At 41.4% G+C, this 288,358-nt stretch overlaps 5 protein-coding genes and 1 long non-coding RNA gene across 9 annotated transcripts; 3 read left to right on the top strand and 3 right to left on the bottom strand.

Annotated features, from left to right (window-relative positions):
* Nucleotides 1–2,297: 2,297 nt before the first annotated feature.
* On the bottom strand, nucleotides 2,298–11,475 carry pter (phosphotriesterase related). Its single transcript, XM_072668686.1, has 5 exons — nucleotides 11,392–11,475; nucleotides 9,436–9,871; nucleotides 6,619–6,884; nucleotides 5,818–5,958; nucleotides 2,298–3,968 (listed from the first exon to the last, which is right to left on the bottom strand). The coding sequence occupies exons 2-5, from the start codon at nucleotides 9,865–9,867 to the stop codon at nucleotides 3,758–3,760; spliced, it is 1,050 nt and encodes a 349-aa protein (XP_072524787.1). The 5' UTR covers nucleotides 9,868–9,871; nucleotides 11,392–11,475; the 3' UTR covers nucleotides 2,298–3,757.
* A 10,308-nt stretch (nucleotides 11,476–21,783) lies between these two features.
* Nucleotides 21,784–51,494, bottom strand: mmp16b (matrix metallopeptidase 16b (membrane-inserted)). 3 transcript variants are annotated; one of them, XM_072668650.1, is made up of 10 exons: nucleotides 51,073–51,494; nucleotides 37,627–37,775; nucleotides 36,820–36,942; nucleotides 32,013–32,332; nucleotides 29,353–29,514; nucleotides 28,753–28,970; nucleotides 28,391–28,529; nucleotides 26,861–27,011; nucleotides 26,342–26,457; nucleotides 21,784–25,950 (listed from the first exon to the last, which is right to left on the bottom strand). In XM_072668650.1, the coding sequence occupies exons 1-10, from the start codon at nucleotides 51,193–51,195 to the stop codon at nucleotides 25,586–25,588; spliced, it is 1,866 nt and encodes a 621-aa protein (XP_072524751.1). In that variant the 5' UTR covers nucleotides 51,196–51,494; the 3' UTR covers nucleotides 21,784–25,585. The 3 variants fall into 3 exon arrangements, with proteins under 3 accessions (XP_072524751.1, XP_072524752.1, XP_072524753.1); XM_072668651.1 differs by having other exon boundaries at nucleotides 32,028–32,332; XM_072668652.1 differs by lacking the exon at nucleotides 51,073–51,494 and adding an exon at nucleotides 50,920–51,055.
* Nucleotides 51,495–73,749: 22,255 nt separating this feature from the next.
* Nucleotides 73,750–173,381, top strand: egfra (epidermal growth factor receptor a (erythroblastic leukemia viral (v-erb-b) oncogene homolog, avian)). Its single transcript, XM_072669379.1, has 28 exons — nucleotides 73,750–74,023; nucleotides 123,693–123,844; nucleotides 125,351–125,543; nucleotides 126,235–126,369; nucleotides 126,534–126,602; nucleotides 127,391–127,509; nucleotides 128,338–128,479; nucleotides 130,033–130,149; nucleotides 130,948–131,074; nucleotides 131,629–131,702; nucleotides 132,778–132,868; nucleotides 133,839–134,038; nucleotides 134,427–134,559; nucleotides 149,873–149,963; nucleotides 151,848–152,005; nucleotides 152,199–152,240; nucleotides 152,853–152,997; nucleotides 153,385–153,507; nucleotides 154,199–154,297; nucleotides 157,145–157,330; nucleotides 158,370–158,525; nucleotides 159,380–159,455; nucleotides 159,783–159,929; nucleotides 161,122–161,219; nucleotides 162,057–162,224; nucleotides 166,259–166,300; nucleotides 166,759–166,852; nucleotides 169,646–173,381. The coding sequence occupies exons 1-28, from the start codon at nucleotides 73,942–73,944 to the stop codon at nucleotides 170,020–170,022; spliced, it is 3,636 nt and encodes a 1,211-aa protein (XP_072525480.1). The 5' UTR covers nucleotides 73,750–73,941; the 3' UTR covers nucleotides 170,023–173,381.
* A 4,027-nt stretch (nucleotides 173,382–177,408) lies between these two features.
* npc1 (Niemann-Pick disease, type C1) lies at nucleotides 177,409–205,990 on the top strand. The gene is made up of 25 exons (XM_072669188.1): nucleotides 177,409–177,598; nucleotides 183,479–183,607; nucleotides 185,065–185,171; nucleotides 185,382–185,545; nucleotides 186,880–187,047; nucleotides 188,288–188,534; nucleotides 189,210–189,295; nucleotides 190,022–190,389; nucleotides 190,739–190,965; nucleotides 191,652–191,746; nucleotides 193,067–193,169; nucleotides 193,463–193,652; nucleotides 194,120–194,302; nucleotides 195,537–195,651; nucleotides 196,084–196,211; nucleotides 197,449–197,583; nucleotides 197,731–197,820; nucleotides 198,219–198,409; nucleotides 199,371–199,486; nucleotides 199,609–199,738; nucleotides 200,188–200,388; nucleotides 202,318–202,549; nucleotides 202,723–202,836; nucleotides 203,497–203,659; nucleotides 204,460–205,990. The coding sequence occupies exons 1-25, from the start codon at nucleotides 177,518–177,520 to the stop codon at nucleotides 204,540–204,542; spliced, it is 3,846 nt and encodes a 1,281-aa protein (XP_072525289.1). The 5' UTR covers nucleotides 177,409–177,517; the 3' UTR covers nucleotides 204,543–205,990.
* A 5,121-nt stretch (nucleotides 205,991–211,111) lies between these two features.
* LOC140545727 (uncharacterized) lies at nucleotides 211,112–214,837 on the top strand. Its single transcript, XR_011978282.1, has 3 exons — nucleotides 211,112–211,162; nucleotides 213,392–213,442; nucleotides 214,767–214,837. It is a non-coding gene; the product is annotated as an uncharacterized lncRNA (long non-coding RNA).
* Nucleotides 214,838–217,281: 2,444 nt separating this feature from the next.
* cables1 (Cdk5 and Abl enzyme substrate 1) lies at nucleotides 217,282–257,379 on the bottom strand. Of its 2 annotated transcripts, XM_072668605.1 has the most exons (10): nucleotides 256,679–257,379; nucleotides 236,769–236,840; nucleotides 236,128–236,220; nucleotides 233,560–233,637; nucleotides 226,624–226,729; nucleotides 226,330–226,483; nucleotides 225,822–225,925; nucleotides 222,022–222,128; nucleotides 220,839–221,046; nucleotides 217,282–220,294 (listed from the first exon to the last, which is right to left on the bottom strand). In XM_072668605.1, the coding sequence occupies exons 1-10, from the start codon at nucleotides 257,200–257,202 to the stop codon at nucleotides 220,154–220,156; spliced, it is 1,587 nt and encodes a 528-aa protein (XP_072524706.1). In that variant the 5' UTR covers nucleotides 257,203–257,379; the 3' UTR covers nucleotides 217,282–220,153. The 2 variants fall into 2 exon arrangements, with proteins under 2 accessions (XP_072524706.1, XP_072524707.1); XM_072668606.1 differs by lacking the exon at nucleotides 233,560–233,637.
* Between the last annotated feature and the right edge of the window lie 30,979 nt (nucleotides 257,380–288,358).

Genomic DNA, 288,358 nt, shown 5'->3' with positions numbered 1-288,358 from the left:
AGAGCTTTTTAAAAAATCGGCTGGTTGGAACCCCCCCCCCCCCCATCACATGGCGTCCCCAGACTGGAAGGCTTCGGACAATGGAGCTCTGAGCCCTTGCTGGGATTTGAACTTGCAGAATGATGTCACACTTGATAAGCAGCAGTTAGACTGTAGGGCTGGTCTAGAGCTGTAAAATTACACTACATACAAACACAGTTCTGAGACATAGCTTCACAACTCCAGAGTGGAGTGACTGTCTAACTGCCTGCTTGTCAAGGAGACTTATTATTCAGGAGACTATGATTTGAATCCCACCACCACCACAATACAAGGGCCTTTAAAGTACATTAACGTAAAGTGACTTGCTTGTAGGTAATATGGGACAGTCTGTATTCACAGCACTGACATTGAGACAGTGGGACGTGGTACAGCTTTATATTAATTCCTACTGTCACTTTTCCATGCATAGCGTTGTCATGACAACCCACAAACTCTAGCAACTCTCACATAACACAGGAACCGTTCCAAAAGGGTGCTATTCAAAACACGACACACCATGCTGCCTCGGAGTGTGTGTGTGTGTGTGTGTGTGTGTGATGGCTCATTCTGTACAAGTTCTTTTTAACCTAATGCAGTTAAACTCACGAGAGCCAGTGACAGGGCCATTCGTTTGGAAGGGAAGCCACTCAGAGAAGCCACCTGTTCCACAGATGACATATTAGCTGGATATAGATGCCTCAAAGAAATGAGCTCTGCATTAGCATTTGTTCAAATATATATATAAATTCATTTTTTAAGTCTTTAAGTTATAAATAAATATAAATATGTAACTTTGCAGAAAAGATGCTCAGACATAATGTTACAAGTCTATTTACCACCCTGTTATTGTGCCTCAGGATGAAACCTCCTGATTTTCCTTTTACAAAGAGCTTGTAGGAAAAAAACTGGTAAAAAAAAATTGCTGATTTGGCTGGTTTATGGCACTGGTGACAGCTCAAATGACGCCCAAATTATTGCACAATTGTAACACTAATTATTCCTAAGTCTTACCCGTTAGCGCTGTCCTCTCGGCATGACACACTGTTAGCCAGCCGAAGAGATAGTAGTCTTTTAGCCTAGCACCCACTCGCGTCCCCAGGATTTGTCTTTCTTGAGTTGTACCTGTAAATAGGAGCTTTTTTCTTTTTGAGGGAGCAGACGATGAAGAGAAGAGAGTGTTAGAGGCTAGCTTTGGCTAGTGTTAGCTTTTAGCCTAGTGTGAATCCCTGTTTGCCCCCCCTGGGTTTTGCTTCATCGTGGTTGTACTTCCCTTCTGTGGACACTGGTACATTATAATGGCTGGGGCCACAAGGTTTACTTCACCTAACAACCTGTATTTCCATAACTAGCAGAGTCTGGAGGTGATGAGCTGCTCTCTAGTCTAAACATCACCATATTCTCCTGAAGTCGCCGTCGTGTTTCACCAGCTTTGACCAGGGCTGGGTTTATGTACATTTGGGGGGTGTAATGACAGACTGTGATGTAACAGTTTTGGGGTTTTGGAATTGGTCTGTTTTACAGCTCTGTTTGGGTTGTGCCAGATTTGCTTTTGAAAAAGAAACAACAGTGTTTGAGGTCACGGTTTGTGCCAAAATCACTTCCATGTACCAAACTCTCTGTGAGCAGGCAGCATGTACCGCCAGCTGCCAGCAGGGGGCCCAGCCAGCAAAGTAGGAAAGCTGGTGGGGTTGGAGCAAAGAACTCCAAGCCCCAGAATTCCCAGCGATAATCAACGCTGACCAGAACCACCTGTGTGGCACAGTATAAATACACCTAACCAAACACACTTCCCCGTCGCACCTTTGTAGAGGGGCGAACGGTAACAGTGGGTTTATGTTGTGAAGAGAAAAGTGAAGTTTAAGCTGTGAACAGAAAAGAGAAAAGTGAAAAAGAGAAAAGAGACGTTTAAGTCGTCAACAGCGAAAAGAGAAAAGCATTTGAGTTGTCTTTAGTTTGAGTTAACGTCACAACTGGTTTTCCTTTGTTTGTTTTCCCGTCTTTTTGTGTTGCTTAAGATCAGTGCTTATACTGCCACCCCTCACAGCTGTGGTGGCACAGTGGAAATACACTGGGCTCCCATTACCAAGGTTGGGAGTTCAAGCACACACCACAAAAGGAGTTGTCTCATTTGACAATAATAAAACAAACTTTAACTGCACTTGAGTCCAAACCCCACACCACACCGTAACACTCTTGTTATTTTCCCAGGCCAAGATAAAGATAAACAGTTTGACATTTCGTAATTCCATTAAATAAATAAAGACAGGAAACTCATATGACTTTGCAAAATGATGAGCATTGTTTATTTGCCTGTGGTTAGTGTGCATAGTTAGTGCTATTACATGTGTATTGTTAGGCATTTTTAATTAGGCTTTCGCCCTTGTATGGAAGAATAATGATGACAGCTTGTTAAAGGCTAAACATTGCACTGAATATTAATTTGAACATCCTTATTATTGGATGTCCCAATGAAGAAAGATGATTATCAGAAGGCATCAAAGGAGGTCTCATTTATCTTTGGGCTCAATCAAATAGAAAAGAAAGTAAGTTCCACATTTGACTAGAACGTGCCTGTTTTATTGAACTGAGGTACTGAGGTAATTAATCAAACCAAGCCTTTTCCAATGGAATTACAATTAAACATAATAAATCTTTCCCTGATTAAAAGTCGCTGAATTTTTTCAGTTAAATCATGTCTATAGCGCTGCCAAGGTGAAATCTGTGCTTTGGATAAAGTAACTAATTAACTTCGTTTAGTCAAAAGTTCTCCAAACTCACATTGTTCAACTTCTGCCTCTCAGTTTAATCAACAGCACATGCTGAGTTGAGCCTAAATTTCATTAGTAAATGATCTGCATCTGAAACTGATTAAATACTGTGTATGATATTTAGTCTGTGGCTCCGCCCCCTCCATCTGTTTACCGTTTAATGCCACCTGCTGGTTAGAAACCCCCCCCCCGCCAATCACATGGCGTCCACAGACTAGAAGACGTCTGACAATGGAGTGCTGAACCCTGGCTGGGATTTGAACTTATGATCTCCTCATACTTAATGAGCAGCAGTTAGACCGTAGGGCCGGTCTAGAGCTGTGAAATTACACTCCATAAAACCATAGTACTGAGTGAATTTATCTTCCCCCTCTTTCCTGGACACAGAAATGTACACGGCTTTACAGAACAAGAGTGGAGCGACTGTCTAACTGCCTGCTTGTCAAGAGACTCAGGAGACCATAATCGAATCCTGTCAACATCACAACCCTCCACGGTCAGAAGGCTGAGAATGGGGAGCTCTAACCTCCAGATGGGCAAAAAACAGTAAACAGATTGAGGAGGCCGAGCCAAAGACTAAACATCTTACACAGTATTTAATCAGTTTCAGCTGCAGCTCATTTACTAATGTTTTTGAGGATCAACTAAGATGCAGAAGTAAAAACGTATTTTATGAGAACTTCTAACTAAACTAAGTTAACTCAGAAAACAGTCAAGATACACTGTAGTCAGTTACTTTATAATTTTGAGCTTGCTCATCCTTTAAATGTTTACAGTATTAAAGATGATTTGTTGCCAAGGATGATTCACCACTCACAGCTTTAAGTTCCATCAAACTATGAGCCTTATTATAAGCACCAAGGAGAAATGTGTTTTTTGCAAGAAAAGATTATCAAAAGCAGTCATTGAAGCACTTGATAGTTTTTGGTACTCTGGTCTTAAACCTGATAATGCAGTTTCCGTCACGTCTACTTAAAGGTTAAAAACTTTTTAGGGTTGTCTATCAGTATTTTGTCCACCTGCTTTTGGGTAATGCCCCGAGAAAGCATTTTCGGCACGATATTCTTCAGGATGTGGGAGTAGCCGTGGCCTCCATACTTGGTCAGACGGTTCTTGGTGTGGATGTCATGAGCGATGAGGAGCTTGTCCTCGTAGCCCTCTTTAATTAGGAACGCCAAGCTGGAGGAGTAACACAAAAACAATGAAACTAATGGAGAAGGAAAGGGAAGGGTGGGCAATTTCACGATATTTAGTGTAGTTTAAGTTGGAACAGACCGCTAAACAGCAGCAAAACATCAAAGCTACATTAACAAAAAGCTATAAAAACATGAGTACAGTGTTTTTTCTGTTTCTCAAAGTGTTTACAAAAATGTTGAACTATTTAAAAAGGAACCATTGGTAAACTAATATATTAAAATAATAGTACTATGGGTTGCATTCAATCAGCTAAGTATGACCTTTTAATTCAATTCAATTTTTCGTAATTATACTAATGCAGGGTTGTACAGTACAACCAAACACTGTTAGGCTAAGCCTCTGGTGCAGACTAGGCAGGACATGATACAACAGTGCTAGGACAACAGTGAAAACACAAAGACACTAAATACAATAAATAGGTAAAAACAGTTCAAGAGTGTATGCTGAGGCAGAGGGTGAGGGTGCTGGTATGATAACAGCATCACATACGTAAACAAGGTGCACAGTGCAGTGATGAGTACAGCAGCTAGTGCTCAGGTAAAGAGAATAGTACACAGCTTAGTTACAGTAGAGGGAGTTCCAGTTAAAGTGCAGAGGGCATACAGTCCCTGAGCTGGTGGAGCTCAGTGTAGGTATCATGACTGTACTGGAAGGATTATAGTGATCAGTAGCGGTCTGTGTATGTTGTAGTTGCTCTTTACAGGTAGGGATTCTATAAAGCGCCTACAAATGTGCCTTATGCTAACATGTTAATGTTTGCGAATTAGTGGCAGTATTTGTTAGGGCTGGGCAATATGACAATATTTTATCATATTGTGATCAATTTTGTTAACGTGATACACAAGTATATCAAGCATATCGTCAGTTTCTACAGACTCTACTGAAGAACAGTAGTTTTTATGGATCTGTCACTACTGATGCACATATCTCGTGAAAAATATAATTTATCATAAAAAGTTCTTTAAATATCAAGAAAAGAACATTTTGCCATATTACCCAGCCCTAGTAGTATTTTTCGCAATAAACACACATTAAAAAAAAAAAAAACACAATAAGTTCATTGAATGAATTAGTAAATGTAAATTAGTAGAAAAATGTGTACATTAATAGAACAAGAAAACAAAAAAGAAAAACACTGACCAAAAAGGTGTCAACTGAAGCTTTAGCAGTCTTTAGCAGATTTATGTGTATTTACCACCTTATTTTAAATGTTTATGTTAAATCATAATACTCAGGAATATGGAACATTTAATAACACAATAAAAAACAAAACAATACAATAAAAATAATAATCCAGTCATGAGCTACTATAGTAGTAGAGGGCTGGTATGTGTTTATGAAGAATGTGCTTTTCCTTCCTTTTCTGGATTCCAAGGTAAAGAGGAACAGATGTTTTCAGAGGAATGGTCGGCCGTATTTTGGGCTTACTTGTGTAATGTTTATTGTTACTGCTGTACAATCAGTGCTAAACTTATTTGCTCCAGTCTGTTATTGATGGTTATTGAACTTAACTGTGTGGAGTGAATTGAGAGGGTTACAAGCTCTCCAACACTGGTCAAAATCAGTCTAGGAACGATGTTTATGATACGTATAGTTGGTCATGTCATTTATCACAATAATTATTAGATATTGTGGCGATGGAAAAGTCTGAACCTGAAGATAGTGGAGAAAGTGTAAAACTCAGGCAGTTGGAACAAATCCTGGGCTGGTTTTTTACTTTCTGGCCCTGAATGTTCCTCCTATAGTGGCTACTGTGAACTGACTCTCCTAACTACTGAACTGAATGACATGGGTGTATATTAAACCTCCAGTGTGCTTTCTAGGTACTCACGTTTGAATCCTCTGGCTGTCACTCGGCATGTCCACGTTTGTATTGAAGACGTAGTTCAGCATTTCTGTACCAAACAGGTCATACTCAAGGTAGCTTCCCAGTTTTGCAAACTCCAGTAGCTCAACAGGGTCGAAAATGGACCTGCCAGAAATAAAATACAGGAAGGTACTGGGTGTGGACAGACAGCACTGGGCAACAAAAACAGTTCCCAAATTTTTCCAATATTCCAACAAAAATCACCTGGTAATCGAGTAATTGGTATGTCATGATGACGATTGTGCACAAATTGGAACAGCCTTAATACTAGGAATGGTCATTCCAGGCATAATTTAGTGGATCGGGTATCTGCTACTTTAATCCCGATACAGTTTCTAGTCTTTCTTTTTAACCACAGTGTTTAGAGCGCCATCTGGTGTCCTAAAAGTGCCGTTCACAGACATCATTGCTGAGCCGGCTGCAGCAGCAGTGTGGACGTTCTCAGAAGGTAAATAAAGGAGTTGAGGTTCTGCAGTGTGGAGCTATTTTACAGTGGAACCTGAAAACAGACCATAATATCTGACCCTTTATAAAACTCTCACTGAAACGCTCTGTTTTACCAGCGGGAGAACTGCAGAACCGCTCACTCACCTTTCTCTGTTTATAAACCAGCACTGAAGAACCCATTCAGAACCGAGTGGAGGCTAACACTAATGCTAACACACACACACACACACACACACACTATAGAAACCCTAATCATGGCACATTCACTTACAGGTAGAGGTGTACATTTCTATATCTAGTGCAGGCCTACTTCCTCACCTGTCCAAATGGCACATGGCAGTTTTGGAGACATCACCCCCAGCCTCCTGGAGGATACGGATCAGCTCTTTGGGGGCAGCGTTGTTCCGTCCTGGATGGATGAGGACTGGGCAGCCCAGCTGCCTCTGGGCACGGGCAGCAGCGCAGAGGACCTTTTTCTCACTTTCTGTGATTGGCCAGCTGGTGCCTATCTCTCCAATCACGCCACAGCGAATGTCAGTGCCATCCGCCCCATGCAGCACCTCACTCACAATGATGTCAGTGAGCTGGAATGAAGGGAAAAAAACAGGTAAACAGGTCAATCATGGAAAAAAAGTTGATTTTGGACAAATGATATCTGTCTGTTTGGTCCTGTGCTGGGGACATGTGACCACCTAATATAAGAAAAACTCAAACACACAGCTTGTCTAGTCCCTGTGGAGAAGCACTGCCAACAGAATCAAAGACTCTGGAGCAGATGAACATGAACCTATTGGCACCATGCTGCCTAATGCCAGCAGTGGGCTAGAGGGGTATAAGCAGCATTGAGCTGTGGAGCAGTGGATGAACTGTGTTCTCTGGAATGATGGACGGTGCTCCATCCAGTACTTTTGGGATGAGTTGGGTAGTTGGGGATGATGTGGAGAGGTGATCATCCAACATCCTTACATCACTAATGCCCTTTATTGCTGAATGCAAGCAAATCCTCACAGCAATTCTCCTAGTAGAAATTCCTCCCCAAGTGCTACCACTACAGGAGTCACAAATTCGAATCCAGAGCCGTTTCGAAGCCACTGCGCCGTCAGACAGAGCATCAGAGATCACTCTGGCATCTGTTAGGTGATGTGGTGGAGCTGCTGGTGATGCTGCATCAGTGGTAGTTCAAAAATAGGAGGTGGCTGGCTTTGCATGTATCAGAGGAGATGTGTCGGAGCTATGAATTGGTGGGTCAAAATTACCAACACTGGGAGAAAACTGCCCAAAAAATAGGGAGAGAAACTGGACAATAGAGACAGTTACTGCAACAAAAACAGAACAAACTCTTTTTAATAACTAATAAAACAATGAATGAGCAGGTGTCCCAATACTTTTGTTCATGTAGTGTAATAGACTGTGGCTAGAGCATTACATTGTGACACTATAGAGCTCAGCTTCTGTTTAAAATATAGTGCTTTTATCCTTTTGAATGCTCAAATAAACTGCAAATGGAAATATTAAAATAATGTATGTTTTAAAAGGCATTCTTTGTTACAAATCACAATGTATTCTTTTAATAATACATAAATAAATAAATAAATAAACATTTATGCTGATAAATTGTGCTTCTGCAGTCCCAAACCTTGCTAGAGATAAGTTATTTCTGCTATATAAAATATTTCACTTTATAAATAACTGTATTTCAGTTTCCTCTAGGCTGATATTTACATGATTAAAATGTGCACTTCATTTCTACATGCATAACACATACTGCATGTTATGCATGTAGAAATGAAGTGCACATTTTAATCATGTAAATTCAATGTAGCACTGTAGACCTAATTTAATCCCACGACTCTCTGCTTATTGTTTTGTTATTATTTGTATAACCGGTACTTTAGTAACTATTATGAGTCTAATATGCTGAGTTATACGTTATGTGATGAGGAACTGAAGTCTGAGCCGAAACACAGACCCTAAGCAAAAAATGATTTCTCTTTTTTCACTTAATTTTTACTGCTTGTTTTCCTGCTTTCACTGTAACAGGACCAAATATCAACATGAACAGTCCATTACACTGGAAACTGGAAGTGCTGACTCAAGCAATGCTAGAGTTGTCATGACTGGCTAGGTCTGACAAGGCAGGGACGTGGACCTGACAAGAGTAAAATGTGTATCCTCGATGAATCAGCAAAAAAAAACAAGCAAGAACCACATATTGAATTTAATTGTGTCATCTTTATATAAAAAGAATTATCCAGTAACATGTGGGATTGCCATGGGATATCAGTGGGATACTGATAAATATAAGTAAAAAAATATTTTGATATGTCATTATAAATATATGTGTATATATATATATATATATATATATATATATATATATATATATATATATATATATATATATTTTATGTAAATATAAAAGATCTAATAGAACAAAAGATAAATATAAGTAAAAAAATATTTTGATGTCATTATATATATTTTTTTATGTAAATATAAAATATCTAATAGAACAAAAGATAAATATAAGTAAAAAAATATTTTGATATGTCATTATATATGTCTATATATATATATATATATATATATATATATATATATATATATGTCATTTTTTTTATAAAAAAAAAAATATATATATATATATATATTTTTTTTTTTTTTTTAATGTAAATATAAAAGATCTAATAGAACAACTAGACCTTGCGCTCTTCTGAAGGTTTCTCAGTCAGCCTCTTTAATTAAAAACATTGTCAAATAATTGATAATAAGTATCCTGGTTATGAGTGAAATGAGAGGTAAAGGTGGGGAGGTGTAAGCTGTTTACTCAAGAATATTGTCTAATATCTACGTTGTAATAAAATCAGGCTAAATTCAGGCCAACTTAAAAAGATGCAGTAACTGATTACTCACCTTACTCAGCCAAAAGTTCTCCTCACTCACAATTCTTACACATTTTGGGGCTCATGTGGGGTTCACATGATTGGAACATGGGCTAGATGGGTTCCAGGTGGGCTCTGAGTAGGGTTTTATATATGTAATCAGTTTCTGCATCATTTTAAGTTGGACTGGCTTCACATTTTTTCAGTGTAAACTGACAGTAAAACAATCCCCCTCTCTCTCACACACACACACCTTCTCTACCGTCATCTTCCTCGTCTCAGCCGAGTGGGTAGCATCCACGTAGTACCCGGCCCCCGCCACAATGTGGACCTTCGTATCCTTGGACAGCTGTCGCAACACGGGCAGGTTCCGAGTTATGCCCGTAGTGGTGTTCTCCACTATGGTTCCTCCTCCAGCCTTCTTGTAATTCACCAGCTCCTCTCGCACAGCCTCCGTCTCCTGGGCCAGCAGCAGGTTCTCCCGGTGGCTGTACGGGTTCTGCTGGAGCCAGTGCACGTTCTTCATCTCGATCGGCGCTGTGGCCATGGCCTCGTCACCTGGAGCTGGATCGCAGAAGCAGCACTCAAAGGTCATGGTCAGGTGCTCATGAGTCAGGGTGCGACCCAGCTGGTCGGGATCCACCAGACCCAGCACCGTCTGGACCTTGCCGCTCAGACTGGACATGGTTCTGTAGTAGAAATGGAAATAAAAAAATGTCTAACTGAACAGGATTGTAGAAATTTAACAGTTTCTACATAGGAAAAATGGCAGTTTTCCGACATCACGCCAAAGTCACAATACATTATATGGACAAAAGTATTGGGACATCTGCTTATTCATTGATTCATTCATTCGTTTCCTCTGAAATCAAGGCTATTAAAAAGAGTTTATCCTGCTTTTGTTGGAGTAACTCTCTCTACTGTGATGGAAGAAGGCTTTCTACTAGATTTTGGAGCAGCATTGCTGCGAGGATTTGATTGCATTCAGCAACAAGAGCGTCAGGTTACTGAGGTCAGGATGTTGAATGATCACCAACACACCTCATCACCCCAAACTCATCCCAAATGTATTGCATGGTGGAGGGCTGTAGTTTCAGCACAACGGTCACATTGCAGGACGTGCATCGTCACATAAGGCAAAAAATTGCATCTTTTCTGCTGCTTGATGCAAAAATTTTGTCAAAAAAGATTATATCATTTATTTGACTCCAATCCTGCATACACTGAATTCATCTAATATCGTAACATGTTGGATCATTGACTTCTGGTGAAATCTAGTGAAAATTCCTGTATTTATTTATATCACAATATACATCATAAAACAACTATTTTAATATTTTAATAATATATATTTTTCTAAATTACATGAAGCGCCATCATTGCATAGAACACAGTCGTTCCACTGCTCCACAGCTCAACGCTGGGGGGCTTTATACACCTCTAGCCCACGCCTGGCATTATATTGATCTGCCCCAGACTGCTCCAGTTCTATTCTAATGGCAGTACTTCTCTACAGGGACTAGCCGAGCAGTGTGTGTGTGTGTGTGTGTGTGTGTGTGTGTCTGTGCATCTTATAGTATAGGTGCAACTTAAAGTATCTGCATGAATGCATTCATTAGAATAGGGTGTCCACAAACATTTGAACATTTTTCCAGGACAAAAGGTGGTTTAAGGAGAACTGCATTTAGGAACATATTATATCTTTTAACCCGCCCCCTCATCTGTCAATCATCAAGAGACAACACCCCTTTTGATATATTAAATAGTCAACCATTGAAATGAGGGTTGAACTTTGAGCTGAGAGAGCAAAGGCATGAGTCTTCTTCTCTAGATATTCATTTATGGATATGCAGGAGATCTATGGGGCGACATAGACTGATGGAAAATACATGATGACGCAATAAAGCACTAATAAAGCACTAATAACGCAGTAATAACGCAGTAATAACGCAAGCCAAGAAGCACAGAAAGCACAACAAGCCCTAGGCAGAATAAAAGCACATGCATGCTCTCTGCTCTTTAGATAGGTGTGTCTAAAAAAGCAGACTGCATGCATTTAAGCGGGTCTCCATGTTAATAAAGACCACCACCTGCAGCCTGTGTTACAGTGGAACTATAAAGGGGGGCGTCAGTCACACAGACCGGTCTCCCAAAAGGCTGCACTTTGATTAAAAGCTTATTCTAGAAGCAGAAAGAAGGTAAATGAAACCTGGAGATGCTGAAGCAGGTTCCTCGTCGACTGATCTCACAGATCTGTCGGAGCAGGACCTCCAGACACAGCCTCCCAACCAGCAACAAGTCGCGGGACTTCAGCAGCAGTAATATCGCGAGATTTGCGTCGTTCAACGAAACGATCAATAAAAGTCAATTTTTTAAATCAAATAAATATAAAATGTAAAACAATTAAAACACAGAAATACACAACACAGAAATATTCAATATTTCTATATTATTTTTTGAGGCATAAATAAATATTATATATAATATAATAATAATAATATATTTTTTAATAATAATATAATTACAGACGTTTCACAATGTGGTTTTACAAGCTTTATGATAACAAATTGTTTAAATAAAGTAATACCTAAGAAAAAAAAAACAGAATACAGTTGGTTTAGGGAATAACAATAAAATAAATCAATAAATAACTATTAATAACAATATTTTTTTAACATAAATTGTGCTACAATACAGTTTTTTGCATACAATCTCAAACTAACCACTAAACACCGTCTAACTACACTCCTAAAAAAAGAACCCTTCAAGGTTCTTGAGTATTTAGAACCATAACAACTCCAAGAACCGCTTGGATGCTTTGCGTTGGTGGACACTGTTTGTAGGTGGTTCTCTATAGCACCACTATTGCTATGAGTCAAAGTACCCTTTTTACACATGGTATTTGAACACTCTTATAAATAAAGGTGCTAAAAGGACCCTAATGGGAAATGTGGTTTGCTAAGCAACCTTTTAAAGGGGGGTTCCTTTAAGAAAGACCTGTTTCAAATAAAGGCTGAGGTTCAGGCCAGAACCACCCATCAAGGCCAAGAGGCTGTTCAGGTGGGGGTGGGGGGGTGGGGGTATCGTGGGGTGCCAGTGCCCCTCTCACAACATGCGTGGACCCTCCTACGGATCCCCTAAATTAGACATAAAGCAGCACAATAATATATATACAATCATTTTCCAGCACCTGGGAGCTAGAAAGCAATCGGCCCCTCTAACATAACCACAGGCCCTACACTGGCCCCCCAGTTGAAAAGTCTAGAACTCCTCATAACCAACAGACAGAAATAACGACAGAAAGACAGACAGAAATATATAGACTGTCTGCTCTCCATTAGCTAATGAAGCTATAAATACGCCGCTCTTTGCCTGTGAATGTGATGTAATGAGCAGTGACAGGTCCCAGGGAGTCATCTGGCCAGGGATATGATTCCATGTGATTCCTTCCATGTCGAAAATTAGCTGGAGACAGAGCTGGAATGAGCTTATTCATTAGCGACAGGCTGCAAATTGTGCCAGGCGGCTTCAATTCTCTCCCCATTTGACACAAAATAAGCCGCACGCTTAGCGCTGATAACGGAGTCTGTCCGTTTATTCTCAGCCTCGCTCTTTGTAATCTGTGGCCCTCCAGGCCGACTGACCCTTCATTTGAGTTTGTGCTTGTTTTCTGATTGCTGTGTTTGTCAGATTTAGCCTAGTCTAAAATTCCCTGTTCAACATTAAAAGGCCTACATTACAGGGCTGTGTGTTGGAAAGAACCTGGTGATCTGATACTGATATTGTGATAAATAGTATAACAACACACCATCTTAAAGGAAATTAATGTTTTTTTCTTTTTTTACTTAATTTTCTCCCCAATTTTGCAGAATTTTTTTATAGATTTTTTTTTTCCAATGAACCCACCCACTCACAAGTACTCCCCCTATCACCTATCACTAATACATTTGGAGGAAAGCACTGGATCACCAGCTCTGATACATCAGCCAACAGATACCTGTGCCGGCCAACATTACAATAGGAGTGATGAGGGTAAAGCATGCCATCTACCCACCCAGAGAGAGAGAGAGCATGGCCTATTGTGCTCTCTCTGGCTCCGGTGCTGAGGGCAAAGCTGCCTGACCTAGGATTCGAACTTACAATCCTCAGGCCATAGTGTCAGCACCTCAGGGTGTTTCCCCAAATACACAAGTCCGCACCCAGGACCGATTCTAGGCTTGTTTTGGGGGAGGGGCTCATTACTACTGGTTTGCTTTCTCACAAAGAAGAATTTCATAAGAACTGTGGATCGATTGCGTCATTTTGAACATCACTTCTTCATTATTTTCCTTGGATGCAAACACTCAAGCAGAACAGGGCATTTCTGCAGTCATGGCATTTCACCCATGCAGGAACCCCAGCAAACAAGGATCTCCTAGTTCGCCATTCATGTAGGTACAGGTGTCAAGTAAGGAAGTACAAATCCTTTGTTACTTTACTTAAGTAGAAATGTTGGTTATCTAAACTTTACTGGAGTAATTCTTTATTTTTCAGACTTTTTACTTCTACTTCTCACATTTTCACCCAATTATCTGAACTTTCTCCTCCTTATATTTTAAAAACAGCCTCGTTCCTCCTATTTCATTTCCCTTTGTTTTCATTTCGGCTCGTCATCAATAAAAAACCCTCTCCAGATATCCGGAAAGTGTGAGTCTGATCGTGGTTGGATGAGAAGTATAAACAGACACCATTCTGACTCCCTATTGGTTTATAAGAGATCCATCACACCTGCACACGTCCCGTCACTCTCCAGCGAGCTCACAGCAGACGTCTGTAGTCTAGTATGAAGACTGTGTCCGTGGCAGAGACTCAAGAGAGCTGCAGTGAAACGTCCCGACTGAGCCCCACATTTCCATTCCAATAAAGCTTATTGATCACACGCCTCTGAAGTCTGACTTTCTGCAGCTTTACAGAACTTCTAGACAACGACTCCTCATATTTTCCTCCATGAAGCTCATGTTGATGCTCAGTAGAGCACAGAGACGCTCCTTTAATAGAGCTGATATTACTGAAATGCTTCATTTTCAATGGGCAGATCTGCAGCTGAAACAGGAGCCTAGTGCAGCCCAACATTTTTAACATCAACATTTTAATAGAACATTCTCCTCATTATGACTTTTAAAGAAATGGGTTTTTGGGGAGGGAGGGGTAGTGCACCATAGACCCCTGTGGCGCGGCCTAAGCTTTCAGTCTTTGTTTTCCTTCCATTACTTTTACTTTTCTACTTGAAGTCGTTCTGAAACCAGTACTTTTACACTTTTACTGGAGTAAAAAGCTTCAGTTGATACTTCAGCTTCTATTGAAGTAGTTTTTTTAATCCCTAGTATCTCCACTTCTACCACGTTAGGGTACAGTGGCTGTTAAACTGCCGTCATACACAATCGATGAGCTGATTCCAAGGTCAGAAAGTGTCAGTCCTGAATAATGCCTCTTCTCCATGATGGAAACCTCTTGCATATGGTTCTCTGAAAGGCTCATGAAGGAACCAAGTGGTTCTTCTAAACCACGACACTATCAGTTATCGTCCATCGTTCCATCTTACACAATCGATGAGCTGATGCCAAGGTCAGAAGGTCCTGTCAGCTGTCCTGCACCAGCAGATGTCACTTAATAGAACTGCTCTTTCTTTCGGTATGAATCACTTGCTGCTATTCACAGTAGCTCGGTGTTTGTACCCGTCACCCATGGCAACAGTGCCTGTTTTAGAACAAAGCTATGGAGCTCATCTCTTTCATCTTCGTCTTGGTTTTGATGAATTTAATGAACGTCACTCTCTGCCCCGAACTTGAGTGGCGCATCAAGTTTATCTTGCCGCGAGAGCCTGATTATCCAGTCCCAGATCCAGCGGCTCCACGACTTCAGGTGGGAATTAGTTCAGGACTCATTTCTCCATCTCGGGTTGGCTGGGCTCTGAACCATTCAAATCACTTTATGCTAATCAGAGACTGCCATAAGCATGGCTGAGATGATGGACAGAGTGTGGTTATATCACAGCACATGGTTATTTAAGAGTTGACTTTGTTTTGTATGAGTGTGTGTGTGTGTGTGTGTGTGTGTGTGTGTGTGTGATAGCTCTGCCAGAGAATGAGATCACGGCTGAAGTGTCTGAAGCAGATGCCTGCAGGCCTGTGCGAGATGACGGCCACATTAGCTCAGGCACATGTCTGAAGTAAGAAAGAGCGGGTAGCCGGGAGATGGACCGCCTTGGCATAATGTTAGGTCAGGTACTCCAATCTGGAACCCAGGAAACAAGTCTGGTCCTGTGTTTTTCTGATCGCTGCTAATGACTTCAACAATCTGTGCAGCCCAGTCCAGTCCCAAGCTTGGGTCCTGCTTGGACATTCAAAAGGAGGTCTGCTTAGCATTCGGAAAGAGTGCGCTCGGTGTTTAAAATAGAGAAAGTCTCAGAAAGGTCACCTAAGGTCACGGATGGCAGTGGCAGCATTTCACAAAAACCATAAGGCAGAGCTTTGTCGCTTGTCCGTGTGAAGGCTCTTATCTTTTTCAAAAAAGAGTTTGGTGTAGTTAAGACTTTCACTTTATGTCCAAATATTTGTGGACACCACGTCTAATGAGTGCATTCAGCTACTTTAAGTTGCACCCCTTGCTGCTGACACTGATCTAGTCCCTGTGGAGAAGTACTGCCAACAGAATCGGACTCCAATAGGAACGCCAGGTCAGGGGTAGATGATTACAAAGCCCCCCACAGCAAAAGGAGGTGGGGTGGTAATCATTCAACATCCTGACTTTACTAATGCTCATGTTGCTGAATGCAATCAAATCCTCACAGCAATGCCCCTCCAGACTCTAGTAGAAAGCCTTCTTCCCTGGACAGCAGAGACAGACAGTAACTTCAGCAAAAGTCTTTTTTTTAATACCCTTGATTTCAGAAGAGGCAATAAATGAGCAGGTGTCCCAATACTTTTGTCCAAATAGTGTATGAAGCATGAGCTGACAAAACACTCCTCATGCACATGCTACTTTTTGAGTATGCATTCAGTGTGCTTTCTATTTTAAGTATGCAAATAATATACATCCTAATTTTTAAAAATGTGCATACTACCTTCAAGTAAGCATGTACACTACTTCTAAGCATACTATTTTCAGAATTTGTAATATGTATTTATACTATACTATGTTATAACTTTAAGCATGCAAATTACTGCTTTAATGTGCATACTAATTTATTATACCTGCATAAACGTTACATACTACTATTTAAGTAAGTATATTTTAAGTATGCATATATTATGCACTCCAAATATTTAATGTGCATACTACCTTTTTAAGTAAGCATACAGCATGTGCACTACTTTTGTAGGTATTATCATTTTAAGCATGCAAATTACTGCTATAATGCACATACTATAATAACTTGCATAAACATTACATACTACTATTTAAGTATACATTCTATTTGAAGTATGCCCATAATATGCACTCCTATTTTGTAATGTGCATACTATCTTTTAAAGTAAGCATACAGCATGTGTACTATCTGGGTAAGCATACTATTTTTAGATTTCGTTTATACTATACTATGCTTTTATGCTATACTACTAAATTTCTGCTTAAATGTGCCTACTGCTCTATTATACCTGCATGAACGTTGCATACTACCTTTTCAAATATGCATTCAGTATGCATATTCTATGCACTCCTAAAGTTTAATATGTATACTACCTTTTTAAGTAAGCATACAGCATGTGCACTACTTTTGTAGGCAAGCATACTACTTTTTAAAAATTGCATCATTGTGCATACTAGATTTTTAAGCACGCAATTTACTGCTATAATGTGCATACTACTTTATAATAACCTGCATAAATGTTACATACTACTAGTTAAGTATGCAATTATTATGCATTCTATTTTAAGTATGCATTTAATATGCAAAAATGTTTAATGGGCATACTAGCTTTTTAAGTAAACATACAGCATGTATACTACTTGTTGCGTGAGCATACTATTTTTAGATTTTGCATAGAGTATGCATACTACTTTCTTACTACTTACTACTAAAATTTGCATCAGTGTGCGTACTATTATTTTAAGCATGCAAATTACTGACTTAATGTGCATACTACTTTTCTATGCCTGCATAAATCATGCCTACTACTTCTTAAGGATGCATTCTGTATGCAATGTGCATACGACTTTCATGCATACTAAATAAGCCTACAGCATGAACACTGCATTTGTACATATGCATACAGTACACATACTACCTCCTAATTATGCATACTACACTGGTCTTTAAGTGTAGTCAGAAATGTCAGTAGCTGCCATCGTAATCAGTCACACTTCAGTGTTGTGAAGAAGGGAAGGAAGCAGCAGAGACAGACTGATGACTGAAACCTCCACTGAGATCTCTCAGCAAGACCTCCAGCTAATTTATGAAGAGCTCTCCACGCTCAGTGTGGGTCTGGGGCTCGGGGGGAGAGGAGAACATCACCGCTCTGGAAATGAGTCAAAGACAGGTCTGGAAGTTTAAGGCTGAGGAGGAAGGAGTCCTCTATGCTTTTGCTCTTTAAAAGGACACGAGGGTGCTTAAACAGGGACCTAAGGGAGCAGAAACAGAACCAGGAGCACAGGTCTGCTCACTGTGATGAAGACGAAACGGCTCACGGTTGACTTGACTGATTCCCTGCTTTATTGGAGGCCTGAGGCCTCCAGCTCTTGGGAAGGCCTGTGCTTGACTGTTGGTTTTATGAGGGACTGGTGCCCTCTGGTGGTGGTACAAGTGGAGGTGCAGCTCGCATTCATTTTTCAGACAGGTGCAGGATGTGGCTGAACATGAAGATGACGGAGGACAGAGGAGTGCAAGATGGAATATTATGCACATAAGACCTGGAAATCCCTAAAACACAGTTAGTCTTTCATAATTAAAATAAAAAAATATTAATATAATGACTTTAATCCAGTACTAAGGGATTTCACTGCCGGTCTGTTACTCAATACTCAGCATTTCTGTCCTGTTGCTCTAATAATTGTACTTAAATTGTTTTGTTTTTAAAAAAAAATAAATAGGGATGGAGTTGGACAGGTGCCAATCCAGGCTTATATTAATAAATAGGGTATCTCCTATTTTAATCCTGATCCAGTTCTGAGACTTTATTTTAACCATAGTGTTTAGAGCGTTTCAGTGAGAGTTTTATAAAGGGTCAGATATTATGGTCTCACTGAAACGCTCTAGTGTCCTCAAGCCACCATTGACAGACATTATCTCCAGCCGGCTGCAGCAGCAGCAGCAGTGCGGACGTTCTCAGAAGGTAAATAAAGGAGTTGAGGTTCTGCAGTGTGGAGCTATTTTACAGTGGAACCTGAAAACAGACCATAATATCTGACCCTTTATAAAACTCTCACTGAAACGCTCAGTTTTACCAGCGGGAGAACCGCAGAACCGCTCACTCGCCTTTCTCTGTTTATAAACCAGCACTGAAGAACCCATTCAGAACCGAGTGGAGGCTAATGCTAATGCTAATGCTAACACACACACACACACACACACACACACAGCACATTCACCCACTATAAACCAGCTACTGCACACCAGTAGACCCACAACAATCACTGATACCAGTCCAGAGTGTGTACCACTACACACACACTCTCACACCCACAGGAAGTGATCAGACTGCAGTGTTGTAAAGGAGCTGGGAGCTGATTGGTCAGGGAGGAGAGTCAGACTGGATTATCAGATATTAAACACTATAAAACATCATTTTAAGAAAAGTCTGACTAAACTAAACCAGTCAGTCCAGAAAGTCTGATTATAGAAACTGAGACTGAAAATAAAGGATTTTACTGATCAGATTAATCAGCAGCTCTGATCTGATCTGAACTGTGGAGCTGGATTATTTACATAGACAAAGAGATCGGATCGGTCTCGTCTGACACTCAGCATTAAGAGGCTTCTTTAACATCCAGTGTTATTCTATGGGCGCTCTATTGCCCCTGCACTTGTCTGTTATTAGAAATTATATTAAACATTAAATATGGGAGATTTCTGACCTTTTGACCTCCTGGTTATTTTCGCTGCTGGATGTTCTTAGATGTTCCTCTGCATCTCTATAAGCACCTGATCATTGTTATTCTGAGCAAAAGTTGAACCCACAACCTCAGATCCATGGTGTCACACACTACCTGCTGTGCCACTGTGGCACCCCACTTACTCATTAGTTATGGTGATACTGGTCTTCAGTGCTGATGCTGGGAAGACTGCAAGACAGGCAAATGAGCGGTCTCACTAATGCCACTTTTGCTATAAGCACTCTAACCAATCATGTGTTCCGGGGCTTTTGGGTTTCTGGGTTTCTGGGAAAGTCAAGGCATCTGTGTGACCCAACTAATGTAAAAAATAATGTTTATGTCATGATAACAAAGTAGAAAGTTCATATATAGTAAGATATTGTATGTATCAGAGCAATATTCACAGGTAGAAGCTGTGATTGTGTTAGTTATTGATATGATGATATGATTTTCCTTCATTTTTCCTACATTGTAAATGAATACTGAAGTCATCCCGACTATGAAGGGACTCATCAGGAATCATGTATCAGTAAACTTAAAAGTGTCAAACAAACCAAAAGACTATAAAGCATTTAGGAGGCTGGAATCTCTGATAACTCTTGGTCTTCCTCTTCTGGGGTGGTCCTGATGATAGCCAGTCCCATCATAACGTTTTCCTTCCATTACTTGTACTTTTCTACTTCAAGTAGTTTTGAAACCAGTACTTTTACACTTACTTGAGTAAAAAGCTTAAGTTGATCCTTCAGCTTCTATAGAATTTTTTTAAACCCTAGTATTTACTAAAACATCTTATATGTTTTTCTTTGGATAGTTTGGATGACAGAACACTTTAAAATAATGGAAAAGCACTAAATTTAAGGTGTGACCAAACTTTTGACTGGTACTGTATTTCTCACTTGGTGAAGGAGCATCATGTGTGTGATTGAATGTGCAGGTGTGACATAATAGGAGGCTGGAGTAACTTTATGGATACACTGTATTGACAAAAGTATTGGGACACCTGCTCATTCATTGTTTCTTCTGAAATCAAGAGTTTAAAAAAATACTGCTTTTGTTGGAGTAGCTGTCTCTACTGTCCAGGGAGGAAGAAGGCTTTCTACTAGATTTTAGAAGAGCATTGATGTGAGGATTTGATTGCATTCGACGACAAGAGTGTTAGTGAGGTTAGGATGTTGGATGATAACCACCTCAATACCTCATTCACAACTCCCCAACTCACCCCAAAAATTTGGTACCACTGCTCTACAGCTCAATGCTGGGGGGCTTTATAGCCCTTTAGTATACGCCTGGCCTTAGGCAGCATGGCGCCAGCAAGTTCGTCTGTTTATCTGCTCCTAGAGTCCTATTGTATTGGCAGCACCTCTCTACAGGGGCGTTGTGTGTCTATGTATGCGTGTGTGCATTTGCACATCTGTGTCAGCAATGGGTGCAACTCAAAGTAGCTGAATGCAGTCATTAAAAGGGGTGTCCACAAACATTTGGACATATAGTGTATGTCAATGGCCTCTGATCTGACTGGCTGTTATGTGTTGCTCCTCATTCAAAAAAACAGTCCTGATGAACTTCATTGTGAGTGGGAGGGGCTAAACTTCACGGATGTTGCTGAATATACTTGATCTATCATGATCTATCAAAACTGGACTTTTTCAAATTTGTGTAGTTTGTGAGAGTCAGAAACGGAAAAAATGAAGGACTGTAAACCAACCAATCAGCCACATAATTCAGAACACACAGCTGCCCAATATTACAGTTCCCCCTCGTACCACCAGAACAGCTCTGACCAGTCCAGGCATCGACTCCATACGACCTCCGAAGGCGTCCTTTGGTTTCTGGCACCAAGACTAACATTAGCAGCAGATTCCTGCAGGTTAGGACCTGTAAGTTGTGAGGTTGGGCCTCCAAGAGCATCAGTGAGTCTTGGGTGCCCCTGACCTTTTCGCCAATTTACTGGTTGACCTTCCTTGGGGCACTCTGGTAGATACCAAGAACACCTCGCAAGACCAGCCTGATGTTTTCGGAGATGCTCTGATCCAGTCGTCTAGCCGTCACAGTTCAAGAACTTTTATTGACTTGCTGCTCAAGATGTAGCCACCCTGCTAACAGAGAACGTTAGAAGAAGAACGGTCAGCAACATATTAAAAGGATTTTGAAAGGTTAGCCTGTAATCTTACAGGAGCTTTCCAGGAATGTCCTAAAAACATGAGGTTAGAACGTATCAGAGTGTTTCTCACACAGCGTTCCCACGTTTGAAGTAACACTGATTTCACACTAACATATAATATCTACATTCCTTTAAAACATCTGGAAAATGATTGGGAAGGTTATCATCAGCTATATTGCAGGATCGTTCTCAGAACGTCCAGAAAACTTCACGTAAGGGAATGTGGATCTCACCCCTTGGCAGGTACCACTGTAACCAGATAATCAATCAGGAGTTGTTCACTTCGCCTGTCAGTGGTTTGAATGTTATGGCTGATCAGCAGATGCAGTCTGTAGGTCACTGAAAAGAATGACACAGCAATGCCAATGCTGGATAACTGATATCTTAGTATTTATGTACTGCATAATCCGCCCCTCACATCCATATTCAAGACACTACATGAGATATATACAGCACGGTCAGATATACACATCTGGCTCCCCAGGCAGAGATGAGCACATACGTCAGAAAGCCGCCACATGGGCGATGAGAACAACAGGGCGCTCATGCGTATTCACACCTTCCGCCGGTCGTGCGAGTTGCGATTTCCAGACCTGCAGAAGATGCTAATTGGATAGCTTGGTGTCAGACGCATTTTAACAGCTGCACATCCCTTGCCAGTCCTTAATGAGCTCAGAAGACGCTAATGACATCTGAGAACAGCAGATCCGATGGTTTTAAAAAGGGAAGAAATGAAAGGAAGGTTGAAAAAAAAAAACATAACAGAAAACTAGGCATGTGAGAGCAACGCAACACTTCCAGTTAAGGGGTCAGTGAGTTCAGAAGAATGGCACTCTGCTTCCAGAAAAATAAACAACAGTCCAGACAAGTTTCAGACGAAATAGCAACAAACCAAACATGATCTGCATGTTCGTGGTTAAAGAGGTATTCTGTACATGTCTAATAGTGTCTCGCTTTACTAGTTTCTTTGACTGATTTCAACACCAGCTCAAATAGTTTAGGCTATAAAACCTGCAGTAGAGTATTTACCAGTATCATCAGTGTTATATGCACAGTTTTAACCCTCAGAGGTTGCAGTGGTTGGTGTTGTGCAACAGATAACAACGCTACCTGCCAGTGAGCTGCCACACCATGTGGGAGACTGGGGTTCGATTCCCGGTCTGGGTGACTATGCTGTGCTACACCAATAAGAGTCTTTGGGCAAGACTCCTAACACTACATTGGCCCACCTTTGTGGGTAAGAGCATCAGTTAAATGCCATATATGTAAATAACATGTAAAATGTCAGTTATTGTTGGGTGCAGAGTCTGCCCAGCACCAGATGTCTGGACTTCATTGAGGCCAAAAAAAACAACCACATATCGCTCTAATATGGAGCTATATATGAAATGAATTTCATGCAGTGGTTGTGTACAAACCCAAACTGGTCTATCTGAACATAATCAGTGTTCAGGACGTGTAAAACGACTGCTCTTACAGCAGTGAAGGATCGCTGCCCATGTTTAATTTACTGAATGTGGAGGGCCGCCTTTTTCAACAACCTACAAAAGACAATTTTTCACTTTTTAATCAAACACCAACGTGGTTAAGACATCATGCACCGTCTTTTCAGCGCCTTTTCAATGTCTTTTTGCTGAGTGAGAGAGACCAGTTACATGAGGAGACCGGCCACTGGTTAAAACATGAGTGGGAGTTCTCGTAACGCCCTTCAACAAAAAGAGCCAATCAGCTTGCGAAGGAACCTTCCCTCGAAGTGAAGATCTGCGCGAGTGCAGTGTACAGGACAAGCGAAAAATCTAAATCTTACTTTTGTGAATTTAGGTCTGATTTTATCAGTGAATTAAAATCTGGTTCTGCAGCAGTCATCTGAGCTTCAGTTTCCAGTAGTTTGGTCTCTCCGCATTCACAGAGCCAGAAGCCAGTATGACTGGGACTAACTGGTGGCGTTGCAAAGACGGCTTCTGATTGAACAGACATGCCTATAACTTGGTATGATCGAATGTAGAAGAAGTGTAAAAAGTAACTTAGTATGACGCTGAAGAGGCTAACGAAATGAAGAGGTCATAAATCTGGTGGCTGAGGTGATAGAGGTTTGGATTTACAGGAACTGACCGAAGTAGCTGCTAGATCTAGACAGTGGTTGTGGATAAGAAGGGCTGAGGTTGGGTGGGTAGGGCCCAGTGCAGGAGTAGCACGGTGGGAGGCTGTTTTTTGCATATGCTGTTGACATAGTGTTGCTGATGTCGTGTACAACATCCACATGGAACTGGTGGCACAGAGCATGCATTAACAGTGCCGGGGGAGGAGGGGGGGTAGGTATGATCTTAGCCACCAGGGGGGCTAGTGTAGTTTTACAGTTATGAGGGGGAGCAGGTCTGGGATGCCAGACCTTCCCATTGAGCATTCCAGAAGTGTACTGGGCTTAATTCAGCAAAACACTGATGAAGGGAAGTGCCTACCTCATGACCCCTGTGAAGAGCTTACAAGGTAGAGGGTGAGTTAGAATATGGGTGCAAGGAATGTGCTGAGCCCTAAGCAAATTGATTTACCGGCTTAGAGATTAGTTCGCCGTTTGAATGATAATCAAAGAATCTGCAGGTCATTAAAAACTCATGCTCAGCAAGGGTTTAGCTTTACACTTCAGATAAAACGTATGTGAGCAATTCTGGAAGGCTCTGTATGGGTCAGTTTTTGTTGTTTAGCTTAACTCTGGACTTCTAAGGGTTAACTGTGTAAAACACTGTGACACTGGGATGAAATATGACTTAACTGGGTATATTTTAATAAATATATTATTTTAGTTTCAGTGCAAAGTCTGATCAAATGTAGTACATCTCAAGCTATACTAATTCCAATGGATCCAACATGGCTACATGATTACATTACAGACAGTTCTGTAGTCTATATGATATAGGAGAATATAATAGGGATTATTTAGGAATTCATTATAATCTTAGACACAATTTTCCTAGGATTTACGGTAAGGAAAATCCTTTTCCTTTAATTTTCACTGATGTCCTGAAAATTTACCCTGGAAACACTTTCCTCCACACTCCACTTTCAGTGACTATAAGATGATGCTCGCAGTTTCAAACCCTTCAAACACAGGATTGAAGGTTATAGATTGCAGCTGGCCCTGACTCAAGGTCCTTTATCATACATGTATACAGCCACATTCACACAGGCACACGTACACGGTTGCACAGAAAGAAAAAGAAATAGCATAGATATGTGGTTAAGGCATTCAACGAAATATTGCAGGTAGAGTTTTGATCTCTTTGTTGGAGAGAGATCGCTGTAGAAGTCCTTTTCTGGTTGATTGCCATGAAAGACCTTGTAGATGGAGAGCGTAAAACCTAAAGATGAACGTATGGTCGGTTCACACTCAAACGAAGATGTGGGAGGGGGGGGGTGAAATGCTTGGAATATTAAACATGAGCAAAGCAATCCTCTTTGGAAACAAAAGGACGTATTTGGTTTCAGTTCGTCAACATAAATGAATATTCTGAAGGAACATGAGAAGAGTCCACGCTTTTGTATGTAGTACATATAATAAGTTGAGGGATACTTCATTTTCAGCTGAAAAGGTCCGTCCTTAAATGATGACTTGTTCAGAGTTCCTTTGAGAACTGTCCCAGATTGAGAAGTTGTGAAGTCTCAAAATGGCTTCGGATAGCATCTACACAGCAGCTCAGAGAAAGAGTGGACACCACGAGGAGAACGGCAGCATGCTGTCTGTTTCCATTTCTCCTTCCGCCCATCCGACTGATCCTAATTTGAAAGGAGTTCTACACCACCGCTTTGGCAAGAGACAATGGCATGCCCCTTTGAGGAGGTTTCTTAAATGCCAAGAAGATGGAAGTTGGAACGGGGTGGGTGGATCCTCTCTGTCAAACCCATTCCTGCATGGACCACTTGAGATTTGACACAAGTTTAACACCACTGGAGAGAAACAGTGTCACGTTCCTTGTATTAAAGGAGGTTTCCCATTTGACAAAAAGTCTTGGAGCACTTCTTTATCCAACCCATTCCAGCCCTGACCGTTTGCAGATCTGATAGAAGTTCTACACCGTCCCTTTTGGCAAAGAAACAACAACGGCGTCTCTCATATTTAAGGTAGGTTTCTCAAACCACAAGAAGTCTAGGAACGGGGGATTGGCCCCCTTCCTTTTCAAACCCATTCCTGCATGGAGCGTTTGCAGTACAGTATGTGCCGCTGAGTGTCCTTCCTCTTCACCCGGAAGACGGTATGCAGTAGGACCATCATGCAGAGGGCCAGAACGCAGGGGATGGCGATAGCTACTGCTTTCTCAGTGCCACCCGTGCTCTCCAGCTTGCGGACGATGTCCACGTCGTCGTGGTCGTAGTGCGGAAGCTCTTCTTCCTGCGGCGGGATCCAGTCCCAGTCTGGGTCTGAGGGGAGGCCATCACAGCCCATAAAGTCCCGCAGGATGGACCTGGGGTAGCCGGGCTCCACCCGCAGCCGATGGTTGTTGAACTTCCAGTATTCTTTCCCCTTGTAGAAATATGTGAAACCTGTGGAAACCATGAGAGAACAATAGTTTACTACTGAAATAATGGGGATAAAACAAAGAATTGGAACTGGATTCCCAATCCAGTAAAACATGCCTAGACTGGCTAGATTTATAAATCTATATATTCTAAATATTCACGTTTTCCTTCTTTTATGCAGTTATTCTTGCACCAACAGGCTTTTGTGGTTCATTATTCTTAAAACTGCTCACTAGCAAACTATCCAAACTGATTTGTGCTGTTGTGAGTGAATGGCTAGGCTTCCGTCTCCTTGTCTAGTGAGTATCCCCCTAATGTACACATTTTAAACCTTTGCTGCTGTTAACAGTATAAACTGTTAAACACGTTACTGACACTGAATGAGCAGTTGATTAGCAGTCTAAGAAAGGCCCACCATTAGCTTTGTCCACAAAGGCACCCTGAGGAGAGTCAGGGATGCCCTTCCACACGGTGATGGGTTTAGGGTAACCAGGGTCCATGCTCCTCATGTCCTCATTGTACCTCCAGTATCTAAGCCAAAGTCAGAAGATTCAGAAAATAACCTGTTAGATATTTTGCTTTACATATTAAATAAATTCAACAAAAGCATTGAGATGTTATTCAGAGAGACGAGAAGATTAAATGGCTTCTGTTTTAAGTAGAAGTGAATGGAAGAGGAAATTTTATTATTTTAATTAAATGAAAAAGCCTTTTTCTTGCCTTCAGAAATCAGAAGTAGAGACTTCAGCTAGACACTGAATGGAAATCTAATGGAAATTTAATTCTATGTAACAAACTACCTAATGAATTATGCAATGACATTATTTGAGCAAAAGGACAGTAATAGCTCTACACTTTTCTTTTAAAAAGTCCACTATTATGGTCTCGTAGCAACACAGAATAAGTGCTTCGATTCTAAGGCAGCTTTACTGACCTGTCCCCTTTGAAAAAATAGGTTTTGGCCACATCTTCCCACCATACTGCCGTCTCGATGTTCTGAGTGGGCATGCCACTGCCGAACAGAGAGATATCCTGAGGGTATGTGGGCTGCAGTGTAGTATCCTTGAACACCCAGAACCGGTGACCTTTATAAAAAAGAAAAAGAAATCCAACTTGTCAGCAGAGTTAGTCAAAAGAAACATGAACTGTGAAATGGCATGAAACAAGTATTTCTTTTTCAAATGCCAGAGACAGAAAGTATTATGTAACGTCGAGAAGACAGCTCTAGCTCGAGCTCAAATCGATAAAGTACTTTAGAGACATAACAACAGACAAACAGATCGCAAAGGAAACTCTTACTCAGTCCGACCTATTAAGTGGATTAGTGACATAACTGAATTTTGAGAACAGGGACTTGCCTGAAGCCACTCCTCCTTACAATCCCAATTCCCAACTCTACCTTTGGTGTCCCATGACGTAGTTTCGGCACCCCACCACCACCCCGTCACCTCCCTTTAACTCATATTTCTCTGTCCTAGCTTCATTTATCAGAGGGGGCTCTGGCCCTCTCTAGGCAGAGCTGCCTGAACTCCAGAACAAATTCTCTTGAGTTTTCCCCTTTTATAATCTCCCTCCACATTACCTATGCTGAACCTATGGTTCAAATTAGGGCTGCAGCACAGGACTTTGGTCCTGTGGTAGGACTAGGTTTTGATGGTTGAATTACCTATTGATCATTAAAGCGAATAATCAATTGTTTGGATTAAAAATTGATTGTTCTGATTATGAATCCAATCCCAAACCAGTCTTATGTAGCTGTCAGCTTTTAAATGTCGCTTGAGGTTGTTTATGCATTTGTTGTGAAGGCAATAAAGATAAAGGCCTTTTGATGACCTTTTCTGCTAATATAAAAGAAACATCAAGGCTGGGCAAAGTAGCAGCTATAAAACATAGAACAATACTATGATGTATAATAATTATATATAATATAATATATAATAATAACATAATTATAAATTTAATAATTAACCTGTTTCCCCTAATCAGATTTCCCGTAATTTAAGATCTTCCTTGCTACTGTGGTCGTTGGCTGCTCACCGGGGGTCTTAAGATTTTTTATGTCTTTTTATGTTGTTGATTTCTTGTCTTTTACTAATTACAGATTGTGTAAAGCTTCTTTGTGACAACACCAGTTGTAAAAAGCTATTCAAATAAATTTGATTTGATTTATTCATGATTCATGCCAGTTTTCCTATTACTATGATTATGATATATATATATATATATATATATATATATATATATATATATATATATATATATATATAAAGGGAGATAAATGTGAGACAGCAATTTTAGCTTCAGTTTGTGTTATGTATTACGGTTAAAGTTTCGTTTGTATTGGTGACTTTTATTTTGATGTGGTCATAATAAAATAATAATTTACATATAATCCAGGACAAATCCATGACTGTTTAAATCAAACAAATATTTATATCACAGAACATCCAGGATGAGGTCTCACCTTTAAAAAAGACAAACTTGCCCTCGCTGTTCTCATAGACTGCGTCAATTTTGGGGGGCAGGCCTTTCCAGAAGTAGCTGATTTGCATGGGGTACCCGGGCACCACAGAGTTATCCCGCACCCTCCAGAACCACTGGTCCTAATGACAGAGAGACCCATTACAGTGCATGTTAATGTATAAAGAATAACCCTGAACCTTACCACTTTAAGATGTATTTATTTAAAGCTCCTTGAAACATGAGAAGAATGTCTGCTGCAGATTCTGAATGCTCTCTTCACACCACAGTTGTGTAAAATGTGAAGTGGTTGCAGTTGAAATCAGGTAAAACTGAGATGTCTAATGAAGTTACTGTGTTTTCTACCTTGAAGACGAACAGCTCTTGTCTTAGGATGGCCAGTGTGTTGAAGCCTCCATCACAGATATTGGGCTTGGAGTTGGGGTGGGAGGGTTTGGACCTCTGCGGCGGCCGATGAGGACGGCTCTGGCGGTCGTGCTTACGGGGATCCGAGGGAGGATGCAGGCGAGGAGGTGGGGCTGTTGTGAGCAATCTGGTGGGTTGAGGGTTTCTGTCTGGAGGACCTAAAATCAGCCAGATGAAATTAAGTGTACAGCATGAAAAGGAAAAATGTAAAAGGCTCATTGACTCCACAATCTTTCTTGCATGTTCTAATTTTCTTCCTAAAGTCTGCTTATGATATTTGTGCCAGTTTATGTTCTAAAAACAGACATTATTTATTGTTAAATTACCATTTACTCCTTTCAAATTAAACTGTTCAGCTGTTGTTACTTAGACTGTGCCATTGGACTCATGTAATGATCCTCTTGCATTTCAAGGACAAGCACAAAGGAATTGCTCAATTCTTTTAAAGACAGCCTTATCAACAAAGACAAGGAAACAGCCCTCATGCACTTGAGAACAGACTCAAGCTCTAGACTTCAGTATCTAATCATTAAACCATACCATATATTTTCTGGATGCCCTGTAGGTCATCGTGAGGCAACTTGAAGCTCTCTGTGTCCATGTACTGGTAGAAGGGTGCCATTATAGCAGTGGGGTCATTGGAATGCTCCAGTCCTAGTGCATGGCCCAGTTCATGCACTGCCACCAGGAACAGGTCGTTGCCTATGGTAATGCACAAGGATAAGTGAGCTATATGCACACACACTGTTACGCACACACATTTACACAATCTAGATTATGGTAATGGACCTGCTATTGCCTTTTTCTGTTGTTTTGTTTATGTTTATGTTTTGTAATACTCTGTACAATCATGAAATGCAGCAGCTGGCCTTGTGGTTCAGCAAGTCTTTGAATGTGTGCCTACTCGAATGTGTGTGTGAGAGTGTATGTGGCGGAGGGGGTGCAGTCAGGTATAATCATGTCAGTAATAATCTGCGGCACTGGCAAGATAACATCCAGCAGAGAAAGGCTAGGGGCATAGAGGAAAATCACAACATGCATGCGTGTGTGTGTGTGTGTGTGTGTGTGAGTGTGTGTGTTTTTGTGTGCATGCATGTGTCAGTGCATCAAGCTGTCCAACTGGGAGCTGGATGGATCGACACTGAAATCTTCACCTAAGGCAGAATGCTACACTAAACAACAAGCCATGCGAACACACCAAAAATAACACACACACAACATAGGCATGCATGCAGAGGCTTACAAACCATCTGACCGTACACTCTCTTTTCTCTGCTACTGACAGTGGCATTAAAGTGGACTTTTACCAGTGTCCACATAAGTGTCCACATAATTCCAATTTCCCAGCTGGTTAATAGACATCGTTATCTGGTTGAATGGATGTTGTGACATCTGCTCAATGTTACAATCCAACGTCTTTCTGACATCAACCTGGTGTGTGAATTGCAAAAAGCTGTTGCTGGTTATGTGAAGTGTATATATATATATATATAAGTGTATATATATATTCTCCTTTCTGATCTAAAAATGTAAACTGAGCTCTGCACTAGTGGCTTCCTCACAACCCACTCGTCCCCATACTATACTCCTAGTATAGTATCGGATCCCGATACTAACAAAATTAGCTGGATCAGGTACTGGATAACTAGTCCGATCCAAAGGACCGTTCCATTCACCCAATTCTCTCACCGCCGATATTCTAGGCTCCATAACCCAGGATCAGAGTAATCTACAGACATTATAACCGAGAAGGGAGGAGCTGCTAGCTCCTCTTTAGTCTCATAGACTTTGAATTTCAGAATAAAAGTCCTTTTCAGAATAAAAGAGCCCAGTCAACATTGTGCAACAAGGTCCAGCACAGTTAGTAAAGTTAGCAAAGTAATGATTACGTCAATCCTGATGCCTTAAATCTGTCCCAGATGGTCAGGTATAGGGTTTATTAATTCAACAATGGTATCGGATAGGTACCGGGTATTGACCGGTGCGCAAAATTCATGTTTCGGTATCTGTACGGGAACAGAAAAGGATGGATCGGTGCATTCCTAGCTTACACCGGTTAACACAGCTCATGCAGTAGCATAAGGTTAAGATTAATTCCTGATAATATGGACAGAATACATGCCTGACTACATTATCCTTACAGCTCCAGGAATAAGAAATAAACTTCGGACCCCAAAAAAGCAATGCCTCATCAACTACAGTTGCAGTACATGTAGTACATTTTACTTCCATCTCTTCCAAACCTTGTTGTCCTCTTGTGTAATCTTGGCCAAGCAAGCGGCCTGCCTTGCTCGGCATATAGAAAGTGGAGCAGCATTGCAGTCCGTATGGACAGCAGTGCAGACCTCTATGAAGAGCGCTTAATCAGAGGTAGGAATTATGCGAGGCACGTGCGGCGTAAAAGAGGACAACAGCAGCAGACAGTAAGTGCGTCTGAGCGCTATCAGGCCGGCAGTCAGCGGGACAGAGCAAGCCGAGCTGCCAGTATTCATTAGGGGTGTGGCGGAGGTGCTCAGCCCTGGCAGGAGAGCATCTTAAAAGGCCTCTGTTGTCCAGCTCGACTCGCATTATTGAAGCTGAGTGCCTCGGAGTGCGACTCATGGCAAAGTGAAGGATCTGATTACCCCTCGGCTAATGGATGCTCACTGCAAACTCGATGTGTCAAGCAACACCACACACACAAACACACCTACACATACGCAGAGCCTGCCACCCACAAACACACATAGACGTGGTGTTAAACAAAGCCACAAACAAAAACGGTGCAGCTCATTAAAATACAAATTAATCACAGCATGCAAATGAGGCGATTATGTAAATGAGTGAAATTATGCAAAATGTTGCTGCTTTTAGTTTTGACAGCACGCAGTTCATGTGTTTCAGAAGTACAGGAGAAGCAAATTCCTGATTGTAGTGTTTAGTTAGATCACAGGGTTGGGCAAAATAGTCATACACCTTTATATGTTTGTTTTGCTACTTATTGATGATGATTATGATTAATATTATATATTATTTTTAATCGTATATTATTATATATTTAATAATGACTTAAAACAAAAAGTATCTGATCTGATCATCAAGGACAATTATATTTGATCAAAAACTAATTAAAAGTAGCTAGTTTGTGATAAGGAAAGAAATAATGTTCAATAATGTTGGAAAAAAACAAGCGAAAAAATATGTAAAAAAAACACCCTAACCTGCCGTTCTCTCACCATCATGGTTGGGGTTGCCCAGGGTCCAGGGTTCGTCGGAGTCAAAGTGTGTGTCGCCCCCTATGCCAGGCCCAGGGAAGTAGGCGTGGGCCAGGAACCCTCCTTCTCCGTCAAAGGGTGAGCTGTCGCCATGGAACCCAGAGGCGAAGATGATGGTGATGTCCACGTCCCGCTTGCCACTCTCCAGTGCGCTGTAGGGGACGGCCTCAAAGTTCAGCGGCGTGACGCCTTGCCACACATCGAAGGCCCGTCTGATGGCCTCGTGGGTCTCCCGAGCCCCCACCTTAGGGGTCACATTCTTTATGCTGAGGGGAGAAAACATCCGATGTTACTTACCTGAAGTTCAGCTGCATCCATTCTTGATTATTTCCTAATTACATCGTTGTAGGTCAGACATTTACACCCCTACTAGTTATTTTACCATAGGTACTGAGTACGTCTCTGATCCAGTTTATGTCTGGAAGAGTCTTTTTACACCTTTATTTAAGTCAGAGAACTTCCACCAAGGATTTGTTCTCATTTCCATACATGCCCTGGAGAGGGAGTGTGACCGTATTACAGCACCCCTGCAACAACCTTATGATTAAGTGTCTGACTTCAAGGCCATAACAGTATTTACATTTGCATTTATATTTAGTCATTTGGCTCAGGCTCTAACAGAAATGTGCAAACAGCCAAAGACAAGGTGATAACAAGTGCACAGAGAATCAGAAAGGATTCATAACCTAAAGAGCTTTATGTGTGAGCTATTGTGAGCTCCCGTCCACACATTTTAGGATATTTTCTAAAGCAGCCTTTTTTTCTGCATCTTGGCCTCCTGTCCACACAAGCACAGCATTTTAGCAGACAGACAAACTGAGCTTTGGGAGAACAGCGTCTCTGTCAGTGTCACTCCAGGTCGGAACGCTGCTACTGCACTATGTATCTCTGCAGAACTGTAAAACACTGTAAAATCCCGTAGTATTACTCTCCCGCCTCAGTCCACATGCTTCTTTACCTACAGATGCTGCTTCTGTCTCTCTCAGCTTGTCAACAAATGCCATAAGGTGGCGCTCAAAGGGTGATTTGTATTTGATTTGATTGTGGTGTGAAAGTGAATTACACTCCTCTACTGCAGGGGGAGCCGAGGAGCAAGAAATATTAAACTTTGTAAGGCTTTAGAGTCCCTTGCTAGGTTGGCACGATGAGTTCAGAGTTTGTGTTGACATAAGCGGTCAGACGAAGGTCAGGGGTATTGCAGTGTTCAGCCCTGTAGTGCTGAGTGACCTGTAGTCTGGACCCCTAACTGCAACACCTTTACCTAGAATTTGGCTTGGAAAAACTGCTCCTCCGCATGCTTGCTGGTCAAGTCCTAAGAAACAGTGGGAACCAATCAAAATGGACCAATGTCTGAAGTAAATTACAGTATTAATCCTGTAAGAAAGTTTAGAATGCATGCCACTGCTGTATAATGACCTGACGATATTTGAGTGATGGTCAGCTATGGTGGCCCCTTTCTGGCGATGGATGAACAACTAGCTGGTAAACTGTGTAGCAACAGCTGATTGTGAATCTGCACCTATCTAAGTGCACCTTTATGGTAGCTGTTTCTGGTAAAATGGCCAATGAATGTAGGTACAAGGTAGGCGTAACTAATAAACTACTAACTCAATGTATGGCTTATCCACTTCAATTTTATATGATTTACGCTTGATAATTTAACGAGAACCAAATCGAGATAAATAACCTACATCCCAATTACATCCACATGGAACGACCGAGTTCGAGAGCGATCAATAACTGTGCCTCGGCAGAGTAGGTCACTCAGATAGAATATGACCAGGGCCGGTATGACATCTTACCACTGCTTTAAAACAGAACACAGGGTATTGATTTTCTACCGCCACTGATCCAGGACCAGCTGCCTCTTTTCAGATCCTTACTATAATCATCATAAAAGTATCCACGAAGCCCGTAGCCTCTGCATAGCACAAAAGGCCAACCTCTATAAACACCCGAACAGGGACCATTAAAAAGATGAACTGCCTTTAAAAAAAAAGAGAAAACAACTTAGGGAAACGGGAAAGGAGCGGTCTTCCACCCTCCCGCACTTCCGAGAGCTCAAAAGTGAACTCTCCGAAGTGGCCTTCCGCGGGCAGCAGCTTTGCTGAACTCTGCACATTGAAGTCTTTATCTCTCGCTGACAGACAGAAAGAAACGGAAAATCTCCTTTGGCTCCTCCATTCACTTCTCGCTCTTTAGAGACCTGTCAGCAGACCGTTCCCGTCTGACAGGCCTGGGCCTCATTTACATTCCATTTGCATAGTTGTCCCATCAATTAAAAAAATGGATTTAAATAAATCATTTCTGTTATCAGCTGCTGTATCCAGGCAATTCTAAATTGAGGTGAGAACACCTATTTCCTCCAAGCCCTTCAGAGCCTAATCTCCAGGAAATTAAAACATGTTCCTTGAAGGTTAAAGAGTCAATATTCCAGGTTATTTTATGCTTCACTATGTCTCTATTGCAGTGTGAGGTGTGGGGCAGCAGAGCAGAAGAACTTGTTTCTCCTAACTGTTCTAGGGGCAGTTTATCAAGACTCTATTTCTGGCCTTCACCATTAAGCACTTAGTATTAACAGCGCCTATAAGTGCTCTGGGTTTTATAGGAAAAACTAGTTTTCACTCTTCAAATTCAGATGTTGACTTTCTGTTTGAGGAAAATGGCAAATATCAGTGTAACATCATGATTTACCCCCCCCCCCCCCCCCCACCACCCTCACTGCATCACTGCCTGGTTTGGGACCTGCACAGCCTCTGACCGCAAGTCCCTCCAACGCATTGTGAGGACAGCTGAGAGGATCATCGGAGTCTCTCTCCCCTCCGTCATGGACATTTACACCACCCGCTGCATCTGCAAAGCAACCAGCATTGTGGATGACTCCACCCACCCTTCACACAGACTGTTCTCCCTCCTGCCATCAGGAAGACGGTACCGCAGCATCCGGTCCAACACGACCAGACTCTGCAACAGCTTCTTCCCCCAACCATTTACCCCAGGAAAAAAGGGGAAGCATTTTTGCACAAAGCATTGCACTAATAACTTTACTTTACTACCTCACTGGACTCTATTTATTACACATTGCACAATTTGCACACTACCAGCAATTATTTATTATTCTCTGTCTGTACTGTGTTGTGTTGCACTTGTGTTTTGTATGCACTGTCTATGTTGCACCATGGTCCTGGAGGAACGTTGTTTCGTTTCACTGTGTACTCTGTATGTAGTTGAAATGACAATAAACCCACTTGACTTGACTTGACTTGACTTGACTTGACTCACTACCCATTTTAATCTGTCTGCATCCTATTTATCTTATATATATTATATATGGTACATATTCTATATATTCTATACTATATATTCTAATCTAGTAGAAAACCTTCTTCCCTGGACAGTAGAGACAGTTACTCCAACAAAAGCTGGATCAACTCTTTGTAATACCCTCGATTTCGGAAGAAACAAGGAATGATCAGGTGTCCCAATACTTTTGTCTATATAGTGTGTATTGACAATATTTTCCAGCTAGGCTCCATTCTGTTAAACAGTCCGTAAACACTGGTAAACACTTTCTCCTCTAAGTTGATTTACCCCCCACTACCACCCTCACTACCCATTTTAATCTGTCTGCATCCTATCTATCTTATATATCTTATATATTTGGCATATATTCTACATATTCTATACTTACTACCTCAGTACCTGCTGTGTTCCATGTTTCATGAAAGCTGTCTGCATAAAATGTCACGGCATGTAAAAAAACGTCTACGTACCTTATTCTCACTACCCATGTGCATAGGTGCATAAAGATCTATGCACCTTATAATCACTACCTCTACTCAGTAACTACTGAGTCATATTTATTGTATTCTAAGACAAGACCAGACAACCATACTGACCATCAGTGACAGACACATTTTTAGCTTCCGCTTTTATCCCATCCGTGCAGTGAACACACACACACACATACACACCAGTGAAACACACACAGTGGACAGTGAGCACCCATGAGCCTAGAGCGGCACCCACTGGCTTGAGCAAGGGTCTTGCTCAAGGGCCCAACGGGGCAGCTCTTACCTAGCCCAGGTATCGAACCCACAACCCTGGAGCTCTAACTGCTGAGCCACTGCTGCCCACTGTATTGTCTTTTAGTTTAATGTTGTCACCTACGTCTGCACATTGCACTTTTGCAGTCTGTCCAGTATTACTTTGTTCTCTTTTGGTCCATGTTGCTCCTTTTGTTCTGCGAAAAAAGCAATTTCATTCCACTGTGTACTTGTACAGAGCTGAAATGACAATAAAAGCCACTTGACTTGGCTTGACTTGATTTGCACTTGAAAGCAGTATAGCATCATAACTGCTTCTGATCCAGAAACCTGTGACATTAGGTCCATCCATATTTCTGTGATCATCTGTGCAGAAACGAGGCAGTTGGAACAGGCACAGAATATATAGCACAGGGTAACACAGTGGGGAACCCTCCACTGAGAAGGCTAGGGTTCAGTTTCCTACCTTGGCAAGCATGCTACGATACTCTAGTAAAGAGGACTTGGCAAGACCTGCAACAGTGCATTCTACATTCTCCTAACTCTGCATGATTAAACGTGGATGTGTATTTTGCTGTGGAAAACGCATTGGTCTGATATGGACAGAGGCCCCATTATTGATGGCTGTGTGAGTCAAACACTATCTGAGCAAATAACAGTATAGCTCTTACAACACAGCTATTACAGCAGTGTCAAACCTCGCTCACCTGTATGTGATGTGTGTACGCTGCCACTTCTGACCAGTGAGCGCATAGCGCCGCTTCCGTGACCGCGAGCTAGATGAGCTCTTGACCTGATCCGGGACCCCACATCTTGGCTTCTTCATCCAGCTGTGAGGGGAAAACACAATAATTACAAGACGAACTGGGGCGATGCAAAGGCTAGCGGGTCCGACAACGCAAACCAATTATCCGCATCCGTGCATAACAGCAATCGAATGTTTTACAGTGTCAATATGAGCTAATGACACAACCTAGCGGGCCTAGGTGTTCAGATATTGGTGATAACACTGTTAAAAGTTTTCTATACTGCTAAGAAAATAGGATCCTGCAAAACCCACAAGGGCTCATGTATTGTATGAATTTGTTTACGTATTAGTTGCGGTCATTTTCAGAGCTGAGGAAGGGAATGTCTGTGAATCAGCTATGGTTAAACTACGGTGTTCCCTTTAATACTTTTGGAATGAGTTGGGAAGTTGGGGACGAGGTGGGGTGGTGATCATCCAACCTCCTGACCTCACTGATCCTTATAGCAATGCTACTCCAAAATCTAGTAGAAAGCCTTCATCCCTGGACAGTAGAGACAGCTACTCCAACCAAAGCTGGATCAACTCTTTCAAACAATAAATGATCAGGTGTCCCAATACTTTTGTCCATATAGTGTGTATTGACAATATTATTGGTAGAAAACATTGGTAGAAGACTGGTAATAATGGTGTGTTGTTGCATGATTAGAATGAGGGCATGCATAATGTCATGTTTGAGTGCCTGAGGACAATGTCTGTGTGTACTCACGCTATAGTGCTCTGATCTAATCTGCCCGTGACATTGAGGCCGTAGACGCGCTGCATGGCAGCGATGGCCGTCTGCACGGTCTGAGCTGAGCGCAGGACAGCCATGTTGGGTTCAGTATGGTGCAGGTAACCATACCTCTCTAACCAGGCCTGGAAAACAGAGAAGAAAGAAAAACATGTCTTAGAGGAAACATCTACATCTCAGTTTTCTATTCACTGGCACACAAAGGAAGGTCAGTTCAGCACTGCTGGTATATGTATGAAAAATATACAGTGAAAATGTTCACATATGAAAGTCTGTGATATTTGGTGTCTAAAGTTCTGCTGTAAAACATGAAAAGACGACTTTTTGATAAGTGAAAGTTGAAAAATTACATTGTTTTTAGGTTGCTTCAGCAACTGCAACCCAACTTCGATCCCTACCACCCCCAAACCTGCATCGCTACCCACGACTGCCTTCACTCAGTCCTTCACTGCCGCAAGAGCAGTCGCCAAAAGTGACCTTTTTTCTTATCTTTCTTTTCCAAGACGTCAATATACTACGTTTTTGAACAGCAGCACTTATGTTATCCGACAAAAATACCACTGTGGGCTAAATTTGACCCAACTCAGACAGACTAGTCTGACTAAACACAGCCTAATTTTCAATGTTTCTTTTTGGGCTAAAATGGTCCATGACAGGTCAACCACGATTTACCCCCCCCCCCCAAAAAAAATAAAAATAAAAACACGTCCATATGACAACTTGTGATGTCATGATTCCACTTTTCTTCTCGAATACTAATACCGATATTAAAACCTTTGCTGTTGGCCAATGGTCCAGCGGACATAAGCGCTGCCATTATGACCTGAGGATAGCTAGGTTTGAATCCCTTCAGCAGCCGGAGCCTGAGACAGCACAACTGGCCTTGCTCTCCCTGGGTGGGTAGATGGCTTTCTCTCCCCCCACATCACTGCAGTGTGACGTAGGCTGGCACGGGTGTCTGCTAGCTGATGCTTTAAAGCTGGGTACCCAGTGTTTTCCTCCAAGGTGACATTGCATTGGCAGTTCAAAATTTCAAGAGGTGGTGGCTGGTTGCGCATTGTGTGTGTCCTGGACATTACATGTGATTGGGGGAGAGTACTAACAAGTGGGCTGGTTGAACAAATAAATAAATGCTGCTGTGCTTTACAATTATTTGGTTTTGATTGAAGCACTTTTAGGTGAGCCTCTAAAAGTTAGCACTGCTGCCCTTCAGCTACTCAATTCCCTTTTCTGATAGAGATACCTGCCCATGCCAATATGCCGCCTCTACTTTACTCCTCAACAGGGGAACATTTATAGCTAAGGACACAACTTGTGCAAAACCATGCTGTGTAAAATAACAGATCATGTCAACAAGCACAACAATCTCCTGCTAAATTTGTTACAAGCTCGGATCAGATGACCTTGTTTTGCTCCAATAGGATCTAAGATTTCTTCTCGTATCAATTCAGCAGCAATACAGGGTATCAGATCAGTGCCACTGCTAAAAAAAGACTGTCATGCCCATCCCAAGAACACCTGCTGCACCTCACACACACCTTTACAGCATTTCTTTGTCATGACTATGTAAGACTATTCAAGACTGCGGCACTCTCGCTATTCTTCGTGAGGTATTGTCTATGCCTGTTTGTAGCTTTTCGGAGCCCTCTAGTCACGGTCTTTGATCTTTTCGCTTGTTATTTTGACTGCTCTCCTGTTTTCGTGCCCTTTGGGCTCGGCTGTCGTTGTTTGGATTACTCTGCGTTCGACTTGGCCTGTTTTTTGGATTATGGTATCTGCCCTGAGATGCTATTAATACTTTGGGTTTACATCCAACCTCCATATTCTTTGCTTTAGGGCTATGTATAGCGGGGAGACCAATAGAAGACATTGCTTTGATTTTAGATTACTTTCTAATTCAATATCCTCAAAAGAATCTTTGAAATCGAAACACGAATTTTTGATTTTCTTGCCGCCGGCTTCTTTAAAAGAGGTTCGGACCCGAATTTACGTGAAGCTGCTTTGTGACGACATTTGTTGTTACAAATAAAACTGAATTTAATTAGATTTTTTGGTGCAGATTTGTTTTTCAGTTTGCTTTACTTTGTACTGCAACACCATTGTGATACGAATGGAAATGCGGCTGCCGTCATTTTCCCCAGGCTTTACGTTTTCTCCGGCCAGAGCATCATGGGCATCCGCGATATCATACACATATCATAGTTACTTTGATTTTCCTCTGATATGGAAAAGCCTCAGCTATAACTGACTTGGTTATGTCACTGTCTTAAATAAGCTTTCACTACATCACTAGCCTACCTGAGTCTTAATGTCAAATCAATGACTAAATACCCAGCATAAAATATCCATCCAATACCCAGCCTAAGGCTTCAAAGATCCATGTTTTTAAAGTCTTCTACTGTTGACCAGTCAGTCTTCAATAAGAAGTCATAAACTACACAATACTGTTGTTGTCACAAGACCAATGTTTAAAAAAATAATCTAAATAATTCAACATTCTCGATATTTTGATCAAAGTTTGAGTGAAGAAAAGTGACGCATGAAAGTTGAGGACTATATTTTGTTGTTGCATTATCTGCTAATGAGACTACAGCTGGAAGGTGGAAGACTGTGGTGCATGACCGTGCTGGAGTGGGCTGATGGCTGACTGCAAATTTTGGTGGTGAACGGGCCGTAAGCCTGAAGTCACCACGCCCAATGTAGAGCAGCGGCACAGCACTGCCTTGAGTGCTGGACCCCCTCCAGTACCTTTCGTATGCGTCTGGATATTTAAGTACTGGTATTTGAGATCTAGGACTATAACTCTAGTGGCTGAACACAATCAAACCTAATCATCTTATAGCAATGGTCCAACAGCTGCCCCAGAAGAGCAGTCGCACTTACTGCAGCAAAGGACAACCCTATTTTAATGAATTCCCTTGATTTCAGAAGAAAAGCTGGGTGAGCAGATGTCCACAAACGTCTGAATCAAAATATCTGAAATCAAATAATTATGTGAATCAATTTGGCTACAATGGAAACAGAAGTCCACGCGTGGCCTTTAGTAATGAGGTGCTCTGCTCTGAGATGGGTAACTATAAATCAACCTCTGCTTATCACCGGCAGGAATGAAGAACATCTTTTATACGGAATAAGGAGGCTCATGTGATTAGGGGAGAAAAGGATGAGGCTGTTCCACAGTCGGCCCAAGCAATTAATTTAACTGGCTTAGTTTCAGCTTAGCGTATGGCTATTAATGTCATATAACATGACATTTCAATACTGAAGCACATGGCAAAGGACAGAACATATAACTGCTGTTCTTTATAGTTCTCGTTAATGGCGCAGTGCTTGTGGTTCACATCGATTCTCAAGCAGGGGATGTAACATCTAGGCCTCTCTCAGAGCGAGAGAAGCTGATTACTTCTGGCTTTTAATAATTCATCAGGAGAAAACGCAGAAGCAGCAGGGGTTTGGCTTGTGTCTAGATACACAGAGGGGTGTTACCATGGTGAGAGCCATACATGAAGTCAGCACTGTCGTCAGATCCTCAGCGCGCCTCAGTCACGCCGACCAGCCCACTCGCTTTAAATATAAACACATAACGCAGGCACTGAGAGACAATGAAGAATCACTTTAGCTAGTACAGTACACAGCGTGGTGGAATCCGAATAAATATCAGCAGCAGGTACCTACAAATTCATCCACAAAGAAGAGTGTGAACCAATCAAGTGCAAAACCTGCAAACATAACCATTATTATAACCAACAATAAACTAGTTATGATTGTGGGCGTCATCAGTCTGAAAAACAGGGCCATGATCAAAGTGGAACAGAATGAACAAGCTCATTTTATTCACAAGATAGAACAGAACGCTCTTGACCTTCATCGCTTCTGATCATTGTTAATGGCAGGGTAATATTTGAGTCATGGTAGAAAGCAAAGGCCCTGAAGTCCTAAAGTCACTGCTACCTGACTGGAGGGGCTATAGCAAGGCCGATTTTTTACACCCAACATCAGGCTGACTTCAGGCTTTCGTTGGCTTTAAAAGGAGTCATGACTCCTTCAGGTTTGAGCTTCACTTCCATGACCTTGCAGACCTCAGATATCAGGGACCACAAACATCAGTGCGAAGTTTGATTGTTTAGTGTGCTCTGAAAAACATCTGGGGCATGGCTTCATGAACAAGGAACACCTTAGTAACGACAAGAGGGCGGGGCTACAGACTACACACAGGTAGAGAAGAAAAAGAGGGGGCAGGACCAGCAGAAGAACATAAGACTGGGAAAAGACGGTAGACTAGGGTAGACAGAGAAGTGCAGGAAGGCTTAAGGGTGAACCTTGATATTTGGCTAATTTAAGTGCTGGAAATACCTCAGTCAGCCAAAACATTAGCACCACTGACAGGTGAACTGAAAACCATTGATTATACTCCTCTACACTGGCATCTGTCAAGGGGTGGGATACATTAGACAGCGAGTAAACAGTCAGTTCTTGAAGGTGATGGAGGTGTTGAAGCAGGAAAAATGGGCAAGCCTAAGAATCTGAGCCACTTTGACAAGAACCAAACAGACAGGGTCAGAACATCTCCGAAACAGCAGGCAGGTCTTGTGGTCAAAACTGCTCCAAGGAAGGACAAGTGGTGAACCAGTGACAGGGTGATGGGCACCTAAGGCTCACTGATGTGCTCCATGGAGGCCCCACCTCACAACGTACAGGACGTAAAGGCCTGCTGCTAACATCTTGGTGCCACATACCACAGGATGCCTTCAGAGGTCTTGTGGAGTCCATGCCTCGACTGGTTAGAACTCTAGTGGCGGCATATTGGGGGACCTACTCGATATTTACAGATGGCCTAATTTCAAAAGGTTGTAGCTTAATGCAGATTTCACAACACCATCCAGTTCATATCAAATTTCAACAGCCTTCCCGAAGCTACAGACAATTCTTCTAGAGGAAAGTGAGTTAGACGTCTACAGAAACGAGGTAAACAGTCATGCTAAGTGGATCAGCAGAGGCTTTAACAAAGATCACGCTTCGTTCTTTTGGTGAAGGGAGAGCGAGTAATTGGACACAACTTGACGTTTATCCATGTCCAATGTTTCATCTCATCACATTTGGTATGGAGATAAGTGTTTAGCAAGTCAGCCTGCTGGTGCAGTGTTCAAAGTGCTTTGTCATGTTGCTCTCCCCTGGATCCTGCCTAAATCTCATCATTTAATGACAACACGAAAATTAGCAGCGTGGGGAAGCTAGGGAAGCTTATTGCGGCAGATGGTGGGAACGACAGAAGGAAAAAAAACCTGAAGCTCTTGAAAGAGTGACAAGCATTTCACCAATGTCATTTCTCACAGCTCAAGTAAACACTGAGACTAACAGTGTAAAGCACAGCCCATATGTATAAAGGTTCAATATGTCTCAAAATAGAGTCTTCCAGATCACAGGAAAGGCGAGCCATCAAGAAAGAGAGGACTGATGTGTGCAGCCGGGCGCGGAAACACTCTTCTAACTGCTTCAAACCAACGATACAGAATGCATGCAGAAGATCATTATCCATAAAGAGTATCGACCAATCCTAAGTCCGATTCCATTTTTGTATTTTCATAGGAAACATAATCACACACTGTGCTATAAGTACATTTACGTTATTAAATCCAAACCAGTTTAGTTAGATATTCTAGGCTGCCAATTAAAGCCACATCCTTGGTGGTCTAGTGGCTAGGATTCAGTGCTCTCACCTCAGTAGTTAGACACTGGGTTATTGATTGCAGGGTTGTGGGTTTGATATCGGAGTTTGGGATATGCAAAGAGAAGAAATTTCTTGTACTACTTAGTATAATGAAATACTTGGAGGTGGGGGGTACTTATTTAACAGCAGTTTTATACCAGGAGTGGCACGGCATGGCCAGTAAAGTAAAGTAGTGGAACATTTGATTTGCTGGTTCCTATAATATATTTTGTACATGCCACTCACTGTAATCTGCCTAAGCTAGCTTCAAACAGCTGCACAGCCATATTTAATGTGCCGCAAACTGTGGATAAAGTACAAACAACAACCTGTATTGGATTCTGTGTTATATTCTGGATTAATCCCCTGATCTATTTATATGGCTGTGCTTTGTCCAATCCTGATCAGGACATCCAACAAATGTTCTGTTTAAGGCTAAACTTGGGTTAAACATTTATGACTATATTTTATATAGACAATGCTGTGTTAGCACATGAATAATATATTTTACCTACTTAACAGGAACTGCCGCAGAACATATGTGTGGGACCAATGAGTTGGAATGGCTCTAAACACTACATGACACTAGTATAGTTAAATGATCCTCCTTTTGGGTACTGGGGTTAGGTTACGGTTACACATAGGCATAGCAATGTTGGCGCATATAGAAAAGGGCTACATTGTTAATGGAAACCAGGTCGTCCTACCTAAAGTATCTGAGCCAGTCGAGGCATTTTTTCACATAACAGTTCTGTCTACATTAAGCTGAGGAAGATATAAACAATACATGGGCCTTTAAGGCATGCTTTCAGAAGGGAACATGCTCTAAATATAGTTATAGTTAAAACAGTTAATTTAGCATCTAGCTAATGCACATAGCAGCTGAGAATATGTAGTAGGCCATGTGTGCAAGTAACACAAAAGTAGTGTGTTCAAAATCCCATAAACTGGCCATTTCAGAAGGCAATTCAACTTACTGACAGCCTAGCACATCTAACCTTAACTGAACTGGTTTTGCTAACAGTAATTTACTCTGCGAGGCCATGTAATCAACAGAAGCACAAATATCAGATTGAACTTGGCATCAGCAGACGAAATACCCTGGATCGGGATCAGGGGCAAAACAACTTAATCTGAACATCCCTTTGGAAAAAAAAGCAATATGCTATTCTCCTTCACAGCAACCAGCCACCCAGTTTCTCTCGCTCTTTGTAAGAGCTTGTCTCTCCCTCTCCACTCTCGTTTGCATCTTGCAGCAAAACAGCCAATCAATGAGAGCAGCTATGCGAAGCACAGTAGCGAAATGGTGTTGCTGCTGTACATTAGCTGCTGCTGTCTCTACACAATCGAGGCGTTTGGCACTTTCTCTTGCAAGATGCCACTATTAGCTCATGTTGCTAACATCCACATGTCTTTTGTCATTATCACTGAGCAGAGCTCCCCTGCTTGGCCTTGTGGGATTGCTAGTCGGCCAGGGGTCGCTATCAGAACTGGCCAATTGCGGCGAGCTAAAAAGCAGTCAAAGCAGATCGGCTTGGTCCACAGCTGTCTGTCCGCTAACCAGCTGCCTAAGCACCAAGCATCCAGCTGCAGAGCCTCAGATAGTATGTACCAGTTAATCCTTCCTAGCTCACTTTCTCTCTCTCTCTCTCTCTCGTCCTTTCTCCCTGCCTCCCACTGTTGAGCAAAACCTCCTGTTTTATCTGCTTTTTCTGTCTTCATTCAGCCATGGGTATAAGTGTGACACTAGAAGCTCAAAGCCTGCACGATATGGTGGCTCTGTTTTGTTTGTCTGAAATACAGGTTAGCTCCCACAAAACTGACATTATGCAATTATTCCAATGCAAACATTTATCTACATCTTTTAAAATGGTGTTTTATTAAACACCTCTGTATCTCCAAGCCTTATCATGTCTCGAGGGCAATGAAGACTTTCCCACATGGGCCGAACCGACAGGAGAGCCACTGTGCCACAAATTAAATTAGTTTGTAATGATGGTTACAGGAGGATGTGGACGTGCTATTGGTGAACCTCAAAACTGGACCTTTTTACATCACATGAATGACCAGGTACATGTGGGAAGCGCTGGAACGACAAATAAGATCAGTGGCATGGATTTGCTGTAGCCACAGGGTACCTTTAGAGGTCTTGAGCTTTTGGTTCTGGAGGCAAACGCAAGACACAGTTTGCACATCTTTGGTCATAATATTTTGGCTTATATATGTGTATTACATATTGCTGCTGTTACATTTTACTGCAATTTTCTATTGGTGCATTCAGCATGAGATGTTCTCACAATGTAAAGGGCAGTGCCGATATGTTACAGACAGACTACAAGTCAAAAAGTATCCAGACACCCTTTCTAATTAGCTATGCACCAACAGACATAAAAAAATTGTATAATCGCCACAGGAAAGCACGGCCAACAGAATGGGGAGCTCTGGAGCAGCTGCACAAGGTACCCATGTTCAATGCCAAGTGACTAGAAGGGTATAAATCTCGCCAGCTTTGGGCTGTGGAGCAGAGGAACTGTGGTTGCTGGAGTGATGGAGCTCAATCCAAAAGCACTGGGATAAGTTGGAGTGGCGTCTGTAATCAATAAAGGTGTTAATAATTAGCGTTCTTTACACTCATACACTGATATTATCAACATGGTTCTTTATGGAACCAAAACCGGTTCTTCTATGGCATCGTTCAATGACCCACTTGAAGCACCTATATTTTTATAAGAGTGCAAGACTGTCCATCCGACATCAGTACCTGACCTCACTTATGCTCCTGCGGCTTAATGTGATTCAAATCCTAATGGTCCAACATTCAGTGTGAAGCCTACAAAGAAGAGTAGAGACCGTTACTGCAGCAAATATGAAACAAACTCTCTAGCTACAGCCTTTATTTCATAAGAAGGTTTAATATACAGTGTACATTATTAGTTTAGAGCATGGCTAAACATGATTCCACCTACTAAAACGCTCAGTAAAGGCCATCCTCTGAGGGCATCCTGGATGAACTGCCGCCTTCTCAAACCCAGTGTTCTCTGAGCTATTCCTGGCTGAAGAAAAGTTCCACCTGCAGAGCAGTCATGCACTATCACCTTACTCATCTCACTCACACACACACACACACATAGACAGACAGAGAGACAAGCACACTGTGCACTCCCAACTCAGCTGCTGCCAACAACTGTAGCTCTGCCAGTGCGCAACAAGACAGGACAACAGAGCGACATGAGTGGCAGATAAAGGAGCATGGGTAAAAGGAAGGCTTTGTGTGTATGTATGTGTTCAGGACAAAATATCCTACAGTGTCAAGAGCGTCGAACGGCCGTGGTTCTTATTGTGCAATGGGTGGTAAGAATGAATTACGTCAATTCCAATGTTATGTTTGAGCCATGACCTGATAAAGCTGCTTCACGGTGAAAACATCCCATTCTTTTCTCACCAAATTGTATTTTCTCTCCCATCCATGAAAAGGCATTTGTCCTAACCCTTACCCCACTACAGCCGCCAATGCAAGCGCAACAATGGGTGACATATTCCCCATGCATTGCTATAATACCCTACAATAATCCTGCAGTAAAACGGCAACACAAGACGGCAAATTCTCTCTGAGCAAACCCAACAGCGCTTAGCGTCACATTCGAGCTCGATCTGGCCCCCAGGAATATGGGGCAAAGAAACCAGGCAGATTACATAACGGCAGGGAGCTCCTTAATTCTTCATGTGGTGCACTTTCACCACTGCAGCTTGGAGGGCAGGTAGGTAGTCAAAGCCTTATTTGCATTTGAATCCAGCTATTGATTTGCACGATTCAAAAAGACTGACTGTACAACAGCCTACACTCCAGTATAAAAGCAGAAGAGGGAACGAGGGTCTGGGTCAGAAGCAGAGCGATCACACACTGCAGCGCTGGCACTTCGTCCACCCACCCGCTGGAGCCTGGGATCTAAAAGCATATACGATTAGGGGATATGTATAGACCTGGCGTTAATCTCAAGAAACTGCAGTTTGTACAGTAGCTTGTACAGCCTGAGTACAGCCTGGTGCCTCATATGGATGCAGAAGAGTCTGAAGCTGACTGTTAATAGGAAAGGGGGTGCAGATTTAACACTAATATTAGCTAGGTCTTGATTAAGTATGACAATGTTAGGTGTCAATTAGATAGAATATAATAAAACTGATCAAAATATAATACTATAGAATAAAACTGATCAGAATAGAATATAATTTTATAGAATAAAACGGATCAGAATAGAATATAATTTTATAGAATAAAACGGATCAGAATAGAATAAAACTGATCAGAATAGAATAAAAGGGATCAGAATAGAATAAAACTGATCAGAATAGAATATAACTGATCAGAATATAATATAATTGAATAGAATAAAGCAGATCAGAATAGAATAAAACGGATCAGAATATAATATAATTGAATAGAATAAAACGGATCAGAATATAATATAATTGAATAGAATAAAACGGATCAGAATCGAATAAAACGGATCAGAATATAATATAATTGAATAGAATAAAACGGATCAGAATAGAATATAATTGAATAGAATAAAACTGATCAGAATAGAATAAAACGGATCAGAATATAATATAATTGAATAGAATAAAACGGATCAGAATATAATATAATTGAATAGAATAAAGCAGATCAGAATAGAATAAAACGGATCAGAATATAATATAATTGAATAGAATAAAACGGATCAGAATATAATCTAATTGAATAGAATAAAACGGATCAGAATAGAATATAATTGAATAGAATAAAACGGATCAGAATATAATAAAACTGATCAGAATAGAATAAAACGGATCAGAATATAATATAATTTAATAGAATAAAGTGGATCAGAATAGAATAAAACGGATCAGAATAGAATATAATTGAATAGAATAAAACGGATCAGAATAGAATAAAACTGATCAGAATAGAATAAAGAGGATCAGAATAGAATAAAACGGATCAGAATAGAATATAATTGAATAGAATAAAATAGAATAGAATAGAACAAAACAGAACAGAATAGCGTATTGCTGGTGCAGGATTAACACACTAATATTAGCTAGGTCTTAATTAAGTATGACAATAATAGGAGTCAGTTTAACACCAGAACAAAATAAAAAAAAAAAACTTAATAGAAAAGAACGAAATAGAAAATAATAGAGTAGAATATTGCTGGTGCAGAATTACTACTTACACTAATATTAGCTAGGTATGAAAATGTTAGGTGTCAATTTACCAACAGAATAAACTAAACTTTACCAACAGAAGAAAGCAGAATACAATGTAACAGAACACAATAGAATTAAAAAGAATATTATTAGTGCAAAATCAACACTTAGTGTAATATTAGCTAGGTGTTACTCATGACAATGTTAGGTGTCAATTTAATAAAAGAATATAATAGATTAAAATTGTCTTCATCCACAGCAAAATCCTTTGTGTCAAGTTTCCAGCAGTTCATTCGTCCAGCTGGACTTTTATATAAATAAATATTATAATTTCACACTAGAGTTCTGCTGGCAACTGAAGATGTCAATGCAAAACAGTAGGATTTCTAATTCAACTCTGCTGAGCATCAGTTCAATACTGCTAGCTAGCAATGTCTGTGATTCTATGCAAGTCAAAAAAGTGACATTACTCATCTGGTGCAGTCTAGGATTTAGATTTGTTCACACTGGCTGAAAATGCTTTCATATGCAGTCTACTGTATGTATGCTGTTGATTAGGCCACTTCAATGGTGAGTTAGTTTCATGTGACTAATAATGAGTAATGTATGAGTGCTAGAACATAGCTACAATTATATTATTATATAGATATAATAGATATTAATAGTGGTTGGTGGCCCTGTTCAGCAACAATGCTTTAACGCCAAGGAGGTTAATGTGGCCATGGGAATCAGCTGATAACAGATAACAACACAGATCCAGAACCTCTGCATGGTAAACAGTGAAGCACTTTTGTAAGTCGCTCTGGAGAAGAGCGTCTGCTAAATGTCGTAAATGTAAATGTTATTTTTTCCTGCTTCCCACATATCAACACGTCCTGCTACTGCATCTCAACAGAGTTCATGTCAGGTCTTAGTCAGGAGACTAGGCCACTCCAAAACCTCAATTGTGTTTCTTCTGAGTCATGCAGAGGTGGACTTGCTCTGCTGCTGAGGTTATTGTCCTGCAGCATAACCCAACTGAGCTTGAGCTTCAGATCACAGATGGAGGACAGTATGTTCTGCAGGATTCATGGGTCTTTCAGTTGTGGCAAGCATCCCCCCACCATCACACTGCCACCACCAATTCCTATATTGGTGCATCCCTAGTAAGTGTTTATTAACGATGGTGATGCTCCGCCCCCATCCAGTTTGCAACATGGTAATAGACTGTATCCCAATTGTGTACTACACTCTAGTACCATGTGTTTACTATATGCTAATCTTATAGTGCAATAGCTCCGCTACGTTGCCAACATATGCTGTTGCACTTGCAAGCCTATCCACCATTTTTTGTTTGTTTTTTCCAGACGTTTTCGTTTCCGCATTGCATTGTGGGCCAACAGTGTCCATGAAAAACATCTAGTTTTAGGTATGCACCATGGATTGTCTGGTACATTCAACTCTGACACCTTTAGCTACATACATACTCTAAAACTAGGTAGTATTACTAATTCGCTAATACACAATTGGGATGTACCCCCTTTTAGAACTATTATATTTAAGAACCCAAGAACCATTCAGTTCATTGGCGGTTCTTTAAACTCACCCATCCCTCACCTACTCTAAAGAACCATACATTAAACTGTTGTTAGAGAACTAACAGTGGATCTCATATGACACTGTCCTAAATGCCCCCATTCAGCTAATGCACACTATGTGTCCAAATGTCTGTGGACACCTCTTCTAAAGCATGCATTCAGCTACTTTAAGTAAGTCTCACCCATTGCTGGCACAGATGTGCAAATGCACGCACACAGCTTGTGTAACCCCTGTCGAGAGACGCATTGCCAATACAATAGGACTCTCTTGAGCAGATAAACATGACTGCTAAACACCAGACGTGAGCTAGAGGGGTATAAAGCCCCCCAACAGTGAGCCGTGGAGCAGTGGAAGAACGGTGTTCTCTGGAATGATGGTTGGAGCTTTGATGAGGCGGGGTGGTGATCATCCAACATCCTGACCTCACTACTGCTCTTGTCCCTGAATGCAATCAAATCCTGGACAGTAGAGACAGTTACTTCAACATATGCAGGATCAATTCTTATCAATACCCTCAATGAATTACCAGGTGTCCTGGTAAAATACTTTTGTCCATAATGTACTCTAAAGAGCCATCTGAAAGTGGGTCTTAAATGGTAGTGCTCTGAATGACCCCATTTAGCTAGCTAATGTAATATTTGTAATATTATCTGGATATCTTGTATGTATCTGACACTGTAATGCTCTCATAATTCAAAACTAGAGATTTTTGTAGATGTTTCGTGCTCAGGCTAAGCTGGGCACTCGTTTAGCTACGATGGCTGAGTCAGAGACACCTCTCCGGGATTTTTTACCTCAGACTAGCGCCGTTAGCAATCCTCACTAGCCTGTTTTCTCTCCCCCGCGCTCCGCCATACAGCTGCGCCTCCGCGCTGTCGCTAACACTGCTGATCATAAAAAACACGGCGTCAGGCGAATGGTGGATGCTGAGGGCCGGTCAGTCTTACCTCCACGCTAAAATACTCTGCTCCCACCGCCGCGCGCGCGACACACAGCGACACACACACCCACACCAGCGCCGCGCGCGCGAACTCCAGCCTCGGCCCCTTTGGAAGCAACGCCGCGTTCATGTTTTTGAATTTTGAATCGTAACGGTCGTTTTCTAACGGTCCTTTTCCAACCGCCGCTCCTCCTCAAATCAAGGGCGCCTTGGGTTTTTCCTCTCCGTCAGAGAGACTCGGCGAGCTGCATGTCGGAGCAAAATAACAGGTATGGTCTTTTCTCAGCGTCCGAGGCTTTCTGGTTAACCGCCCTCCTTGAAGGGATCGTGTGCCGCGCCGCTGCCTCCCCACATTTCGTCCGTCTTTTACGGTCAGCCGGGCAGCAGCAGCAGCAGCACCTCGGCCAGCAGCAGCAGCACCAGCAGAAGCTCACTGTGGAGTCTGCGCATGCGCGCCGGCGATTCTCCACGAGGCTACTTCCATTCTCAATCTGTCAATTCATAAATAACACACACACACACACACACACACACACACACACACCTTCTCTCTCACACACATACACACAGCGTTTAGACACTGGGGTGAATCAGTTATGCAAATGAAATCATTCTGATTTCTGAAAATATGAAATATCGCCAGATGTCAGATGATGAATGGTGATGGGACACACACATACACACACACACACTCTAATGCACCACTGTACCATACTAATCAGCCATAACATTAATACCACCTGTCTAAAATTATGTGTAGCCCCTTGTGCCACCAAAACAGCTCTGGCCCTTGAAGGCCTGAACTCCACAAGACATATCCAGTCTGTGTACAGTAGCTATCACTACTGTGGGATTAGGTTAGGTTGGTGTGGCTCAACAGATAACACCACTACCTGCCACGGAGCTGCCACACCATGTGGGAGACGGGGGTTCGATTCCCGGTCTGGGTGACTAGGCTGTGCTACACCAATAAGAGTCCTTGGGCAAGACTCCAAACACTACATTGGCCCTCATCTGTAATACGAGTCACCTTGTAAGTCACTCTGGATAAGGGCGTCAGCTAAATGCCATAAATGTAAATGTACCTGTATCTCAAGGCTAGGTGACCCTGTCACAAGCTAGCTGAGGTTCTTCTTAAGTAAACATTGAAGCACTTTTGTAAGTCGCTCTGGAGAAGAGCGTCTGCTAAATGTCGTAAATGTAAATGTTATTTTTTCCTGCTTCCCACATATCAACACGTCCTGCTACTGCATCTCAACAGAGTTCATGTCAGGTCTTAGTCAGGAGACTAGGCCACTCCAAAACCTCAATTGTGTTTCTTCTGAGTCATGCAGAGGTGGACTTGCTCTGCTGCTGAGGTTATTGTCCTGCAGCATAACCCAACTGAGCTTGAGCTTCAGATCACAGATGGGGGACAGTATGTTCTGCAGGATTCATGGGTCTTTCAGTTGTGGGAAGCATTCCCACAGCATCACACTGCCACCACCATGTTTGACTGCTGGTGTGATGCTCTTATTAGGGACTTTATGTCAGATATAACAAGACTTACATCTTCCAAAAGGTTCAATTTGCCACTCATCAGTCTACAGAACATTATTCCCAAAGACTCTTCGTGTGTTTTGGTAAAATGTGAGACAGGCCTTTTCCTTCACAGCTCTCCCATAGATACTAATAATGCCCAGTCCCTTTCCATTGGTGACATTGTGAACGCTGACTTTACGTGAAGGCCTGCAGTTCCTTAGGTGTTCATGTGGGTTGTTTGGGACTTCCTGGATGAGTCGTCACTGTGTTCTTGGAAGTATTTCTAGATTCGCCACTGTTCCAAGATAACGGCTCTCGCAGCGTCTCGCTGAAGTCCCAGTGTCTTGAAATACCCTCGCCACCTTGCTGCTTGTAACAGCCTTGATTCCTCTGAAAAGAAATGTTGGAGATGTTGGAGAATAAGTTCTGGATTACAAACGTCACTTAACCTCATGCCAGAGGGTTTGGAGGAAGCTCCACTCTTCCACAGCCCAATGTTGGACGGCTTTATACCCCTCTGGCTTACCGACACTTGGTACTCGGTTTTGTGGCCAGTGGTATTGTGGGGCGTGGTGACCAGTGCTTTCCTACTGAGATTACACAAGCTCTGGGAGCACAAACGAAACACACACATGTAATGCAGTGTAATTCAGTGATTAGAAGGGGTGTGTTCACCTTTGGACTTGGAGTGTATGTACAGTATCTATGTGGCCCAATGACCCTCAATCATATCACCCATTGCAACCATATCTACCGTCACTAGATGGGGCTGTTTCACTGTGCTGGCCAGAAGGTGGTGAGTAGGCTGGTGATCTAATGAAATACTTAGGTGATGATTTAGAATAATAATTATGTAAATTACTAAACGTTTACTCAATAGTACATTTTATTTCAGTTCAGTTAAACTAAATCTGCTTTATTTATGAAGAGAGACTCATTTCACAAGTGTAAAGGTGAGTGAAAAACTTGGGTGCATACATGTAAACATATATTTACAAAATAGAAATGCTAAATATTTACACATTAATCTATACTATACATATACACACATTATACATAATCTCTTTTCACAATAATGGTTTTATGACCAAAAGTGACATTTATTGAGGGGTCTTGCTGTAGTAAGACACATGTTTAAGTAGAAAAAAATATGAATATTACAAATATTAAAACTAATATAAAATAATAACATGTAATACTATATTATATAGAATATACCAATAATATAATGGAATATAATCCAATAAGAATTTATATATATATAAATTCTCATTGGATTATATTATATTCTATTATTGCTATATTCTATATAATATAGTATTACATGGTATTATTTTATATTGGTTTTAATATTTGTAATATTCATATTATATATATATATATATATATATATATATATATATATATATATCACATAATAGAATATACTAATAATATTAAATAATTTATTGATCCACTGATGGGTGGAATTGGTCATTTTTCTTCAGAACTGTGCCCAGTCTAGGAGCAGAAGAGCAGAACACCATCACCTTTGGCAGTGGGTGTTATGTTCCTTGCCTAACAGCATAACCAGTAATACCCAGCCAGTCTTGGGATCTGAACCCATGACCTTCTGAGTTACAACTGGACAAACGGCCATAACAGAAAAGCTGCTGCACACAACTTTAAAAGCAGCAACCTTCACTCAATCTACAACACACTGAAATAATACTTCAGTGAGCCAGAGCCCTCAAACAGATCAGACCTGACTTAATATGCATACAGGTATGTTTTAGGCCCCGTTCACATCATTACCTTGTGAATGAGGCCTAAAACATAATTACATATTAAGTCAGGTAACCCACATCAACCATGTCAGTTCCCCAGACAGAAAATATGTAATGACCGTGAGTCCACACTGTCCACCGAGTTAGCTGAGCACGCTACAATAACAAGCTAATGAATGGATGAAGGTGGTCCTCGTGGCTGGCGTGCAAGCAAAACCAGGTGCCTTATCTCAACTAATGAATTATTATTGAGTTAATAATGTGCACCATGCCTCTCCTCCAGCCACAGGAGACACATTTAAACTGGCAGGTGTGAACGGTTGTATGTTTTGGCAGTCATTTGATATCAGATCAGACGAGTTGCGTGTTTACTCCAGGTGTGAACGGGGCCTTAGATCATGCAAACATGTGGTTGAACTGCAGCACAAACTGAAAGATAACATTTTTAGAGAAGCTGGCCCTGCGTACAAGTGTAATAACCTATCTGTCAAGATGTCAAGAGTAATGTGTGTGTGTGAGTCTGTTAAATGGCCGTGTGTAAATGAACAGCAAAATGCACCAGCTTCTTTTCACAGCCAAGGATGACCGACCTGTTTCCAAGTACAGGTCAGAATGATAAGACCAGAATGGGTCAACACATAATTGTGACACACAGTGGTACAGTCCAGAGTCCACACTCTTCATGTCACCATAATCAGTGACCAACACAGGGGTCACCTGAAAAAAACGACTTAATAATGTGGAGAGGAAGTTTCATGTTTAGTAAGTCAGTTGAAATAACAGCTGGATCCATAGCCAGATGTTTAAGATCAGTGTTTTGGAGATACAACATTGATACAGTCACTGATTGATTTCTACAAATGTGTGACCTTGATAACCTTAAAATGTGGAATTTGAGATACACTATATGTCTGAATGTTTGTGGACACCCCGTCTAATAAATGCATCTATTTTAAGTTGCACTCATTGCTGACACATTGATGACTCATACTCCTTTGTCTGGTCCCTGTAGATTACCGACAATAGAAACAGGAACGTATAGGTACCTAATGTAAGGTTTGGGCTAGTCCTTTTTTATCGACAAATCAAATGTGAAAGCATTTTGTACAGGAAATGACATCATTAAATGTTTTGTTGTTGTTAAAAGTCAGATTGAATAATTATGTATATATTATTATTTATGCATTTCCAAAGGATTGGTTTGATCCTGGCTTGTCTTGGCTGTAAACGTGTGTCCATGATTTCTTTTTCTGTCCACTGTATGGACAAAAGTATTGAGACACCTGCTCATGCATTGTTTCTTCCAAAGTCAAGGGATTACAAAAAAGTTGATCCTGCTTTTGTTGGAGTCTTTACTGTCAATGGAAGAAGACTTTCTCCACCCCACCCTGCATTGAGCTGTGAAGCTAAACTAATTTTGAGATGAGTTGGGGATGAAGTGCAGTGGTGATCATCGAACATCCTGACCTCACTAATGCATTTGTCACTGAATGCAATCACATTCTCACAGCAATGCTCCAAGATCTAGTACAAAATCTTGTACTAGACTTTGGAAGAAACAATGCATGAGCAGGTGTCCCAATACTTTTGTCCATATAGTGGACAGAAAAAGGAATCACAGACACACATTTACAGCCAACACAAGCCAGGGTCAAATAAATCCTTTGAAAATGCATAAATATTAATATATACATAATTATTTGATCTGACTTTTAACAACAACAACAAAAAATGTAATGATGTCATTTCCTGTACAAAATGCCTTCACATTTGGATTGTTGATTAAAAGGTTTAACTTCATATACTTATCGACTTGTTTTTAACCTTTGGCTAACCTGAATTAACCTACTTATAAAGACATTTCGTTTATGTTTGTACAAACTAGTTAACATTTACTTTACCTTGAGTTCAGATCTTTCTCTCTCGCTCTCGCTCTCACATTCTCTCTCTCCCTCGTTTATCTGTAGTCTGCTGTACTGGCCGCAGTACTTTCTTAGACTGAGAATTCGGAACCCATGCAAAAGTAGTGGGTGGGGGTACTCAGATGGGAAGTAGATCGCCTCGTCCATATTAAATTCTTGTAATGTAGGAAGTGAAGTGTGGTTTGATTAAAAAGAAAATGCTTTTTTAATAATATATCCACTCTATAAACCGCTCTCGCCTCGCCCTTAGTCGCAGAATCCCCCCACACCATGCTGGTTGTGTTCGTTTGTGTTTGCCATGCAGAGAAATCTGTCACATGACACTAAACATGTGTATTAATATATTATTCCCACCCCCAACATACAGTATTTTACATTTTACATTTACAATTTAACAGTTTTTTGTAAGTTTATCAGCTAAAGTTGAACAGAACGAATGATCTAACCCGTCGGCTGATTATGATGACTCTTTTGTTCCTCTGTGTGGATCGCGTGGATTTATGCAGAGGGTTTTTTCAGAGCAGGAAGTGTTAGTGTATCATCAGAGCTTTAGCTGCCCCTCATTATGGATTAAACCTACACCAGCAATCCCAATTAAAGCAGGGAAAGGGCCAATCAATTACAGCACGCGCTCTTCTCCAGCTCATTCATGAGAACAGGAATTAATCTGCTTCACACATAAAGCGGGGCAGATGAAGAGCATGGCTGCCGAGGCCTGCGGCGGGGCTGGGATTAATAACGCTCAACTGGAAACAAGCTCAAGGTTTTCATTTTCACGCGGCGCGAGCCTGCGTGCGACAGGAGTGTGTAACGCACATTGCAATTTAGATATCAACTGAGAGATAGCGAACACTGGGGCACCAGCCAGCCAATTATCAGCATGCTCCTCTCTCCCAGCCTCCAGCGGTGGACTGAACAACGGTCCAATTTAGAATGAAGGCATGTTGCCCATGAGGCTCTTCTATTGACTCATTTATTTATTTGTTTGTTTGTGTTTACTTGGCTGTTTACTCATAACAGAGACATGCCTACATTTACAAATAGCTTGACAGCATGCTCTTGTTCTTTTGTAGGAGTATTTTTTCTTTATTTGTTTGTTTATTTGTTATAATGCACAGGCTAATATACACATTAGCATAACTCAGTTGTATACCGATCAAAGGGCTGGGTAGTGGGTTGGTTGAATGATTGGTTGGTTGGTTGGGTGATGATTGAAGGATTGGCTGGGTGGATTTTTGGTTGATTGATAGCTGTGATGATTGGTTGGTTGGTTATTTTACTGATTGATTGTTTGGGTGGTTGGTGGGTTAGTTGATTGGTAGGTTGGTTAGATGGTTGGTGGGTTGGTTGGTTGGTTGGTCGGGTGATGATTGAAGGATTGGCTGGGTGGGTGGTTGTTTGAATGAATGGTTGGTTGCATTTTTGGTTGATTGATAGCTATGATGATTGGTTGGTTGGTTATTCTATTGATTGATTGGTTGGGTGGTTGGTTGGTCAGTTGATTGATAGGTTGGTTAGATGGTTGGTGGGTTGGTTAATTGGTAGGTTGGTTGGTTCTCTTTATTATCTATCGACCTAGTTATTTGTGTAATGTTTGTTTGTTTGTTTGTGCTGTTTAAGTCACACCTAAGGCAAATGGGTTCCTCGGACGGAGTCTTGGTTTCTCCCAAGGTTTCTTCCTCTTAGTATGAGGGAGTTTTTCCTGTCGCTACCATCTCCCATTGTGGTGCTTGCTCATAAGAGACATGGACCTGGATCTCTGTAAAGTTTTGTGGCACTATATAAATACATTTTTAATTTTTTTTTTTTTATTAAATTGGTGATGATTGATTGACTGGTTGGTTGGACTTTTGGTTGATTATTAGCTTTGATGATTGGTTGGCTGGTTATTTTATTGACTGATTGGTTGGGTTGGTTAGATGGTTGGGTGGTTGGTGGGTTGGTTGGTTGATTGGTAGATTGGTTGGTTGGTCAGTCAGTTGATAGGTTGTTTGGGTGATTGGTTGGTTGGTGGATTGATTGTTTTGGTGATTGTACACATGTACACACAGACTTTAAGCATTGAGTTCAGGGTCAAGAGGGTCAAATGTTTTCTTTTTAGGTGGATTTAATTTCCTGAAACAATATTTATTTGCATAATATATCTGTGCCATTTAATATTTATCTGGCACAGTAGTATTGTGTAGTATTATCATTCCCAGTGTGCGAATGCTGCTTGATAGCTCACACAGAAGTCACATACACACACATTTAGGTCGATGGTGTACTGGCAAAGGGACCAATTACTGTTCCTGGGATTTATTTATTTATTAATTTATTTGTGTTCCACATCACACATGCACTCATAGCATAGCTTGGTGGTATGTTGCACATGTTTGCACTATAAAAGTAATTATTTGTTTATTTATTAGAGTAGACATATTTATATATGTATTAGCACAAAGACAATTGACACAAGACAAACCGCCTAAAAGGACTGAGGCTCTCTTCTAATGACTTTGTTTGAATATTGATTATTAATTTATCCATGTATGTGGGTTGGTTTATTGTAATGCACACTAACAAACATTCCACTTGTATGTATTGCTCATTGACATATTTATGTTTTCAGCCATGCATTGCACTACAATGACACACAGATGCATATGTTGGTGTCAGTATTCTTCTGGCGCTTCAGTTTCAGGTGCAGCACAGAGCTCATCAGCTGCATGATGTAATGACAAACAGGTGTTGTGACAATGTGAAAAGTTCACTCTCAGATGGAGTGGATAGGTCAGGTGATACAAGCAGGTTTCTGCAGGCTGCCGAGAGCTGAGCTGTAATGGAAAAACTCCGCTCTGATTTCTCAAGCTTTACTTCACCCCCTGTGCTCAGACACCAAAGTATTTACTGTTTAACCCGGATGGAAGCCATGGTGACATGCGTGCTCGGACAAGTGTGTGCTGGCTGGTGGCGGTCTGCCGGGCCTGTTGAGTAACACTGCGCCTGCAACACACAGTGGAAGAGTACAGCATGCAGAATGTTCCTCTCAGAATTAAAGGTGCCACATACAGTGCAATAAAACAACCATGTTCGCGTCCTTAGTTAACCTTGAGGTGGCTGAAAGCTTTTGTAAGTGAGATGTGCGAGTGCAAGGGCCTTGCAAAACGTTGCAAAAACCTCCACAACCTGTAAAGCTTTCCAAATGCTTCCTGGTTTTGGCATTCATCTGCAGGAAAGATTTACTGACTAATTGATTGACTGGTTAACTGACAGATTGACTGAATAATGCACTGACTGAGTGACTGACCAATTGATTGAGTGACTGACTGACTTACTGATTAATTGACTGATTGACTGATGGGCGGACAGACTAATTGGCTGACTGACTGATTAAGTAACTGTTTGGTTGACTGACTGATTGACTGACTGAATGACCAAATGACCAACTGACTGACTGATTAATTGGCTGACTGAATGATTAAGTAAATGATGGTAGCCTGACTGACTGATTAATTGGCTGACTGAATGATTAAGTAAATGATGGTAGCCTGACTGACTGATTGGCTAACTGACTGACCAACTGACCAACTAACTGATTGATTCATTTGCTGACTGACAGATTGAGTGAGTGTTTGGTAGCCTGACTGGCTGATTGGCTGTCTGACTGACCAAATGACCAACTGACTGATTGATTGATTGGCTGACTGACTGATTGAGTGAATGTTTGGTAGCCTGACTGATTGACTGACTGACTGACCAACTGACCAACAAACTGATTGATTGACTGGCTGACTGACTGATTGAGTGGGTGTTTGGTAGCCTGACTGATTGACTGACTGACCAACTAACCAACTAACTGATTGATTGATTGGCTGACTGACTGATTGAGTGAATGTTTGGTAGCCTGACTGATTGACTGACTGACTGACCAACTGACCAACTAACTGATTGATTGATTGGCTGACTGACTTATTGAGTGGGTGTTTGGTAGCCTGACTGACTGATTGGCTGACTGACCGACTAACTGATTAACTGACGGAGTGACTGACCGACTGACTAACTGGCTGGCTGGCTGACTGACTGAACAAATGACTGACTAGTTGACTGACTGACTCACAGACTGACCAACAAACTGGCTGGCTAACTGGCCAATCGAATGATTGACTGAATGACTGACTGACAGAATTGAGTGACTATTTGTTTCAACTACTGCTTGGTTAGAACTTCTTAATACATATAGTTACATACATATGGAGTCATGTTTCCCCTCACTTTTATTATTATTTTTATTATTATATTATATTGCACATGTATTATAATCATAAAAACAAGTATATAAGATCATTACTTAATAAGTCATATGATCATAATGTATGAAAATCCAGTTAAGCGCTCTGTCTGTGAGACCATTGTTACTTTACAGTCCATTTCTCTGTCAGGTAGAGTAAATACTGCATGCTGTGCACTTTTTGTGGCACATCCATCCTCTTATCTCTGTGCAGAGCAGGTCGGCTGTGAATGGCCTTAAGAACAACAGCTGCTGTGGAAGGTTACAGTCTTCTTCCTCTCCTTAATTAAGACTAATTATTTCCCCTTTGTGTCTGCCCTGTGTCCACAAACGGGCTTACGACCCCAAATCTCGATAGCATGCGGACTGCGCTGTAGGAGTGCAGAGTGAATGCTGCTGTGTTACACGTCTCTAATTACAGCAGAAACAATTGGATACATGCAGTTTAATGTTTGATCCATAAAGAGACTGAAGGCCCCCTGCGGAATCTGAAGGGCTCTGCCGTAACCTTATTAGCTGTGGCCTTCACTGAGGAGAATAAATCAGTACCAGCAAACATATTACAGAATACTGCATGTGTTGATACATACTAATGTGTTGATAAAGTTTGGCAGATATTGAAATTAGCCAAATTTCCTTACCTCCTCCCAAATGCGGTCAGTCAGCCCAGGCCTGTTTGGTGTCGGAAGTTTGCCTGTTCAGTTTTAGTGCAGGAGCTACGAGGCTAATGTAGCTACCATGTAATGGCAGCTTGTGTAAACTAATTAGCACTGTGCAAACGGCATGCCTAGGGGGGCATGTATTCCACTTGCCTCGGAAGTAGATGTTGGAGCTCATAATTCTGTTATTTCCAACCTCTGTCCGAGCTACAAAATGAGAAATATCAGAGATGGATATAAAATGAGCTCCCCTGTGTTGTGCCTCACTGCAGCTGAAGTGGGCAGGGCTAAACTGTGGTAGGCTGAATAGGTTGAGATATGTTAATTTAGACGCTTCTTGTCCTTGGGACTGCATGGACCCCAGACCCCTTACCTCCATCCTGCTGGTCCAGTGCATTGCTGTACCTTGACATATAAATTCTATCTGAACCATTGCAGTGCTTTACTGTAAACCAGCCAATCAGAGTTGAGGTCATTACATTATTTATGAACCCCCATTAAAGAAAATACAGCGTGTTGCATTCTAGGGCCAAAACATGGGGTTGTAAATGGGCATGCAAAAGCACATCAGGGGGCTTTGAGTGGCTCAGCAGTCTAATATGTGACCACTAAGGCCCGAGCCATGCTGCTTTGCCATCAGTGGCGGAGTCTGAGAGAGCACAATTGGCCGTGCTTTCTCCGGGTGGGTAGATGGCAGTGGCTCGGAGGAGACCGTTTGTCCTTACTCTCCAAGTGTAGGGGGCATTGCTAGTGCAAGGGGGAATAATGAAGGGGTGGGTTAAATGCTGGTTAGACAAATTAGACAAAAAAAGATAAAATTTGACAATATCTGGGCATCTGTATCTTCTAAAATATAAGAAAACACTCATATATACTTAATAAATGATGATGTAAGCCTGCTGTTAGCATAATGACTGTAGCTGCAGTGACGGAAATCATGTGTTAACTGATCGACTACATTTGGAGTAAAGGGGACAATCTAACTTAAATGTAAATATCAGTAAATATAAAAGATATGCATTCATGCTCCTAATTAGAAAGTTTAAATTAATATATCAATAAAATATAAGGAAACTCACCCGTCTTCATTTCACTTGTCCTCGAATAACCGCACACCTCCACTTCTTCACATCTGAGCGCCGGCTCATGATGAGCCGTTTCTGCGGCCAGCAGCAGTTGTGACCAGGCCGAACCCCTCAGGTCTTCCTTTGTGCTTTATTGGACAGCGTCTTCGCTGTCCAGCTGGACTCCGTCATGCGAGATCAAAGCTGAGCGCTTGTGTCTAAGACACCTCCTGCGTCGTGGAGCACCACATCATTCCTTCTGCATCAATAAACAACTTAATTACTTCCAATCCTCGTCTGACGGAGGAGCAGAGTGCTAACGCTCACGCCGCCAGCGCACAAAGAGCCGGGCTGGAAATCTTTACGCAGTGAGAAAGTGTTGTTTAGGCTGTTGTGGACACTGTTATTGTGATCCAAAAAAAGACGATAACACAACATTTTAGAATAGGACGGTGAATAATTTAGTACGCCCAGATGGCACTCTTGAACCTGCTCTTGACCCCTGCAGTCTGTGTGTGTGTGGGTGGGCGGGCAGGGTGGAGGGGGGGTTTGTTTAGGGGGGTGTTTTGTTGTTCTTTAGTAAACAGAGATCTTAAGGAGGTCAAGTATTATCTTATTATCTTTTGTGATCTACTTGCCTTATTTGCTTATCTTTCCAGCCAGCCATCCAGCCAGCCATCCACCCACTCACCCATCCATCCATTAGCTTAAACACAAACAAATCTTCAAACACTGAATGTAAGTGTATGTTGTGGCAATTGGTAGTGGTGATCAAAGCATGTAGTGTATATAAATGATTTTTTTCATCATTAAGAATGAATTAATTTCTGTATGTATTAATTTTATGTATTAATTTATGTATTATTTTGCTATTAACCCAAAATGCACTTTACATATTGCTATATTTACATTTTTATCATTTGTCTGATGCTCTTTTCCAGAGCATGCTGGACAGGTGGATGTTAGAATGTATTTAGGGGTCTACCCTTCTTATATTCTAGATGTTTTATTATTATTATTTTATTTATTCAATAATTGCTCTTTGGGTGAAACTGGGATCTACTACTACTACTACTAATAATATATATTATACTATATAACAGGATGACATTTAGCTCCACTCTCTCTCAGTCTATACCTGTCTCATAAATGTACATATCAAAGAATTTCTACAAATCCCTTCCATCTTTGTATATTCTGTATTTTGTGTGTATTTTGTGTGTATTTTGTATTTATTTAATAACATTTTTTATATAACTTTATTTTTAATATGTTTAGTATGTATACAGTTTGTCCTCCTGTAGAGCGTAAACCTGAGCCTCACCACAAGCATTTCAATGCATAAATGTCCTGACATGTTGTGCAGATGACAAATAAATTTGAAACTTGAATAATTATTCATATTCATATTATTATTAGTAGTATTATCATCATTGTTGTTTTTATTATCATTACTAGTAGTAGTAGTAGTAGCATGATTATTATCAGTAGGTGATCATATTTTTACTTTGGGCCCTATGGGACACACATGTATCCACCATGGTTAGGTCAACATCAACACACACATTTACTTATTTAGCAAAACCAATAAACAACAGCTATAACAGCCAATATGACCTAATCATGTCCTTTCAGATCAACGTACAACTCAGGCCTACTTGAAACCCCGCCCTAAATATCCATTCAGTAGCCGTTATAGTCTATATAGCCAAATCATCTTAGGCCCACTTAAACCCACCCCCAGCCACGACATCCTGACTATGGTGTCTCCAGTCCTCTTTTTTGAAAACAAAAATATGGTCACCGTAGCATTTGGAGCTGCTGTTTTTAAGATGATTACCAGCACACATTCAGTCGGGTGTGTCCAAACTTTTGACAGCTACTGCATTTGTCATTGAAATAAATAACTGTTGAACTGTTTACTTATACACTGTTAAAAGTCTAAGATCCTTGGAGGTTCTATCATTTGAAACTGTAGAGGAACCTCTTAATGTGCTTTGAGGAACCTTCAAGAAGAAAGAAATTCCTTGAAGGTTCTTCAAAGCACCTTAAAAGGTTCCTCTATAGTTTCAAATAACAGAAACTCCAAAAGTTCCTGAAGGATCTTAGTCAAGTCAAGTCAAGTCAAGTCAAGTGGGTTTTATTGTCATTTCAACTACATACAGAGTACACATTGAAACAAAACAACATTCCTCCAGGACCATGGTGCAACATAGACACAGTGCATACAAAACACAAGTGCAACACAACACAGTACAGACAGAGAATAATACATAATTGGCGGTAGTGTGCAAATTATACAGTGTGTAATAAATATTGAGTCCAGGGAGGTAGTAAAGTTATTAGTGCAAATGCTTTGTGCAAAAATGCTTCCCATTTTACCTGGGGTAAATGGTAGGAGAGAGAGAGAGAGAGAGAGAGAGAGTGTGCATGTAACAGAAAAGATATCAGTTCAGAAGTTGACTTGTGTTGAGGAGTCTGATGGCTTGGGGGAAGAAGCTATTGCAGAGTCGGGTCGTGTTGGAGAGAATGCTGCGGTACCTTCTTTCTGATGGCAGGAGGGAGAACAGTCTGTGTGAAGAGTGGGTGGAGTCATAGACTTTTAACAGTACATTTAATACATCTGATTTTGTAGCTTTCTACTTCTAATACATCACCTGTTTACCTGTACAAACAAACAAACAAACAAACAAACACATAAGCATTCTTGTACCCATCTCTCCATCCACCCACCCGTTCACCCATCGACCCACCAAAACACAAACAGTCATTTTCTGACCACATAACAGTTGAGCTAGGGCCAGCGCAGGATAAACATGGTCTGGGGGTCAGTGGAGCACGGTCTCAGGGGGCTCGAGCGAGGGGAGCTCACACACATATGAGATTAAAATAATCTTTTTTTCCGTTTTAATCTTTTCAATTCAAGGAATACGCACATATGTTTCCAATTTAATCTCCTCTCTCGCCGAGGAACGGAACGCCACTGTAAAAGAGAGGAGGCTTTAATCTGCTCAGCTGTTGTGACTCAAAAGTGTTGCAGATGCAATGTTGTGATTTTCTGCAATGCCCAGATATCCTACATTAACGGTCGCCGTGCTTCGACATGCCCACAACGGACCCTTCGTGTGTATAATATCCTTTACCAGTAAGATGATGCATTCACCGAAGTCAAAACACACTTACTCAAGCTTGCCTGCCGGTCATGCACTGATTACGATCTCCACTACAACAAAAAAGGCTTCTTAGATTTAGAGCCCTTTTTGGTGATTTCTAAGGCATAGGCGTTTCTAAGGCTAATCTAGGAACCAATAGTTCTACCAGAAGAGTCTGAAGGCATGAGGCAGTAAATCGTGAATTATCCTCGACAATTACTGTGATGGAATGATTGTTAACTAGTTAGAGCTGTTATGCCCCGTGGGCGTGGGGGTGGCATGTGTAAGGGAATTGAAAAAGACCCATTTATCACATAAAAGTGGTCTCATGTACACGGTTTAAAACATCCAGTCCGTGCAGAAGCACCTTTATGCAGCAGACAGTTGAAGTGTTATGAGAACAGTTCAGGAGGTGAATTGCTTATGCTATGAAAGTGTCCCTCCTACAGTTCCTGCACCTGTGGCAGTGAAAGCAATGGCCGGATGGAAGCCACTGAAAAGCTCTGCGCAAGACATGAGATGAGTCATCCAGGATGCCGTTTGCTTTTTTAGGAATTTGCTGCTCACAGTCAGAGGTAGGAGATTCACAATCTGCCTGAGACAATTCTCGTCTTTGATGTCTGGGAGGTGAACCAGTCTGAAGAATAAAAGGGCTGGTGTTGGGCCACTCTCAACAATCACAAAAGATGTCTTGATTTGAGGCTGGTCTTGTGTGGAGTGGGGTGTGAGGAAGCCTATCTGTACCTCTCTGACTCTCTATATATTATCGGTTAACAGTAACGACTCAACATGCTGCTAAATCGGCCTCAAAATCAACTCGATTATCCTGTATCTTGTGTTTACTGTAATGTAACACATTACACATACTATTACATTCTCAATCAATCAATTATTATTCCAATTACAAAAGTGTAAGTTAAAGGCCACTGAGGTATGCAATATTATTCTATTCATATGTTGTCCTGATCAGAATGAAGATCCATGTGTCTTAGGCCTAGTTAGATGACGTTCTTTCCCAGATAACGTGCCCATATGGGGGCCTGTATGGATACCCCAACTGAGAACCAAAAGGTTTTGTCCATGGATTTCATGTCGGACCTACATATGTATATTCGCCCACCAGAGTCCCACCAGAGTCAGTGCTGAGACCAGGAGGGGTTAAACATGGGCCACATCTGGGTTGTCCACTGCACATGGGGCCTAGATGTGAGATTAGGGTGGGCAACTGGGTCCCAGGTTAAGCTGGTTGACCAGCTTGGCTCTTGACCAGCATAGGGTAGGCTTTCATATTAGGTTGATGATTCGAGCATCCTTGACCATACTAATTAATCAATATAACCAAGCTGGTTGAACAGCCTGTCCATGCTTGTCTACCAGTATGACCAGCTTGGCCAAACTAGTCAACCTCAATGACCAGCTTTATGACCATCGTGGTCTAGTTGGTGGTGCTGATAGACCAGCAAGTCTATCAAACTGCAGTGAAAACATAGGCCATGCTGGTCAAGAGCTAAGCTGGTTCTGTTGTCTCTACTGTCCAGGGAAGGCCTTCTACTAGATTTTGGAGGGGCATTGCTGTGAGGAGTTGACTGCATTCAGCAACAAGAGCATTTGTGAAATCAGGATGATGAATGATCAGCACCCTACCTCATCCCCAATTCTACAACTCATCTACTCAACTCATGTATTAGATGGAGATCCATCCATCATTCCAGAGAACACAGTTCTTCCACTTTATACCCCTCTAGCCCACTTCTGGCATTAGACAGCATGGTGCCAATAGGTTCACGTCTATCTGCTCCAGAGGGTTAAATTCTATTGGCAGTAAGTCTCTACAGTGACTAGTGACGAGTTATGTGTCTAGTTTAGCAATGGAGGCAATGTAAAGTACAAAGTAGCTGAATGCATTTATTAGATGTTATTAGGGTGTCCACAAACTTTTGACATATAATATTTTAGTATTTTGGTATTTTGGTGCTATATGACCCTTCTACTGCTTCTTGCATTTATACTACGCTATATTTGGCAGCACGCCCCTCATTCAAAAAATCCTTCTTTAGTACTTTAGAAAGCACAATGCCTCTTTATTACTCCAAGTCCCACAACCATGACGTTGGTGGTCTATTGATGACATAACTGTGCCATCACTCACTCCTCCAAACTCATCAAAACTCCTCATTTCCTGTCCGAACACCATTCGCTGAGGCATTACTTCCTGTAATGCAATCACAGCTTGTAGAAATGACCAGAGATGTATGAGATCCTTCACTCGTGTCCCCGCTCAGTCTGTCCGGAGACATTATCAAGATTTGTGTCCTGCTTGGTTTGCCGTAATGGTCGCTATGAAACTGCTGTGAATTAATGCCGGCCATTACTGCGTCCCAGGTTGTGCGCCATCAGCGGCCCAAATGACATTAGAGTGACAAAGTGACGTGGATTTCTGAGAGCTAGGTGTTGGAGTAAACAGCTCAAGGTACATTTCAGAAAGCTTGACAAACTGCTCTGAACACACACAGGCCTGAATGTTACAGTTTTTGAAGAAGATACATGAGGGTCATTGAGTGACTCTGCAGTGGGGTTTAATCGCTGGGTGTAAAGGCAAAAATACTGCATTTTCACAATAAGTACATGTGGCACCAATCAGCTGTGTGTTACTGTGCAGTTAGTTACTATACACCGATTGATCACGCCCATGAAACGCTTCTACCTGTGTCAGACCAGCTGCCACCTACCAGGCCAACCATCAGACCCCCCACCCACCACCACCCACACCAGACCAGCGGCTCACCCTCCTACCACTGCTACCTCTTTAATGACCATGTTAAAACCTAAATGGACTCTTAACTATCTGCCACTATTAATATCACCACTATTAACTATCTGCTGTATCTAAATTTGGTCATTTTTAACATTTCAATAATGTTTTAATAGCTCTGACCAGAGGAGGACGGGTCGGGTCCCCCTTGTGAGTCTTGGTTCCTCCCGAGGTTTCTTCCTCCAGCTCTGAGGGAGTTTTTCCTTGCCACTGTCGCCGTTGGGGCTCACTGGGGGTCTTGGATCCTTCATGTCTTACGTTATTTCTTTTTTGTTTCTGTTTTTTACTAATTACTGATTATGTAAAGCTGCCTTGTGACGACAAAAGTTGTAAAAAGCCATACAAATAAATCTGACTTGACTTAGAAAAGTGTACTGTGATGTTTTTGATCACAATAACGGTAGCATATCATCATGTTGCCCAACACCAATGTGACGATGCAGGTACACATTTAACGGTGTGTGTCCAGTTCAGGATGTCTGATGAAATGTTATTGTTTTTGGAAATCGAGACAGAAGGTCTTTCACAACTCATTGTACCGTAGTGGAGATGGTGGTAATGGTACATTGTGAAACAGATAGGGTTCTGTCACAGGCGAAAATCTGCAACAAAAAAATGTCACATTTGCAGAAACATCTATATGGCCTCCACATGCCCTCCTAAGATGTAAATCAACACAAAATTGTGTTTTACATATGCTAGTTATTTACTAATTATCCAGGTGACAGTATCCATAAGTTAGATATTTATTAAGCAATTTTTATTGGGTAAGCTAGCTATTTACCAAGTCCCAAGTTCATTTACTGTGTAAGCTGGCTATTACCCAAGTACCGTGCAAGATATTTACCATGTACCAGGTTCATTTCCAATGTAGACTAGCTGTTTACCAAGTATTGTGCAGAGTATTTACCAAGTACCAGGTTCATTTAGCTTATAGGCTATCTATTTACCAAGTACCATGTTAATTTAGCATATATGCTATTTATTTACCAAGTCCCAGGTTCATTTACGGTGTAGGCTAGCTATTACCCAAGTATTGTGAAGAGTATTTACCAAGTCCCAGGTTCATTTAGCTTATAGGCTATCTATTTACCAAGTCTCAGGTTCATTTAGCATATAGGCTATCTATTTACCAAGTACCAGGTACATTTAGCTTATAGGCTATCTATTTACCAAGTCTCAGGTTCATTTAGCATATAGGCTATCTATTTACCAAGTCCCAGGTTCATTTAGCATATAGGCTATCTATTTACCAAGTCCCAGGTACATTTAGCATATAGACTATCTATTTACCAAGTCCCAGGTACATTTAGCTTATAGACTATCTATTTACCAAGTCCCAGGTTCATTTAGCATATAGGCTATCTATTTACCAAGTCCCAGGTACATTTAGCTTATAGACTATCTATTTACCAAGTCCCAGGTTCATTTAGCATATAGACTATCTATTTACCAAGTACCAGGTACATTTAGCTTATAGGCTATCTATTTACCAAGTACCATGTTAATTTAGCATATATGCTATGTATTTACCAAGTCCCAGGTTCATTTACGGTGTAGGCTATCTATTAGTCAAGTATTGTGCAGAGTATTTACCAAGTACTAGGTCAATTTACTGTGTAAGCTAGCTATTTGCAATATACTGTTAGATATGTATTAAGCATACATCTTGATTTATTGAGTAAGCTAGCTATTTAGCAAGTACCAGGCTAATTTATGGTGTAGACTAGCTTAATACCAAGTACCAGGTTACTATGCAAAATGTGTATAAAGCACCAGGTTAATTTACTGTGTAAATGAACTATTACCCAGGTATTTTGCAAAGTATTTACCAAGTATCAGGTTAATTTACTGTGTGAACTAGCTGTTTACTAAGTACCATTTTACTGAGCAAAGTATTTAATAAGTACCAGGTTAATTTACTGTGTAAGCTAGCAATTTACCAGGTACTGTCCAAGCTATTTACCAAATACCAGGTCAATTAACTGTGCACCACTAGATATGTACTAAATAAATGGGTTACTTTGTATGCAACCGATTTACTAAATAACCAGGTTAGTACTGTGTACTGTGTACCCAATTACCAGGTTAATCTAACAGTGTTTGCTAGCTATTCTTGAATTGTCAGCAGGAAATAGCAAATGTCAGCTTCATTGGTTATTAACTATAGTGAATACAGGTTTATAAATACTTAAAATGCTGACCTCAAATACGAGGAAAAGTGTGCTAATGACAAAGGCACAGAATAACATGTATTATTCACCAGATACCTTGAATTTTTTTTTTTTTATGCATTTTTAAGAACTTTCTTGGACTTTCCAAAGTCACTGTCTGGAAATGGCTGGTAAACTGCAGCTTGTCTGGGGGCATGTCTTAGAGGTGGATTCAGCTAAAAAGAGCATAAGTGACATGTCAGGGCGCGGCGTCAGAGAACAAATGCATCAGTACAGGCAGGACTAGATGGAAGGCCACGCTTGGTTAGGCCACTAAAGTCGTCAATTAAGACTTTACAGACCGTGGCAGTAGAGTTCAGACTGGATTACCCCAACGATTTAGCTTGGAAATTGGAGATTGAATGCTGTCCTAGCCTTCTGAAAGGCTTCCCAGTTCAACCATCTCTACAGAGTGTTTATCTACAGCATGGGACGTCTTAGCCTTTTGAGTTGTTTACCTGCAGTACACAATGTTCTAGTCCAGGGGTAATAATCTGCAGTCCTCCAGTTTCAAGCATTCCCAGCCCCAACACACCTGCCCCAGCTCAAGGGGGGCTTGATCCTTAGCTGATGAGGTGGTTCAAGTGTGCTGAGGTAGGGAACACTTGAACCTAAAGGCACCAGGACAGGAATCCGCCCTCCAGGGTAGCTGGGGCTGGGGCATTTGTGTCCAGCATGTGGAATTTGGTCTGTGACTATTAACTGTTGCCATGTTTATGAGCAATTCAGCCAAAAACAGCACATTTCTGAAAGTATGTACCTCAGTTGTAGCCCATGTTGTTCGAACCAGACAAGCTTTCCAATTTAAATACATTCAAATTTCATAAAAATTAGTAGAATTAATTAATAAACACAATATTATATCAGCATGACAAAAGTGAAATATCTTTGGGCATAACAACATACAGAAAATTAAATTATATCATATTATATTGGGGATATGGATGTCTCTCATTGGTCATTTGGGATTGTTCAATTGTAACAAAGCGTTAAAACTACCACCACCATGTGTGGAGGGTCTATCCTAGAGCCTGGCTAGCTCTCCCTGCCTTATTACAGCCACCAAGACGGAGATTCAGATAACGTAGAGCATGATCTATATGAACCTGTTTAACCACATAAAACACACTGATCAGCCATAACATTAAAACCAACATCCAATATAGTGTGAGGTTCCCAAAACAGCTCTGACCCATCATCACTGGGCTTTGGGTTCTTGTGCATAAAGGTGAAATATGTGACTTCTTCTCTGAAAACTGGTAATAAAATAATAATAATATTTGTTATTATATAATTTTGGTATCATCAGTATTGCATCTTCATTTGGAAGCCTTACAGGAGAATGAAAGTTGGTTCAGGTAAGATTTTAGATAACTTCTACTATTTCTAGTGGCTGATGTTGTTATTTTGTGGTATTATTATAATGACAGTTGCTGTTAATAAATAATAAATAAATAAGGGTTATAACATTAGGATATGAACCCTTACAAACCCTTGACCACTTGGATCACTGGGACTGAAACATATAGGACAAAATAAAGACCTGGCTGGAGAAACCCCATGTTGTGTGACCAGTAACAAATATTTAAAGGAAAGGTCCAAAGCTTCTGGATAATTCAGTAGTTCAGAACAAAGCTTATCTAAGTGGGTTGGGTGAGAAACTGTTCATTGGTCACATGTGACTACAACACAAATATATATCATATACGTGCCTACGTGTGTCTGTTGAGCTTTATGTGATATTTTAACAGTAAAACAGAGGCTAAATCTGTGGGAAAAAAGTTTGGGGGCCATTTGGGGACCTTATCGAATTACAATCACACAATTTGGTACTGCCTATTGACCCACACGTTGGTAGCTCCCCCTAGCACCACCTCTTTTCCAACTGCCACGGATGCAGCACTGCTGAGCAGCCAACACGCTCTGAGGAAAGCTCCGGGTCCCCAGCTCCACCACAACTGCTAATAGATGCCTGTGTCGGCCAACGACGCAGGGGAGAGAATGCTCTCTACCCCCTGGAGAGAGTAGAGCTGACTGACTCCATCTGACTCCGGCTGTTGATGGCAAAGCGGCATGGCTTGGGATTCGAACTCGCGGCTCCAGGGCCGTCGTGACATCTTAACCTAGTTTTTTTTTTTTTTAAGCCCAAAAGCTCACAGAACAGTGCCTCAGACATCAGGTAGCACGTCCATACTCGTTCCACGTAACAGCGTTTCAGTGACGTAGCATTTTTAGAGGCATCATAAGCTATACTGCTGCTGTTTCTACAGACTTCTACAGACTTCTACAGATGCACCATAGAGAGCATCCTCACGGCCTGCATCACTGTCTGGTACAGCAGCTGTACTGCCTATGACCGCAAGGCCCTGAAGAGAGTGGTGAGCAAGCTCAAACTAGGCAGCAAACTTCCAGACCTGCAGGACATCTACCGGTCCCGCAGCCTGAGAAAAAATCTAGAAGATCCGGTTGGACTGTAGCCACCCAGCACACGGCATGTTCACCTTACTGCCATCAGGCAGGAGGCACTACAGCATCCAGGCCAGAACAAACCGGCTAATGAACAGTTTCCACCCACAAGCCATCAGGTTCCTGAACAGGCTGTGAACCTTTCACCAACACCACTGCACTCGCACACTTTATTATTAATACTATATATATCACTGCTATGGACAACAACATCACTAAGTCACTTTATATAACAGGAATAGACATAAACATATATATATATATATATATATATACATACATATACATATTTATATTTAGCTCCACTCTCTCAGACTATACCTAACCCTATACTAACGCTAACTATAGACTATACTAACCCTAGTCTCATAAATGTACATATCAAAGAATTTCCAGATTCTTTGTATATTCTGTATTGTGTGTGTATTTTGTATTTATTTAATATCATTTTTATATAACTTTATTTTAATATGTTTAGTATGTATATAGTTTTGTCCTCCTCATGTATTATTTGTCTTGACATGTTGTGCAGATGACAAATAACCCTGAAACTATAGGTGTCTAGCCTGTGACGGTGAAACTGTGCTACAGCCAGTGCTACTTCCTATTTAAGAGCTGGGCAGTGTTATTTCCTATTAGTACTTGAACCCCTGACCAGCAGCTGGAGGTCCCCGAGGACTGGTTTGACCATCTTCTGCAGCCCACCACCATTGTTTTTTTGGAAAAAGCCATTCTGCTTAAGTGATCCCTCCCTCCTCCAACACCCCCCCCCCCCTCCTCCTCCTTACTCCTGCTGACGTCACGCCTCCGTCCCAGCCACCAGAAGGCTCCTCTCTCACTACTGAGGGCGAAGGAGGAGCTGTCAAAAGTTTCCAAGTTGTTTAAAGTCGAGACGCAGCTCCTTTCCTCCAGCCAGCTTAGTCACACCACCACGTTCCTGCAACCCGGAGAAGCCCTGCCATTATGGACTAACACAGCCTGAGAGGAGAAACCGCGAGAAACAACCTCAACAACACGAGAAACGAGCCGAAATGGAAAGCTCCGCCGGGACTGGGTTCCTCCTCACCTTCTTGCTCCTTTCCTCGGGCTGGTGCTTGACGCCGGAAAAGAAAGGTATGGATTTTTGGAGGTAGATCCTACAGCCACTCCTGCCAGGCTCTGGCTGTGGACGGCTGTAGAAGTAGGTTGAAGGTAAAGCCTGTGTAAGTTAACTGGCTGGAGGGTTTGTAGTCTCACCGATGGAACCAGGTCCGGAAGGGGCAGTGGGAACCTGCCGTGGCCGCGCGTAGCTGCCTCTGCCCGGGGATGTGCAGCCGTGTTGGCGCGGTGTGGGAACGGGACGGAGGTTTATAGTGAGCGCTATTATTGGGGGTCCAAGCACGTAGTACTGGGGCTAGGACTGTTTATAGTCTCCCATTGTCCTGTTATTACTGTTTGCTGTGATGTTTTATAATTTTCTTTTATGTTCTGGTATAACTTATATAATAATACATAAAAAAAAATTGAAAAGAATTTTACTGTACAGTTTTACACTATATCTAAAACTTCAGATATTATTTGAGTTAACTCAACAAGTTAACCACTTTAAGGGTTAAACTCAACATTCAGAGTGCTTCAATGCAATATGACGAGCCGATAAGTGTCAATTCAACACTGTAAGTCTGTTTATTTGAGACTGTGTTCATTAAACACTGGTCCTAATTCATCATAATTTGATTTTACACTATAATAGTCTATGTAAGACTATATATTAAGTCAACACTGGTGTTATGTAATCACTTTAAGGGTTAACTCAACATCCAGAGAGCTTCAGTGCAGTACCACACACCAATTAGTGCCAATTAAACACTGGTACTAATTCATCACAATTAGATTTAACACTATACATATCTATGTAAGACTATATATTAAGTCAACACTGGTGTTTTTTTTAACCAGTTAAACACTGGTTACACTGGTTTTTAAACAATTAAACACTGGTACTAATTCATCACAGTTTAACACAATGTAATGCTATAAGAGTCTATTTAAGACTATTTATGACTATATATTAAGTCAACACTGGTGTTGTTTGACCACTTTAAGGGTTAAACTCAACATTCAGAGTGCTTCAATGCAATATGACGAGCCGATAAGTGTCAATTCAACACTGTAAGTCTGTTTATTTGAGACTGTGTTAATTCAGCATTGGTCCAAATTCATCACAATTTGATTTTACACTATAATAGTCTATGTAAGACTATATATTAAGTCAACACTGGTGTTATTTAACCACTTTAAGGGTTAACTCAACATTCAGAGAGCTTCAGTGCAGTACCACACACCAATTGGTGCCAATTAAACACTGGTACTAATTCATCACAATTTGATTTAACGCTATAAGAGTCTATTTAAGACTATTTATGACTATATATTAAGTAAACACTGGTGTTGTTTAACCACTTTAAGGGTTAACTCAACATTGTAGGTGCTTCAATGCAATGTGACAAGCCAATAAGTGTCAATTCAACACTGTAAGTCTGTTTATTTGAGACTATGTTAATTCAGCATTGGTCCAAATTCATCATAATTTGATTTAACACTATATGAGTCTATATATGACTATATATTAAGTCAACACTGGTGTTTTTTAACCACTTTAAGGGTTAACTCAACATTCAGAGTGCTTCAATGCAGTACCACACACCAATTAGTGCCAATTAAACACTGGTACTAATTCATCAGAAATTTGATTTAAAGCTGTAGGTGTACATTGTAGGCTATACATGACTATATATTATATTATATATATTAAGAAAACACTGCTGTTATTTAACGCGACATTCAGAGTGCTTTAATACAGCACTACACACCAATAAGTGCCAATTAAACGCTGGTACTAATTCATCACAATTTGGCACAAATTATGAGTCTATTTAAGACTATATATTAGGTTAACACTGGCGTTATTTAACCACTTTAAGGGTTAACTCAACATCGTAGGCGCTTTAATGCAAAATGACAAGCCAATAAGTGTCTATTCAACACCATAAGTCTGTTTATTTGAGACTGTGTTAATTCAGCATTTGTACTAATTAATCACTATTTAATTTAATGCTGTAAGAATCAATTTAGGACTGTTTTTTAACCACTTCAAGGGTTAACTCAACATTCAGAGAGCTTTAATACAGTACTACAAACCAATAAGAGCCAATTAAACACTGGTACTAATTAATCTCAATTCAGTTTAACACTATACGAGTCTATTTAAGACTATATATGACTATATATTAAGTCAACACTGGGTTAACTCAACATCCAGGGTGCGTTAGTGCAATTTTCCCCGACAATCAGTGTGAATTCATTTCAATTCTGGTATTAATTCAATATTGATACTAAATGTGGTATCACGATGCACAATGCCAAACAAAACTGTTTTTGGGCTGGGCTGCTTTTCTGAATATTGATATAAGGCTGGGCGATATGGTAAAAATACTATATACACAAGATTCTTAAAATCTAATTTTTAAAACACCTAATTACACTGTTGGTGATGAAACCTGCAGTTACGATTAAATGTTGTAGCCAAGTCTTGGGCTGAACTACAATATCACTTGTTAATCTACATTAGAAACTGATGTAGTCTGGATTTAGCCTGGGTCTGGAAAATTGGCTACATATGTTTATTGGATAAAACACAGCAATATATTCACATTACAGATTGGGTCTATTTTTACTTGATTTATTTATCAATTTAAAAACTCTAGCTTATTTAAATAAAGAACTGGAAGTATTGCAAAGGGAGAGTGTTGAAGTGTTTGCCAACATGCTGTATTGGAAAAGGATTGAACACTGTAGGTCATTTAAGATAGACATGTAGGTCTCATTGAACTGTGAAATAGTTGCTTTCCAGCACTGTAAGGGTTACTCAGTGCTGTTGTTTGGTTGTATGTCCAACACTGTGAGCTATCAGCTACCTCAGTATTGAACATTTGTTCTAGGTAGGCTAAACGAAGACAGATCTGTCCAATCACCAAAGATTTCATAGGACGTTTGAGCTGTTCTCCAGTCTTCTCCTGGTCTATAGTTGGCTGAGCGTGATGGTTGCTCACCTTCATAGCAGATGGGCTATATTGGCCCTAAAAGTTATTTTTATCCTTTCATTTGTTTGACATACCGACCATGATTCATGTTAGCTTTTACCCTCATCAAGGTTTTCAGCTCAGGTGCACTGAAGGACCTCATGCAGTTTAGGCTGGTGGGCTCTGTTTTAGGCTCTTCATCATTTAGATTTACAGTCAGGGTGCATGAGGACACCAGAAAATGCCCAATAAAGGTTCCAAAATAAGCTTGATTTTTAGTCCAGTCCAGACCAATTGCTGCCAAAGTGTATACCAGTGAAAAAGTAAAAACCTTTGGCTGTACCATTAATTGGCTCATTTAACTGCTTATGTAATGCTGTTTACTGCCGAGATTTGTTTATTTAGGGAGTCTTAATAATTCAGTCAGGTCAACTAAGGGGTGTCCTGCATGTAAACAGAGCGCTGTGCCAATATTGACAGATGGGACGCACACAAATCAGTTTATTACAGTCTGCTTCCTCCTTTGGACTCAGATTGAGAATTGCATTCAGGCCAGGACAGGAATCACCTTCAGTTGTCGTTGCTGCAAAGCCTCTAAATTGCTGACGGTGGTTAGGAGCTCGTTTCACAACGATGTTTTGACACACAGGGCTATTCATTCATGTCAGAGACGGGCATTTCCCAAAGTTAAGCAGCGTTATTAATGCCAGTGAGTAGCTTTTCTCCAAAAGTGAGGCCTAATGTCTTGATTACATTTTAATACTGGTGTAATAGTGTGCAGGCGCTCTTATTTCTGAGGTCTGAGGGAGGTTAGAAAATGACGAAAGTATATGGAGGAGCAGGCTGTGCATTGCTATCTGTCATCAGTGCTGCTTTGACTTATGAGGCTGCTTTTTAGCCCAGAGTAATCCAGACGTAAATCAGAGGGATGCAGGCCTACGCTCATATCAATAAAGCTGCCAAAATGTGATTTCGGATAGATACCCTAGAAGAACCACTTCCTCTAAGGTTCCCTAAAGGACCTTTCAATGAATAGTTCTAAAAAAATCAGAACATGAAAATAATTTAAAATTATAATAAAAAAGACAGGGTTCTTTGGCTTGTGATACCACCGGAACCTCTTTTATCGCTACATAGAACCTTCACAGAAACCTATACTTGAAGCTCTTCATCTTAGAACCATTTATCTTCATAAATGACCCATGAAGAACCTCTTTTAAGGGTGTAGTATCACGTCCAATCCAGGCGTGATTTAGGAGCTTGGTGTACCTGGGGGAGTACCATTTGAAAGACTGAAGAACCTCTATGTAATTGAAAGGTTCTATAAGAGCTAAGTATTATTGTCTAGAACTACACACTCAAGCCAAGCCATGGATTCTCTATGTTTTAAACTGGGCTGATGTTTAGAACCTCTTTGAAGTTTAAAGAACCTAGTTAACCTAGTTAACCAGGTTAAGGTTCTACACCAGGTAGAGACTTTTCCCACAGCATTTTTGTCCAAGCAAAGATTCCTTTAATAAAAGTGTTGAAGTGTAAAGAAACATTAAAAAGTTTAAAGAACCTCCACGTCAAACTTGTTCTATCTCGAACTAGTCCAAGCCAGTGATCATGTAGGAACCTAGATTTTTAAGAGTGTCAAGAACCTTTTAACGTTTAAAGTACCTACACATTATATGAAACTCTTTTTAGGTACCTAGAACAACATGTCTTTTAGGAACCTTTATTTTTAGGAGCATGCAAGTATAGAGAACCTTTTCTCAGCCGGGTTGATGTTTAGAACCTCTTTGAAGTTTAAAGAACCAAGTTAACCTAGTTAACCAGGTTAAGGTTCTACACCAGGTAGAGATTTTTCCCACAGCATTTTTTGTCCAATTGAAGATTCCTTTAATAAAATGTTGAAGTGTGAAGAACCCTTAAAAAGTTTAAAGAACAACCACACCATGTAACGGTTCTATGCCAGCTTTTTCTCCCTAGAACTACACATCCAAGCCAGTGATTATTTAGGAACCTTGATTTTTAAGAGTGTCAGGTACCTTTTTAAAGCTTAAACATCTTCCACATTATTTAACAATTCTTTAGCTACTATTCTTTATCTTCTCTAGTGTCCTTTATTTTTAAGAGTGCACAGATGTGAAGAACCTTTTAAAGTTTGAAGAACCTCTGCATCCTGTAAAGCTTCTATACCAGGTAAAGTTTTATCTTCCTAGAACTGTGTGGAAGCTTCAGCTTTGAGAGTATGTAGACAGAAATGGGGAGGAAAGAAAGGCGTGAACCAGATGATGAGCTTTTTTTCAGCAGAGTTCAGGCTGTTATTGTCTAATCTGCTCGGCTGATCTTTCAGACAGGCTGTGGAAAAAGTCAGCCATCCAAAAAACTTACATTTCAAACAACAACTTCAGTATCTCTGCTTTTCTTTAATACATTACACGAACAAACAAGGAACCTGGACAGCTGCCCGCTGTAATAGCCATGCGCCGGTTAGCTGCTTCACTACTGAGTGTGGCTTTTTTTTTCTTCTGCCTCGGCGGGTTCGACTGTGTGTCCCTGGATGACAAGACTGAGGTCAGAACTATGTACTACAAGGAAGTGAGTGATTTAGTTCCCAGAAAGAGACTCTCTCTAAAACCCAACAGCTACGCAGTTAAAATACAGGACAAGCGCTGTTGGTTCTCAGGAGTGCGCAAATACACTAATGCCTCAGAGGGGTTCTGCAACAGAACACAACAACTAGAGGACATCACAGCACGTCAGTTTTTATCCACAGAGAACTACAGAGGATACACTCTCAATAATAATGAAGGTTCCCAAGTACTTTTTGGCTTTAAGGCATGGTTCTAAGACAATAATAATTTGGTAACCAATAGAACTCGAAATTACACTCTTAAAAATAAAGGTGCTACAATTGGTTCTTTAAGCGATGACAATTATTCCTGGCTTGGATGAGGTCCTAAGAAACCATTACGAAGGACATTCATGTATGTAATGGTTCTATATAAACCATATGTTTTTCCTAGAACCATACGCCCAAGCCAAGACTTAATTAAGAAGTGTGGGGGATCTGTTTAAAGTTTAAGGACCCTTCACATCACGTAAAGGTTCTCTCTAGAAAGCTGTATTTTTCTAGAACCATACATTCAAGATGAGAAAGTAGTAGGAACCTAATTTTTAAGCATATGCAAGCGCAAAGAACCACATCAAAGCTTAAAAAGAACATCTGCATCACATAAAGGTTCTCTGTCAGAAGAGAAAAAACTTGACCCTGGATTGTTTTTAAAGAATATGCAAGTGTGAGGAACCTTTCCAAATCATTTAAAGAACCTGCACATCATGTCAGTATTCTTTATCAAGTAATAAAGTAAGTATGCAAGTTTAAAGAACCATACGTTCAAGACCAGAAAGAATTAAGAACCTTATTTTAAAGCATAGGCCAGTGTAAAGAACCTGTTCAAAGTTTAAAGAACCTTCACATCATGTAAAAGTTCTCTATTAAGTAAGTGTTTGGTTTTTCATTTTTCTAGAACCATACATTCAAGACGAGAAAGAATTAGGAACCTGTGTTCTTAAGAGTATGCAAGCACAAAGAACCTCTTCTGAGTTTAAAGAACCTACACAAAATGTACCAAACAAAGTTATACATTTTATTATGTACCAGTATTTGGAACCTTTGTCAATGTTAAAGAACGTCCAACATCCAAATCATGTGAAGGTTCTCCAGTTGAAGTGTCTATTACACCCATCTGTATTACAAACATGGTTCTTTATGGAACCATTTGGAGTTTTGGCACCTTTAAGGTTGCAGGTCCATACAGATCTACACTGGTTCCTTCATTCCTCTGCTGAAGGTCAGGAGCGTAATGCAGATATCAGCCAAAGCTGAGGACTGTTTAGTCTGTTCTCACCGTCACCTTGTTCTGGCTAAATCTCAGCCTCTGTGCTTTTCTTTATCAGCTTGCCCTCATTCATTAACCCTCAGAGCCCGTATTTGGACCCATGCTTCACTTCTTCCCTCCCAAAACTACATGAGGCCTGACAGAAATCACTGTGACTGATATTAGTAACCGACTTTGCACAGCTAAACATTCTGATAACTGATAGTAGAAGGCACCAAACACTCCAAACACTGCTTTCCTGACTGATATGATTGGTTGCTATTGGTCCACTGTGTCCAACTGTCAGATAATAATGTTCTCAAAAAGCCTTAATATACACCAGTCAGCCATAACATTAAAACCACCTGCCTAATATTGTGTGTAGGTCCTCCTTGTGTCGCCAAAACAGCTCAGACCCGTTGAGGCCTGAACCCCACGAGACCTCTGAAGGTGTCCTGTGATGTCTGGAACAAGATTCTGCAGTTAGCAGAAGATCATTTGAGCCCTGTAAGTTGCGAGGTGAGGCCTCCATGAGCATCAGTGAACCTTGGGCGCCCATAATCCTGTCACCGGTTCACCGGTTGTCCTTTCTTGGAGCACTTTTGGTAGGTACTGACCGCTGCATTCCGGGAACACCCAGCAAGACACATATTATCAATGAATCTGCAGCATATTCATCAATGCAGACGATATTACTGGCAAAGCAAGATGTCAGGCCATGATGCAAGGACTGATGCCATAGTTTCATAGTTATTACTAGAGACGGCACCATTCCATACTACTGAGCTTTAACGTAAGCTTTAGGGCTCTTAGTGGCTCAGCAGTCTAATGCCCCAGGGGTCGTAAGTTTGAATCCCGAGCCATGCCGCTTTGCCATCGGTGGCCGGAGTCTGAGAGAGCACAATTGGCTCTGATGGTGCGATGGTGGTCGGCTGGTTCTGAGGAGCTGGGGACCCGGTGCTTTCCTCTGAGCATGTTGGCTGGTGGCCTGGTATGTGAGGAGACGTTTTTAAGTCCTTACCCTCCTAGTGTCCCTGGGGCATTGCTAGTGCTAATGGAAGTTCTGAATGGGGTGGGTTAATTGGCAGTACCAAATTTGAGGCTCTTTACTTAAGCTGATCATTCAAAATTTCCTTAAATTCAGCATAATGATCCAAATGGATATGCCATCTCTAGACATTACTTAATAATTCTTAGTAGTTTCTTCTAACTGAGTCATATATCTGCAGCATAAGGGGTTCGTATCTAATCTCTGGGCTGATTCAGGGTTGAGACACTGGACTGGAAACTCTCAGGCCTGAGGGTACCTCACTAAGCATTGCCCTGACTGTATATGTGTGTGTGTGGTGCATCTCCGTTTGTTTAGGTGGGTTGGCGGATCTGACTGGGACTCGCTGAAACAGTAAGCCTGTGGGAATGCGTTTGTCAGCATGGGAGGCCTTTCTAGAAACGTGCTTTAAACCCAGGCCTGTAATGGAGTTCGGCTGGATCCCTCACACACTGACACTGCTGTTACTAACCATCGCAGAGGGGGATGTACTCTTTTCTCTTTAGCGCTGAGCTTTAGTAGGTGTAGACAGAGGTTACTCAGAGGGTTCTATATCTCAGTAGAGTCCTACATGGTACTGAGTTGGGTTCTTTGGCTTATGAGAACAGGGGCATTATTTTACATTATATTACAAGAGCACTTTAACCAATCAGAAAAACATTTTCAAGGATTTTTTGGAGTATAGATCCATTGTCTCTATCAAAGAACCCTTGAAGAACCCCTTTTGTAAGAGTTTGGGTTAGCCTCAGTGTGCAAGCTGGAGAATTAGGTAGAATTCCATTCAGAATTGAGTGCAGCCAATCAAAACAGAGGTCATTTCCATATCAGTCTTAAAGGCACAGTGGCAGAAACAGTCTGTTCAGCCCGCTAGAGTAAGGAGAGGCTGGAAATGGTCTTATAGTTTTTGGCTGATAAACCCACACAGACAACCTGAGCAAAACTTAGAGGAAAATATGGACAATAGAAGAAACCTGTAAGAGAAGATTTGAGATGAGTGAGTGTGTGTGTGTGTGTGTGTGATCTAGGCATGCAGTTTGCATGATTCTTATTAGTAGGCTATTCATTTTCATTTTTCAAGCTTCCTACGTTTCCAAAAAGCCTTAAAGAAGCAAACCTCTTAAAATGAGGCCTTTGGCCGATCGACTACCGCTTTAACCAGAAGAAGTGGTGTGCCTTGACCATCCTGTACTGCGAACCGGTGTGTCCACCCAATCATAACAAATCCCTAGTGTTTGTGAGCTTAAAGACAGATCTCCCAAATATTTCAGGATGGCTAAACAAAACAGACAGCGCGCGCTCGGCGCTTGCTTATAAAGTGGTGAGCAGGCCCCGCGCTGGGCGTGTGTGAGGACTTTGAGAATGCATGATGTTCCAGTTTTGCGTAGGTTTTACCGAACCTGCATTTACGTTTATGCAGTTGTTGTTACTGCCTCACTTCCTGAGTGTCTCGAAATGGACCAGCGCCTCGTAAGGAATCGAGCTGTCGTCCCGGCTGTTGATGAGCGTCTCCTTCTTTGTGTGTTTTCCTCTTCTTTCTCGCCACAGTCTAAGGCAGATGTTTCTGTTACGCATGAGTTCTTCATCACACGCTCATCTCACCAAAACACCCCGACATGCTTGCCAACACTAACATATTGTGAATACGGAAAAAAACCTGCCTACCTGCAAAACATGGTTGAGGCTTCTAATTTGTCAAAACATGAGTTTCTGGACTTGTCAGCAGTTACTGCTGAGATAATAGGCTGGTTTTTCTGGAACTGTGGTTTTAGACTAAACAGACTTTCGACTTTCTGTGGAGAATCCCTGCTGGAAACGTAATTTAGACCTATTTAGATCAATTTAGGCCAAGACCAAGCTGACGCTGATGAGTATACACACTTAGAAATGAGGGTGAGGGCCAGAAAGGGCTCTCTGGAGTGAAGCTGTAGCATCATGCCAAGCAGTGGTTCTCAGACCAGTCTTTAAGGCCCTCCAACTCAATGTAGGGCCTGTATGGGTTGCCCAACTGGAAACCAGAACATTTTGGCCTTGGGTTCCACTTTGGCCCGGCATTTGATGCTCACCAGCGTCAGTGATGGGGTAAAATATGGGCCCCATTTGGACCTCAGGACCTTATGTCCAAGCCAGGAATCATCAAGGAACCTTCATATTGTGAGTGTAAATGGTACAATCTGAACATCTGAACTTATACATGTCAAACCGTGGTGCTGATTTCAGCCTGTCTGAGAAGATCATTTTTGATGCCTCAATTTGCTCAAACGAGCCTTTCAGACGTTTCCTCTTCAGAATTGATGTGCCATTTAGTTGAAGATCAGTGGACGATAATGAGGTTTTGCTCCATTGAGGTTGCGTATCCAGTTTTAGATTGAAAAGCCATCAGCGTTCCTGTTTCCTACAGTAATGGTGGAAGGATCTTTAGTCCGGCCGTTGTCCTCCTCAGGGGGTTGGAATTGGTTTAGACAGTAATGTTGTGTATGGGGAACATATCAGCCTTTTATTGCGCTCTGGTTGAGGAGAAGTTTGGACATGATGACCGTCACTTACTCCTTCTACAGGAAACGGAACAAGAACAATTTTCCAAACTGCAAGAACATTGCAGGAACATCCGTAAATTAGGGATATAATGATTTACAAAAGGCGTAATTCGATTCGGTATGAGACCGTGGCTTTATTTTACACAGTAACAAAATATTAATACACAAGTAAAGCAATCCTAAGAGACTTCGCCAATTTGACAACAACTTGGACAGTTTTGACTTTACTTCTATAGCACAGAAGGGGATGAACCATGGCATTCATGTTTTCTACAGTGAATCCAGACCCATGTCTCGGCTGATGAAATAGAGTACAAACAGTATTAGTACAATCCGTGTATTCATTTAGCTATAGTGCTAATTTAGCTTTGTCATTCTTTCTTGTCTGGGTAATCACTTATCAGCTGTGCTACTTCTCTGTGACGCTTTCACCACATTTCATTCCATTATCCCCAAGTCCTCAAGTCTAGCCTGTACAGGTTCATGGTTAACCTGCTGCTTCTGTATTACTGAGTTAATTGTTGACGGTTTCTTGTACTGTAACTCTGAGACTGAGATTGCAAAGTTTCTCTAAAGGGTCAGCTCCAGTCAGCTGGACTTAAACACTTCTACTCAAATGATGGCTTCAAATGTTATGTTTACAGAATCAGTCCACAAGCCCGAGCGTCCTGCCATTAAGTAAACAACAGTCACCAGCCCCACGTGTGTCGGTTTTGGCAATAATTCAGTCTGTTATTGGCCTTAAGCAAACATAACTGATGCAGTGGTTTATCTAGAAAGTTGGAAAACCTTGAAGCGAAGACTCCCAGATCTCTCAGATTCAGATGTTTAAGCTTAAAACTCTTTTTTGTTATGAGAACTTATAGAAGACTTCATAGAATAAGTTTTTGTAATGTTTTAGCATCAACATTTAATACGTGTTCGCAGATTCGAGGGACCAACCATACAAATAGTTAAACTGCAAAACTACATGCTTTTCTGAGGGGGTACCGATATAACCAAGAAGACTGATTGAGACCAGTTATAGAGAACCTGTAACCAACAGCACCAACAACAACCGGTGTATAGTTACTGTGCATGAACTGTGTACACTGTTAAAAGTATAAGATCCTTGAGGAACGTTTAATGGTGCTTTGAGGAACCTTCAAGGAACCATTTTCTTCTTAAAACCTTTTCTCGAAGGTTCCTCAAAGCACCAGAAGTTCTTTAGTTTTCAAATTGAAGAACTTCCAAAACTTCCTCAAGGATCTTAAACTTTTAACATTTTACATTATGGCATTATCCTAATATATTTATTTATTTTTACCAGCCATCTGACTTCCAACTGTTCTATTTTATGTCATTTATTCCAGTCAGAGCTGGATCTAAAGCTCCAGGGAATCTAAATCCACATTATCTTTCAAAGTAGGCTAATCTTGCTCTTGAGGGTAAACAATACACAAGCACAAATTTAGCCCTGCAGCTATGATTTGACCAAGATTTTGAACCGATATTTGTAGGAATGTCCCAATCCATTTTTTTTTGTCCTGATCCAAGTACCTTAAAGCTAGGTATCAACCGAGACCAATTAGGTGCTGGTCTTTGTGATGCACAGTGGTAGAAACAAAGGATCAGACCAGATTATAAAAACATTCTAAAATATACCTGGATCAGCCCTGATCCTGAACCACTGGATCAAAGTGGGACATGCCTAAATATTTGATATTGTTTTTATTAGTAGTAGTAGTAGTAGTAATAACAATAATAATAATAATAATAAAAATAATGATAATAAGCACCTGCATTTTTATATAATACAAGGTTATATGATACAAATCCCAATTTCTACATTTGATTAATATTTATACATTAGCATCAGTACATTAGTACATAAAAATTGTGGATATCAGCCTTGGCCCATAATTCCCATAGTTTTGCTACATTGCCTAGCAGTACTGGTTCTGATTCAGGCCAGGATGCAGTCAACATCTTCAGAAACTGCTGCTTTATCTCTTTGCCTGTATCTCCCACACGCTTCCATAATACACCCACACTATTTGCATGGTTTTTGCATAGCTTTGCTAATCATTTTCCCGGCCCAGATCTGTGATTCCTTTCAGAATTTCTTTATGGTCTTCATCAGTTTTCTTCCCTTACCTGTATGGCTTCTCCTGTAACCTCCTCCTCCTCCTCCTCCTTCACTGTTAGGTCTTTTTCCATCGTTTCATCAAACACTCTTTCACGCTGTTACTGGAGCCCCCTCTTGGGCCTGCTGAGAGTTCTCAAAGGTACAATTGTTGGAAACGCTCCGCTAGCAAGGAGGCCTCTGACTGTTGGTTCTTGATGGTTCTCCCTGATGCTTGGCTTTCTCAGAACCACATCTGCAGAAGAGCTTGGAAATGAGCTTGAAATCAAGTGAATTGCTGAGACATAAAAAAATAGCATGACCTCCTGTTTGGCTAAACCGTCGAGCAGTTACCTAAACCTGGCGTAACTTCCTCTATCAGCGATTCTGAGCGGCCCTTTATTTGACAGAGAACGATGGGAATGGGGCTGCTAACAGCATGGCTTGATGGCCGAAGTGTCATGTTCCATGATGGTTCTACCATTTGCAGTCACAAAGTGCCTCTGACACTTTCACCGCTCTGTTAATAGTAATGACATTGAGTGGGCTTGAAATGGCCAGAAGCCATTTAGAATGGCATGCCATTATTACCCTAAGTAATATAACCACCTCCATCTCCTTCAGACTGTATGTTTATCTCGGTGGCTGGACATTAGATTAGACCAACTCATTTCTATGTAAGGAACTATTCAGTTAAAAAAGTCAAAAAGATCAAGAATTGATCATGTCTGGACAAGCTTACATATAAAAACGTACACAGTTTCCCCCTTTTTCTGTGTATTTGATTCGTTTGCTTCTTTAATTGAACTACCAGGCTAATGCTAGCTAAAGGAAGCTAATATAAAATGTCTATATTTACAGTTAGCAATGTACATCCCCTGTCAGAAATCACATAAACAAGTCTAGTAGACATTACTTAGCTACCAACTAAAAGCTATTTGAGATGAGTGTGTGATAATTTGCACATACAGTTAGCATCATGCTAATTGTGAGGTAAAAGTTTCCTGTACTTGTTAGCTACTTCAGTTTAGCTTGGTGGCTGGACATTATTTGACTAGCTGTTTTTGTGTGTAAGAAATTATTTGATTAAAAATGTCAAAGCATACATATAAAGGAGAAAGTTTCCCCAAAATGGACACAGTTCCCCTTCCTTTCTTTAAATGTATGTGGCAAGTTTCTTCAATTTTGCCCTGAACAAGGCTAATGTAGCTAGCTAATGGAAGTTAATATAAAATGTCTATTTTGGTCAGTGTTTACAGCTAGCAGTGTGTCATTCCCTGACAGAAATCACATAAACAAGTTCATTAGACATTACTTAGCTAACAACTCGTACTATGGTCACCTTATTGACTTGTGCTTAGTAATGTCTAAAGCTTAAAGGTATCTTTGAACTATTAGTCTATTCTAACTAGCTGAGGTTGTTTCTTGGGTAAATAGCAAAGCACTTTTGTAAGCCATAAAGGTAAATGTAAATGTAAGTCTATCTACTTGAGATGAGTGTGTTATAATTTGCACATACAGTTAGCATCATGCTAATTGTGAGGTAAAAGTGTAGCTTGGTGGCTGGACATTATTTGACTAGCTCTTTTTTGTGTAAGAAACTATTTGATTAAAAATGTCAAAGCATACATATATAAGTAGGAATATTCCAAAAATGGACACAGTTCCCTCTCCTTTCACTAAATGTATTTGGCAAGTTTCTTTCCTAAGTTTTGCATTAAACAAGGCTAATGTAGCTAGCTAAATGAAGCTAATATAAAATGTCTATTTTCGTCAGTATTTACAGTTAGCAGTGTGTCATTCCCTGTCAGAAATCACATAAACAAACTATTAGACTTTACTTAGCAAACAACTCTGTCTATTTGAGATTTGCGTGTATGATTATCTACTTGTGTAGTTAGCTCAATGCTAATTTGTGAGGTAAAAGTTTCCTTTATTGTTAGCTACATTAGTTTAGCTTAGTGGCTGGACATTATGTGACTAATTTTTGTATGTAAGAAACTATTTTTTAAATTATCATGACTTTATTAACATTAAAAAAAACTTCTCTTAGTGTATTTGACCAGTGTCCTTCTTCCTTAGTTTTGCATTGGGGCTACAAGGCTAGTGTAGTTAATGGAAGCTAATATAAAATATCTATTTTGGTCAGTGTTTACAGTTAGCAGTGTGTCATTCCCCTCACATAAACAAGTCTATTAGACATTACTTAGCTAACAGCTTCAAGCTATTTGAGACGAGTGTGGGATGATTTACACATGCAGTTAGCATCATGCTAATTGTGAGGTAAAAGTGTGCTTTACTTGCTAGCTAGCTATATTAGCCCCGAAGCTCCAGCGCAGATCTAAAGACACAAAACATGTCCCAGCCGTCCAAATAGATTTGGATTAAGGACAAAATTGTGCTGTTGATTGATTTTTCTTCTCAAGACTTACAACCGTACACTTGCTCAGCCTTGATGGGTTTTCCGTGTTCCCTGTAAAGACAAAGACAGTGACTGCATATTTCTGAATCTGTGATCTCTGCAGCTTTCCCATCCTCTGAGACATGCCAAGCGACCCAGCGGAAGACGCTGCTGTTTGGAAAGCTGTGAATGTCCCCTAAAACCTAAAATAGTGCATGGTAGCAGCAAGCGTCACAGGCTTTATTGCGTTTCCATGATCGAATGGGCCGCTGCGGTGGAAAGCGACTTTGGAATTCAGACTGGAAAAAAAACACTTTCCCATTACTTTTACATCTCATTAGTTGCGGGTTCATGTGAGCAGCGCTGAACAGCTCCAGCTTTGGAGCGCTCCTCCTCTGGGTTTGTGAACAAGTAATGAAGCCCCATGTGTTTCTTGTTTTTGAGCTTCTGTTCACTGCATGTGGACTCATGTTATTATCATTGCAGGATGTATTGGGTGTTGTAAGTACCTATTCTTACCAACTATACCAACTATAGTGGATAGAGAGTGTGTAAACAACAATGACAAGCCTATATAAACTGAATAAACTACATATTAACAGTAAGATTATTTCCTGTGCCTTCCTTCCTTTTTGATTTGTGGTTGTGGTTGGTGTGGCGCAACAGATAACACCACTATCTGCCACTGCGCTACCACACCATGTGGGAGACTGGGGTTCGATTCTCGGTCTGGGTGACTATGCTGCGCTACACCAATAAGAGTCCTTGGGCAAGACTCCTAACACTACATTGGCCCACATCTGTAATATGAGTAACCTTGTAAGTCGCTCTGGACAAGAGCGTCAGCTAAATGCCACAAATGTAAATGTAAATGATTTGTCTACAAACTTAAATATGGAAAAAATCACATTATTTAACCTCCTGAGACCTGAGACTTTTGCTTGGTGTGCATTTTTAATTTCTCCTATTTGGGATTAGTAGTATCTAACAAGTATAGTACAGGACATCGTTTTGGCAAAGAAAAAATGTCCTCATATCAAAAATTAAGTATCATGATGTAATGTGTCCCATATGAGAATGCAGGGTCTCAAGAGGTTAGGATCATGTCTCTCAGCGGTGAGAGTGTTTTTACTATAGATCCTCTAGATCCCAATAAAACAGATGCAGGTAAACATAAATACAGTAAAAAATATGGTAGAATTTCTTCTGAAGAAAGTAGTGAGATCTCGTGAGCTAGTCTGAAGAACAGAGTTCGGTTCCTCCAGGTTTCTCCTGGACGCTCCCCCTAGTCCAGCCAGCACATCATAGAGGATGTGTTCAATTCCATTAAGCCCTGATTTACCAAACCAGGTGTTGATCTGAGGAGAACTCTAAATAACACTAGACTCCATGAGAGAAGAGAACTTTGGAGATGTTCTAATGATGAACACAGTGATGGAGAACCACCACCACTTTCTGTAGGAATGTTATTATTAGTGTTTATTCTAATATCAGTGTTTTACTGAACAGATAAACACGTACTGTCCACATAAGCAAGGGCCTAAAAATCCTGCGCAGTACTGTATATTGTGTAGGCCATCATTTCACCATATCACCCACCCATGCTTTATTCACTCATGCGTTATTCTTATTCCTGATCGTTGTTTGCAGTAGCTGGTCTCCGACAAGCTGAAGGGAAATCATTTTTGACGTGATTTCAGCTGAGCCAAAGCACATTGCAAATAGACTTGGCCTTGTGTAGCTGAAAACAGTTAGCCAAATATTTGACTCTAGTAATCGAGCAAACAACTCCAGTTGTTCCTTTGCGTTATGCGGCAGTGGAGGACAGGATCATCATGCAGTGTGACTCATATTTGGCCATATCCAATCAACAGATGTTGGGAGATGGGGAAAATAAGCAATATTGCCTCACAGATTCGACAATAAATGCCAATGACACAACCTGTTAGTGCTTAGAAGTGGGTTATGGCTTATGAAACAAAAAGCTTTGTGTAATTTGATGTTAATTAAAGACTTTTTACATTTATATTTTAACGCAAATCATAGATTTGCTTAAAAGTAAAAGGGAGGATGTTGTATTATGATCTGAATTGGATGAAGCTTCAAAAATTTGTCAGGTTTTGGTCATTTGTTGGCATCAGAACAGATGTAGAAAGGGCAGTAATGGAGTTCCTGAACCTGTCAATACAGTATGTTGTAATGTGAATTACATTCATACCATAGCTAGCAATGTAGTAAACAGTCACTGTCACACAAAAACATGTATCTCTAAAATGGTAACTTTACAGGAGAAGGAAAATACAAAAATAAATAAAAACATTTTAATGGAAGTCAATGGAAGTCAATATAAAAAATATTTATCCCAAGTCATTTTGGAGCATTTCTATTGGCCCATCCGTCCTGTAATTAAGTAAAATAGTCAAAAACAAGAGAAACCACACAAGCCTAGTTTTGCCGGGACACCATTGGCTGCATAGAATGGTCAATGGTGTTTCAACGACGTGGAGTTAAAAAAAAAAGGTTCTGTGGCATAAAATGACCTAAATTGTGTTCCGATGGCTTTGCTATCATTGCGGTAGGGATGCTAAAGCCGCGGGAGCAATGCTGGACGAGGCCGGTGGCAGTATCGATACTGGGCAAGGCTGGCAAGGTTTTTCTGTGACAGCAATGAAACCATGCAATTGTGCAATTGCGTTTAAATAGCACAGCAAAACCGTGTAGCATGACAACAACTCCAGGCTTCTAAAGATTACTTCACAGACCTGTTGGAAATAGCTGGAGCTGAAACCGAAAGTAGAATTTCCAGTTGAAACAGTGACATTTCTGTGGTATATTTAGCAATCGGTGGAGAAGGAATAAGCAACGAGGAGCAGGATGACAGTTCTAGGCCAGCAAGCCCTGATAGAAATTCACACACACACACACACACACACACACACACACACACATAGACAGTTGGACTCATAACGTATTCCTCACTGACAGTGCTCTGTTTCAAAGCTTGAAAAAACAATCTTTTGATAGAGTGTCGTAGAACATAGAAGTGGGGTTATACACATATTATTCATACAAGATGTGTCAAATTTGTGTGTTTGTGTTTTAACACACAAATGAGTAAACATATCATAATATAATAAGTATAATATAATAATATTAATAATAATAATAATAAATATATATATATATATATATATATATATATATATATAAGGTATAAAAGATAATAATTTAATAGAACATGTTGTCATGTTAAAAGAAAATGATATGGGTAGTTACATGTCATCAGGTTAAAACCTTGTATATCCACTTTTGTGCTTTTTTCACTTTGCATGGTTTACAAACTAGCCATTATTTACATTTTCAAGGGCTCAAAAGTAATTGAATATTTGACTGAGTTTCATGGTTGGTTGTGGCCAATTTCCGCATTATCTTATTGATAAATTTAGGAGATAAAATGTCTGCGTGTTAAATTTGCCTTTGGTAGTCTAGAGTTACTTTAATATACAAACCACTGGTAGCACACACTAGAACAGAAAGGTCAGATTACACTGTTAGAAATCATCTGAAAAGCCAGCTCAGATCTGAAAAGATTTTTTTGGACAGAGGAAACTAGATTTAACTTGAGTGTGGAGAAGGAAAGAAAGAGTTCAAGATCTGAAGCATACCACATTATCTGTCAAACATGATGGAGGCACTGTTATAGAGCCACATGGTTATATAGCTCTGGCTGCCAGTGGAACTGGGTTACTGGGGTTTATTGATGATTTGACTGCTGATAAAAGTATACAAGCTGCTCAGATTCAGTCAGATGCTTCAAAACCAATGGATGGTTTAAGCTGCTGTTGTGTAAAGCACTATATAAACATATATGTACAGCGGATTAATGGCCCTTCATTTCACATGCATTGAGCTTGTACGGAGGCAACAGTACAAACATTGTGTCAGTGTGGGTCATATTACTGTAGGTACTTTCTTATAAGTAATAAGTATAGGGCAGATAAAAGACTCTGTGGCTTTAGACTGTATGAAAACACGTGTGTGTGAGTGAGTGTGTGTTTTGTGGTTTGGTACGTGTCTTTTCACTCCTGACTCACTGAACAGCACTGCTTAGCAACGCTAATATTTCTTATTCATCTCTCTCCAACCATGTCTCCCTAAAAAAGCCCATATTTGGCCACCAGCTTTAACTCATGCTCATAGAATGTTCATGAGAACTGGAGTAAAACTCATTTACTGTGTAAGATAATCCTACCCAGTTCTCGTAGAGGCCATAGAATTGAATATTCCCCGGTGTCTTTCAGCAGGCCGGATCTCAGCATGTTAAATAAGGTTCTCCTGACAGTAGAAAGCTTAACAAACAGAGCTCTCCCCTCATGCACTCTTACAGAAAGTCAGGTGAAGTGTTTTGTGTGAAAATGCTGGTGTGTCAGGTCCATTGTATCGAGGCCTTTCATTTGATTTAAATGCTGTGATTCGGATCTTGTATTGTATGTTAGGTTTCATTCAAATAGTGCAAGGCATTATGTGTCACCTCAGAAGCCTGAAGTAACAGAAGCCTGCTATTATGGCTCCACAATATTGACAACGTGCCATATTCTGATTACAGTCACTGAGCACTGTATTTATTATATGCTAATACTGGGTAGGGCCTCCTTTTGCTCTCAAAGCAGCATCTGTTCTTCATGGCAAGGTCTCCTCATGGTGGTGGAAACATTCCTTTGAGGTTCTGCTCCATGTTGACATGCATGCTTCACGCAATTCCTGCAGATTCCTGCAATTCCTTCGAGATTTTTCCCAAAGGTGCTCTGCTGGATTCAGATCTGGTGACTGGGAGGAACCATTACTAAAGAACACAAAATCATGGGCAGGTTCATGAAACCAGTTTGAGACTACTTTTGCTTTGTAACCTGGTGAACCATCATGCTGGAGGAAGTAGCCTTTAGAAGATCAATATAAACAAAACTCAACAATACAGGCCGTGGCATTCAAGCTGTGATTGATTGGTGTTAATGGGCCTAACACGCCCAGAAAACATTCCCCACCACATTACAGCACCTACACCAGTCTGGACCCGACCATTGAGAATTCCACAATCTTCAGACCAAGCTATTGGTGATCCTGTAAGTCCACTGCAGCCTCAGCTTTCTGTTCTTGGCTGACAGAACTGGGACCTGACATGGTCTTCTGCTGTTGTAGCCCATCCTCTTCGAGGCTCAATGTTCTCTGCTCACTATCATTGTTATCTTATACAGTGGAGTTACTGTAGCCTTTCTGTCAGCTCCAACTGGAAGTCATTTCTTTATTAAACCAGTAACTTAATAACTTTAGAGACTGTTGTGCTAAAAATGCCAGGAGACCAGCAGTACTAGAAGTACTCAAACCAGCCCTTCTGACACCAACAGTCATGCCACGTTCAACAATGACTGAGATCACATATCTTAACGCCGTGTTCTGGCTTGCAGGTAGTCAGTACCTACCAAAAATGCTCTGAGAAAGGACAATCTGTGAACCGGCAACAGGCTCATGGGCACCATATTCTCATTGATGCTCATGGAGGTCCCATCTCACAACTTACAGGGTGTATTAAATGGTCTGCGGCTAACATTAGTCTTGGAGCCAGATACCACAGAACGCCTTCAGAGGTTTTGAGTCCGTGCTTCGATTAGTCAGATCTGTTCAGACAGTCAGTCACATAATGTAATGGCTGATATATATATATATATATATATACACATACTTTTACAGTGGATATGGACTATACTATCATTACATACAGATATTTATGTATATATAATGCAAATGACGTATAAAAAATAATAATTTAATAGAACATGTTATGTTAAAAAATTATATGGGTAGTTACATATCATCAGGTAAAAACATTGTATCTCTATTTTTGTGCTTTTTTCACTTTGCATGGTTTAAAAACTGGCCATTATTTACATTTTCAGGGGGCTCAAAAGTAATTAAACATTTGATTGAGTTTCCAATTTCCTCATTATCTTATTGATAAATTTAGGAGATAAAATATTCATGATCTGAAGCATACCACATTATCTGTCAAACATGATGGAGGCACTGTTACAGAGCCACACGGTTATATAGCTCTGGCTGCCAGTGGAACTGGGTTACTGGAGTTTACTGGAGTTTCAGGCAGACAATGGTGTTAATGTTATGGCTGGTCGGTGTATTACAAACTATTTTATGCAGTCCTGCTGATACCATCTCTCTCAGTTTTGGTATTATCTCAATTGGCTCAGATGTGCTAGACTACTATACTGTGTATTACGTGACAGAGCTGTAAGAGAACGTGTCAAACACTTGTCGAGACACAAAAAAGGATCTCTTTTTATCACCTTCTTGACCCAGATATACTCGTCTTCTTTCACCACCTTGCTTTCCCTTCTTGCATGAGAGGGGCTTTTATAAGGATCTAGGATTTTCTTACCGTTGGGTTTGGTTTTCCCAGCCTGAGGCATTTAGCTGCTAAGACGTGTGAGAACAAGCCGAAGCTATTTTCTTCTCCCCCTTTTACCCGTCGCCATACACGGGAAAAAAATCTAGGTACGATGTTTCTCAGACATCGTGTCAGACTAAAGCGAGGCCGTAAGCCTTTGAATGATTGGTCTTTGAAAGTCAGATTCGGAGAAAAACCACTGGCTCTCGCATGAGTGCTTCACAATTAATGAACGCTTGAGCAAATGCAGGTATTAATGTGGTGGAAAATAGCACTTAGGTGTTAAGGCCAAGCCTTTTTCCCCTCTCAGTGCAAATCCTCCACTCCTGCAGCCTCTTGGAAGGGCGTTACTTCACTTGTTCGCAAAGGAAGACGTGCTCTGTGGACTTAAAGTCTGGATAGTTGTTGTCTTTAACAATAGCTGGAGCCTTGACAGATGTTGTTGGACGAGAGCCTTGCTGTTGTAGATGGGGAGCTGTGTTTTGTCTATAAGTGAACCTTATTTCAGCTAAGAGGAGACCGTTTGTCTCCTCTTCAAGGTCCTACTGGATAAACCTAATGGAGTGCTATTGTAAATTTGGTGATATGCTGTTGTAGACATTTTCATCCAGACTCCTGAATGGATAGGAGTATAAAGTACCCATGGTTATACTAGTAAACCCCTAGACAACAGTTACATTAAAGGAAATGTTGGTTATACATTACAAAAGTATTGGGACACCTACAGTCCTGGGATAGGCTTTCTACTAAATTTTGGAGGAGCATTGAGAATTTGAATTGCAAGCCAGTTGCTTATTTAAATGGCATGAAAATCAATGAGATAATTGCATGTTTGGGGCAAATAATTGGCCAGTTCTGGTCTCTGCCTTTTACGATTGGGTACCCCTAGATGAGGGATGAGTTCCTGCACAGTTTTGTGCTTTTCCTTATCAATCATGCCTGATTCAACCAACTCTAACTTGTAACTGCCAGGTTTAGTAGGTGTGTTAGAGAAGGGAGATCAGCAAACTGTGCTGGACTCTGGCCCATTGGTTCCCCACCCATGTTCTAGATGATACCAATGATATAATTATTACTTTAACTTATGATCATATTTTCCATATTGTCTCCTACATTATATATTTTCAGAATCATGCTACAGCAGCATTATGTAAAAATAGGTATTTTTGTGCTCCTGGGCTCCCCCTGCAGGTGTGTGGGAGAGTGTGTAAATCCCCTTTACTCCACTGCTGTAAATACAAGTCACTCTCTGCGCTTCCCCTAATGGACAGCTGTACACATGCATTTGTTGACAATCTAAGATATAAGATACAGAGGCAACATCTGAGGTGGAAGAAGCATGTGGACTGAGGCGGTAGAGTGATATTACAGGATATTTACACTAATATGACTCGGGTTACGCGGGGAGAGTAATTTACAAAAATATTCAGCCATGGCTAGCAGCGGCTAGCTGTCTAGGCTAGCCTGCAACATCAAAGCAGCTGAACTGGATAATTAAACCTATAAATCAGATTTATCTCGAAAAACATTCAATATGTGACAGAAATGACACTTAATCTAACAGTCACTTTGAATAAATACCGATGGAAATAAAATAGCATGCTAATTTCTGCATTTTGACAAAGGCTAAGTTGTGCTACAGCTTCCCATTAGAGTGAATGCTCATAAGAACTTGTCCAACCTTGCAAAAGTATCTAAAAAATTCCTTATTTTGTTAATTTAGTTTGATTTAGTCTGAAACTGGAAAACCCGGACCTGAGCAGTACAAGTGGACTCCAGGCTTGAGGCAGTGCTAGGCTAGTGTGCTAGCATTGTTTTGGTTTCAAAGGGAAGAACGAATATGTTTGTATCACCACTTGAACCTGCACTCGCCCTGATTGTGGACCCAGGTGTACAGTAGTCCGGCTTTATAAGCATGAGCTAATCCAGAAGTACTGACTACGATGCTTAATAATGATACAGTTAGCTTTTCTTGGAGCTAGCTGGGCATGTTAGCATGATGCTAAAGCTGCCCTTTTAAGGTCAAAACAGCCACATTGTGCTGCTTTAAAGCCTGAAACTCTGAAAGCCTGGACTCTGAAATAGCTTTTCCCCTCAGTTCAAAGTCATTTGTATGTGTGGAGGTTGAGCTGAGGACAGAATAGGGGAAAGAGAGTGAGCCAGCAGGCCTTTCAGCTTTACGGAAACAGCTACCTGTCAGACAAAAGGGTCTTTATTCATAGATTTGGTGTCGACTTTAAAGCGGGGTTACCTTCCAGTGCTGGCAGCGCAGCGCCATGTTTGCAGACGACTTTGCCAAAACCGTTTCCCGTCTTTATGGCTCACTCTTACGGAAAATAACACTGCAGACGCTATTAAAAGAGACTACACGGCTGAGATATTTGGGAAATCCGCCTGGCAGAGTTAGCCTACATTTTAGCCGAGCAATTTTTGCATTTTTTTTTTTTTACAGCAGGAAGTCAAGCCAGTCTTTTCTGTCCTCTTCGTCTCAAAGACAAACACAGGGCTAATACGGTTATTAGAGCACATTTCCTGCTTCATAATGAAGAGATTTGTGTCATTTCATTTGTCACGATGACTTAATTAAGTGAGGTAATATCGTTAGACCTACCACCGTTAGCTCAGTGACAGCCTCGGCTGCAGATGCAGGGGCTTTATGGAGTGGTCCGCCATCAGACGTTACTGACCTTTGCTGCATATTCAGCCAAGTTGCTAATAACACAGCGCAAGGTCCGCTCTGACTCGGAGGCCGAGCTTTTGGCTTTGTTCTGCAGTTCAAATACACCCGAACAAAAAGGTGACAGGCACACAAAGGCCGTTCCTGGCCTGGACTCGACTGCAGGGGGCTTTTGTGAGGCACTGACTAGGCGAGTTAACATCTGAATGATGGCAGGAGGCCAAGAAAAAGAGTCTGTTCACATTTCTGAAGCGTACTGGGAATAAGACGGGCCTGTTTTTTCCATCGTGGAGGATCAGTTTGAGCTTTTGAAACTGATTGCAGTAAATTAGTCAGCGATACGTACTGCTGAAGCCAACCCGAAACCCAGATGGGTATTTCTACCTGATTTGTTCATGCAGGTTGTTTTTCTTGCGTACCTGAATCACTGAATCTCTCACTGAACCCGCTGTCCCTGATGAATAATGATGTGTAATGGTGTGCAGATTCAGTGCGTGGCGCTCATAATATGGGATAATCGTTTTTTCCCTCTTGCTCTGCTTTCATTGGTTTAGATTGTCTTGGTTTTGTGGGAACCTGGCAGGGTTGGGTGGGTACCTTGTTGAAAGGGATGAGGCTGATGCAGGTGGGATAAGTGGATCAGAGGGTGCTTCGTTGTGCATTCCTTGGGCACTGGGGGACACTGATGATCTTGTGTATGCATGCTTATTCTCTAAAAAACACAAAAGATAAGATAATTTTTTATCTTTTTTACTGGTCTAGGCTTCAATAATAAATAAATAAGCTAGCTAGATCAGCCAGCTTTGTTTGAGGCCCTGAGAAATATGCCACAGTACAGAGGATAAATGTGTCATGATGAGTATATGTAGTTATTATATTTACCTCATAACCTACGTGATGGCACAGGCCAAGCCGATTGCACTTGTTTACCTGAATATAAAAAGAAATCTTTGGGCTGCTTTTACCTCCCGAAACATTCCCCGCTCCGGCACTCCCTAAACACATTTGTAACAGTGACTGCTTGCATTTTGTGAAATTCCACAAGACAATGTGAGGTTTCTGCAAAGTGGGCTCCTAAAGCGACATCTAGGGCAAGAGCACCCATGTATATTGTTGTACAATGGAGCTTGATAATTAGCTAGATAGCGGCCATTAGCTATCCATTCAGGAATGACACCTACCTATTTTTATGTTTGAATAGTTTTTGAATAGTTTAATAATTTTTTAGGCCCTGAGCCCACCACAAATATTGTACTTCGGCCACAGACGAAAAGTTTAGGAACCCCTGATTAGAGTAAATTCGGCCATGTCTAGGCTAGCCTGCGACATTTAAGCAGCTGAATCTGGAGAATGTAGCCTATAAATGAGAAGTATCTATTGAAAAAAATGAATATGTGACAGAAATGACACTTATTCTAATAGTCAATTGGAATAAATACAGATGGAAATGAAATAGCATGCTAATTTCTGCATTTTGACAAAAGCTAAGTTGTGCTACAGCTTCCGATTAGAGTAAATGCTCATGAGAACTTGTCCAACCTTGCACAAATATCTAAAAAAGTAAGGTAAGTTGGATTAGTTTGAGGCTGGAGAACCCTGACCTGTGCAGTACAGCTGAACTCCAAGCTCGAGGCAGTGCTAGGCTAGTGTGCTAGCATTGTTTCAGTTTCAAAAGGATGAGCAAACATGATTACATCACCACTTGAACCCGTGTTCGCCCTGATTGTGGACCCAGGCCTATGGTAAGCATGAGGTTATCCACAAATACTGGCTGTGATCCTTCATAATGATACAAGTAGCTTTTTTCTGAGCTAGCTGGGCATGTTAGCATGATGGCAAGCTTGTTTTCCTGTGCTGTTGTTTTCTAATCAAGGCCTAGCCAAGCCTGTTGACTTTAAAGGGTGTTCCCCAAGTTAGGTAAGAGGCAGCTTTCAGTATAATTGAAAGGAAGTGACTTGGTGCAGTGTGGAGCAGCTTCTTCATGTTCATTCCTGGCAATAGGTGCAGAGACTTTCCGGGGCAATGACAAAATCTCCCTCAGGCTTTCAATCTGGAAGGGGTCCAGCCGGGGAGATTAACTGCCTCGCTGGCCTTGGGACACCGGGTTTAAGCCTCGCTCCAGGCTGATTATAGACAGGACGTTCGGAATTTTTAATATACAGGCTCTTGTTTCTGTATTATAACGGCTTTCCCCGACATCTTCGAGTAATCACTTGCATGGAAAAATAACCCAGAGATTAGAGGATTCCTAAGTGCTCCGGGGGTCGAGAGGGCAAGAATGTGAGTGAAACTGTGTTGTCAGAGAGACTGCCCTGAACTATGCCTGGAATCTGAGGCAGCACAACAGTGCAGCTGGAGTTGTCTAACACTGCCTGGACAAAACTGCCTTAATTGTTATTTTCACACTGTTTGAGGCCAAAGTGCTTCGAGGCTCTTTACCATCTTGGGTGTTATTTGCCTTCTGTGAGCCACTGGCTTCAAGTAGGCCTGGCATTTAGACAAGCTTTTAGAACAAGTGAAATTTGCTTCTACTATTGCCTGCAATTGACATCGGATTATCTCAGCAGTCCTAACTTACCATTAGAGAGCATGTGGTCAAGCACAGATCTGTATGCAGTAATACCTGCCCCTCACAGTCAAGTTGCTTTTACCTGGCCTTCACTTCACTGTTCCGTATCTGTTATTAAAAAGTAAAAAAAATCTGGACACCTTCAGGAAAATCTTTGTCTTTTGTAACATATGTGAACATCTGAGCATTTGATGGAAGTTTGCCTGAGGAAGCCCAGGCAAAGACCAGGAACAATGTGCTGTAAACAGCTGAATTTTGAGCTGTTTTTTTTTTGACAGCAAAAAAATTCTCTGAGTAAATGGCCACCCAGCCCGACCTGCTGGAAGGTTGACCGCTGAGGTCCCCTCTACCTGCGTCAGACCAGCTGCCACCTACCAGTCCGACCATCAGGCCCCCCACCCACCACCACCCACACCAGACCAGCGGCTCACCCGCCTACCACTGCTACCTGTTTAATGAATGTTAAAACCTAAACGGACTCTTAACTATCTGCCACTATTAATATCACCACTATTAACTATCTGCTGTATCTGGTTTGGTCATTTTTATCAGTAATGTTTAAATAGTTCTGATCAGAGGAGGATGGGTCGGGTCCCCCTTGTGAGTCTTGGTTCCTCCCAAGGTTTCTTCCTCCAGCTCTGAGGGAGTTTTTCCTTACCCTTACCACTGGCTGCTCACTGGAGGTCTTTGATCCTTCATGTCTTACGTCATTTCTTTTTTTTTGTCTCTGTCTTTTACTAATTACTAATTATGTAAAGCTGCCTTGTGACGACAACAGTTGTAAAAAGCCATACAAATAAATCTGACTTGACTTGACTTGACTTGACAGCAAGGGTTTCCCCCTTGCAGACCTCCCACGACAGTCAAACCTGTGCAATGTTTCTCTTTCTGATGGTAGCTAGATTCTCTAGTAGAACATCAGATGTAGAAGAAGAGCTACATGTAGGTCCCATGATCACATTTTAGGACAGTTGCAGGTTTTTTTTTATTCATGTTCTGGTCTGCTGTTGGGCTGAACTTGCTAGGACGTCTTGACCTGGCCATGTTTGCAGTTGTTCCTAATGTTCTCCATAATGTAAATGATTTAGTGGACAGTGGAACAGCTGATTTCTAATGGTTCTGAGATTTTTTAAAACCCCTTTCCAGAATCATCTGCACCTCAGAGAGGTATTTGGATCTAGCCATGGTGATCTTCACCACTCACTTAATCAACCAAGAGCAAACCAGACTAAATGTGTGAGGTTTATATAAGAGGCTCCTCCAGAAACCTCTCTAACCATGTTCTGATTGTCTGCAGATCTGCTGATTCTAATTTTAGGTAGTTTCAGTAAATGTGGGGTGTCCTAACTTTTTCCTCACAAGAAAATTGCATTTCATAGAGGTCCGAGTGGAGTGGCGGACTAAGACGCTGAGGATTGCAGGTGGGAGCCTGAGAGAGCAAGGCCCATTGTGCTCTCTGGGGCTCCGGCTGCTGATGGCAGGCAGTGGGTAGATGGTTCTCTCTGCATCTCTTCAGTGTAACCCTGGCCTGTAGAGGTGTCAGCTGGGTGTCCAGCTCTTTCCTCCGAGTGCATTGATTTTCTGGTGACGTTGCATTGGCGGCAGTTCGAAAAGAGGTGGTGGCTGATGTGCATTTGTCAGTCCTCATCCTCCCAGCGCCGGGAGAGTACTAACGACTGGGTTGGGTCATGTGGGTCGACTGGGTTGAGACTTTTCTTAAGCTTTATGTGTTAGTTATATTATGTCCATCTCTTAATACTGTTGAAATGCAGATCAAACGTCCATATATTTCAAAAGCTTATAAAAGACAATCCAAATCTAGCTTGAAACAACACACTGACACTCTCACTGTGTGCTGTCATGTCCTGTGGGTGAGTCGAATGTTTGAGTAGTTTGAGTGTTACGAGGCACCGTGTGATTCATCCATTCTACACAATGCAGTTACATGAGCATGACGCCATACTTGCCCAGATCAATTGAAGCTCAGTACTTTCAACTTTTCAGCCAACCTTTGCCTTTGAGATTTAAACATCGATATTGGTTGGGAGGAAATGGTGGTATCATGCCATCTTTAATGAGCATTCTGTTCCAGATTGTTTTCATTATCTCGTTGTTTAACACCACCTGCCTGTTCCGCCCACCACGCTTCAAAGCTGGAAAGGGACTGGCCAAAGCCTGTGACGTCCAGGGTGCTCGGGGGCTTGGCTCAGCCGGGTATGTTCTGTAATGTGTTCTGGAGGCAACGGGGGGTTTCAAACAGATTCTCTCACATCTCTCAGAAACACAGCGGCCAAAGTGGAAACATGGAACATTCTTCCGCGGACGTATCATTGAATCTGCAGAGAGTCAAACATCTGTTCCCAAAATCACTCTGATGTCATCCAGCTATGTTACGTTAACTTTGTTTGCTCGTTTTGTTTGGCTTGTGGGGCAGCTGGATGAGTGAGTGTTGGGAAACAGCTCAGTATTAGCAAGAACTATATTTATATGCAGTCAGGTCCATAAGTATTTGGACAGACAGACATTTTGCATTTGAAGTGAAGCAATCAAGACTTCCAGCCCCTCTATTTTTTACAGGGTCAAAAGTAATTGGACAAATGAACAAAATACTACATATAAAGATTATGATTAAGTCTTTCACAATCAATGAAATCTGAAACCCTTGAATAGTACATACTGCTTCTTAAAGGAAGTGTGCTCCCTTGAGGGAGATTTATTGCCAGGTGTTTTTTGTTTGTCAAATTTTGACCCCTGCTTTCTTTTTCTGTCCAGTTTGGTACTGCCAATTAACCCACCCATTCTTAGCTCCCCCTAGCACTTGCAATGCTTCTGACATTAGTGCAGCTTATGGAAGGAAGGTGCTAGGTCCCCAGCTCCAATGCACCAGCCCACAGACAGCATGCCAGGTTCACACTCGCAATCTCCAGGCCATAGTGGCAATGCATTAGACCACTGAGCCACTCGGAGCCCCACTGCAGGACCCTCAGGAACATTCCACTTGTTTGCCTTAAGAAGCTCCTGGGTTGTTTTTGATGTATATTTTGGGTCAGTATCCATCTTTACTGTGATGCACCATCCTGTCAATTTTGCAGAATTTCACTGAATCTGAGCAGAACTCACAGCTCTACACACCCCAGAATTCATCCTGCTACTTCTAAACACCAGTGACCCAGTTCCACTGGCAGCCATACATGCCCATGCCATAACAGTGCCTCCACCAAGTTTGACAATTGATGTAGTATCTATCAGATCTCGAACCCTTCCTTTCCTTCTCCAAGGAAACTTTGCTCCAGAACTAGAACTGTTTTCTATAACAGTGTAATCTGACCTTTGCGTTCTGGTGTGCTACCAGAGGTCTGAGTATTGAGGTAACTCTATACTTCCAGAGAACGGCTACCAAAGGAAAGGAAAGTAAAGTAAACCAAGTAAAGTTTCTATGTTATGCAGCCAAATGTGTAATCCAGTCCTTATAACCCCTCATGCTGGATATATTTCTCATACACTTTCGTTCGAAACATGAGAAGATCTGACATTGTTTTCTCCCTCATCCCAGCTCCTTACGTCTTCTTTCACAGCTTGATTCAAGTCCAGGCCGCTTGCAAGAAACCACACTAGAGCTCGTCCCAAAGAAAGCACGCTCATGTCCAGCTTTTATGGCTAAAATGAGTGAAGCAAGGCAGGCGGCGAGGGACCCTTTGTGTTTGGAGTGAGGGGGTGGCCTTAAAACAACTGGCTTGGGTTTGTGATCAGAGCTTCAGACAGCAAAACCATTGTTCCTCAGTCCACTCTGCCACATCCTGTGGCTTGTAAGAGCTCGGAAAAGATGACTATCGCAATCAGATGGCAGCAGGCTTGGGATCGGACGCGTTTAGGAGGCCGAGAGGAACGTTTGGGCAGCCTCAGGTTCGACAGCAGGAAGGTGCAGCACCCGTTCTTATCCCTTGTTGAAATCTCACGGAGGCCTGACATATGGCTCTGATTAATTCATTTCCTTTGCGGAGCCGTTCACATGCCTGGCCGTGGAGGATCGGTCGGACCATTGGCCCGTGCGCAGCATTTCAAACATTACTTCTTGCTGCGTCATCCGCTAGTTGTAACAGGCCTTTTTGAATTTCAGGCTGAAAAATTGATCGGTCATGCCATTGGCGGTGCTGCCAAAGTGATACAGGATGCATGTCCCGCTATTGCAAAACACACAGCGCCCGGCCAACTGAAGCCAGGGCAGGCAGTCGGTGGTTTCAGTACCAGTCTCCACGAGGAGGGAATTATTCATCTCCCAGCAAAGGCACGTGTGTCATAATGTGCAAAGCGGAGCGAAACAGTGAGTGTGTGCTGACTAACTGGTTGGGGGGAACGCACAGGAACTAACCTCAACCCCCTGCTCATCACTCCTGGGTCTTCACTGCTCGTGCTTTTCTTCTATTTATTATTCCTTCGGACTGTGTTCCACTGAACTTATCATGAACTGAGCATTTTCACTGGAAGTGCACATCTCCTTCTTTCTGACTCAACCATTGTTGCACTTGTTTCACTTGTTTCACAGCTTGGTTCAAACCAGGTCTTTAAACATGCCCACATTAGGCCTCAAAAAGGTGTATCGATGCTTAAACACTCCTAAAATCAAAGGTTCCTCAAGTGGTTCTTTCAGCTGACCTGTAGTTTGATAAAGAACCATGTTAGGTATGTTTGTGAAGACCCTTTTAAAGGGCTAGGAAACCTTCACTCAGTGTAAAGGGTACCAAATTGACCAATTTAAAGGTTCCTCATATTATGCATCTTTATTATAAACATGGTTCTTAATGGAAGCAAATGTGGCTCTTCTGTGGCATCCCTCAAAGAACCATTTGAAGCACCTTTACTTTTTAAGAGTGTGCCATCAAATGATCATATCTCCATTTTCTTAGTTTCTATTTTTGTCAGTTTGTCAGAAAATGTTGTCTGAGCTAAATGCAGAGCTGAGCTAATGATGAACGCACCACTAGAACGGCTCCCCTGTTGAACAAAAATCCCTGTATCTCCTTTTTTTGCTGTTGTTCACTTTTTGACATAATGTCAATCTGGCAGTTGGTTTTACATTGTGTCCGAATTTCATAATGGATGCATCAATAGAAATGTTCCAAAATGACTTAATTAATAATTAATTGACTTACTTAGAAAGTTCATGAATCGGGTATCTCCAATTTTAATCCTAATCCAGTTCCGAGTATTTCTTTTAACCACTTGTCCTCAAGCCACCTTGTCCACCTTGCTGGGGATAATGTCCTTAACAGACATTATCCCCAGCCGGCTGCAGCAGAAGCAGCAGTGTGGACGTTCTCAGAAGGTAAATAAAGGAGTTTAGGTTCTGCAGTGTGGAGCTATTTTACAGTGGAACCTGAAAACAGACCATAATATCTGACCCTTTATAAAACTCTCACTGAAACGCTCTGTTTTACCAGCGGGAGAACCGCAGAACCGCTCACTCGCCTTTCTCTGTTTATAAACCAGCACTGAAGAACCCATTCAGAACCGAGTGGAGGCTAATGCTAACACACACACACACACCCACTATAAACCAGCTATTACACACCAGTAGACCAACAACCACAGATACCAGTCCAGAGTGTGTACCATCACACACTCACACACACACACACAGGAAGTGATCAGACTGCAGTGTTGTAAAGGAGCTGGGAGCTGATTGGTCAGGGAGGAGAGTCAGACTGGATTATCAGATATTAAACACTATAAAACATCATTTTAATAAAAGTCTCGACTAAACTAAATCAGTCAGTCCAGAAAGTCTGATTATAGAAACTGAGACTGAAAATAAAGGATTTTACTGATCAGATTAATCAGCAGCTCGTCTGATCTGAACTGTGGAGCTGGATTATTTATAATAACACAGAGATCAGATCAGTAAAATAACCTGATCGGGAAATCCCTAGTTTAAGGTTAGGAGCATTTCGCCTGTTCAGAGAGCTTTTCTTACAAGAGCAACAATATATTTAGTACAGTTTTAAATATTATGCTTGTTTCTATTCACGCATTTCCACTGATTTATTAATATTTCTACATAATTAAATGGTTACGATGTAAAAGATGTCATTTGCATAGAGTGGTTTGGTGTGAAACACTGAGTAATGGAGAAACTTACTGAGTCAGAATTGTTCACAGTGGTGGTGAACAGAGCCAGACGGGTGTGATGTTTAAAACCTACATCACAGGAAGCTATTGTGCAACAGTCTCTGAGACACTGTTTTGGGTTTGGACACTACATGTCCAAATGTTTGTGGACACCACTTCTAATAAATGCATTCAGCTACTTTGAGTTGCACCCATTGCTGCCGACACAGATGTGCGAGTGCACACACACGCACAGAGCTCACTAACATTCTTGTGGTGGAATGCAATCAAATCCTGACAGCAATGCACCTCCAAAAGGAGCTCTAGCAGAAAACCTCCTGCCCTGGACAGCTGAGACAGTCACTCCAACAGAAGCAGGATAAAACTTTTTAATACCCTTGATTTAACCAGAAGAAACTATGAATGAGCAGGCGTCCCAATACTTTTGTCCATTTAGTATATCAAGAAGACACATGCCGAGGGTTCACCGGTGGGTTTGGATGGTAAATGAAGTGGTTGAATTTGTGTTGACCCCTAGTTCAATTTATCACCACTTCTCTACAATGAACCCACATGTCCTTCTCATGTCTCAACAATTTCAAAAATTCGGTGGACTTCCCCTTTCAAATATACAGTACACACACCGTGTAGTGTACACAGCAGTAGACTCTTATGTTTGGAGTGAGTGTGTGGCCTTAAAAAGCTTAAAACGCTGGGTCAGTGTGTGGTCAGGTGGAAGGCCAAGGTCAAACCCTCAATGCTAATGAGGACTAAAGCCTAGCCAGCTAGACGTTCTTGGGAAATGCTTTGGGAATGCTCTGTTGGAGCATTGGAGCATTGGTGGAGGGGATTCCCAAAGCAGCTGCTTTTTTCCCGGCTTGGAACGATGTGTGAAATGTGTGGGTTATCCAGCGCTGTGGTAGAGGCCCTCTCTCCACTCTCTTGCTGCAGAGTAAGGAACTTGTGGTGAAGATGGGAAAAAAAGGCCCTCGCTCTGCCTCTGCTGCCCACTCACTCACTCACTTTCTCCTCAGGCAGCCTCCTCTGTTTCCTGTGTGAATGATGAGCGAGGCAGAATGCGAGTGTACGTGCGAGCTGTTCAGGGCTGGGAGGGTGGTGGATGTTGGAGTGGGGTGCTGGGTCTCTGAGGAGCAAATAGGAAGTGTTGGAATGGCTGTGCATTGTTTCATTGAAGATAATTACAGACTGACTCATTCTTGAGTCTTATTGTTGAGCCGAGTCGAGAAAGGTGTGTGTGAAGGAGGTAGCATTGCTGTGGATCAGATCAGACGTCCACTGCATTTTTCAATGCAACAATGAGACACTTCGGTTGGTCGGCTATGGATCAGATCAGAAGATACACTGTATGTCCAAATGTTTGTGGACAGCCCTCTTAATGAATGCATTCAGCCATTTTCAGTTGCAGCGCTTGGCTAGAGGGGTATAAAGCCCACCAGCATTGAGCTGTGGAGTACTGGATGAGTTAGGGAGTAGTGGTGAGGTCTGGTGGTGATCATGCACCATACTGACCTCACCAATGCTTTTGCTGCTTAATGCAATCAAATCCACACTGCAATGCTCCAACATTCTAGTAAAAAGCCAACAAAAGCAGCATCTATTGTTTTAATACCCTTGATTTTGGAAGAAAGAGTGAAGTGTCCCAATACTTTTGTCAATATATTGTAGCAGAACTATCATGAAAGGGCGAACACAGCAAAAAATACGCCTCTAAACTGGGTAGGCCACATCTGAGCCTCAGTGATACCAAAAGTACAACAGGATCAGTCATAAAGCTGAAGGGATCTCTCCCAAAGTTCTGAAAGCAGCCCTTTTCGGTTGTTGAAGTTTTCCACCATTATGCCATTCCTAGTAGGACGTACTTTTCAGATGTTGCCTTCCCAGACCTTTACCAAGCAGTTTACACTCAAATGGACCAATTTCTAAAAACTACTGGTGTCTCGTTTAGCTTTACGGGCTGTATCTGGAGTCCTTATGTCAGTCCCATGACCTTTTTAAGATTTAGTGGTTAAAAATTAGCACTGACCCCAAACCTCAAGTTTACAACAGGACATGCTAGGCTAATGATGCTAACAAACGCTGAATTGTCACTTTTTATATAGTGCATTTGCTTCAAAAGTCTATTTTAAAATAGTTGAACAAGTTTAAGGACAGAAAGGATAGACTTTATTCAAATATTTTGCCTAAAATTGGAACTGTTAGCCTCATAAAAATGACCTCCAGTGACGCCATCATTTAGCTTCACCACATGTTAGCTCTGTGGTGATGTGTATTCCTGTGTTTAGCTTTATGCTAAAAGTCACACTTAATTTTTCTGTGAAAAGCAAATAAAGGATGTTTTTGGAGATGATTGGGCTGAGAAGTGTCGTGAGTGTGAATTTACAAAGCTGAGATAGTGAAGTCCAGTGTTTGTTAGCAATGTTAGCCCAGCATCTAGCCAGAAAACCGCAGATCGCAAGCATGTCTTTGCTAATTGACTGCATCTGGGATCAGGGAAAATTTGTTCAATCATCTTCCAAGAAAAATTACACACTATTCAATCATGGTGGAAACCCGTGGTTTGAAACGTGGTCAAAAAATGAGGAGTCAGCATTATCGCACACTTCCGAGATGAGACCAAAACACACCTATCGCTAGAAATGTACTCCTGAGGTAATGGGTTTTCACAGCTTGTCCTACAAGGTTCTGCAAAGGTTCTATTTTCCTTCGCTCACGACAGCTGACCTCATATTCCTTGTAAATATTCCTCGCTCTTCTGTGTCTTCGACCACCTGCTGACCTCACTGGCTGCCGTGATGGCTTGAAAATTGCACCGTCTGTCCAGTCATCTGGCGTTAAATGGTTGTGATGGGTTGGAGGTAATGATTATTGTACTGTGGACGCTATAATGTGGGGTTTCATGTGTCGTTTGGACTCAAGGCTTGGTGTCTTGAGATCGGAGCTGAATGGCTTTTTGCAGAAACACAGAACCGGGAAGCTCCAGAAGCAACAACACACACTGTCATTAGCTCCATTGCTCGCCAAATGTGTAGCATGGCCGTGACTGTGACGGAGCTTCAGTCTTTTTCTGTGTAAACTGGCTACATTAAAACACTGCTCTGTCTGTTTTGGGTTGCATTTCAAAAAAAGGTCCTTATTTAAATATATAGGGAATGCATGGCACTATCATGTCCCAGGCCACCGAGGCTACAGAAAGAGGCCATTCACTGCCGCGATTCAGCCGCTAACAGCCCGTATTTCTCTCGGTATAATGAATAAGGTCTATAGCTGTGCAGACACAAGTGATCGCATTAGCAATTCAAAGGGTAATTGATCCGAACGCAGTGAATGTGCAGTTTTGTTCACACGACAGACGACGTAAGATTGATGAGCTCCTGCTAGAATAGCTTCCTACGCTAGCATTGAACTGAATCCTACAGACATGACATCACTGCAACACAATCACATTCGCGCTGTAAGAAAAGGGACTTCACCGTTACTTTTGAACACGGTGAAAGGTTAGCATGCTGACGTTTGACTAATGCAGACTAATACATGTGCGAAAGGGGACTTTTTCGCCAGCATTCCAACACCGGGCCTCAGGATAAACACAGCTAAACTTTAGAGAAGTGTAACAGGAGATTTACACTGGCTTGTTAGGGGAGCCTTTCCAAGAAGGATAAACATTTGCCTTGCTTTTGGGCCTTATTTGTCTCGCTACATGGATGAAACTAAGAGACAGGACATGAATTAGACATGATTTGTCTTTTTTAAACCCTGTTTCTCATTATGCGATGTATGCTCTTTGAGAGGGAACGCAGTTATGGTCACCATAATGCTATTTTGTCTGTTCACAATGGTGTATAATTGAGAAAAAAACATAAAGGAGTACTTCAACATTTGTCAACCTAATGTCTACTGCATCTCTGTGATGCTGATATTCACCCTGGACAATAACTGTGACATATTTCTCTGCACAAATGCAAAAACACCATTGACTCAAAATTCACCTTCAATAGAAGCCAATGGGCAGATGCTGAACTCCGCGAATTAGTGTTTGAGATATGTCACATATAAAACATGCAAACTTTACTGTCAGATAGATAGAAAGAAAAGATTGCTTTCCACAGCTGTTATTGGTATGTTATTTTGAAGGTGTGTGTACCGTTTGAACACTTGATTAGCCAAGTAAAAAAAAAAAGTAGTTCCAGTTACTTTTGCTTGTGCTGTCTTGCAGCATTCCCTGCATTGTAAAAAGGGTTGTTGGTTCAGCCGGAAAGAAGCAACTTGGTGTGGCAATAAGCTATTTAACTGTTTTTCGATTCACCATGAATGAATATAATGAGACAATTAAGCAGTAAAGCAAATAAAGAGACGGGGCCTGTGAAACCCCCACTCCACCTTCACTCGAACCTTGACTACATTAATGCGAAATTTCCAAACGTCCTCCTTTTAGAAATCTAGGCCCATCTCTACTACTATACAGTTTATGGGTGCTTTTGTGTTTTTACCCATGGAGCTCAACAACTTCCCATTGGCTTCCATTTTAAGTGTATTTTGAGTCCACGGGTTATAAAAGACTCTATTTGACAAATGTAAGAGATAGAGGTTAGGCTGAGAAGTAGCAGTAGAGTTCTTCAGACCAGTGCTCATATATCCTGGCAAAAAGAGGAGTTTTATGGCAGCCAGGATGGAGTCTACATGGTATTGTTTTTCAGGTAGTCCAGACCATTGATGCATTTAACATTCCTTGAATGAAATGAAACACAGTGCTTCTCTGTAGCCCCTCAGCATCTGGGTTGGCTCACAAGCGTGCCTTCCTCCACAGAGTGGGCCTTGAGCTGTCTCAAAGCCCCCTCCATCCTCCCTGGAGGCCACTAGCATCTGGGTTTGTAGCGTAGTGTAGCTCTGACTGACCCCATATAGGGAACTTCCTGGAAAGTCAGAAGGGCCTGTTTTTTTTTTGTTCACTGTCTTTTGGTTGGGGAGGGGCTGTGTGTGGGGGGAAGGGGGTACATCCTTCATCCTCTTCTTCAAACCCCCCACTTCATTTGGCACACCCTCAGATTTATTCCCAGACGCTTTTTGGTCCAGTTCCCACTCACTGGAGGGAATCTTCTCATTTGGAAGTCGTAATAGTCAGTTCAAATGTGCTGCGTCCGTCTGCTTCCAGATGTGGACCTCTTTATTGTATTGTGGTATTATCTGTGTTTAGATTGTGTGTAACGGAATAGGCCTCCTCCTCCTTCTACTCCTTCTACTCCTCCTTCTCCTCCTCCGCCACTATGAATGTGTAACGATTTAAACCTGGCAGGAGAGGGAAATGTGGGCTCGGTACACAGGAAGAATTGAGGAAATGCTTTATTTCCCCCCCACTAAAACTGATAGTGGACCTCTGAGATTCGGGCCTTCCTTTAAAACTGTGGGTCTGGAAAGAAGAGGCGGACAGCTTTGCTCGGGATCCAATGTGGAGGATATCAAGGGTATCTGACTTGCCCTGAAAAAACATCTGTTTTTTTATCCTCATGGTCCACCGAAAGATGGGCTGAAGAACTTGGTGTACATGGTTGTAAATGTAAAATGATACTTGCTTAGAATTCATAATAGGATTATGAATCTCTGACCTGATTCGATTTAAATTCGATTCTTTGGAAATGATTCGGTACACAAGAAACTTCAGTTTTACTACACTCTCCAAAAAGGGGTTCTGCATGGGTTCCTTGGGTTGCCCTGAGTCTCTCTTGTGTATGATTCTTGTTTTATGGTTAAAATGGGTCTATATGGCACGAGAGAATTCCATTAATATATATGATTATTATTCTTATTATTATTTTATTATTTTTTTCTTTTTGCTTTAATTTGATTCAATTCAAATATTTAGATTCAGAATCATTTCTAAAATTCACTGAACTAATGAGTGACTGTCAGTACTTCAACCCAGATAACATGCCCATATGGGGCCTCTATGGGTAGCCCAACTGGCTACCAGAAATTTTGTCCATGGGTTGCAGGTTGACCCCACATATGGATGCCCACCAGTGTCCCACCAGGACCAGTAATGAAACATGGGCCCCTTCTGGGCTGTACACTGTCCCACCTATGGTCAGGAAGTGTCGCTACTGACCAAAAGAAGGAGATGGCAGATTTCGAGAGGCAGCCGAAATTTTTTTTTTTGTTTTTTTTCTTCATCTGGTAGCTGAGCTAGGTCTTTGCGATAGAGTGAGAAGCACGGCTATCTGGGGGGAGGCCCGGAGTAGAGCCGATGCTCATTTGTGTTGAGAGGATCCAGCTTGATAAGGAGGCCCCCGGTCACCTCCTAACACTCTAGAGGGAGACCCAGGGGATCCTGTTCCCGGCTGGCCTGGAAGCGCTTAGGGGAGCTGTTGAGGACTCGGCCTATTGCCACCGCAACTCTGAATTGGGTCAAGAGGCAATGATGATGAGGATGATGACGATAATGATGAGCTGCATTCAAGCATTTTCACACCTCAAGTTGTATATATTTGACCATGCGTGACCTTATTTGACCATATTTGCAGGTTAGTGTTTCATGTGTTTGTGAAAGGAACATCCTGCATGACATCACGGTCATACAGTCTCTAGCACTGCATTGTTGTCCAAGAAATGATTGAAGACTGAAGGACATCAGATTGTAATTGCAAAACTGTTTAGCATTGCCTCTTCCTTACAAGCATGGATATGTTTTCCTGTAATCGAGTTAATAGATGCTGCTGGCTAATGTCACTGCAGGCAGTGACGCTATGAGAAAACATCCCAGTCGTTTTAGCTCACAGAGAAACTTCTTAATAGTGTGGGTCGGGTTGCGGGTAATATTCCATCCAATGCATCCAATTTACTTTCCTGCCAGGGTCATAAAGTACCGCTTCTGGTAAGCACAGAAACAGTCTCATTAAACCTGTATGTTTAAATCAGATGTCCAAAGGGGCGTTTCGCATGGTGACAGCTTGTGTCCACACCTGACTCTGACAACACTACAGCTGTAGCCTTAAGAAACAATGAGTTCACACCCTGTTCTAGAAAGATCACTTTAAATCCCTGTGTACACAGTTGACTAATCTGACCACACATTGTACCAGGGAATGGCCGGCCCACAGTTTGATGCAAACCACAGCCATGCATTTGGAAGCAATTATGCATAATAAAAAGAAATACGATGTGATGGGATCCATTAAGTGGTTTGTATTAATATACATAATGATCAGTGACTGATAAAGAGGCGGCCTTTGAGAGGAATCGCACGGCAGTTCTTTCGCTGCTTAATTCTGAAGGGTTCTGTTGGGTTTATCCGCATGTGTTTGTAATGAAAAATGGGCATTTGACCTAAAATATTTATGCACAGGAACTTGAGCCAATTTGTGCTCCATTAGAGTGAAAACTCACAACCCAGCGCTGTGTTCTCTGGTGACCAGCATGTAACGCTCTACGGTTTTCCCTTATTCATTACCAGATTGTGGTCCCTCAAGGACTTTTGTAGAGTACTAAAGCTTTTTACAAGTCCATTAAGGATGGACTTGCCAACAACACACAGGCATAAGGAACTGTGTCGCCAGCATAAAAGTGTAGTTTACAGCTCCTGTAGCTCCTGACGATACAAAGTAATCATATGCAAAGTGATAATGGGCCAAGTACAGAGCCTTGAGGAGTCCCGTTTGGGATCGGAGGAAAGTGTGACTTTACTGTGTCAAGGCTTTAAAGCTTCAAAACCAGTCATATCCATAATTTAATAGCCGTGTGTTATTGTCTATTTCAGAGGGCTTTAGGGGACCTAAACCAACAAAAAGGTGCTGTTTGTTAGGTTAATAGTTTTGGGTGATTGGGTGGCATTGCATGAGCGTTAGTCTTCTTCAGATGCTTCAGGAGGTTCTCTGAGTTGGCAACAGCTCAGGATGTAAAGCCTGTATTTTGCAACAGTGGAAACTAGCTTCACTAATCCTGATACCAAGTAGAGTATCTTAGATTGGGGGAAATGCAGGACAATAGCTCGGCCACAAAAACTTGCTCATTAATAGCAAGATCTGGCCAGTTGTTGCCAGTTGCGATGACTAATATCCTCGCTCATGTCACCTATTTTCTCTCATATCTGGCAACAGAACTTACACATACATTGAAAAACACACCTACAGCCTGAAGCATAAGGCTGTGTTACATACAGTTAGGAGGATTGTACTAACTGGATTGCTCTAGTACAGTGAGGCCCGCTGCTCTGCCTGTTCCTGCCGGCCACTCCTTACCTGCGTCAGTTTGGCCTCGGGCCAGAAGAGTTGCTCTACGGCACCTAGAGGAAGTGAGCCAACGAGCCAGGCGTTTATGATGGCATGCATGGTTGATATGAGGTAGCTCTGACCAGTTTTGTATTGACAACAAAGCGCATGAGGTACAAGAAAGCTCATTATTAGTATTGGTAGCGCTAATAATGCTAGCCAAAGATGTTCTTCAGTTCCCCCTCATGGGCCTCAACTCGTTAAGGCGTTATTATCATTAGACGTGTTTCCATTTGCCACCCTCATCAAACAACCACTCCTTTCCTGTTGCTGGTTGCTAAACCTTGCCAATGAGTTAAAGTGCGCTGTAACAAGGACTTATTGTATTTGAAGGTGACAAGCCTTGAGGAGAACCATATGTCTGTCGGTGAGATGTTTCCTCAGCTTCGGGAACCCTCCGTTCAGCCTGTGACCGTCGCAGGAAATGAAAGGCTCTTTATCGCCTCTTCCAGATAACAAGCAATAAAGAACCGTTCAGGAATGTATCTAGTCCGTGGGAGTGCGTGGGAGATGACCTCGTGGGTTCAGCAGGGGCTGTAAAATTGTATAGCGAAAGTAACAAACACGCCAAAGCCCTCGACGGGTTTTCTTACCATTAGCTTTACCTCCCAGCTAGAGCCCCCTTCCCCATTTCATGCTAATCTCAGCTAAATGCCCCTCAGCTAAATATGGGCTAATTGCTACAATGGAAGTCAGAAACAATCCCTCATAACCTCTATGGGAAGAGCCTTGAGCAGTTAGCGTCTGCAATTAAGCTAATGAGTGTTCATTTACACGCTGCAGGAGATAACCTATATTTGCTTTAACTGGCATCTTGCATGGGAAAGTATCTTCTTATTATCTTTAATGTACAATAGGTCCACGTATGTGGTTGTGGACACCCCTTCTAATGAATTGCATTCACAATAGAGAAGATAAACATGAACCTATTGGCACCATGCTGCCTAATGCCAGGTGTGGGCTAGAGGGGTATGAAGCCACCCCAGTATGGAGCTGTGGAGGAGAGGATGGTGCTCCATCCAATACTTTTGGGAAGAGTCAGGGAGTTCAATAATGTTATATAATGCCTCATAGCAATGCTTTTTCTGAATAATTGAGCAGGTGTCCTTATACTTTTGTCCATATAGCTTGTCTCTTCCAAGCAAATCAGGGATTGGTGCTTTGGTTAGACAGTAAACTCTTCAAAGAGGAATGCCATAGAAGAACCCTTTTGGTTCAATACATGTTTCTAATAGAGATGTGTGAGTGTGAAGAACATTTTGAAGGTCTGAGGAACCTTCGCTTGCTGTTAGAAGGCCTTACCTCATAGCTCCACCTTGTTGGTGTCCCGTGAGAGACTGCAGAACATCTGTTGATGCACAGTTTGTCTTAGTCATCCTTTATCACATCATCAGTGGGCAGTGTCTGACCACAGAATCACTGTTGGCTGGATATTTCTGGTGAGCAGACTACCAAACACTCTGAACCATGAACCCAAATACATCACTGTCACTTTGTCACTGCAGGGCTGAGAATAGTTCTCCGCCCATATCATGCTGTATCTGATCTTTGTCAGTGGTCATGTGGTCAAAAAAGGTCTGAGCCACTTTGACAAGAACCAAAATGCGATGGCTAGACGACTGGGACAGAACATCTCCAAAACATCAGGCAGGTCTAGTGGGGCGTTCTCGGTATGCGGTGGTCAGTACCTACCACAAGTGCTCCAAGGAAAGACAACTAGTGAACTGGTTACAGTGAAGGCCAGCAAATCTGTTGGCTATATCTTAAGGAGGCCATGTCTTGATGGGTCAGGGCTGTTGGAACCCACACAATATTAGGCAGGTGGTGTTAATGTTATAGCTGCTTGTTGTGTAAGATAGAAGGAGCTCCTAGTGAGTGGCCAGTGAGGGGAAGTGTGAAGAGAACGTGTTTCCAATAAAGTGGACGGCGAGCGTAGGTGTATATGTGTTGTTTTTAAGAGCTCGAAGCCTTGGCTTATGACCAAGTATTAGCATCGTGCCCAGAAACATAATCAGGGGTAATTAAAGTTCTGGGAAATTAAAAAAGAAAGTCAGCTGGCCTCCTTTTTAGCTCTCAACTGACTTTGGCACCCCGAGGCTTGTTTGTGTGGATTAGCTGTACACGTAAGAAAGATTCCAGAGAAGGCAGAGCGTGACGAGAAGTACCAGGTACTTTTTTATTCTACAATTTCCGGGCAAGAAATCCAGAAACTGTCAGAAAAAGCTGAGTCACAAGTCCTGACTTTATTTAGTGCAGCTTCAAGGTTAGTTTTTTTTTAACTGAAAGGATAAAACATAAGTTTTTTAACCATTTTACAATTGTTTTGTTCTAAACAACTAAAGTATATATTCACATTTACGGCATTTAGCAGACGCTCTTCTCCAGAGCAACTTACAAAAGCACTTCACTGTTTACTCACAAAAAACCTCAGCTAGAAGATACCTCCAAGTTTAGACTCTACTAAACAAGTAAAGTCAATATGGAGACCATAGTACTCTACTCTTCGCCCAAGTACTCTCAGAAGTGGAGGGTCTTCAGTCTGGGTTTGAAGACAGCGAGTGTTCAGACACCCAGGGGAAACTCGTTCCACCACTTCGGTGCAGGACAGAAAAAGTCTGGACGCTCGTCTTCCGTGGATCTTAAAGGATGGCGGGTCGAGCCGAGCCGTACTTGAAGCTGGAAGGGCTCTTGGTGCAGATCGGCTTTTGACCATCGCCATCAAGAACGGAGGGGCTGGCTGGTCCAGTCTTAGCTTTGTAGGCAAGCATTAAGGTTTTGTTGCTGTATATTGTTGCTGTCGCGCAAAAATCCATAACCCATATCGATATCACCTGCTGATATCATTTCATTTCAGTTGTTCTTTACATTGTGTCAGAATTTTAGAACGAATGGACCAATAGAAATGCTTCAAATGCTTTTGTTTACATTAACTTTCATTGAAAGTTTAGATGTTTTTTTTCCTATTCCTGTAAAGATACTGTTTTAGGTATTTGCGCGAGAGCAACAAAATTGTTGTTTAGAATGAAACCTCATATCTCTATATGAGTCACTTTACAGGAGAAGGAAAAAAAATTGTTCAAGTTTTGACACAACAGAAAATAAATATAATATATAGGGAACATATCATTTATGCATCTATATACTTGCACATCGTCACTCTCACGCAAAAATTATTTACATTATATCCTTCGACTGCCATTAAACGTTAAGAGTTTTTCTTCTCACGAAAAGTTGCTGCTTTGGCCATTAGAGGTTTTTGATTGACAACAAACCTATGTATATATTTATACACTATATGGACAAAAGTATTGGGACACCTCATTCATTGTTTCTTTTGAAATCAAGGTTATTAAAATAGGTTTATCCTGCTTTAGTTGGAGTAACAGTCTCTACTGTCCAGGGAAGAAGGCTTTCTACTAGATTTTGGAGGAGCATTGCTGTGAGGATTTGATTGCATTCAGCGACAAACTCTTTAGCGAGGTCAGGGTGTTGGATGATCCTTCCGTTGATGATCATTCCAGAAAACACAGTTCTTCCACTGCTCCACATCTCAATGCTGGGGGGCTTTACAATCCTCTACTAGCCCACGCCTGGCATTAGGCAGCATGGTGCCAATAGCTTTGAGTTCCAGAGAGTCCTATTCTATTAACATCATGTCTCTACAGGGACTAGACAAGCTGTATGTGCATTTGCACATCTGTGTCAGCAATGGGTGCAACTTAAAGTAGCTGAATGCATTCATTGGAAGGTAAACTGCATGTAGCAAACCTGTGCACATGGAGAAGGAAGCAAAGGTGGAAAAGCTGCTCTCGCGCCGTGATGAAGAATTGAACACAGCAACAGAGAAATCAGGCTGCGAGCTGCTTATGCAGGGTGCAGGGTTTCAGTTTCTCTATGAACACTCCTGTAATTATTTCTCACAGGCTGCAGTTAATGATGACTCTGGAACCTCCAGTCATTATCTTGATGTCACTCCTTCTCCAATAGAGCTTATGAACTCTCCAGCGGAGCCGAGCTTGCAGGCTCAGTAATAAGCAGCTTGTTGTTGTTGTCAAGATCAGACACGTCAAGGAATGCAGCCCAAAAAACATCTCCAGCCAGTATCTCGCTGTTCTGCTTCGACATCAGCTCTACGATTCACGCTTTGCCGTAGCTTTGAGGAATCACTGTTTACACTATCTGTATCTGTTCAGTTACACGCCAAACAGCCATAACATTAAAACCACTGACAGGTGGAGCGAACAGCATTGACTATCTGGTTGCAATGGCTCCTTCCAAGGAGTGGGATCAACATATTAGGCAGCAAGTGAACAGTCCGTTCTTAAAGGCGATTCGCTGGAAGCAGGAAAAATGAGCCAGACTGTGACGGCTAGACGAGCCAGACTGGGTCAGAACGTCTCCGAAACATCAGTCAGGTCTTGCGGGTGGTTCCTGGTATGCAGTTCTCTAAAGAGGGACAACCAGACTGATTAGACTGAAATAATTCCGTTAACTAATGTAATCAATCATCAAAGCCCTAGCACACTATATTGACAAAAGTATTGGGACACCTGTTCATTCACTGTTTCGTCTGAAATCAAGGGTATTAAAATGAGCTAAAATTATTGTCTCTTTTATTGGAGCAACTGTCTCTACCGTCCAGAGAAGAAGGCTTTCTAGTAGATATACTGGAGCATTGCTGTGAAGATTTGATTGCATCCAGCGACAAGAGCTTTGGTGAGGTCAGGATGTTGGATGATCACCACCACACCTCATCATCCCCATAACACCCGACCGAACTCATCCCAAAAGTATTTGACTCAGAGAGTATAGTTACTCGACTGCTCCACAGCTCAATACTGGGGGGCTTTAGACCCCTCTAGCACACGCCTGGCATTAGGCAGCATGGTGCCAGTAGGTTCATCATGTTTAATTACCTGCTCCAGAGAGTCCTATTCTATTGGCTGTACTTCTCTACAGGAACTAGACAAGCTGTGTTTGTGTGTGTTTGTGCATCTGTGTTAGCAATGGGTGCAACTTAAAGTAGCTGAATGCTGAGTCATTAGAGGGGGTGTCCACAAATATTCGGACATGAAGTTACATACAAGTGGATAAACAAAGAGAGCAGCTTTGACCTGAGCTTGTTTGCATTGCACTCTTTCTGAGGACCTCTTTGTTATCAGAGCCTGAAAGTCAGACCTGCGGCCTCCCACAGGAATCTCACCTCAGACGTGATGGTATCTGAAGAACTGTCACGACTGAGGAGATTATGAGGGCCATGAAGAATGTAATCTTTTATGAGTTTTTATGATTTGATGCTAATATTTAGTGTATCAGTATGTGCTGGTTGAGCCGTAGAGCTGCTACTACCTCAGTACCTTCACAGGCTGATAGAGATTGAATGGCGTCGTTGTTTGCTCTGAGGTTTCATCCACTCTGGGTGTGTCCTGTACTTCATGTCTTCTTCACCTTAATCTGCACCATCACAGCCTATGTGTCTCTGTGACTGATCAGATCTCTTTCCTCCTTGTGGAGAGGTGTCTAGGTGTTGTCTTGAGCGGATCTCAGTGAAAGCCAGCGTGTGGAATCGCATTCGACACTTGGATCATTGGTCTTCTGAGCAGTATTGTGCAATCTTCTCGTCCTGCGGCTGTTCCGCTCTTCCGGTGAAGGTCCTCTTGGTGGAACGTCCCCAGGCGTTCATTTGGCTGCATATATGAAATATGTGAAATATGGCGTTTCCGGAGCGGATAGCCTGAAGTTGCTTATAGAAGCAGTAAGAGCAGAGCTCAGCGCTAGAGAAATGAAAGAGCAGTGGTTTCTGTCTCGCTGGCTGACTGTCTGTCTGCTGGCTTTCATGCTCAGTCACTGAATCATGAACCGGTCTCTGCCTTCTGACGACTGGTGCGCATTGTTTTCCAGTGTGAGCTTCTCTGGTACCGCTTTCACTCTGACAGCACGGCTCCAGGATTTCTAGCTTAATAATAATAATTACAAGGAAAACCAGGCGAGCCTAGTTTTTCTGGGCCTGCAAAGGGCTCGCCGTGGCTGCATGGAATGGTCAATGGCATTTCAGCAATGGAGAGAGGTTCTGTGGCATAAAATGACCTGTAGCATTTCATGAGACCCAGATGCTTAGTGCCTTTTGATGTAGACCAGATGTGAAGGGTCCAGGACCTCATGAACATGGCTTGTGACTAACGGGACATTAACAGTGCTGGGCGAGGCTGGCAGGTGAACCACCTTAAGAGGTTCCTCTACAGTTTCAAATTGAGGAACCTCAAGGGACCTCAAGTATCTAATATTCTTAACAGTGCATAGAGACTATAAGAGGGAAAGTCATGTTAATAAAATAATAATAAAAACAAACATTTAAAAAGGAAATAAAGAAAAATAAAAGATAAAATAATTAAATGAACCTGTAATAATAATAACATATCGCTTGAGTAAATGTAATGGTTTACGTTGTTGCTTAAAAACACTGAATCAGTGTCGGTCAAACCCTGAAGACCTGGACTTGGAGCCTCAGTGATCCAATAAGAGCGTCTACGCCATAATTAGTAGTCACTGCTTGTCAGACCAAAATTGATACTCGGTTCGAGAGTAAGGCTGGGGTTCGAGAGTAAGGCTGGGGTTCGAGAGTAAGGCTGGGGTTCAAGAGGTTAAAGGGATAAAGCAGAGTTTCAAAATTCAGATGGAAGCAGTCATTGCAGAAAAAAACTGACCGACTCCGATGTCTTTACAGCGGTGGTGAACGGAGCCAGGGGTTGCCATGACTACAACACAAATATGAGTACTTTATTTACTGTAAATACGGTAATTGTATTGTCTTGTATTGTAAACCATCAGACGAACCGTGAACAGGGTCAGCGGTGGTTCTGTGGTACATCAGCAAGGCATTCAGTCACTCCTTATACAGCTCTCTCTCTCTCTCTCTCTCTCTCTCTCTCTCTCTCTATTGTGCTGTTAACCTCTATGGATCTCGTGTGTGTGGTGTGTGTGTGTGTGTGTGTGTCTGTGTGTGTGTGTGTGTACAGTCAGAGTTCAGGGAGGAGCCGTTCTGGTTCTAATCAGAGTAGGAGATGGAGAGGAAGGAGAGAAAAGAGAGAGAGAGATGGAGAAGAGGGAGAGAAAAGAGAGAGAGAGAGAGAGAGATGGAGAGGAGGGAGAGAAAAGAGAGAGAGAGAGAGATGGAGAGGAGGGAGAGAAAAGAGAGAGAGAGAGATGGAGAGGAGGGAGAGAAAAGAGAGAGATGGAGAGGAAGGAGAGAAAAGAGAGAGAGAGATGGAGAGAAGGAAGAGAGAGAAAAGGACAAAAGGGACGAACAAGAAAAAAGAGGAGGATAAAAAAGGAGAGAAAGAGAAAAATTGGTCGAAGGATTGAGAGGAAAAATGGTAAAGAACGAAAGTGAGATTTTAAAAAGGAGCTGAAGAAAAGAAGGAAAGTGAGCGAGAGAGAGAAAAAGACCAAAGAGAGAGAGACAGAGAGAGAGAGAGAGAGAGAGAGAGACAGGGGAAAGAAGGACGGGTTGAAAGTAACAGCACCAGCCATTCCCATTCTGGACGTGTGTATTTTGGCTGGGCCTGTCTGGGTGTTTATACAGAGCCGGAGCTGCAGGCCTGGCCTCTCCTATGATTCCCACTGAAACTCCGTCACCATGTTGAGGGATGTTAGCTGCACTGCAGCGCCCTGCTGCTGGGCCTCGGTCAGGATGGGCTTTGTTTAGCAGAGTCTCGCTGGATGAGGGATGAGCTGGATTATGAGCAGGTTACAGTGCTAAGACAACGGTGTGACTGCAGTGTGTTGTGGGCTGGGTGTCCGTCTCAGTGATCGCTCAGTCCTGAGACTTGATTCGGGTTGTTTAGGGAAGCGAATCAGTTGAATTTGCTTTGCTGAAGACACAGATCACCCCAAAAGCAGTTCAGTTCGGGGAGGAAACACTTATACAATAGCCAGACAGTTTGATTTGTGTCCAGAAGATCTTAATATTCATAATAAATATTATAATTATAGTGTTCTCAATTATTTAATTGAGTATGAGATCCAACCTTCCTCAGAATGCCTTCATGATTGAGTAACTGTTTCTACTGTCCAGGGAAGAGAATTGAGAGGAGAATTGCTGTGAGGATTTGATTGCATTCAGCAACAAGAGCGTTTGTGAGGTCAGGATGTTGGATGATCACCACCCCACCTCATGATCCCCAACTCGCCAACTCATCCCTTCCAAAAGTATTTCCTCTGCTCTTCCACTGCACCACAGCTTAATGCTGGGGGGGCTTTACACCCCTCTAGCCCACGTCTGGCATTAGGCATGGTGGCCATAGGTTCATGTTTAGTCCTATTCTATTGGCAATACTTCTGTACAGGGACCAGACAAGCTGTGTGTGTGTGTGTGTGTGTGTGTGTGTGTGTGTGTGTGTGTGTGTGCATTTGCACATCTGTGTCAACAATGGGTGCAAATTATAGGGGTGTCCACAAACATTTGGACATATTGTGTATTTAAAGACACTAAGTTGCTGAATTTTGTTAAATGCTGGAATGGCCTTAAAAAAGTATTCTCTCTCTCTTTCTCTCTCTCTCTCTCTCTCTCTCTCTCTCTCTCTCGCTCTCTCTCTTTCTCTCTCTCTCTCTCTCGCTCTCTCTCTCTCTTTCTCTCTCTCTCTCTCTCTCTCTCTCTCTCTCTCTCTTCCTCCCCTCAGTGTGTCAAGGAGGGAATAACAGAATGACTCTTCTGAGCACGGTGGACGAGCACTATCAGAACATGGTGAAGATGTACAGCAACTGCACTGTCATTCTGGAGAACCTGGAGATCACATACACCTCCCACGAGCACGACCTGTCCTTCCTCCAGGTACAGATAACACACATCTCTCCCAGACAAACACACACGTCCCAGACCAGGCAATGTGGTACCATTCAGAATTGGGGCAGATTTTTTTTCACCAGCCACTCCTCACCACAGCTCCACACAAACCACAGCCCCACCCCTCAGCTGTGAGTAAACACTGACGAGTGAGTGAGTGAGCAAGCTGTACTTTTTAAAACACCCCTTGACTGCACAGAATAAATAATTACATTGGAAAAAAGGGCAACAAAATGTCTACATTTATACAAAATATATATATTTTTATAGTCTGATGACTCTATCTTAGCCAACCTGATCACATTGTTTGAGTAGCAGGTGAGCATTGCTGTCTAAATCCCATATATCCCATATACACACATTCAAAGTCGGACTCCTGCCAGAAAACAAAAGCTTAGAAACACTGCTGCAGTGGGGTTATTTACATTACTATGTCTACACTGCTGTCAACCACTCCAGCAGAAAATTTTATTATATTATTATAATAAAATATTAATAAATTATTATATAATTATATTTTATTTAAGTATTTTATATATATTAAATATATATATATATATATATATATATATATATATATATATATATATATATATATGTGTGTGTGTGTGTGTGTGTGTGTGTGTTTTTGTTTGTTTGTTTTTTATGAAAAACTTGTGCATTTATACATTTTCACTCATTCAACCCATATCAGATTAGCCCCACCCATTAAAAAGCGAAGTTGTAAGGAGTATGTAACTTATAAGGAATATAAAACACAAGATATTTACATGCACTTTATAGACAAAAGTATTGGGACACCTGCCCATTCATTGTTCCTTAAAATAAATAAAAATAAATTAAGGGTTTTAAAATGTGTGTGTCCTGCTTAAGTTGGAGAAACTGTTTGTACTGTCCAGGGAGGAAGGCTTTCTGCTAGGTTCTGGAGCATTGCTGTGACGATTTGATTGCATTAAGACGATTCGATTGCATTAAGTGACAGGAGTGTTAGTTAGGTCAGGACGCTACATGATCATCGCCCCACCTTCTCATCCCCAGTTCTCCAGCTCATCCCAGCCAAAAGTGTTAGATGGAGCTCCTTCCAGAGAACGCTCCACAGCTCAAAAACTGCTCCTTCTAGCCTACGCCTGGCATGAGGCATGGAGGCATGCTTGGACTAGACAGGCTGTTTGTGTGTGCATTTGCACATCCATGTCCGCAAAGGGAGCAACTTGGAGTTGCTGAATGCATTCATTAGAAGAGGTGTCCACAAACATTTGGACAGTTAGTGTATATTAGTTTGAAAGACAGCCTGTTTGGTCTATTAAAGCACACAGTCACTATAAACAGAGCTCAGAGGGTAGAGCTAAGATACAAGAAGGATGTAGCATATGGTCCCTTTAAGAGTTTGGAGATGGACGTTATCATGTAATGATGATAAATGAACATAAAACCAGTGGTTTTAATACACAGGGTTTAATTATGACACTTTTAAACTTTTTTCTATGCCTTTAGACCATTGAGGAAGTGGGTGGCTACGTCCTGATCGGTCTCAACAAAGCCCAACGAATTCCACTGAACAATCTGCGCATCATCCGTGGCCACACGCTGTACAGCGAGGGACTTGCCTTGGCTGTCCTGTCCAACTATAACTACAGCATCAACAATAACAAGGGCTTGAGAGAACTGCCCCTAATCAGCCTAACAGGTAAGACATGAGAAGCTGTATATAGACTGTAAACACAAAGCCAGGCCAACTTCAGATGATAAAGTAACTGATTACAGAGGAATGTAGATGGCTTCACCGCTCTAGAGTGGTGCAACTGTCTAACTGCCTGCTGTTAAGAAACAGAAGGTCATAAGTTGGAATCCTATCAACACCACAGCCCTCCATGATCAGGAGTCTGAGAATAGGAAGGTCTCTCTCCTTGTGATGGGGGCGGGGGGGGTTCTAACCTGCAGATGGGAATAAACAGTAAACAGATTGAAAGGGGCGGAGCCACAGACTAAACATCTTGCAGAGTATTTAAGCTGTTTCAGCTTCAGGTCATTTAGTAATGTTTTTCGAGGCTTAGCTCAATAATCAGATTGTTGGAGCAAACTGAGATGCAGAAAAAATAAATAGATAAATTATATATATATATATATTATATATATTAAACAGTTTGATCTAGTAGGATGTGCTGAGACTAGCCCTACTGGCACACAGCTGTTGTATTGTATTTATGCATTCATATTTATTATTATTATTTATTATCATTTATTAATTTGGCCTAAAATGCTACTGAATATTGTTAATGTGCGGTAGCATTAATGTAGCATTCGCTGTATAGTCATTCTTATTAGCATCCAGTGCACTGCCATCACTAATCAACATGTGCATTCTTCTTCTTCTCAAGAAATCCTCAAAGGTGGGGTGAGGTTTGCCAACAACCCTTTCCTATGTAACGTGGACACCATCCAGTGGGCCGACATCATGAGTACGAAGGACAGTTCACAGTTCGTCAAAATTGATCCCACTATGTCCAAAGACTGTGAGTAGACCCTTTAGAGCCATGAAGAGTTTGTGGGAATGCAGCGGTCACTCAGTCACAGCATACACTGCCGTTCACTCAGGCCACTGTTGACCCTTATCTGCAGGTTTCTGTTTGATTTGCTTTGGTATGAGCGAGAGCTCACTGTTTCTTCCCTCCTCCAGGTAAAATGTGCCACTTGGACTGTTACAACGGCTCGTGTTGGGCTCCTGGCAAGGGCAACTGCCAGACCTGTGAGTAGTAAATATTCAGGGATGCTTGCTGGTGGAATTAAATGGCTCCTATTGTACAGCTCATAAATACTGCAGCTTGTAGGTGCCACTGAATATTTAAGAACATTACAGAAAAGCTTTCAGGAAAAGTGCAGAGTTGTCAAAGCATTGGGAATGTTTTTAACTCCGAAATGCAGATGTGCTTGCTGGTTCCTACGTTCCTAAACAACTCTTTGACTGTTGTGATTAAAACATATAAAACTGTATCAAAAGTAGAGAATTAAAGCAACAAATTATTATATATATATATATTATTAATAATAGGAAGAATATAAGAATATTTTTATTGTCAATTATAATGTTATTAATGCTTCCAAATTACCATTTAAAATGAGAAATACGTACATCTTATATGGTACACAAACATAATTAGAGGGCCAAATTAAATGCCTGTGGGCCACAGACGCTGTGGGACGTTCTCTAGAAAACTAAGATTTTAACTGTTGTGTTTATTAGGTCTTGCAAGGTTGTTATGGCTCCTTTGACTGTTTTTATATAACAGTACATATATATATCTATATATATATATATATATATATATATATATATATATATATATATACCCTTCGTTACATTGCATAAAAACAAGTGTATTTGTGTATGTATGTGTGTGTGTGTGTGTGTGTGTTGTAGGCCTGCAGGGACTTTCGGGATGAGAATACATGCAAAGACGCATGCCCCCCTCTAATGCTTTATATCTCATGCTCTTCAGAGTCTGTAGATTCATGTGCTGTTTCCTGTGTTTGTAGTTACGAAGCTGACGTGTGCGGAGCAGTGCTCTGGAAGGTGTAGGGGACCTAAACCAAGCGACTGCTGCAACATGCACTGCGCTTCTGGATGCACGGGACCCAAGCCTACAGAATGCCTGGTGAGGAAACTGATGGCTTAGGATTTACAAGCCTGAGGTTTAGATGGTTGTATATATCTGTATAATCATATACGCCTATATATCTTAAAGGCGCAGTAACAAATGGTCCAAATTAACTACACTTTTTGTTTTTGCTTAGTATGTTGGTAGTCAGAATGAAGGTAGTGAGCACATTAATTGTGACCATTTCTGTTGGTCCACATCTCATACAATTAAAAAAAAACTATTGCTCAGCAGCAGCAATTTACTGCATATAACATTGCTTGTAACATTGTAACAATACAATGTGCAATTGCCCTCCCACATGTGCAATTAAGGGTCAATTTGCAATTATCTATTAATAATCTGTAAATAGTGTTGTTTTTTTCCTTGAGTTTTTTACTTCTATTATTTATATTGTGTATATATTATTAATTTATTTACATTTGCATCTGAATGTCTTGCTATTTCTTTGCTGCTGTGACACTGTGAATTTCCCCACTGTGGGACTAATAAAGGATTATCTTATCTTATATCTTATATATATCTTATAATATGCTAACACTGAAGTCTGCAGGGATCGACAGCATGAGCTAAGATTCTTTAATGAAAAAGTAATTAAATGTAGATGAAGATAAAAACTCTAAAATTAAAGGTCTATTAGGTCTTGCAAGGTTGTTAAGGTTCCTTTGACTGTTTTTATTCCTCATTCAAGTGGATTATCTGATCTGCTCTGAAATATCTTCTGAAAAAATATATATAAATATATATTCATATAAAATAAGATGAATATTATATTACATTGCATAAAGACAAGTGTGTTTGTGTATGTGTGTGTGTGTGTTGTAGGCCTGCAGGGACTTCCAGGATGAGAATACATGCAAAGACGCATGCCCCCCTCTCATGCTTTATAATCCCAACACCCACCAGCTGGCCCCCAACCCTGATGGGAAATACAACTTCGGGGCCACATGCGTCAAGAACTGCCCACGTAAGAGCTGCACACTGCACTGATTTTGGCCATCGTTTATTCAGCTGGATGCAATTAAGAATCAAAGACCCCCTTTAAGATTAAATGTATTCCAGTGTGGCACAGCAGCAGGACTGGACTTTACATTTTAGGACTTGCATCTACACTCTTAGCAAAAAGGGTTCTGTGTTCTGGTACTGGTTCAAAAAAGGGTCAGATAAAATAGATTTGGTGCTAGAACCATTTTAAAAACATGTTACAGGCTTTCCGTTGTGGTGGAGAACCATTTAACCATGCAGAGGTTTAAAAAAGTAAAAATGCATGTATTTACTATGTACAGTGAAATGTGTCCTCTGCGTTTGACCCATCTGTGGACCCATCACACAGCGGTGGGCAGAGTGGGATAAGGGCCCAACAGTGGCAGCTTGCCGAGCCCGGGTATCGAACCTACAACAACTTAACGAATAAAGGTTTCTTTAAGATGTCCTGGTTCTATATAGAACCTTTTGTAAGGGTGTAGACTAGCATTATGTGACAAAGAATTTGTCTCTGTTGTGAAAAAACCCTCCAGAATCTCCAAAATAGGAATTTTACAGGAGAAGGAAAAAACGGTGTTAACTTCCAATGGAAGTCAATGTAACAAGACTTGATTCCTAAGCCATTTTGAGCATCTCTATTGGTCTATTCATCATTACATTTTAACACACAGTAAAGAACAACTGCCAGATTCACAATATGTCAAAAATTTAAAACGACAAAAATGGAGATAAAAGCTTTTGCAACAGCAACAATATGTATATTTTAAGGTAGTTATATGAAATATTAATTAGTCTAGAGTATTATTTATATTTATATTTATATTATTATAAAACATTAATTCAGAAAATGGACAATATTTGACCTCAGATGTCGTCAGTTGGTGAAGGCCGATCCTGGTTCTTGAGTTTTGCACTGGAGCTACAATGCTAATGCAATGGCTAAAGTAGCTAAAAGCCATGAAAGCTAAAACCCTATTCATTTTATTTTATTAAAAAGTAAGACGTTTGTTTTTGCCATTATATGAACCCTTCAAATAATCTCAAATGGACTTGCTAACATTATGTACACAAATGTTCAAAAATATGGACAAAATACAGGCTACTGTTAACTGTGGCAGTTAATTAGCACAGAGCTAATTGCTGTAGTACAGACCTCTGTTACTTGTTAGCTACATTAGCCTTATAGCTTTAGAGTAAAATGAAGGAAGCTTCAGACTCCAAACATGTCTTCGCTAATCAGCTACACTTCTGGCAAGCTGAATATTTGCATTTTAGCTGGAGTATGATGGTATCCTGATACCTTCATTCCTTCTTAGTTAAAATGTGAACAAGCCCAACCAGAGCAAAGACAATGATTCAGTCTTGAATCGTGAGCTTGCATCTGTTAGCCGGCTTTGTTAGTTTCTCAGTAACACCATCTAGGAGCGGCTCAAACCCAGAAAAGATAGCTCCTCGTCAATGTTTTGTTACTCGTTCGCCAAGAATCTGTACTTTATGCCTCCTGGCTGACTGCTGCTATCTTCATGCACGTCACAGATAACTACGTGGTCACGGATCACGGCGCCTGTGTGAGATCTTGCAGTCCCGGGACCTATGAAGTGGACGAGGACGGGGTCAGGAAGTGTAAGAAGTGCGAAGGCCTGTGTCCAAAAGGTAAAATCCCTCTCTCGCTCTCTCTATACATCTCACACTGTCTGGACGCTGGTGTGTTGCGTCAAAATATACATGTCCAAATGTTTGTGGACACCCCTTGTGATGAATGCATCCCGCTACTTTAAGTTGCACCTATTGCTGACGCAGATGTGTGAATGCACACACACAGCTTGTCTAGTCCCTGTAGGGATGTATTGCCAATAGAATAAGACTCTCCTACACATGGTACACACAAACCTATTGGCACCATGGTACCTAAAGCCAGGAGTGTGCTAGAGGGGGGTAAAGCCCCCCAGCAGTGAGCTGTGGAGCAGTGGGAGAACTGTGTTCTCTGGAATGATGGATGGTGGTGCTCCTTCCAGTACTTTTGGGATGAGTTAGGGATGATGAGGTGGGGTGGTGATCATCTAACATCCTGACCTCACTGACGCTCTTGTTGCTGAATGCAGTTAAATCCTCACAGCTATGCTCCTCCTTTTTAAACATCTAGTAGAAAGACTACCATGGACAGTAGAGACAGTTAGTCCAACAAAAACAGGATAATACATTTATATATATTGTTAATTTATACTCTTGATTTTGTAAGAAACAATGAAATAGCAGGTGTCCAGATACTTTTGTCCTTTTAGTGTTTATAAGATACCATTGTATTAAATGGGCTTCTATTAAAACTGTGTTTTGTGTTCTTTTCTACATATTAGGAATTTACTCTCTGGGGATATCATGTGCTACAGCTGTGGCAGAAATACTCAGTAAAGATATCAGGTTAATTTTTTGTCATGTGTTGCCATCTTCCAGTGTGCTCTGGACTAGGAGTGGGTCACCTGGCTGGAGTCATGTCGGTCAATAACAGCAACATTGACTCATTTGAGAATTGCACAACGATCAATGGAGATGTTTTAATCCTGACGACAACGCTTCAAGGGTGAGCCGAGTAAAGAAGTGTCACATTTAATACTGAAAAGACACTGGTAACCTTCTTCAGGACAGCTGTCTTCATGCAGACTTTGAATCCAGCCCTTATCCATCTCACCTGATCCAACTAATTGAATTAAGCCTTCAGGAGTTCTGGATTGGCTAAACGAGGAGCATTAGATTTAGGTTGGAGTTTAAACCTGCAGGGTGGGAGCTCTCCAGGAAAAGGGTTGAAGGAGGTGGGTGGGGGTTACCCGTGTAACAGTGTTGTACACAGGCTAAATCAGTGCGGTCCAACCCCTTGTAACTCTTGGAGAGCTTTGTGTTCAACACTAATCCACTCCACTTTATCCAATCGAAATCTGAATAGAGTCTTCTGAAGTTCTTGATGGGCTGAATGGGGTGTGTTAGATTTGGTTAGCTTCTTGATTTGGTAGCTTTTTTGGTAGCTCTCCAGGAGGAGGGCTGGATGCCCTAGTGATCTTTTGTGTTACTTTAATGGGGGAAAATGTGATATTGATTTTTTTCCAAACTCAAATCTTCCAATTTTCAATTTGTTTGCAGAGATAAATTCACTAAAACTCCAAAGATGGATCCAGCTAGACTCAACGTTTTCAAAACAGTCAAAGAAATCACTGGTGAGTAGAGTAGTAAAAGCCTTGTGTATGTGTGATGTGTGTTATATCTGTGTTGATAGCCCAAATTTAGTCCCAAAGCCCACAGCATGTGCAGCTTAGTGGTTTCCCAGCTGATTAAACTCATCTGCTATTTCTTAAAGCCCTTAATCAGTTGAACTGAATATAGTAGGTAACGCTGTGGGCTTCCATGACTGCCGAATAAAACATGGTTTAATATGGGGTCTATGAGTAACAGCTCTGCTGATGAGTAGTGGGTAAGTAGTGGTGTCACCCACCCTGAGGCCTGAATTTGGTCCATGTTTATAGATAACAGTGTGTTGTACAGTGTCAGAAACCTCTATTGGAAATTATTTGATGCTAATTGGTAGGGATGCACCGATCCGATGATTAGGATCGGATATCGGCCCCGATATTAACCAAATTAGCTGGATCGGGTATCAGATAATTAGGCCGATCCATAGAACTAATCCTTTTACTTTTAAGTTTATATGTTTGCAATGTTTAATTACTTACTTCTTATTTACTTACTTATTCTCAGGTTTATTCTCAATATTTTGATACATTTTATTTATTTCAATATATTTTAAGAAGTTTGGCTCCTTTTTTATTTTGAATTTGAATGCTGTGTATTATATTTAATAATTATACATAATTATTTATAATTTATTAATTTAGTGAGAAATAAATGCACTAAAGAAATTTAGTGCATTTATGTATATGTGTTAATTTGTTATATTTAGTTTTACAAAGTTAGTAAAGTAATGTGTAAAAAGGTCCTGAAGCCTTAAGTCTCTCCCACATGGTGAGATATATGGATTATTAATTCAGCAGTGGTATCGGATTGGTATCGGGTATCGACCAATATGCAAAGTTTATGTATCGGTATCGGAACTGAAAAAGCTGGATCGTTACATCCCTACTAATTGGTAAGATACAAAATAAACTAAGGAAGATCAGCTTAATCAGCTACATTTGGGGTCTGGGGAAAGTGCATGTATTAAATTTCCCTTGCTGAATTTCCTTGAAGGCATTCCTTTCATACATGTGACACACTGCCATCCTTCTTAATTTACAGGGAGCCTGCTGGTTCAGCACTGGCCAGGAAATATGCCGTCTCTCAGTCCCTTTGAAAACCTGGAAGTCATCCGAGGGCGAACAAAACATCAGTAAGCTACCAGACTAATGTTTGATGTTTATCGTCTTCAAAGAAATCCATATATGATTCAACTGCAAATGGTTCTTTGAGCGATGCTATAGAAGAACCACATTTGGTTCCATTAAGAACCATGTTTTTAATTGAGTTGTGTGAGAAGTTTGGAGGACCCATAACTTGGAAAGGAACCTTTACATCAAGGGAAGGAACCAAAAGTGGTTCTTCTACAGCACTGCTATGAACCTTTATTTGTTAAGAGTGTAGGGCCTCTCCAATATAAATATCCTGATACTTATACTTATACTTAAGTTTTTTTATGAGTAAGATACACTATATGGACAAAAGTATTGGGACACCTGCTCCTTTGATGTTTCTTCAGAAAACAAGGATATTAAAAAAGAGCTTATCCTGCTTTTGCTGGACTCACTACTCTCTACTGTCTCTACTGTCCAGGGAAGAAGGCTTTATACTAAATTTTGGAGGAGCATTGCTGTGAGAATTTGATTGCATCAGCAACAAGACCTTTTTAGTGAGGTCAGGATGCTGGTTAATCACCACCCCATCTTATTCTCAACTCCCCAACTCATCTCAAAAGTACTGGATGGAGCACCACCATCCATCACTCCAGAGAACACAGCTCTTCCACTGCTCCACAGCTCAATGCTGGGGGGCTTTATACCCCTCTACTAGCCCACGCCTGGCATTAGGCAGCATGGTGCCAATAGGTTCAATGTTCAGTGTTTATGTGCTCCAGTCCTCTTTTATTGGCAGTACTTCTCTGCTTCTCTAGACAAGCTGTATCAGCAATGGGTGCAACTCAAAGTAGCTGAATGTGCTCATTAAACAGGGTGTCCACAAACATTTGGACATTTAGCGTATAGTAGTGAATATCCAACTGATGTGTTATTGTTTGCTGCATATAACGTAGTAAATGTTCTAATATGAAAGAAACACCGATCGCACTTCTCCCTTTCCTCCGTCAGGGGCACAGTCAGCCTCGGGGTCGGCAGAATTCCCATCACTCACCTCGGCCTGCGTGCCCTGCGAGAGATCAGCGATGGAGACGTGTCCATCTCCTTTAACCCCAACCTCTGCTACAACAGTCCTGAGCACTGGAAACGCCTGTTCAGATCAGAGAGTCAGATCGCCCGGCCCATGCAGAACGCTGACCCGGTTATTTGTGGTAATAATGTTATTAATATTAATAATTTTATTAGAATTATAGATCAAAAAAATGAAAACGTCAAGACAGCCATCGTCACTATTAGAGCTGGACACAGAGGGAATTTAGCCTCTGTCTTTATCCCATCCGATCAGTGAACACACACACACACACTAGTGATCAAACACACACACAGTGACAATGAGCACACATGCCCGGAGCAGTGGGCAGCCATCGCTGCAGTGCCCTGGGAGCAGGGACGGTGAAGGGCCGTGCTCAAAGGCCCAACAGGGGCAGCTTGACCTCCAGCTCCATCAAAGAAACAAAAAAAATCTCAAGGTCTCAAACCTTTTCTCTCTCTCCCTGTCTCTCTCTCCCTGTCTCTCTCTCCTCCTGTCTCTCTGTGCAGCCGAACTGAACCGTACCTGTGATGAGATGTGTACACCTGAAGGTTGCTGGGGTCCGGGCCCCACCATGTGCTTCGGCTGTGAACACCGCAGCCGCAAGAAGAGCTGTGTAGCCTCGTGTAATCTGCTGGAGGGGTGAGTGGGCTCTGATCTTCACTACTCACAGAGAGGCTGAGCTCGTCTTTGTCTCAGAACCTTCGGAACCAAAGAACCAGCTGACAAAAGCTCCTGGGAATAAAACAGATTCACACACTGCGGGATATCAGCTCTCAGCAGCACTGAAACTTTAGAAGCACCTCAGGGCCGAAAGATTTTCAGTCCATGGTTCCAACAGTAACATACTGTGGCTAGTGTACACGCTTGGGGCTGTTATCAGTTGAGACCAGTGTAACAGGTTGGCGGTTACAACTGTGGCTAGTGTACTAGCTCAGGGGTAACAGTAGCTTGTGGCTAGTTTATTAGACTGAGGGTAACTTTAGTTTATGGCTAGTTTATTAGACTGAGAGTAACTTTAGTTTATGGCTAGTTTATTAGACTGAGGGTAACTTTAGTTTATGGCTAGTTTATTAGACTGAGGGTAACTTTAGTTTATGGCTAGTTTATTAGACTGAGGGTAACTTTAGTTTATGGCTAGTTTATTAGACTGAGAGTAACTTTAGCTTGTGGTTAGTTTATTAGACTGAGGGTAACTTTAGCTTGTGGTTAGTTTATTAGACTGAGGGTAACTTTAGCTTGTGGCTAGTTTATTAGACTGAGAGTAACTTTAGTTTATGGCTAGTTTATTAGACTGAGGGTAACTTTAGTTTATGGCTAGTTTATTAGACTGAGAGTAACTTTAGCTTGGGGCTAGTTTATTAGACTGAGGGTAACTTTAGCTTGTGGTTAGTTTATTAGACTGAGGGTAACTTTAGCTTGTGGTTAGTTTATTAGACTGAGGGTAACTTTAGCTTGTGGTTAGTTTATTAGACTGAGGGTAACTTTAGCTTGTGGCTAGTTTATTAGACTGAGAGTAACTTTAGCTGTGGCTAGTTTATTAGACTGAGAGTAACTTTAGCTTGTGGTTAGTTTATTAGACTGAGGGTAACTTTAGCTTGGGGCTAGTTTATTAGACTGAGGGTAACTTTAGCTTGGGGCTAGTTTATTAGACTGAGGGTAACATTAGCTTGTGGCTAGTTTATTAGACTGAGGGTAACTTTAGCTGTGGCTAGTTTATTAGACTGAGAGTAACTTTAGCTTGTGGCTAGTTTATTAGACTGAGGGTAACTTTAGCTTGTGGTTAGTTTATTAGACTGAGGGTAACTTTAGCTTGTGGCTAGTTTTTTAGACTGAGAGTAACTTTAGCTTGTGGCTAGTTTATTAGACTGAGGGTAACTTTAGCTTGTGGTTAGTTTATTAGACTGAGGGTAACTTTAGCTTGTGGCTAGTTTTTTAGACTGAGGGTAACTTTAGCCTGTGGCTAGTTTATTAGACTGAGAGTAACTTTAGCTTGGGGCTAGTTTATTAGACTGAGGGTAACTTTAGCTTGTGGCTAGTTTATTAGACTGAGGGTAACTTTAGTTTATGGCTAGTTTATTAGACTGAGGGTAACTTTAGTTTATGGCTAGTTTATTAGACTGAGAGTAACTTTAGCTTGTGGTTAGTTTATTAGACTGAGAGTAACTTTAGCTTGTGGTTAGTTTATTAGACTGAGAGTAACTTTAGCTTGGGGCTAGTTTATTAGACTGAGAGTAACTTTAGCTTGTGGTTAGTTTATTAGACTGAGAGTAACTTTAGCTTGTGGTTAGTTTATTAGACTGAGGGTAACTTTAGCTTGTGGTTAGTTTATTAGACTGAGAGTAACTTTAGTTTATGGCTAGTTTATTAGACTGAGGGTAACTTTAGTTTATGGCTAGTTTATTAGACTGAGAGTAACTTTAGCTTGTGGTTAGTTTATTAGACTGAGGGTAACTTTAGCTTGTGGTTAGTTTATTAGACTGAGAGTAACTTTAGCTTGTGGTTAGTTTATTAGACTGAGAGTAACTTTAGCTTGGGGCTAGTTTATTAGACTGAGAGTAACTTTAGCTTGTGGTTAGTTTATTAGACTGAGAGTAACTTTAGCTTGTGGTTAGTTTATTAGACTGAGAGTAACTTTAGCTTGTGGCTAGTTTATTAGACTGAGGGTAACTTTAGTTTATGGCTAGTTTATTAGACTGAGGGTAACTTTAGCTTGTGGCTAGTTTATTAGACTGAGGGTAACTTTAGCTTGGGGCTAGTTTATTAGACTGAGGGTAACTTTAGCTTGGGGCTAGTTTATTAGACTGAGGGTAACATTAGCTTGTGGCTAGTTTATTAGACTGAGGGTAACATTAGCTTGGGGCTAGTTTATTAGACTGAGGGTAACATTAGCTTGGGGCTAGTTTATTAGACTGAGGGTAACATTAGCTTGTGGCTAGTTTATTAGACTGAGAGTAACTTTAGCTTGTGGCTAGTTTATTAGACTGAGGGTAACTTTAGCTTGTGGCTAGTTTATTAGACTGAGAGTAACTTTAGTTTATGGCTAGTTTATTAGACTGAGGGTAACTTTAGCTTGTGGCTAGTTTATTAGACTGAGAGTAACTTTAGTTTATGGCTAGTTTATTAGACTGAGAGTAACTTTAGCTTGTGGCTAGTTTATTAGACTGAGAGTAACTTTAGTTTATGGCTAGTTTATTAGACTGAGAGTAACTTTAGCTTGTGGCTAGTTTATTAGACTGAGAGTAACTTTAGTTTATGGCTAGTTTATTAGACTGAGAGTAACTTTAGTTTATGGCTAGTTTATTAGACTGAGAGTAACTTTAGCTTGTTGCTAGTTTATTAGACTGAGAGTAACTTTAGCTTGTGGCTAGTTTATTAGACTGAGAGTAACTTTAGCTTGTGGCTAGTTTATTAGACTGAGAGTAACTTTAGCTTGTGGCTAGTTTATTAGACTGAGGGTAACTTTAGCTTGTGGCTAGTTTATTAGACTGAGGGTAACTTTAGCTTGGGGCTAGTTTATTAGACTGAGGGTAACTTTAGCTTGGGGCTAGTTTATTAGACTGAGGGTAACATTAGCTTGTGGCTAGTTTATTAGACTGAGGGTAACATTAGCTTGTGGCTAGTTTATTAGACTGAGAGTAACTTTAGCTTGTGGCTAGTTTATTAGACTGAGGGTAACTTTAGCTTGTGGTTAGTTTATTAGACTGAGGGTAACTTTAGCTTGTGGCTAGTTTATTAGACTGAGGGTAACTTTAGCCTGTGGCTAGTTTATTAGACTGAGAGTAACTTTAGCTTGGGGCTAGTTTATTAGACTGAGAGTAACTTTAGCTTGTGGTTAGTTTATTAGACTGAGAGTAACTTTAGCTTGGGGCTAGTTTATTAGACTGAGGGTAACTTTAGCTTGTGGTTAGTTTATTAGACTGAGAGTAACTTTAGCTTGGGGCTAGTTTATTAGACTGAGGGTAACTTTAGCTTGTGGTTAGTTTATTAGACTGAGAGTAACTTTAGCTTGGGGCTAGTTTATTAGACTGAGGGTAACTTTAGCTTGGGGCTAGTTTATTAGACTGAGGGTAACTTTAGCTTGTGGCTAGTTTATTAGACTGAGAGTAACTTTAGTTTATGGCTAGTTTATTAGACTGAGGGTAACTTTAGCTTGGGGCTAGTTTATTAGACTGAGGGTAACTTTAGTTTATGGCTAGTTTATTAGACTGAGAGTAACTTTAGCTTGTGGTTAGTTTATTAGACTGAGAGTAACTTTAGCTTGGGGCTAGTTTATTAGACTGAGAGTAACTTTAGTTTATGGCTAGTTTATTAGACTGAGAGTAACTTTAGCTTGTGGCTAGTTTATTAGACTGAGAGTAACTTTAGTTTATGGCTAGTTTATTAGACTGAGAGTAACTTTAGCTTGTGGCTAGTTTATTAGACTGAGGGTAACTTTAGCTTGGGGCTAGTTTATTAGACTGAGGGTAACTTTAGCTTGTGGTTAGTTTATTAGACTGAGGGTAACTTTAGCTTGGGGCTAGTTTATTAGACTGAGGGTAACTTTAGCTTGTGGCTAGTTTATTAGACTGAGAGTAACTTTAGCTTGTGGCTAGTTTATTAGACTGAGAGTAACTTTAGTTTATGGCTAGTTTATTAGACTGAGAGTAACTTTAGCTTGTGGCTAGTTTATTAGACTGAGGGTAACTTTAGCTTGGGGCTAGTTTATTAGACTGAGGGTAACTTTAGCTTGTGGTTAGTTTATTAGACTGAGGGTAACTTTAGCTTGGGGCTAGTTTATTAGACTGAGGGTAACTTTAGCTTGGGGCTAGTTTATTAGACTGAGAGTAACTTTAGTTTATGGCTAGTTTATTAGACTGAGGGTAACTTTAGCTTGGGGCTAGTTTATTAGACTGAGGGTAACTTTAGTTTATGGCTAGTTTATTAGACTGAGGGTAACTTTAGCTTGGGGCTAGTTTATTAGACTGAGGGTAACTTTAGCTTGGGGCTAGTTTATTAGACTGAGGGTAACTTTAGCTTGGGGCTAGTTTATTAGACTGAGAGTAACTTTAGTTTATGGCTAGTTTATTAGACTGAGGGTAACTTTAGCTTGGGGCTAGTTTATTAGACTGAGGGTAACTTTAGTTTATGGCTAGTTTATTAGACTGAGAGTAACTTTAGCTTGTGGTTAGTTTATTAGACTGAGAGTAACTTTAGCTTGGGGCTAGTTTATTAGACTGAGGGTAACTTTAGTTTATGGCTAGTTTATTAGACTGAGAGTAACTTTAGCTTGTGGTTAGTTTATTAGACTGAGAGTAACTTTAGTTTATGGCTAGTTTATTAGACTGAGAGTAACTTTAGCTTGGGGCTAGTTTATTAGACTGAGAGTAACTTTAGCTTGTGGTTAGTTTATTAGACTGAGAGTAACTTTAGCTTGGGGCTAGTTTATTAGACTGAGGGTAACTTTAGCTTGTGGTTAGTTTATTAGACTGAGAGTAACTTTAGCTTGTGGTTAGTTTATTAGACTGAGAGTAACTTTAGTTTATGGCTAGTTTATTAGACTGAGGGTAACTTTAGCTTGGGGCTAGTTTATTAGACTGAGGGTAACTTTAGTTTATGGCTAGTTTATTAGACTGAGAGTAACTTTAGCTTGTGGTTAGTTTATTAGACTGAGAGTAACTTTAGCTTGGGGCTAGTTTATTAGACTGAGGGTAACTTTAGCTTGTGGCTAGTTTATTAGACTGAGGGTAACTTTAGCTTGTGGTTAGTTTATTAGACTGAGAGTAACTTTAGCTTGGGGCTAGTTTATTAGACTGAGGGTAACTTTAGCTTGTGGCTAGTTTATTAGACTGAGAGTAACTTTAGCTTGTGATTAGTTTATTAGACTGAGAGTAACTTTAGTTTATGGCTAGTTTATTAGACTGAGAGTAACTTTAGCTTGGGGCTAGTTTATTAGACTGAGGGTAACTTTAGCTTGTGGCTAGTTTATTAGACTGAGGGTAACTTTAGCTTGGGGCTAGTTTATTAGACTGAGAGTAACTTTAGCTTGGGGCTAGTTTATTAGACTGAGGGTAACTTTAGCTTGGGGCTAGTTTATTAGACTGAGAGTAACTTTAGCTTGTGGTTAGTTTATTAGACTGAGAGTAACTTTAGTTTATGGCTAGTTTATTAGACTGAGAGTAACTTTAGCTTGTGGCTAGTTTATTAGACTGAGGGTAACTTTAGCTTGTGGTTAGTTTATTAGACTGAGGGTAACTTTAGCTTGTGGTTAGTTTATTAGACTGAGAGTAACTTTAGTTTATGGCTAGTTTATTAGACTGAGGGTAACTTTAGCTTGGGGCTAGTTTATTAGACTGAGGGTAACTTTAGTTTATGGCTAGTTTATTAGACTGAGAGTAACTTTAGCTTGTGGTTAGTTTATTAGACTGAGAGTAACTTTAGCTTGGGGCTAGTTTATTAGACTGAGAGTAACTTTAGCTTGTGGTTAGTTTATTAGACTGAGAGTAACTTTAGTTTATGGCTAGTTTATTAGACTGAGGGTAACTTTAGCTTGTGGTTAGTTTATTAGACTGAGAGTAACTTTAGCTTGGGGCTAGTTTATTAGACTGAGGGTAACTTTAGCTTGTGGTTAGTTTATTAGACTGAGAGTAACTTTAGCTTGGGGCTAGTTTATTAGACTGAGGGTAACTTTAGCTTGTGGTTAGTTTATTAGACTGAGAGTAACTTTAGCTTGGGGCTAGTTTATTAGACTGAGGGTAACTTTAGCTTGGGGCTAGTTTATTAGACTGAGGGTAACTTTAGCTTGTGGCTAGTTTATTAGACTGAGAGTAACTTTAGTTTATGGCTAGTTTATTAGACTGAGGGTAACTTTAGCTTGGGGCTAGTTTATTAGACTGAGGGTAACTTTAGTTTATGGCTAGTTTATTAGACTGAGAGTAACTTTAGCTTGTGGTTAGTTTATTAGACTGAGAGTAACTTTAGCTTGGGGCTAGTTTATTAGACTGAGAGTAACTTTAGTTTATGGCTAGTTTATTAGACTGAGAGTAACTTTAGCTTGTGGCTAGTTTATTAGACTGAGAGTAACTTTAGTTTATGGCTAGTTTATTAGACTGAGAGTAACTTTAGCTTGTGGCTAGTTTATTAGACTGAGGGTAACTTTAGCTTGGGGCTAGTTTATTAGACTGAGGGTAACTTTAGCTTGTGGTTAGTTTATTAGACTGAGGGTAACTTTAGCTTGGGGCTAGTTTATTAGACTGAGGGTAACTTTAGCTTGTGGCTAGTTTATTAGACTGAGAGTAACTTTAGCTTGTGGCTAGTTTATTAGACTGAGAGTAACTTTAGTTTATGGCTAGTTTATTAGACTGAGAGTAACTTTAGCTTGTGGCTAGTTTATTAGACTGAGGGTAACTTTAGCTTGGGGCTAGTTTATTAGACTGAGGGTAACTTTAGCTTGTGGTTAGTTTATTAGACTGAGGGTAACTTTAGCTTGGGGCTAGTTTATTAGACTGAGGGTAACTTTAGCTTGGGGCTAGTTTATTAGACTGAGAGTAACTTTAGTTTATGGCTAGTTTATTAGACTGAGGGTAACTTTAGCTTGGGGCTAGTTTATTAGACTGAGGGTAACTTTAGTTTATGGCTAGTTTATTAGACTGAGGGTAACTTTAGCTTGGGGCTAGTTTATTAGACTGAGGGTAACTTTAGCTTGGGGCTAGTTTATTAGACTGAGGGTAACTTTAGCTTGGGGCTAGTTTATTAGACTGAGAGTAACTTTAGTTTATGGCTAGTTTATTAGACTGAGGGTAACTTTAGCTTGGGGCTAGTTTATTAGACTGAGGGTAACTTTAGTTTATGGCTAGTTTATTAGACTGAGAGTAACTTTAGCTTGTGGTTAGTTTATTAGACTGAGAGTAACTTTAGCTTGGGGCTAGTTTATTAGACTGAGGGTAACTTTAGTTTATGGCTAGTTTATTAGACTGAGAGTAACTTTAGCTTGTGGTTAGTTTATTAGACTGAGAGTAACTTTAGTTTATGGCTAGTTTATTAGACTGAGAGTAACTTTAGCTTGGGGCTAGTTTATTAGACTGAGAGTAACTTTAGCTTGTGGTTAGTTTATTAGACTGAGAGTAACTTTAGCTTGGGGCTAGTTTATTAGACTGAGAGTAACTTTAGCTTGTGGTTAGTTTATTAGACTGAGAGTAACTTTAGCTTGTGGTTAGTTTATTAGACTGAGAGTAACTTTAGTTTATGGCTAGTTTATTAGACTGAGGGTAACTTTAGCTTGGGGCTAGTTTATTAGACTGAGGGTAACTTTAGTTTATGGCTAGTTTATTAGACTGAGAGTAACTTTAGCTTGTGGTTAGTTTATTAGACTGAGAGTAACTTTAGCTTGGGGCTAGTTTATTAGACTGAGGGTAACTTTAGCTTGTGGCTAGTTTATTAGACTGAGGGTAACTTTAGCTTGTGGTTAGTTTATTAGACTGAGAGTAACTTTAGCTTGGGGCTAGTTTATTAGACTGAGGGTAACTTTAGCTTGTGGCTAGTTTATTAGACTGAGAGTAACTTTAGCTTGTGATTAGTTTATTAGACTGAGAGTAACTTTAGTTTATGGCTAGTTTATTAGACTGAGAGTAACTTTAGCTTGGGGCTAGTTTATTAGACTGAGGGTAACTTTAGCTTGTGGCTAGTTTATTAGACTGAGGGTAACTTTAGCTTGGGGCTAGTTTATTAGACTGAGAGTAACTTTAGCTTGGGGCTAGTTTATTAGACTGAGGGTAACTTTAGCTTGGGGCTAGTTTATTAGACTGAGAGTAACTTTAGCTTGTGGTTAGTTTATTAGACTGAGAGTAACTTTAGTTTATGGCTAGTTTATTAGACTGAGAGTAACTTTAGCTTGTGGCTAGTTTATTAGACTGAGGGTAACTTTAGCTTGTGGTTAGTTTATTAGACTGAGGGTAACTTTAGCTTGTGGTTAGTTTATTAGACTGAGAGTAACTTTAGTTTATGGCTAGTTTATTAGACTGAGGGTAACTTTAGCTTGGGGCTAGTTTATTAGACTGAGGGTAACTTTAGTTTATGGCTAGTTTATTAGACTGAGAGTAACTTTAGCTTGTGGTTAGTTTATTAGACTGAGAGTAACTTTAGCTTGGGGCTAGTTTATTAGACTGAGAGTAACTTTAGCTTGTGGTTAGTTTATTAGACTGAGAGTAACTTTAGTTTATGGCTAGTTTATTAGACTGAGGGTAACTTTAGCTTGGGGCTAGTTTATTAGACTGAGAGTAACTTTAGCTTGTGGTTAGTTTATTAGACTGAGAGTAACTTTAGTTTATGGCTAGTTTATTAGACTGAGGGTAACTTTAGCTTGGGGCTAGTTTATTAGACTGAGGGTAACTTTAGTTTATGGCTAGTTTATTAGACTGAGAGTAACTTTAGCTTGTGGTTAGTTTATTAGACTGAGGGTAACTTTAGTTTATGGCTAGTTTATTAGACTGAGAGTAACTTTAGCTTGTGGCTAGTTTATTAGACTGAGGGTAACTTTAGCTTGTGGCTAGTTTATTAGACTGAGGGTAACTTTAGCTTGTGGCTAGTTTATTAGACTGAGTGTAACATTAGCTTGTGGCTAGTTTATTAGACTGAGGGTAACTTTAGCTTGGGGCTAGTTTATTAGACTGAGGGTAACTTTAGCTTGGGGCTAGTTTATTAGACTGAGAGTAACTTTAGCTTGTGGCTAGTTTATTAGAATGAGGGTACTTTTGGCTTGTGGCTAGTTTATTAGACTGAGAGTAACTTTAGCTTGTGGCTAGTTTATTAGACTGAGGGTAACTTTAGCTTGTGGCTAGTTTATTAGACTGAGAGTAACTTTAGCTTGTGGCTAGTTTATTAGACTGAGGGTAACATTAGCTTGTGGCTAGTTTATTAGACTGAGAGTAACTTTAGCTTGTGGCTAGTTTATTAGACTGAGGGTAACTTTAGTTTATGGCTAGTTTATTAGACTGAGAGTAACTTTAGCTTGTGGTTAGTTTATTAGACTGAGGGTAACTTTAGCTTGTGGCTAGTTTATTAGACTGAGGGTAACATTAGCTTGTGGTTAGTTTATTAGACTGAGGGTAACTTTAGCTTGTGGCTAGTTTATTAGACTGAGGGTAACTTTAGCTTGTGGCTAGTTTATTAGACTGAGGGTAACTTTAGCTTGGGGCTAGTTTATTAGACTGAGGGTAACTTTAGCTTGTGGCTAGTTTATTAGACTGAGAGTAACTTTAGCTTGTGGCTAGTTTATTAGACTGAGGGTAACTTTAGCTTGGGGCTAGTTTATTAGACTGAGAGTAACTTTAGCTTGGGGCTAGTTTATTAGACTGAGGGTAACTTTAGCTTGGGGCTAGTTTATTAGACTGAGAGTAACTTTAGCTTGTGGTTAGTTTATTAGACTGAGAGTAACTTTAGTTTATGGCTAGTTTATTAGACTGAGAGTAACTTTAGCTTGTGGCTAGTTTATTAGACTGAGGGTAACTTTAGCTTGTGGTTAGTTTATTAGACTGAGGGTAACTTTAGCTTGTGGTTAGTTTATTAGACTGAGAGTAACTTTAGTTTATGGCTAGTTTATTAGACTGAGGGTAACTTTAGCTTGGGGCTAGTTTATTAGACTGAGGGTAACTTTAGTTTATGGCTAGTTTATTAGACTGAGAGTAACTTTAGCTTGTGGTTAGTTTATTAGACTGAGAGTAACTTTAGCTTGGGGCTAGTTTATTAGACTGAGAGTAACTTTAGCTTGTGGTTAGTTTATTAGACTGAGAGTAACTTTAGTTTATGGCTAGTTTATTAGACTGAGGGTAACTTTAGCTTGTGGTTAGTTTATTAGACTGAGAGTAACTTTAGCTTGGGGCTAGTTTATTAGACTGAGGGTAACTTTAGCTTGTGGTTAGTTTATTAGACTGAGAGTAACTTTAGCTTGGGGCTAGTTTATTAGACTGAGGGTAACTTTAGCTTGTGGTTAGTTTATTAGACTGAGAGTAACTTTAGCTTGGGGCTAGTTTATTAGACTGAGGGTAACTTTAGCTTGGGGCTAGTTTATTAGACTGAGGGTAACTTTAGCTTGTGGCTAGTTTATTAGACTGAGAGTAACTTTAGTTTATGGCTAGTTTATTAGACTGAGGGTAACTTTAGCTTGGGGCTAGTTTATTAGACTGAGGGTAACTTTAGTTTATGGCTAGTTTATTAGACTGAGAGTAACTTTAGCTTGTGGTTAGTTTATTAGACTGAGAGTAACTTTAGCTTGGGGCTAGTTTATTAGACTGAGAGTAACTTTAGTTTATGGCTAGTTTATTAGACTGAGAGTAACTTTAGCTTGTGGCTAGTTTATTAGACTGAGAGTAACTTTAGTTTATGGCTAGTTTATTAGACTGAGAGTAACTTTAGCTTGTGGCTAGTTTATTAGACTGAGGGTAACTTTAGCTTGGGGCTAGTTTATTAGACTGAGGGTAACTTTAGCTTGTGGTTAGTTTATTAGACTGAGGGTAACTTTAGCTTGGGGCTAGTTTATTAGACTGAGGGTAACTTTAGCTTGTGGCTAGTTTATTAGACTGAGAGTAACTTTAGCTTGTGGCTAGTTTATTAGACTGAGAGTAACTTTAGTTTATGGCTAGTTTATTAGACTGAGAGTAACTTTAGCTTGTGGCTAGTTTATTAGACTGAGGGTAACTTTAGCTTGGGGCTAGTTTATTAGACTGAGGGTAACTTTAGCTTGTGGTTAGTTTATTAGACTGAGGGTAACTTTAGCTTGGGGCTAGTTTATTAGACTGAGGGTAACTTTAGCTTGGGGCTAGTTTATTAGACTGAGAGTAACTTTAGTTTATGGCTAGTTTATTAGACTGAGGGTAACTTTAGCTTGGGGCTAGTTTATTAGACTGAGGGTAACTTTAGTTTATGGCTAGTTTATTAGACTGAGGGTAACTTTAGCTTGGGGCTAGTTTATTAGACTGAGGGTAACTTTAGCTTGGGGCTAGTTTATTAGACTGAGGGTAACTTTAGCTTGGGGCTAGTTTATTAGACTGAGAGTAACTTTAGTTTATGGCTAGTTTATTAGACTGAGGGTAACTTTAGCTTGGGGCTAGTTTATTAGACTGAGGGTAACTTTAGTTTATGGCTAGTTTATTAGACTGAGAGTAACTTTAGCTTGTGGTTAGTTTATTAGACTGAGAGTAACTTTAGCTTGGGGCTAGTTTATTAGACTGAGGGTAACTTTAGTTTATGGCTAGTTTATTAGACTGAGAGTAACTTTAGCTTGTGGTTAGTTTATTAGACTGAGAGTAACTTTAGTTTATGGCTAGTTTATTAGACTGAGAGTAACTTTAGCTTGGGGCTAGTTTATTAGACTGAGAGTAACTTTAGCTTGTGGTTAGTTTATTAGACTGAGAGTAACTTTAGCTTGGGGCTAGTTTATTAGACTGAGAGTAACTTTAGCTTGTGGTTAGTTTATTAGACTGAGAGTAACTTTAGCTTGTGGTTAGTTTATTAGACTGAGAGTAACTTTAGTTTATGGCTAGTTTATTAGACTGAGGGTAACTTTAGCTTGGGGCTAGTTTATTAGACTGAGGGTAACTTTAGTTTATGGCTAGTTTATTAGACTGAGAGTAACTTTAGCTTGTGGTTAGTTTATTAGACTGAGAGTAACTTTAGCTTGGGGCTAGTTTATTAGACTGAGGGTAACTTTAGCTTGTGGCTAGTTTATTAGACTGAGGGTAACTTTAGCTTGTGGTTAGTTTATTAGACTGAGAGTAACTTTAGCTTGGGGCTAGTTTATTAGACTGAGGGTAACTTTAGCTTGTGGCTAGTTTATTAGACTGAGAGTAACTTTAGCTTGTGATTAGTTTATTAGACTGAGAGTAACTTTAGTTTATGGCTAGTTTATTAGACTGAGAGTAACTTTAGCTTGGGGCTAGTTTATTAGACTGAGGGTAACTTTAGCTTGTGGCTAGTTTATTAGACTGAGGGTAACTTTAGCTTGGGGCTAGTTTATTAGACTGAGAGTAACTTTAGCTTGGGGCTAGTTTATTAGACTGAGGGTAACTTTAGCTTGGGGCTAGTTTATTAGACTGAGAGTAACTTTAGCTTGTGGTTAGTTTATTAGACTGAGAGTAACTTTAGTTTATGGCTAGTTTATTAGACTGAGAGTAACTTTAGCTTGTGGCTAGTTTATTAGACTGAGGGTAACTTTAGCTTGTGGTTAGTTTATTAGACTGAGGGTAACTTTAGCTTGTGGTTAGTTTATTAGACTGAGAGTAACTTTAGTTTATGGCTAGTTTATTAGACTGAGGGTAACTTTAGCTTGGGGCTAGTTTATTAGACTGAGGGTAACTTTAGTTTATGGCTAGTTTATTAGACTGAGAGTAACTTTAGCTTGTGGTTAGTTTATTAGACTGAGAGTAACTTTAGCTTGGGGCTAGTTTATTAGACTGAGAGTAACTTTAGCTTGTGGTTAGTTTATTAGACTGAGAGTAACTTTAGTTTATGGCTAGTTTATTAGACTGAGGGTAACTTTAGCTTGGGGCTAGTTTATTAGACTGAGAGTAACTTTAGCTTGTGGTTAGTTTATTAGACTGAGAGTAACTTTAGTTTATGGCTAGTTTATTAGACTGAGGGTAACTTTAGCTTGGGGCTAGTTTATTAGACTGAGGGTAACTTTAGTTTATGGCTAGTTTATTAGACTGAGAGTAACTTTAGCTTGTGGTTAGTTTATTAGACTGAGGGTAACTTTAGTTTATGGCTAGTTTATTAGACTGAGAGTAACTTTAGCTTGTGGCTAGTTTATTAGACTGAGGGTAACTTTAGCTTGTGGCTAGTTTATTAGACTGAGGGTAACTTTAGCTTGTGGCTAGTTTATTAGACTGAGTGTAACATTAGCTTGTGGCTAGTTTATTAGACTGAGGGTAACTTTAGCTTGGGGCTAGTTTATTAGACTGAGGGTAACTTTAGCTTGGGGCTAGTTTATTAGACTGAGAGTAACTTTAGCTTGTGGCTAGTTTATTAGAATGAGGGTACTTTTGGCTTGTGGCTAGTTTATTAGACTGAGAGTAACTTTAGCTTGTGGCTAGTTTATTAGACTGAGGGTAACTTTAGCTTGTGGCTAGTTTATTAGACTGAGAGTAACTTTAGCTTGTGGCTAGTTTATTAGACTGAGGGTAACATTAGCTTGTGGCTAGTTTATTAGACTGAGAGTAACTTTAGCTTGTGGCTAGTTTATTAGACTGAGGGTAACTTTAGTTTATGGCTAGTTTATTAGACTGAGAGTAACTTTAGCTTGTGGTTAGTTTATTAGACTGAGGGTAACTTTAGCTTGTGGCTAGTTTATTAGACTGAGGGTAACATTAGCTTGTGGTTAGTTTATTAGACTGAGGGTAACTTTAGCTTGTGGCTAGTTTATTAGACTGAGGGTAACTTTAGCTTGTGGCTAGTTTATTAGACTGAGGGTAACTTTAGCTTGGGGCTAGTTTATTAGACTGAGGGTAACTTTAGCTTGTGGCTAGTTTATTAGACTGAGAGTAACTTTAGCTTGTGGCTAGTTTATTAGACTGAGGGTAACTTTAGCTTGTGGCTAGTTTATTAGACTGAGGGTAACTTTAGCTTGTGGTTAGTTTATTAGACTGAGGGTAACTTTAGCTTGTGGCTAGTTTACTAGACTGAGGGTAACTTTAGTTTATGGCTAGTTTATTAGACTGAGAGTAACTTTAGCTTGTGGCTAGTTTATTAGACTGAGGGTAACATTAGCTTGTGGCTAGTTTATTAGACTGAGAGTAACTTTAGCTTGTGGCTAGTTTATTAGACTGAGGGTAACTTTAGTTTATGGCTAGTTTACTAGACTGAGGGTAACTTTAGTTTATGGCTAGTTTACTAGACTGAGGGTAACTTTAGCTTGTGGCTAGTTTATTAGACTGAGAGTAACTTTAGCCTGTGGCTAGTTTATTAGACTGAGAGTAACTTTAGCTTGGGGCTAGTTTATTAGACTGAGGGTAACTTTAGCTTGTGGCTAGTTTATTAGACTGAGGGTAACTTTAGCTTGTGGCTAGTTTATTAGACTGAGGGTAACTTTAGCTTGGGGCTAGTTTATTAGACTGAGGGTAACTTTAGCTTGTGGCTAGTTTATTAGACTGAGGGTAACTTTAGCTTGGGGCTAGTTTATTAGACTGAGGGTAACTTTAGCTTGTGGCTAGTTTATTAGACTGAGGGTAACATTAGCTTGTGGTTAGTTTATTAGACTGAGGGTAACTTTAGCTTGTGGCTAGTTTATTAGACTGAGGGTAACTTTAGCTTGTGGCTAGTTTATTAGACTGAGGGTAACTTTAGCTTGTGGCTAATTTATTAGACTGAGGGTAACTTTAGCTTGGGGCTAGTTTATTAGACTGAGGGTAACTTTAGCTTGGGGCTAGTTTATTAGACTGAGGGTAACTTTAGCTTGTGGTTAGTTTATTAGACTGAGGGTAACTTTAGCTTGTGGCTAGTTTATTAGACTGCGGGCACCTTTAACTTGGGGCTAGTACAAGCTTTTGCTTGTGGTGAATATATTCATTGTGAGTTACATTAGCATTAGCATTAGCATTAGCATTTGTTGTGAATGAAACATTAGCTTGTTGTTAGAGTATTAGATTAGATAACTTTTTAGCTTGTTGCTTTAGTGCTTTTATGATGTTGTAGTTTTATGCTATAACAAAACCTTTCCTTTTTTCCTACTTAGCTGAAAGTAATTAAAAAAAATTCTGACTTTTCCCCCCGAGCAGTAATTAAGTGTATTGCGTGCTTTGGAGGGTACTAGTCTGTGATTAGCACATCCTCCCAGAACAATAATTTGCTCGTTAAAAGTGTCTGAATTGTCTTACCATCGGTCTGTACTGCAGGTGTTCAGAGGAACATGCTGTGATCTTGATCAACGTGGTTAAATTATGGCCATTCTGACAGTGAAACAGGTGGTAATCTGTTTTTTCCCCCACAGTGAGCCACGTGAATGTGAGGTCAACAAGACCTGTCTTGAGTGTGACCCTGAGTGCAGACCACTGAACGGCACTCTGACCTGCCATAGACCTGTGAGTTCGCCTTAAACCTGTTCAGCTCAGTCAGAGACTGCAGCTAAACTGAGCTCTATGCACCTGCACTATAGGTAGTGTTCTAGACTCTCTTCCACTTCATTAGAACCTCCTACTTTGTACCTTGTCAACTCACTGACCACCTCATTAGGTGCACCATCCTAATTTATACAGTAGTTACATACAGTAGACCATGGACATTATATGGGAGGTGGACCTTCTCAGCAGAGCAGTGACACTGATGTGGTAGGGTGTCCAGCCTTGGTACGAGTCTTTCGGCCATGTCTGTGTCACTGCTAGGTTGAGAGTTGTTCCTCCACCCAAAAATATCCAGACAAGAGCATCTCTGTGGTCAGAAACTGACCACTGATGAAGGGGTAGACGATGACTGACACAAACAGTGCATCAACAGTTGGGCTAAAGGGAAGCTTTAAGGGAAGGGCTTCTTATAAATGGCCAGTAAGTGTAGATGTCGAGTAGGGAGCTATTTTGGATTCGGCCAAGCTCATTAGTCTCAGCCCGGTCAGTTCATAACTCAGTAGACATGCTGGATGTCTTTCCAGATGAATTATTCACATATATAAAATATTATGGGCTATTCTAGTCTATAGGAATCCTGCCTGGCTTCTACAGAGCTCTATTCATTTACATCACCATAATGTCGTCTTGTTGAAGACCTAAATGAATGCAGGGTTGAGAGTCTTGCTCAAGGTCTTTTATTGGTTATATTACCTACTGCACTACCAGTCAAAAGTTTTAAAACATCCCCATTTGAGCATTTAAGGCCCAGGTTATACCTGTAATAGTACAGTAAAAGTCCAGTGACCTCCAGAAGATTAGGAGTAGACCTCCAGGGCTTTTGAGAAAAAAATGAATCAACTAAAACAGAAAAATAAGATCAGTTGAATTGTAATAGTGATTTTTTCAGGTAACAAGTAATTGGTTAACACCTCACAGCTGGTTTGTAGAAAATTAAGCCCTGAAAATAGATGGAAAATGTACAATTTACAAAACCTTTATCTGTATAACCTCAGCATTGGAGCAGACTGTGTTACAGCACTCTCTACCACAGTATTTACACACGTTCAGGCGGCTCTCATAAGGACTAGAAAAAGACCCTGAACACAGACCCACAGATAGAGCATTTTAAGTCTTAACAGTGGACCTCCAGATAAAGCCAGAGTGTGGTGAGTACAGCTTCCTCCACCATCAGAAGACCCTTGCAAACTGAAGTGGTCTGGTACAGGAAGAGGCCTGACACACTCAAATCCACAGGAGCATGAGAAGACAAGTTTCCGGGAGTCAGCAGCAGCTTGTGTGATAGGAGGCTTACCTGACAGCACCTTGTAGCTCAGCAGCTTAACACTGGAGCAAGTCTCAGTTTCAGCTGTGAGGAGAAGCTGCAGGTGGAGTGGCAGTAGGAGAGTCAGTGCTAAGACAGCAAAATAAGAAAACCAGGCCTGTCCGGTCCATTGCAGCACTGTCAGTGAGTGGACTATTAAAAACATTGGACATACTCTAAAACCTGTGTGTCCATCAAACGTGGGGGGAACCCTCTAGGTACGCCTCTGCCCTCTTTACAGTGCTTTGTACTGTATAAATTAAGCATTACAGATATTGTTTATTCTTAATATACAAAATTAACAGGAAAAACCCAGCCAGCATTCATTAAAAAATTCCATTCCAGTGGAAGGCAAAGTGTTTCCAAACTTTGGTCAGTTGCTGGTCAGTGTATCTTGTCTTTGGCCTGGTATGAGTGCACTTCAGGGAAACCGAGGTTTGTAGCATAAAAGGAGGTCAGTTCCTGAAAGTTGCAGGAGGGAAAGGATTTGGCGGGATATGAAGGAGTGCGGTTTGTGTGATGTTTGACTCTTTTCGGTGCAGGGCCCTGACGGGTGCATGGAATGCGCCCACTTCAGAGACGGACCACACTGCGTGGCCCGCTGCCCACAAGGCATCCCGGGAGAGAAGGACACACTGGTGTGGAAATACCCAGACAGTATGCGGGAGTGCCAACTATGCCACCAGAACTGCACCCAGGGGTGAGTGTGCCCACCCTGGACAAATGAAAAACACTGATTTTGGCATGGTTGCATGGCCTTTCTCCTACATACTTGGAATACTGTGGCTTTTATGTAATAGTTTAATATCATAGTATAATATTCTAAATATATGGAAATATATGAATATAAATATAAAAATATAACCTTTTTATAATTGTTCATTATCTTTTAGATGCACTGGACCAGACCTGAAAGACTGCAGAGATTTTAAACCGTGAGTTTGAGTTTTATAAAATTTTATAAAAAAACTGTCAGCATACACTACATGTCCAAATGTTTGTGGACACCCCTACTAATGAATGCATTCAGCACATTTCTTCAATTTTACAGCTTCCAAAAGAGATCAAAGTTTAAAGAGATAACATTTATATATATAATATTTTATGATATCATATTAGAGGTGTTTTAAACCTGCATTGGCAGCAAAACAGCTTTTGTATAATTGGATAAGTAATATTTCAAATTTTTGAACATACTTTATTTATTATTATATGTGCTGGTCCTTTTATCAGCAGTGTAAATGGAAGCTGGCATTTAACATTATAGGCCACGTTCCTAGACAAGGATTAGGCCTAGTCCTAGATTATTCTTGGCCGAAATAATGCAATGATTCATAATTCAAGACTACATTTAATCCACATCCAGGAAACTGTTCCTGTGGCTTATATGAGATTTTAATGGCAGTGACGTTGCACTTATTGTTTTCTGAATATCGGTGGGAATTATTCAGTACAGTATTCTGTTCTGGTGTTTCTGCTTGAGATGATTTATGAAAATCTACATCTTTCCTTACTCGTTTTTCACATGCATGCGTCTCATCTTGCAGTTATTCAGGCCTGTCTGTGATTGCCGCTGGCGTAGTCGGGGGTATCCTAGCCTTTGTTATCCTCAGCCTGGGCGTGGCCGTGCTAGTGAGAAGACGACACATCAAGAGGAAGAGAACACTGCGCAGATTGCTGCAGGAGAGAGAGGTTTGGCTGGATTCCCTGACCTATGCCCTGTCCCTCAGGCTAACCAAGCACTGGATAGTCTAAATCAACTAGTGTCTGAAGTTTGTCTTTTTAGCTTCGACACTGGACACTGCTAAAAAAAATGAAGCTTATCAGAATAAGGTTGCAACTTTGGCAGAGAGTTTTTGATGAACTATCGCTTTAATCAGAAGCCAGAGCAATAGTCCTGCTCTGTTGACAACTTGTAGACACAGATAAGTAGAAAAGACCTCTCTTAACAAAGAGTAGTGCTTCCCTGCTCATTATAAGAGAGGAAGCAGCAGATGTAGACAGGATGTGCTCTTCAGTGATTGTTTAGTGTATGGTGTTTTCCTGAGAGGATGTGTGTGTGTGTGTGTGTGTCCACAGTTAGTGGAGCCGCTCACCCCCAGCGGAGAAGCTCCAAACCAGTCCCTGCTGCGCATCCTCAAAGAAACAGAGCTCAAGAAGATCAAAGTTCTGGGTTCCGGAGCTTTCGGCACTGTGTATAAGGTGAGTGACCTCTCTCTGAGGTCCGGTATCCTAATAAACAACATAGTATGTGAAAATAGTACCCCACCATTACCCCACCCATCATAGTGTGCTCAGTATTTATATACATACATATGTATATATATATATATATATATATATATATATATATATATATATATATGTTGAGCAAGTGTCCCGTTACTTTTGTCATGGGCAAAGGATGTGATACCAGGACTTTGTTAGCCTGATAGCTAAATACAAATAGAGCAAACAACTAGCTCTGCTACACTATATGGACAAAAGTATTGGGACACCTGCCCATTCATTCCAAAATCAAGGGTACTAAGAATGTATCCAGCTTTACTTAAAGTAAAGTCAACTTAAAGTAGCTGAATACAGTCATTAGAAGGGGTGTCCACAAACATTTGGACATGTAGTGTATATACTTTTAAAGATCATATGACCTGATACACGAATCCAATCTGAATATCCATGTTTGCCTTTTTGCTGGTGTGCTTTTGTTCTTTTTAGGCTGTGTGTTGCTCTCTCTTCCTCTTCTCAGGTTTGTTGTGTCATTGGCTCACGGCACTTGTTTTGTGAGCCCTGGAATTTCAGATGTTGGAACTGAATTCCTTGTTCAGCTATTTGGCCCGCTGGGTGCTGTGTGGAAATCTTTGATTTGTGATAATATGAGTTTTTCTTTGTGCAGGGCTTGTGGGTCCCAGAAGGAGAAGACGTGAAGATCCCTGTGGCCATAAAGGTTCTGCGGGAGGCCACATCCCCAAAAGCTAACAGAGAGATCTTGGATGTGAGTTGAGAAATATTTTATGTCTTAATCGACACAGTATGACTTTTTGATGTTTATTTTGGGGGATATTTAGCTGTCAGGGCTAAAAGATTTATTACTGCATTCATTTGGCCTTGATTAGCAATTCATAAGAGCCAGACATATGGCATAGTTAGTATCAGCGCTGTCAGTTGGCTTAGATAACCCAGAGTTCTTTTTACATAATTTATGCAATGACTGTTGTGTTATTTTCATTTTTATGTACAGCGTGTACATTTGTGAATCATTAACTAAGTGCTTACAGCCTTATCAACTTGACAGCGCAGTTTTCATTGCAGTTATTCAACAGCCATCTATGGAACAGTCATACCATGGGTGTTAAACTCATATTTGGGAACTTTTGAGCGACAGCACTTGATTTTTAGTGTTTCCCTGCCCTAATACATGGTATACCCACTCATGAAGAAGTTATTATTTTGCTGTTGAGTTGATACAGGCCTGGTCATACGAGAATATACGCTAATTTGATACTTTATAGATTATAGATTATGTGTATTAGGTGTAAAGATCCACTACATATATGTATAAACAGTGTTACGCAACTAATATTAGCTTGAAAAGCTGCTTATCTGTTCAGTAAAACACTAATATTAGAATATACACTAATAACATACCTACAGAAAGTGGTGGTGGTTCTCCATCACTGTGTCCATCATTAGAACATCTCCAAAGTTCTTCTCTCTCATGGAGAGATCAACAGATCAACACCTGGTTTGGTGGTAAATCAGGGCTTAATGATGGTAAATCAGGTGAGCTGCTGCTGCTGCTGCTGCTGCTGATGGAGTTGAACACATCCTCCACGCTGTGCTGGCTTGACTGAGGGGGCCTCCAGGAGAAACCTGGAGGAACCGAGCTCTGTTCTTCAGACTAGCTCACCGACAAGATCTTACTACTTTCTTTCTTCAGAATGAGAAGCTCTTGTTGATTTTTACTGTAGTTATGTTTACCTGCATCTGTTCTAATGGGATCTGAAGTTGCCAGTAAAACCAGTCCTGCACAGTACTGTAAATGCCAGTGCAGTGTTATGTCTAATGGTTCGTGGTGGAATTCTAGGAAAGTCGTCTCCTTCAGATGTTTGTTCTTGGACCTGAAGGAGGAAAACTCCTACTACTCAGTTTAAAGGAAAATTCCCTTTGACATTGAGAGGATGTGTTTTTAGTGATAGCATGGAAGTCGTAGTTGCTCTGAAGATAAGTCGGATATGTAAACAAGGATGCCTTTGATAGGTCGGAAGAAACAGAAATCTGACGGGGAACAGGCCCGTAAATATTAATAAGGAGTTGCTGTAGCCAGAACTGTCTGAAATATAAGCCTTTACTCCCGTGTGACATCAAAGAAAAGAAAACAAATATTTGCATTGGCAGAGCCTAAAGTCCATAGGCTTTAAAGTTGAACGTTTTCCCTTGGCCGTACTTGTGATGTTCAGTGAGGCCTCTCGGTAAATTTGCATTTTGCTTGAAGTTTGACTCTTGCTTGAATGTTTTTACCTAATATGTCACTAGTCCAAAGACAGGGTGGTCCAGAGTTAGACAATTTAGTGGTCCCCGTTCTACAGCATGCCAAATGTGCATCGCTGTAAATAACTCATTGTTCATGAAGCCACCAGGGCCCTACTTCCTCCTTACCACTGCTGTATTTTTACATATCCTCAATAAAAGCCCCATCAAGTACACAGTCATATCAGAATATTATGACCACCCCTGGTTTGGAATGAACTCTGACCAGGAAGTCACAGACAGGTGACTTTGGTGCATTTGGTGAATGTAGAAATAAGCGAGCACACCAGTCAGTTGTAGCAAAACAACTTCGAGTGCAAAACCATCGTCATGGGTAAAGGACATGGTTCGCTTGATGTCCAAAGGGGCATGATAATAGGGTACCAGATGAAGATGGGTGGTAGCATCTCAGAAACCGCTAACTTAATGGGGTTTCACTGCAGTGAAGGTGTACCAAGAACAAATTGAGTGCCTTCCAACAGCATAACAGTGGTGCCCTATGGGCCATTGATGCCAACTTTGCGAGTGGTACAGAACATCTAGTGTGCCACAGTGAACCCATTGAACCAGTTAACCTATATTATGAACACCTTCCGTCACCTATTACAGTCCAATCCAGGACTTCTCGATAATTGCTTGGGTGTCAAAATGGCTATATCAAATAAAACTCAGAAAATCAGAGGATCAGAGTCAGAGGAACAGATTCAAGTCAAAGAAGCAGAACTATGCTTCGCTGAAATACAGCAATAAATAAACGACAGAAAAACATCAGTAAACATATTGGATAAAGAAACAATATCAATACAACTTTAGATGTAATCAGGTTCTTTGCACTTGCTATCAAAAGTAGCACCAATATGTAAAAAGTGAAAGAAAAAGCATCCAGATATACAGGGAGTCTCAGCGCATCACATAAACCATATTGTTGTGCTAACCAAATGAGCTAACTCATTTTTTTTTATTATCATGAAAATACAGAAGGAACATTATAGCTTTATTTAATCCGTCTTTTTGCATTTATCTGATTGGCTGAGCCATGTTGAAAGCAATACAAAATAAAGTGTTACCTTGAAGCTAATATTAGCCCTTAATATTGGCCCTTAACCTAGCCTCATGGCTTCCATCCCATAACCACTCACTTTTTAATAGATGCACTTTTAAAATTACTTTTTGCAGTTTGTTCATCTGGACCAGATTTGACTTTACTGAATATCCTGAATATGACTTTGAGTTACTGAGTATGCTGTTGTTAGTCTTAACGTCACGCTAGCTAGTGCTTATGCTAACCAAGCCACTGTCTTCGTATCCTCAGGAGGCCTATGTCATGGCCAGCGTGGAGCACCCTCATGTGTGTCGCCTGCTGGGCATCTGCCTGGCGTCCACAGTGCAGCTGGTCAGCCAGCTCATGCCCTACGGCTGCCTGTTAGACTACGTCAAGGAGAACAAGGACAACATCGGCTCTCAGCACCTGCTTAACTGGTGTGTGCAGATTGCCAAGGTAAGAGCCGAGATTTAGCTGAGATTTCAGACCCATATTTGCAGACGGGTTTATCATACGCTGTACAAACAAGCTGAGATTTATGGGGATCTTTATTTATGGTGAACATCTGCATTGTATTGTTTTGACTGCAGTTGTAAGCCTCTATAATACAAATGCAATACTAATCTTAATTTCTACTTTTTTTGAACGATTATATACATCTTTGGCAGGTGCATGAAAGATGTAAAGACTTAATACTGGTGCATTCCTACGTAAAATTGGTAACCTGAGTAAGAGCAGAGTAATAGAGCAATACCGATACCAGTTCATTAGCGCATACTGTATATTTGTGCATTGCTAAGTTGTTAAACTCTTTACAGTATGTCGTCAGCTCAAGGTGATTTAACATCCCATTGTGGATCATGGGAAATGATTCCCAGAAAAAGGCCAGGCCAATGAGGACCAGGCATTCTTTCACCGAATTCCCTCTGCTACTGTACTGGCTCCTTCCACAGAGCAGAGTGTTAACACAGCAATATTGCTTTGGTCCGCGAAGAGCCATAAAGAAAAGCGATTATTACAGCAGTTCAGAGACGCTCCAATATGCTGGAGAATCCCAGCTGTCTTGCGGTCTGATGTGCAGAATGTTATCTTTATCTGATACGCTGTGATAAATTCTCATTAAGCGCTGAAAAAGAGAGGAGGCTGAAGCATTTTGCCAGTGTTTGTCAAATTTCCCCAATGGTTTTCAAAATGAGATATATTTCCCCTGCGCTTTGTACTTCTTAATGAGAAGATCAGATAGCCACGGAGAGGACATGAGGAGAAACGGGATGTATTTCATGTGTCATTATGTTGTCAGGTGTTTAGGGCGCTAACTCCAGGCCCTGTAGGTCCACGGCGTAAATGCCACGCAGTGTCCTGTCCAAATGAAAGGGCTTTATGTTGTTTGCACGATTAAACAACAAGCATCAGAGTGGAAAACCCCACTGTGTCCCATATTTCTCTGTGTGGAAAGCCCCTGAACGTTTTTTTTTCTGTGTATCATTATTTTCAGGGAATGAACTACCTTGAAGAGCGCCACCTGGTGCACAGGGATTTGGCTGCACGCAACGTGCTGGTAAAGACTCCTCAGCATGTGAAGATCACAGACTTTGGCCTGGCCAAGCTGCTCAGCGCTGATGAGAAGGAGTACCATGCAGATGGCGGGAAGGTGTGTAGCTAGCCTTTATTTATGCCTGTGTTTATGTGTTTATATTTATTGGCCTGATGATCAGAAAATTGCATTAATTATAAGTCATTCTGGCAATATGATTAGTCAGAATGGCTTTATAGATCTGGAGATCTGATGTTACAGTTAAAAAGAGGGGTCACCAAGGTAAAGCAAAAAAGACAGGTGTTCCTAAAGCATGGGTGCAACCATCACAAGGTAAGGACTTTGTGCTGGGTAGTAGTAAAAGATGTGCAATCCATATGCATTCATGGACATGCATTGTTTGTGTCCTGATAAAGGCCTGAGTAGTCCCAGTTACCTTCTTATAGTACAAATTCAGTTACGATTTTCATCACTGGTGGCATTTCAGGCTCCAACATCTTTCCATAGACATTATGAAGCTCTGAGACAAGCTTTACATTATAATATCAATGTAAATCAGTAAATCTGATTAATATCTGGTTGTGGGGTCCAAGACTGACCATTGATGTTTAGCCGTTGCATACCTGCCGTTGCATGCCTATAAAGTAGGTGGACCTAAGAAGGTGGTCAGTGAGTTGTAGTACATGGTAGGGACTGCTGATCCACTTGTAGCAACCCCACAAACACATTATCATGCCACTGTTACCACCCACTTAAGATCTGCTCAGTGGTGGTGTCTAAGCTGGTGTCTTTCCATTGATGGATGTGGTGGATGGTAGCGGATGAGCTGAGCAGCAACAGATGGGCTGTAGTCTCTATGGTTGGCGTTTCTGATAAAACAGCCTAGAAACATAGGTACATTGTTCACTGTGCAGTTACAGTTCTGTAGGTCTTCTAGGATCATCTTAAACATGTGTTTCTCCCCTGTTTAGGTGCCAATTAAATGGATGGCGCTTGAATCCATCCTTCACAGGACCTACACGCATCAGAGTGACGTGTGGAGTTACGGTAAGAAATGTCGTCTTAATCTATAAGACATGTCCATGCACTATACTACACCAAAGTATGCTCCTAGCTCCTACAAATGAAGAACAAACTAGTCAAGGTGCTTCAGAAGGTTTTCAAGGAATTGTGATGGTAAATTACCTTTCAATTGAGTGAAGCCTTGAAGCCTCTTTAGACCTTTAAAAGGTTAAAGCATTACAAGCATGGGATCATCTTGATGGAACCAATAGTGGTTCCTCTATGGCATCACTCAGATAACCATTTGAGGCACCTTTATTTTAAGAGTGTACTCTGACTAATCTGAACTGTCTGGTTATCATGCCTCTGTAGGTGTGACCGTCTGGGAGCTGATGACGTTTGGGACGAAGCCTTATGATGGAATTCCTGCCAGTGAAATCGCGGGAGTTTTGGAGAAGGGCGAGAGGCTTCCCCAGCCACCTATCTGCACCATTGACGTGTACATGATCATGGTCAAATGTAAGTGTGGAGGAGAAGAGTTTGTTTTGTGGAAAATATCAAGGAATGGCCTAATTTACTGGAAAATTGGGCAAAATTACGGTTCTGTACCATTATATATCCCATATGCCATGACCCAAACCTCCAATTCTGTAGAAGTATGTTCTAAGGGATACACTTTTAATAGTGGTCTAACTGTTTGAGTGTGAGAATTTCATATCTACTAAACTTGACCATTTACTGATGAGCAGGATAGTCACCAAACTCTGCAGAATTCCAGTCCTCCAGAAACAGAATTTCTCATATATTACCTGATTTATCCTCCCACTGTTTCTCTTAAAGCAACATAATCTATCAGTTTTGCCTCAAAGTAGCAGCTTCAGATTCCTGTTGATGCTCCACTGACTGTAACAGGCAGAATGGAGTCTCTGTTATTCCCACTCCGGGCTGGAACGCTGCTACTGCACTATGAAACTTTAAGTGGAGCTGCAGGAGGAGAACCTCTCTCCAGAACTGCGTAACGATGCGTAACCCATAGAGTCATATTAGTGTCAAATCCTGTAGAATTGCTCTACCTCCTCAGCCCACATGTTTTTTTGCCTTCACCATTAGCTTGTCAGCAAATGCACGGGTACAGCTGTCCATGAGGGGGCGCTCAAAGCGTGACTTGTATTTACTCCAGTGGTGTAAAAGTGAATTACACTCCCCAACCATAGGCGTATTTTTACATAGTGCAACTTTAATGGATTGCATGCTCAGTGTATTTATTTGGTGCAGGTGCAGCTTCAGTATATGTCCAGTCAGTGTGCAGAAGTGATATCTCACCCACATATAGAAAAACAGCGGGGCTTGCCAGCTTTAGGGGAGATGTATTTACTGCACATTGTGTCCGGAGGCATTTCCATTTGCCAGAGATTTGTCTTGCAAAGATTTTACTTGTCAAATACCAGTTTTTCACCTGCTAATGGACACCTACATACCATTCCGAGATTTGCCTGGTCTTCACGTCTCTAACAGAATTTAGGAGAAACGCATCCACATCTGCTAGATCCACTCTGGGAAACAGAGCTAAAGCCAGGGCTAATGTTAGAGACGTGTGAGAGAGGTTTGCCTATAATTTAGAAGACTTATTCAGATGATTCATTCAGCTCTCATAAACCAGACACAAGTGTTATTTCCCTCCGCTCATTACTGTCGTCACATTTTACCTCAGGCTGGATGATTGATGCAGAAAGCAGGCCAAGATTCAGAGAGCTCATTTCAGAGTTTTCCAAGATGGCACGAGATCCAAAACGGTACCTAGTCATTCAGGTGAGAGAACAAGGAGCCTATTTTACTGTGTATTTACTGAAAATGCCTCTGACCCACAATTACATTTTTTATAGACTGGATGAACTACTTATCATTATTATTGTTATGATTATTATTATTATTATTATTATTATTAACAACAACAATAATAATCATAACAATATTGATAATACTAGTTGTATTAGTACTAGTTGTACTAAATGTATAGATAAATGTATGTAATATATTTGTATTATAGATATGTGTATATATTTTCATCATTGTTATAAATAAAAATAGATATTTGTATAATCCTTTAAATAAATGATTTATTTGTTTATTTAACAAATTTTTTTTAATAAATTATAAAAATGAATTATACTGAGATCTAAAGTAATAATTATTTTTATATATTTTATAACAGTAACTATACAATTATAAAAACATATATATAATTATTAATCAATTATTTATTTATGTCCCATTTTTAATTCCTTGTTTCTATGATGTCACAAAAAACACACGCCCATCCATTCCTGTTACAGCCTGGACTACTTTTTGAATGTAACACAATACAGGGCAGCCAATGAGATGACAGATTCCTTTGCATGCATCAGTCTTAAAGGCACAATACTAAAAAACAGTCTAAAAAACAATTCTAAGCAATAAAAGGAAACGACGGAAATGTCAAATAAAAACAAATTATGATGGTTTTTGGTGCATAAATTACACAAATGTCATCAGTGAACCTCAAAAGAGCACAAAAACATGCATGTAAAATATATTATATGGGCTCTTTAATATTGTGAGTGCTGGAGCTTCTGTCTGAATTCATTTGGTCATTTGTGTCTTATGCAGGATGATGAGAGGATGCACCTGCCCAGCCCAGTAGAATGGAAGTTCTACCGCAGCCTGATGAGTGATGTGGATCTGGACGAGGCCATGGACGCTGACGAGTACTTAGTGCCCAACCACGGCTTCTTCAGCAGCCCCAGCACCTCCCGCACTCAACTGCTGCACTCCGTGGTAATAACACCCAGACATTCCCACATGTTCTTCATACATGTGTTACTTTGACTCTAGTTGGCTTCATAAGAGGTCAGCACGCAAGTGGAGAACTGAAAGGGAGCAAAGTAATTTAGAGCAGTATACACCGATCAGCCATAACATTAAAACCACCTTCCTAAAATTGGGCAGGTCCCTTTCAAACCACCAGACCAGCTCTGATTTGTCAAGGCACAAGACAAGACTGAAGGTGGCATGTGGTATCTGGCACCAGGACATTAGCAGTAGGCTCTTTAAGTCCTGTAAGTTGGAAGGTGGGGCCTTGATGAGCATCAGTGAGCTTTAGGTGCCCATGAGCTGGTCGCTGGTTCATCGGTTGTTCTCCCTTGGAGCATTGTTGGTAGGTACTGATCACTGCATACCTGCCTGGTGTTTTGGAGACATTCAAACCCAGTCGTCTCTCTTGTGCCTGATCATGTGTGCATGTTTGCTAACCAGCTCTGAGCTCCCACTGCAGAGGTGGATCTTCTACCTGGCCTGCTTTAGCTCTAGCTGGCCCAGCGTCAGTCGCCCATTTCCTGTTCTCCTGTCCAGGCCCCCACCACCACCGCACCCCACCTCCGCTTCCTCCCAGGTGCCCGTTGATTAATGAGCGCTCGGCAGGGAAAAAAAGCATCTTAAACGACATGCCAGGCCTCTGTGTCCTCACCGTTTTCTGGCCACTTGCCTGCTTCTGAGTGCTCACTGAACTCTCCCAAGCCTTTCAAGTGTGATTGCCTTTGCAGGCAGCACTTCTTGTTCAAAACTATTTGGCCGAGAAGCAAAAAAAAGGGCCCCTGTCTAAAATGCCGGCTTATATAACGCAGCCGTCGCTTTGTAGCCATGTATGGGCTGGATCTCATGTCACAGATGGTAGCCTGGTTAGCTTGCTTCTTTCTTTCCTCACCTTTTGTAAAAAGGCTGTTTTGAAAAAGCAAGCCCTCGTTGTCTTGCTTTAGCCTGGTGGTTGGTTTCTTCAGCTGTGGTGGCTCTGAGTGGGAATGGGTTCCTATCTGTCAGAATTGTGCAAGTTCAGCTATGCTGCTCACAAAAGACGCGTTATTATCTTGTCTGCAGTCTGTCTGTCAAACACTTCAGGCCTTGCGTGGCCGTGTGGACGAGGCGTTGAAAGAAATGTTGAGAGATCTTTGCTGCAACGGCCTCGAAACAATGCAGTGCAATTCTTTGGCAGTTCAGTTAGACTAAATAAACGGATCCAGCTTAATCCATGCGCTCCGTTCAAGAATAAATAATACTTTGATGAGCCTTTTAAAAGGAAATATAATGTGGTAGCACTTGAGAAAATATGGTCCTACAGGAAAAAAATCCAGGCAGAGCAGCAAGTACAGTGCTCAGAGTAGCTCAGCAGTGTAAAGCTCTGCTACTATGGCCTGGTGGTCGCGAGTTCGAATCCTGAGCCATGCTGCTTTGCAACCAGCGGCCAGAGTCTGAGAGAGCAGAGTTGGTGGGTAGATGGCGCATTCTCCCCTCATCACTCTAAATGCGATGTTGGTTGGCACAGGCGTCTGTTTTCTGGCACGACGGAGCTGGGGACCCGGCACTTTCCTTCAAGTGTGGCAAAGCTTCATCGGCTGCATTATAAGAGATGTGTTAAGTCTTACCCTCCTAGTCTTACAAATGGGTGGATTGAATGGCAGTACCATCCTTCAGGAGATCTAAGCAGATTAGATACTTAGTAACGTACTTAAAAAAGGAAGAACATCCAGGAGTGAAAAATACAGAGAGTATGGAACTCCTAACAGCCATGTAAGACCTGCTACACCACCAAAACTGCTCCCATCAGATAAACAGCACTTAGAGCTTTCCTCTTTGAGACAAAGGAGAGACTCAAGCTGCTACTGCTCTCAGAACAGTGGACAGACCACCTCAGAGTGCAGACCTCAGCATCGTTGAATGTGTTGGGAATGACTTGGACGATGTCAAGCAAAAAAAAATGCTCCTGAACTTCTGAGACTAAACTTTGGAGGAGTGGAAACATCTCCCTGCAGATTTCTGCAGAAGCACTTAAAGTGAGGGTTTCCCAATTGTGTAGTCAGGTATCGTCAAGTATACTCAAATATCCACAATGGACACTGTTATGTAATGTAGCTGCAACTGCAGCAGCAGGAGACCTTGCAGTGACATATGTTGGCATAGCAGCGCTTCCTCACCTCCTGTTCGTACAGAATGGGTTAATATGTTAATATTTTGAGTACTGTCCTGCCAAACCTGCAGTGTAACCGCTAGTAGATAGTATTTACCCTGTAGTGTTAGTGTGTAGTACACAGTTGGGACACAGCCTGAGTACCTTCAGTACAGCTTCATATACAGAGAGGGTGGAGCCCTAAACTTGCTTTTCTGTTCAGTAGATTAGAGTCAGCTGTTTCCTGACCATGAAAACTGACTAACTTCTACTTAATGACTGTTTTGACCAGGAATGGCCTTAATGAATGGTGCTCTCAGACTTTAGCCGAGGACTGTTCTTCACCATATAAATATATAAAGGGTCGGTTTCCTGCGCATGGATTAGGTCTGGTCTAAATGGATTAAATAGTGAATCATATAAATGGATGAATCATGACTGGAAATTCTCTTTAGTCCAGGCTTTAGGCTTCATCTGGGTCTGGGAATCTAATCCAAATATTACAAGGTCTCAGGGTCACAGTAGAAATGTGACTGGCCCATAAAGAGTCCCTCTCTGGTTTCTCACCACACTCACACACCTCATTAGTTTACATAAAAAAAGTCTTCTCAGCCTCGATTTTATCTGGCCTTTTTTTTTAAGGTCGCTCCAGTCTTTAATAAAGAGATGGCACTACATGTGTAAATGTTTGTGGACACCCCTTCTAATGAATGTATTCAGCTGCTTTAAGTTGCATCCATTGCTGACTCAGATGTGCAAATGCTCACATATACAATTAGTCTAGTCCCTGTAGGGAGGCACTGCCAATAGAATAGGACCCTCTGGAGCAGATGAAAGTGAACCTATTGGCACCATGTTTAATACCAGGTGTGGGCTAGAGGGATGTTGGTGTGGCGCAACAGATAACACCACTACCTGCCAGTGAGTTGCCACACCATGTGGGAGACTGGGGTTCGATTCCTGGTCTGGGTGGCTATGCTGCGCTACACCAATAAGAGTCCTTGGGCAAGACTCCTAACACTACATTATAATAACACCACCTCTGTAATAGGAGTAACCTTGTAAGTCGCTCTGGATAAGAGCGTCAGCTAAATGCCTGAAATGTAAATGGATATGAAGCCCCCCCAGCATTGAGCTGTGGAGCAGTGGAAGAATCCCAGTGTTCTCTGGATTGATGGATGATGGTGCTCCATCCAGTACTTTTGGAATGGGATGAGTTGGGGAGTTGAAGATAAGGTGGGGTTGGTGATCTTCCAACTTCCTCACCTTACTAACACTCTTGTCGCTAAATACCTCACAGCAGTGCTCCAAATTGCTGTGATTTTACTCAGTTTTGAAATACATAGACAAAAAGAGCATTGCTGTGAGGATTTGATTGCATATAGCGCCAAGACCATTAATGAGGTTTGGATGTTGGATGATCATCACCCCACCTCATCATCCCCAACTCATCCCAAAAGTATTGGATGGCGCACCATCCATCATTCCAGAGAACACAGTTCTTCCACTGCTCCACAGCTCAATGCTGGAGGGCTTTATACCCCTCTAGCCCACACCTGGCATTAGGCAGCATGGTGCCAATAGGTTCATGTATATCTGCTCCAGAGAGTCCTATTCTATTGGCAGTACTTCTCTACAGAGAACTGAGACAGGGACTCTCTACAGGGACTAGACAAGTTTGTGTGAATTTGCCCACCTGTGTCAGCAACAGGTGCAACTTAAAGTAGCGAAATGCATTCATTAGAAGCGATGTCCACAAACTTTTGGACATGTGTATTATATAATTCAAGTCAAAAAGAAGAGAGGTTGAATGTGTCAGAAGGAAGGTTGTTGGGACTGTTAATAAGACTGTGTCCTTGTTCTTTTTTTGCAGAGTCTCAACAGCAGCATTGGATCATGCCAGAACAGGAATGGGGTGAGTGAGCGATGGCAAGAGGCCCAGAAGCTGTTCTGGTGTTTCTCCAGCCTCCATTTTCTGTAGCGCACTCTGAACAACCACACTAGTTATTCCTCTGAGCTCCTTTGAGCTCACGTGTTTATTCTGGTCACTCCTGGTTATTCCTTTGACTTCTATTCATTGTTTATTTCACATAATCAGATGCAGGCCTTTAGGGTGACTGCTATGCTTAGAAGATATGATTGATATCTTCAGTCTGAGTGTGCAACACCTTTAAGACATAAGGCATAAACATAATTTAGATTGGAATTGGGCCAACTATGCATCTGTGTTTTTTGGGGGGTTTTTTGGTAGCTTACGTAATAGCCACTAGCTAATGCTAGGAATTCAGGTTTTCAGGTAACTGTGGATTTTACATTGATGAGTAGTGCTCATGCACTGGCTGAGTAATGCACTTTTGTCCTGTCCTGTTTCAGAATCTCTTCCCAGTGAGAGAGAACAGCCTTATGCTACGCTACATCCCAGACCCGACAGACCGGTTCCTGGACGGAGACTTCCAGCCTGTTCCAGGTAAGAGCCAGCGAGTTCAGGTTTGGGCGGTGACACACCCCTGGCCTTTCTTGAATGGGGCTATTATGTGAACTGTCAGTGTAGTGGTTAGGTGACACCATTATAAAGGAGTACTACCTCATGGGTGGAGATATGGAAATCTGGCTGTGTACATAGGATGTTTACATCAGCCCATAGTTCATAGTTCATTAATTTATTTAATTTAAGTTATTTATTTATTCATTTAATGATCTAATAGTTCACTAATGTAGCCAACAGGTAATGGAAGTGTATACCCTAGCAGTCACCCCAGGTGAAAACTGCAAGCCTAAACTATCATACTGTCGCCTCAAACCACATTAAGCTGTTAAATCATGTTAAATAGACCTGCATATCCTCCCTGCCACTCAAAAATATTGTATCTTCAAAATGGAAACTTTACAGGAGAAGGAGAAATCCCTCTTAACTTTCAATTGAAGTCAATGTAAAAAAAATTACCACATCATTTTGGAGCTCTTTTATTGGTCTGTTCATCATAAAATTCACATTGTAATTATGTCTAAAAGTAAAAAATACTACAAAAGTTGGAGATAGTTGGAGATTTTTGCAGAACAGCGACTAAATGTGGTTATAAATGTTATATGAAACACTGAGCCAGAATAATAAAGCTCAACAATACACCCTGCTAAAAGTGTGCTTTTCAGGAAATTATATCCTTAACAGGAATGGTAATGAGCTCATGAATAGTAATGACCAACACTCCACCTGTTTTGGTGTCGAAATGAGCCACAAATCTCTGACTTGGAGATATAGATCCTAATAAAAGAAGCAGAAGTTCTTGGCAAGTTTGGCAAAATGCAGCCATAGATAAACAATGTAAATAAATACAAATATTGGGTAAACAAACAACATCAGTGTGCATTGTTTTTAACAAGCACTTTTATTGTCTAGCCAAAATAAACATTCAGGAAAACTTAAAAACTTAAAGTAAAGTTAAAGCATCCAGATATATAAGCAGTATATAAGCCTCCCACTACAGTTCCACTTAGCTTACTGTGATTCTTTAGCTGCTGTTGCTCTGGCTTTGCATTGTTCACACATACAAAAACTTTATTTTACCAGGATGTCTAAAGCAGCTCAGAAACGTTCTGCTTAAGCAGCTGTAATTTGGATGTCACTGTAATTCCTGGAAATTTCTTAGGAATTGTACAGGACATTGTGCTGGATTTATTCTCTGTCTTTCAACCCCTTCCCTTTTAATTACCTCCAAATGTCTGGGTAAAGGTGCATGTAAGAAAAGGTAGAAACCACACAAGCAAGCCTATCAGAGATTACTCAACAGCTCAAGAGCAGAATCAGAATCAGAATCTCCTAATTTCACCAAGTATGTTACACATACAAGGAATTTGTCTTGGTGAGAGCAACACGTATGACAAGTAACAAAAACACAGAACACAGATTATTTACAGTATTAAACTAAAGGAAAAAGACACTAAACAATAAATAGGGTAGGAGATAATTTAATAGGTGTAAAAAGTACTAAAGGTAATAAAGAGCTGAAGAAAGCTGAGAGACGTGAAACAGAAAAGTTTTATAATATTTAGAATATATTATATATAGATATATATAGAAAGGTACAGATGACCTGAATATTTACAGAAAGAGAACACCTGTACAGGTGTGCAAATAGGCAGAGTGCAAATAGGCAGAGTGCAAATAGCTGTTCAGTCCGGTTTGGTACAGTTCAGTTGTTTTGAGGTTTACAGTGGGAGGTGTCCACTGTGATTGAGGAGCGCTACAGCTCTGGGGAAGAAGCTGTTAGCATGACGTGTTGTGCTGGTTTTGATGGATCGCAGTCTTCTACCAGAGGGGAGTGTCTGGAAGAGGTGGTGTCCAGGATGTGAGGGGTCAGATGTAATCTTGCCAGCCCGCTTCCTCACCCTGCTGGTGTAGATCTGCTGAAGTGATGGCAGGTTACATCCAATGATCCTCTCTGCTGTCCTGATGATGCGCTGGAGTTTGGCTCTTTCTTGTGAGGTGGAGGAACCAAACCAGATAGTTATGGAGGCTGTGAGAATGGACTCGATGATCGCTGTGTAGAACTGGATCATCAGGGTCTGTGGCAGGTTGAATCTCTTGAGCTGTCTCAAGAAGAACATTCGTTGTTGAGCTTTCTTGATGATGGAGATGGTGTTTTTCTCCCATTTCAAGTCTCTGGAGATGGTGGTGCCCAGGAACTTCAGTGACTCCACCATGGATACTGCAGTGTTGTTGATGTGGAGGGGGGGAAGGGTGGGTGGATTGCATCTGAAGTCCACCACCATCTCTACAGTCTTTTCTGTGTTTAGCAGCAGGTGGTTGTTGCTGCACCAGGACACCAGCTGCTCAATTTCCTTTCTGTAGGCAGACTCATTACCGTTGGCTATGAGGCCCACCAGAGTGGAGTCATCTGCAAATTTCAGGATCTTTACAGCTGGATCTTTGGAGACACAGTCATTAGTGTGGAGGCTGAAGAGAAGGGGTGAAAGAACACAACCCTGTGGGACTCCAGTAATTTATCCCCTACCCTATTTATTGTTTAGTGTAATTTTCCTTTAGTTTAATACTGTAAATAATCTGTGTTCTGTGTTTTTGTTACTTGTCATACGTGTTGCTCTCACCAAGACAAATTCCTTGTATGTGTAATATACTTGGTGAAATAAAGAGATTCTGATTCTGATTCTGATTTATGAGAGATGTGTTAACTATATACCCCAGATTAGATACACCTAGTTCCCTGATTCCCTAAACATCTGTCCGCTCTTCTCTTCACAGAATACATCAACCAACAGAACGGTACCGTCCTGTCAGACATGTCCAACCCCAACTACCAGCACCCAGCCGCGCCACGCATAGCTCACCCAGCGAGTGCCCTGGACGAGACAGAGGAGGAGTACCTCAACTGCTTTAAGAGCACAGCGGCTCCTTCTCCATTCTCTCCCCCGGAGTACCTCAACACCTCTCAGGCTCGTCTCCTGTCTCCTTCTTCATCCATCCACGCCCAGTCCAACGGGCACAGCCTCATTGCCCAGAACAGCATAGACAACCCGGACTACCAGCAGGACTTCTGCCCGCTGGGGGTGAAGCCAAAAACCAACGGTCACCTCCCGGCTGCGGAGAACGCAGAGTACATGGGGGTGGAGGTCCACTAGCATGGAGTAGACTCCTGCGTGGACCAGAACTGTTTAGAGACTACAGAAGAGATCCAGCAGGAACGTTTTTGTTGTTTTGTTGAATGGAAGGGCTCCACATTGCTCAGCATTGCCTTTGACTCTGTGGGCGGAGCTGGATTGGGGATCATCCGTGGGTTATTTTCCACATACTGTTTTACTGTGTGTTGTTTCATATGGACCCGAGGCTATTAGCCCTGAGAGTTTTGCACCCTTGGTCAAGAGTGAAAGCTATGTGAACAGTAGCATTATGACCACGCCCCCTGACAACAGTATGATGACCACACCCCCTGACAACAGTATCATGACCACACCCCCTGACAACAGCAGCGATTTGGCAACTATCCTAACAACGCTGTGAAAACTAATCAGAGCAGGTGGGCTGGGGTTCTCCTTAAGTCTTACCTGAAGGTCTTACCTGAAAGCTGGCCGTCGAATAACCTGATTGCTTCATCTTGTCATGTTACTTCAGGTTGTTCATCTTTATTATTTATACAGATGGATCCATATCATAACACTTACATTTGGTACATGCACACTGCAATGTGAATGGATTACCAACATGTGACTTCATTGGTAATATCCATAATATCCCCAAATATTCAGCTCCAAATATTTAACCTTTGCGTGAAAATGGCCTAAAACGTGAAAACAGCTGTGTATTGTCCAGTATTGTTATCAATATTGATAATTTGACCTCAATACTCATTCCTGCTACGTTTTTCGGTACCTTCTCATAAATGATAAGCTGAAAGTGGGTGTGGCCTAAATTAGAAATGAGTGTAAAGTGCTGGAAGAGGGTATATTCCTGACCGCAATGGACTGCAGACTAATCAAGACGCTTCTACAGTAACAACAAGCTTATGGGATGTAATTTAGACAGCCAGTCAGCAGTCTGGATTTTTGAGCAAGCATGCTTATTGAAAAAAACAACTACTTAAGAAATGCAGTTTTTAATGATGACACGCTTTTTTGATTCTCTGCAGCAGGAATGAGCTTTCTGATTAACAAAGGGCGAAAAAAATGATTGAGGCCAAATTCAATAGGTGTAAGGATAATAACAGAAAGTGTGATGACACTAAATGAATGAGCTAATGCTAACCAGTACAATGCTGGATGTTGACATTGGCCTTTTTTTCCAACCCAACATCCAATATCTTCTCCATATTCTTCTTCTCCCATTTATGCTCAACATTAAAAATGAATACAGATACAAGACAGAGCAGTGCAGTATAACGAATAGTTCAAGCGAAATTTGACCGCTGCCATTCGGACACGATGAAGAAGAAACTCTGGCAGTGAAGAAACCTATGGTGGAACTTTGTTTACACCGTTTTTAGCCGTTAACGCCGCCGCCGTCTCTTTCAGTACATTATTACAAACTCCATCTCCATGCTTGTTGTTGTCAGACTCTGAACTGCCCTCTAGTGGATGTGTTGCTTAACATCCATGCCAGCGTAAAGGACACATAGAAGTATGTGGGCAGCGACGTCCGTATCGAACAATGTGACCAAATTTATTCATTATAAATGAGCCTTTAGTGGACAATCTGCCACTGAAGCTTTCAGAGAAGTTTCCGGACATAGCTAGCATCAACTAGAGCAGTTAGCCTAGTTAGCATACTTTCCTCCTGAACGCATGCCAAAAACAATGTAATTTGTTTGCTTCAGAAATCTATTAAAAAACACTGTAAACTAGTTTTAGAGGAACTAAGAGCATGTTTAACTAAATAGCTACATTGGAAAGGTTACTCAAACCGGCTGCTACATCATTCCGTTTATTCTTGTGTTTATAGACTAAGTTAGTCACACCGGCTACTAAAACCACAGGAGTCGGTTGAGTTGAGTTGAGTTGAGTTGTGTGACGATTTCCGGGCGTGTATTTACAGAAAGGAAATTGGTGACAGTCTAAGACCACTCTTTGTTAGCATCATTAGCCTAGCATTTCCCGTTCTGTACTAAAGAAGCAAATGTCAGATACCAAAGATGTCTTGGTTGATTGACTGCATCTGGGGTCAGTGATCAATCACGTTGATTCGATTTTTCACCGAACTATTCCTTTAAGATCCTTATGTATTGCAGAAGCAACAGGTAACAGTATACACGTATATATAAAGTCACTGTCACGCAAAAGCCTCACATCTCCATTTTTGCCGATTTTCACTTTTTGACATAATCTGAATCTGTCAGCTGCCCCTTACATAGTATCAGAATTTAATGATGAGCGGAACAATAGAAATGCTCCAAAATGACTAGAAATCATGTATTTGTACATTGACTTCCATTGAAAGTTAAGGAGGTTTTCTCCTTCTCCTGTAAAGTTGCTGTTTCAGCAAGACGAGGTTTTTGTATGACAGCAATGATATTTTGAAATATGAGCGTTCATGTACTCGTGCATATCTCCACTCCGTAGTGCTGAAATAATACAACCAGTACCATAAAAGTACTGAATTTCAAACCCAGCCTTAACTCCGAGTAGATAAAGTCAGCAAATTGGGTTTTTCGCCATTTTTACAGCAACCCATCATAGAAGTCCAGTCAGTCCAATCAGTGTCCGAGAGCACATCCTGTATCCCAACAACCACACCACTTAAAGACGTTGATGCTCCAGAAAGCTGAAGGCCTCAAGCTGAGCTTGCCGACATTTTGGCCAGGTGTCATGATTTGGGGACTGTGTAGCATTTAGCATATAGCATTTCTCTGCTTTACCACACTATAAAGACTCCTCAGCAGCTCACGGGAGGCTGAGCCACGTATTTTGTAGCTGTGAATAAAAGACGAAGACGGAAGGTCGATCGCAATTTTAATGCTGGAAGTGTCGGCTGGCCTGCCGGAAGCAGGCCGGCTCACAAGCGGTACGAAGACGGACAGATGTAAAGATGTGACTGACGACTGTGTGCTGCCTCTATTACAGTATCTCGTTTGCTGTCATACAAGCTGTGTACGGGGTCACGTGTATCTTCCACTCTCTGTAAATTGGTTCTTGTGGCTTTTGCATTGTTGCACTCTGTTGAATTTTCTATTGAGCTGGAAATCAGTAAAGCATGTGATGTGTTTAGGGGAACTCTTTAGACCCCTCACTTTATTCTGAAGCCGAGTGACAGGACGCGGTGTCAGATGACACGGCGTAAGAGTTTTTTGGGGGCGTTTTTTCAGTTTCTGTTTTTCTTTTCTGTTGTAAAAGTCTTTGTATAGCTTTTCACCTTTTTCTCTTAGACAGTTACAGGTGTAACACTCCTCCCTGATCTACCCACCACCTCCCCATCCGTCCCCTCCCGTCCCCTCCTACAGTCTGTAATTATTACTTTTAAAAAGTACACAGAATAAAATGTTCTTTTTTAATCAGACTGAGAGCTAGTGTTTATTCCAGATGTTTTTGCTGCTACATCTGCCCGACCGAAAGTCTTCTGCTGACAGTCTAATCACACCTCACTTCATCCTAGCTCTGTGATTCACCCCGGGCGGGCCCTCGTTTCCCGAAAGCATTAGCAAAGCAAAGTTCGTCGTGAGACGGCTCAGGAGGTATCACTTAAACCCATCTGAGCTTAATCCCGCACATCTGTCTGTGAAACCGGGTTCGGCCCTTCATAAGCCTTCATTTCCAGCGCAGTGCAGTGCAGTGCAGTGCAGGTCACTCCAGGTGTGAAAGCAGTACGCTGGAACATTTCCTGGAAGAGCCTGGGCATGGTTTAACTGTCCAATCACACGTGGATGAACATCTCCAATGAGATCACATATACCCCAATCCGCCATAACATTAAAACCACTGCCGGGCGAAGTGGAAAACATGATTATCTTGTTACAGTGGCACTTGGGGGGTATGTAGGGGGTGGGATCTATATTTTAGGCAGCAAGTGAGCAGTCAGTTCTTGAAGGTCATGTGTTGAAACAGGAAAAATGGACCATACTGTGATGGCTAGGCTAGGTCAGACTGGGTCAGAACATCTCCAAAGCATCAGCCAGGTCTTGTGAGGTGTTCCTGGTATGCAGTGGTCAGTACCTACCAAAAGTGCCCCAAGAAAGGACAACTAGTGTTTTGCTAGTGCAGACCACGGCTCGAGATAGAACGGGAGGGAGGACTTTCCGGGTTGGCTTTCCTGTGGTCTGCTTGTGGAGCCGGACCCCACCTCCGTCCATGTGGTGAGTGATGAAGGAGAGGGAGGAGGCTGAGTGGAGGTGGGTACGATGTCTGTCCAACACAGAGTAGGACTGAGAAGCAGGGTTATATAAGAGGCTTGAGGGCCAGGAGGAGGAGTTTGGGGCGTGGTCCTTCTCCCAGATTCAGTTATGTGTCATAACTTTGCTTATTTTTCTGGACACAACGAAAATGTCTTATTTAAATATATATATATATATATATATATATATATATATATATATATATATATATATATATATATATTAAGGCTGCCTATTATAAGAGATCAGTAATTTTATATACTTTGCAGCACCCAACTAGTTTTTCTAGCAGTACTAATGCCCTAATGGTTAAGGTGATGGACTGGGTTCGAATCCTGCCCCACTATGGTTGTATGGGTGTTTAATTTTTCTGGAAATGGCTCGAATGGCTTTGAACACAGGACAGGATCTGCAAAACCGCACCTGAGTTAATTTGGGCAGTGGTGGCTCAGTGGTCAGAGCACGATACATGGGTTTGATAAGCTGCCACTGTTGAGCCCTTAAGTGAGGCCCTTAACCCTCTCTCTCCCTCCCCAGGCGCTGCAGCGATGACTGCCCACTGTTCCAGGCACATGTGCTCACTATATCACTGTGTGTGTTGTTCACCCTATGGGTGGATTAAAGGCGGAGGCTAGGTGCCAATCATGTCCACGTCTGGTGAATTAAAAACTTTTTAAAAATTAAAAATTAAAGAATTAAAAAAATGTAGAAACACAGGTTCCAGGCTGGAATGATAATGTGCGCTCATATGGCTGTTGATTCTTTCTATTTAAGACTATTACATTTACTAGGGTTTGTGATTAAACTGTTACTAAGCATCAGTATTCTGAAATATAGCCTAACGTATTCTTTAAGGCAAGGTTACAAATAACAAAGGACAGAAAAAGCACGTCATACATGTAATAATTCAAATAAACAGACCTATAAATGTAATCAAAGTGAATGTTAATGCTGTAGATAATATATTGAGGCCATAAGTTAATATAATAAGGTAAAATAAGTTTCTGGTGGCCACAATATAATATATTGACTGTATAATATATATATATATATATATATATATATATATATATATATATATATATATATATATAGGTGGTTGTCTTATCTTATGGCCTTAATGTGCTGTGTGTATATATATATATATATATACACACAGCACATTAAGGCCACAAGATAAGACAACCACCAAGTCACCTTAGGGGCTCCGTAATTTCACAAAGTGGCCCCGTTTATGTGTAGAATACTCCTGGATATGCCTTTTTGAGGGGAAAAAATTATTTTTAAATCTATACAGTCTGGACCCTTAACCAAGCAGCAACTGAAGAGTCTTAGCATAGCATCTCAATGGAGGACATTTTTATGATGTCTCTGGCCTCCAGACTTCAGACAGCCATTGACTGCAAAGGATTTGCAGACAGAAAAATATTACAATATATTGTAATATTTAAATTATGTTAATAAGTCAAATTACTCTTGAGCTTGTGAAAATGAGGGGCTGTGTATGAATGTCTGTAATTCTAATATTTTGTCCTGTGCTTAGAATAAAGCTGAACATGTACACTTCAGTGCCTCACTGCAAATGCATTGTAGCAACGTACAAAAACAGTCACTGTCCAAATACTTATGACCCTCAATCTGCCTGAATACACATTATTTCCTCCCCTTCCCCGAAGAGAAGTAAACCCCCAACCCAAAACGGATTTACCGTCAATGTTAAAGGCAGGACACTAGATGGCGCTGTTTCGTCTGTTCTCTGCTGAGAGCTGACGTTTCGCTCGTTTATACGTCATGACGCTACTGCTACGTAATTACGTCCCCTGACAACAACAAGACGACAACAACAACAACAAGATATCGTTCCTTAGCAACGTCTTATATTCCTGGTTAATATAACAGGCCATGCTATCAAAACAGTGAAAATATCTTAGATACCCTAGAATGTGTAAAAGCAAGCTTTAACTTATTTGGCACGAGTAATGTAAACAAGCAAAATCTATCCAAAATCAAATTAATTGAATAAATTAAATATTATTAATTAAAAAGTTAAAAAAATAAATTATATTAATAAAAAATAAATGAAGTAAATATGAATAAATACAAAAATAAATAAATTAAATATTAATAATAAAAATAAAGAAATAAAAGAGTACTAAATACAAATTAAGTAAAATATTAATAATAGAAAATAAATAAATTAAATATTCATAATTTAAAAAATACATAAATTAAATGTGAATAATTAAAAAATTAATACATTAAATATGAACAATAAATACAAAATTAAGTAAAAGAGTAATAAATACAAAATTAAGTAAAATATTAATAATAGAAAATAAATAAATTAAATATTAATAATTTAAAAAATACATAAATTAAATGTGAATAATAAAAATTAAATAAATTAAATATGAATAATAAATACAAAATTAAGTAAAAGAGTAATAAATACAAAATTAAGTAAAAATATTAATAAAACATAAATTAAATAAATATTAATAATTTAAAAAATACATAAATTAAATGTGAATAATTAAAAAATTAAATACATTAAATATGAACAATAAATACAAAATTAAGTAAAAGAGTAATAAATACAAAATTAAGTAAAATATTAATAAAACATAAATTAAATAAATATTAATAATTTAAAAAATACATAAATTAAATGTGAATAATAAAAAATTAAATACATTAAATATGAACAATAAATACAAAATTAAGTAAAAGAGTAATAAATACAAAATTAAGTAAAATATTAATAAAACATAAATTAAATAAATATTAATAATTTAAAAAATACATAAATTAAATGTGAATAATAAAAAATTAAATACATTAAATATGAACAATAAATACAAAATTAAGTAAAAGAGTAATAAATACAAAATTAAGTAAAAGAGTAATAATTAAAAAAATAAATAAATTATATATTAATAATATAACAAATACATAAATTAAATGTGAATAATTAAAAAATTAAATACATTAAATATGAATAATAAATACAAAATTAAGTAAAAGAGTAATAATTAAAAAAATAAACTAATTAAATATTAATAATTAAATAAATAAATAAATTAAATGAATAATTAGTGCATTTAATAAATCAGGCACACGTTCAGCTGAGAAGCGGCGGTAGGTGTCGCTGCGCTGCGCTGACGCTGATCTTCATCCCCTTGGATCGCTGAAGAAGACTCGGAGGCGCCGCTCGGAGGAGGCTCTTATAGGAATTTGGGCTGAGTGGAGCATCTCGGCTCCCTCCCTCTCTCTCTCTCCCTCCCTGTCCTTCAGCTAAAATGTCTCTCCTCAGAAGAAGCGTCGGCCTCGGCTTGCTGGCTCTTCCAGTCCTCATAGTTGTCCTCTGTCAGACGCGGCGGGTGAGTGACCTGCTGCCGCCGCCGCCGCCGCCGCTGTGAGCGGACACAGTAGCCAGCGAGCTCACGCGGTGTTTGGCTTTTTTTGGGGGGGGTGGAGAAGTTGGTGCTGGCTAGCTAAACAACTTCTTTGGCACTTGTTTAGGTGTGGGGCTAAAGTTAGCTAGCTAGCCAGCTATATGAGGGGAGCCAGGGTTTAGGGAGACCCTAAATAGAGGGCTAGCTAGCAGTAGAGTTGGGCTAGCTAGCCATGTTTGTTTACATCAGCCTTTATTAAAAGCTCGTTAGCTCGTTAGATGTTATAAAGGCTGATGTAAACAAACATGGCCTGCTAGGGAGGGGGGGGGGGGTTCAGGGGGTGAAGCTGTCTGTCTGTCTGTTAGCCAGCTTCTTGCTGGGATTTGTGGGGATCCACCTTAAATGGCTGGAGTGGGACTGCTGCAGCATTTAAGGTGGAACTGAGAGATCATTAAGGCTCAGACTTTACCTAACTTAGCTAATGACTTTCCACAACATCTTGCCTGACTAATCTGGGTAGCTAGTGCCTGTCTGCCTGGCAGCCTGGCAGCCTGGCAGCCTGTCTGCCTGTCAGCCTGGCAGCCTGGCTTAGAGCTGTGCTATTAATAAGCAGAAATCTTAATAACCTGCACTTTGACCCCCTACCTGTGTGTGTTTAGTGTAATCAGGTCTAAGTAGTGAAGTGTAGACCTGTGTGAAGTCTAGTCCACTTTGCTTTTGGTGTCTCTCCCTCCACGTTATCTCATGGTGCATGGTGGTGTGGTGTGATGTGACGTGTGGGGTTTGACACCCGTGCCCTCGTAGACCAGCCCGTCATGACTCTAAAACTAGTGACGGAGATGGTAAAGCACTGGGTGGAGCAGTTTTTCTTGCTTTTCTTCTCCACAGCCAGTCAGCATGGGTGTAGGGGTTTGTGTAAGACGTAGCCACTGAGGCGATCTGCTGGGATTTTAGTGCTGGGTGGTGTTGATAAGTCGGGATATATACACGATATTCGCTCCTACAGCACTTATAAAGCTTAGTGGACACTTACTTGAACTTAGGGTCAGCTGTGAGGATCAGCTGATACTGCTACTAATGCTGCCCGCATCAGATTTAAAACCCTGACTGACGCTGGCCTACAAAGACTAGAGCCAAGACTGGACCAGCCTGCCCCTCCGTACTTGATGGCGATGGTCGAAAGCCGATCTGCACTACGGGCCCTTCGAGTACGGCTCGGCTCGGCTCGACCCGCCATCCCTTAAAATCCAGGAAGACGAGCGTCCAGTCGTTTTTCTGTCCTGCACCGAAGTGGTGGAACGAGTTTCCCCTGGGTGTCCGAACAGCAGAGTCCAACACTCGCTGTCCTCAAACCCAGACTGAAGACCCTCTTCTTCTGAGAGGACTTGGGCGAATAGCAGAGTACTATGGTCTCCTTACTGACTTGTGTTTAGTAGAGTCTAAGGATCTTTGAATATTTAGTCTATTTAAACTAGCTGAGGTTAATCTTGGGTAAACAGTGAAGCACTTTTGTAAGTCGCTCTGGAGAAGAGAATGTAAATGTAATTCGATATTTGAGTTTATTGAAACTTCAACAGTTAAAGCAGCATTATGCGAGAATTGGCATTTCATGCTCCTGGGCAATTCACACTTTGAGCCACCCCCAAAGGACACACTATTCACATTCATTTTATAAGCTAAGAGATACAGAACCAGTGTCTGAAGGTGTGTGTGTGTATATATATATATATATATATATATATATATATATATATATGTATATATGTATATATGTGTATATATATATATATATATATATATATATATATGTATATGTATATACACACACATATATATATATACATATACACATACATATATATATATATATGTATGTGTATATGTATATATGTGTGTGTGTGTGTATATATATATATATATATATATATATATATATATATATATATATATACACACACACACACACACATACATACATATACATATGTGTGTATGTTTAGCTCCTGGGATCCCCCTACAGAGTGTAATTCACTTTTACACCACTGCTGTTAAGCCACCACAGGTGCTGTGCAATTGCATTTGTTGACAAGCTGAGCGGTACAGAAGCATGTGGAATCATGTTACAGGATTTTACAGTCATATGACTTTGGGTACACAGTTCTGGAGCGAGATCTTGTGCAGCTCCACTAAAATTTCATAGTGCAGTAGCAGCATTCCGGCCCAGGGTGTTTTATTGTGATTCTGAAGATGCTGTTTTAAGCTAAAATAGCGACATAATGTTGCTTTAAGTACATATTTGTAGTAGATATGTATACACATATGCATGGTTACCAGTCTGTTAGTGTAAAATGTTAATAGTTACTGGTTGCCCTGGGATTGCATTGTAAACATACCAATACAGCCTCATTCTGATTTATAATAATAATAATAATAATAATAATGATGCATCAGTATTTACAAGTATATCTCTTTCCATCGTTCCCAGTAGTGCTGTTAGCCCATCATTGATTCTACTGCTGATGCAGAACAGCCTAAATCACTGTTTATCCTTAAATACTTCTAATGTTGTTGCCATTGGATACGTGTGCTCATCACCTCACCTGATCATGACTGATCAACCCTCCCGTACTGCTCATTCAGATATTTATTGATTCATTCATCAGTCAGAAGATTGGATCAACTGCAGATCAGCTGAGTGAGAGGATGTGGTGATCATCAACTAGCTCAGCAGGCGGCTACACTATATGTTGAACACACACAGCTTGTCTAGTCCCTGTAGAGAAGTACTGCCAATAGAATAGGACTCTCTGGAGCAGATAAACATGAACCTATTGGCACCATGCTGTCTAAAGCCCCCCAGTATGTCTGGATGGCTGCAGATTTTGTGCAGGACATACTATAATTTTGGTTTATTTTTTGTTTAATGACTTGCTTTCGCTCCAAATTTGATTGGGATTTATTTTTGTAAGATCAATAGGTTTCTTGGTTACTAATATAATTAATATTGACGATCCTACAGAACCACTCTGAGGAACATTTGTGGTATAGAGACCAGTGGAAATGCTGATTCAGCACAATCGTAGGTTCAGGTTTTTGGATGGTATAGCTCAGCTAATGATCACATGCGCAGGCTGAAAACATGCAGAGCTTAGCAAAGTCAGGACGTCTAGTACGGTTGACTCAGCTCAGGCTGAGGGCTCCAGGAGTGTCACTTCTTCTAACAGGGGCCTGAACTTTTAAGTTGCAGCTCCTGCGGACACATATGTGCAAATGCATGCACACAGCTTGTCTAGTTCTGTAGAGTAGAAGTACTGCCAATAGAATAGGAGACTCTGGAGCTGATAAACATGAACCTGTTGGCACCATGCTGCTGCCTAATGCCAGGTGTGGGCTAAAGGGGTATAAAGCCCCCCAGCATTGAGCTGTGGAGCAGTGGAAGAACTGTGTCCTCTGGAGTGATGGATGGTGCGCCATCCAGTACTTTTAGGATGAGTCGGGGAGTTGAGTAGAAGGTGAGTGATGATCACCCAGTACCCTGAATGCCGTCAAATCCTCACAGCAAATCGTCTTCCCTGGACAGTAGAGAAAGTTACTCCGACAAAAGCAGGATAACCCTTGAAAAAACAATGAATGAGCAGGTGTCCCAATACTTTTGTCTATATAGTGTAGATGTTCATTGTTCTAGCTGGATATTAACTGGATATAGGCTAGATCAAGATACATTAAAAATGTCTGCTTTTTGCAAACTAACATGTTGGCACATTGTCCACCGAGGAGAAAACATTAACAAGTTAATCAAACACTTGTTTACTTTTACAGTTATTTAATTAATTAATAATTAGTAGTTATGAAGATGAAATATACAGTTTCCTAAAGAATCAGTTGCTGTTAACTTGAATGGAGTGAGGTTTACTCCACCAGCACTTTTAGGCTACACTTTCTGAAAGACTAGAAGGAAATACTGACTCATCAAATCTAAATCAGGTTCGCGCTACAGAGCTCGGTTGGTTAAACACTGGCACAGAGAGGAAGTTTTCATTCCAGTCACGAGAGCGAGTTGACGAAAGAGCTGCGGAGTGCATCCTGCTCAGATTCAAGCGGAAAGGCATGGTTTAGATACAGAAAACATGCAGAACACTGGGTTCCCGCTTGCCCTGCTGATGCACAGTTGTCGTTTTGAGAACAGAGGTTACTCATCACATGCTGACTTTGAATCATCAGTATTTGTTTCAGGCCAGATTTCCCTTTCAGAATGGGAATCACATGACTGTCCATTATGTTCAGTTCTCAGTGTTGGCCCACAGGATTTCAGAGTGCGCAGTTGTGTTTTTGAAAACTCATGAAGGAGCTGCTGTTGTCTGGTGCGGCCCAGAGCAAGACGGGTTCCTCTTTTGAGTTCTGATTCCTCTGGAAGTTGTTTTCCTCGTGCTCGATTGGGGAGTTTGACCCTGCTAGTATTCTCCTCAGCTGTTCATTAGGGGTTTCCTACCCACTGTAAAGAGTATTTTGCATAATTAACTTATTGAGATGTAAACAGAGCAATTCAGAGGTTCATTGTGGGTAACTATACCAGCTGGGATTTCTTTACAGTGGTGGTGATGGGAGTCTCCATGGTTACTGACCAAATATGGACTTTTGTGAAATGTAGATGATCGTACATCTGGACAAAGTGATTCAGTTTAAATAAGCTGGTGGGGGTTAAACCAACTTTGAATAGGTGTTGACTCTGCTAGCTGGCGTTAGATAGATGTTGACTAGCCTGGCTATTGTTGGATAGATGTTGACTAGCCTGGCTGTTGTTGGGATAGGTGTGGACTGGCCGGGCTGTTGTTGGGATAGGTGTGGACTGGCCGGGCTGTTGTTGGGATAGGTGTGGACTGGCCGGGCTGTTGTTGGGATAGGTGTGGACTGGCCGGGCTGTTGTTGGGATTGGTGTGGACTGGCCGGGCTGTTGTTGGGATAGGTGTGGACTGGCCGGGCTGTTGTTGGGATAGGTGTGGACTAGCCGGGCTGCTAGCCTGGACTAGCCTGGTGTGGACCGGCCTGGCTGTTGTTGGGATAGGTTGTTGGGATATGTGTATAGATCTACACCTTGTACTGGACTACTAGTGTGCAGTGTATAGGATTTATGTGGAGAAGGAGTGAGGAACACTGCTTTTTGAGGATGTTAAACTACCTTAAACTTCTGGGGAATTACACAACCTTAGAGGGATCTCACAAGACAGAAAAAGAGAACTTATTAAAATTACCATCCTGATGTCATTTTAATAGTTTGTAACCCCTGCCATAAATATTACAGTATTAAAGAGGAAGCGAGAACCGTTGCTATGCTTTAAGGAACCGATAAAGGACGTTTTCACAACAATTTTAAAATCACACATGCAGCTATAGATGTGTGATGTTTACACCAACCACAGCCTGTATGCATGCTTCCGTACTCTTGGGTTACTGTGCAAGAAATGTCTTGCCATTGAGCCCTTTGAGCGTATGTTTGTATGTTTATCGGCCATGTAAAAGTAATGCTATGTCTCAAACGTTATAGACACCTCATCATCCAGGGTTTCTCCTGAAATCAACAATATTTATAGGGAGTTTTGAACAGCCTTAGACATCAGATCTTGGAACATTGCTGTGGGATTTTGATTGCATTCAGCCATGAGAGCATTAGTGAGGTCAGGTACTGATGTTGGATGATTAGCTCTTCTGCTCAAACTCATCCCAAAGGTATTGGATGGAGCTCAGTGACTCCAGGGAACCCAGTTCCACTGCTCCATAGCTCAATACTGGGACAGCATAGTTTTAAAATGCTGATGTTCGAAGAGAACAAGTCAAAATCACTAATACTGTCTTCTGTTCGCTCTCCAGGCCCAGGCGCAGCATTGTATCTGGTATGGAGAGTGCGGCAACTCCGTAACAGTTTCTGAGAAAAAGTACAACTGTAACTACACAGGGCCTCCCAAACCTTTACCTGAGGATGGACGTGAAATCTTACTGGTAAGGAAGCACCCATTAAAAAAGGGTTCTTGGAGAGTTCTTTAATAAAGGTAATAGTTATACACCGCTCTGCCATAACATTAGCACCACTGACCGATTCAGCAGACAAATATCGATTATCTTCATCTACAGCGGTTCCTGTCAATGTGTGCATATATTAGTTCTTAATGGTGGTGTGTTAAAGCAGGATAAATTGGGCAAATGACCAGGCCAGATGACCGACCTGGTCGAAACTTCTCCAAAACGTCAGGCAGGTCTTTTGTAGAGTGTTCCTGGTATGCAGTGGTTAGTACCTACCAGAAGCGCTGGATAATGGGTGCCCAAGGCTCACTGATGTGATCCATGGAGGTTCCCCATCACAACGCACAGGACTTAATAGATCTGCTGATTATGTCTTGGTGTCAGATACTACAGGACACCTTTAGAGGTGTTGCAGAGTCCGTGCCTCAGATGATCAGGTCTGTTGTGGCGGGACACTTGGAACCCACTCCATATTGGGCAGTTGGTGCTAATGTTAAGACTAATTGGTGTATATAAAAACTAACTGAAAGGCTGCTCAAAGAGAAAAGTGGTTCTTCTCCATGGTGGATGATCTAAAAAGTGTGGTAAAAACTGTAGTAGTTTTATTTTATTTCTTTATTTACTTACTAATTAATGAATTATTATAATTATTATTACACACACATCTCAACGTCTCAATGGTACTGCAATGAACCCATTTTAATAAGTGTGTTTAAGGTCCTTCATGTCTTCCTTGAACGTCATTATTAGTATCTACTGCCGTTGAGGAGGAAGTGACCTTATGGAATCCTATTGTTTTCATTTAATCAATGATTTACAACATCAGACTGTATCATTACACACTCGCACCCCTCCTGAAGATAAGCAGACATGAAGAGTCATCATGAAAAGTGACTCTTCTCCAGTTGGGAGTGTGTTATACAGACGCCCTAATTAATGAGAATTGCCCGTTCAGGCCGTGCCAACCAGGAAGTGTGGTAAATGTGAAACTCGATGTCCAAAAAACAGTGTCCACATGTGACTGAAATCCCTATAACAATAAATAGTTTATTTATTGTATAATGTACTCATTTATTTATTTGTTTATTTATTTTATTATTATATTGTTCATATTTTTAGTTTAATTTGTTTGTTTACCTTTTTGATTTACTTTGATTTTAATTAATTCTATTTTTTATTCTATTTTATTATTTTAATCCCTGTCAATACTTGGCTACATTTAAAAAGAGTGTTAACCTTGATGTATTTTCAGAGTGAAAATACAGGTTGATTGACTATTATGACTATAACTAAATTCTTAAATGGTGGTATATATATTTCTTGTAGTTTGTCTGAAGGCTTTGAAAATGCACCTGTATAAATGAATGTCTTTTAAAAAGCTGCATCCAGCCCTTGATTTGTCATGGACTTTGATGGACTCGTGTGCTTGTGTGCAGAGCCTCTGCCCAGGTTTGGTGTATGGTAACAGCAGTGTCTGCTGTGACACCCAGCAGCTGACTACACTGAAAGGCAACATCCAGATTCCTCTGCAGTACTTGTCCAGGTATGGATGTTGTGTTTGTGGAGAGTCTGCGCGCCTTGCTGTTTTCCAGGCAGCATAAACATGATGTCATTCACTCAAGTCATGTGTTCCCACATGCTTTTGGTCCGAGTTGTCAGGTTGTTTTTTTTTCCTGGACTTGGTGGAGCTCTAATGACCTGTCCAGATTCTCTAGTCCACACAATAAAACCTGTTGTCGTTTGTTCACGCCAGGTGTCCAGCATGTTTCTTCAACTTCATGACCCTCTTCTGCGAGCTGACCTGCAGCCCCCACCAGAGCCAGTTCCTCAATGCTACCGAATTCTCTCCCGACCCCGTCCACAACGGCACCAACGTGGTGCGACTTTCTTACTACATCAACCAGACCTTCGCTGATGGTGAGGAAACAGCTTGTGTGTTAGAAAGAGGGGGATAAGATAACACAGAATAGTTTAGTTAGCTGTAGTGATTTACAGATACAATTATAAACATCTTAGGATTTCTACTACTAAAACTACTACTAAAATCCAAATAGGATCCTGTCTATTATCCCATCACACAAGTGTGAAGGTAAGCAAAAATCTTGGGTGCCTAGCCCTTTCAGTCAAATGTAGCATTAGATAAACAAGATATGAATATTATTACACACCCTATATAAACATTTATTCTGCATACACCCCCTATACATGCTATACAGTACTATCATTCACACGTTCATTATATGATGTGTAGACATACATCATACAATCACTGTACACTGTAGAATACAAACTGTACTATAGAGGGCCATTATTACATTTATAAAATGTTGAAGTCTGAGACAAATACAGAACAATATATTAAAATGGTATCTGTGGGGTGGTAAGACCAAAAACTGTGTTATTTATTTATTTATTTATTATTTTGCATGACTGGGACTTTATAAATGAATTTTATCATGTGTGAAATAAGAACTTTAATAGCTGTTGATTAGTCACAGTTCCCTTGATTCTGTGTCACAGTAAAACTGCCAATTAATATGTAAAATGTAATTAATTTATAAATAGAAGCCTATTAGAATACAGTAAGATTTATTAGTGATGCACTTCAGTTGTTAAATGTGTATGTCCAGTATTTTTATCATGCAAGATGGAAACATGGGACTAAATAAATAGATTAACGGTTTATTACTACATTCTCTTTAAAACAGAAAAATGTGTTTCAGAAAAACCTTTTATTTATTTATTTATTTATTTATTTATTTATTCATACGTCACTTAATAGACACTTACAAACACATTTCTCCTTTTTCTTTCCATACTAACATTTAACTTCCTTTTACTTCTCCCTCACTTTACCTCTCAGTTCTCAGTTTCGTAGAACAGGTGGTGGCGCCTGCAAGTAAAATGCCACGCACCTGAAATAAAGAAAAGGGGCTGTAGTGTTTTATATTTTTATATTTTTATATATATATATATATATATCACACAGTGACTTGGAAGTCTTGGGGGACTTTAGGGACTTAGTTGGTCTGTTGCAGTGCTTTCTCTACCTTATTTGGGAGGGAGATCACGAACATGCTTATGCAATATATCGTGTGTGTGCGTGTGTGTGCGTGTGTGTGCGTGTGTGTGCGTGTGTGTGCGCGTGTGTGTGTGTGTGTGTGTGTGTGTGTGTGTTGTCCCCTGCTTTGACATTATGAAAGTTGTTTGTTCACTTACATCTGGTTCTATTTTCCTTTCTTTGTCCTCAGCTATGTACAATGCATGCAAGGACGTGCAGGCCCCCTCCAGCAATGTTAAGGCCCTCAGTCTGCTGTGTGGGAAGTCCGCCAGTGCGTGCACCCCCACTAACTGGATCCAGTACATGTTTAACATTAACAACGGCCAGGTTCCCTTCGACATCGATCCTGTATTTTCAGGTACACGCGGTTCACAAGCACACATTGGTCATTGACATTCAGACACAGGACTAACCTTTGGAATCTGGTGGCATGATACCACTACAAAGTCATAAGTTAGAACTGAGCCTTGGAAGAAGCTCTGGGTGAAAAGTAATAACTGGCCTGACCAAGTTATGCAGGAATTCAGGAACTATAAATGACAGACCCTGAAGCACATGGCTGGGAATGGTTTTCCTAACTGCTATAAAACAGAAAAAACAAAATCACACAGTTTGTTTGGTGTCCAGTGTTTGCTTCTTTAGGTTTTGCACTGAAGCTGCAAGGCTAATAGAGCTAGAAGTAATAGCTAGAGTAAAGGCTCATAGCCCAAGAGTTGTTGTGCTAACTGCAAGCCTAAATCGTCACTGTGTAAAGTTGTTAAGTATTCTCTGGTAAACTTGCTTGTGTGATTTCTGATATTGTATGACCCTGTACTCTAGTACTGTAATCTATGTATATAGTTGCATAGTATTGTAGCACAGATAAGGACACCCCATTAAAACGTGTAATTGTATAGAAATGTAATTAAAGTAATTAATGTCATTTAATGGAAATGCAGTTTTTCTAGTGAGGAAAAAGTTTTATTACTACTTAAAATGTCTAGCATGAGACTCAGGTCCAGAACATCAGCTGCAGATGATCAGAACATGGTTAGAGAGGTTTCTGGAGGAGCCTGTCTTACTTATACCTCAGATATTTATTCTGGTTTGCCATTGATTGTTGAAGTGAGTGGTGAAGATCACCATGGCCAGATTCAGAGAGCTCTCTGGGGCCTTTAGAAAGAAGATTGTAGATGCAGAGGAGTCTGGGAAGGGGTTTAAAATGATTGCAGACCAGTCAGAAGTCAGCAATTCCACTGTCTGCTATATCATTTACAAGTGGACATTTACAGCAACTTTACAAAGACTAGAGAGCAGAACCACAAGATGAGGAAAGATGTCTCCACCAGTCCTAAAATGTCATCACTCAATCAACGGGTAGATCCCATCTACAGCATCTACCATCAGAAAGGGACCACACAAGTTTCATGATGAAGGAATGCAGTCTCCGTCCTTCTAAGTAGTAAAGCACATGCTTGAGTTACTTGTTTTGAGCAACAGACATCTGACGCACAAGGAAAATTAAAACGTTAAATTAGCCAACTCCGCTGCATGAAGAGAAAACTATATTATTATATAAAAATATAATTCTATAATAATTCATTTATTTATTTGTTCAGATCCACCAGCCGGGATGACCCTCATGAACAACCACACGTTTGGCTGCACTGAGTCTCTAGATGATGGGTCAGAGCCGTGCTCATGTCAGGACTGCAGCGAAACCTGTGGCCCAGAGCCCGTCCCTCCCCCGACACCCCCTCCCTGGACAATCTTTGGCCTGGACGCCATGAACGTCATCATGTGGATCTCCTACATGGCCTTCCTTTTCTTCTTTATCGTCGCTCTCCTTGGATGCTGGTGCTATAGGTAAGGATATACACAGCTGGGGCAACTCTTGAGGTCCAGTTATACTTTCTTAGACATCACTTGGGCATCTTGACTTTCTAATAAAACGAGTTTTTTAGCACATTTTGCAGAATAGACTAAGGTTCTATTTAGAGTTAATGAATCTGCTGCTAATTGTGGTTTTAATGTTAAGACCAATAGTTAAGTGAAGAACTGAAGTGTGGGCCTATATACAGGGTTTAATGGGTCAAGAGAGTGGTTCACTTATCAAAAACTGCCTTTACGCCAAACATAGGTAGTATGTTACAAAGTTCTATGGATTGCTGATCAATGGCAGAACTAGTGAAGCAAACCCCTGGCACTAATAATATCTATCTAAGAATATGTAAATTTGATTTTTTTTTTTAGGGAACCTTTTTATTGAAATAGGTCTTGACTATAACAAAGATAAACTCAGCACAGCTTACAATGACATAATCTATCATACTTATAACATATCATCTTTTCCCACCCCTGCTTAAAAGCATTGAGCATTAGTGGTAGTACTTACATAAACAGTGCTGGTGGACGCTTTCTAAGATTACTTTCTAGGATTTAGCAGCTGTCTCTTGTTTGCGATTATTTTGGCTAATATTACGCTGCAGCGACAGTAGGTTTGACTTTTCACTAATATTTGGATTTCTTTGCCACTTTCAGAAAGAGGACCATAACATCTGAATACGGCCCCATTCAAGGCAGCAACCAGCCGCTTTCACTGAATGATGACCCTGCCAAATCATCCGGTAAACCACAGCTCTCTCTGTCTGCATACAGATAGAGGTTTTGTTGCTGTTTACAGCTGCAGTTTCTCAGTTCTCCAAAAGGACTTTCGGTTTCATGATTTGGGTGGCATCTTCTAGCATTTCTTCATTTCAGCTACATAGCAAGTCAAGCAGTCAGCTCTGCTTTAGTACAGTAGTTATATACAGTTAAACTCATACTTTGTCAAAAGTATGTCCCGGGGGGCACGTTCAAATCCTGAGCCATACTGCTTTGCCATCGGCAGCTGGAATCTGAGAAAGCACAATTGACCGTGCTCTCCCCGTGTAGGTACAGGGCGCTATCTTCGCCTCCAATCATTCTGAAAGTGATGTTTGCTGGCACAGGTGTCCCTAAGCCGGTGTGGCAGAGCTGGGGACTCTCGCTCTTTCTTTTGAGTGTGTCTGCTGCCCAACAATGCCACCTCGGCAGCAGTTTGATAAGAGGCAGTGGCTGGCTTTACATGTATTGGAGGAGATGTGTTTACCTAGTCCTTAGTTTGTAATTTCTCCCTTTGCTTCTCATATTGCCCCCTATGCCTCCTGTAATGTAGTGCAATCTGCCAGAAGGAAAGGAAGTGGCCACATGAATATTATAGAGCTTAATAAAGTAGTTAATGTTGCCAACAGCTAATTGAGTTTGTCATTGCTGCCTTGCTAATTAAAGTACACTGATTTTGTTTGCTTTTTTTATTTTTTTATTCGTTGCAGGTCAGGTCACCTGTTGCGAATCTCTAGGTGAGCGTTTTGAGAACTTCCTTCGTGTCACCTTCAGCCAATGGGGTTCGTTCTGCGTGCGGCAGCCCCTGCTGGTGATCCTGTCCAGCATGGTGCTGGTGGCGGCCTGCTCCACGGGCCTGGCCTATATGCGCGTCACCACGGACCCTGTGGAGCTGTGGTCAGCCCCCCACAGCCAGGCCAGACAGGAGAAGGACTACTTTGACCAGCACTTTGGGCCTTTCTTCCGTACAGAACAGCTCATAATCACCACACCATGGACCGAATGGTTTATTTTCGAGTCCATGACTGGACAAGACATTCCCTTTGCTCCAATCTTCAACCTATCTCTGCTTCATCAGGTGGGGAATGTCTTCACCTGGAAAATGATGCAAATTTAAGAACGTATTTGAACATAATACCATCTATAGGGAACATCTAATTTAGTTCATTTGCTGCCTGTACTTTTGTTGGATTTATTTTGGTCTATTCTTCATGAAATGTGAACACGCTGTAAATGGCAGCTGATGTTGTTAACATCAAAAAACACAATACTCGTGGTTTTCTGCTGAAAGCAGACATAAGGTTGTAGAAGTGATACTGTCCTAGTTCCACCAGATCTTGTGACATTATGACTGCGTTTATTATTTTTAACCTTAAAAATGTTGTTTCCTTTATTTTTAAATAATCCTTTTTTCCTTCTCCTTCAAGATTCTGGATCTCCAGACTGACATAGAGAACCTGGAGGCGGATTATAATGGGCAGAAGGTGACTTTGAACGACATCTGCGTATCTCCCCTGGCACCCGACAACAATAACTGCGCCATTCTGAGCGTGCTCAATTACTTCCAGAACAGCCATGAGGTCCTGGACCACAACGTGTCTGATGCGTTCTACACGTACTATGATTACCACACCCACTTTATGCTCTGTGCAAGGTAGGCTGAATATTATTTTGCTGTATTATTATTTTTTTGGCAACATGCCTGCATTATGGTACAGATGTGGTCTGCAGAGTAGTTGTGGTACATCCCACAATAGAGACCTGCTGTGGTTGCAGGTGTTTTTCCCTTCCCTTTTTCATGTCCGCATATCCAGTATAGTCACTCTCTGAATGTCCGTAGCCTAGTTTAGAGTATATACAAACACCGTGCATTGAAGGACCAGAAGCACCAAAGCTTTTCCATTAAACACAGAGATCCCGTAGATATTGCAGAGTAGTATCTATAGTATAGATATTGTAGAGCAGTCACCCAAACACCAGTTTTGGAGCGTAGGTGCAATAAGTGGCCCCAGTTGGCATGGTGATGGTGGTGGTGGTGGTGGTGGTGCTAAGGAGCAACAGTTTCCATGTTGGTCTATATGGACCAAAAGACATTCATTCTTGGTTTATGCCATACAAATACCTCACTACTAAGCTCCTCCAATGAAATCCCAAAAATATTCTGAGGTTTTTATAAATCATCCTTAAATATTGATTTCAAAGGATTATCAGTTGGGATCTAATTGCCAGATTGGTGCTTGAACCCCAATGATTGCTGCTTGCAGCTATTTTGTTGTTTATTTCTGCACTCATTAATAAGATCCCTCACTCTGTCTATGTTCATCTCTATGTTCACCTTAGTTCTCCAGTAGACTTTGACGTTCATTTACACGACCCCTGCATGGGTACTTTTGGAGGGCCCGTTTTCCCCTGGCTGGTCCTTGGAGGCTATGAAGGTCAGAAAGGTTTTATATATATATTTTTTATCTGTTTTTAGGCATCTGTGTTCAAATGTGAGAGTTCCTTTTGGAAGATGATGTAAAGCAGGTGCACAACCCTGGTCATGGTGATCTGTTGTCTTGGGCAGCCTTAATTTATTGAAGCGTCCCAATCAAGGTTTACCCCAATCCGATTCTTAATGCTGACTGTCGGCCAAATCCGATCCAAGCTTTGTGCTTCTATACATAATACAGCCACGCAACTTGGCTAAGATGTGCTAATCCACAATAATAAACCCAATAAAATCACTATTTCAGTACCAGTTTCTGAAATCCGACTAAATTCTAATCTGATTTCCTCTTTTTGGAGCAACTTTTTAAATGACTATCCAGTCCAGTCTGACTGACCCACCTGACCATTCAGCTCTTAGTATCTTTACTACTCTGCAGTCTGATCACTTATTGTGTATGTGCATTAGCATTAGCCTCCTCCTTGGTTCTGAATGTGTTGTTCAGAGCTGTTTTAGAACCGAAGACAGGAGTGTCTCTCTCTCGCTGTTAGAACAGAGCATTTCCACTGTAGTCTGGTTTCTTACCAGGCGCCAATCAGGAGTAAAGACGGGATGGGAGAAACGACAGATCTTCCCAAATGGAGATAATGATATAAAATCGCACTACAGCCAAACTGGGTGTTTTTTATGTTTTTTTTTGTGTAGACCAACATTTTCTGGAAGAGTGACGAGTTTAGATCCTCCTCTTCTGACAGATTAACTAGCACACTTTTTTACCTGCTGCTCTGGGAGCCGTCTGCTGTTGCTGAAGTGTACACACTGTAACTGCGGCACTATTTGGTATAAGGTGGAATGGAGATTTAGCATTAGCACCAACTTTAGCTTTTGTTTTGGCTGCTAACTGGTAACTTCGGCTCTCTTATCAGTTCAGAAAAATCTGTTTTGTTTTGGTCACCAAAATAATGTCACAGATGAACTTCAGAGGTTTGTCTGCAGCAGCTCAGGATCACATCTCTTAAAATCCTTAAAAGCTCTTTCTCTTAAAATGCCTGAATCTGCCCCTGAACCTGAATTACTGGATTCGATTGGCACATCCCTGTTAAATTAATCCAAATAATGGCTTTTTCCTAACTTTCAGCAGCTTCTAAAATTGGCTGAGCTAAATTCTAAAAGTGTGCTAGAACTAAACTCTCTAGGGATGATATTCGCTGGGAGTAGGACTTTAGAGTTTAGTCATAGTTATATGAAATTTTGTCCTCCCACATTAAATGACTCAAAAATGACAATGTTTATGATTTTTATGATAACCAGGCTCTTCTCACTTTAGGCAAGGCCTACAACAACGCCACTGCTCTTGTGATCACCTTGCCTGTTGGCAACTACCTGAACAACACGGATAAACTGGGCAAAGCACTGGCCTGGGAGAAAGAGTAAGCAATTTAACTAGGGCTGCATTGAATACCTTTAGTCTAATACAGGCTTTTGTTTATTAAACTAAACGATGTCTTGCCAATTCTAGCAGGAATCTGTCTGTGCAGTCTTTACAGGCTGAAACAATGACTGTAGTCTTTATGCATGCAAAGCTCAGTCATTGGCCATGCTCAGCATTGGGCTTGTGAGACTCAATTAGCTTCTATTATTACAGCAAGTTGAACTACAGATATCTTTAAACGTGACTCAGCCAGCTGTGGCTTATACCTACACGTTCCTCCTCTGTTCTCAGGTTCATCAGCTTCATGAAGAACTACAGCAACCCCAACCTGACCATCGCCTTCAGCTCGGAACGCAGCATTGAGGACGAGATTGATCGCGAAAGCAACAGTGACATCGCCACCATCGTGATTAGCTACGTCATCATGTTCGTCTATGTTTCTCTGGCACTTGGCCGGATCCACAGCTTCCAGACACTGCTGGTGAGCTACACGGGCTGTTTTCTGTTATGTAATCATTTACAAATGGGTTTTATGGGACACATTTTAGTGCATTTGCTTATTTAGTTCGGCAAGCTCCCACTGCTGGGACCTTGAGCAAGGCCCTTAACCCTCTCTGCTCTCTGGGTGTGTTTGCTCACTAGTGTGTATATGTGTGCTCTCTGCACGGATGGGTAAAAGATGGAGGCCAAATTCCATCTGTGTCCACATGGTGAATCTTGTTGTCTTTGTCAAGGTCATGAATTTTTGACACCATATAAAGAACAAAGAGGAAAAACAGCAAAGATAGAGACACAGCATATTGTCACCTGACAGTGACAATATGCTAAAAGTCAGAGTTTCCTAACCTGAATTATTTTTTTTTTTTTTTTAAGCTGACCTCCAGCTAGAGCTTTTTTTTCTTCGCGGTCCAAAAATAACAAACTGTATCATTGTCATGTGGGTTCCAGGTGGACTCCAAGATTTCTCTGGGGATAGCAGGGATCCTGATCGTTCTGAGCTCTGTGGCCAGCTCATTGGGGATCTTCAGCTACGCTGGTGTTCCCCTCACCCTAATTGTCATCGAGGTCATCCCCTTCATTGTTCTTGCTGTGGGGGTGGACAACATCTTTATCATCGTGCAGACCTTCCAGGTTAGTGGCCTGCATCTCCAACGGCCTTGTCTGTGTAATAGTTTAGTAGCTGTTTAACCAGAGGGATAAGATAGCAGTCCTGATTTAGGACTTCTAAGATCCCAGTGTCTTAGAAGGGTAAGGGTAAAGGTTGCATGCTGCTGCAGTTTGCTGTGTCTGTTTTATTGAGGTTTGCCTATTTTTGTGAGTATAGGAGGGACGGTTGTGGGAAATTCAATTATTAGTCACCGCCTTCTCAGTTTCTCTTCTCTTTTTGCCCAAGTTAGCAAGAAGTGTCGGTTTAAGAGTCTGTGCTGTTCGGATGGATTATTGTAGATAATCCTAATGTTAATTTCCCTTTTCTGTAATAATTGAGCAGCTTATTTTATAGTGTATATTGTAGAGTGTCTGTAGTACCTGTTTTTCTCTTGTTTTTGGTTTTTATTAATACAGTCGTGGGGAACCGTATTATAACACAGTTCACTGGTTTCCCTGCTCTAACAGACCTGCTAAACCTGGCAATTATCGAATGAGTTAAATCAGGTGTGCTTGAGCAGGAGTTCCCCACCCTTGCACTAATATAATGGCAGTCGCCAGTTCAAAATGCCAAGTAAGGTTCGATTTCATGAATGTGACCTACATTACATTGGGCTCTAAATGGTCCAGCGAGTCCTGGGTCATACTGTTTGTCATCAGCAGCCAGAACCTGAGAGAGTGCAATTTGCCTTGCTGTCTCCGGGTGGATTGATGGCTCTTTAGTGTAATGCTAGCTGGCACAGGCGTCTGCTAGCTGATGCATCAGAGCTGAGTACACTTTCCTCTGAACACGCTGATTGACCAGTAATGTGGCATCTGTGTCAGTTTGGAAAAAGAGGCGATCGCTGGCTATGCATGTGACGGAGGAGGCATTGCATATAATTGGGTAGAGTACTAATGAGTGGGTTAGGTATATGTTTATTTTTCCCAGCAAATACCTAGCCCTGAGTGATGCATATTGGTACAAAATATGCCTCAAAAACTGGTTATTAAAAGATCTGCATGCTGAAACCAAGCACAGCAATGGACTACACTTCGATCAGATGCGTTAAGGCATTCATAAAATTTTCACAAAGTGAGCTTTTTTTGTATCTCTGTATGTTCGCCTGAATCATAGCATTAATGAAATGACCTTTTCTGAGCTATAATGACGGCAGAACTAAGAAAACTGGCGTGTCTACTCTGTTAACCTGCTTTCTGTTCCGCTTTTTGCGAGCAGAGAGATGAGCGCATGCAGCACGAGGAGCTGCACCAACAAATAGGCCGTGTCCTCGGAGATGTGGCTCCCAGCATGTTCCTCTCTTCAGTCTCTGAAACTGTGGCCTTCTTCTTAGGTGAGAAATTTGTTTCTGAAATGGAATTGGTCAGACTCCTGTCCATTCCACAGTTGTATTTGGGGACGTCACAATTGCAAGTTATCGGAGGACTGGCGCCTAGTCCTTTAGATGCAGGTAAACTGCTGAAGGTTGACCACCCATGTTAAGGGAAGTGAAACCCCCTCGGATGAGTGATGCAACCCCTACAAGGTTACAGCCACATGCTGGGATTTACTACAGCTCATTCACATTGCTTACTCAAATAAATTTGGTCTGGATATGTCCCCTTGTTCCTCACAGAATGAGAACAGTTCTGAAGAGATGTTTTAAGGAGAACTGATGATAATAAAGCTCTGGTTCTTATTCTCTTTAGTTGCAAAAACTGTGTATCTTCCAGAGTCATCTTCTGTGTGAATGACAGGTCTGGGTTTTGTACCCATCTCTCTGCAGGATCTCTCTCCCACATGCCAGCTGTGAAGACGTTCTCACTCTTCGCCGGCTTGGCCATCATCATCGATTTCGTGTTGCAGATCAGCTGCTTTATCTCTCTGCTGGGTCTCGACATCAAGAGGCAGGAGGTGAGGGTCCTTGTAGGGTCCATGTGGTGTCCTGGTATACAGAGAGTGACCGAATGCTGTCTCCTTTAACTTCAAGTTTAACTATTGGTCATTTAATTATAATAATGTATTGCTCCACATCAGCAAAACACACAATCAACAAGGAAAGAACACAAAAACAACCAAAATAGACACCCACTTCCTCAGCAGTCAGGGGGAGAACTCTCCAGACCCAGGCACAAAATCACTTGACTGGGTCAGATAAGGGGGGTTGGAGGGGGGTGACATCTCACTGCCAGCCCAGAAGATGTCCCAACTGCAAACCAGTCTATATGGTCAGTCTAGTGTATATTCTTATATTTAGAGCAGGGGTGGGCAACAGGGTCCAGCAGAGTTTGCTGATTTCCCTACTCTAACAGACCTACTAAACCTGGCAATTAACAGGGGATTTGAATCCAATATGCCCAAGCAGGAAAAGCACACAACTGTGCAGGAATCTGGCCTTCTAGGACCGTCCCCCTGATTTAGAGATTATTACATATTTAATTAGTAAGTTCTCTGGAAAGTTAAGATTTGCCCTTGATTTACCTTATTTCCATAAATCAAATTTTTTCTTCATGCAAAAATGGGACACATTGCTGTCACCTACATGATTTATTTATTTATTTATTTTAATTGTATAAAGTTGTTTTACCTAACACTTCTCAAATACCAGTATAAATGAAAACACATTTTAAGCCCAGAACATAATTTGCTTTAACGAGCCGCAGTAACTGATTAGCTTGTGCTCAGTGTACTTGAGAGCCAAGTTAGCCCAGTAAGTTTAATCAGCTAATAAAAAGTAAAGGCAACATTCTGCTATGCTGCCTACAATGGAGAGCTTTTATGCTGGACTAGTTTTATTTATTAAAAAATATATATTTGTAAATAATATACACATCATAACTAATCATATAGGCTCATAAAAACACCACCACAGACCACCACAGCGAATCAGAATGTGATAAATCTGTTACAGCGTCAGGCATTTGAGTCGTGATTAAGGTTGTGCAAACCTGGTCTTCTAGGACGTGTGGAAATATGATCATCACTATCACACAATTTCCTAGAAGGTCAGGGGGATTTTAGGTTAATATTACCTGGTGTTTTGATCCAGGGAAAACCCAGCTGCACTTGTTAGATGTTTGGAGGTGTTGTAGGGGACTGCCCATGATGTCCCAGTCTCACATTAACCTACGTCCTCCTTCCTGCCCTCTAGAGGAATCGCTTGGACATTCTGTGTTGCGTTAAGCTGCCTGAGGGACAGGAGGAGAAGACTGAAGGCATCCTTTTCCGCTTCTTCAAGAAAATCTATGCTCCATTTATTCTGAATGAGTGGATGCGCCCCCTGGTGGTGAGTCACAGCTGCTGTAATTTGACAACTATATCACTAAATTTCTATTGTACATGTCTTGTTTTTTTTTTGGTGAACCATAATTAAAGATTTATCTTTTATGTTATTTATTTATTTTTTTAAATTTATTAACATTTTTTTTAAAAGGTTGCTCTGTTCGTGGGCATGCTCTCCTTCAGCATAGCGGTCACTGACAAGGTAGAAATTGGACTAGATCAAAGGCTGTCCATGCCTGATGTAAGTCTTAATGTTCTTATCCTTATATATAGTTGTGTAACGCTTCTTGAACATGTCGGAATATAATAATAATTACATAATTTCCAAGGAGTTTCTTGAGGAGTTTAGGGGTAAACTAAATAGTAATGTATTACTATACTATATGTACTACTATACTAAGTAATATTAGATATATTATAAAACATCTATAACACTCTCTGGGTTTGTAATTTATAATATGAGACATAGAATGTAGTGTTGGCAGTTCTTATTGGTGTAGTGTGGTGGGCCTACCATGCCAGGCAACTGAACCCTAGTCTGCCACAGATTCAGGCAAAGTTGGTGCCCATTACTCTACACCATCGGTTAACTGGTGATTGTGTACAGTCCTTAATTAAGGCACTCTGCTTTCCCTGCAGGACTCGTACGTATTGGATTATTTTGGCAACCTGACCCAGTACCTGCAAACTGGACCACCTGTCTACTTCGTGGTGCGGGATGGCCATGACTATCGCACCTCTTTCGGTCAGAACCAAGTGTGTGGTGGAGTGGGCTGCAACAACGACTCTCTGGTCCAGCAAATCTACACCGCCTCCCGCATGGTTGACTAGTGAGTAACCCTGAATTTACACTAGTTTGTACAGGAACAGCACAGCGAGGTTAAGGATGTGAGGTTAAAGAGTACACAAACCCTCAGGATCAGCAGGTCTCCTGTCCTGCCAGCACATTTGACAAATGCAGGTTATGTGTGAATAATAAGCGGGTGGAAACGGGGCTTAGTGATGAGCAGGAAGTGTAGAAAGCAGCCAATCGAAGGCTTTTCTCCTTCATACATTGCCACAATAACCAGTGGGAGGGTTTACATTGTGGAGGTTGCCGCCCACTATCAATTGAGGGGTTACAGCTGCAAGTTACAGCTGAAATTATAACTACTAGGGGACTCGCTGGCTAGGTTTGAAACAGCTAACATGCAATTTATACACTTATAGAAGGGTATAAATGGCGTTTGTTAGAAAAATCACTTCTTTTACCCAAATCTTTTTGGGTAAAAAAACATATAATTTGCTCACATTTTAAAAGAGGGTTTGCTGAGTTCTCTCTGTCCAATAAAAAGAATGTATTTCCAAAATGGTGACTTTACAGAAGGCAAAATTTTCTTAAGTTTGAATGGAAGTCAATGTACATCAATCTTTACATGTAAACTAGCAATAAAAAGTCAATACTGTGTTTTGAGAATCAATACAGTACTGCATGACATAAGATCACAATATGTTGATATTTTCTTACACCCTTAATCTCAAACGTGAAAGATTGGTGCAAACCACAGTGCTCTACTGGGCTACGCCTTCCAGATGATGACTTCCTTCCCCTGTAACGTAAATTCTTTCCTATGACACCAATGACGTACTAGTATTAAGCTCTGGTAAAAGCTGCGATTGGGCTTTTTGGCCTCAGCCAGCTTGGTCACAGTTGTTGGTGATCAGGCTTTTGAATGGAAATTTGAATGGAGATGAAGTTAAACTGCATGCTGATAAGCCTTCTATTGTAACCTGTGCTTCTGTGTTTGTCAGCTCCAGGATCAACGCAACGCCCTCCTCCTGGTTGGATGACTACTTTGACTGGGTGAAGCCACGGTCGATCTGTTGCCGATACTTCAATGACACTGGAGCTTTCTGCAACGCCTCAGGTGAACCATTAGCCACAGAGTCAACAAGACTTTCACACACTTCCAGGGGTCACTGGCCCTCCTGTGTGTGGACATGGTTACTTCTCTGCCAATGTATTTCTGGTCATCTTTGTGTGTTGCAGTGGTGGATCCTTCGTGTGTGCAGTGCAGGCCTTTGACTCCTGAAGGTAAACGGAACCCCAACGGCACTGACTTCATGAGGTTTCTTCCCATGTTCCTGTCTGATAATCCCAACATCAAGTGCGGAAAAGGGTGTGTATGCGTAATGAGTTCAGCCTAAAGGCTTTTACGCACATGTTTGGACACAGCTGTCTGATCAGCTTGGCTGTTGCTATGCAGAGATGGTCACATTTATTCATGCACAGTGCATAAATAATGCTCCAATGAAATGAACCTCACAGTCAAATATGCTGTGTTATCTATCTATGCTCCTCTCACTTTCATAACAACTGTTGCTAAGTTGGAGTAGCTTCACAGTTCCTTGGGAAAAATAACTTTCAGCCTAATAAGAAACTGTGGCAACTTTCAAAGTGCCTACATTTTAGAGTATGCTGTTATTTTTTTAGATGATTATTTTTCTTGCAGGTTTTGTTGTGCAACTTGCTTGATCATCAGGAATTTCTATGTTACAGAGGATAAACCATTTCAGCCTGTCTTTTAAGTTTAAAGTCATAAAAAATATCAATTGTTCTCCTCCATAGAGGCCATGCTGCATACAGTACTGCTGTGGTACTGAAGGACAACAACACCAATGTAGGGGCCACCTACTTCATGAGCTACCACTCCATTCTGACGAACTCCTCAGTCAGCATCGACAGCATGAAAATGGCTCGCGAGCTGGCCCACAACATCTCTGTTTCCATGGGGTCGGACAGCAAGACAGACCGTGTCTTCCCTTACAGGTAATGTTCTCAGGTAATGATCTGCCACAACATTAGTACTCACTGTCCATTAGATCCGCTGTGTAGTACTATAATTCCTAGACTGTAGTCATTCTGTTTCTCAGCAGACTCTGTTATCAGCCTCCTTTCAACCTGTTCTTCAATGCCCAGGACCCCACAGGACCGACCACCACAGAGCTGGTAGTGGTATTTGTGTGGTGGGTCAGCATTCTCAGCACTGCAGTGACACTGACTGACATGGTGGTGGTGGGGAGTGTGTTAGTAGTGTTTAAAGTGCTTAAACACTGTGTCTGTCCACTCACTGTCCACTGTCTATTAGACACTCCTACCTAGTTGGTCCACCTTGTAGATGAAGGTGAAGTAAGTCAAAGACAGAAGCTCTGTATCTGTTGCTGCACAGTGTGTGTTGGTCATCCTCTTGTCCTTAATCAGTGCCCACTGGACGCTGTTGGTGAGATGTTTCTGGTTGGTGGACTATTCTCAGTCCGGCAGTGACCCTGAGTTGTTTAAAAACTCCAGCAGCCCTGCTGTGTCTGATCCACTTGTACCACCAGTGCAACACACACACCAACACCCTCTCCACCATGTCAGTGTCTTCAGTGCTAAGAATGCTGACCCACCACCCAAATACTACCTGCTCTGTGAGGGTCAGTCCTGTGGAGTCCTGGCCATTGAGGAACAGGGTGAAGGAGGCTAACAAAGTATGCAGAGAAACAGATGGATATACAGTCTGATATTGAAGAACTACAAGTGATCCTGTATGTTAAAATGGACAATGAGTGTAGAAACATGGACATGGTGTTAATGTTGTGGCTGATCGGTGCATACTCCAAGGTCCAGAAAAGCCTTTAACCTTATATAGAGTGAGCTGGTAATAAGTATGTCTTTGTCTCAGTTATGGCCTGTTTTTGTATCCTCTCAGAGGCTTTATGAAAAATTCTTTAGTGTCATAAAGGTTTTAGTGCTGCTTTTAGACTCTGGGTGATGATTTGCATGACTTCAAAACATGTTTTCTCTGCAGAAATAGTATTCAAAGTTCAGGCAGCAAGAGGTCGTCCCTGGTGACCCATTTCCGTTAAAGAGTTGTAAACGTTGCGCAAGTCTTAGCATGTGTTTTAAACAGCGCTCAAGGCAAAGACTTCTCCTTCCGCAGAGCATTGCAGAACATTCCCAGTATTCTCTGTATTTAGGGTGGGGCACAGAGGGTCCTTAAAGGCAGCAAGAACACGAGTTCAAGTCTAGTTCTGCTTTTTTTTTTTGTCATTTGGCAGTGTGCTTTGACATGATGACTTTTCTCTAACAGAGGCTGTTTTATGCAGTTATTAATGTTTATTATTGTTTGTATTTATTTATTTATTTTAATTGTATTAAAATGAGTAAATCAGATTTACTTGATTTAATGGGCTGTTTCTCAGGATGTACATCATTCTGCCATAACATTTAAAGCAATACTAGAGCATAGCACCTCTACCATTGCTAATCCTGGCTCCATCTGTTTCAACTGCACCACTGAACTTAAGAAAAACAGGTGGGGGGAAAAAAACCCTCAAGCCCATTGTAGTTGAAATTTGTGTAAGCATGTCCTTTAGCTGTGGCTCGTGAAATTCACTTCCTAACTATAGGGGGAGCCCAGGAGCAAGAAATGATATGCCAGTTCTCGCATTATTGGTGACTGGTGAAGTGAAGAACATTTGATTTATATGGATCCAGGGACACCTGTCAAAGGGGTGGGATCTACACTTTAGGCAGCAAGCAAACAGTCAGTCAGTTCTTAGTTCTCAATTCTACACAATATTAGGCAGGTGATTTTAATGATATGGCTGCTGATGGTTGGTTTATGCTGATAAGAATGCTTGTTGTACTTCAGGCTGTTGCAAAAATGATCCCTTCATACACTCTCTTCTTTGGTTTTGTTTACTCTCTTTTCAGTGTGTTCTACGTCTTCTACGAGCAGTACCTCACCATCGCCTATGACACAGCGAGAAACCTGGGTGTATCTCTAGTATCCATATTTGTGGTCAGCACGGTGCTCCTGGGCTTCGAGCTGTGGTCGGCCCTGCTGGTCTCCCTCACCATCGCCATGATCCTGGTCAACATGTTCGGAGTCATGTGGCTGTGGGGCATCAGCCTCAATGCTGTCTCACTCGTTAACCTGGTCATGGTGGGTTGAAGAAATGGCAATACTAACTTAAATTAGCCATTAGCCACTGTGCAAGTGTGACCATATTGGCTGGCTTACGTATAGAAGTGATAAATATACCAAGAGAAGAATTTCTAGTATTTCTTGTAATATTAATTGGGGTGATTGAATTTTTACATTTCTGTGTGTTTTAGAGCTGTGGTATATCGGTGGAATTCTGCAGTCACATTGTGAGGGCGTTCTCCATCAGCACGAAGAGCACGCGGGTGGAGAGGGCTGAGGAGGCTCTGGCACATATGGGCAGCTCTGTAAGTGTTCATTCTCAGAGGCTGCAGCTGACTTCAGCTGAAGGTCATAGATACATAAAGCAGCTCCTAGTTTACCTCCTGCTTTTACGTCGGTTCTACCCACCTAAACATTCACCAGTACGCCAAGTTTGTGATCAGTTGTCATAAATGGTGTTATTTAATATACAGATGCTAATATATACAATTATATAATATAACCTGAAATTTGACTAGTGTTAATTAGCAGCACGTCTTACTGAAGTTGTGGGGGTGTATTATGTGTATACACACAAAGATCGGATCAGATTGGTATCGGTCGGCAGTCAGCACTAGGGTACTTTGATGGGATCGGAGGGCAATAAAACTTGATCAGGACATCCCTAGTTGCAAGTATTTTGGAAGCTACAAGTAATTAAATGATTAATATAATGTAATTATCCATTTATAATATAAGTATGTATTATAATTGCTATTGATCATGTATAATATACAATTATATTTTTTAGTTTAACAATAGCTTCACTTTATACTGTCATCATTCTAATCATTTATGCATCTGAATCAAAATTAATTTTATATTATGGGAATGTTTCTAAACTTTTGACTGGCCACACCCATACACTGGGGTCCTTTGGCACTGTGTATAATAATGTTCTTTTCTTTGACTGCCTCTGTTTTTAGGTGTTCAGCGGAATTACACTAACCAAGTTTGGTGGCATCCTGATCCTAGCGCTTTCCAAGTCCCAGATCTTCCAGGTCTTCTACTTCCGCATGTATTTAGCCATCGTGCTGCTGGGAGCGACGCATGGCCTGATCTTTCTCCCAGTGCTTCTCAGCTATGCAGGTAAAGTATCTCCTCTAAAGTATGTGCAGCCACTATTTTGCCATTTAGCTTGGACCTACCCTGCACTTTTAAACCAGACTTTCTAAACAAGGTTCAATGAATAGAACAATTATAGTATATACAAGTGTGTGTGTGTGTGTGTATGTATATATACACACCAATCAGCCATTACATTAAAACCACCTGCCTAATATTCAGTAGCCTCCCCCCTCCCTTACGGTGCCACAATAGATCCGACCATTCAAGGCAAAGCCTGTAGTATCCGACTCTAAGAAGTTAGCAGAAAATCCTTGTGAGGTTGTGAGGTGGGGCCTTCATGAGGACCACTGAGCCTTAGGTGCCCATAATTCCCCTGCTCATTCCACCCTGCTCATTCCACCTGTTCATTCATGGTGCCTATGATGGCTGAGGTTATTCTTGGGTAAATAGCAAAGCACTTTTCTAAGTCGCTCTGGATAAGAGTGTCTGCTAAATGCCTTCAATGTAAATGATTCTGACGCCAGTTGTTCTTTCTTGGAGCACTTTTGGTAGGTATGGGCGTGACAGTTCGGCTTTTGTTAAAGTGGCTCAGATTCTTTCACTTGCCCAGTTTTCCTGCTTTTAACACCATCACCACCTTCAAGAACTTTCTGCTCACATACTGCCTAATACATCCCCACCCCTTGACCACTGTAGATGAAGAAAATCAGTGTTTTCCACCTCATTGGTTAGTGGTGTTAATATAATGGCTGATCGGTGTAAACATAAGGACAATACATGGACCTGCTACCCCATGATTGAAAGAATTTCTGTGTCCACAGGTCCATCGGTCAACAAAGCTAAAGCGATGGCCGCCCGCCACAGGTTCACCGGTACCGAGCGCGAGCATCTGCTAAAATACTAACTGCTCTAAGGAAGCTGACGTACCGAACCCAAAGGGACTGTGTGGGTACAGTGGCCTCTCGCTGCTGTACGCACACACACTAACCCGTTCACACGCACACACACACACACACACACACACACACACACACACACATAAATACGGACATACACACACTCACCCCTCGACTGAGAGACCCTAACTCAGGACCCCTGCTTGGGAGTGCGTTGAAAAGAAAAAAAAAATAAATAGAAGAAACCCCGTGAGATGACCGCAACTTCCTCCACGCTGGGATATCGCTGTGGTCATCCTAGCAACAAAACTAACAGGCGCAGGACAGACGACGGAAGCTGCATTTGCTTTTGAAAAGCACATTAAAGCAAATACTTATGAGTGAATCAGCGGACAGCAACTCATGGTATGCAAACACAGAAGAAGCTGCTTAAGCATTGTTTCACACACAGCATTGTAGGCGATACTCACGCCAGTCTGACTATTAGAAATATAGCTTTTTATACTGGAATAATATGACATATGCATCTGAAATGACTAATCTGAGTTATTATTATGAGTGTGAACACACATCTGGTAGGTTTAATTATATTAGCGGACATATTCATAATTTCTAACTAAATCACTTCAGCAAAGAGATATCGGAATTTCCTTGATGCTTTAAAAGTGACCCTGTACATGAAGAGTGAACTCTACTCACGAGGTGTTAATAGACTTATTTTTGAGGGGAATTTTGTGTTCTTTACAAATATTAAGGGGTTTATTTTCATAACTTTTGTTGTGTTTACTCGTGTCACATAAAGAAATAATCACTAAAATATATAACCAGAAAAGAAAGGACTGTCAATCCGTAGGCTCCTTTCAGGATTGGGCCTATTATCAGCTCGGTTGCTATGAAGTGCTGTGGCTTTCACAGAACAGAGCAGTGTATGTATGCTTAGATCTCAGTTGTAAAAAGTAGTAGTGAGAGTAAAGCTATCGGGAGATTATGGAAATGGCTAGAAATGGGGTACTTGTGAACTGTTTACGAGGCATGAGGAGCATCACTCGAGCAGCCAGCTTCTAAAAGCTGAAGGATGAATTGAATAGAGTTACATCGGCAGACGTGTTCCACACCACCTCGAACCACCTGTGGTTGTGTCTACATGCTTTTTATTATTAATATTTATAAATAATTCTATGTAATTTAGCATTGGATACCTCAGAGTGCATTGTTAGATCCTAGAGGTCTAGGAGATGTTCTGAAAGATTGAATGAAGAAATGTAACTGTTACCGGCACAAAGGGTGGGAGACTTTTTCTTTTTTTATACATATATACATATATAACCGTTTTAACATTGAGATCTGAACCATTTACTGAACTGTCCATGTCTGCATTCCATGGTGGATAATACTGCGTGATATTTGTATGATTTTTGTTTTTTTTTTGGATTAAAAGAGTGATACTAATTTGTAATGCTTGGACCCATTTGTCGTCATTCTAGCCAAGAATAAAGTGATGGCTTGGTCAGAAAATTTGATGACTAGCTACATCAGCTCATCACGCAGCCATGCTTCTGCCCACAGTATGTCAAATACAGGCCTTAACTTTACAATTTGATGCAGTTTGAGGAAAGTGTAGTGTCCTTTAGGCATGCTGGCTGCACAGAGCTCGTCAGTGTACATATATTTATGTCTTAAAAATGGCAAATTTACAGGGGAAGGGAAAACACTTCATTTTCAATGGAAGTCAATGTAAAAAGATTTTATTTCAAGTCACTTTGGAGCGTTTTTATTGGTCCATTTATCATCAAATTTACAATTTATCAATGTAAAGAACAAGAGCCAGATTGCAAGTATGCCAAAAACTACTCAAATGGAGATATGGTTATGGATATAAGGTTGGTTTTGGTAGAGTTTATAGCTGATTATTCCCCCTCTGTCTATTTAACACACTATTTAAGCTGAACACTTCCTACAAATCAGACTATGAGGATATAAAAAGATTCTTTCAGAGCTCTGCCAATAGATCAGTCCTAAAATACAAGCCATAAGCAGGTGAGCTGGCTAAAAGATGTCATGCTAGTAGAGTTTCAGATTAGACAAAAGTATTGGGACACCTGCTTTTTCATTGTTTCTTCTGAAATCAAAGAGTTTAAAGAAATTATCCTGCTTTTGCTAGAGCAACTGTCTCTAATGTCCCGGGAAAAAGGCTTTCTACTAGATTCCAGAGAATTGCTGATCTGATTACTACCCCACCTCACCCCCAACTCATCCCAAAAGTACTGGGTGGAGCATCACCATCATTCCTTTTATACCCTTTATAGCTTTATACCCTTCTAGCCCACGCCTGGCATTAGACATGGTGCCAAAAGTAAGTAGTCCTATTCTATTAGCAGTAGAATTCTCCAAAATGATGTTATGCTAATAGTCTGAGGACATTTAAAAAATATATATTTTAGTAATAATTTACTGACCTGATAACTGATTTACATGTGTCCTGACTATCCTAGCAGATTCAAGCACCTTTATTTTTAAGTGTAAATGATTAAAATAATAAAAAAAATAGGAATTTACCAAGCATTGAATAATATCACCGCTTCATTTTATTTAAAATTGCGTAATAATTCTAATTTTAGAATTTAATTTAAATTGGTTTTAGTCTTTATCACATATATTTAATAAACAGAGAGGGGGGGGGGTCTGAATGAGCTGCAAGTTCAAACCGTGTATCTGTTTACTGAACTGTACTTATATTTGTTTTGCCACTTTAAAGGCATATTTGTTAATATTATCATTTTAGGATATGCTTAATTTCTGTGTTTAATATTTTAGCATTAAAAAAAACATTTGGAATAATATTTTTCTGAAATACATTTTAATGTGTGAAATATATTTTTGGAATAAAATGCAATGTATTTAAAATAAAATAAATGTCCATAAATATATATTTTTGTTAATGGGACAGTTTTTATTTAATACATTTTTACCAAGAAAAATGTGCATTAATTCTCATACATTTCTGGTCACAAAGATATTTGCACCACAAGGTGGCAGTAGATAGCTTTGCACTGCTGCACCAGTGCACTCAAACTGCACTGATTCAGTTTTCTACAGCCTTCATTGATCTATTTTGTTGTAAGCCTACAAGTTCATTCCTAAATAGAGCCACGTCTAGGGGACCCCCACCTCCAGTATACTCCAATCAACCTCAGCAATCTGATCATCCATGCTCCATGGCCATTTCACTGTACACTCACAGACCCCCAAACAGCGGCCTTGTGGGCAAGGCTTCGATTGTCACTCTTTACAGTGATTTCTTAGCTGTGCAAACTAATCTCCACTCTGACCCAGTGGAGCCCCAGTGCCAGCAGCTGACCCGAGCTGACTGCCTTTCCAAGCTGCTGTTGTACAAGCTGGCGATTCATCTTTTATTGATATGTTTCTATCCCCCCTCCCCTCACGCTGGAGACAGAATGAAATATTGATTTCCCGGGTCTTTGCTCACCAGGCATCCCAGGAAGATACGGTTGCCTTTATTATGTAAGTGTTTCGCTTTGCTCCCTGAATCCCCTACTAGACTTTGACTGCCCTCAATCAGAGAAATTCAGAATGTTAGTTGCTGAACATGCTGGAAAAATGGTGACCGTACCATTAGACGGTCACTTTATTTCCTGTTATACTGCAGTGGTTTTATACTGCAGGTCTAGGATGGTCAATGTGGTTGAAAAGCTGGTCATCCAGGCGAAGAATACCCTCTTGACCAGCATAGTTGCATTTGATTTTGATTGTCCAGCTCAGTGACGCTGGTCATGCTGGTCCAACCAACTTGGTGATGAAGGGTCATGGTGGTCCAACCAGTTTGGTGATGCTGGATCATGCTGGTCAACCAGCTTGGTGATGAAGGGTCATGGTGGTCCAACCAGCTTGGTGATGAAGGGTCATGGTGGTCCAACCAGTTTGGTGATGCTGGATCATGCTGGTCAACCAGCTTGGTGATGCTGGGTCATGCTGATCCAACCAGCTTGGTGATGCTGGGTCATGCTGATCCAACCAGCTTGGTGATGCTGGGTCATGCTGGTCCAACCAGCTTGGTGATGAAGGGTCATGGTGGTCCAACCAGTTTGGTGATGAAGGGTCATGGTGGTCCAACCAGCTTGGTGATGAAGGGTCATGGTGGTCCAACCAGTTTGGTGATGCTGGATCATGCTGGTCAACCAGCTTGGTGATGCTGGGTCATGCTGATCCAACCAGCTTGGTGATGCTGGGTCATGCTGGTCCAACCAGCTTGATGATGAAGGGTCATGGTGGTCCAACCAGCTTGGTGATGAAGGGTCATGGTGGTCCAACCAGTTTGGTGATGCTGGATCATGCTGGTCAACCAGCTTGGTGATGCTGGGTCATGCTGATCCAACCAGCTTGGCGATGCTGGGTCATGCTGGTCAACCAGCTTGGTGATGAAGGGTCAATGTGGTCCAACCAGCTTGGTGATGCTGGGTCATGCTGATCCAACCAACTTGGTGATGCTGGATCATGCTGGTCAACCAGCTTGGTGATGCTGGATCATGCTGGTCAACCAGCTTGGTGATGCTGGGTCATGCTGGTCCAACCAGCTTGGTGATGCTGGGTCATGGTGGTCCATCCAGCTTGGTGATGCTGGGTCATGGTGGTCCAACCAGCTTGGTGATGCTGGGTCATGCTGGTCATGCTGGTCATGCTCTCCAAACCTCATTAAATCAATTTTGATCAATATCAATTTTGTAATTGAACAATTTTCAATGACCTTTTATACGTACATGTACATGTCCTCCAGTATATTACAATTAGAGAAATAATCAGTTATTATGAATGTTATGGCTGTCTAAACTCAACTGACTACACAGTACTCAAAAACAATAGAATGTTTAATATTTAAAATATATAAACATATAAATAAATATATATAAATATATTTTTATTTACATTTTGATCAGATGAAAAATCACAGGTAACTCCGCAACTGATACAGTGTGAAGTTCTCACACTTCCCCGTCCACACAGTGAGTACGGCTGTATGAATGCTGTTGCTAAAAGGAGACGATGTGAAGGTGTAGGGGTGAAAAGTGCTCAGCTTGGGAGTTGCAGGATGTCAGGTGCGAGGCTGTGAGAAGCTGTGAGAAACGGCGGGAGTGTGTTCCCATGCGGAGTGGGAGGATGTCTCACTTTCTTCCCACCATCATGACCTCATCTATTTTCACTTCAGCAGATCCAGCTGCGTGTTCCTCACTGTTTATTGCAAGATCTTCAAACGATGACAGAAATAGTCCTTAAGTCCTTAAAAAACGCCTGACCATTAAATCATTTACACAGATCAGCCATAACATTTGACAAGAGCCACATTTTGATGGTTAGATGATCTCCAAAATGGCAGGCAGGTCTTGTGGAGTGCTGTGAGGTATGCTGTGGCCTGTACCTCCCAAAAGTGCTCCATAGAAGAACGACCAATGAACCAGCGACTGGGTCAGGGGCTCCTAAGGTTCACTGTCACTCATGGAGGCCTCAACTCTTAAAGGACTTAAAGGACCTGCTGATAATGTCTTGGTGCCAAATACCACAGGACGTTCTTCTGAGGTCTTGTGGAGTCCATGCCTCGATTGGTCAGAACTGTTTTGGTGGCGCATGGTGTAGGCAATAATAGGCAGGTGTTTTTAATGATATGGCTGATCAATATTTAATCAGTTTGCTCTGTATGTTGTATTTAGTGACGCTGGCAGTCTCTGGTCTGATCCAGGTGTTTTGGTGATTTTTAAGCTACCCCTGGGGAACCCTGGAATGTGGAAGGCGTCAAATCCACTCCTTTTAAGCTGCTTATATAAATGTTCTCCACACACACACACACACACACACACACACACACACACACACAGGGGGGCTTTACTCTTACTGGCCTTCGTGAGATTTTAGGCCTTGTTTTCCTGCTCCTGCCAGTTCATTTGAGTAGCTTCTTAAGTGCTTTTCTGGCACTCTTACGTTAATCAATGTCCTTCCTCTGCTTCCTGCAGTGTGCTAAACCCAAAATAACGATCAGGTTCCTGGTCTGTAAAAAAACAGGTGTGTGGGGACGAAGCATCCAGTAGTTTAGGGAAATGTGTGGCCTTGGATGTCACCCACAAGACCCACAATACACCCCGTACCCACAATACTGCTGTAAACTGTTTAAAGTGGCTACAAATCCAGATTATGCAATTATCCACCTCACCTCAAGTGCACTCGATCAGCAAAGGTATGTTCAGGGTCTGAAGTTTGCTTGATTCCTAGCTGATGCCCTATTCACTATATAGTGCACTACTCTGGGCTTTCGCCTTTTTTTTAGCAGTGTCTGAAAAAGTAGTGCCAAATTATCAGTACACTGTAACAATCCCACAATGCACGGTAATAGATAGTGTAAAACGATGTGCAGTACACAAATATGGAATACCCATAATTCATTGTGTCATTTTTTTGAAGATTTTCCAAGGAAGGCCGACATTCAGACTGTTGGTGTGACCAGAGTTACCAGATTGGGCTGTTTCCAAATCCAAATCCAGAGATTTGACTCCTCCATGTACTGGTTAACCCGACAGAGAGTGCTGGAAAAGGAATGAGCAGTGATGCTGCCTTGCTTATAAAGGTAATCAGGTTTATATACGTAGCTATGTGTGGTTACACTTATTGCATTGCTTGCAGGTTAACTATTCTGACTGCATAGGGTCATGTGTCTGGTCTTAAATAAAATGCATTGAAACATACATTGAAAACGTTTGAGTTTGTACCACAAAAAAGCTGTAGATCATAAAATTAATGTACACAAGCAAATAATTTAATCATTAAAAAATGTTATTAATTCATAAAACAGTTAACAATCAATTAACAGCTTATTATTAGGACATGTTGGTTTGGTTGACTGTTATTGAAATGCTGAACATCAGCTGTTTCTTGCTTTTTTGCATTTTGGGGGAGTTTTAGTCTCGTTTGTGCTGGAAATCACTGGAACAATCTGGCAACCCTGTAAGCCATGCACTCTGCATGCACTCCTCTGTTCCCTATATGTGTAAACAGGCGGCTGGAGCGCTTCTCAATTAACCAATCAATAAAATTATATATAGAATAAAACTAATATATAAATATATATAATATAAATTACATATATATAATAAAAATGTTATATATACATATATATTATACAACAGTTAGTTCCGGCTGATTGACGAGCGCTCTAACCGTGCTGTTATTTCGCCACGATGTTGTATCACTCCGCTGAACGCAGTTAAACTAGTGCCCTGAGCAACAGATAAGAAATAATCATTAATAAGCTAATAATAAAGACGAAAACGAAGCTAAAAGAGGAGAGAACACACAACAACCACCACAAACTAAATAAAAAACTAAGTGGGAAACGGAGTGTAAGAGGCTGGACGCGGAGCTGCAGGCTGAGCGGTGAGTAGGCGTGGCCACACACTGCTTGTTAAGGAACTATAATTTGGCGGAGGGAGATGATGCTAGCTAACATTTAACATATTAACCGGTTCGTTCACGGCTTAATTCGTTTAATTATGCCCCGAACTGTTGTATTAAAGCAAGAAAAAAAGCCAAGGTCGTGTATTATTGTGAAAATAATTTAAAAAACGCAAAACCAGACTGGACTCGACTCGGCTCGTGCCTGCCTTATCACAGCCGGGCTGTCCTGTCATGATAGCGCACTTCCTCTCGTGCTCTATTGCGTTAAATACATTTATAAATGGGCAAATAAATAAATAAATAAATAAATAAATAAATAAATAAATAAACTACAATTAGGGGATAGTGAATAGGGCAGAATATTACATGCATTATACTACATGCTGTAGTGCAGCGTCCTGGCCTGTAGTGGGCGAGCCTGAGACCCCGGTCCCCCTGTTAGAGACAGTGGAGCATCAGCATGACTCTGAAGATGCTGTTTTAATGGAAAAGAGCTACATAATGTTGCTATTAGAGGAATTTAATGAACATGTCCTCTAATTCCCCCACATTTCTGCTAAATTAAATGGTTAAGATGTGAACATGCCCCTAATTAACCTAACTATCATGCCCACCATGCTTCAGATCACATGGATTGGCCATCCACACGTACAGAAACAGAAACTTTCCAAAGCTGTAGATCTTCCAGAAAATGTGCACATAGGGGGTGATCGTGGTCATGGATTGTAGAGTTTGTGTTTTGACATTTTTACTCACTGACTTTCATTGATTATATAGCTGTTGTTGTTGGCCTATGTGTACACTTTGGCCTACACATGATGGTGGAGGGATACATGCAAGGTGTTGTGCCGAAAAGTAGTCCCCAAAGAAAGTTTCTATTCTTTTTGAAGTTTCTGAACTTTCCCACTAATGTACCAGATTTAAGAATTACATACAACACGTATAAGACACGTACAGGACATACACAGGACTAAACTTACTACTCTCAGACCCGTGTGGCAACAATAAACATCAAACATTTAAATAAACATTAAATAACACTGAACATAGAAATGATTTTATACTGATATGTAGGAATGTAAGAGTATAAATAATAGATAGAAGTTCCTGATATTGACATCTGAGGTAAAGTGGCGCAATGCAGCAATGTACTTAAAAAGGTTATCTGTAGAGCTTCCTGAAATTACACAAAAAGTAAAGTAACATATGCAGCAAAATTAAAAATCTGGGTATGGCCAGTGCAAATATACAGTAGTGCAAATGAGCTTATAGACTCTTAAAGTGTGTGTGCATAACCAGTTCTTGACAATGCAGAGTTCAGTGGTTAACTGGAGGGTTTGGATTGTAATTTAGATTTTATTTGTATTTATTTATTTATATTTTTTAAATATCTGTATTGTAGGTATGGTGACACCTGGTCCTGTTCACCACCACTGTACAGAAATCTGAGTTGGTAAGTGTCTCTACACCCCCTCTCTGAATTACAGTTCCCATCTTAATCGCTGAATTATGCAGAAATTTGGAAAAATCATCCCAAGTTCCTCTAATATGTCTGTTTAGATGGTTTCTGACACTGTCTGTTGAATCAAATGTTGTAACCAGTAGTTTGCCCCCCCCCCCCCTCCCCTGATTCAATAACATCTCTAATTTATTTTTTGGAGAATGCTTTACACTAGATGTTGGATCATCATTCTGAGGTGATCTGATTGCATTCAGCCACACAAAGGGGATCAGGGAGGTCAGTAACTGATGTTGGATGATCAGTTCTGGCACTGGATGAAGCTCATATTCAGTCCAGAGAATGCCATCAATCCACTGCTCCACCAGCCAGTGCTGGGGGCTTTATATACCCCTCAAGCCCACCCTTAGCATTGGACATGGTGACCTTAGGCTTGTGTGCGGCTGCTCCGGAGCATCCCGTTCTACTGGCAGTGTTTTTCTGTGTAGATTATTGTACAAGGTATTTACACACATTGGCATGCCTGTACCCAAACGTCTGGACTTGTAGCCTCCTCAAAGCTCCAAAACTATGCACATTCCTTAGGGAAGATTTATGTGTGAATTAGATTTATAGTCCAGCCGTTGCTTTTTAAGGAGCAGCAAAAAAACCCGAAACCCGCATGCAGGCCTGTCAGATTGAGCAGAACCATGAATAAGTAAGGTGGCCAGGCCTTACGTGTCTCTTTCTGCGTCACTCATTCGAGGTTAATGGGCTCGTCTGACACTGAAACAGGACTAGGAGCGAGGCCTTAGGCATTAGATAGCCATCTCGAGTGCGGGAGCGCCGGAGCGCCGGAATCAGATTCAGTTGCCCATCTAGGCTGATTTTCCCAGGGGGAGTGACTTCACTCAAACCCAGCAGCTTTGCGTTGCCCTTTGTGCCGCATTTCACTTAGGTCTGCTTTCTTGAGTGTGTTTGAAAACACATTATAAAAAAGTGCAGCCTTGGGAGTCGAGAAAGCATCAGATCAGTTCAGTGTTTTTAACGGCTTTCAGGATTTGGTGCTCCTTAAGTTCCTAAAACATGGTTAATATTATCAGGGAAAATCACTAAAATCTCTCAGCACATGGTAGATCATAGTTTTTCAAGGCCATCCTCCCACTGAATGAACTGAATAAAAAATACCAAATATTTGTGGAAATTTTGTTTATCAACATTATAATTAACTTTTAATGTGAAATTCTGTAAATGTTTCTAAATATTGCAGAATTTATGTCATCCCTCAGTCCCTTGTTCAACCCTATAACACTGTCGTTTCTCCCCCTTTCCAAAATAGTGGTTTACTCTCTTCTGACATCATTTGGAGGAAGTGACATCATCAAAGTCTCTTGGAGCCCACGTGTTAAATAGAGGTAAGAAGTTTATCATCATCTATTTAAGATCATGCTTGTTGAGCGCCCCGTTTCAACCCTATTCCTACTTAAATTGATCTCAATTAACTAATTTTCTCAAATAAATATTTGGCATAGTGCCAAGTACTGAAACAGCTGTTGTGAGAGTCCTGAGAGTGACACCTATTTTGACCTTTGCTCCCTCCAGAGCGCCTCCATGTGGTAAACTACACCTCTAAGGGCGGCTGCATTAATGGGCCAAGACACGCCACAGGCCTGCACTCTACCCCACTGCAGCCAGGTGCGAAAAGGGGGCTGGTCCGTGTGTCTGTACATCCAAGTTAGATCCTCTTGCTCTGACTACAGGCAGTGGAGTTACTGAATAGTCACTCTGTTGCCTCCAGCGCTGTCGGTATCCTGGCAACATTGTGACGCACTGTTGCCGTGGAAACCTGTATTAAAGCAATTTCTACCATCACGCAAAATCCCAGCTCAAACTAAATAACTACCTTCATACAAAAGTGCTGCCTCTCAGGGATTAGACGTGTTTGGACGTCAGCAGCACACAGCATATTTCCCACCCTCCAGACCTCAGAAACGGGATACTTTCCAAACCTGAGGTGAGGATGAGGATGAGGAGGAGGAGGGGGTGATGGGTATTTTAGAGATGGATACATTATTTTTGTGTTTAATTAATGATTGAATTAGTATCTAACAGTAGTAGCAGCTAACCATCTCCCGTTCCACCCTCTGTTTACAAACTGCCCCATATGACTATCCGAACTAGTCCAGTTCCCCAAAGCAAGGGGGCAAGGGGGCAAATTGCCACCTCAGCCAAAATTCCTACCCCTTTACAAAAAAGGAAGCGGAGGGAGAGAGTGAGAGTCACTCGTCCGCTCTGACGGTGTACACATATTTTCCCACAATGAGGGTCAGTGATGTGGCCGGAGCTCAGGAAAGGCCGCACATACTTGGTCAATAGAGCCCTTTATGGGAGGAATTAGAGAGTCAATGTGGAGGGTTTAGGCCCGCGGGCACACAGTGAGTGTGTGTGTGTGCGCGTGTGTGTGTTTGTTTTGATCGCTGCACGAGACTGGCCTGACCGTGGGCCGTGTTTACACGCCGACCGGTCAGACCTCTCGATTGCATCAGAGCCCGATTGCAGCATGCTCTTTGTGAGGGCTCCGTGTTTTGGCTGCTTCTGGCAGATTTGACTCTGCTATCTTGTTTCTAGTCGGACTTTTGTTGAGTCCTGGACAATAGAGTGATATGGCGAGTGTGACTAAGCACCTGTTGCTGTACAGAATGTTGTATTTGGCCTGCTCTGATGCCAGCGAGGCCTAAAGTGGATTTAACAATGATTAACAAACATGCTCAGTTCAGACAGCGCTCTGAGGTGAAGGTGGAGTCAGACCATGTCCACCTTTCCAGATCTGGATTGTTAAGCCAGGATGGATGGATGTTGGTTCTAGATCACACAAAACACTCATAGTACTTTTACTGCTCTACATCTCAATACTGGGGGCTTTATACCCTTATAGCTAAAGTTTGACATTGGGGATTATGTCTATGGCGATTGTACAAGCTGTGTGTGTACAGTCAAATGCCACTGCAATCAACTCTCTTCATTAGTAATTACAATTACAGAAGTGTTTCATCCCTTTGTCCACTAATAATGTCACTAGTACATAGAATACAGGTGTTGAAGGTTTAGTATAAAGCTGGGCGATATGGTAAAAATATTGTTTTGTAATATTTAAAGACATTTTCATGATGTATAATATTTATCACAATTCTTGTGATCGCTAAGAAAATGCATCTGCAACGACAGATTCTTAAAAATCCCTACTTAAATACTCTCCTATACTGGTACAGTGATTTTTATTAAAAATATGCTGCAGTTAAACAAGGGGCATATTGTGTATTACGATAACAAAATTCATCACTATATATATTTTGTATATATGTAAATATAAATATAAAATATGTATATATAAATAAAATATTGCCATATTGCCCACCTCTAGTTTAGGACTGTCAAAAAAGACCTCTGGACTCTGGAGTTAATAAAAGTGATTCATTTGAGCTGGTTTGTGAAAACTGCAAAAAAAAATTAGAATATCTGATAAATTAATTTTATCAAGTTCAATTGGAACTGAAGTAGAATTCTGATTTGTAACAATTCAAATGTCAAAAATTGTACAATTTCAGTATGTATTAAATTTAAGAAGTTAGAACTGTAGTGGGGAAAAAAGTCTCGTGTAATAACGCAACCAAGTAGTGAATTCCAGTGTGTGATCATGCAAATATTGCATGTTGTGAAATTCTGCCATGTTAATGCAAATTTAACCTACTTAATAATTTCCAAATATGCTGCTAACTGTAGTAGTATGTAGTATGAAGCCTTATATGCTTCCCCAAAATGTGTACTTACAATAATTTACAAAAACTACAAACAAACAATTTTCCTTTTTTTTTATTTAACAAGCAAAGCATCATATTTACAGAAGTGTTTCTATTTTACAGACGTGTCATTTCAGTTGTTGTGGAGATTCCATCTGTCTGTGAACGAAGCCTAAAGTGCAAGTCAACTCTTTTTACAATAACTATCATAGAACAATCATTCAGAACTCCCATTTAACTTTACTTGTAACGTAACTTAATGCCATCTGCAAAGTTTTATTTCTTAATTTCCCACATTTTTACTTGGAGATTTGCTCTACGGTTTAATGGAGATGATTTTTGTTGATGATAAATGCATAGTCAAAGTGACACAGTCAGAACAATGATGAACAGTGTAATCAAATGCAGCGATTGGGAGGGAAAGAAAAACTCAGAAATAAAAATCTGAAAGGATCATTCATCATGAAATCTGTATAATATTGCCAAGAGCAAGAAGATCTAGAATGTTTGATTTGTGCCAAAGAGAAAATGCTTTTTTTTACTACCTAAAAAAAAAATTTGGACTGAAATGAAATTAATCATCAAAGCCTTGAGCATCTCTTAATACTGCTGAAGTGTCTTCAGTACAGTCTGGACTGTATTAACTACATCTTTAGCGTTGAATACATCTGCAGTACGACTTCTCGTAGCTTTGTGTTCCATCTCCAGCGTAGCACTAAAAACGTGCTAAAAAAATCCACTCTAACATAGAGCACAGGGACAGTAACCGCAATTGCAGCTCGTCACGCCACCATCGGAAACAAACCAAAAGAGAAAAACCACAAAAGTATAAAAGGAACCAGAGTATGTTGATGCACAGCTGTATAAACAACTCCCACCCCTCCCCCAGACTTCTGTATAGATGCTAATACAGGGAATGCTGGTTGAAAGGAATTTTAGTGAGCGTAATGAGATGACGTTATCTCCATCTGGAGGACCTGCAGATGCCCGACATTTCTGCAGTTCCTGAAACCAGGAAAGTGCACTTTTAGTGTATGAGAAGGTCCTTTTAACAACTGAGCAACAGTCACACAGTCACCCATGAGAAGTTCAATCTGTTTACAGGTTGATTTTAAGGCTATGAAGCAGGAGAGCATGGAGAGAATGAACACGGCCTGTCCTGAAGTTCACACTTGTGGTTTGTTTCCTCATCTACACACACATACTACACACACACTTTCCTGAATAACATAACATCAAAGCACTGTTGGGCTAAATATATAACCTAAAAATATATATAACCAATAGTTCACTGCTTTGTTTGCGTTGCAAGAACGTCAATGACCGTCTGTCCTACAACGATACGATCTCCAGACAGGTCTTGTGGAAACTAGTGCTTCCACACTTTGTTCCTCATAATTAATCATGGCTAATTTCAACCTAGTACCTACACTGTTAAAAGTATTAGATCCTTGAAGAACTTTTGGAGGTTCTTTAATTTGAATCTGTAGAGGAACCTCTTAAGGTGCTTTAAGGAACCTTTAAGAAATAGTTTTTACGCTTCTTGTGGATTTTTTTTAAAGCAAAATAAAAGGTTCCTCTAGTTTTACATTGAAGGTCTTCAAGAATCTTCTACTTTATACTAAAAAGTAAAGTTAAAGGGAAGCTTAGACTATTTGGACAAAAGTATTGAGACACCTGCTCATTCATTGTTTCTTTTGAAATCTAGGGTATAAAAAAAAGAGCTAGATTTTGGAGGAGCATTGCTGTAAGCATTTGCTTGCATTCAGCAATAAGAGTGTTGGTGAGATCAGGATGTTGGATAATCACCATCCCACCTCATCCCCAGCTCCCTCCACTGGGAATCTGTGGAGGAACCTCTTAAGGTGCTTTAAGAAATCGTTTTTACGCTTCTTGTGGATTTTTTAAAGCACAATAAGAGGTTCCTCTAGTTTTACATTGAAGTTCTTCAAGAATCTTCTACTTTTAACAACGTAGGACTGGTTGGTGTAGCGTAATGTGGCTGACTGGGCCAGATTCCTTGGCTGGGCAGGCACACACCACTAAGACTCCTAACTCTGCATTCTCCTACCTGTGTAACATGATTCAACCATAAGCCCCGCCCCCAAAATCACATAATGCTGTCAGGGCTGGGAGGGCGAAGGTGAAAATGTGGTTCCTTGAAACATCCTTGTAACATGAAGCATCACCACATCATCTTTAACTTGCCAACTCAAAATCTCTGGACAGTTCAACACGCTTGGAGGAGAGCACTAACTGTTCAGTGCTGCTACATCAACTAGTAGATGCCTACACTGGCTAGTACTGGGCTGAGTGGTGGAGTAAAGAGGGGAGAGAGAGGTTTCCTGGTCATGGTTAGCTGCAATCTCCTGACGAATTAGCAGACACGCAGATGTTTGCCCAACTTGGGAACACCAGGCTTTTCCTAAATTCTGAAATACGTCACATTAGCGAGCATTTAAGCAAAACCACAAACCGCGAAAGTGTGGACTAGGGGACAGGCCGAAGAGTGGAGAGGAAATATTCAGGCGAATGAGTGTGAAAACTCGTAACTCTTCCTGTGATTCTCACAGGAATCCACAATCAAGAAGGCCAAAACGTCCTCAGCTTAAAAAGGTTCTTCCGTTTAGAACTGACTTCAGAAATTTGGATACAAAAACAAGTAATTTTTAAGAGTCTGATCTGCACCAGAACTCGGCACAGGAAAGGAAAAAAAATCAGAAAACTGCTTCTAGTGCAGTAAAAACAAATCCAATTTGGGAGTCGTCACTTTGGCTGAAGAAAGCTCTTTGAAAGAAGAAGGTGTCTTTTCTCCAACACCTCTGGGCTGAAGATGTTGGTCAGGTGCATAGCGTTGCTCTCGCCGAAGGTCGCTAAGGACAGCGTAGATCAGGAGAGTGGGGGAGGCTCTCCTGATGGAAAGCTGCTGCTAGGAGTTCTGCAGGAGGCGTCTATAGTGGGGCATGACCTCGTGCTCCGGGAGGTGCAGGTTGAACTCCAGGGCCACCAGCACAGGGAACTCGAAGGCGATCAGCTCACGGCGATTCACCCGAAACCTCTCCTCCAGTTTCTGATGGGCAAAAAAAAAACAAAAAACAACCCACCCATGCCTCATATATTATACATCAGCCTTCAGGGATTGAACGCAACACCACAAACGTCATGAAAGTTGCACGCAATCGTAAAGCTTTCATCAAGGAGGCCTGAAGGATTGAGCAGTGATACATTTACTCAAACGTCCTGGATGAACCTGACTGCACTTGGTTTAAGGATTAACTGTTGGAGCCGTTTGGTGAGAAATACGTCGGTCTAACAGCCAGGACAAGCTTGGTGTTTGAAGTGGGAAGCTTAGACTATATGGACAAAAGTATTGGGACACCTGGTTATTCATTGTTTCTTCTGAAATCTAGGGCAGAGTCTGATTCTATTGGCAGCACTTCACTACAAGGACTAGACAAGCTGTGTGTGTGTGTGTGTGTGTGTGTGTGTGCGCATTTGCACATCTGTGTCAGCAATAGGTGCAACCTAAAGTAGCAGAATGCATTTATAAGAAGAAGTGTCTGGATCTTTAAGGGACCTGCTGAACATTGTGTGTGAGGTATAAGCAAACTCACGTCGATCAGGAGCTTGACCTCATGCTTCTTGAGGTCTCCACCGATCTTTGCCGCCAGGAGGACGCAGGCGCCGGCGCAGAGTTTACGGTTCTGCTTGTTGAGCTTGCCCTGCAGCACCAGCTTCTCAAAGTAGACGAAGGCCATGGCCACGGTGGGCTCTTCATAACCGCACTCCTCCTGCGCCAGCTTACGGATCTCCCTTTTCAGGCTGAAACACAAGGCCAGAACCCGATCAGTCTCCTTCTCACACACATACGTCTACAGATAGAAATCGTGCCAGTCAGCAGGGGTTGGACCCAGTACTGGGAATGAAACCAAAATGGCATCAAAATCATATCTTTGCTTTGCAATGTAAAAAATAACAGCCAGATTCACATTATAACAGAAAGTGAAAGGCAAAGATGTTGAAAAAAATGGAGATCCAAGATGTTAGCATGGCAGTGATGATGCATATTTGTATAACTGTGTGTCAGATCTATTAAAGCTGTCCTTGGTTCCTTTTTTTCATTTAAAAACAAATGTGCCTCTGGTGCCAGTTCTTCAAGAGTTGAACCGCTATTGCTGAGTCATTGGTCAGCTTTTCCTAATCAGAGAATGGACTAAAGGGTTATAATATGACTTTGGGGATTATATAAAATTACATAATTAGCTTTGATTAAATAATCAAGCAATAGGCCAAGCAGTGCAACACCTCTGATGTTCAGGGAGGTTCAGCGTTCTCTTCACTGGCTTCCTGTAGCTACTGCATGCATCAGATTCAAAACCCTGACGCTGGCGTACAAAGCAAAGAATGGACCAAGAGCCCTTCAAGCTTCGAGTACGGCTCAGCTCGACCCTCCATCCTTTAAGATCCATGGAAGACGAGCGTCCAGGCTTTTTTCTGTCCTGCACCGAAGTGGTGGAATTAGCTTCTCCTGGAACAGCAGAGTCCAACACTCGCTGTCTTCAAACCCAGACTGAAGACCCTCCTCTTCTGAGAGTACTTAGGCAGAGTGCAGTGTTGAGTATTATGGTCTCCATACTGACTTCTCGATTTAGCAGTATCTAAGCTTCGAGGCAGCCCCTGGATTCTAGCCGATACAAACTAGCTAAGGGTATTTCCTGAGTGAACAGTGAAGCACTTTTGTGGGTTGCTCTGGAGAAGTACATAAATGTAAATGTACATGTTTCTTGGGTACTTTACCTTCTGATCTTGCTCAGAGTCAGACGAATGTGAGGGAACTTCTCTTTAAACGTCTCGTTCATGTCCTTCTTGAGGTCAGAGGGTTTGACGTACTCTATAACTGTGGTCTGTACGGAAGCAAAACAAAGGGTACATGATTAAAGGGATCTTCACACTAATACACTAATATGGCCAAGATGAATGAAAGCCAACACAGGCCGGTTAAGAGGATCTCATTCATTTGAAGATCTCATGTCTCTGTCAGTGGAAGGCCTCAGATGACTCATGCTTTACTGCTTATAAACAAAGTCAGTGTCAACAGCCCTCTAAATCTGGGTCAGTATGTTCAGTAGTGGTTCTTAGCCAATAAGGCACTTAAAAGATGTTCACACTTACTTGAGAGTACGTAGGTAAATACTGGCCTTATGCTGCCAGATCCGTCATCGTTTTATACGTCAGCCACTTCTATGAGTCCTGTTCTTCTCCAGAAAAATATTTTTAGCATGAGCCAGCTAGCTAATTTACCCAGCTATGAAAAACAAAGGCCTGGTTTCTCCACAGTTGCTACTGGATCATTAGATCTCTGTGTGTCTGAGCAGGCCGCACTGGCCTCTGCTCTCACTGTTAAAGATCTAATCTAGGCAGGGAAAGACTTCAGTAACCTCCCTCCGCCGGATAGCTTCCATCTAACAGTATTATATCTCAGTACAGCACTTAGTCCTTACAGAGAAAAGCCCTGACAGATCCTAATGTAATTTCAGCTTTTAAAAAGGTGTTAGAAATTCCCTTCGAGAGGAATCTTCCAGCACTGCTGGGAACTGGATCAAAGAAACTGAGGGAAGAAGAGTAGTATATCCAAAAAACTACAAACTAGAAAGGTGCGGATGGTTACCCAATCAGAACCAACCAAATTTGGTAGTTGCTAGGCTGCTGCCATGTTATCACTGCAGGACAACTGTTTTTGTTTGGTGGTTGCAGTGGTATACCAGGTGGTTGCTAGGTATTTGCTAGATGGTTACTATAGTAGGGGTTACCCAGGTGGGGATACCACTGGTATACCACAGCATATTTGTTATGGATTTGCTAGGTAATTGCTAACTGTGGTGTTGCATTGTTGTTGCTATGGTGTTGCTTAGTGGTTATGTTGAAGCTGATTAGTGGTTGCTGTGCGGCTTGGTGGTTGCAATGGTGCCTTAGGTGTTTGCTCGTGTGGTTGTACTAGACCACAGACTTTTGCACCCCATTCATTCCTATGTTAAAAATACAAATCTGTAAAATAATCAGTTACTACATGAAAACTGAACGTCCAATAATAATAATTAAAAAAAAACACACAGACCCGAATCACACAATCAGACCAAACGATCTGGACTCAAAGCGATGTAGATGTCTAGAGTAAGCTGGCAGAAAGCCAGCAGAAAAATAACTAAGAAAAAGGAAAATTGGATAACAATAAAGGTATTGTTAATCCTAATAACAACCAGAAAAGGAAACCGACTGATCGCTCCCCTAAACATCTGTTCTTTCAATAAGATGAAAGGCTGGCTTATTTACATTTACATTTATGGCATTTAGCAGACGCTTTTATCCAGAGCGACTTACAAAGTGCTTTGCTATTTACCCAAGAAAAGCCTTAGCTAGTTAGAATATGCTTATGTCACCGAGGGCATGAAGAAAGTATTGAGCTCCAGTTCACGGTCCAAAGCAACATCATGTTCTCTCTCCCTCTGGTTTCGGTCTTTGGTGAACACAATGCAAATTGTCCTGAACAATTCCATTAGCAATAGAAGGAAGGGGAAGGGAGCCTTGCCTGGATTCTTGTTCGAGTTCAAGTACGTGTCTGCGATGCAGCCCAATAACAAAAACACGCTGCTGAAATGGGAAATGAACGGGGAGGCTATTATGTAAACACGATAAAGAAGCCTTTTCCGCTGAAACATGAGAACATGATAACAGGCCCTGCCGAGCGAGGGGGAGAACAGCGGCCACTAACAAACACATAGGATGGAGAAAATCTGCAGAGAGGAGTGCAGATTCCCCAATCTCAGCCCAAAGAGATCAAATAAGGGGAGCACTGTGGTGGCTTGCCTCGGGACATTCCAGGCCAAGTCAACTGACGCCTGGGATGCTTTGCAAGGTCACAGTGTGCCAGAGTGTGTGAGGACAAACAAACGCAAGACAAGAAACTCTCGTGAAGTGAGGACATGAGATTAAGAGACACATCCTGAAGAGAACCAATCGCTTGATTGCAAGAGAGTCAGACTAGGGCCACATGACCTCTCAGCTTGTCAAAAAAAACAGTTAACAATGTGGTTGCTATGGTGTTGCTAGGTGGTTACTGTAGTATTCCTAGTGGTTGCTATAAGGTTGTTTGGTAGTACCTATCCTATTTAACCTATTTAAATAATTGGTATTTTTGCTAATTGGCTCTCGCTATAATAGTAATTCACAAATCACACTTTGAGCGCCCCCTTCTGGACAGCTAAGCACATGCTATTATTGTGAAGCTGACAGATACAGAGTCTGTATCAGAAGATAGAGAAGCATGTGGGCTGAGGCGGTAGAGTCATACTCCAGCAGCTCCACCCCAATTCCATAGTGCAGTAGCAGCGATCCAGCTCGGAGTGCCAATGACGGAGATGCCGTTCTTACTGTTAGAGTCCAGGAACATCAACATGACTCTCAAGCTTCTATTTTAAGGTAATAATCTTGCTTTAACAATGTTTACATACCCCAAACTTGTTAAAACAGTGAGAAATGTGCTGGTTCTACTGATCAGATCAGTGTGTTGAACACAGGAAAACCCTTGTGATGTGATTACAGATTAAAGACCTGCATTATATTCAAGCGCAGTGGTTTATGGTCGTTGGATCGTGTGAAAGCCTCGATTCATCCCAATTCCCACAGAAACATCTGTGACGCAAACTGAAGCATCCTGACATTCACCTGATCCAACAAATATAAATCATATAGGTCCAAAATAAACAGAGCACAATCAAACATTTACTGACTGGCTGGAGGCTGTTATGCATATCATAGCAGACTCCCTGTCAGATTCATTATTAGGGTTGTATTGATGCTGATGCTGATACTGTATCAGGATTGGTGCGGATACTGGCACTTAAACAGTATCGATAGTAAAGAAAACCAATACCATGAAATTCTTTTTTTTTTTTGACAGCACTGTAAGATTATGTAATGCTACAGACCAAACTGCTCACTGCAAATTCTGAAAAGCCAGTATTTCAGGGGTGAATGACCTGAAAACAGCTGTTAAATAAACCACAACAAACAGACAGAACAGTACATCTTGCATGCTAGAACATTTCCTTGAACAAAAACAGACAGTTTTTTGGTTTAAATAAGATTAAGTCGCTCACTGAAGCTTTATAGATCTGCACAGACACGTCCGTAAACGTTAAACTGCTGCATAACTACTTTACATTGTGGCAGTTTTAGTCTCTCTCAAATAAAGCTGCTCATTCAAGCTTAGTACCTTAATGCTAATTTAGTCGTACCTGTTTGTACACTCTGGCTATTTAGGTTTGTTTACAGCTCTGACATTAAAATCTGAAGTTATTCAGCCAGTAAATGTGGACAACCCTTTCACTAACCACTCTGTGCCACATTTTGGAGCATTTCCATTAGCCCATTCATCATGAAGTTTGGACACATGTGAATCTCACAGCATGTCAAAACGTTTATACAAGGTTTTCGCGTGACGGCAATGTTATGCTTTAATTCCCTTAAAATGGTCACCCTCGACTCTAATGCCTTTCACCAAGACTCGAAGCATGTTTGCAGTATACCAGTGAACCCACCATGTATGAAGGGAAGATGAGGACCCGTTTGTGCTTTCCACATGGCCACTGTGGGTCATCCAGAAGGTTGGGGTCATACTCCCTGAAATCTCCCACTTCGTTCCCTGTATGTCACAAGAGAACAAAGTAAACAAACTCGGCGTGTGTTGGAAGTGCCAAATTTCCAGAACCAGCTACAGCAGCTGCCCCAGTTAACACACACAGACGACCCCGTTTCACGGTCAGGGGGAAGCTGTTGTGAAAACGCAGATGTTTTTGACAGTATCCTATAGCATTTACTGTTTACACACTCTCCCAGCCTCATAGGTGACCTCAGATTCAGAAATCTGGACTGGTCCTCACTGCAGACTATGCGCATGCACAAGTATGACCTTGAGAAGCAGTGCGCTATTTACAAAACCCTGCAGTACAAAATTTAATTCACCAGATATTGTTCTCTTGTTTTGGCATATCAGAGGGGAATGATGGAAAATGAGTGGGCAGTGAAAGAAGGAGCTGGCAGGGGCACCTGTGTCCAGGCTGCTCTGGTTGCTGTTGGCACGCGCCAGGCTGAGGCTCCGGTGGCTGGCGTTCCGGGACTGAGAGAAGGAGGAGGTGGAGTCGATGGTGTTGCGGCGGCCCAGGACGTTGGTGGGGTACAAAAACTGCATGTAGGACACAGTCTGTGGACAGAGAGGAATAGGGACTACACGGTATTCTTCAGAGGTTGTACTTCGCTACATACACTAAATGTCCAAATGTTTGTGGACACTCCTCCTAATGAATGCATTTAGCTACTGATACAGATGCGCAAATGTGTTACCTTCCCATCGGCCCCAAGTTCCACGCCCTCCAGGCCAATCACCATCTCCTTGGCGCTCACTCCACCTGAGGGGTGTCTCTGCCGCCCGCTCTCCGCCTTCACTTCCCTGCTGGGACGAAAGAACACCATCAGCACCCTGATCTCTGCTCGACTGCCGGCGCAGCACCATCATACCACCACCTGACTCTTACGCTACATTCCACTGCTCACTCTGACTGACCACAGCTCTGCAGTGTTCAGTACGTCTAGATTAGTTCTGGAAAGGTGGGGAAACATGGGGTATTGTGGGGAAGGAGGGGGTGGCAGATTCATTTTGAAATTCAGCTGAAATCTGAAGGCAGTGGTGACGGAGAGGCTGAGTTATGCAGGATTCAAAGGAAATGAGGAAAAAAATGCTGAAATACATCAGTTCATTATCTATAAATGACTGAAATTGCACCTTAGTTTTTCCAGCAAGACCCACAGGAATGCAAAGCAAGCAGTTCTATTTAAAGCGATGGTTTGGCATAAAAAAAAAAAAGAAAAATTTAATTAATTAATTAATTAATAATAACATAAAAATAAAGCATCTTAAAGCATAAATATTTCCTGTTCTTCTGCACTTATACATTTATAAACTTGTAAATATCATTATATTGATGTTTGGAAGTGGCCAAGATTACGCTCGCTCTGTATTTGATTGATTTCATGAACATTTTTATTTCTTTTGCAGCTTTGGCAAATAGAAAATACTGGCAATGTGCTAAAGTGTGTCATGTATTGAGCTTCAAGTTGATTTTTTTTACTGATGAATAATAATAATAAAAATAATAGTAATAACACAGCTAAGGACCGATAAAAAATATGTGCATCCCTCATGCCATTGTATTATTTTATATACTTATATTTCATTTACATTTTGTGGCCCAATTCAAAATTCCAATCATTGATAATATTGTTAAAAAATAATACAAATAAAAATATTTATTTACAATAATTTTAGTTACACAGTACTTTATTGTTTATTGGTGAATATGATTGTCACTGTTGTGATGACAGCTACTCATTATGCCTAATGTTTTGCTTTGTTTATTACAGTTATAGTTCGGTCTGTACTGATGAAATGCAGCTAAACACAGTCCAGTTGGGTTCCCCAGAGGCTCAGCTGTCTAAGGTCTCGCCCAATCAACAGTTCGAATTCCAGTGATGTCACAACCCAAAAAAAACATTGGTTGTGTTATCAATGTTTTTGCTGATACTGATAAACCCGTGGGTCGTCAATAACAACTACTGCAGCAACAGAAGCTTCAGCACTAAACTAAACTAGACACCCGTCCTGTCTGAGTAACTACCTTTAAGATAAGGGGAACATTGTTAATACTCCTTTAGGCGAAACCATCGCTTTAAGGTACATTTCAGACCAGAACCCAAGTCCATGTCTATATCCACTGAGAAATGCTCATAGACGTGACACGGGCAAACAGGTCTATAATGGTGATGAAGCCATCGAGTGTGGTTTCCTTGTGAGGTCCGTCCACTGTTGGTCTGTTGAAATTTGAACGCCCAGGGCTAAAACAAACCCGCTCAACCTGCCTGCCGTCTAGCCGCCAACCCATTGAAAAAATGTAGGTGCTGCAAGAGGAAGCCATGCTTTCCTTTCAGAATAACCGTCAGCGTGTCGACATACTGAAGCAGAAGGATGGAAGTGGTTGCCCCAGAAAGAGGAGGACGGCATAAAGCTGACGCATGATTATAATGGCAGTCTGTGTTTGCAGACCGTTAAAGAAAGAAGGCGTGAAAACACACAAACAGGAAGCAGAATTACAAACAGCAATTTCTGATGCCTCAGAAAATACTGTCGACTTCTGATCATGTGACACCAAGTGGAAATGAAGGAGATTACAGAGACTAGATTTCTATGGAATGGTATTAAGAAAATCACATCACTGCAGCCTAATCTGTGGGCTGATAGCAAAAACCTCAAAGTGAAAGCAAAGCAGAGATGAGGTGTATTTAGGGAGGCGTGATGAGAGTATTGGCTGATGCGCATTAAAATACTGATACTGGGGGTAAAAAACAAAAACAAAAACATTGTACTGTAGTAGAGCAAAAAATTTGGTTCATTTAAATAATAATAATAAAAAGGTAATGTATAAATGGGGCAAAAATATAAAATCACAATACCAGGAGCTACTTTCACAACAAGACACACTACCTATAATGCTTATAGTAGAGAATTTTTTTTCAGATTTTTTTTTATTTTTGTCTGACCTAAACCCCAATTTGAATTGATATCATATACAATTCTAAAAAAAAAAACCAATATAAAAAAAAGAGAGAAATTCTTACAAAAATATTTTTCTTAAAAAAAAAAAAACTTTAAAAATAAAAATGCTATATAGTAAAATTCAGATAAAGAAAGATAGTTCTCAAATATAAATACTATTTTAATAGAAAATTTTCACACAATACAAATAACTTCCTTTAATAGAAAATTGTCAAATTTAAAAATTTGTATCGGCTTGAATAATTGCAAGCTTGTAGTCGATTGGTGCATCTTTATTATTTAGTGTACAAAAGTAGTTTATAAAAGTTTACTCTTACTCAACATTTTACACTCTAAGCTGGAAAACCCCATTTAAAAGAAGTAATTAATGGTGATACGATGAGCATCAACAAATATGTACTTGTGCTTCCCCAATTATATTGAGTAAGAGTAAGATTGAAAATTTCCCCTTTGGACCATCTTTCCACAAAACCCTAACTGCTCCAGGAACCCTGCTAATAACACAGCCCATTTGTTTTCTAGAAAACCCATAAGAAAGCGTTCAGAGAAAAACCTCAACCACCAAGTTTCACCCTTTTAAAAAGAGCCCAAGAGCGAGAAAACCTGTAACAGCAGATTTATTTGCTGAGCTGTGGAGAAAGCGAACAGTACATTTGTATTTACATGGTACACTACAGAATGTACAGGTTAGAGCCTGTATTTCTAATAATTGTGCATTTTCAACATCAAAAAAAGACATTTTCCTATAAAACTCAACTCAATCAAATTCATATCGTAACAAAATAAAATTGAGAGTTTAGAATCTGAACTTTACACTAAATATCTGTTTGTTTCAATGAGCTACAGAACTTCCTCAACCTCCAAAAGTTAAAAATAACAGCTTCTCTCACTTCAATGTCATGTGGACACCAATAGCTCAATAGGTCAACCATGTAAATGGAATTGCACATACAGGGGCAATTGACCCTTCAGCTGACTAACTCTCTAACTGTGCTAAAAATCAATCACTAACAGATGAGAGAGAACATGCGACACATTACTACACCGGCAACTGGTGCAGCACCACAGTTATAGACCCACACCAGCACTCTTTAAATAGAGGGCAGTGCCCTGCGAGTGTGTGGTAGCGTCATGCAATACATCATTTCCTAGCAGTCTTCTACGCTGTTATCCGCCTTTGCAGTACTGAATGTGCAATACTAAAATATGCTAATGAGACATCATCTAACCAATCACAACATTTTTACTCCTCTAAGCATTCTAATCAGTCACAGACCTATCAATGAGTTCCGGGATAAATCAAGGTAAGAGATCACTGTGTTAATAATCTTAATAAAAGTCCGAATACTGACCTACTGCCTAAGATTCCCCTCTAAAATCAACCATAGAACAATTTATCTGGGTACAAATCTAACTTTGTAGAGTCAATCATGGCTGATTTCAGTTCATTTGCGCCATCACCTATATACACTATTAATGCACTGTAGCTGACTGCTATTATGACGACTGGTATCGGGACACCTGCTCATTTATTGTTTCTTCTGGAATCAAGGGTAGAGTTTGTCTGTCTCTACTGTCCAGGAATTAAGGCTTTCTGCTAGATTTTGGAGCATGTGAGGATTTGATTGCATTCAGCAACAAGAACATCAGTAAGGTCAGGATGTTGGATGATCTCACCCCACCTCATTCCATTCCAAAAGTATTGGATGGAGCACCACCATCCATCATTACAGAGAACACAGTTTCTTCACTGCTCCACAGCTCAATACTGGGGGGCTCTATACCCCTCTACTAGCCCACGCCTGGAATTAGGCAGCATGGAGCCAAGAGGTTCATGTACATCTACTCCTATTCTATTGGCAGTACTTCTCTAAAGGGACTAGGCAAGTTGTGTGGGTGTGCACATTTGCATTCATTAGATGGGGTGTCCACAAACATTTGGACATACAGTGTCTGACCGTTTTTAAGAGTGATGTTGATTAGATTTTTTCACAGCTAGGCACTGCAGTCACTCCAGTGCTCATGACTGCAATGACGTCTAGCCAAAACATCAAGCCGACTAACCCGGGTCCAGTTTTCGCCACAGGCCATTCAAGGTTTAAATGACATAACCGTTCGTGTTTACTTACATAACTGCAGAGGACTTTTGTATCAGGCTCTGCCTCAGTATCTAATGCCTACAGTGTGAACAGTGGCTGGCTGGACTCGTGTTTACGCTTGCCCTCAAACTGAGTAGAAAGTGTTTTTAACGCAGTGACCGTTTTCTTATCTTTCTCAATTTTACTCCCTGAACAGTTATTCACTGTGCTATCAGTAGAAGGCAGACATAGCTTCGGCTTCAAGGTCACACATAACTCTCCCCCTACCCTCACGGTGGCAGAGAAGGGAGGCGAGAGGCAGGACGTCCAGAGCGGACAATAATAACTCCCGACATGCGAACTTAGTGACCTCTTGGCTGCTTTTGTTCCAAGAAGCAGCAACTAATCAAGGGCATTTCTAATGATTGGAACTGATTAGTGCCCACCCTCTTACATATACTTATATTAAATAAATAATTAATTAATTAAATACATAAGACAAAAATGATACTTTGCCTGAGCAAAACAGGTTTTGCTACGCTAAGGAACATCTGGATGTTTCATTAATAAAATGATATTGTAAAATGTGACAAAAGTATTGGGACACCTGCTTATTCATTGTGTTTTTATTTGTGGTTGGATTAACTATCTCTACTGTCCGCAAGACTTTCCACTAGATTCCTACTAGGATTTGATTGCATTCAGCGACAAGAGTATTACTGAGGTCAGGATGTTGGATTATCACCACCTCACCTCAACCCAAAAGTATTGGATGGAACCCCATCCTTCATTACAGAGAACACCGTTCTCTATATCCCTCTACTAGCCCATGCCTGGCATTAGGCAGCATGGTGCCAAGAGGTTCATGTTTATTTACCTGCTCCAGAGAGTCCTATTCTATTGGCAGTACTTCTGCACAGGGACTAGACAAGCTCTGTGTGCACGCTCATATGCACATCTGTGTCAGCAATGGGTGCGACTTAAAACAGCTGAATGCATTCATTAGAAGGGGTGTCCACACACATTTGGACACACAGTGTAAATGTTCTAAGCCAATTAAATCCAAGCTAAGAACCCTTATTTTTTAGGGCTGTGCTAAAACAAACTAAGATTTTAGCCTGATGCTGATTAAAATTGAAGCGTCCATGACTGGCTTAGTGTTTTGCTGCGAATGATGTCTGCTGAGAGCACAAGCTGAAAGTTAAGACTGAAAAATAAGCAGGTGCAGAGCTTTAGAAAGTGTCAGGAAACATTAAGGCCCGTGCCAGGGAGCTGCGAACGGCGCTGAATCGAAAAGAAAATAAGCTGCAGAGCTTCAGTGAAAGGACAAGTAGCCCATTTGAGGCAGAGAAGAGACACACCCTTACAGTGGAGCAGTCAGAGCAAGGACATGGTCGGTGAAAAGCAGGCCTCCACTTGTTCATCTATCCTCTTAGCTGGCATTCGACCAGATACGAGCATTGTATGACTGAACGCCACAGTCTGAGCAGCTATGTTCGGAGTTCCCTGACCCACACTGGAGCTGACGCTGGAGTAAACTACTCCTGTGTAGTTTGGTTTAGGCACAATGATGAAGGCTTCAATTAATCATGAGTAGGGGTGCACTGATCAACAGTCTTTATTTATTTACAGCCAGATCAACCAACAGCTCATTTTATTGGCCAATTTGATGGCAGCAGTAAAAACAATGGGTTTATTGACTCTTCACCCAAAGCTTACTATTAGGCCTAAATGAATAGAGTGATATGAAACACATGGGGGCAGATTTACTAAAGGGGGCGCTAGTAAACATAGGCTAAGGTGGCAATTTTAAGCCCAGAAAATTAAAACCCTGCCCCAGGATTTTGTCCCAACTGCCTGGCCAGCTTTAGTCTATGAGCACGAGCAACTTGACCATGCTGGCCGTCAAGCTGGCCATACTGGTTGACTAGTTTGGTAAATCTGGTTGACCAGTCATAGTACAAGCCAACCTGTACGACCAAGCTCTTCGACCAGCCTCACCATCAAGACCATCTACCCTGGTCAAAATAGGTCGTCTACCAATAACCCAATAGCACATCGCCAGGCAGCCGACACACTTGGAGGAAAGTGCTGGGTCCCCAGCTTTACCGCACCAGTCAACAGACCCCTGTGCCGGCCAACATTTGAAGAGAGCTCGGCCAATTGTGCTCACTCAGATTCCAGCAGCGATGGTCACTTTGACAGCAAAATAAGGTTTCTAACAGCACAGACCATTAGTAGATCTGCCCCATAGGCTCTTCACACACTCTAGACATACTTTCTTTACTGCATTTATGAAGGTACAGCAACAGTACATGTAGTTAGCAGATTTCTAAACTCATAAAGGAGTCAAAATAATAAATAAATAAATAAATAAATAAATCAGCCGATCAATTGGCCATTAAATACTAGATTCTGATGGTGCACCCCATTCATTGGTCTTGAGCGAAAGAACAAAATGATCAGTGATGAGAGGGAGTGACGGGGTGGTAAAAAAACCAAACAAACAAAAAAAACAAAAACATGAAGGCGTGATTGAGGAGGAGGAGGAAGAGGTGGAAATAAAGGGTTAGCATGCTGAAGAATACATACCCTGTTTGGCTACAATCACGATAGGGCAGGACAGAAAATACACTATAGAAGGATCTTCTGCCACTGATAAGGACTATCCTATAAAGACAAAACCATAAATAAACTAATTCAGTGAGCTATGTCAATATAGAGAACAGGACTAGAGATGGAGCGACATAACAGTGAACAGTCAAACCAGTGAGAAAACAGGTGTCTGGTGGACAAGTGTGGAATGTATAACACAAAAACAGGCCGTTGGGTCACTTTAAGAAGGAAATCAAGGTCATACAAACATTTAAAAACAGAAATATTGAAAGAAAAATGTTAGAAACAGAAAAACAAGAGGCATAAAAGTGAGGGGGCAGATTCGAAAACATCTGGCTGCCTCTGGACGAGTACAGACAGCACAAACACTATACACGTATTACTGACTGACCTTACCTTGCTGTATACTTGCTAAAGTATTCTAAGCCTCATTTTGCACCAGCTCTATAAAGCTGCATTGGATTCCCTGGTCTCGGCTGGTCTTTGATAGTCAAGGTGATTAAAAAGCTGCTCATCCACTGGAAAATCTAGCCTATACTGGTAAGGAAACTTGTTAAACTGATTAACCAGCCTAGCTCTGGACCAGCATAGTGCAGGTTCTGACTAGAGTTTGATGCACAAGCTGGTCTGCTAGCATGGCCAGCTTGACCCAACTGGTCATCAACTCATAGTGGCTAATGTAGACGTTAGGTAAAGCCGGTTGGCCAGTATGACCAGTATGGACAAACTGGTGGATCAGCGGGATCAACATGCATGTTCAATCAATCTGGCCATACTAATCTGGTAAAGCTTGCTGACCAGTATGGTAAAGCTAGACATATCGGTGGACTATTCAGAGGGGTGTCCACAAACATTTGGACATATAGTGTATCTTGTCTGAGGTAACTGTAAATGCTGTAAACTGCTCAGTGCTGCTGCTGCTGCTGTCTGAAACACCTGAGCCACTTCATCTCATGCCTGGAACCGAGCCACGGCTCTCTCACACACACACACACACCACTGCACAAATAATCATTCACTGAGCGCATGAGCCGTTAAGACCTGCTCGCAACCAACGGACGACCATCCAGATCAACAGCTTCTGTTTTCCAGTCTAACTCAACTACTCGCGTGGTTTGAGGAGGACGACCTGCAGTCCTGTGCAGCAGAAACCAGCATGGGTTACTTATTACCTTCTAATCTAGGAGCAGTGGTTGGACTTTTACTGGGCAAATCAGAAGCACCACAGGCTCCACTATAAGGAAACATTTGGGCAGTCTGATCCGATCTGAGTATTCCAATACTGCCTGCAAAGGTGAACCAATATTCCCAAACAACGTCTATTAAATTAATGTAGGATGTACACAGATAAGCCAAAACATTATGACCACTCACAGATGATGTAAATAATGACGGTGATTAATAGGGCTGTGAATTGGCAAGAAGAGGAAGATAGAATATCCCGATACAGGGGTTTAGATTCAATATATTGAATAAATTATTACCTAGTCGACTCAATACTGTATTTTGGAGAATCGATACAGTACTGCAAACATAATATTGTGATATTTACATAAATATCAATATTTTTTTAAGCAATTATTTCTTGAATGCTGTGTGTAAATGTCTAGGATGCAGGTTAGATGGCAACCGAACAGTCAGTTCTCAGAGTCGGGGTCTCTATGTCTGAGAAATATGCAGAATGGAGAGCTGTGCAACGTTCCCCCCTTTGCCCAGGGCCAAATCATTATGGCTATGACTCCAAAACTGCAAGGCTTGTGGGGGGCTACCAGTCAGCTGTTTGGAGTATGGAGTACTGACATTGGCAAACCAGCGACTGGGATTTGGATACCTAATGTTTATCGATGCACAAGAGCAACAAAGTCTAGCCCATCTGGGTGGAACCGACAGAAAAGCTACTGTGTCATGTCCCACAATTCTGTAATGATTACAGAAGGAATGTGTCACAACACAGACCATTTCTACTGTCAAAAGCCCCTATAATTTACATGAGAGTCAGAATGGGACCTCGGCGTGATGGAAGTTTGAGAAGTCCTACTTTGCATCACACAGTTGGCAGGGTACCGCCGCAACGTTTACCTGTGGGAGGTCCTGGAACAACCAGTCTAATCTCTAGAGGGATCTAAAAGGTTCTGTGGGAATGTCTTGGTCCTTGATTCTACAGGGCACCTTCAGAGGTCTTGCAGAGTAAGCCATTTTGGTGGCAAAGCATGGTGGTCATAATGTTTTGGCTCATTGGTTTTATTAGGCATTAGATTAAGGTAGGGGACACAGCTAGTTTTAAACAGAGATGGCAGTGCTGCTTATGTTTATGAGCAGAAACACTCAAAAAGACTTGACAATGATGAGATACAAATATATGCAAACAGTAAACCAATCAAAATAATAATAAATAACCAATGTAATCAAAATAATAATAATAATAATAATAAAAATAATAATGTAAACTGTAAAGCTGGTCACACGTCAGGGATAAACCTCATTCACAATTTTCACAGCAACTAAAACCGTTGTTTACGGTGTGTGTTTACGGTGTGGATGTACCTTCCATTGCGGATATCGTGTTGCCTCATGTTCTTGATAAAGTGGACCTTCTTGAAGCTCTTTGGTCGGGGTGAACCAGATAAGGTTCGGCATCTGAGAGAGAGAGAGAGAGAGAGAGAGAGAGAGAGAGAGAGAGAGAGTCAGTCAGTTACATAAGTACATTCTTATCAACCTCCACCTTATATTTTATAATATTACCCTATATTCTACGCTATATGTCCAAATGTTTGTGGACACCCCTTCTAATGAATGCATTCTGGAGCAGCAAAACATGAACCTATTGGCACCATGCTGCCTAATGGCAGGCGTGGGCTAGAGGGGTCTAAAGCCCCCCAGCATTGAGCTGTGGAGCAGTGGAAGAACTGTGTTCTCTGGAATGATGGACGGTGCTCCATCCAGTACTTTTGGGATGAGGTGGGGTGGTGACCGTCTATCTTTAATAATACACTTAACAAAACAATGAATGAGCAGGAGTCCCAATACTTTTGTCCACATACTGTACTGTATATTGCAGATGTATTGCAGAAGTGTTATCATGACCTTATGAGTTAAATGCAGACTTCGGGTTAATGAGCACTGTGTGGAATAAACACCTACTGACACACATGAAAGCCAGAGGTGGGGTAGGTGGGTGTGTATACCTGCGAAGAGGAGCGTTCTCCTCAATGTCCTCCAGTGTCTCCAGTGAAGAACGCTGGGAAATTAGCCTCCGCCTGCAGAAGAAGAACAAGAGAGTGAGCCACCTCTCAGATCAAGGTCAACATCAAGATCTGGGAATCAATGTGCATTTACATTTCATACACTACATGTCCAAATGTTTGTGGACACCCTAAATGCATTTAGCTTCTTTAAAGCATAAGCATACATTTGTCTAGGGTGGTTCTGTATACTGGAGAACCATCTGAATGCCTAAACTGGAAATATGGCTCCTCAAATACATGGAAAACTCCTTGTATGTGGTCCTATATAGACCCTTCTAAAAAGGAAGTACAGGAGGTGTGTGGACAGCTGGTCATGTAGATCAATTCATGTTGTTTTGACCATGTGTGAGGTTTGAGATGGTCATCAAGGCCAGTGGAGGACAGTACTGAGCAGTTCTAAGCAGAAAGAGTTCTCTACACTCCTGCAACAAGTAAAAACACCCTTTTTTGGTGCTATTTTTAAAAGGGTCTATATAAAGAACATATACAAAAAAGGTTTTCCCCCAATCTGAAGACCCCCTTAACCATACAAACAACCATTAAGCGTCCAATCAGTTCTTTAAGTGCTCCAATAAGAGACAGCAGCCACGGCAAATCCCACTGGTGGGTCAAAGAACCGCATTATGTATCGCCTCACTTACAGTATCACAATATGCTGCAATATACTGAACCGTAACCCTCGTATCATGACACACATAGTATTACCAGGTTCTTGCCAATGCACTGCTCGAATTGTGGCACTGGCCCATGATTACATCACAACAACCAGAGCCCATTAAACCAGGAGAGCAGAGATGGAAGTTTGAAAGGGACTAAAAGCACCATTTTTAACATCATAACCAACAAGATATTTCAGGCACTGCTGGTGCTCTCCAGTAAATGATCACTGCCATAGAAACGGTATTGTATTTCTATGGCAACGACTGCATCCCCCTGGGCTGTATCAAACATTCCATCAATGCATTACATCGTCATAAAGATGAGCATTATTGTGTTCGGTTAGGGGTGGATTTGGAGAGGTATTACTGATTATTGTGATCCGAGCTCGGCGTTCAAACACCACCGGTCAAAACCAGGCGTTCAGAAGCGCTCATCTCACACACTGATCTTCATCAGCCGTGTTGGATGCGTCTGAAGGATCCGTTTCTGGAGAACCGCAAAAAAGAACTTGATCTGCCAACAAGACACCGCAAGACCCCACAGCGCTCATCTAGGGATGGAGTGGGCTGAGGAGCGAGGAAGTTCAGTGATGTCATGGCAACACAATCACCAGATTTAACCACTACTGAGAGCTTGAGGGACTGTGTTGGAAAATGTGCGAGAAGATAAATACAACCACCAAGTTTGTTGAGGAATCTTCCTTAGTTTGGACAATGGCTCTGTTTACTGGAGAACCATTTGCAAGCCTAAAAAAAGTCCTGTAAAAGTATGTATAGGAGGTGTCTGGACAGCAGGTCATGTAGATCAATTTATGATGTTTTGACAGTGTGTGAGGTTTGAGATGGTCATCAAGGCCAGTGGAGGCCTGAGTGCTTTTACTGAGCAATTTTAAGCAAAAAGGGGTTGTTTGACTAGTAAAAACACCCTTTTTGGTGCCATTTTTTGAAAGATTTTCCACCAATGCAAAGAACTTACTAACCAGGCAAACAGCCACTTAAGCACCCGGTCAGTTCTTTGATGCTTATTCTTTGTGGTCATGGTTCTATAAAAGGTTAAACAGTCCTTGAAGAAGCAGTCCTTGGTTTGACGTCTCCGTGTGTAACGTTTGAGCAACTCTCCAGCCTTATTATTGACTGGCGTAATACAGCACGAGCTCATGAAGAAATGTTCCAGGATGATCGGCTGTAAGAGGATAAGGTGCACATTTTCACACACTGCACTCATTCATTACAGAAGAGGCCTTCTTTCACGCTGGAGGAAACGAGGTGACTTCGTTAGCCTTCTGATACTCTCTAATCCACGCAAGATTGCTCAACAGCCTCATATGCAACACTCCGTTCTATTTCTAGACACCCAGCATGCATTTATCCTTTTTTTCCCCCGGAGGTCGTGCTCTGAGGTTTTTTTCCACCTCATATTTATTTTTCCAGAGATGATCGGAGGATAGCAGTTCAGGAAAGCAGGTCATGCCTGCTGCTGCTGTTTCTGCTGTAAAGCTCTACATAGGCGGAGAAAACACAAACGGCGCGAGAGCACACAAACTGCTTCACACAAGTCGGGTCAGGCTACATTCTCTCTGCCGTACACTGAAGTTGGAAAGCGGGAGTAAGAGCGCATGCAAGAGAAAGGGCAAGTTACAGAGAACGTATAAGAGAATGCAAGACAGAAAAAAGGGCGCGAAAGTGAGAGAAAGAAAACAAGCTAGAGGGAAAAATAGAAAGTGAGGATGAGAGTGAGAGGAAGGAAGAGAAAGTGAGAGCAAGCAAGTGTGAGTAACATAACGTCAAAGAAAACTAAAGTGAACAAGCGATTCAGTGTGAGCAAAATAAAGAATCAGTTTGAGCGAGAGAGCACTCAAATGAGAGAATAGTGAGAGTGGAAGAATAAACTAGAGAGAGCTTTCACAAGAGAAACTGCGAAAGCAGAACATAGTAGCAAAAACAATCGGGCGAGAGCTTAAACAAGTGAGGGCTCATACGAGAGAGAACTGAGAGCAAACGAGAGAATAGTGAGAGCGAAAGCTCAAACAAGAAAGCACCATTTACAGAAGCTGCGAGAGCATAAGAGTAAGAGAACTTAAAGAAGTGAGAGCTGATACGAGAGTATTAAAAGCAAACGAGAGACAGAGCTCAAATGAAAGTGTAGCGAGAGTGAAAGTGCAAATGAGAAAACCCTCACGAGAGAAGCTGTGAGAACAAACGAGAGTAGCAAGACCAAACGAGCGAGAGCTCAAGTAAGAGAGTAGTAAGAGCAAAAGAGAGTGAGCTAAAGGAAGAGTCGTGGGAGCAAAAGAGCTCAAACGAGAGAGAAGCAGTGAGAGCAAACAAAAAAGAGAGCTTAAGCACGAGAGAAGCAGTGAGAGCAAATGAGACGGTGAGAGAGAACCCCCCTTAAGAGCCCCGAGACTCAGCGCTTACTTCTGTTCTAATGGTCTCTGATCTCCAGCTTTCTAGGAACGATTCATCAGTTAAGAGCAGAAGCTACAGTCCAGTGTCTGTCAGTCCCGTACTCGTCATGTAACCCCATTCATATTAGAACAGGGCAGCCGTGCAACAAGTGCCCCAAGTGAAACGCCAGCGGTCATGTGACTGAATTAATCACAGTCTGCCGCCACTTCTGGAATTACTTTTATAGCGTCTGATTTCAGCACATAAACCGGCTTAAGAGCACCGAGCACAACAAATCCAATTCACTTAGTGAAGGTGTTCTTCAGCAGGGCTGCGGATTAGATTTTACCACACGGGCCAGATGCCTTCGTGTCCTCAGCACCGCTGACCCCATTTTTATTAGTTTTATTATTTGAGTCATTAGTTTTATTTACTCAATATGGCCTGAAGTCTGTGGACACTTGCTCATCTGAAGCTTCATCTGAAATCAAGGGCATTAATCATGAGTTTCTTCCACCTTTGCTGCAGGAACAGCCTCTACTCTTCTGACCTTAAACTAGATGTTATTAGAAGAAGGATATCATACTTAGCCTCAGTTTTATGAGAAGTTATTTAAACTGATTAGATTGACAAGGATATTTATAAGAGGGTCTTTATTTATTTATTTTTGTTTGTCAAATTATTCCCTTTTTCTCCCAATGTTGGTACTGCTAATTTACCCACCCATCCATAGCTCCCTCTAGAACTAGCAACGCTCCCGACACTCCCAGGGCTATGGACTCAACACACATCTCCTCAGATACATGCAAAGCCAGCCACTGCCTCTTTTTTGCCAACTACCGCTGATGCAGCATCGTCAGGTAGCCGACACGCTCTGAGGAAAGAGCTGGGTCCAAGCTTCACCGCATCAGCTAACAGATGCCTGCGTCAGCCAATATCGCTGAAATGTGCTCCCCCAGACTCCGGCTGCTGATGGCAAAGCAGCATGGCCTGGGCCATAGTGGCAGTAATAGGTTCCTTATTTTTACAATTTTGGTATTAACTTGGTACCCAAGTATCGGATCTTATGACTTCCCATAATGCTTATGGAGATTGTATAGACATCTCTGCAGATTATACAAGCCAATAAGAAAAGGTGTCCACAAACTTATTATATATATTTTATTTATTTACTATGTCTGATTATTATTAGTTGATGATTATTTTTTCATCATTACTTTTATTCCTGATCTATTGTTCAGATCTAATGTTTGTCAATGTTGGCAACATTCTAGTTGAGACAGTCATGCCAATAAAGCCAACCTGAATTAATTATATAACATTTTCCAAGCTCAAGGTTCAATCAATACTTTCAGAGCTTCAATTAACAAACATGATGATTCCATTTAATTAAACAGAACCTCATTCCCCACTTCTACTTCTTATTATGTGTATAATAACATCATCTCCTTAAGCTAATTCAACATTATCTGTGCTTTGTCAAGTACAGAGAGAGTTGTCTATATGCCAACACTGCAACCAGCTGTGTAAATCTTCTTCAAGCCACTTCACGGGTGGAGACGTTATCCACAATATTGCACAACCCGTACTGCAATGAACATCCGAATTCCAGTATCCACTGATTTACTGGTAGAACTCTCAGCATTCACTTGGCACAGTGGAATTTCCCTCCGTTCATCCCGTTAAATAAACACAGGGCATTGTTTGAGAGGGCTGGCAGGATGGGACTTTTACCAGTTCCTGCCAGTTCCTGAAAACACTGCTTCAGACAACAGCGGACGCAAAAATATTTGTTCTCGTAGAACTTTTTTTTAATATATAGAAGTCCGTCTGGACGCCACTTCAAACACGCAAAGTAAAGTAAACACGCCGGGTTTCTGTTTTCGATAAGATCTTGATTCCAGTACTCTTATGGGATTCGGGAACAGTTAGGCATGCAAATGGAAAGTTACAGTAATGCCAGTCATGCATTTAACAACAGAGAGGACGTGACCCCATCGCCACCCTGCTCCATTCAATGGCGATGAAACGTAAAGGAATCTGGCAATGGCCAAACTGGTTATATTTCTCGACTAAACATCTGCTCCTGGAAAACCTCTGGTATAAAAAGAAGACAAAAAGGGGAAATATAAAAATAGGCCGCTCCACGAAAGAGCTAGCTGTGACGGAGCCGTCTGTGAGGAGGAACCACTGCTTCTCCATTCTTTCTTACAATTTCAGAGAGCTCATCTGCGAAGATGGATTTCTTGGATCCGCAGCCAGGAAACGGGGGATATTTCTGGCAGGGATCCTGGCTTTCTCTGAGAAATTCACAGCAATGTTCATTGAAGGTCATTTGCACCCAAACATGAAGGTCCTTCAGATGGTTCTTTAAGGAACCCATTTTGGTTCCATAGAAGAAAAAAAAACATGGTTGTAATAAAGAGAGGAGAGTGTGAGGAACCATTACATCAAGTGAAGGTTCTTTAGATCGGTGCATCACACGCAGCGATTTCATGTTCATTAGGTCACACTCTACAAAATCATCACGAGCGAGGCCTAATTGCAGGGTGCGGTCACTCTGGGTCAATCTGGCCTGATCCCGTGGCCCGTGCAGTCAGCCGGCACATTTTTTAGCCAAATGCACAACACTGATCAGAACACACTGAGGCGTGATGGGAGAGGGCTGTGCTGCCTGTGTGACGCTGGGGCTCTGGAGCTTTGCAGCTATGGCGAGACGGTAGAGCCGTTAGACTAATCAAGCAGAAGGTGAAGAGGAGCCCTTTGATGACCCCTTTAAAAACCAAAACACTGTTGCTCCATATTTTTTTAAACTAGGACGGACAAAAGTATTGGGACACCTGTTCATTGGTTTAAAGAAAAAAAAAAAACAGTTTGTTTGTTAGTTTAGAGAGTGACTGATATTCAAGAAATAACAGTTAATTATCTGCCAGCTTTTACTATGTACACCAATCAGCCACAACATTAAAACCACCGAAAGGTGAAGTGAAGAACACAGACGATCTGGTTTTCTCCATGGTTTGAACCCTGTAGCTGCTTTTGTACACTCTGTTAGTAATTCTGGATGAAGTAACCAATAGACTAATGCTACTAATGCTAATAATAATAATAATAATATAAACTCTTAATTTACATTGACTTCCATTCAGAGTTACGACTATTTTGCCTTCTCCTGTAAAGACACCATTTTGGAGATACATGTTTTTCCACTGGACAGTGACGATATTAGTGAACGGTCAAGAAAAATATGAAAGTGTAAGAAACTGAGACACTTTGATGAAATTAAGTTGGCTAAGAGGGTCAAAACATCTCCAAAACATCAGGCAGGTCAGTTCTGTGGTCAGTTCCTACCAAAAGTGCCTCTAAGCAAGGACAACCAGTGAACCGGCAACTGGGTAATGAGCGCCCAAGGCTCACTGATGCTCATGAGGTCCCCACTTCACAACTTCCAGGACTTAAAGGATCTGCTGCTAACATTAGTCTTGGTGCCAGAGACCACAGGACACCTTCAGAGGTCTTGTGGAGTCCATGCCTCAAAGGGTAAGAGCTGTTTTGAAGGCACGACGGGGTCCTACTCAATATGAAGCAACACTGCTCAGTTCTCTCGGATTCCTTAATTACTAATTTACTTGATTAATAGTGACAGCACCCCCCCCCCCCCCCCCCCCCTCCGGACAGAGCAGATCCATCAGCCTGGTCAGAACTAATGACCCTCTCCAACATCAAAAACACTGCAGCTCCACCTAACACTTAACACGGCCGTCCACAAATCACACGATTATTAGGAACAATGCTAACATCTGACAGGTGATCGGCCTAAATTGTGCGAGTGTGTGTGTGTGTGTGTGTGAGTACACACACGTGTGTGCGCCTGTTACGGGCATGTGTTAGCACATCAAACAGGCAGAATCTGCTGCTCTGTTTCCCCTCTGAAGCCACTCTTGGCAGCCCATCTGAGGAGTCTGGGCTTTCCTGGCTAACAGTGGCAGGCCAGGCAGCAGGAGGGAGTCGGGGAGAGGAAGTGGAGGTCGGGCGAGCGAGCAGGGAGGAGAAAGAGAGAGAGAGAAAGGAAGGCTAGAGGCCGGGCATTCTGCCCTTCCTTACAGCCAGAAAACCTGCGTTAGTTTCCACCAGCTGCTCCCAAAGAACAAGCCAGACACTGTGTGTGGAGAAGAGTGTTATAGTGTGTGTGTGTGTGTGTGTGTGTATGTGTGTGTGTGTGTGTGGGGGGGGGGGGCTGTGGGGGCTCAGTCAACAGTTAAATATTCACCAAACATGGCTGTCTGCTCACCTTCAACTGTTTTTCTTTGTAACCAGTGGCGGCTTTGACCCGAACTGTGGAAGCCACGTACTGTAGCCGTCCTACAAAACCTTTAAGATCCAGTTAACCAGCGCCTCTTCTTGAACTGCTTGCCTATGCGGCCTGACCGGCAGCCGACACGCTGCTGCTAACACACAGCCCACCAGCTGGCCAACATCGCTTAAGAGTGAGGGGAGTGAGGGGAGAGTGCGCCATCTACCCACCCAGAGAGAGCGCAGTGTCGGACTCCGGCTGCTGATGACAAAGCGGGGCGGCCTGGGATTCTCAGTGTTTTGCACTTTTGACATAATGTGAATCTGCAGGTGTTCTTTATATTGTGTCCAAATGTCATAATCAACCAATAGAAACGCTCCAAAATAAATCATATTTATTATGTTTAATTAAATAAAATGTTTTTATATTGACCGTCATTGAACATTTTTTATATAATTAAGAGTTATAAGTATGTGAAGTTAAAAGTAGCCACACTCAGCTCAATACTGGAGTTACGATTCGCTATATAGAAAAATTATGACCGTCTCCGTGTTGCTGAATCATCTACCAGGACTCTCGAAATGCGAAATTCAAATATTCATTTAACTCCAGTGTTTATAGCTGCTCCTGCAGACACGCCAAGCATGATTCAGCCAACCCAACCAAACCCAACCGCTGCCAAACAGACACAAGAGCGCGCCGCTGCCGACCATGAATAAAGAAAACAGCCCGTTTCAGCTGTGAGGAGCTATCTGAAGGTGCAGGAGGATTCCCAGACATCTGACAGCTCTTTAGCAGCTCAGCCACTCAGACCAAAGCCATATGTTCACTTTTAACGCTACCAGACAGAAATACGTCCTCACGTTACTCTCCGCGGTCTGCCTCGTCAGACGAGAGACTTCTACCTCACAAGCCAGCTGTCCAAATGCAGGGGCTCTTTAGCACAGCGAGGTAATCATGACGCAGTGTTTAGGTACTGCAGTTAGCTGACTGGCTAAGCGGGGCTACATGAGGCTACACCACTGCACTCTCAGTCACTGGGGACAGTGGTGCAGTTAGTCTCAGCAGTTAGAGCAGCGGGCTATTGAGGACAGGGGTTTGGGTTTGATATCCAGGCTCGGTATGCTGCCACTGTTGGGCCTTTTAACCACTGTAGGTCCGTAACCCTCTCTGCTCCCTTGGTGTCGCAGTGATGGCTGCCCATGAGCTCACTGTCCACTGTGTGTTTGCTCACTAGTGTGTGTGTATGTTCACTGCCAAATTACATCTGTGTCCAACATAAAGGGTGAATATGGTTCCTTCTCATTCAGCACTCTGCCACTCTCAATATGTAAAAATACATCATATATATATATATATATATATATATATATATATATATACACACACACACACACACACTATATATATATATATAAATATATATATGAAATTTTAGTTTTAAATTATTATATATTATTATTATAATATTATATTATTAATATTATTATAAAAAAAAAAATTTAAAGACCAGCATCTCAAGTCCAAGGGGAGAACAGGTGGTTTGTAATACTGGGAGCTTTGGGGACGCTTTGGGGACGCTTGGTATTTACGAGTGTCCACGTTTGAAATATACAAACAGACAAAGAAAAACTTCTATCTGAATTTCTGAGCCAAGCTGTATAGAGACTAGAGCTGGGAGGCAGGAAAGTGCTGTGCATGACTGTGCTGGACTAGGGTGTTGGTTGGTGCTGGCTGTTCGCCAGCTTTAGTGTTCAAACAATGCAACTACACAAGATATCACTATTAACCCTTACAACCATGAGGTAAGGGTATCACTTTAGGTTGGGGGGCGGGGTGTAACGTTCCCACCACCACCACCACCACCATGGAATTACACCTATGCTTTAAGGACTTTAAGACAAGGTAGTTTTTAGATTAGATAGATTCAGAGCATTTCAACTGTAGTGTCATTACTTAGTATAAAACAAAGAAATGTAACTACCATATATAAATAAAACACACACACTTATATACATATACACACATGCATATGTATGTATATATATATATATATATATATATATATATATATATATATCGTGCAGAATATCATTATACATTTGTACAGTCGCTGCCGTCCAATGAGAAACATGCATCTCCATTATTTCTGCTATTTTAGTTTTCTCCACTGTTTAAACCTTGCAGCTGCTCAGTATACTAATTCCAGAAGAACAGACCAATAGAAATGCCCTAAATTAGGAATAAATGTCTCATTTGTGCTTACATGTATCGTGATAAATATCGTGTATCGTGAAAAATCTATAAATCTTCTCAAATATTGAAAAATAGTATTTTTTACAATATCGCCCAGCCCTACATCAGCGTCAGAAGGAGGGCATACCTGTAAGATCCGCCTTAAAATAAGCGCTAAAAAGATTTGAAACAATGTCATGATAAAGTCATGAGCTGGGCTTGCTGAAAGCACTCTAGTTCCTAAATGTGATGATTGTGTAACTTACATATAGGTTTCATATCAGCTACTGAATAATACATAGCAAAACCTGAATAATAATAATACTAGAGTTCAGAGGGTCAATAAGGGTCTGTTCTCCACAATGCACCGTCCCATTTCCTCAACGTCCACAGTAACACCTTTGCATTGCAAGTTTGCAATATTACACTGCACTTTCTTACACACCTATAGTTTTACTTTTCAAGGTGGTGGCACATTTCTGAACACCACCAGTCTCTACAAAGCATTTGGGTTTAATAGGAAATTGTACGCATTATTTCCTATTTCCAGCTGAAGCTGAAGCTGAAACCGGAATTGGAACTTCTTTGGAATAACACAGCCAGTCCAGTTTCCTCAAAGTGTGTAAAAACAGCATTTACAATGTCAGATTAATAATCCATGAAAACAAGTGCACTTTAGACTGTCTGGTACTTGTATTTGGTCAGTTAAGCAATTACTACTTCTGTAAGGATTTCAGGAATAATGTGTGCAAAAGCCATAATCTAATACGCAACGCCCAATTAGGAAAACAGTTTGGAGGCGTTTGGACACTGGCTGAGCCCTCTGTTGCTGGAAAGAATGAACCAGCAGTGAATAAGTGGTCATGTGACATGGGGAGGGAATGCCCCCTGAAGCGAAAAGGAGGGGATTGGGGGGGAAGAAAAAAAGGTTTAGTTAACCCCTTGAATCCTGCACTCTAAGCAAAAATGAAAAAGTACTGTAAAGGCTGCGAGGGTTCAGAAGGGAGCCATCTAACAAAAGGTTTCCCACCAGTCCGAAAAACTCTTTAAGATTCATTTAAGCATCCACATAGTCTGAAGAACCATTTAACCCATTTAAGCCCCGCCCATAGAAAGGCCTATTACTCTACAGGGACAAACTGGTGGGGCAAATCTTTCATAATAGATGTTAACAATTTTGGACCACCAGTGTACCTTAGGCTTAAAGGCTTAAATTTTCTTTATACATGTATGTATATATACATATAGGTTTCATATCAGTTACTGAACAACACATAGCACTTAAGCACTGAAGAATAAGAAAAACCTGAATAATAATAATACTAGAGTTCAGAGGGTCAACAAGGGTCTGTTCTCCACAATGCACCGTCCCATTTCCTCAACGTCCACAGTAACACCTTTGCATTGCAAGTTTGCAATATTACACTGCACTTTCTTACACACCTATAGTTTTACTTTTCAAGGTGGTGGCACATTTCTGAACACCACCAGTCTCTACAAAGCATTTGGGTTTAATAGGAAATTGTACGCATTATTTCCTATTTCCAGCTGAAGCTGAAGCTGAAGCCAGTCCAGTTTCAGTCCAGGTTAAATGGTTCTTCAGACTATGTGGATGCTTAAATAAATCTTAAAGAGTTTTCCGACTGGTGGGAAACCTTTTGTTATATATACATATATAGAAATGCTTAAATGGTTCCTCACATTGTTCTAGATCAACATTCTACCTCATTTCAGTACTATACAAAACCCTATTGGGTTTTACTCATATGATAAGTATCATGCAGTAACCTCTGACTAAAGTGAGAGCCCACATATGGACACCAAGGGTTGGTTTCCTGGACAGGCATTCAGCCTAGGCCTGGACTATTTCCTGTCAGTGGTCAACCTCCATTCAGAATTTATAATCCCTGTCTAAGAAACTGACCCCAAGGGGTTCCAAATCGAAGGCAAACTTAACTCAAAGCTCAACGCAAACATTTATTTACATTACATTACATTTGTACCGCAACAGGCCCAGCAATAGTGCTCATAACTGTAATACACAGGCCTGTTTATTGCCTAGCTCTTCAATAAAGTGGAGAATAATACATAGCAAAGGAGAAAAACACGATGTAATACCACTACGCTACACTACACTACACACGGAGCCTGGAGTCCCTCTGAAAAACACATGGCAACATGAACCAGGGTTTTTTTTCCTGCCGTCGCCGTATATATCCAGCAGTGCTGTTACGGGTCTGTTCTCATAAAAACAGTTTCAGATATCCCCACGGCCCCATAACAAAGCCACTGGACAAAGATGGTCCAGCTTGCATGCCAGGCTGGCTAGGTCTCAGGTTACAGTAAGTTTATAGCTTCACATTAAAGAACAAGCAAGAGAGAGCGATAAGAGACACGGAGGAGAAAGTGTGCTTTTGTGTTGGTAACACTCCAGATCTCTGTTATGAGGGAAGGGGGTTCTCTTACTAGCCTTCTAACAATGACGCCACTGCATTTAGTCGACGGAGCTCAAAAATCAGTTCACATTACCACATTTATAACTGTTCATTTACACAATTTCCCACTTTAGTCCACATGTAGTTAATCAGCCAAGACCTGCAAACAAGCAAACAAGCTCCTGGCGCTGAATACAATCAAATACTCCCAGCCATGTTCCTTTAAAATCTAGCCGAAAGCCTTCTTCTCTGAACAGTAGAGACAGACAGTTGCGCCAACAAAAGGAGGATCAACTCTTTAATATCCTTGAGTTTGGAAGAAACAATGAAAAGCAGGTGTCCCAATACTTTTGTCCATATAGTTTTCACTGACTTCATTGAATATTTTCTAGAAAACTCAACATTCAGAAAACGTCTGGGTTAGCTGGGTGATTCGGCAGGTTTTCAGTTTGTGTGTGTGTGTGTGTGTGTGTGTGTGTGTAGTTCATCACAGAGAAACACCCCTGTGCCTGAATGAAGCTACGTTGCAGTTCACTCCTCAAGCAGTGGAGGGTCATCCCACCTCCACGTCTCGCAGCTGCTGCCATGAGCACACGTGTAATTACACGCCTCACTGCCTGCACCCCCCGACTCTGCCCCAAAAGCCTGTAAATCTGGCTGTCCTAGCGTCAAATCTGAACTGGCAGTGCACACCACGCGCTCACCTGGCCTTCCAACAGCACACAGGCTTCTTTTGGCTTCCTGTAGCTCTGCTTGAGGAACTGCCTGATGTTTGCTTTCTCAGCTTTCCAGGACTAATGAAGCTAACAAATAATGGAAGCTTGTAGCTCATGAATCTTCACACGCTTATGTCAAACTGTGGCTAAAAGTTGTTAAAGAGAGTCATTTGGTGCAAAATGATGCATTATACACACCCTGGAGGGCCGGGGTGGGTCCAGGGCCTGTCCGGGGCCTACCTGGAACCATTGGTTGCAAGGCAGGAACACAAGGGCACCAGTCCTTCGCAGGGTACCACACACACACACACACACATTCATCTACTACTATAGCACAGCCAATAAGATAATGGGAAAAGAAAACCCTTGCAAACAAACCCTTGTTATTTACACTGCCCCCCACCCCACCTCTTTCTTCACAGTGGTGGTTAATGGAACCACCATATTTACAGCCCACCAGCGAACCTACCCCTGTCGTCTTGAGTTTTAGATAGATTTCTGACAATGGTAAAATACAAAAGTTGTCCCAATGCCATTCCAGTGTGTTGGGGTTAATGCAGATCCAGAATTGTTTAGATGGAGATCGTCACGGTCACAGAAATCGTAGCTCCAAAAAGGCAACCTTCAGACCAACAGCCAGATTCTTAGATTATATAGTGAGCAGGGATCCTCTGACATTCACCTGTAGTGTTTATACAACACTGTAATAGGGTTATAGTGCTGCACATGTTCAGAACATGTCTTGTTATGAACAAAATGTAAGTGAATTCTCCCTACAACATGTAGTTAAATGAAATGCGAGCAAAAGATCAGTCAAACTGGACCAGAATAAATAAAAATATTATAAAAGTCATTTAATAAATTCATTAAAAAGTAAGATAAAAAGTGAGAAAATGGGTTTCTGAGGACTATTTTCCCTTACAACACCCTGTATGTATCCCTCCACCATGAATAAATTGAGGAAAATATGGTTCAGGCCAAAAACCTCTCAGGCATCAGGGTCAGCGTCTTTATGGGCATTATATATAATAACTGTAATCTGAGCTGCAGAGTTTAAAAGGCATTAAACGAGGGACATCCCAGTCCGGTTATTTTGCCCCCAATCCGATCCAAGGCTCTTAATGCTGAGTATCGGCTGATACCGATCTGATCTTTATGTTATTATAAATAATCCAGCTCCACAGTTTAGATCAGACGAGCTGCTGATTAATCTGATCAGTAAACTCCTTTATTTTCAATATCAGTTTCTATAATCAGACACTCTGGACTGACTGATTCAGTTTAGTTGAGACTTTTCTCATCATGTCAAAAACACCCCAGTTAAACCTGGTCACTTTATGTGAACAGTATCTGGATGGTATCCTGATCCTAGATTTTAGCCTGTTAGTCAAATCAGTTTCTGGTTAGTCAGACTGAAATCAGATAGCTGTGTGGGATGAAATGTGCAAATTTGCTTGTGCTGCAATTATTACTGGTGCTGGTTTAGTTCAGGTGTGCAACATAATCTTATTATGTCGGTTATAATCCTGGTGTAGTTTAACCTAATATAATCATAGAAGAGTAATGAGTGGTAAGAGTAATGAGAGGTAATGGTGAGAATATTAGTAGTGGACAGGTCATATTAGTAGTGGACAGTTGTAGATGTGGAATGGGTCTTGGAGAGAGGGATGTGTTTACACTGCTATAATATGTGGCACAAATGCGTCTCAGACCACCATCACCTGAACTTCAGATATAATCCTGATCCTCAGGATGCATTAAAGCCCGTTTACGCCAAAAACATGTGTTTTGTATGTGGACAGTTTCTGGATCTACCGGATTCGGTTTCCACTCGTCATTAAAATGCGTCCCCAGATTAAATGAAATCATCAATGAAGCTTGAATTCCCTTTATACTGTTATTAGACACAGTCTGCAGCAGTGAGGGCTGTTTACTGATGGTAATAAATAGCTTTACGCTGTGAGGGACTGTTTTCCAGAGGAAAGCGCACACGTACATAACTTCAGCTCACTGAAACGGCCACTGAACAACCACTGTTTAACCACATGCTCGAAACTGAGAGGAAGACGCTGCTACCTCTCCTTATAGCAGCATGAAACCAGAGGCCGAGTCTCAAACCCGTCCCTGCTCTGTATGTAGTGCAGTAGGCCATGAAATAACTGCTTTTACGTGTAAATAGGTCATTATAGGGCTAATAGTAGCCGTGTACCAGTCAGTCCACTGTTTGGTTAAAGAAACCACAGCTCTGTGACTCAGACTGGGAATTATATAGTGAGCAGGGATCCTCTAACGTTCACCTGTAGTGTTTATACAACAGTATAATAGGGTTATTACAGATTACAAGTGCTGCACATGTTCAGAACATGTCTTGTTATGAACAAAATGTAAGTGATATTTCCCTGCAACATGTAGTTAAATGAAATGCGAGCAAAAGATCAGTCAAACTGGACCAGAATAAATAGAAATATTATAAAAGTCATTTAATAAATTCATTAAAAGGTAAGATAAAAAGTAAGAAAATGGGTTTCTGAGGACTATTTTCCCTTACAACACCCTGTATGTATCCCTCCACCATGAATAGACTGAGGAAAATATGGTTCAGGCCAAAAACCTCTCAGGCATCAGGGTCAGCGTCTTTATGGGCATTATATATAATAACTGTAATCTGAGCTGCAGAGTTTAAAAGGCATTAAACGAGGGACGTCCCAGTCCGGTTATTTTGCCCCCCAGTCCGATCCAAGGCTCTTAATGCTGAGTGTCGGCCGATACCGATCTGATCTTTATGTTATTATTAATAATCCAGCTCCACAGTTTAGATCAGACGAGCTGCTGATTAATCTGATCAGTAAAATCTCTTTATTTTCAGGACTGACTGATTTAGTTTAGTCCAGACTTTTCTTAAAATTATGTTTTATAGTGTTTAATATCAGATAATCCAGTCTGACTCTCCTCCCTGACCAATCAGCTCCCAGCTCCTTTACAACACTGCTGTCTGATCACTTCTTGTGGGTGTGAGAGTGTGTGTGTGGTGGTACACACTCTGGACTGGTATCTGTGGTTGTTGGTCTACTGGTGTGTAATAGCTGGTTTATAGTGGGTGAATGTGCTGTGTGTGTGATTGGGGTTTCTATAGCATGTGTGTGTGTGTGTGTATATTAGCATTAGCGTTAGCCTCAACTCGGTTCTGAATGGGTTCTTCAGTGCTGGTTTATAAACAGAGAAAGGTGAGTGAGCGGTTCTGCGGTTCTCCCGCTGGTAAAACTGAGCGTTTCAGTGAGAGTTTTATAAAGGGTCAGATATTATGGTCTGTTTTCAGGTTCCACTGTAAAATAGCTCCACACTGCAGAACCTCAACTCCTTTATTTACCTTCTGAGAACGTCCACACTGCTGCTGCTGCTGCAGCCGGCTGGAGATAATTTCAGTCATGAGCCATGAGGACACCAGATGGTGCTCTGAACACCACTTCGGATTAAACAAACACTTGGAACTGGATTGTGATTAAAATAGCCAATACCCGATCCATTAAAGTATGCTTGGATCTGCCTTGAGCCAACGTATCAGATCGGGACATGCCTTCATGACATGCCAGCTCTGAATGACTATGTTTACATCTTAATTATTTAATAAATGTAGAAAAGCTAAAGTCTCCCTCAAAATCATCTCAAATACACAAGCTTATGCGGTTATATGCCAGACAGTGTCATCCATGCTATGAGAGCACTTAATAACTGAGCACTGTTTGTGATTCAGGCATGCAGTTTACACAGTCAGGTATACGCTTCCAGGCGTTTATAGCAACATCATTAAATTCACAGTGGCGTCCTCAAGGACACAACATGAGGAAAGGCCTTGTGTCTTCTAAAACCTGCGGTGCAGAGCAGTGTGTGTGTGTGTGTGTGTGTGTGTGTGTGTTTTGTGTTGAAGCATGCAGCTGCTAAATGAAATCAGGACATGGCCGAGAGTAACCCTGTCTCTGGAGGCAGGTCTGGAGGTTTACTGCCCGGCTTGTATGCAGGTACGATCACAAACAATCAAAATACAGTAATTATATAAATAGAAATAAATAAATAAAATTACAATAATTATAACTACGGCTCTGAATTTACATCGTCTGAGCGTGCAGTGATGAACAGACCAAGAGAAATGGCTCTTTACTCAAATTCAGGCTGTGTCCCAATTGCACACTACGCAGTAATACTACTAGGTCTACACTACTACACTAACAGGAAGTGATGAAGCGTTGCTATGCCAACATACATCACTGCAAGTTCTTCTGCCATTTTTCGCTTAGCACTGCATTGTGGGACATCAGTGTGCATCATGGATATTCGAGTATACTAGACTGTGACACTTCAATTGGGACACAACCCTATATACAATATGTCCAAATATTTGTGGACACCCCTTCTAATGAATGCAGTCGACCCCAGTGCTGACACAGATGTGCAAATGTACACAAACACAGCATGTAGAGAAGTACTGCCAATAGATTAGGACTCTCTGGAGCAGATAAACAGACGAACCTATTGGCTCCATGCTGCCTAATGCCAGGCGTGGGCTAGTAGAGGGGTCTAAAGCCTCCCAGCATTGAGCTGTGGAGCAGAGGAAGAACTGTCCTCTGGAGTGATGGATGGTGGTGCTCCACCCAATACTATTTGCGGTTAACTGGCGAGTTGGGGGTGATAAGGTGGGGTGGTGATTATCCAACATCCTGACCTCACTAACGCTGCTGTTGCTGAATGCAATCAAATCCTCACAGCAACGCTCCTCCAAAATTTACTAGAAAGTCTTCTTTCTAGTAAACCAACAAAAGCAGGAATGAATGCAAGGTAAATGAAAGCAGGTGTCCCAATACTTTTGCACACACCCCCTTACTGCCTTTACTGTTCCTAAAGGCTTCAAACTAGTTGTTGGAACATTGCTGTAAGGATTTGATTGCACATTGCCTTGAGTGCACAAGGGTACAGGACTGAGCTCCATCCCTCTAGAAGCTCCACAGCCCTACGCTGGGGGCTTTATACCCCTCTAGCCGGCGCTCGGCCTTGGACACGGTGATCCGAGGATCATGGGTGGCTGCACCGGAGCATTCCCTTCACGCTGCATGTGCGGAAAACGGAGCGCCTGCGTCAGCAGTGGGCTGTCTGGATAGTTTTGGACCCACAGCGAGGGTGAAAATGTGCAGTTTTCATTTTGATGAGGCAGCATGGTCACGCACTCAGACATGAGACAGCGCTGGATATGAGATATGACAGCGAGGGGCGATTTCTGTTGGCCGCATGATGCAGCTCTGCACACGTCAGCTGACTGTATACCGAATATACCGAATCACAGGACCCGACACTTCCAGCTCCCCCACTGGACTGGACACAGCGTCTCGAAGCCTTCGGCAGGTAAATCTCGTCCGGCATGTGGTTGCTGTGTAATGTTATGGTCATGACCTGCACTCTTACATAAGTCTACTGGAGCATGTGTGTGTGTGTGTGTGTGTGTGTGTGTGTGTGTGTGTGAGTGAGTGTGTGTGCACTGACTGCATAACAGAGTAACAGGCGACCATAGAGCAGCTAATGGGTTGCACAGAGAGCTGTGATTGGGGTTAGTTGGTCATGATCTGCTGGACTGCTGATGCTACACAGTGCTGAACCCCTGATTATGAAACTCACACTCAAGACCAGACAGACAGACAGACAGACAGAGAGACAGACAGAGAGACAGAGAGACAGACAGACACTCATTCATAAACATACTAGCACTCTCTTCACTGATTTGTACATTAGAGAGAGAATGAGAGAGAGAGTGTAGGTGAGTAAGAAAAAGGAGAGAGAACAGATAGAAAGAATGAGAGGGTAGAGAGAGAGAGGGAATGAGAGAGAGAAAGAGATGAGAGAGAGAAAGAGAGAAGAGAGAGAAAGAGAGAAGAGAGAGAGAGAAAAAGATGAGAGAGAATGAGATGAGAGAGAGAAAGAGAGAAGAGAGAGAATGAGATGAGAGAGAGAAAGAGATGAGAGAGAATGAGATGAGAGAGAGAAAGAGATGAGAGAGAGAAAGAGAGAAGAGAGAGAGAGAATGAGATGAGAGAGAGAGAGATGAGAGAATGAGATGAGAGAGAGAAAGAGATGAGAGAGAGAAAGAGATGAGAGAGAGAAAGAGAGAAGAGAGAGAGAGAGAATGAGAGAGGATGAGATGAGAGAGAAAGAGATGAGAGAGAGAAAGAGATGAGAGAGAGAAAGAGATGAGAGAGAGAAAGAGAGAAGAGAGAGAGAGAGAATGAGAGAGGATGAGATGAGAGAGAGAAAGAGATGAGAGAGAGAGAGACAGAGAGAGAGAATGAGAGACAGAGAGATGGGAGATGAGAGAGAGAGGGAATGAGAGAGAGAGAAAGAGAGAAGAGAGAGAGAAAGAGATGAGAGAGGATGAGATGAGAGAGAGAGAAGAGAGAGAGAGAATGAGAGAGGATGAGATGAGAGAGAGAAAGAGATGAGAGAGAGAGAATGAGAGAGGATGAGATGAGAAAGAGAAAGAGATGAGAGAGAGAGAATGAGAGAGATGAGAGAGATGAGAGAGAATGAGAGAGAATGAGAGAGAGAGAGATGAGAGAGAGAGAATGAGAGAGAAAGAGAGAATGAGAGACAGAGAGATGGGAGATGAGAGAGAGAATGAGATGAGAGAAAGAGATGAGAGAGAGAGAGACAGAGAGAATGAGAGAGAGATGGGAGATGAGAGAGAATGAGATGAGAGAGAGAAAGAGAATGAGAATGATAGAGAGAGATGACAGAAAGAGAGAGAGAGAGAGAGAGAGAGATAGAGAGAGATTAGAGAGAGATGAGAGAGAGAGAGAATGAGAGATGGGAGATGAGAGAGAATGAGATGAGAGAGAGAAAGAGATGAGAGAGAGAAAGAGAGAGATGAGAGAGAGATGAGAGAGAATGAGAGACAGAGAGATGGCAGATGAGAGAGAGAGGGAATGAGAGAGAATGAGATGAGAGAGAGAGAGAGATGACAGAAAGAGAGAGAGAGAGATAGATAGATAGAGAGAGAGAGAGAGAAGTGAAGCAGAAAACAGACCAGAGAGATATGCAAGCACGCGCGCACACGCACTCACACTCCTCGTGCATGTTTGCTAACCTGGATCTCTGCAGCTCGAGCGCTGCGTTGCTGAGTGCGGGCGCTCCCTCCAGACAGCAGTAACTGCCGTAGCTCTGCGCGCTCGCGCTCTGTCTGTACGCCGCGGGCGCCGTTCCCTGAGTGAAGGTGTGCAGTCTTCCTCTGCACGCGGGCGGCGCGCCGGTGAACGGAGAGCCCAGCGTCTGACTGGCCGCGGCGGAAGAGGCCCACGCGTCCCCGGCCGCGTCCGCGCGCGCTCCCGGAGCTCCCGAAGCCCAGTGTGCGGGCCCGGGCCCGGGCACGGGCACGGAAGAGAGCGGGGGCGCGCGCTCGGTCCTAGCCTCCAGCGCACTGTGGGGTTGGGGGGGCTGGTCGTCGTCGTTGTTGGGGTCGCCGTTTTCTCCGTCGTCTTGCTCTCGCGCCACGGGCCGCCCGTCCAGCGAGATGTTGCTGAGGAAGGAAAGCGCTGCCTCGCGCCGCCGTGGGTCCGCGCGCCTGCGCGAGAGATCCACACCGGACAGCTCCGACTGCAGCGCGGCCGCCATCGACGGATCCACCGTGTGGAGGAGGAGGGTGGGCAGGAGGGGTGGGGGGCTAATGGGGGGTGCACCGCGTTCAACCGATCCGTATCATCGCGAGCTGTTAACGAAACGGCAGGCGGAAGATAATCGCCATGTCGCTGCGTGTGTGCGCGTGTTTTTAGCACGAGGCTGTTTAGTGTGTGTGTGTGTGTGTGTGTGTGTAGGGAAAAAAACACTGGGGGTGGGGATGGAGGGTTGGTGTCACGTGCGTTCAGCAGGAAAACCAAACTGACCAATCACATTCAAGGAACAGAGTGTTTCTCTCTTTTTCACTGGCCCCTCCCCCATAGCCCCTCCCCATCTAAGCCCCTCCCCTTAGCTCCGCACCAGGCCGAGTCATTCCTTCATAAAAATACATGCAATTAATTAGAGATTAATAAATGGCACGCGACCCATTACTGACCATTTCTGATACTTCAAAGGGCAAAAATATCCTACACTTACACTATATGGACAAAAGTATTCGGACACCCGGACATTCGGGCATTAAGAATAGTTGGAGTAACTATCTCTACTGTCCAGAAAAGCTTCCTGTGTGAGGATTTGATTGCATCCAGCAAATGCAAGAGCACCACCACCCCACCTGTACTATCCCAAAAGTACTGGATGGAGCTCCACCATCCATCATTCCAGAGAGCACAGTTCTTCCACTGCTCCACAGCTCAATGCTGCTGGGGGGCTTTGGACCCCTCTGCTAGCCCACGCCTGGCATTGGGCAGCATGGTGCATCTGTGCATCAGCAATGGGTGCAACATAGAGTAGCTGAATGAACCAATTAAAAGGGGTGTCCACAAACATTTGGACACATAGTGTGACTTCAGCATGAACTGATCCACCACCCTTTTATTCCCACAGTGAAAAGTCCAGTTTCTGTTTTGTGACATTTTTGCCAAACTGATGCAATCCCTGAGTTAAAGCTCTTGACCAGTATAATACCGCCATCTGCTGGTCAAGCATGTATATTACAGCTAAAATAGCTCACAGCAGTGGTTCCCAGACCTGGACCTGGAGCCCACTGCCCACTGTATTCTTCCTTTAACTCAGTGAGGGCTACTAAGGCCTGCTGAGAGCAGGCAAAGCAATACAATGAGCTGAAACGTGGACCTCCAGGACCTGGGCCGAGGACAGCTGGAGTAAAGGACACATATCATAGGACTCACCTATTTGTAATCAAATATATACACTTTTTTTAAAGCTCTAATACACACTATACAGTCTACAGAGCCCATATTTTAGAACTTAAGGTATAGTGGGAAAAACATTGTAAAACATTGTATTATACATATATATATATATTTATATATTTATATATATAAGAGATAAGGAGAGGTCAGGAAAAATTGCCCAGCCTATTGATATCATTTTATAAAAATAGAAAAAATAAATAAATTTAATACAATAGAAATTTTAAAAACCAGTTTATAAACAAAGTTTCAGTAATTGTCCACTGGATGGCCCTGTAAGCTATGATATCCCTCATGTCAGGCCAGTTTTGGCACTAAGGCAGGTTCAGCTGTATTATCAGCAGCATAACAGCCTGCGAGTACAAATTCTACCACAGTGCAGTGAATGTAAACATGCACAGAGTGGAGGGAACATTGGGGACACCTTATTCTCTTTCATGAATGACCAGAAGGTTACCCTGACCCAACCTCCAATGAGAAAACAGACATATTTTTATACTATATATATATATATATATTATGTTTATGTACTATAATATAATGTTATACATTCTTTTAAATTATATTTTGCCGTTTCAGTCAAACAATGCTGTGCAATTTTCTAAAATCAATTTTAATAACCTACATACTTTCTTTATTTACACTTATTAGTATTTTGGCTTGTTTCCGTGCCGTTAAGACTGACTGTGTAAACAGCGTCTATTCAGATTGGCTCTGAAAGCAGTCCAGGCTAAACGTCCAGGCTAAATTTTAATCTAAATGGGCGGAGCTAAACTGCTGTAGGCTGAATAGGTGGGTATATTCATTAGTTAATGCGTTTTTTATGACATCACAAAAACAAGCTACGTTTGCAGCCTAGTTTCCTTTTATGGACAGTATTGAAAGTGGAGGGAACATTAGGGCACTATTTTAGCAATCTTTTGGCGAGCTGTCAACAGTGCACCGTGCAGCTTGATTTAGGGCGTGTTGGTGTGTCTTTACTATGGTAACGATGGGAAAAGTTCGCCTTGCTCAGCTCGAAACCGCTCAAAAGGCATGTACTGAGTCTCTTAATTAATCATGGGTGTGTTTCTTTTGGGCGTAACGTGCAGCAATAAACCAATGTTCCCTTTAAGAGCCAGGTGCGGTCTGTCTGACCTTGGTGGATTGCTGTTTCAGTGGTGTAAAGCTGGGGGGTACGAGTGTTGGGCTGCACACGCCTGTGTTGACAATTCACTGCCAAGATAGCAACGAACGTCTGACTGTTGACGTCTGCCTAAGTTGTTTTCAGTCAGTGGAGCTCACCTGTGTTTTCTGTTGCCAAGATACACAGCAATACGCCACAGATTGACCTGAACACCCCTCATTTCGAGACCACCACTCCCATCAGCGACCCATAGCAATGAGCACTGCGACGTGCCTTGTGCAGGGTGTAAGATCTGCAATTTCCCTCCTGGGATCAATAAAGTATTTCTGATTCTGATAATTTAACAAATTCATAATGTTTAAATATTGCAGCAAGGACTTTTATTTTACGAAAGTGCAGAAAGTTCAGATTTGACAATATGAGACTTATTTAAATTTCCAAAATTAAACTGAATCTTGGCCTTAGGATGGAAAACATCTTGCCACCACAGTTAATTAATAAATGATTATTTTTATATTGTTTAATTGTTATAATAATAATAATAATTATATACATATAGTTTAATGAATATAGTATATATTACTTTTATAAATATAATAAATATGATCATTTTTATGAGTTAAGCCAGCTAAACCTCCCAGTTAAGTGAATATATTTCTTTTTTTAAATATTTTTTATATATCTTTATATATTATATAATTATCTCTGTATATATTTTTATTTTTCATTTTTAATAATAATTTGAAATCTTTGCTTTAACTTTTTATTGATATATTCTATCTCTATATCATGTCTTACTGTTTCATGTGAGCTGGCCGTGATCAGAGCATTTCACTGCTATCTGTACCGTGTTTGACCATGTGTGTAATTGAGAAACTACAGGATCCATTGCTCCACTTTCATCGACTCAGTATAAAAACAACATGCGCTGTAACGGCTCACCGTGACGCTGAGCTCAACCACCAACTTATTAGTAAAAGCTCGACACATGGGTGGTCCTCTCCTCTGTGATCTGGTGAAAATTCTTCCACACTGATAACCTCCCTCAGTCAAAAGCACTGAGGTCAATGACATTATTTTAACATGGTGAGTCACCCGTGCTCAGTTAATGAGAAGTGCCCTCAGCGGACTGAGCGCAGTCTATTATGACCTTAAGAGCTTTGGGAAGAGGTTTATAATTCACGCCGCTCTGCTTTTTATTTATGATTCATCCGAAACCTTCATTGGAAATCGTGATTTCTTATCGCTGAAAGAAAGCAATGCTTTGGGGGAAATGTGTGATTCAGTAACCCGCCCTGTTGAGCACAGTAAACACAACTAGCAGGGCGGACTTAGTAGCACATCATCAGCTGATACGTAAATGATCCAAGGTCTTATATACTGTCAGTATTAGTGTGAGTGTCTTTCGTTGGGTATTCGGATACTGGTGTAACTGGCCTATCCATGCTCCACCCACAAACACCCCCTTGCTTAGCAACTGTAGCTAGGTTGCACCGTTACAGAACGTCCAGAACATAGAAGCTGCATTCAGGCAGGGTTAAACGTAGGCCTACGTGAGGTCCTAAGGTCATGTCCACTTTTACGGGACTATTCAGGAATTACTCAGTTATTTTATCTCCATCCAGTTCGGCCACATCCGTATTTTCTCCCTCCTCCCCTGAGAAAATTCCAGGCTGGATGCACATCTGTCTGATTTCTCATCCCAGACGGCTGTTACCTGTTACTTCATCTACACTGGGAGAGAATCTGCAGGAGTAGAAAGAAGGTCCTGAGATTAAAAAGTCACCTTAATCACATCATCATCAATTTCTGGGTTTCAAAAGGTAAAAAGAAGGTGCATGAAGTTGTCACTGTACAGCGAAATGTGTCCTCCGCATTTAACCCATCTGTGATAGTGAACACACACACACACACACACTAGTGAGCTAGTGGCAGTGAGTACACACACACACACACACACACACACACACACACACACACACACACACACACACCCAGAGCAGTGGGTAGCCAACTCCAGCACCCGGGGAGCAGAGAGGGTAAGGGGCCTTGCTCAAGGGTCCAACAGCGGCAGCTTGCCGAGCCCGGGTATCGAACCCACAACCCTGTTATTGATAGCTTGGAGCTCTAACCACTGAGCCACCACTGCCCGTATGATCATATGAGACAATGATCATATGATTCATAGAAAATACAACCAGACTACCCTGCTGGAGAGAAGCAGCCTGGTTGACCAGCTCAGCTCCTGATTAGCAGAAGCTAAGTTTTTGTTTGAGGTTGAGGATGACCATGCTGGCAGATTAGGACATGTTTTTGCTGAGATTCTAGCTTTTACAACCTTCTTGGCCATTAGATTTACCATCTGGAACCAGCTACCAGCAAAAACTGGTCTCTTTAACTGGATTGTTCAATCCAGCAAATCCTGCTGTCATTTTTTAATTGCCATTTAAACGTGAGATTTTTATCAATGAGAAAACAGAAATGTTTTTTTTTTTTGTGAGCTCTACTTTGAATGTGTGTAGCTGGGTGTTGTTGAGTTGTTAAAAGAAGAGAATCAGATGTTAAGGATGTTAAGAAGTTGAACAAACACCATGTGGTGTTGAATTTCGACGAGATGAGGGGTGAGAAACATCCGTTTTATAATAATCGCCGATGAGGAATCCAGCCCTACAGGTTCCTAAAATGGGAACACTACAGTGGTCTATGTGGGCTACAACTGGTAATTTACACAATAAGGTATGTGTAATTCATACTGTACAGCTGCTGCTTTTGCTTCTCTACGTTTTACTTTTTGCTGGACGCTGCCCTGTGTGTGGATTGCGTGCTCACCAATGTTTTTTTATTACTTCCCAAGTCCATTAATAGGCCCTAATAGTGCTGCGCCTTGCATATTCTAACAGTTATGTTCGACTCTCCCATGTCCCTGTTCAACAATGAAGCGCTGAACCTGCGGATCCTTCGGGCGCGTGAACCTGTGCCGCCCATCAGCTCGAGCCTTCAGCCCGTCTGTGTGAAACAGGGCTCTTCCTGTGTTTGTGTGGGGCTTCCTATTCTTCAAGTGTTTTGGCACCTTATTGTGCGAGCCGTGATCCGCATGATGTGGCTATTACTGTGCGCTGGTCTGGGGGAGGGACGTGCCAGGGGAATAATAAAAAACCATTAGGCCTCAGTGTAGGCCTCTTAGCGTGTCACTGCTGATCTGATTGTTGAGGAGTGATTGTGTTTGACGCTCGTCAAGAAAAATCCCCTTGAAACCGAAAGTAAAAGCAAAATAACACAGATTATCTGTGCTTTGAGTCAACAGTGCAACAGCGCCCTGCACTAAACTCGCTTGAAGGCTAACTAAAGCATGTTAGCTTTGGTCTAAGCATAGAGCTTGGACTAGATGGACTGTAAGTTAGTCTGTAATGGGCTCTCTGACTCATTCTGGTATTTGGAAAATGGAGAATAAACAACCAATCAGAAATGCATGCATTCATTCATGATGAACAGATGAATGATCCTGCTGAAGATTCAGTTAATAAGACTAATCAAAGGTAAAGATGCACATATTTGTCACTGTACAGCAAAATGTGTCCTCTGCATTTAACCCATCTGAGCAGAGGGTAAAGGGCCTTGCTCAAGGGCCCAACAGTGGCAGCTTGCACAGCTTCCACAACCCTGTTATCAATAGCCCAGCGCTCTAACCACTGAGCCACCACTGCCCTAATCAATACTGCAATTCTACTTCCAGTGGCTGACAGCTGGGCTTATCACTGAGAATGGGTTCGAGCTCGCTGTAAAAAGGGCACATTATTCGGCCACGCCCATTTCTTTGGTTTGCGATCTTGTTGATCTTCTTTAAGCTTCGTTATTAAGCTTTTTATTTTCCTTTGACTCTGCAGCAGCAGCAGCGCCCTCCTGTGGCTACGTTCAGCTCGGATTGGTTGTGATATGTGCCTTCTAATTCAGTTTAAACAGTGAGATCACCCCGAATATTAATAAGGTCTGTTACCTCGCTGTCCCAGCACTGGAAATCTCCCTCACTGCTACCACTACTCATTTCCCCTTCTCTTCATTAAATCTGATCAATCATGAATTCCAATCTAGCTGTTCAGACTGATTGCCAGGTACTGGATATGTATCAGATTTCAATATCACAGACTGCCAGCCCAAATCTGATTTTGGGCATATTTAGATTGTCACCAGGCACCACCTCTTTTCAAATGCCCTCTGATGTGGCATCACTGGGCAGCCAACACTGCTCTAATAGTGATGAGGGGAGAGAGAGAGAGCACCATCTACCCACCCAGAGAGAGCACAGTTATGCTCTCTTGGACTCCAGCATGGCTTGGGGTTTGAACCTACAACCCCTGGGCCAGAGTAGCAGTGCATTAGACTGCTGAGTCACTATGAGCCCCATCCAGATTGATTTTTAATAGTCTGGACAGCACAACCCCCACATGAAATCTGATTTTAAACCACATTTTGACTACAATCTGATCTACAGTCTGATCACTCTGGCCGCTCAAATCGCATTTCCAAGTTTCTTTTGCATCACCAAGCCTCCAACTCTCCTGCTTCTGCGTATAAAAACAGATCATTAGCCCCTTTAGTGGCCCAAAATCGGCCTTAGTGGCCCAAATCTGAATCTGAAACCAAATCTGAATAGAAAATGTCTGGACTTGGGCCGTTTTTAGCTGCTGTGTGAACGTAGCCTTCGAGAATCCCACTGATATAATCTTTAAAAACTGGTGTATCGCATACACCCGATTCAAGTGTGTTCTCCACCACACAAAACACACCCTACTGTTTCTGATTCTGCAAAATAAATACATACAAACATCCAAAAGCTGCTACTGCATTCCACACTGACCAATCTGCATGGAGCTTTATCAGCCGAAAGCAGACTAAGCCGCTCTCCCCGGCGGTGACTGATGGCCGAGAGCCACAGACTGCTGCCCATCGCCATGAAGTCTGCTGTTAGTCCGCTGTGGTCAAGAGGGCAGAGGTGGCTGACCATTGGTGACGAAGGTGGGATTGTGTGTGTGTAGGAGGGAGTTGTGGTCATTCTTTACGATTGATGAGCATGTTACCGCAGAGGAAGCCCGCGTCCAGCCCACCCGTGGACCCGTGGCACCCCCACATCAAACGGGCCAGTGCAGCAGTGATGTATGGCCCTGGCCTCGGCGCTTCTTTCAGCCTGAGTCAGGCCGGGTCCATCAGGGGATTTATCTCTGCACAAGATGAAAGCAGTGGGAGAGGCGGCTGCCAAACAAAGGCTTGGGGGGGCCAAACCATGCGGGTCAGGCCAGGCCCTAACACCACAGAGATTTATAGAGATTTATACTGTCCCTCCTCAGCTGTAGCGCGGCCGTTCTGGACAATTCTTAACGGTGAAAAATGAGGGAAGAAGTGCAAGGAAAATCACAATCATTGATCACCCACCCCACCACCACCAACAACACACCACCTAATGGTAAGGTTTGGTAGCTGCTCCAGATTTGCTTCTATTCATTATTAGAAATATTAGCATTTTACTAATAACAAGACTAATTTGATCAACTGAATTATGCATATTTTTGTAATTATATCAGGAGAAAAGGAATAAACAAGTAGAAAATCATCCTTCTCAACATCTCAAGGTGATCTGAGGCACTAAATAATACCGATGTAACGATCCCTGATTTAACAATGAGGGCTCTTACAAGTTTTTAGTCATTGGTCAATTCTTAATGTTAAACATTTGGGAAATTAGAAAAACATGAGAAAATCAAGGCCTACCACCCAATCACTGAAGAGCTAAAGGGAAATTCCACCAATTTTTTTAACACTTGTGTATAATTTAGACAGTAAGGTGTGTACACAGTCAGTCTATGTGGTTTGGTGGGAAATGCTCAGATTTCTGGTAAAGGTGACTCTGACCAGGGGTCATAGTGTCTATAATGCATTTGATGTGAGTGAAAGGAGTAACAGGTTTTATATAATAATGATAGAAAAGTGAAATTCTGTGTGTGTATTCACATCTATTTGTGTAATAGCTGTGTAATCAGCAGTGTAGCTTTTAATGGCATTAAACACTTTGGATGTCTTGTTTCATTGCACTCCTCTTTGAAGAATCCTGACCTGGTAAGTTTCTCTAGAAGGGAGCAATTCACATAAAACCTCTTAATTTTTGTTTTTGTTTATAAAAATTAAAGAATAAAATAAATATATACATTTATAAAATAAAAGATCACTTTGCTAATGTTGCAGGTTGGCTATGGTGCTTTGATATTAAGGGCCCATGCAAGGCTAATCAACTCAATTGATTAAAACATTTGTCATTATATCAGAAAAAAACAGAATAAACAATTAGAAAATCACCCCCCTCACTTGTAGTGCATTGACAAGTTGGCAGGACAGCAGGACAACATGCTGATCTTGGAAATACGGTGATTTTGTGAACATTGAGGGCCCATATGAGATTACTGAGTTCAACTGGCTATTTTGTTCAACTTGCTATGTTAGTATGTTGTATGTGAGCACCTTCAGACTCGGTCCGAACGAAAATAGCAGGTGTGAAAGTTTCCTCCGACCACGGTTCAGATCAAAGGACCAACATTTGGTCCGACCAAAAGTGGTGGTCTCAGTCTGGATCAAAGTGAACCATAATTCAGTTTGTTTGCAGTATGGATACACTTTTTTTGAGTTTTTATTGAAGTTTTGACCCAGTCTGACTCGTCTAGCCATCATGTTAAAGTGTCTCAGATTCTTACACAGATTCTTACATTGTTCCTGCTTTTAACTCCAACATCACCTTCAAGAACGGACTGTTTACCTGCTGCCTAATATGTAGATCCACCCCTTGACAGGAGCCGCTGTAGATGAGCATAATAACAATACGTTTTGCACTTCACCTGTCAGCGGTGCTAATGTATGGCTGATTGGTGCAAGTCAGCCAAAGAGCACCTCTACAAAAGAGTGGGAAGTCCTGGATTTACAGGAAAGCATGTTCTGCATGTCCTTTACCGTAATGCTTATAAGCAATGTATTTTAAATTAGGTCTATTAAAAACTGTTTAATGTTTATTAATATTAGTTTCTGCCAAAGGTCACGACCTGTTCAAATGTCCTAGGCCATGATTTTACTCTAGCACAGATCACAGTAAAGACATTTTCTGTTTTTCTGAACATTTAGAGAAAATTAACTATCCTAAACACTTTAAAATCTATGAGAAAATCCTCAACAGCCCCCCCCCCTACATGGTGTGCTAGTTAAGATTAGCAAAAAAAAAAAAACAATATGCTAGCATTACATGTGTGCTGATTTGACCTCAAGGACCAAACAATTCTAATCAGCTCGATTTAATTCAACATTTTTGTCATTAAACCAGAAAAAAACCCAAAATAAATAACTATGAGAAAGTGATTTCTCCAGCTCCCCTCCGTCTCGTGTTGCGCTGCTGAGTTAAGAATAGAAGAACAATATGCTAATGTTGCAAGTGCAGTGATTTATCACTCCATGTATGAGCAAATCGTTTTGGCAACGCAAACCAGTCAAGTTGAAGAGTTCCAGGTTTCTATAGCCTACAAGAAACATTAGTGCAGTGTCAAGAAATGTTGAATATGTGCAAAAAATGGACCAAAGGAAGGCAAAGGGAGAACAGAACTGGTTCTGACCTGGAATTGCCTTCAAGATCATTTTTCTCCGTGACAAACAGCGTACATCATTGTTTCAGTGGAGTCGCATTTAAACACCAAATGGTCCATTTTTAGTGTTGTCAAAAGCTTTGATAAAATCTTAACAATTCCTCTCGCCCCGCTTTCTACATCTAATGGTTTCGGGGCCTCGTGTTAGGGCAATCATGTACACATTACCAAACCGTGTAGCCAGCCAGTGAGGTCGCACTGAAGTTATTTAGCACTCCTTCAAAAATCTGATGTTTTCCTGGCATGAGACAGGATTCCTTAGAAATAAGAAAAGCATTTCTTTGGAATAGCTGACTGTGGAATGCTCTTCCAATAAATGTAACCTAGTGAGCTACAATTACCGTGATGAAGTTACATATGTTCATGCTCACATACGTGTGTCCTATGCGTCCTGTGTTTTGTAGTCTACGTAAACTGCATAAACTGTTAAACTAGGTAACATTGTTAGAATATATGAACCTAATTATAAACTCTCATAAGTTTTTATTTAGATATAGTACACTGCAATAAAGCTACATTTTGGCATTAATTGTTGCAGTAAAGTTATATTTAGACATACGTTACTGTAAAATTAAATCTAGAGAATCAGCTGCAACATAGTTCTATAGACTTAGACATACAACTTTGCAGTAAAGTTATATTTAGACTGCATAAATACTATTAAAACTATATTTACATACATTTTTATAAAGGTAAATCTCTAATAAATTGCTAATAAAAGTTTTATTTAGACATTGTATGACGTAAAAGGCAGTAAATTTATTTATTCTAAACATTTAGGCATAAAAAAGTTGTAAAGTTGTATTTACACATTACCATCTGCATTAAAGCTACATTTAGACATACATTGTGGTAATGCTAAATGTAGACATGCTAAGTCAATATAAAACAAATTGCAGTAAAGTTATACTTGGATACAAGTTGCATAAAAACAACATTCACAACTTGTAAGTTGTTGTAAAGCTAAATTTAGACATAAAAAGCAGCAGTAAAGTTAAGTTTAGACATGATAATTTGCAATAAAGTTGTATGTAGGCATAAGACGTTGCTATCAAGTTCTAGTTTGACATTAAATGTTGCAGTATTCAGTATTTACAGATATTTAGACATAATAAATTGTTGTTTTGTTGTAAGTCATTCTTGGACTTTAAATGTTGCTGTAAAGTTATATTTATTGTATACTGCAGAAAATGATATTTATACATAATAAGTTGCAGTTTAATTCTAAATATTTACACATACAAACATGCAGTAAAGATGTTTATAGACATAGTTGCAGTTGGTTATATTTGGAGACAAAAAGTTGCTTTAAAGTATAAATAAAGCTGAATTTAACTATAAATGCATGTTTAATTCATGCTCTCATAAGTGCTTTTCAGTAGTCAGGGACTAGAACAACTGAATCATCCGTAAAGCCCATTTCATTAATTGATTTATATATTAACATTTACAGTAAAGTTATATTTAGACATAATCAGTTGCATTAAAGCTATATTTAGACATACATTGTGGTAATGCTAAATGTAATAAGTCCCTACAAAGCAACTTTTTAGACATGATAATTTGCAGTAAAGTTGTATGTAGGCATAAGAAGTTGCTGTCAAGTTATATTTTGACATTAAATGTTGCAGCATTCAGTATTTACAGACATTTAGACATAACAAATTGTTGTAAAGTCATACTTGGACTTTAAATGTTGCTGTAAAGTTATATTAAGACATTGTATACTGCAGAAAATATACAATACATATACATAATAAGTTGCTGCAATTAGGTTAGAAATAAATGTTTATACATATTCAGTTGCAGTTTAATTCTATATATGTACACATACAAAACATGCAGTGAAGATGTTTATAGACAGTCGGTTGCAATTGTTTTTAAAATGTTTTAAAGTATAAATAAAGCTGAATTTATCTATAAATGCATCCTTATTTCATGCTCTCATCAGTACTTTTCAGTAGTCAGGGACTAAAACAACTGAATCATCTGAACAGCCCTTTACGTTAATTCATTTACAACATTAAAAGCAGTTCTGTAATATTGAATTCTCTTGTTTGAACATTAATGTCACATTTAAGCTATATTTACTTTCCTTCTCTTCTGTGGAAGAAAAATACAGAGCCTGAGATAACATACTTGGCTGTCTAGCTCAGAAGCAAAACACCCATTCGTATTCATTTAGAGAGTGAGGAGGCGGAGGGAGAGGGGGCGTGGGGGTAGGCTCTGAAGTTGGCACAAATCGCCTCTGCACTGCATTCATTCTTGATGGGACTTCTAGCAATTGTGTCTTTAACAGAGTTTCATTTGACCTTTCATTTGATTCTGTAGCTCAGAATCAGAACCGTGTAGAGATGGACAAGGAGTCGTCCACAGTGTTGGTGTCAACAACACCAAATATACATTATACAGACAATACCATTCAAAATGAAGTGTAATAGGACCAGTGTGTATTACCTCTACCATTTAGGCTCCAGTTCTTATGGCCTATATATGGAAATTCAGCTGCCAAAATAGAGGGTAGGCATTGACGTCACATTCTGGCTGGAACACGCCCCCATTAAGTCGGACTGAGTGGACAACATTGTGCAGCTCAGCTGCAGCGTTTATTAGGAAAGCAGCCAAACCGGGACTGAAACAAGCGACTATCTGCTCAGGTTAAAGGTAGCTGGACCCCACATTGATCCAACAGTCCATGGACAGCGATGTGTAGCCAGGAACGTCCGGCCAACCGAGGCCTCAAATCTGAGATATGCACAGATTCCAGTGAATAGTCTTGGGAGTGTTTTTCACTATTTGCAGGCTTATTTAGTAGACTGGCTCATCCAGGTTTGCTTGCTTTCTCTCTTACTTGAACGTAGCATGTTGCTAAATTTGCAGCTACAGGGCTTGTTTTTTTCCACCTGTTTTCGTGCCTGGATTCCAATCGTTTCTACAAATTTCAGCAATCCATTAGTGTCACTTCTCTTCAGCTTCCAGCAGTCTGAAAAAGGAGAGCTCTGAACTTCCGATGAATCTGTTTATACAGTCAATGGCACAACAGCTCTTCCCGTTTTTATTTTCACCCTGAGCGCTAACGCTGGCCGTGGCCGTAGTGACTCCCACAACCTGTGACGTTAAGTGCATACCCTCTATACATGCATTTACCTAGATCCACTAAAGCAGTATAGCTTAGCCTATTCTTCATTTGGAGGTTATAAGGAGTGAGGCAAAATACAATCAAAACAGAGGCAGCCAATCAGCATACAGCATATTTACATATAACAGTCTTAAAGGTACAGTAAGAAGGTCTGTTTACTTCTAAGAAATGAAGAGCGTTTGGAAAGTGTTGGACACACGTGTTATTAATGGACCTCAGGAGGACAGAAATGTAGGATATGAGCTCTTTAAGAAGATCCAGACAAAACAGACGATCCTAGCAGAGCCAAAAACGCCTGTCTCAGCACATGAAACCTTCTGGTCTGCAGTATTGATGAAATGCCTTGAGCCTATTTTGATTCTGAGATGGCAAGGAACGGCAGGATGAGGATAATGGAATGAAACAATAAAGGGCCTCGAATGGGGCCAGAATGGGGTAGAGGAGAGGAAACGTGGTCCAGGATTTATGAGGGAGGTCTGAGGTGAAGTAGCAGCCCCAAGTTCAGCTGAAGGGGTCAATACGTGGAGTTCAAGTGCACCGAGCGCACTGTAACCGTGGAATCTCCATGGATCGAGGCTTTGGGAGAGGGAAGCAGCATAGGAAGTGAGGGATGCGTGAGCAAGGGCAAAGGAAAACACTCCTTATACACCAGAGAAGATGCTTGTTGGTCAGCATACGGAGAGGAAGGCGATCCTAGCATGGTGGAATGGGACTTGGAGGAGGAGTGGTAGAGACCTCTGAAGTGGACGTACTGTGAGAGCGGTCATTTGTCATTTTGATCGGTCATGTGATCGGTCCTGTAGAGGATTCGTTCCCTTATTCACACTTAAACTGGTCGTATGAACAGGGGTGTCCGAGCACAGCTGTGGTTTATCCATGTGAAAATAACGGGAACATCTGAATGAAGTCAAATCAGTGCATTTTCCTCCCTGTGCTCACTCTGAACTGCTACACTTTCATTTCCTATGCGTCACGTTGTTGCAGAATGCGTTCCCATTAAATGATTCACCAGCCTCTTCATGAGACAGCTGTTTGACCTTACGTGACCCCTCTCACCTTTCCTGAGAATGCCTACGCTATTGTTTACGCTATAAAAAAGAGCAGCAAATTGCGCAAGCCAGGATGAATCCTCCATGTCAGCAGTTACAAACGTTCCTCAGTTTCTAACACTTGCATGACAAGGAGAGCCGCTATGCTTTGGAGAATGCCCAAAGCCAGTGTGTTTACCTGTTGACTGTCGGCGGCGTTGTATGGTGGTTGATGGAACACGGACCTCAATCTTAGTTCTCAATCTGCAACAGGAGGTGAAATGCAAGAACAGACACCTGTGAACTCCAGCTAAATGGACAGGCACTCTCTCAGAGGCTGGTGTGATGTTTACCTGACAGGACTGAGATGCTGTTATTAGGGTGAGGCCTGTGATCTTATGTGATTCTATATTGAGCAGTTTCTTAATTTCCAATTTGTGGAATTTGTGGAAATTGTTATCTTGGATTGAATAGGGTCTTTTTTATGTATGGGTTGCAGGGTGGTTGCCAGGCGATTGCTAGGTGGGTGCTAGGGTTTTGCTAGCACCCACCTACCCAACCACTAAGCAATACCATAGCAATCACCTGGCAATCATTTGAGATACTATAGAAACCATGTGAGATGTGAGTGACCAAAGCAAACCTTTTTAGATACCACAGCAACCACTCGAGGTACCATAGCAGCCACCTGAAACACCTTAGCACCGCCTTAGAAACTACCTGATATGTCAAATCAACCAGCTAGCAAAATCACCCTAGTTTCACCCTGGTTTTCTTCAAGAAATGCACTTTTCTAGTTTTCTTAATTTTTTTTTGTGGTTATGTTTTCTGCCTTTTGAAATACACATAATAAATAGACATGACCTTTATTACAACTTAATTCTCACTGTTAAACCTCTGCTTCTCATTTCGGACTCATCTAACAGTTCTTCACTTACGGGTCTTTCTAGAATTAGAAACATTTCGCATCTCCTAAATAAACCCTTGGGTCTTGGGTCAGGTTTTTTCAAAAAAGCAAAAGTTTTGTAGAACGATGCAAATTCTATTACTTACTAATTATAATACTTATCATATTACTATTAATGATGCTTGTATAATTTAGGCACAATTTCTACAGAACATATGCACTATATGACTCCAACCCACACATTATTGACTTCTTCACCTCCTGATTTAGATATTCAGCCTGAATTTTACATAAAATAATGGAACATGAAGCCCAATTTTACAAAGTTTCTTGTGTTTACTCTTTTAACAGTTATAAAGTCAACCGCATAAAATATCTAATTTCCGGCAAATTTGACATTTTAGTAATTAAAAAATATATATTTTATGTCTGTCCCAATGTCAACTTTGTTACCTCTGATATAAAACTGCATAAAATGTGCAAACGGTTCTAATAAAAATATGTGACCTGCACCCAGTGATGTGTCTTCCTCTGTCAGGAAACATGTGGAAGGCAGTGAGAGATCTCATTATTAGGTATAATATGTTATGGATACACCAACATTATTTATTAATTATTGGCCAAATCTTTTATTGTGATGTTGAGTAATTCTTCTATTCAGTTTTTAATAAACAAGTTCTGAAAGTCCATAAAATTGTGTTTTACATGGGTGTTGGGTGTTTTTCAGTACTTAGTATCAGTGATTCAAGAATGGGCCGGATATTTACAGCTTACAGTCCTATTAAGTTGCAGGCCAAGCTTATTAAAATCATATTAATATTAATATAATAATTGTATTTCCAAAATAGTATTAAATAGTACTTTTAAATGTTAGAGTTTATGTGTAACAACTGCAAGCCTGTTCTGATACTACTGAGTACTGAAAGAGAGAGAGGGAGAGGAGGGGGGGGGTCTATCGGGCATTCACTCAGTCCTGGAAAAGGCGTCTCTCGAGGCTGGCCGGGCTGCCTGGGTTCCGCCCCGCTCTGTTCCAGCAGGTACCAGGCACGGTGAGAGGCTCCGGGCCTGCGCCGCTGACCCCGGGACGTCCCGGCTGAGCCGTGATGGATTCACTCCTCTCCCTCCTCCTACAGCTACGCCTCCTCTGGGTGAGAACCGCTCAGCTGGGATGGGCCGACTTCTCATACTCCTGTTTATCAGTGCTAAAGGCACATGTACGCTCAAACACAACTAATGAGTATACGCTCTAAAACCGCAAGGGCCTGCTTTTCAGGCCCACACTTCACTTACCCCCGCTCAACAACACTGAACAAATGATTATGTTGTGAATGGGATGATTTTTTGGGGGGTTCCCATGCGTGCAGAACACATTCCCAGTGATATGCAGTAGGAGTTTTTACTGTAGATAAAAGCCTGTAGTACAAGAGATGTACACCAGTAAACACCAGTTTGTGTAGGTAGACAATATGTTGGGAGCTCAGCAAAACAAAACCAGAGAAAAGCATGTGAGAGATGCTCCTTTTTGGGGTTTTATGAGGCTGACCGTGGTGTCTTGTCAGAAGGGCTTTAGTAAAATCTAGAGCAGCCTCTGTGGTTAGTGGTCGTTTTGACATGGCTTGATCCCCAGCCTTATCCAGCTTGTATTTCACCTTAAGGAACACAAAACATGTGGCCTTTTCTACCCTCTTTATATGACATTCCTGTGTTCCACATGGTGAAATCCAGGTTAATCACCTCCTAAAAGGTGGAATCGGAGCCTCTGGCCCCGTTTAACATATTTCAAATGATGACGAAAGAGCTACTGAAAGATTCAGAAGAAGAAAAGCACGACTGAGATGTACGGGCGTAGCAGATACAGTGGAGGATTAAGCCTAGTCTTGGTGCCAGTGCGGAATCACCATTGCAAATCTAGGCTTAATCCTGGTCTGTGAACTAGGCTCACAAAGGAATTGAAAATATAGCCAATTCTTATAACTTTCACTGATGGAGGAAACATTTTAGGCTTGAGCAAATTCAGAGAAGTCTGGATTTCTGGAAGCGGCAGTTTGAAATTTAGAGGGTGGCTGACTTCATGTATTGGAGGAAACATTTGCTAGTCCTCACACTAGTCCAGTGTAGAGGGCAATGCTAGTAATAGGGGGAATTCATGTGAACGTGGACTGGGTCACTGGCCTTTCTCCCCTGGCCTGGGAAGAAAATAGGGTACAATTAGAAAGGGAGGGAGATATTCGGATACCTATAAACAGGGCCTAAGTGTTGGCCTTGTCATTTAGAAGCCAGGGATGCTACACCCATCTGTGGCCAAGAGTCCAAGAGGGCACACTTGTCCTTGCCCTCTTTGGGTGGATAGGGTTCAATTCTTGAAACACTAAACAGAAAATTGTCCAGGATTTCTGAGTAGATTCAGCTAAATGAGCGCTCTTATGATTTGGCACTTCACTGGTAGAATTAACCACCTTCAAAGTAACTACCATCAGAACCAGGAACTGACAAATTAATCAACCAATCACAACCAACCATAAAGCCCCTCAGCATGGAGCTGTGGAGCAGTGGAGGAACTGTGTTCTCTGCAATGATGGATGGTGCTCCATCCAATACGTTTGGGATGAGGAGAGGAGTTGGGAATGAGGTGGGGAGGTATTCACTCAACATCCTGACCTCACTAAAGCTCTGGATGCTGAATCCAGACAAATCCTCAGCAGGAAAGCACAGAAACTCTTTTTTTAAAACCCTTGATTGAGTCGGTGTCCCAATAATTTTGTCAGTATAGTGTATATTATAGCTGTCATGCAAAAATCTTGTATCTCCATTATTTTCTTTTGCCATTTTTCACTTTTGTACATGATGTGAATCTGGCAGTTCTTCACATTACGTCAAAATTTCACAATGAAATGCAGAAATGCTCTAAAATGACTTGGAATAAAATTGAAAGTTGAGTCTTTTGGAAGTTTTTACAGCATAGCACTGATATGGAGAATCATGACAACTCAAAGAACCATCTGAATGCTTAAATGGTTCCTCGCCTGGCTAAATGGTTCTCCTCAATGATGGAGATCTTACTGTAAAATGGTTCTACATAGCAACAAAAAGGGCTGGTTGAGGATGCTGATCATAAAGTTGCAGGTTCGAAACTCAGGCGTGTTACAGAAAACATCCTGTAGTAGAGATGTCGAGGTCGCTTGTATGAAAAATGATGAATCTTGCTCAAATACGTTTTTAATTATTTAGCGAAGAGGAAAAACTGTTAGGTTGTGCCCCAGCTCTCCCCTCCATAATCTCGTAATTGGCTCTAGCGCCTCGTCTCGCTGATGAAATATCTTCTGCATCAGCATGACTGAACTCCGGCGGCACCTCTGGCAATTACTCATCTGTAGTTCTCAGGCTTCGTCCAGGCAGTTCAGAAGAAGTTGTCATCTTGTCCTGGGCAGGCACGGCCAGCGCTCTGTTGTGAAAAGGGTGGGAGGAGAACGTCAAAAAGAGGAAAAAAAGAGAGAAAAGAAAAGAAGAAAACATTAAGTCCAGCTCCAAGGCATTCTACAATGCATTAGGTCATGAGAATCTAATCACACTCTGCTCCAACGATGAAATGAGCCAGCCGACGGGGCCCGGACAGGGCTCCACCATTGGTCACTCAAAGGTTGTCTCCATCCGTAGAGAGAAGGGGATGATAAATACGTGGGGCAGAGCAGAATTCTTGAATTTCATCCTCGCTGAGTAACAGCAGAGCAAATTAGCAACCCTCGTAGACGCGCTCGCTCCAGAACGAGTTTGCTCGGCTTCTGGGAATTCCGATCTCACAGGCCGAAAGGGTGAGCTGCGCGTGAGGAATGGCCGTATCCAGTCGCCCGAGTTATTTTTGTTTGTCGAAATTCAGAAGTGGGCCTGTTACCCTGGAGGCGGCTCGTGTTTTCCATGTAGCTCAGCGACTTGGCAGAGGCCTGGATCTTTGGGTTCCCATTCTGTTCCCCTCCTCCTTCTCCTCCTCCTCCTCCTTTCTTTTGGTTCTCCTCCACCAAAAAGTATCTCGCACCCCTCCACCACCCTCCCCCGTTCTCCTTCCCTCCCTCCCTCCCTCCCTCCCTCCGGCAGGAAAGAGTGCGCAGGCTGCTGTGGAGACAGCCTGACTGCGCAGGCGGCCCGGCAGATGCACTGAAGATAAGTTTGTGTTTGTAAGTCGGGCCGCGACCCTCGGCGGCAGGACATTGACCAGATCCTGTCAGTGAGAGGGCAAGAGGTGCCCCCTCCCCCTCTAGCAGCAGCAGCACCACCACCACCACCAATACAAATGCCCCACGAGTGTTAAAATGCACCAGCACCTCAGTCTGATCTCTCAATGCTAGAATCAATTTACATGGATCAAACAATTATTATTACTCAATAAAGTAAAAGAACCCGTCAGTGGAACCTGTGAGTGGAACCTGTCAACAATTTGATGTTCTACACCACTTAAAGCTGTTCAGGAACCATGAACCTAGCCACTAAAGAACATATTTATTTAAACAAGGTTCTCCAAGGGTTCTGCAGTAAGGCCGATGGTTCTTTTAGCAAGAACCAAGACAGCTCAAGAAAATTCTGAGCTGGTTCTTTGTCTGGTTACATGGTTCTTCTCTAGGCTGGAGATCCTAAAGCAACATATACAACTAAAGGGATGGTTAGAGTGCTAGGTTACTGATTACATGGTTGTGGGTTCAATACCTGAGCAAGCTTTTGTGGATGGTTCTTTATAGAACCCTTAAACGATATTTCTATCTAGCTCAAAAAAGGTTTCCGCTGTTGCTGCAGGTCAGAGAGCCCTTTGTCAGTACTAAACAGATCTATTTTTGTCAGAGTGTATCCTCTAAGAAGTAAAATCCATTCATTTGTATTAGATCATTATTTCAGTGGTTAATGATGTTTTAACTTTCTGCAGCACAAATTGACCAATTCTTATTTTTAAGAATGTGTGCACTCACTGTTTGGTGAAAAATAAAGTCAAAATGAAGTCATAAATGTTAAATATCTTGTACAAAATGTAAGAAATATTTTGAAATGTTAAATGTAAAAGTTAAATGTATTGTAAAATGTCAAAAATCCAAATATAAATGTAATAAATAAAATAATAAAATAATTTAAATACAACTTATATTGTATGAAATGCAAATGTAAAACATATTTAAATAACAAATGAATGTAGAAATGGTTGTAAAATGTTTATAGAAAATATATTTATAAATATAAAACTTGTAACAAATGCAATGTAGAAGACATTGTAAACATTTATACAATAAATGATAAATGTAAAAAACTCCAGTACTGTGATGTCTAAAACACATGTATTATTTTAAGTGTAATTATTCTGAATCATACCAGAAAGAATTAAGCCAACTCGCGGCAAACTTCGAGTTTCCCAAGGAATAACTATCAAATGCATCACTGTAAAGTCAGAAATTCCACCCCGAAAACAGCCCCGTCCTTCACCCTAACCCATATCTCCAGCCTCATCCTCCAGCCCAGCCAGCGTAACACTAGGGGGGAGGAGGAAAGCCCCATTGGAGCCGACGTTTTCCTCTGGAACCTCGACACCAGGCTCCTTCACTCCTCATCCAACCCCAAAAACAGAGGGTCCGGCAGCCACACAATGAGGGCCGCATCACTTCCCCTCCAGCCACTGGACTAATGGATGGATGCAGGCGACAGCGACGCCAAAGCTATGCCGAAAACACTCCGCGTCAGCACTTTCTCATGGCTGCGGTTGTCCCGCTGTTGCTGGACAGTCTGAGAACAAGGCTTAGCGTCGCTAGGTGGACAAATATGGAGAATCTTAATGGGTTTGGGCAGCAGGAAGAGGAAGTGTGAGAAGTTCCAATAAGTGTTTTTGGCATGTGGTGTGAAAGAACATCTAATATGGGGTGAACACTCAGACTTCAGCTGCTGGAAAAAGTGTGAGGTTCTGTGGAAAGATGCCATACATTCCTCAGTTCTGGACCAGCAGGGTCAGTGTCCAGCACAGATTTGAGAATCCCCTCTTGAAACATACCCACCAAAACCGACGTGGACGACATGGCAAAAAGTATTATATTTAAATTGTGCATTCATTAAGGATTAGGGTGTTCTTTGATGTATAAATAGTAAGTATGTGACTTTTTGGGGGTGAAATCTGCTCGAATGCGGTGTTACAAGCCTATTTACCACCCTGTTATTAAAAATGGCTAAGCTCTGCTTTTATTGGCTCCTTTTTGGCACGGCTGAACCACCGTATTATAGCATAGTTTTAACTAACAATAATACTAATTATACCCGACTCTTACCGGACAGTGCTGCTGTCCTCTCGCTGTATCCCCAATCGAAAGAGATTGTAGCCGTTTAGCTTTTAGCCTAGCACCCACTCGCTTCCCTGAGTTTGGCCTTGTCTGGAGTATTACCAGTAAAAAAAATAAGCCGATGCTTTCCCGTGGTGTGCATTTAGCTCCAGCTTGGTTCAGCTGAGGGAGTCCAGTTTGTTTCTGAGGGACTCCAGACCATGGAGAGTGATATGGTAAAAGCTAGCGTTCGCTTTTAAGTCTGGATCCTGTTTGCTCCTCACGGCTTTCGTTTCATGGTGTGTGCAGAGTTTAGAGGACACTGGAACAGGAAAAGCCGCGGCCATAAGACCTGGTTCCGGTAGCAACCTGTATTCCCATAAACGGACAGTCTGGAGGTGATGAGCTGCTCAACAACACCAAAATATCAACAACACCATATTCTCCTGAAGTCGCCGTCATGTTTTACAGTTTGGGAATTTTGGAATTGGCCTGTTTTACAGCTCAGTTTTTGGTTCTGCTGGGTTTTCTTTTGAGAGAGGAACAGTGTTTAGGGTTGAGGACATGTCACTGTCCTGAATTTAACTATTAATTATTTAACAAATTTTAACAATAAACTTGCAATATTGTCCATTTCTACTAGGAATCATTAGACAAATCACCAAACTGTACTGCACACCAGCCCACCAGAACCAGACCTAAGAACTCTGCCATAGAAAACCCACTGTAGGCTCTCTTGAGAATTTTCTAGTAGATATTTCATTAAAGTCCTGTCTTTGTGAGTGTGAGGAACCATTTTAAAGAACTTTAAATGACAGTAAAATATTTACATAATGTGGACATTATGTAAATATTTTACTGTCATTTAAAGTTGTTCCCAGAACCCGTCTTTTAGTTTAGAAGGGCCTCCACATGGCATAACTCTTTTTTTTGTGGCTCCTCTGGCAATTTCTGTGGTCGTCTTAGGACGCTGCTTCCTGGCTGAAGAATTCCAGGGTACGGCAGTGCCGTCCTAGGAACATTAAGGGCCAAGGCGTTCCTGATGACTTCCTGGCTTGGGCTAAAGAGCTGAGCCCACTGGGGGCACAGGACAAGATGAAAGCACTGGCACGACTTGAAATGCCAGGAGGAAAGTATTGAAAGTTAGCTTTGAAGTCGACCTAATTGGGCTTTCAGTGGATTCATCTGCTTGATTTTAGATCTTGTAGTCGCTGGAGTCTGATTAGCCACGATGCAGGATGAGGACTCTGCTAGGCTGGCCTTTCTCTTCTTGCTCATGGCCTTTTATGAGGGATCTTCGCTTGAGGGAGGTCCACTCTGGACGCTTCTAGGTGTGAATAGAGACAGGAATGGTAGTAGAGCAGTGATCTTTGAAGGTGGTACGTAGCCCATACTGTTTTCATGAAGTCACAAAACTCTCATTTACATCCACTATATGGACAAAAAGTATTTGGACATTGATCTGCAATCAATGAAAAGAGTTTATCCTGCTGTTGTTGGAGTGACCATTTCTATTGTTCAGAGAAGAAAGCTTTCTACTAGACTTTGGAGCAGCATTGCTGTGAGGATTTGATTGCATGCATAACAAGAGCATTAGAGAGGTAAGGATGTTGAATGATTACCACCTCATCAATTCCAACTCCCCAACTCATCCCAAAAGTACTGGATGGAGCACCACCATCTTTCCAGAGAACACAGTTATTCCACTGCTCCACAGCTCAATGCTGGGGGGCTTTATACCCCTCTACTAACCCAGGCCTGGCATTAGGCAGCATGGTGCCAATAGGTTCATGTTCATCTACTCCAGAGAGTCCTATTCCACTGACAGTACCTCTCAACAGGGACGAGATTTTTTTGTGTGCATTTGCACATCTGTGTCAGCAATGGGTGCAATTTAACGTAGCTTATTGCATTAATGAGAAGCGGCGTCCATAAACATTTGGACACCTAGAATATATTCACATGTTCAGCCTACTGGATTTTAACTCCGCCCATTCACACTGAAGTTATATAAAGTGTTTCACTGCAGATCGACTAAAGAACCAGGCACGATCCGGGACATCCAATCAGAGTATGGTTCATTTACATATGTCAGTCTTAAAGGCACAGTAACCACAACAAAAAAAAAACCTGTTTAATTGTAAGTGGATAAAGAAAGGGCTTTTAAAATAATTATGACAGGTTTTGCTTAATAAATTCATGAAAATGTTTTAAATGAACCTCATAGGACAACAAATGGAGACACTGTGCAGATCATTTGCTCCATTAACTTTAAAATCTGAATGTGATGAAAGCTCTTTGGATCTTTTTAGGGTTTTTTTACAGTATTGTTTTTGAGAGTTGGACTAAGCACTGTGTGAGATCTCCCTAATGATGGCAGAGTAACTGAAAGAACATGGGAAATTAACCAGGCGAATTGTGATGAAGGAAAACAGGAAATCGATCCCAAAACAGAGCAAATCACTATTTGGCAACTTGACAACATTCTCTTTTTTAAAGTTACATGCAGAGACAGTAAAAGTTGGAGCACAGAGAAATGATGAAAGATGATTGAAAGCATTGGTATTCTGCCTTTATACTCTGATAGGCCCTGTACTGTTCATATTCAGCCCTGAATACACTATAGTTTGTCATATATTATACTAAAATTAGAACATTTGCTGCAAAGAAATGGACAGAAAGCAGAAGCTGCAGACCTCAGAAATCTGTAGTTGGTGTAGTGTAATGGGTGACAACCCAGCTTGAGTTCTGTGGCTGGGCAAACACACCACAATAAGAGTCCCTGGGCAAGACTCCTAACACTACCGTGTGACATGATTCACATACAAATTATTCATGTAAATGTAATGTTGGTAAATGTACAGTGAGCTTATTTGATTTGATTTAAATGAGTAAATTAGTAAACCAGCTTTGCTTCCAGCACACCACATACACACACACTTAAACTACACACACATGTTCAGGGAACAGAGATCCCTCAATGTAAAAATACAATGTGCAATATCCCCCCACACATGTGCAATTAAGAGTCAATTTGCTATTATCTGTAAATAATCTGTAAATAATACTGTTATTGCTTTTTTTTTACTTCTATTATTTATATTGTGTATATAGTGGTAATTTATCTATGTTTTGCACCTGAGTGTCTTGCTATCTATCATTTCTAAGCTTGCATGGGCCAATCACTGTCCATCAGCCAACAGACAATAGATCTGAAAAATGATCAAAATGATATACTAACTGCAAGGCTATGCTTGAGATGGTTTATTCATTAGTATTATTATAATTTTTTTTATTATTGGCTTATTATTATGCTATCTGTTGTCGACCTGCGAAGGATGGGGTCTCCTTTTGAGACTTGGTTTCTCTCAAGGGAGTTTTTCCTTGCCACTAGCTTGCTTAAAAGTGGCTCAGACCCGGATCGGCATATAAATAAACTAATAATAAACTTGAATTAAATTATATATTCATATAATGATCAAATATTCACCTAACTCAAACTAGTTCAGGAATATATCCAGTTTTACTCTCTACTGTCAATTCATTTGAGTAAAACAACTTGTGGGATTACAGTGCGAAAGTGTCCCAGCAACTAAATACTCCAAAATGAAATATTGCCACCCTGCAGCTTTGCGACGTCCATTTAAAAACACTGTATTTGTTGCTGTTGGACGTTTATTGGCATCACATTTGTTGTGTGACAGCCTAAAGACAAACTGAACTTCACCAAACTACCACAAGAGACCATTAGCTTTTAAGACTGTAATTTGAATAGCTGTCACGCAACATCATTTAAAGCATGTATGCAGCATTAATCATATAATTTATTCAGTATTTCAGAGGATCCAATGACATTGCCAGAAAAATCACAGGACTACACATATCAGGTCTGAGGCTTTTTTTTTGGTTTACCACAGGTAGTGACAGCAGCCATCAGGTTTTCCCATTGAGAGAAGCCACATAGACCCAGAGAAACTAATAATGGCTGGGAAGACACTTAATATAATAACCTTTCACCCCAGCACACTACACGCCTTCTTATTTCTCAATCCTCTGAAATCTCCCCTTGTTCTCAGACGCTACCCCGAGGTCACCAAATTCCTCTCAGTAAACTCGAGCATCTATCACCTTCCAGCTTAGAGAATGTTCTTGGTTATAACTCTTCCAGGCATTACCTCTGGGTGGTACCACTTGAGTGTAAGTACTAGAGCTAGGCCATTCACCCTTGAAATGAAGGATGTGGGTAATGGATGTCCATTTAAGTGGTCCTAGTCCCACTCAGACCTTTACGAGTGAGTGAGAATGGAATGGCTTGATGCCGTAATGCTCACCTATAGGGAATTTCGGCATGAGTGTTTGATTTATCCTTCCAGCTCAGGGCTGCATTTACCATATACACCATATATGGTAACTGTACTAAGCAAGACTAATACTGCTCATATTTATGGATTTGATGCAGTTTCCTGGATCTTAATAGCAAATATCACAATGTGATGTGATGAGTCGAACACAGTCTATTTTCCAGTGTAATTTGGTATTGGTTTGATTGAATAAAAAATACCAAACACACAAAATGTAATGTTTGGATATGCATTATAGTATGTGTGTGTGTGTGTGTGTGTGTGTGTGTGTTTGTGTGTGTGTGTGTATATGCACTTCCTCACACCTCTTGGGTACTCCTTGTGAACCGGAAACGCCTTGGCAATACAGATCAGGCAGCAAACTCCTGTTCTGCATCCATCCATCATGGTGGAAAGATCCAGTGGAAGAGAATCAGCCCGGATGTGAAGGTAATCCATGAGCCCTGATGTTTGTAACCAGTCTGTAGAGGTGGAGACATAAAGCAGAACCATGACAGGTGGAAGTAAAGTAGCCAGTACCAACAAACCTACTGGGGAAATCACCTCCTTGTAAATTTTATAGGGTTTGAATCAGTGGTCGTAAAAACTTTACAAGGGATAACTGTGGGTCACTGGTTATGAATTTGAGGTATGCTTAACGAGCTATGCTTGCAGGAAAGTAGTCTAGAAGATACACAGATCCGCCATAACATCTACAACCATCTACAGCAGCTCCTGTGAAGGGGTGGATATACAGTACTGTATTAGGCAGCAGGTGAGCAGTCAGTTCTTAAAGGTGATGAAGGTGCTGAGGCCTAGTGAATAGGGCCATGGGCACCTAAGGCTCATTGATGCCCCCCCATTACAACTTACAGGACTTATAGGATCTGCTGGTTTAAGCTAGTCAAGTCAAATAAACAGCAACTGTAAGCAACTCTTCCACTTTCATGCTGTCAATATGGAAAACATAAAGCTGGTTTGTACTGGTTTATGCTGCTCTAATGCTGGTGTGCAGGTGCTGGCTGACCAGTATACCAGTGTTCATAACACAAATGCTAATGCTAGGTTTTGTATTATGTATTAATTGTCACTTAATGAGTATATTAACATAATATAATAAGACGTGAGCAGTTTATTTAACGTTACTGCCGAGAGCGAGCATTGTTTACCACTGCTCAGTTAGCTAAGCTAGCATTCTAGCAAGCTAAAGCACGTGTCTGAACAATAATAATTCGATACAGTTAGCTAGCTAGCACTTTAGCATTCACACCACACCTTTATGTAACTTATTAGAACATTATATTAAAGTTTTATCTCAATATAAAGGATAATTGGGACACATAAATAATGAATTACAGCAGCTAGCTAGCCTAGCTCAGAGCGCTAACTCGTCTGAGGGCGGTACTGTTTAACTATTTTTTTTAAATAATAAAAACCATTTTACACAACTTCTTGACCCTTTTTACAATAATAAGGTAATTTTAGTGAAACTTAATTTTCGAATAAAAATCAAACTGAAAAAGGTGGTGGTTGTCATGGAGAGCAGGGGTGGACAACAGGGCCTGGAGTCCAGCACAGTTTCCTGATTTTCCTTTTCTAACAGACCTACTAAACCTGGCAGTCAACTGGTAAGTTGAATCAGGTGTGCTTGAGCATTAAAAGCAAAAAACTATACAGGAATCCGGCCCTCCAGGACCCCAGTTGCCCACCCCTGATGTAAAATGACAGCCTTGTCTGATGGAATATCTTATGCTGGGTTTTTATTTTGTGCTTGCCATCATACAAATGATTGCTTTTAATGGGGAAATTGATCCCCTCTTAAATAACTCATCTCCAGTTCTGATCGTGAATTACGATGCTCTCGTGAAACTGCTTGCACTACAAGAATGGTGCTTAAACTTGCAAAAAAAAAAAAAAAAAAATCAAGTGGAACATTGTTGGCTAATCTATATTGACTGTCCTGGATAAATAAATAGCATTTTATTAGCATTAAATAGCATTTTTTTAAATACAAGACCCTCTAAATATACTGTGCTTTGACCGTACAGAATAAGCAGTATACTCACCCATACAGGGCAGGGCCTCCTTTTGCTCTTAAAACAGCTAAACGTCTTCATAGCATGAATTCCACAACATGTTGGACACATTCCTTTGAGATTCTGGTCTGTGTTGACATGATTGCGTCAGGCAATTCCTGCACATTCAAGCGCAGAGAAACACTGACCTTATTGCCATGTTCATGAAAGCACTTTGCTTTGTGACCTGCTGCCCCTTAATGCTGGAAGATAGCATGGAGAGATGTGCATGGTCAGGGGCAATACTCAAATAGTCTGTAGCTTTTAGGCCTCCACTATTGCACCACCTGCACCAATGGCGGTTGGCTTTATAGATTCAGAAATTGAGGCCAGGCTATGCTTCTCCAGCCTGTGCTGAACCACTGCAGCCTCAGCTTTCTGTTCTTGGCTGACAGAAGTGGAACCTGACGTGGTCTTCTGCTGTTGTAGTGGTGGTTGGTGGAAGACTGGGGTTCGATTTCTGGTCTGGGTGACTATGCTGCGCTACACCAATAAGAGTCCTTGGGCAAGACTCCTAACACTACATTGGCCCACCTCTGTAATATGAGTAACCTTGTAAGTCGCTCTGGATAAGAGCGTCAGCTAAATGCCATAAATGTAATGTAATAAATCTTGTAGCCCCTCCTCCTCAAGGAGATCAGCAGTCTTTCGGACACCAACAATCACACCCAGAATCACTGAGAGCGCATTTGCCCCCCATTCTAATGACTGCTGGCCTGTATCTGCATGTTTTTATGTATTACACTGCTGCCACGCGATTGGCTGATTAATAATTGATTAAATAATATATGATTAAATAATTGTTCAGACGTTTCCAGTGAGTGAAGTTAATAAGTGAAGTGTAACCATGCAGTAGGTGTTTCCGTTCTTAGTACTTTGATGATGATGTCAATGGGACCATACCAGAGAACAGCCACGGGCCTCTGTCTAGCCGGTCTCCACTCCTAAATGAAAGGGAAGGGCAAACACCAGACGACGAGCCGGAAAAAGGCAAGTGTTGACACTAACGTCCACCGCTTAGAAGTGCTCAAATACAGCCCTAACGTATTTACTTCTCACTTGCTGCAATTTAATGTTTAATCCCTGATTAAGCTTCAGACGACATGGGAAAACGGAGCATTGTGTGAACTACTACATTGCTGAGAATGGAGTGTGTGTATGTATGTGTGTGTGACCTCTACTGTACATACACATTCCTGTCAGATGAAAGAAAACATGAGGGCGTCTACAGGTAAAGGGTCAACAAAGGGTGAAATGCAAGAGACTGATTGGCTGAATCACAGACGTGGGAAGAGGTCACATGCTGGACGAATATGCAGGGGTCGGGACTTTTTTTTGGTGTTGCTGGATATTGATCAGTGGCTAAATTTGGAGTGATCTGGATCTGATCGGACTGTCCAGCTGACTTGGTGGATTCGGCAGTGAATGAGGCCGATCTGGAAGGGTCTGAGTTGCCCTGCAGAGGTTAAACGCATGGCTCCGGTAAATCAAACAGGGCCTCTTTGACTTGTGATGTATTGCTAAGCAAACATGAACGGCAATTACATAGTAACATGAACTTAGCAATATAAGGCGGGGGTGTCTGGCTGGAGTTTTAGTCACTGATTCTACAATTGGGGCAGGTGTGACTGACGTTAGGCTTTTCGTGATCTGACACCTTCCTTAGCAAAGGCTTTGAAGAGTGTATGCTTAACATAACTGAGCGCTAGTAAGCAGAGAGGCAGCTTTAATGTATTATTCGGCATTCTTCCTGGAAGGTTCGTAGTATGCATTTGATAGTCTTGGGACACTATATTGTTGCTGGTGCGCAAACATCTCGTATCTCCAAAATGGCAACTTTTTACCAGAAAAAAAAAAAAAACCTTAAAACTTTAAGTGGAAGTCAATGGAAAAAGCTTTTATTCTGAGTCATTTTGGAGCATTTCTAGTGGTCCATTCATCATGAAATTAATAACAACTGTTAGATCTAGACAGTAAAAAATTGCAAAAATTGACATCCAGGTCTTATTTATTTATTAATTATTAAATAAAAACTAAAGTTGCAATTTAATTATTAACGTCTGAAAAAATCCAAACAGGAATATCAACCAGGTTTAGTAACTGAAACCCAAAATGATCCCAGTAATTAACATAAAGACTTAAGGAAAGCAGTACTCAAAGATTGGGCTCCTCTCTTATTCACTGAGTTTACTAAGTTTTTAAAAACTTTCTGACTCTTTAAATGATTTCAGAACAATCGGTGCACCTGATTTTAGAATTCTCAATTTCAATGCTTAATATTAAATTAATTAATTATCATAATATTAATGCAATTTTAAGTCTGGCCCCATTATGTCTATAACAAAAGTTTTGTGCAATATTTGGTCATACTTTAGACTAAGCATATATTATATATATTTAATATACTCTCATATTTCTATTTTGTGGTACTGTTTGTATCAGTTGTGGGTGTAACAGGAACAGAAACACCCTAACAACAGTCAGAATTGCACCAAATGCAATTCTATACATTTAAAATATATTTTGCCATATATTCATAATATATTGTGTGTATATATGTATATATGTCATGTGTTGAATATATGGATTGTGCAGTAGAATGTGTTAAACATCTAATATGTAATACATTATTTACCAATATATACCATATGGACACCTATAAATATTGGGACGCCTGATCTTGTTTCTTCTGAAGTCATGGGTATTTAATTTAAAACGTGTTGGAGCAACTGTCTCTGTCTAAAGCCTGAGGAAGGCTTTCTCTTAGATTTTGGAGGAGCGTCAAGAGCGTTAGTGAGGTCAGGATGTTGGATGATCACCACCCCACCTCATCATCCCCACAACACCCTAACTCATCCCAAAAGTATTGGATGGAGCTCCACCATCATTCTGGAGAACACAGTTCTTCCACAGCTCAATGCTGGGGGGCTTTATACCCCTCTACTAGCCCATGCTTGGCATTAGGCAGCATGGTGCCATTAGCTTTATGTTTACCTGCTCCAGAGAGTCCTATTCTATTGGCAGTACTTCTCTACAGGAACTAGCCGAGCAGTGTGTGTTGTGCATTTGCACATCTGAGCAGCAATGGGTCCAACTTAAAGTAGCTGAATGCATTCATTAGAAGGGGTGTCCACAAATATTTGGACATCTAGTGTATTTCAATATATGCAAAAGCTACTTGTCACCCAGATCCCCCATACAGTAGATTAGCCCGTGTCAAGCCCCCTCGGTAACATAAGGGCTGCAGAAGGAGTTGCAGAAACGGAAGTTAGCCTAGTTAGCCAATAGTAGAGTTTTCCAACACAACAGGCCTCACTGCAGTACAGATAAGACTAAGACAAGCTGTAGTCTTATCAAGCCGCTTATCAGCAAA

The sequence above is a fragment of the Salminus brasiliensis genome, chromosome 23 (genome assembly GCF_030463535.1).
Source record: "Salminus brasiliensis chromosome 23, fSalBra1.hap2, whole genome shotgun sequence".
Lineage (NCBI taxonomy): Eukaryota > Metazoa > Chordata > Actinopteri > Characiformes > Bryconidae > Salminus > Salminus brasiliensis.
This window is presented reverse-complemented; position numbering and strand designations above follow the sequence as displayed.

What these genes read in the sequence shown, in the direction of transcription:
- pter (XM_072668686.1), bottom strand. Translation starts at nt 9,867, where the DNA reads ATGTCCAGTCTGAGCGGCAAGGTCCAGACGGTGCTGGGTCTGGTGGAT. An exon ending in GGAAGATGACGGTAGAGAAG is followed by an intron (nt 6,885 to 9,435) that starts GTGTGTGTGTGT and finishes CCTTCATTCCAG; the next exon opens with CTCACTGACATCATTGTGAG. An exon ending in GACAGCCAGAGGATTCAAAC is followed by an intron (nt 3,969 to 5,817) that starts GTGAGTACCTAG and finishes TTACTCCTCCAG; the next exon opens with CTTGGCGTTCCTAATTAAAG.
- mmp16b (XM_072668650.1), bottom strand. Translation starts at nt 51,195, where the DNA reads ATGAACGCGGCGTTGCTTCCAAAGGGGCCGAGGCTGGAGTTCGCGCGC. An exon ending in TGATGGTGAGAGAACGGCAG is followed by an intron (nt 29,515 to 32,012) that starts GTTAGGGTGTTT and finishes GCATTACCATAG; the next exon opens with GCAACGACCTGTTCCTGGTG. An exon ending in GGGCATCCAGAAAATATATG is followed by an intron (nt 28,971 to 29,352) that starts GTATGGTTTAAT and finishes GGCTGATTTTAG; the next exon opens with GTCCTCCAGACAGAAACCCT.
- egfra (XM_072669379.1), top strand. Translation starts at nt 73,942, where the DNA reads ATGGAAAGCTCCGCCGGGACTGGGTTCCTCCTCACCTTCTTGCTCCTT. An exon ending in AACAGTCAAAGAAATCACTG is followed by an intron (nt 131,703 to 132,777) that starts GTGAGTAGAGTA and finishes CTTAATTTACAG; the next exon opens with GGAGCCTGCTGGTTCAGCAC. An exon ending in CTCTGACCTGCCATAGACCT is followed by an intron (nt 149,964 to 151,847) that starts GTGAGTTCGCCT and finishes TTTTCGGTGCAG; the next exon opens with GGCCCTGACGGGTGCATGGA.
- npc1 (XM_072669188.1), top strand. Translation starts at nt 177,518, where the DNA reads ATGTCTCTCCTCAGAAGAAGCGTCGGCCTCGGCTTGCTGGCTCTTCCA. An exon ending in ATGGACGTGAAATCTTACTG is followed by an intron (nt 183,608 to 185,064) that starts GTAAGGAAGCAC and finishes GCTTGTGTGCAG; the next exon opens with AGCCTCTGCCCAGGTTTGGT. An exon ending in AGTGCTTCTCAGCTATGCAG is followed by an intron (nt 203,660 to 204,459) that starts GTAAAGTATCTC and finishes CTGTGTCCACAG; the next exon opens with GTCCATCGGTCAACAAAGCT.
- cables1 (XM_072668605.1), bottom strand. Translation starts at nt 257,202, where the DNA reads ATGGCGGCCGCGCTGCAGTCGGAGCTGTCCGGTGTGGATCTCTCGCGC. An exon ending in CACGATATCCGCAATGGAAG is followed by an intron (nt 233,638 to 236,127) that starts GTACATCCACAC and finishes TTGTCTTTATAG; the next exon opens with GATAGTCCTTATCAGTGGCA. An exon ending in AACTTGGGGCCGATGGGAAG is followed by an intron (nt 226,484 to 226,623) that starts GTAACACATTTG and finishes CTCTGTCCACAG; the next exon opens with ACTGTGTCCTACATGCAGTT.